General features: G+C 44.2%; 2 protein-coding genes across 2 annotated transcripts; one reads left to right on the top strand and one right to left on the bottom strand.

The window, feature by feature from the left end:
* Positions 1 to 166,336: 166,336 nt before the first annotated feature.
* On the bottom strand, positions 166,337 to 267,829 carry LOC149871918 (uncharacterized). Its single transcript, XM_090034649.1, has 5 exons — positions 267,799 to 267,829; positions 267,022 to 267,614; positions 263,137 to 263,208; positions 168,175 to 168,271; positions 166,337 to 167,476 (listed from the first exon to the last, which is right to left on the bottom strand). Exons 1-5 carry the CDS (start codon positions 267,827 to 267,829, stop codon positions 167,442 to 167,444), a joined length of 828 nt encoding a protein of 275 aa, XP_089890775.1. The 3' UTR covers positions 166,337 to 167,441.
* Positions 267,553 to 287,311, top strand: THBS1 (thrombospondin 1). Its single transcript, XM_090033476.1, has 22 exons — positions 267,553 to 267,716; positions 267,958 to 268,050; positions 268,928 to 269,505; positions 270,087 to 270,162; positions 270,429 to 270,625; positions 271,773 to 271,898; positions 273,359 to 273,452; positions 274,563 to 274,736; positions 275,100 to 275,276; positions 275,696 to 275,869; positions 276,431 to 276,558; positions 276,663 to 276,815; positions 277,473 to 277,691; positions 278,335 to 278,442; positions 279,074 to 279,233; positions 279,582 to 279,700; positions 281,777 to 282,011; positions 282,567 to 282,794; positions 282,912 to 283,183; positions 283,678 to 283,775; positions 283,934 to 284,073; positions 284,742 to 287,311. The coding sequence occupies exons 2-22, from the start codon at positions 267,984 to 267,986 to the stop codon at positions 284,747 to 284,749; spliced, it is 3,531 nt and encodes a 1,176-aa protein (XP_089889602.1). The 5' UTR covers positions 267,553 to 267,716; positions 267,958 to 267,983; the 3' UTR covers positions 284,750 to 287,311.
* Positions 287,312 to 287,735: the final 424 nt, after the last annotated feature.

Below are 287,735 nucleotides of genomic sequence, written 5' to 3'. Positions count from 1 at the left end.
TGCTGCTTTGCTGCTATGTCACTACGTGAGAGTATAGCACAAGTGAGGAATCCAAGCCTATGGGCAGACAAAACAGTTAAATAAGTATGCCAATCAAGCTTATACATTGTAACTATTTGGTGTTACTCTATCTCCTAGTGTGGGGAAGCATCACCACAGTAATTTAGCATAATTTTCATTCAGGCATAAACTGATCTACTTGCTACAAGATGGAGCAGATATATAAACCATTACAGTGGCTCATCTGAGGTGCACTCATGAGTGGTATATCTTCCCCTGCTCTCCCCTTTTTATTTTGCTATATTTCTTTTGTCTGTTGATACCATGGGTAATCCCTAAACTAATTTTGCCTTCAACAAAAAAAAGACTATAAGTGTAGTGTCTGTGAAGTCCTCAGAATGCATCCTTCACTGAAAACTATATGTGTTTCAAGCTTAATATTTTAAAATAAAGCTGTTTTCATCTGAGTTTCACCAAAAGAAAATGTGTTTTTTTTATATATACAGGTGGCCATTAAGGAACACAGGAACAGATTACCTGGTTCATTAAGTCCTGTCCCCTAGAATCATAGGCAACCATTTAATAGATGTTAAGTCCAAAGGGGTCTGGTCTATATGAATATGAACTCCAGCTCTTCCTATAGAACACAAGTCACAAAACACATCTAACTTATTTTGATCACACCATCCAACCAATCTTGACACACAAAAGGAAGTTCATCTTTGGCCTGAGGACCTGAACTCATGTAGTATTTTATCCTAGGAGTTAATTTTCTTCAGAAAATTATATGCAGCTCATTAACACAGAATTCAAGTGAAAATAATTCCTTAACAGTTGTAAATAAAGAGAAAACAGCCTTTGCTGATGAGCAAAACTTCCAACTGATTAGATAAATTAAATGTTTTGGCCCATGCATGATTGGATAACAAAGTCATTTAAGACAATTCTGTGATCATTAAAAATGTTTTGCTTTGTTTTTACAATGGTTACAATATCATTGCCCTAAGTAGTTTATTTTGAGTAAGCAAAAGGGGGGATGCTTGTTATTTTTATGTTTATATCTTTGGCCAAGTCCTTAATTGCTGGTGAAGGTTGAGAAATCATTATCTGATGCATGAGAGACACTTTGAGGAAAAGTTCCTTACCAGGGAGAAGAGAAGAATGGAAAAAATGTAAACAGATGCTTCTGTCATTCATCAAAGTCACTAGAAGAGACAGAAGACAAAATAAATATAAGATTTGCCTTCTTATGGGTAGTTTTTTTTTACTCTAATGCAATCAGTATTTTCACTGCCTGTGTACTGCTTTTTAAGTTATCAGCCACTGGAAGTTTGACTTGAGTGTGTAAACAAGAGGATCTAAAGTACCAATTACTTCTATTGTTTCAAGTCATATACACATCCATCAATACAGTGGACATCAAGAGTAAGAGTTCAAGTTCTCTTTTACCCTGGAAAAACAAACTTGGAGTTCCACATTTTTTCCACATTATTTTTGTTAAACCTTGAGCAACTCCTGGAAGTTCATGCCAGTCTATGAGGTCTCTATGACCTGGGTACCAACCACATCACCAGAAATTAGAGATAGCTATTTCTGTAAACCAGATTTCCATCAGCATTGTTTAAAGTCCACATTTTGTTGTTGTTGTTGTTGCTTTGCTCTTTCTTAAGGCAGGTATACACTGTGATGATAGAAAACTCAGTCGTACCACCAAGGCAATAATCCTTGCTTACCAGCTCCCATTCTATGCATGATAATCCCAGAAATACATTTGTGAAAACTACCACTGGCATGGTGCTCAAGATTTGGTTTCCAGCATACTCAAGAGCAGGAGGTTTGGACATCCTCCCAGTTGTTTACAGCACCTCATTTCTGGGCTAGACATGCACAAACTGCAAGAAATTGGTATCTTTGTTGCTGAAATGCAGATGTAAACTTAGTTCCACATAGGGTAGTGCCATATTCCCTAAATATCCTAATCAAAGCTGGATTCAACAAAGCCCTTAAAATCATTCTCAACTTTAACCTCTTAAGTAGCCCCATTATACATGTCCAGATGAGCGTGATCGTTCCTCTTGTGGCATATCAGACCAGTTAGAGACGCCGCAAGGGGCACACTGAGAATGAAAAAATGTTCCCCACATGGCATATTTTCAACACAGGGTCAGAATTTGATACCTGGATTTCTAGGTATCAAATAAAATCACCACTGAAAAAAGTGGTGCAGGGAAAGTCCCCCACTGTGCCCTGAGGTAAGCCAGGGCTCAGACCTCCAGGGATGCTCTGGCATCTGGCCAGAGCATCTCTATGGTGCCCCCTACTGTGGAGTTGTTCCCAGTAAGTAGAGACTGGGGGTTGGAGGAAATGGTGGGGAGGGGGTTCCTGTGTGGGGGCTGTGTGGGGGTGGAGGGGCTGGATGGGGTGTGTGGGACCCTGCAGGGTCCCAGACCCCCCTCCCCCTTGCAGGGCCCATAACTGACCTCCTCAGCAGCAGCAGCCGTGGAGCTCTCAGGACCCATTGAGGCCAAAGCCTGCACCAGCGAGGCGCATCCCCAGTGCCTCAGTGCAGTGCTGCCTCTGCCACTCAGGGCCATGCTACTTCAGGCAGCACTGGGGCCACTTGGCCTGGATATCCAGGTATCATATTTTGAGCCCCCATTGAAAATATATAGTGCAATGAATTTTTTTTTGTTCTCAGCATGCTTCTTGCCACGTCTCAAACTGCTTTGAGATGCGGCAAGAGGCACATGTGGGCTCATGTGGATGCTCCCATCAAGTCAAGTTCAAAGCCCTGGCATAGTTCCGATCCTGCCAACAATCATCTGATTGTTGGCTAGAGGGACTACACTGGGGCCACTTGGAGATCCTGGTATGGTCCACCCTCTTTTGGATTCAATTTAAGGTATGATAGAAACCCAGCACAAAAATATTACACTACACATTTTCCATGTAATAATTTAGTGGCTTATTTCCTATTTTGTTGTGAAATTAACTGCCTAAATGTGTGGCCAGGTTACACTTTAAGACACAATTAACTGGTTAATTGTGTTTTAAATGTAAAATCTTCCAAGAGCCATAAATGAATATTTAATACAAACCAAAGCAGAAAAGGTGGGAGGGAAATTATCAAAGCCAACGAAAAAAGTGCATCTAACAATAAAGTAATCATCCTACAATAGGCAGTTTTGTGCCATAAAAAGGAAGGGCACACAACTGAATGTTCCTGAGACAGGGAATTAAATACACCTTATCATCTATCCTTGTTCTCTTCAGTGACACTGTTCTCAGAAAGGAAACTAGTTTCTTCATTTTGGTAGTGTTATTGGCCCCTATTTGGCAAGGTACTAAAATATAAGCCTAACTTCAAGCATATGAGTAATCATATGCTTAACATTCAGTATGTAGCTATATATCTAATTAAATTACAGCAATGGAAGATGAAGACTATAATGAGTGCCAACAAGGCTGGTCTTACAATGCACTGGACTCAATGAATTTGGAAGGCTGAGATGAAGACATCTGTGTTCTTCCCCATCTGATCTAGAAGAGTAGAGCAAAGTGAGTTTCATGTTGGGTTTGACTCTTCCCATCGAAGTGGATGTCCTGATAAAACTGAGCATGGCCTGTCTATTACAGAGCTTGCCTTGGACCTGGGATATGGGGGAAAAAACAGCATCACAAGCACCCACTTGTTTTGACTGTGCATAAGAACTGCCTTAATTTCAATGGATACTATGCTTCTGAGTCACACTACAAGGATAGGCTCGTACAAAACAGTTTGGGCATGGCGAACATTAATAAACAGCATTGCAAAAATACTGTCAGTTAGCTCAAATACAACAAATACAGTGAGTCAGGGTTTTGAATCATAAGTGCTTAATTTCAAACTCTGGCACTCCAAATTAAGAATATCAAATATCTAAGTCCCCAAATATTGCAACTGTAACAGAAATACAATTTAGTATTGTATTTGATAAATATCCTTAATGTTATTCTGAGATCTTACACATTACTAAGTCTGCTGTTTATCAGTTCCCAAAACATGTCATAAGTGACAAATGCCATTAATCAGAACTAACCAAAGAAATCTTGCTGGTTTGTTAAATTTTAATGTCCATTACTGAAAATCATGAAACTGGTGCCAGCACACCAACTGTCTCCCAAGCCACGGAAATACAAAAACTCTATAATAATCAATAAGATGAACAATGCAGAGGGGTACTGCTGGGAATCTCAGGAAAAAGGCTATTTATGGGATCAACTCTTTTGAAATCACTCAGCTCTTGAAATAATATTTTTCTTGGACTAGCCTGAAAGTTTAACTGGAACTAATGTGAATTTATATGTTTACTGCCGATTTCATTTTCCTGTGAAAATGAAGACAAAAACATCAAACATTAAAAAATGTGCAAATTCAGTCTTTCTACATACAGACAGACTACATCAAAAAGTAGGCCTTGAAGGCTTGCTATCTGGACAGTGATACATGCTCTACAATCTTCAACACCCATTATATTTAATAGGTCTCTACAGAAAGTCAGGGTGCCATCTAGCCTTAAAAAAGTGACATATCTGTTCTCAAGAAGGCATCCTCTGAGCTGCAAAATCTTGCTCAGGTGTCTACCCAGCTTCTCACCTTCCCTTTTTCTTGAGAAAAAATAACTAGCTATATTAGGTTCCATGGGTTCCTTACTAGGCATAGCATTATAAATTCATAGGCAGTTTCTTTGACTATATAAAAGTGAAGTGTCCGTGTTGATCCCTGTAATGCTGCAAACAGTCTTCAATACTATTAGTCAAAACAGGCTGTTGATGTTCTTGTAGACTTTGTTTGTGGTAGACCAGATCAGTGTTAGGTAGATCTATTCTTTCCTCTTAGAGAAATCCTGAACATCACTGCTGGATAAAAGTTTAGGTACAAGAGTTCCACAGAGATTTAATTAATTACCCATCCTATTCAATGTACATTATGAGGACACTGGAGGGACTTGCCAGAGATTCCATGAGCATATGAACAGATGCATAACTAGCTATTTGGCATCCTGGGCAGAGCCAGAGATGGCAGAAGAAGGCTCTGCTAAGCACAAGGGAATGGGAGAAGGTGGCAGTCAGAGTCTTAGGTGCCATAGCCTGGGCTTACCCAGATGTGTACCCAGCAGGGGGCTGGAGGCTCTGGCCATTTGGAGCAGGGAAGGACCCCCTTTGTCAGCCTTATTCCCAACACCTGTTGAGTTAATCCTCTCACAAGTGCTGCAGAACTGTATGTAGTATGAGACTACAAAAACCTTAAATCAGTGAGAGCTGTAGTAGGTTTAACCCAGTAGCTATTGGCACCTCTCCCTGAAGCAGTCACATTTCCTACAGGGGAGGGACAGAAGGAAAGACATTGATGAGAGGACTCCTGCCTGCTCCAGCTTTAAATGGCTGCATCCTCCAGCCTCCTGCCACCATTCCAGTGCCTCCCTCCACACTTCATCAGCTTCTGGGGGTCATGCCCACTTCACTCACCCCTGGTTATACTACTCCATATGAAGACATCCAGCTGCATGCCTCTTTCATTGAACACTACTGAGTCAGTGATTTTGATCTTCAAATACCTGCCTGACATAGAGAACTGAATAACAGTAAACTAACTGAAGATCAATCCAAGCAAAATGGAGGAGGGACTACTAGCTGGGAAACCATCAGTATTTAGATATATGCTGGTATATATGAGGTTTTATCTGAAGGCTACTTACTTTGTGGGTGGTATCTTCCCCCTCAGGTGCAGATTGTGTTTATCTCTTGTTCATCTTGGGACTCAAGTGCTACTTCTATTGGCTGCAAAAAGTGGTTGCTAAGGCTTTTCTTTGATGTTGTTACAGCTATTCATACCTTTTTGATGCTCATTGTAATGAGCTATACAGTGAGTTATCCTTGAATGCCATCTCTCAGTACCTTTATCCAACTATCAATGTTAAGTTTTGAGAGGTAACCTCTTTTTGAACCACTGCAGGCCCATGTGTAGAGCTCCTTTGCCTTATTGTTAAAAACATTATTTATTAAACCCAAAACATGTTTATTCATTAATGAAAATTAAAAATTGTATCCATTTTATATTGCTTTGTGATTTTAACTGTGCTTTACATTATTTTATTTTATTTTTTTTGCACTCTAGCAAAGTCCTGGCTGAAGCTGTAGTGAAAAGATATTATCAAATTTATATTGGAGTAAATCCACAAATAAGAACTTCGGGATTTCACCCAAACTATGTACAAGCAAAATTGGAGGTTAAGTTGAAAGTGGCTGAAAAACTGACCTATAATATCATCCACTGAAGGATGTTAGAACATTTATGTTTCTGAATAAACACTGGCCAATTCACGTACTGATTAGGCACTTCCCAAAACAACTAAAGACATTTTCCCCATAGGTCTTTTTATCAGCCCCGGCTCCAGAAACTGTCTTTGGCCAGTTCCAGAAATCTTTATTCTGGTTTGCAACATAACATTTATTATTGTATAGAAAAAGGCATTCACCTCATTATGTTATGCTTATGGACAAACTGAAAGGTCTAAAAAGAGTCTAATAAAATACATAAAAGCAGTTTCACTCAGAACAAGAACACAAAACACATCAAATGCAAATGTGCTCAAGTCATCATTTTCAACTAATTCCACTCATTTCACCTAAATCACTTAGCATTCATTTCAATTCAAGGCACTCATCTGAATGGATAAAGTGTGAAAAATGGAGGCTTTAACAAGAAAACATATTTTCTCTGTTTTAGCTGGGAGAGACATCATTTCACAACTAAAAACAATTATAGTGAATGTTTTTCTGTATAACCATATATAGCTTTATATTTCTAAAAAGGTGAGATTTGTTTTTATGCGATGCATGAGACCACCCTCTTCACTCATATAGATATTCAGGGCATAAATGACATATCATTAAGGAACAGACTTTGTACTGCCTCTCCACATCAGGATGAATTTCCCCCAACATTACCGATATCTCAGTGTGAGGAAGTTAAAAAGCACAAGACTCTTGTAAAATCAGTTTAATGTCCACCAACACAACTGTCTTATCTAGCAATGCTGGCAGTACCATACGTATGACACCTAGAAACTAGATTTTAATTAATCCATAAAGAAAATAACTTTAAAATCAGGGGTGTCATATTCACCCAGCCATCTGGGCTGGATCCAGACTGCAAAAATCCTCACAGGCTGGATCTAGACCATGGAGATCCTCACAGGATGGATCTGGATGCAGCAGTGGTAGTGGTGATGACTACAGGGGTTTATGCCGTTGTCACTTGCTCCCTGTTATTGACACATGTCCCCAGTGAGGTTCTGCAGCCCAGATTTTGGCAGCAGGCCCCACCTGCTCCCCCTGCCCCCAAAGTCCCAGCTCTTTTGGGAGTCCTAAGGATAAGGGGTATAGGGGAAATAGTCTGCAAAGGGGGAATGGAGGAGGTGAGGGAAGAGGCAGAGTGGGGGAGGAGAGGCAGGCAGCAGGCATGGGTGTCAAGGGGTGCAGGGCAGACAGAAAGGGCAGGCACAGATGCAGAGGAGCAAGCAGCAAGGGAACACATGGCAGGGGACATATGGGGGCAGGCACAGGGTGACAAGGGGCAGGGGACAAGGGGTTGAGGTTTGGCCCCTCACCCCATGCCACTGCTTTCCCCACCACAGTAGTGGGCAGGAGGCGGATGTGGATTTAAGATCACCTTCCATTAACCTACTGTTACACATGAAAAACTATAACAAATTTAGAATTTTCCATGTATAAAATCTAATTATTGGGGGGATTGTCTTAAATTCAAAGTCATCTTGGATTTGGGTAAATACAGTAAATAAGATATATAAAAACTCCCCAAGCAATCCTCCAACTTGCTTGCTAAATGTCTGCCAAAATGAGACGGTGTTGCAGTGCTTCTGGAAGATGTCTGGGCTTGGGCTTGGGCTTGGGATAAGGGTGAAGGCATTCCAGGCTTAAAGCACTAATGCTGAAAATGAACTTTCACATGTTTTCATCAAGCAAATTTGTCATGCAGATGACACTTGCAGAAGTTTGTTCTCAGCTGACCATAAGGAAGTGTGGTGAAATGTAAAGGAGAAGGCAGTATATACATACACCCAGTTTTGATCTCTATATATAGGCCCATTCAGGGACTTAGATATCAAAACCCAGCACTTTGAATGGTACTTGGAAAACTGTTGGGAGCTAGTGCAGATTTTAGAACACTGCAGCAATGCCTGCTGCTAACCTACTCCCCTCATAAGGGGGTAATACCTTCTGCAACTGTTGCAGCTTCTCCAATCTTCTAGACAGGCATCAAGGACAAGTCTACATAAACCACATTGAAATATTCTAGCCTCAAGGTTATGAACCCTCAAAACAGGTTGCTCACAGCTTTCAATATTGCTGACCGCATTCAACTACATTGTTTCTGCAACTCTTTAACTTCAGAGGGATCTCTGAAGTGGTTTATGGGAGGCAGCATACAGTGCCGTCTTATAGTGAATCATAAAGTGACTATGAGGTCTGTATATCCACTGCAGGCTGAAACCTGATATGTTTTACGACTCAATTCTTTGTCTTCTATGTCATTTCAAAATGTACAAAAACCTTCATACTTAGATTAACACTGAAAAGTATATTTTTGTCAATTGTAGCTAAGCGAAATATTTTGTCTTTTCAATTGGCAAAATATTCTCACAGATTTTTTTTGCCTAGTTGAACTGGATTTTGGTTATATCTTGTGAGAGTCAAAAGCTATAATGTACCATGAAACCCTTTAAGAAAGCATGTCTATTTTTAAATATTTAGAAGAGTTCTTATCAACCATAAAAACATTTCATATGCTCAAGATGTTAGTGTCTTCTTCCTACACGATGCTATGGTATTTCTTTTGCTCTACAAGAAATGACAAGAAAAAACCACAACAGAATGAACAACATTTCTTCTGGGTAAGTATTTCCTAACAGTTTTTGCCACAGGTTTACAATTGAAGGAATTCACTACCTTGTGTGTGTCTACATGAGATGCTTTACTGCACAACAGAGCTAATTACTGTGTAGTAATCATCACCATCTACATGTACTGACCCTTACTGCACAGTAATTTCCTGTACTTAGAAGTTAACTTGCTACCTGCAATTGTAAGTAGCAAATTAACCGCTGAGTAATTACTATGCAGTACGTCATGTGGAGACAGCCAACCAGGAGCAAATTAGCTCCCAATCAGCCAGGCAGCACAGGGTGCTCATGGCAGCTGCCTGTCAGGACAATGATTTCATAGATATTAGGGCTGGAAGGGACCTCGGAAGATCTTTGAGTCTAGCCCCCTGCACCAGGGGCAGGAAGTCAGCTGGGATCATAGGTTCCCAGCAAGATAAATATCCAAATGTCTCTTAAAGGCATTCAAAGTAAGTGTTTGAACCACCTCTGGTGGCAGTCTATTCCAGACCTTGGGGGCAAAAGTTCTTTGTTATGTCCAGCCTGAAACTCCTCAGTTTGTGACCCTTCGACCTTATCATCCCTTGGGGCACTCTGGTGAACAGACATTCCCCCAGATCCTGGTGAACACCCCTTATAAACTTATAGGCAGCCACCAGATCACCCCGAGCCTGCACTTTTCCAGGCTGAAGAGTCCCATAGCTCTCAGCTTCTCATCATAAGGTCTGTTTTCCTGACCTCTGAACATGCACGTGGCTCTTCTCTGGACTCTCTCAAGCTTCTCCACATCTTTTTTGAATTGTGGAGCCCAAAACTGGATGCAGTACTCCAGCTGCTGCCTCACGAAGGCCAAGTACAAGGGGAAAATGATGTCCTGGGATTTTCTTGAGAAGCATCTATGGATGCAAACCAGCGTTTTGGTCGCTTTACTAGCTGCAGTATCACATTGATGGCTCATGTTCATCTTGTGGTCAATCATGACCCTCAAGTCCCTTTTGTCTGCAGTGCTAGCCACTGTAGCACTGCCGAGCCTATAAGCATGCTGCAGGGTTTTCTTTCCAAGGTGGAGAACCTTGCATTTTTGGTGTTAAACATCATCAGGTTCTCGTCCAGCCATTTCTTGAGCCTGTCAAAGTCAGCCTGGATCACCCTCCTGTCCTCAGGTGTGGATGCTTTACCCCAGAGTTTGGTGTCGTCAGTGAACTTGGCCAGTCCGCTTCTGATACCAATGTCCACATCATTAATGAAGATGTTGAATAGTATAGGGCCAAGGGCAGAGTCTTGAGGGACCCCACTGATCACAGCACACCACAGTGATTGACTTCCATCAACTACCACCCTCTGGGCAGCTCCCAGAGCCTGGGCAGGGACAATGTCTCCCTGCCCTGGCAGCAGAGAGCCAGGGAGCTTCTTGGTCCCACTCCCTTATCACGGAGTTGGGGCTGGGAAGAAGGGGGCTAGGAACTATTGTGGAGCAGTGGCTGAGAGCTCCCTGCATGGGAAGAGTTCCCCACCCAGCCTGGAGCTGGATGGGTCATGTTCCTGACCGGGACAGTTCCTGGCCAGCTTCAGACTGCATGAGGTATTCTGCACATGCAGCCTGGAAGTGGCTAGGGACTGTCCTGTTTCAGGCAGTCCCCAGCCAGCTCCGGGCTCCACATCCAGACTTCCCCATACAGCCCAGGGCTGGCAGGGAACTGTTTTGGTCAGGAGCAGGTCCCATCCCTGTGCCCCAATTGGGCAATTGAGGCACGGGGCTTGAAAAGAGCTACAGGGGAGGGGCAGGTCCCAGCCCCCTGCCCCAAGCCATTGGTGGGGCAGTTGGCAGTGAACCCCCAGCTGGGTGGGGAATGCCAGGGTCTCACTGCTAGCTGCCCCACCAGTGGATCAGGGCAGTGGGCTGGGACCTGTCCTTCTCCTGCAACTCCTTCCAAGCCTCCTGACCCTGATCAGGGATACAGGGCCAGGAGCTCCCTGGTACTGGGGCAGGGGGGCATTGTCCCCACCCAGGTTCTGCCACTGGAGCTTGTCCTGGCAGCAGGCAACTCCTGGGAGCAATCTCCCAGCCCCCACCAGGATACACCTGTCTCCTGGCCCCAGCTCCTGGCCAGTCCCTGAGCTAGCACCTAGAAGGAACCTAGAGCTCCCCCTGGTTGCTGCAGGGAGGCAGTGCAGGGCTGGAGGGGCTGAGAGAAGACTGCTGCCAGGACAAGCAAATCTACTCCCACATTCCCACACATGCAGGCACCTCCTCAGGCTGGGTTTACTCTAAAGCAAAAATTACTCTAGAGTAAACCCACCCCTAGCATTTGAATGTGGAGATGTGCCCACTGTTGCAAAAAGTATCTCTATGGCTGATAAAACAGATCAATATTAACTTACAACATTAGTGCTATACACAATAAAGCCCTATTTTTTTTAATGAATGCATTATATATTCTGCATGGTACAGTGTAGAAAATTGCTCTGAAACCAAAACTGATAGTTAATCTGGTCTCATTGCAATTCACTTTGCCTGCCTAAAGCTCATAATGGGTACGTCCAGACAAGCATGCATGTACAGTTTGTGGCGTTGAAGATCCATCTGCAGCACCACAAACCACACGTGCCACACACGCTGGTGTTCACTGTGCTGCTAATTTGCAATGCAGTGGGGGGGTTTTGACACTGGCAAATCCTCATGTCAAAAATCCTGCAATAGAAAAAGGTCAGGTGGAGCATGTAGCAGCAGTGTGCACCAAATGAAACCTGAGCCTGGCTGGCTAGAGCTACACTCCAGCTGCCAGCCAGGCTCTGCATGCCTGGATCACTACTGCTGAGCCCCAGGAGACACCCCCCAGTCCCACAAGACTCCAATAAGGTTACTGGGGCCAGCCCAGGTGCTAGCCCCATACTCCCCTACCCCATTAGTGGTAACTTGCCATACACCAGAGGGCACATGCATGGGTGTTCCCTGAGGACAAGCAGCCATGGCACAACTATGTGCCACGGCTATTTGTCCCCAGGGAAACACATATGCAGGCTCATCTAGATGTGCCCGATATGTTTTTGCACTAAAAAGACTCCTAATTTCTAGCATAGCCTCTTTTCCTTCATGCAAACCAACTTTTAGAATTAAAATGGAGGAAAATTTACAGTATTACACTACCACGGTAATTTTTTACAAATTATAAACATTTCCTTCTCTTGTAATTTAGGCCATAACTATACTGCAGTCAGGTGGAGTGACTGTAAAACACACTAGAATACCTGTGGTAGCCTGTTCTAGCTAGCTTGAATGTCAAGAGTAGTGAAGACCTGATGGAGAAGATTTCAATACTGGCTGTATGGCTCTTCCAGGGACCTTGGGTTCTTATGTGGGTAGCTGAATTCTGTGCCATCTGCTGTTCTAATTCAAGTTATCTTGACCAAAGCTGGCTTAAGTATGTGCATTCACACATTCCAATTGCAATGCAGATACAGTGTACATAAGGCTGGTATGGGAGTACCTTTCCATGACAATACCCAAGCCAGTTCTGAATGCATTAGCTTGAATACTGGAAGCAATTTAATTCAAATTAACCAAATTCTTGGACCACAAACAATTCGCTTCTCATCAGGACTAAGAACTCATCCCAAAAGGGAAAAGGACCTGTGCATTAACATTTGGCACACTTTTAATGGGTATTGCTCTTTGTATTTGCAGATTGCACATTTTCACTGTGCATGTTGGGCAGCACTAGGATGTGAAAGGATTTCAGTCACAATGCTTTAAGTGCTGTCTTTTGTATCATATAGACCCAAACCATCCCAAGCACAGGTTGGTAATTAACTACCATAAAGTTGCAATAGATATCCCTGGGATGTTTTCTGTCATTCTGCCAAACAGGAACGAGACTGAATCAAAACCTTGGCTCTAAATATGCTTCCCCTTAGGAAATTTCAGATAAGTAAGGCTCTGGAGCCAGGCTTCAAGAACATGACAGAGTGAACCAAAGATCTAGTTGAATAAAATAGTTTGGATCCAAATCAAACTTTGTAGCTCAGGACCATATCTACTAACAATACGATTTAAGATTTTTATTGGTTAAATCATTCAAATTTTAGAAATTCACCTTTGGAATCTCCTGCTCACAATATCCTAGTAGGCAAGGTTAATGGCATGAAAGTTCATTAATGCAACAGTTTTAATAAGAACATTACAGAATATTTCTGTAAAGTTAATTTCAAATTTTTAATCACAAGTAGTCGTCTGGAAAAATTATTCAAAGAGTGTTTCTCACCTCCTCAAGGGAAAGAAGCAATACCATTAAACTTACATGGCCAACACAAAGAACAAACATTTTCTAATTTCTACTGATGAATACTTGCAATGAAATTTTACAAATGAGTAACAGACAGAGAAGTATTCACAGATGTTAACTGGCTTTTTATTTCGGCATAATAAATCAGGGGAAAACTGTTAACTCTTTGCAGACATAAAAAGAGATAAAATTCTTTCAGTGCATATATGTGAACTACTTACTCAATTCTCGTAAAAACCTACCAAGTCAGAGACATAAAAGAATTTTCACAACAGATTCTCTCTGCTGATATTCTAATAATTCAAGTATTCCTCCTTTCGTTACTGTTCAAAATAGAGGAGAAAAAAGCTGCTCCATTTTCTACATTTAATAATTCTTTTTAAAAAATCAAAGAGTACTTCTAAAATTCCTGCTCTGTATTAACTTATTTAATTAATGCAATTTGCTAATAAAGGATCTGATACATGCTTCATTCTACCTCCAGTTTGCTATGATTCTAAATAACAAAGAAATGTCTTTAAACAGTTTGAAAAAATATTTTTCTATAAAAATCAAAGATGGACCATAATGTGACAACACCACATAAGAAGCAGTGCTGAGTCTGCTATTGTGTCTTGTCAATAGATTTTGTTTAGGTCTCCCATCTCATTCATCATCTTTTGAACCTTCTAGAATGGGATAGGAAAAAGGTTGCTTATTTGAACTTTTCTCTGGATGAAATTTTCCCCTCCATTGAAATGTGCATTCTGATGCATAATGTGTCATGAATAAGAATATAACATAAGAAGTGCCATACTGGGTAAAACCAGTCCCTCTAACCCAGTATCCTATCTCCAACAATGACAGAAGTAGTTGCTATAAAGGGAGAATATTAAACAGGGTATCTCTAGAGAAGTGGTTTTCCACCTGTGATCTGCAGACCTCTTGGGATCTGCAGACTATGTCTAAGGGGTCCATGAAAGATGACCGGGGATCCAGGTTTCCATTTCCCATGGAAAAACAGAGTAACATGTGAATTCCCCTCTTACCAGAGTAAAACACAGATTTCTCATTTTATCGGAGAAACCCACAGATTTTGCAATTTTGCAAAGAGCCCTCTGTAGACAGTCAGGAAAGAGGCCTTGCTCAGCCCTGCAGCACCGGTCACACCTGCCAGGCTGTAGAGGCTTGGGAGAGGGCAGCAGGGCAGGAGCCCAAGCCCACAGTTGGCAGCCCATGCCTGCCCCCACCCCATGAGGGCATGGGTCCCCTCTGCCTCCTGCGAGTGTGTGCAGTGGCAGGGAGCTGCCCTCGCCCACCCCCCAGCCTGAGCCTGCAGCAGGGTGGAGACCTGGGTTTCACTCTGCTGCAGCAGCCACTGCTTCCTGCCAGTGGCAGTGGGCTGCAGAGCTGGGTCTCTGGCCCCATAGCCCAGGCAGCTGGGGGCCCCTCTGTAAGGGCTGAGGAAGCACGGGCTGTGGGGCGGGGAGTGAAGGGCACCAGCAGGGCTGAAGGGCTGTGAGAGGGGCGTGAGGGGGTGAGCAGGCCTGTCTGTGAGAGAGGAGTGAGGGGTGAGCAGGGCTGTGGGGGGGCTGTGGGGCAGAGTGAGGGGCACAGGCAGGGCCAGGGGGTGATGGGTGGGGAGTGAGAGGCACCAGCAGGGCTGTGGGGATTGTGGGAGGAGTGAGGAGCACAAGCAGGGCCAGGGGGACTGTGGGGGGACCTTTCATTTTAATCATGGATTTGGGGATTTCTATCAGAGAATTTGTGATTTTTTTTATCAGGGAAAACCAGGATCCTTGAAGATGACTATGATCAATAAAAAGTATGTGAATACCCACACTTACAATTCAAAAGGGTCTGAGCATCCATTTAAAAAATGTTAGGGGTCTACAAATGAAAAAAGGTTGAAAACCACTGCTCTAGAATGATCTATCCCCTATTCAGTACCCTCCCAAGCACAGGTGACTTGTAGGAGGGGTACCGGGGGGTACATGCCCCCTCTGATATTGGCCCCCGACTCAACACCACTCAGGATGGGGCAGGTTTTTTGCCATGCAGGCCAGCAGTGTGTTGAGGGGGACACTAAGCCATGGCAAAGAAGTATAAGAGTGGATATGGGGCTTTTGGCCCGCCTCCCAGCCCGCCCACAAATTGTGCCCCCCAAGACTCAGGAGGCACCGGTCACCCCTGCTCCCAAGCATCCATCATTTATTTGGTTTGACATGCTGGAGGAAGCATCTCCAACCATTCTGTCCAACAGTCATTAACAGATCTATCACCCATGAATTTATCCAGTCCCTTTTTGAACCAGGCTATGCTATCTGCCTCCACCACATCCTGCTGCAATGAATTCCAATACATATTGCATAAAAAGTACTTTTTATTGTTTCTTTTAAACCTGTCACCTATTCATTTCAGCTGTATCCCCTAATTCTAGTGCTCTGGGACTTGGAGAACAACAGTTCCCTGTTCATGTGGTCCATACCCTTCATGATTTTATAGACCTCCATCCTATTCCCCCTCAGCCTTCTCCTTGCCAGACTGAAGAGTCCTAGCCTTTTTAGCCTGCCCTGTTATGGGAACTCCAGGCCCCTGATGATTTTGTTTGCCCTTCTCTGTACCTTTTCTAATTCTATGACTAATCAGGTATGTCTACATGTGTTGCTATGGTGATGTTGTTTCGGAAGTACTAAATCATAGTGCAGTAACAGCCTGTACTGCGCCACACTCACAGCCTACGGCTACATTTAGCAGCTATTTTGCTTCCACAACATGCTATACTGGGGGGAGTGCATCAATATGGTGTAGTATAGTGCCAGGCATGTGTAGATGTCCGTGAATACTAAGTCACTGTAGCACATTGCTAAGGCGACATAGCATCATGTGTAGATATGCCCATCCTGGCATAAACTGCTGTTGTAAAACACAACTGGGTTCACTGGAGAAAACTCAACTGGCAAGAAATGTGGGCTTATGGAGAAAGTCAGTATTTAAGGTTTCCAGCTTGCCAGTTTTGAATAGCTTAATCAACTATTTTACTTTCCTGGAAAAAAAAAACCTTCTAAAAATATTTTAATAGTTTGTTTGCAGTTTTCTGAAATAAGTGTTTAAAATATTTTAATGGGAAACACACACTAGCATTCTTTTTTTAATTTCCCTGCCCTGTCCTCCCCCACCACTCCTAATCCCTTTGTTCATTGTTGGGGAAAAAAGGATAGTATGGGTAGGTGATAAAATAGTGAGAGACAGAGTTGGATTTTTCACAACAAATAGAGTGAAATAAATAAATGAGTAAATAAAAAAAGAAACAAAATTTTGCATGCTTGAAAAATCATTTTTTCTAAAAAAAGTTAACAGACTGCTTGCTCTGTTGTTTAAACCCTACTGGCCTTTTCTGGATTTGAGTCACTAATCTAAACATAAAGGCCACTTATACTACTATTAGTAGTAGCCTGAGCCCTAAAAAGTCTTAAGATGCATATTTTCTTTATAAAGACCCTTTGCAAGTTTAATTGCTGCTTAGCCTAATGGTAGAATGATAGAATGTAGCCATTGTTGACTTGATGCACAAAGAGCCCTCCAGCATCATGGAAGAGGGACAACCAGAGAAGACAAAGTAGTCAGAGGACCAGATGAGTCTCAGAAAGCTTTCCTTAACATCTTGGATGCAGGCTGCTGGCAGGCAGCAGACCTCCCAAGCTAACCTTACAGGCCAGCAGATGGATGCCTCTCTGCCCCTCAGGAAGGAGTTGCCAGTAACCATCACCATTGTTTCCTCTTGGTAGCTATAGTCTCATTCCTCCCTCCCCTCAGGATGCATGGCTTAGCATCCCCTGTCATTGCCATAACCTTTTCAGACAATGCCAGGGCTTCATACTTTTGTCTAGCTGGACAGCCACAGGCCTAGAAAAGGAGTGCTGTCTGTTGCCAGAGGTGACAAGCTTCCAGCTTCCACCTTTCAGAGTACCAGTCTTGTCTATGTCTTCTTATGCCTTCTCTAGCTATCCCTCTTCCATGATGCTGAAGGGCCCTTTGTGCATCAAGTTGATAACAACTTCATTCTCACAGATGCTTCAGAGAATAACCAACTACTCCTTTAACTGATTCCTGAGAGTCCACCAGGAGGCAGCTCTCACACCACAAGCACTCCCCCACCTGGCTGTCCCTGGCAAAGACACAGACTGCAGTCCCTCCAAATCCAGGTCAGAGCTTGAGTGGAAGCCCAGATGGTCAGTGGCCATGTTTGGACAGAGCTCACAAAAGTACAGGCAGAGAAAGAGCTGGCAGGGGCTTTGGCACTGCAATGTCTCCCAGCCATCCTGGCAAGGGACAGACATTACACATAAACTGCTTTAAGTTAGCAGAAACCGGTTTAAATCTGTAACAGAACAAACCAGATATTCAGTGCAAACCAGCCTGAAAAATGGCTGAAACTGGTTTGAGATAAACCTGGTTGAATGTAGTATCAGACTTAACTGATTTGGCTCAAACCAATTTATGCAATGTCTATCCCAGACCTCTTGCTGGTTTAAGATAAACCGGAGACCCCCAGCATCCCAGCATGCTCTTTGAGCTCTCTGCTTCACAGCAGGGCTGGCCCCACCCCTCTGCTCCATGGGCAGAGCTCCTCTGGCACAGACTTGCAGATACAGCAGGGTCCTCTGCCTTTCCTGTGCCCCACTCCCCATCCCCCTCCCCTCTCATCTTGTGCTGCTTAAGCAGGGATCCATCCCTTCCTCCCCTCTCCCACAACATGGACCATAGCCAGTCTGTGGTATGCCAGCTAATACTGTATATGGCTCCAGCAGACACAGCAGACACAGCACGGTCTGCTGGCTTCCCCCTGCCCTACCCCCATCACTGCTTAAGCAGGAAATCCCCCCTTCCCTCCCTCCCTCCCTTCCATCTCCCACAGCACAGACCGCAGCCCCACAGATCCTAGGCATGTGGTGTGCTAGCTAATGCCGAGAGGTGTCTGTGTTTGTGTCGTTCCAATTTCATTAGGACAGGCAGGCAAACAGAACAGGGCTTCTGGAACTAATCAACAGGTCACCCCAGGAAGCTGTTTAAGAAGAGTTTGAAGTAATGAGAGAGAGGCTATTGTTTTACTAATCAGGTGACAAAGACTCTTATCAGCTCCAGGCTACCTTGCTTACCTGTCAGTTTCCTGCAGACAGTCTGATAAGCAGGGAGGGAAATTGAAAAGCTCCAGAGCATCAACAGTTACATGCACAGCACCCCCTCCCCCTTGCCTCAAAGTGCTAGCAAGGATCTGGGGGCTGACAACTCTCCTATCCCTTGAGCAGCCAGTGGGGAAAAGCCTGGGACCATGCAGGCAGACCTCCCTAATGAGAAAGCCCTGCTGAAGCCTGGCCACACGCCCTCCCACTCCCCCAGCTCAACTTTGTGCAAGGGAAGGGAAGGCTGCTCTAGTGCCCCCTGGCTTCTAGCCTGAGCCACTGCAGGCATATACCTGAATTTCCTCAGTCCAGAGAGAATGTCTGTCCAGTTTCCAACCGGTTCAGTCTAGCCAAGTTAAACTAACCTGCAAAGGTTGAATCAATTCAGGCTCAGGCTTTTTGAATGTCTGTCCCTAGCCCCTGTTGATTCACCTGCTAGTTCCTTTTTCCTCATCTGCTGCTATTTCTTAGGGGAAAAATTCCTCTTCCTCCTTCACCTACTTCCACACAACAAGCTTTCAATGAAAGAAGGATAAGATTTGTTGCCAGCACAAGGTGCCCGAGGGAGGCAACAATTGGGTTCGTTGCCCGGTGTGCGTCGCGCCAAATAAACACACTGGGGGAGAAGCAGACAGAGTTTATTTGAGCTCAAGTAAAAGGCACAGGGAGACTGTATGGTCTCAAATCCTGCACACCTAACCCTGCAACAGCAGGATCTTTATACCCCAGTCAGTTTCACTGTCAATGATTTTCCAGCAGCTGGCCCCCCTCTTTCTCCCCTTTCCCTCCTCCTTTCTCTCTCCGAGCGGTGCCCTTGCATTCCACAGATAACAGTTTTAGCTCTCCTGCTTTCCAGAAGGACAGGAGATTGCAGGCGCCAAAGAAGGGTTACAAAGGTTGGGCAAGGGGGGGGTTTGGCTCATCTGAGCCTGGAGCAAAAGGACTTCCTCGACACTCGTGGTCTTCCATCCCTCTGAGTTACCCACGGTTATGCCCAGTGACACCAACAAGATTGAAAGCATCTGAGAAAACTCCTCAACAAACTCCCCACTTAAACTCTCATTTAAACCACCCTGTTTGCTGGCCTGTTCTGCCATCTCCAGTGTCACTGATCTGGTAATCCTAGCCCTTCTGCTTAGATAAGCCCCACCTCCTTGCTTACACTGCAGTCAGCCACAACCAGATCACTCCTCCAAGCAAGCCTGCAAAATGGCTCCCAACTAAAATTGTGCTACCAAGCCAAAACCAGTCAGGCTTTCCTACTCATCAGCATTCACAAACTCTCTCTTCAGGGAACCATGGCTTCCTGCTCCTCTCCCAAGTTAGACTCCTTCTTCAAATTCCCCTGTTTGTGGAGGAATTTATCAAATATCATTAATATCTCCAAATATGTGTCCTTTTCTGACTGCATTCTTGGGACATAATATTCAGATTTGCCTGTATTTTTGCCAAAGCTTTGCCATTTGAGCTATTTTTTTTCTTTTTGGATCTATGCTGAGTATCCACCTCAAACTGATTCTTTTTCACCCATGGAAAATTTCCACAAAAATATTTAATCTTTTTCCCCCAAAGAGACTATGGGAAACTAAAAGGTTTATTCACGTTATAAAATTCATATAAACAACTTAATTATGAAGCCTGGTTTCTCCATGCTTTGGAGTAGGAATTTGAAATTTATCAGAAGCATGTGCCCTTTGTTGTCTTCGTGAAGCTATCCCATTTTGGCCAAGTTGTAACCTTTTGAAATGTTAGTATATACAATCTCAATAGAGACTTTTTAGAGCTTGGTGGCCAAATTCTGTGGCCATACTGTCTACACTAAGACCACACTCCAGACAGGAATGCAGGGACAGTCTTTTCTGCGTTCTCAGTCCCATTCCCTCAAACCTGCCCAAATGTTGTAAAGGACTTAATCTAACATGACTCAACTGCAGAGAGTACAAGAACTGAATCAAGGGACAAGTTTGAGGATGGAAGGAAAGTATTGGCACAAGGGGCCTGAGGTCAAAAGACTGAGATTAGAATCTAATACGGAGTATAAACTGGGACTTAAAGATTTGGGTAAGGTGGGGAGGATAAGACCAACTGAACAAGAATCCTGGAAGCCAGAGACAAAATACTGGGCTCGATGGTCGCACCCAGAGAGTGGTGGTAGACAGATCATTTTTGACCTGGAGGGATGTGGGCAGTGGAGTTCCCCAGGGCTCGGTCCTCGGGCCTGTGCTATTCAACATCTTTATCAGCCACTTGGAGGTGGGCTTGGAAAGCAGGCTGTCCAAATTGGGGAGAATTGGGCACACTGGAGGGGAGGGACAGAATCCAGCTAGATCTGGACAGGTCACAGAGGTGGGCTGATGAGAATAGGATGGAATTTAATGCAGACAAGTGCAGGGTGCTGCATCTAGGGAGAAGGAACCTGCAACACACCTATAGGCTGGGGAACACCATTCTCAACAACACAGTGGCTGAAAGAAATCTTGGAGTTGTTGTTGACTGCAGGATGGACATGAGCCGCTAACGTGAGGAAGTGGTCACTAAGGCTAACTGTACCTTGTCATGCATCTACAGGTGCATCACAAGCGGGTCTAGGGAGGTGATCCTTCCCCTTTATGCAGTGCTGGTCAGGCCACAGTTGGAGTACTGTGTCCAGTTCTGGGCACCGCACTTCAAGAGGGATGTGGCTAACCTTGAGAGGGTTCAGAGGAGGCCCACTTGCATGGTTAGGGGGCAGCAGGCCAGGCCCTACAAAGATAGACTAAAGGGCCTGAATCTATTCAGCCTCCACAAGAAAAGACTGAGAGGGGATCTGGTGGCTGTCTATAAACTCACCAGGGGAGACCAGCAGAAAATAGGTTAGGTTCTGTTCCCCCAGGCACCATCTGGGATAACAAGGAATAATGGCCACAAATTGATTGAAAGCAGGTTCAGCCTTCATATCAAGGGGCATTGCTTTGTGGTTGGGGCTGCCAGGCTCTGGAATGGGCTCCCTAGGGAGGTGGTGCTCTCCCCTACCTTGGGGGTCTTTAAGAGGAGGTTGGATAAATATCTGTCTGGTGTATTATGATCCCAGCACTCATTTCTGCCCAGGGCAGGGGGTCAGACTTGATGACCTGTTCAGGTCCCTTCTGACCCTAGAAACTAAGAAACTATGAAACTATAGAAACATGGATGAAAGGTGGGGAAGAGCAATTGGAGACTGTTAGGGGAAGGGAAAGATAATGCAGAGTGCCTATGGTAGAAACAAAACATGAGAAGTCATGGGCTGAGCACCTTCCATACAAAATATATAATAACTATAACGTCCTAAAGGATTTCATGGAGTCTCTGGCACTTCTTACTTCACAGGGCTAAAATAAGGTCTGGGGTTAGTTTTGGTTTGTTACACAGGTAGGTGTTGATAGGAATGAGTAGGATGACTGAACTGAGTTCTGACAGTAGAGAGACTTTCTCCAAGAGAAAGGCTTTGCAGTTTTTTTCTAATAGATAGTACAAGTTCTGGGACTGTTCCATAGTGCCATATCCTCAATTGAAAAAGCTTTGTTCCCAGTTGTCTCAAACATAGTTCCTCCTGGGGCTTGTAATTTCTACTTACATGCTTAAAGTTAAAGACATATTCATAATTTTTTACAGAATTGATATTTAAGAAGATAAACTGATAAACCCTAATTAAGATATATTACGATGGCATGAGCAACCTGGATAAATCCAGCCTCTGTTTAAAGTTAGGCAAGTGGATCTGAAAAAGTGAGTCTCCCCTGTCCCACCTTTTTACTCAAAAAATTAAGCTACCTGTCCATCCTTGCTATATCCTTCAGGTTACTGATTAAAGTAACATTTTACAATTGTTTGCTTTCCAAAGCCATAACAGACATGGTAGAGTGGCTTCATTCTACCTCATGCATGATTGACAACATTGTCAGTTAAGTTCTGGTGACAGGCTCTTCAGATGTAAGAATAAGATAGAAGTCATAAAGCCTAGGTAATTTTCAGACTGTAGCCTCAGTTTGGATTTCCTAAACTTTCACCTTACCTCAGGATCAGCAGTTTGGGATCAGCATTTATCTTGCAAACAGAGTTAATCTGACATCAACTTACTAATAGTAAAGAAACGCTGTACTATGTAATCAAGTTAAGAAACATTTCTCAGAGTAGAAGCCTGGTAGTTCTGGCAGTTGTGAAAATAGGTGAGATGCTGAGTCAGTACCCAAAGGGATCTTTCTAGGTCATTAGATATCTCACAGAATTGATGTGATCTTTGATGTAATGGTGTCTTGAGACAGGCTTCGGCTTCCTAGACAACAACCCGCACATCACAATGAGAGACATGCTTGGGTGGGATGGGCTTCATCTTTCCCCCAAAGGTAAGCATGTGTTCTCTTCGAGGTTGACGGATCTCTTTCAGTGGGCTTTAAATTAAGCTCATCAGGGGAAGGGGAAGATAAAGGTGGAGGAAGCCTTGGACCACTAAACCAAGCAGCACCCACAAGTACAGCCCAGCCTAGACTGATGAGCAGAACAAATACCCAGGTAAACAATGATCAAATTGGCTAGACAATCACCTTGCTGGGGTCGTTTGACCCCAGTACTCTTTCCTGCCATGGCAGGGGGTCGGACTAGATGATCTACTCAGGTCCCTTCCGACCCTAGAAACTATGAAACTATGAAACAGGGGCCAGGGCAATACTGAGATTAGGGGGGCAGTGCACTCATCTACAGGAGGCCTCAAATGCCTCTACACAAATGCTCATAGTATGAGGAACAAGCAGGAGGAACTTACCGTCCTGCTAGCTGACACCAACCCAGACATAGTGGGGCTCACAGAAACATGGTGGGACCCAACACATGACTGGGCAGTGAATATCAAGGACTATAGGCTGTACAGGAGGGACAGAACAGGGAGGAAAGGTGGGGGTGTGGCAATCTACATCAAGGAGGAATACACATCCTCATCAAGTAGCACAAGGTTAGAGGAGGGGAACACTGACGTGCTCTGGGTTAGAATACAAGGCAGTTGAGGGGAAAGGGACTTAACAGTGGGGGTCTACTACAGACCACCAACCAAAGGGAAGAGCTAGACCGGGAATTCTTAAGTCAGTTCACAGAGATAGTTAGGTCAAAAGACATGGTCATCATTGGTGACCTGATCTTTCCAGACATCTGCTGGAAAGAACAGTCAGCCAGGTCTGAGAGCTCACATAGGTTCCTAGCCAAAATACAGGATCTCCAGTCAACTCAGGAGATGCACAGCCCCATGGGGGGGTGCACCTGTTGGACCTGGTGCTGGCCACAGGTGACGACCTGGTGAGGGGGCTGCAGGTGCTTGACCATCTGGGTGACAGTGATCATCGCCTGCTGGAATTCACCATCCAGTGCAAGGTGGCAAAGGCCTGCAGCAAAGCAGCAGCCCTAGACTTCAGGAGGGTGCACTTCAATGAGGTAAGGAGAACAGTCGGGGAGGCACTGAGGTCCCAGAGGGGAGGGAAGTCGGGTGTCCAAGAAGAGCAGTCGCTCCTTAAGGAGACGATCCTCCAAGCCCAAAGGGAGGTAATCCCAACATGGATCAAGGGGGACAGGAAGGCACAAAATCCCCCATGGCTCACCAAAAGCTTCCAGGAATGTCTCCTAGCCAAAAGGGAGGTGTACACCCAATGGAAGGGAGGGGCCATCACCAGGGAGGACTATATTCCAGTTGCTCAGGGCTGCAGGGGGGGCAGTCAGGAAGGCCAAGCCGGATATGGAACTGGAACTAGCTACCCAGATCAAGGACAACAAGAAGTCCTTTTTTAAATACACAGGGGGCAAAAAGAAGGTACCGGGTAACGTGGGGCCCCTGCAGGACATGCTAGAAAATCTGGTCGGCACACCAGATGACAAAGCTAACCTATTTAATAATTTCTTTGCCTCCATTTTCCTGAGCAGGGACCGGATCAGCCCCCGCACTGGAACTCCCTCAGGCCCCAGGAGACGCACACCCAGGCCTAGGGTCAGTGAGGACCTAGTCAGGGAACTTCTGGAGGGACTGGACATATTTAAATCAGCTGGGCCTGCCGAGCTCCACCCCAGAGTGCTGAGGGAATTAGCTGAGGTCATTGTGGGACTCCTGGCACGGCTTTACGAGCACTCGTGGTGCTCTGGTGTGGTGCCAGAGGACTGGAAGAGGGCCAACATCTTCAAAAAGGGGAAGAAGGAGGACCCAGGAAACTATAGGCCAGTTAGCCTTGCCTTGATCCTGGCTAAGCTTTTTGAGAGAATTATCCTGGCGTATGTCCATGAGGGGCCAGCGGGGAAGGTTATGCTTAGGAGCAACTAACACGGGTTCATTAGAGGCAGGTCCTGTCAGACCAACCTGGTGCCCTTCTATGACCAGGTCACCAAATTCTTAGATGCAGGGGTAGCAGTGGACATAGTCTTTCTGGACTTTAGGAAGGCCTTTGACACTGTCTCTCACCCCGTTCTCATTAAAAAGCTAGGGGACTGTGGTGTCAACACCTACACAGTCAAACAGGTCACTAACTGGCTGGAGGACCACACCCAGAGAGTGGTAGTGGATGGGTCATTTTTAACCTGGAGGGATGTGGGCAGTGGGGTCCCCCAGGGCTCGGTCCTCAGGCCCGCACTGTTCAACATCTTCATCAGTGACTTGGACAAGGGGGTAAAAAGCACCCTGTTCAAATTTGCTGATGACACTAAGACGTGGGGGGATGTGGGCACACCAGAAGGGAGGAATAGGCTGCAATCAAACCTAGACAGGTTACAGGGGTGGGCAGATGAGAACAGGATGGGCTCCAACACTGACAAGTGCAAGGTGATGCACCTGGGGAGGAAGAACCAGCAGCATACCTACAGACTGGGGAACTCCCTTCTCGTCAGTGCAGAGGCAGAAAAGGATCTTGGAGTCATCATTGATGCCAAGATGAACATGGGCCGGCAGTGTGGGGATGCAGTCAGAAAGGCCAACCACACCTTGTCATGCATCCACAGATACATCTCAAGCAGGTCCAAGGAGGTGCTACTCCCCCTCTATGTGACACTGGTCAGGCCACAGTTGGAGTACTGCGTCCAGTTTTGGGCACTGCACTTCAAGAGGGATGTGGACAACTTGGAGAGGGTCCAGAGAAGGGCCACTCACATGATCGGGGGCAGCAGGGCAGGCCCTATGACGAGTGGCTAAGGGACCTGAACCTGTTCAGCCACCACAAGAGAAGCCTGAGGGGGGATCTAGTGGCCATCTACAAACTAGTCAGAGGGGACCAGCTGGCTTTGGAGGAGTCCCTGTTCCCCTGAGCACTACCAGGACTGACTAGAAATAACAGTCACAAGCTAGCAGAGGGTAGATTCAGACTAGACATCAGGAGGCGCTACTTCACTGTCAGAGCGGCTAGGATCTGGAACCAACTTCCAAGAGAAGACCCTGGGGTCTTTAAGAAGAGGCTAGACAAACACCTTGCTGGGGTCATTTGACCCCAGTACTTTTTCCTGCCATGGCAGGGCGTTGGACTTGATGATCTGCTCAGGTCCTTTCCGACCCCAACTATGAAACTATGAACAAAGTGAAGAAACCTAGATGTGTCACCTTGCTTTGTGTATCCGAGAAAAGACGAGGAAAATATAATAATTGTAACCCTAATTCAAAACATTTGAAAGCAATATTTTGGGGTTATCATACATTTTCAGTTGTTGATCTACAAAGAGCTTTGCTGGTGAAAGTAGCAGAATTGCATTTACAAGTTAACTGAATAACCATGCAAATGGCAAAGTGATACACATAATATGCTGAACCAGTTCTCATTTACACAGTGAAATTTTTGTCATTTACTTCAATGGTAATTGAATGAGAGCCTTCAGAAACAAAGGCATTATCTATGGTACCTTAAATGCTTGACAATAGCACTTCAGTAGAGCTTCAGGACTCAATCCAGCACAGCAAAAAGCACTACCAGGAAAACTGAAGAGAGATAAGGTAGACTTGAGAAGTAGGGTACTTGCAAGTCCAGTTACGACCTATATGGAACAAGATTGTGAAGTGTATATCCAAGTATCAGATAATTATTCATGTTATGAGTCCTTCAGTTGTTTGAATGCTTAAACTAGCTCCTGTCTAACATTAAAAAGAATAAGATAATGTCAGCACAAATTAATTACTGACTTGAGCTATTCTTGACATACTTTATGGGACGTACTGTTCCCTCTTCCTTGTTTCGACATCAAAACAAGATCAACTCTTAAAATAAGGGAGATGATTGCTGCCAAGGAATGCAAAATCGATTTTGGGGATGTGGGGGGAAAAATGAGAAATATTCATTAAAGGATTTTCATTTCAAATGATGGCTTTACCAACTTAACCTCTAAATTGAAGAAAGAGTATTGCCTTTCCCTGAGTTTTTACAATAAATACTTGTTTAAAAACCTCCAAGAGGTTTCATGTACATACCCATGTAATATAAAGTCTGAATCCTGAGGTTTTAAACATTCTATCTGGCTTTTCTCATATTCTTTGAGGTGAACTATATTGCCAACACTTAGCTGTGGTAGCTTTTTATGCCTTAGGCACTTACTTGGAAATCCAAAGACTATGTCTGCTGCCAAAGATGCTATCATGCTATAATAACTGTTAATCATTATGATATGTTTTTGCCACTGACTTTGGCACTTTCTTATTAATTACTGTTTTGGGGAATACTTTTGTAGAGTTTGACTATAAAATTCATTTTAAACAGTGAATCACCATAAACAAAACAACATTCATGTTCAAACAAGATTAAATGCTTGCATATAAGGGCCTTGTTACACATTAATTTTAGGCATCTCCTGGAGGCCTTAACCCCTGGATTAGCCATACATTAACACCTGAAATTTGTTTTAAGCACACTTTGGGCAGCTTAAAGTTACGCCACTCCAGGGATGGTTTATCTCTGATCTGTGATCATGTCCCATTAATGTGTGACCACACTCCCCACAGATGAGCCACTCAAGCTGCATTCCTCCAGGATCCAGTGTTCCCTCCTGTTCTGTATGGACAAACTTTCCACTTCCTAAACTCTACTAACCAGGAGTGGTTCTGGCACCAAGCCAATTCCACCTCCCACTCTTCAGAGTGTGACCTTCCCACCCCCAGGGGTGCAACCCCATGCAAATAGCTTGTAGAACACATGCCAGGTAGCCAGGTTGCAAGACACAAATGAGTCCATAGATTTCATAGATTTCATAGACATCAGGGCTGGAAGGGACCTCGGGAGATCATCGAGTCAAGCCCCCTGCCCAAAGGGCAGGAAGTCAGCTGGGGTCATAGGATCCCAGCAAGATAAGCATCCAATTTACTCTTGAAGGTGTTCAATGTAGGTGCTTGAACCATCTCCACTGGAAGACTGTTCCAGACCTTGGGGGCTCAGACAGTAAAGAAATTCTTCCTTATGTTCAGCCTGAAACGGTCTTGCAGGAGTTTATGACCGTTCGACCTCGTCATCCCTTGGGGCGCTCTGGTGAACAAACGTTCCCCCAGATCCTGGTGGTCACCCCTGATAAACTTATAGGTGGCCATCAGATCACCCCTGAGCCTGCGCTTTTCCAGGCTAAAGAGTCCCATGTCTCAGCCTGTCGCCGTAAGATCTGTTTTCCTGTAAACCCCTCTCTGGTCAGACCGATGCCCCTGCTTGGGCTGGGGAGCAGAGGGGCGGGGCCAGCCTGGCTGGGATGAAGCAGAGAGCCCCTCCCAGGCCAGAGAGCATTCCAGGATCACAGATTTCATAGACATTAGGGCTGGAAGGGACCTCGGAAGATCATCGCATCCAGCCCCCCGCCCAAAGGCAGGAAGTCAGTTAAGTTCATAGGATCCCAGCAAGATAAGCATCCAATTTGCTCTTGAAGGTGTTCAGTGTACGTGCTTGAACCACCTCTGATGGCAGGCTATTCCAGACCTTGGGAGCTCGGACAGTAAAGAAATTCTTCCTTATGTCCAGCCTGAAATGGTCTTGCAATAGTTTATAACTGTTGACCTCATCATCCCTTGGGGCGTTCTGGTGAACAAACATTCCCCCAGGTACTGGTGGTCATCCAATAAACTTGTAGGTGGCCATCAGATCACCTCTGAGCCTGCACTTTTCCAGGCTAAAGACCCCTATAGCTCTCAGCCTGTTGTCATAAGGTCTGAGTCCAGAAGCTGGGTTGGGGAGGTGGGAAGGGGGACAAAGTAGAGGGCCATATTGGAGCTGGGAATTCCCTCCTGGGGCAGGGGCAGTAGTTCCCCCAAAAGCACCTTCTCTCACTGCTCACACCTTCCAGCCACCCTGGGAAGCATGACCAGCACCTCCCAATCCCAAATTCCAATTTATTAAAGTATGATCCCTTGTTTAACTTACTTCCTCTTTGTTTCTTTCTAATTTTTTAAAACTTTTTTTAGTTTATCCTTCAGTAGCTGACTTCTTTCATTTCACAACTCATCCCCCTTCCCCCACCCCATTTCATTTCCATTGCCTGTTTCATTACCCACCCCCATCCCATTAACTTTCTGCCTCCCAGTTTCATGTTTCCATCCTACCAGCCCATCTCCCACACACCTCTACCTAGAGCAGGGATAGATGCGTGTTCTAGCCCACCAGCTCTCTAGTAGCAACTTGCAGCTGTAGCTCCTAATCCAGCCCCTGATTGCCAGCCCTATAGTGGCAAGTCACAACTGTATAGGTGGGTAACACTCATAGGTTTTTCGCTTTAAGGTGTGACTGCTCCAAACTCAAGCTAGCAGTAGCACCAAGCAACACTGGAGTAGCTCAAAATGCAACATGTAACAAGCCCCTTATGAAAAATGAAAGGCACAGGCAATAAAGGAGTATGTGGAATACCATGCGAAATGGCCCTATCTTATAAAGTTTAATGGTTGGATTCTCAGTTATTGTAAAATAGATGTAGGTCTCAACAGCACTACATTACTTTATACCACTTGATAATCTGACTACTAAATATCAATTTTTTGAAGCTTTGGATCAATGGGTAAACTGTTTTTCATAAAATAAGAGCCAGCCTGGTTTTTCATGCAGACTTGAACAAAACTCAGAGATTATTTTTTAGGGGTTTTTTTAACATGCTTACCTTAAAAAAGTATCTTTGAATAGTTACCTGCATGGTCCCATGGCTGAGCAGATTAAAGCTCCTGTCTAATAAACAGGAAACCCTGGGTTTGATTCCTAGTGGGGTCTTGGTACTCCCATGGTAGTGACCAGCTGTTCAGCAACTTGCCCTGCATGCTGTGTGTCTTCAGGCTTTCTGCCTTGTTTTAGGTTAGATATTAGGAAAAACTTTTTCACCGGGCAAGTAGTGAAGCACTGAAACAGGCTACCCGAAAGGTTGTGGCATCTCCATCCTTGGAGGTTTTTAAGATGTAGCTAGACAATGCCTTGACTGGGATAATCTAGTTGGGGATGGTCCTGCTCTGATCGGGGGTTAAACAGTGAAAATCAAGAGAAAAGCAAGTAATCATGACTTTTTCTGATAGGCTGAAATCAGAAAGTACTTGGGATCTAAGAAGAAATTAGGGCGTTTAAATTTTTTTTATATTTATCCAGTGATCCTTATTTGTGGATAGATACCTGAATTGACCTTCTGCATGTTTTGAGTATTGTTCTTAACTATTTTAAATGAGAGATGTGTGAACAGTTAAGAATTTGGCATTTTAACTGTTGGCAATAGTGTTTGCTCTTGTTCCAGTAAAAGTCTTCATTAAAATATGGATAGGAAAACTTTTATGCTAATCTGCCTCATATTCTTTTTTCCTCTTTCAAGAGGGAAATATGCTATGCTAGTACTTTTCAACTTTGTGATGATATACCAACTACAACAGTCTGTCCTGAAGGAAGGCTGCAGGCCAGGGTGTTGTATCATCTGACTTGATGCTGCCCAATCAATTAAATTATATCTCTCATTGCACGTGACCACTGTACAAAACAAACTTAGTCAATTTATGACTTACTCTTTACCTTAAAGTTCTAGAGGCCAACCTCACTGTGTATAAGCAACCCCATTTCTCAATGTCACTGTTTTCCAAGAAATATAATATAAAGCCTGGATTCTCAGCCAGTTTTAACTCATTGTAAGGACAAACTGGAAACCAGACAACAGAACTATCAATAGCAGTAAGTTTCAACACAATTCAACAACAAAAAATCACTTCCAGATAGGACAGCATCTCAAGATTCTGACTTCATGTACAGTGATTTTATAGCCTAACTTCAGAGTTGCTCCTGATTTACACCAGTAAATATAAAAGGAGAATTAAATGCATTGGGTGTGTTAACACAAGATGCTTTAATGCAAAGTAGCATAGTTTATTGCCCAGTAGGAATGTGTGTTTACATGTGCACATGCTTCTTACACAATAAATCTCACTAATCATAAGTAAATTTGCCACCCACAAATGCAAGTAGCAAATTACTTGTGAGATTACTAAATGCACAATAGCGCTTATGTAGATTCCTGGCCAGAAGCAAATCTGCTCCTGGTCAGTCAGCCACCAGGGGGCAGGAGATTGCTCCCTGACCCTGGGACCAGTGGGCTACTGTGGCAGGCTCTGCCACCAGAGCCCAGGCATGGTCTATGTCCCCCTGCCCCAACAGCAAGGAGCTCCAAGCCCCCTGCTCCAAGATCCTAGTAGGGCCTGGGAGATCCTTATCTTCCAGTCCTTGCTTCACAATTACAACTGGGGAGAGGGGAACTGGGATCATGGAGCTGGCAATGGGAGCTCACTGATGGTGGGGCCTGGAGAACTTGCTCCATACCCAGCTCTGCAATCGTGGAGCTGAGAAGGGAAGAAATTCTCCAACTCCTGCCCTGCAATTATGGAGTGGAGACGGGGAATTCTCCTGGTTAGGGGAAGGTCCCAGCTCCATTCTCCAATTGAGCAATGGAGTCATGAGGTTTGGGAAGAGCTGTAGGAGTGGGGCAGGTCTCAGCCCCCTGCCCCAATCTGCCAATGGGGCAGCTAGCAGCGAGCCCCTGGTTGAGTAGGGACCTGCCCCTCCCCTGTAGCTCTTTCCAAGTCCCCAGCCCCACTCAGACAGCTGGGGCTGGGAGCTCCCTGCTGCTAAGGCAGAGAGAAATTGTCCCTGCCCTGACAGCAGGCAGCTCCGCAGAGGCAAAGAATAATGTCCCAGCCCTGGCCGGTAGACATCTGTCTCCTGGCCCGGTGCTCCCTGCCAGCCCCTAGCCTAGCACTTAGGGGGAGTCTTGAGCTTCCCCTGATGGTGGCAGGAGCCCATCACAGGGCCTCAAGAACCAAGAGCAGTTTGCTGCAATTAGCAGCAAATCTGCTCCCGCTTCTCTACACATGTAGCACTTGTGTAGGTGCCTACCTGGAAGTATTTATTCATGAGTAGTTTACTTGTGAGTAAAATGCTCCTGGATCTAATGCACATGTAGACACACCTATTGGGCACATCTAAGCATGCAGCTGACTGTGCAGTTGTTACTACTCAGTCATTTAGTACTTGCTTTAGCAAGTACTAAATTACTACACAATAACTGGCATTACTGGGCAGCCCCAATGTTGCCTGGGTTTTTTTCCATGCTACTGCACAGTAGTATTGGCATCACAGTTTGTGCCCACTGATGCTACATCACCATAGCAACAAGCTGCAGTGATGTAGCTTGTCACTATGGCAACATAGTGTCTCATGTAGATGCACATTGTGTAGGAAATATAGCATATGCATAATCTTAAAGTAAGTTTATATTTGTTTCAATTACATGTTGCAAGACTGAAAAGAATCATTGTCTTATGCCAGACAAATACACACAGTTGATATTCTCAAGGGCTTATCTTTATTAGCCTCTAGAAAAAAGGTGGTTTCATATATTCTTAAAACTTTGAATGTATAAACTTTTGAAACGTTTTCTGTACTTATAAAGAGAATTTCTCCATAGTTCCATTCAACTGTACGTAGAACAATAATAAGACTTGAGCCACTCCAAACAGTGAACTAGCCAATGACTCTGATGTGTCGGTTTCAGACAATTAGCACTTCCAGATAATGGAAGAGGTTCTTCATTTAAAATAACCAGCATTGACAAAAAATGATTTTTTTTTAATTAACGAGGGAGTTTTCCTGAGTTCAGACATTAAGAGATGCTGTGGGGAGCTCTGGAAGAAGTTTGCTTTTGTTAATGACCTGCTGTCAACAAACAGGTACTCCCATACAAATGAACTGTAAAGAGGCAGATCACACAATTTCAGTATATTCAAAAAAGCCTATGATTGTTATGTGCATCTGTGTGATTGTGTATAAATACTGAATAGATAGATAGATAGATTGTGGTCCCAATTTTCAAGAAAGGGAGGAAGGAGGACCCAAGTAACTACAGTCCTGTAAGCCTCACCTCAGTGCTCAGGAAGATCTTGGAGAGAATCATCAAGGAGCACATCTGTGGGGGCCAGCAGGGGAGATCATGCTCAGGGGCAATCAGCATGGGTTCATCAAAGGCAGGTCCAGCCTGACTAACCTGATTGCCTTTTATAACCAAGTAACTAAATCCTTGGATGATGGTGTCACCATGGACATAGTGTTTCTAGACTTTAAGAAGGCCTTTGACACTGTCTCTCACCCCATCCTCATCAATAAATTAAGCGACTGTGGCATTGATGCCTGCACAGTTGGATGGGTAAAAAATTGGCTGCTGAGGCGCACCCAGAGAGCAGTGGTATACGGGTTGTACTCAATTTGGTGAGATGTGAGCAGTGGGGTACCCCAGGGGTCGGTCCTCAGGCCCACACTGTTTAACATCTTCATCAGTGACTTGGACGATGGGGGGGAAGCACGCTATCCAAGTTTGCTGATGACACTAAGATGTGAAGTGAGTTGGACACACTTGAAGGGAGAGAGAGGCTGCAAATAGATTTAGACAGACTACAAAAGTGGGCAAGTGAGAATTGGATGGGGTTCAACGTAGACAAATGCGGGGTGCTGCACCTTGGGAGAAGGAATCCACAGCGTACATACAGGCTGGGGAGTTCCCTTCTTGAAAGTACAGAGGTGGAAAGGGGTCTTGGAGTCATTATTGACTCCAAGGTGAACATGAGCCACCAATGCCAGACCTCAGCCAGCAAGGCCAGCCATGGTAATAAGCTGATGGAGAATAGGTTTAGGTTAGCGATCAGAAGGCAATATTTTACAGTTAGGGTGGCCAAAATCTGGAACCAACTTCCCAGGAAAGTGGTCCTCACCCCAGCTTGGGCAAATTCAAGAGGAGGTTGGATGATCACCTGCCTGGGGTCTTGTGAATCCAGCATTCATTCCTGCCTGTGGCAGGGGGTCAGGCTAGATGATCTGTTTAAGACCCTCCTGACCCTAGCTACTATGAAACTATGATAGATAGATAAACAGGATATATAGATAGGAAGGAGTTATTTTGATCAGCTGTTTTAGTTATTTGAATTATTTGAATCAAGTAAATAGCTTGTGTACACACATCCACTGTGTTTACTCAAGTCTAAGATAAGTTTTTCCACCCTGTTCAACATGTTATATATCATCATCTTAGAATTGAGTATAAGGGCAGTGGTGTGGAGAGGCAGGCAGCCACTTGGGCTCCCACCACTACTTGGGGTTGGAGCCATAGCTGCAGCTGCTGCTTCCTTCCCCCCCACCATCTCTACACCCTGCCATCTCCCCCCTGCAGCCTGTTTACCCACACTTCTTCCCCCTCACACAGCCTCTGCCCCCCAACTGACCCTCTCCAGTGTCCCCTCACCCTTGCCTCATGCTGACAGATTCCATGCATGCTGCAGCCTGGGACACCTAGCACAGCCCCAGCCCAGCCCACAGCAGCAGTGTGCAGCCTACACATTAGGGCTGTGTGAAGCTTCAGGTGCTAATTCGATTCAGAGGAAATTTGGCCTAATTCAGTGGCCAAATCTCCAAATCTGAATCAAATCAGGGGACCAATTAAAAGGTCCAAAGCAATTTGAAGCTCTCCAAATCTTTGGAAAAGATTTGCCAAGCTTCAATAATTTGGACAGTCCCTGATGGCTGCAGCTCAAAGCTGGTAAGTAGGGGCAGAGGAGAGGGGGCTGAAAGAGTGGGGACAGGATCATGGGGGACTCCTGCCAGGCCCTATCCCCTGCCTGCTCCCCCAGCTCCCCCTTTACTCCCCCCCCCCCCGCCGTGCTTCAAAAAAAAGCCCCAACTCACCAGGTGCTGCCGGGCAGGGGCTCTGCCACAAGTCCCCCAACCCCCCCCTCACTCCCCTAGCCCCCGCATGGCTGCCCCACCCAGCCCAGCTCCAGCCCTTTAAGGAAGAAAAACCTGAGAAAAAATCTGGGACTCACCAGCTCCTGCAGTTGCCTAGGGGCTTCAGGGGGCTCATGCAGAGCCCCCCACATGGCATGGGGCAGCAGGGGGCAGTGGAGATCACCTCCCCACCTGGCAGCACCCAGTGAGTCGGGGCTTCTTTTTTCAAAGTGTCAGGAGCTGGAGTAGGCAGGCAGCCATTGCCAGGGCTATTAGAGAGGGCAGGGGATGATTCAGAGGTTCAGCCGAATCAATTCTGGACAGTGATTCAAATCACTGAATCAAATCACTGTCCCCCGAATCAGCCAAATCCGAATCCAAAGTGAATACTAGCCATTTTGCACAGGCCTACTACACATATGTATCTGTATAAGTATATGTATGTATGTATTGCACTTTTCTGTACCACATTCAGCAGAAAGACCAAAGAAGAAAAGAAGAAAAGTCATGAAACATAATGATGTATTATGGTCATCTCTACCTTTAAGGGCAACAGAGCAGTTCTAACTACTATCTACATTTCATGGACTGCATTTGCTAGACCTCGGAGGCCATTTAGCTCTTGCAAAATGGTATTTGCACTGCCATTATCTATCAGGAGTTCTTAAAATGTATCTTTACTGTAGGAACTGAACTTGAAGGCTCAGGAGGCCACATCCAGTTTTACGTTCCTATGAAGTATGGTAGCCTAGCAAATGGATGGAGTCCCTTCCTCACCATGCCCACCTACTTTCCAGTGTCAAGAATATCCACTTGAGGGGGCCGCTCATTTTCTATAACTGCCACCACTGCACCTTTACTTTTCATCTTTTCACTAACAGGACATTATACCACACCAACAGAAAATGTGGCATCCCATTTCTAAACCTACCCTAAAGTCTTTAACAAGGCATTTGAGGATGAAATATATTCATAGAGCTTTCCCCCAGAAATTCATTCAACATTTGCTAACTTTTACTATGCCAGAGGTGCTAGACGCCTAGAAATACATGCTCACATACCATGGCAGAGCAGATGGTGGGTGTTAACTGGGTACTACTACAAATGTTCAGCTTATATAACAGAAGCTTTATGAATCACATAAATAACATTAAGGAAGCAGTGACTGTAAATATTTTTAGATAGTATACATTGTAGGATACACTGCATATTTGTTATTTTTAACTAGTAAACTACATTGGTGTGACCTTTGTTAGTTGAAAAACAAAAAAAAATCAAAATAAATAAGAGACTAATAATGTTACATCGTATACACTGGGAACTACAGCATGTGCTTTCTGTCATGTGGGATCACTTGGACTTAAAATACACAACTCAAGGCTGTACCTTGGTTATAACTATTGGATCTGTCTGCTCTAATGAGCCCTAAGAGGGTGGGCAAAGAGATATGCATGGTGGACTGCTTACAAACTCTCTCTGGTGGATGGTTTGCAAAAGTATTAAATATAATTTCTCCCACTATCAGGCTTCCGAATGTACATGGCAGAAGAAAAGAGGTCCTAGGCAGAAACTGAGAAACTATTAATAGGTCACAGGACCTGTAACTTAGACCACACACAGTTTGATGCCCTTCTGTTAGGGACATAGAGCCACTATTTAAAGATATATTTGACTGGAGAAGTCATGAGGTCAAGGAAAAGCCTTTCCTCTGGTATTTGCCCAGCACCATGACAGGGTGAAAGATTTAGATAATATAAGGTAAAAGTATTTAAGTTAATAGGATTTTAAGTACCTTTCTGGTTCCCTTGAAATATATACAGAAAATTTAACTGTCTTAGATGTCTAAAGGATGAGTTATGTGCTAATAATTACAGGAGAAGAGTAATAACTGGAAAGGGACATTAGGCCTATAAACAGCCTCTCAATCATTCAAAAAACAACATTCATGAGCTATTATCATACAGAGGGTCAGTGCAAAATATGTAACCTCCACTTCTGAAATGTGCTTTCCCTGATTTAAATAATTGAAATCTAACTTCAGGCTGAATTTAGAAAAATATAGACTGCATGAAGTGTCTGAGGCACACAGAGCATGAGGTTGCTCATGCATTATCTGCTTGTCTCAACAGGATTTTTCATGCTAGTCTCAATTTAAAATTCTAGTCACCTTCCAACGCATACTAGCTCCTCCAGAATTTCAAACATCAAACATCTGATTATACTGAAGTGACAGTAGGCCACACAAAGATGCTTGTTGGAAGGCCAAATGTGGAGGACTCAAACAGTAGATACAAAAATACTGTATTGGGATAAAAACATGAAGAAAATACTTTTTCTCCCAGGACTTTCCTCCTTATGAACAATGTTGATTGCTTCATTATGGTGGAATGGGCCTCTGACATGGATTACGTGGCTGAGGAGGGCTTCACCAGCACTGAGGGTCTCGGTGGCCTCAAGGAAGGCTTTGAGGACCACCAAGATCTGGGAGATGGTACCCCACTCAGCTCTGTTCAGGGGGCTGCTGATCCCAATCTCCCCAAGCAAGACCATCTCATGAATGGCCTTCTGTTGCTCCACCAGCCTTTCAAGCATCAGGTATGTGGAGTTCCACTGAGTTTCCACATCCTGCATGATTATGTGCTGGAGGATGCTCAGCTCTGCCTGTTTCTCCCACAGCATCTTGTCCCCCTTGATGCTGCAGTGGAAGTAGCCTGCAACCTTCCTGCATTTTGAAATCACATGGCTTGCAGAAGTAGTGGTGGTGGCACCATCACCGGTAGCCCTGCCTCCCTCCAAGGCATCCCTAACTGTGAGGTGCAGCCTGTGTGCCACACAGCGGATACCAACAAAGTTGGCATCACAGACAGCCTTCACCATATTGGCCCCATTGTCAGTGACCATGAACCTGCAGGTGAGCTCAGCCTGCCCAACAAGCCACCCCTGCACCATGCGGTTCATGGCCCCCATGATCTCCCTTGCTATATGGGACTCATCCAGCACCTCAGCTTGGAGGAGAGCCCTCTGACAGCCTGACTAATCGCACAAGTGCCCTGTGAGGGAGAGGTAGGCATGATTGCCACCCTGGCTGCTCCAGATGTCAGAGGTGAAGTGCAAGGTTACCTGCGTCCCTGCCTTGCACAGCTCCTCCCTCAAGTTCTCTCTGCATGCCTCCTACAGGGAGGCTACCACCGTCTTTCTAAAGGTGGTGCATGCAGGCACTTTGTAAGATGGGGCCAGAAGCACGATGGGCCGCCCGAACCCTGGCCACTCAACTAGGGAGAAGGGCTGGCTATCCAGAGCAAACATCTCCCCAATGGTCTAAGTGATCTCACTCACCTTTGCAACTCACCCCACTTTGTGTCCACCTTTCCCCTACTGTTCCAGGGTGGCCTTCCTCTGCTTTGGGGGGAAGAGGGCTTTGGAGACTGGGGGACTTCCCTTTCAGCACGCTCACTATGGTGCCAGGCTGAGCAGCAAGAAGGGCAAGGGGGTGCTGCCTCCTGAGATGCAGCAGCATCACCATGGTGGAAAAGTGTTTCATGTCCTTGTCCCGGCTGATGCGTCTTCGGCAATGCTGGCAGAAAGCAAACCTGGGATCATCTGCCAGCTCAAAGCACTCCCACACTACATTAATCACCCACCTCTGCATTCGGGGTGGGGATCCTGCCTTATCCCACTCCACAGCAGGCTGAGGCACAACAGCAGGAGGAGATGCCTCAGCTGGGCCACTTGCCTGAGCCTCCACAACCTCAACCTCCTCTGAGGTGCTGCTTTCCAGAGGAGACCTGGGTCTAGGGGAACTTTGAGAGGTGTGAAGCACAAACTGTGATTCCCCGTCAGTCCCCAGAATTGCTTGATCCAGGGCACTCAGCTCCCCTGGTTACAACTCCAGCTCCTCCTCTGGCAGCTGGAGGCTCACACTGGGAGATAACATTGGGGTGGAGGAGACAGTGATTCCACTGCTGGTGCTTATTTATGGACTATGGGGAGGTGGTGCAGCTGCAGGGACATCAGGTTCAGACACTGTTCCCACCTCCTTGCTTCCACTGGCAGCAGAAGCGTCATGGCTGCTTGGGAAGAGAATGCATCTATGTTTGCGGGGGCGGGATTGTAGGTCTCACTCTCTCCCTCCACCCTCTCCCCCCCCGGCAAGAAGACCTGGCACCTGACTTTCCAACACTCTTCATATTAATCTTTCCTGTGCCACAAAAGGTGGGTGACTGTATGTGGCTGACTTCTTCTGGGTTCTTCTTCTGTGGGGTGTGCGACTAACTATTAGATTTCTTGTGATGTGCATTAATATGTTTGTGTGTTGCTTCTTCTCTTGGGTGTGCAACTAACTATTAGATTGCTTGTGTTGTGCTTTAATAAAGTTGTGCATTGCTGCTTCTTCTCTGGTGTGTGTGACTATTAGATTGCTTGTGTTGTATGTTAATATATTTCTGTGTTGTTCTGTGATGTTGGTTCTTGTTTTCTGGATTGTGCAATTATTAGATTGTTTTGTGTTGTGTGTAGTGGACTGTGGTGGGCTAATGAATCTGATTATTGATTATGAATAATAATTATGGTGTTGCTCTTCTGTGATGTGATGTCTGTAAGAACTAACTATATACAGTCTCTTCCTCTATGAATATATGACTTCTTCTATGATTTGTATGAGTGTGTGTAATTGTGCTTCCCTGCACAGTGACGAATCACACTGCAATCTGCCAGTGAAAACACTGAGCTTTCTGTTTTAAAAGTATTGCAAAAAAAAAGAGAACAAATATGTATGTAAACTAACTATAATAATATTAATAACTAATAACTACTATATATAATCTGACTCTCTTCTATGAATATCTGATTTTTCTTCTTCTATGCATGTACATTATAAGTGTGTGTGTGCAATTTGTGTGCCTCCCTGCATAGTGATGGATCACACTGCCAGGGAAAACACTGAGCTTTCTTTTTTCAAAGCTTGAAACAACAAAAAATTGAGCAAACATAAATTGAAAGAAATTAATTGGATAGTATTAAGTAAAGAGATTCTAAGCTAAGCTAAGCTAAATTAAATCCTATCTAATCCTTTCTAAGAACAAAAAGGAGTGGGCAAGTTGCAACTGATTGACTATGAAGCAAGCCAGGCAGCACAATACCTTTCTGATGCTGTTGCTCACTCAGAACCAGCTTACAAAAGACACAGCAAGCCTGCAGACACAGGCTTTTATGCTGTTTCTATGTCCCTCCCCCCAGACACTGTAACTGGAAGGGCAGTCAGAGAAAAATCATGCTCACTGGCCAGCTAGACATGTCAGTCCTTCCACCCCTGTTCCCCCTCCCTCTTCTACGTTTCTGTTTCCCCATACAGACAGCCCTCCAAATCTCCAAATCTTTTCCGAATCAATTCAGAAGCTCCAAATCAATTTGGAAAGCCTAAAACCTCTAGTGATTTGATTTGGACTTGCAAATTCAGCCTCTGAATCGTCCACATAATCTCCGAATCCAAATCACAGGCCAACGCTTTGCACAGCCCTAGTAAACTTGAAACGATTTTGTTGGTTTTGAATGTGCATACAAAATCTTCAGATATTTCCTTTACCAAATCTGCAAGGTTATTTTCATCAGCTTCCTGACATAATGCTGGATTGCATAGTCCCTCATGGGCTGCACTTTTTCTGTTCTGTTAGTCAGCCGATAGAACAAGGAGTCAACAGCATGAATTACTCAGACAAAAATCCAAATGAAGCCAACATTTTGTCCTAATTTTTCAGACTTATTGGCCTAGGGTTTTGTACACTGGTCATCTGCAGAATTTGTCAGTACTGGTTTCTCTATTGTTCATTGCTCTCTCCATCTCCCTCTTTTCTTATGATCTGGAAAAATCAACTGAAAAGCAGAAATAAAAGTGCATAGCTTTTAATTTTCTCCATCTGAAAAAAAGGAGGTCTCGTGTAAAGGACCAGAATAGCTAGAAAAAAGGAGTAGTGTTTAATTTCAGTGCAGTGACAGCATTTGTAGTAGTGTAATCAATACCTTATAGGAATCCAGTCATGTAATACTAGCTCATATAAAAGCTTTAATACAATAAAACTTTAACACATCTGCATTTTCAATAACAGAACTGATTAATCACATGGTAAAGCTGTTCTGACATGATGTTACTCATCATATTTAATAAAGAAAATTTGTTACAAATACACCTCATTTAAGCCCTGAAACAACATTCATTCATAATTTCCATTGGCCAACTTGCTCCCCAGTTAAGAGATACATTTTTGCAAAAACTCCCAGTCATTCATTTTACAGATGTTACTGATATAGGGTTTATAAAATATTCTGTAGAGATCAAAGTTCCTGTATTTGCAGAAACACAAATAATGAAGAATGAAAATAATTCACCAGCTCCATAGCAGCCCTGTGCAGGTGGGTATTTGTGAAGCCAGTTAACTGGCACTGCAGTCAGCTGTTGTAATGAGTCTGTGGCAGAAGTTAGATTTAGCGCCAAAGAGATTCTAAGTTTTTTAAATACCATCTCTTCACCTGTTCAAGAAAGCATAATTTGTTAAAAAGTCCTAGGATTTTATGGACTGCTGAATAGCAAATGTGCCACCTTCTTTCATTCATATCAGCACTACTATCAGCTTCCATCATCTTTTAGCTAATGTGCATTTTCTTCAACATATTCCCTGTTAAGCTCTGTTTTTTCTGTTCTCACTTACCATGGCCTTGACCTGGTTCTCAGAGGTATTAGGAAGAAATGAGGAAGCTGAATTCCCTGAAGATGAAGCCATGGTTCTTTGGGGTATATACTGCACAAGTGTGTAATGGAAGTGGGCTCCCTCAAGAGATATTCTCTGGAGCCAGATAAGTTAGGAGACTGGGCTAATAAATAGTCAAAACAGTTCAGTGTGAAAAAAAAAAAAATAATTAACTTAAGATTAACAAGCTAAGCAACCAATTCTATTGTAGCTAACAGTTACCATAACAGAGCATTTTCACAAGCTTTCTCCAAATCACGCCAGTCAACAGTCTGGGAGATTTTCAGAATTTTTTTCCATGTGTGTTTTCTAGCTTAGAGTCTGAAGAATTTTAATTGTTAGGATGTTGTCTATAAACACACACTGCAAATTTGGATTATTCATTTCTAGACAAAGGGCACGTTTGTAAATTTAAAACCCACAAATAATTCTCCAAAGCTTCTTTTCCTTTACAATGTGCACGGCTCAAATAAACAGAGAGTTTCCTGGAATCTTATAAAAGTGTAACATGCTTTAGTACTTGTACTTCACCTTGATCCTACTGCATACTATATGGCCAAATTATTGGTTGATGCATGCCTGTTCTATGGAAAGAAAGCCATTTTACTCGTTTCAATTTTTTTGCCTATTTGTAAAATTAGTTAAAAAGGTACTCTGGATGAAGTAAAACTGCCATTGCAACTGAAAAATGTTTTATAAATGAAATAGAAACCAGATCATCAGATAGAGTTTAATTTTAAAACCTTGGAGGGTACATCTACACATGGAAGTACGTGCATTTGCAGCAGCTCAAATAGAAGCAGTGCAAATTTGATCCTGGGCTTTTTGCCTCACCGCGTATGCCTGGACATGCACTTTTGGTGTGGGACAAATTGTGCCACTTGGGGCAAAATAATTCTGCCTGGTTCCTCCTGGATCTGCAGATAGCGGGTGCTAGAGTCTGGGGCCAGCACCCATGCTGTTCCCAGCAGTATAAAAAGCTGCCCTGTCCTGGCCCCATCAGTACGAAAAGCTGCCCTGGGTACTAAACCACAGGGGCTACTCACTCTTAGGAGCTTCTGGGGCCCAGCCAATTGGTACCTGGGAACACTACACCTTGTGCCAGCTGGCCTGCTGAAGCAGCCCTGAGAATTCCCTGCACCCTCTACTTACTGCAGCAGTCTGGCAGTGGGGGCTGCTGCCTGGCTGTGACCTGCTGCACAACTACCAGACCCAGATGTGGACCGCGCAGCCAGTAGAGGGTGGCTGTGGAGGGTTGCGGGAGTATGTTGGGTGTGTAGCTGGGTGTGGGGGGACTGTGGGGGGGTGCTGCTCAGGAGGGGTGGGTTCCCTGCCCCCCACAGGGTGCAGCCCCCCTGCACAGCTCATGGGCAGCCCCCTACAAGGCTACAGCCCCCCCCACAGGGGCCACAGCCCCCCCCCAGCATGGGTTACAGCCCCCCACAGACCCCTGTAGGGACTACCACTTCCCCACAGGGTGAACATGCCCCATTCCCTTGCTCCCTCAGCCCCCATATTACTGCCCCACCTGGCCCCATCCCCTGCCAGCTCCTGCAGCCCCCCCGATGGCTGCCCCCCCCAGCCCCACCCCCTGCTTGCACCCATATCCCCCTGATGGCTGTCTTACCCCAACATGCTCCCCAAACCCCCCAATGGCTGCCCTACCTGGCACCATCCCTTTCTTGCACCCCCCATCTCCCCCAATGGCTGCCCCCCACCCCAGCCCCAGCTTCCTGGCACTTAAAAAAAACTCACATTCACCAGCAGTAATAGGGGCTGTGGGGGCTCTGGGGCCTTGTGACAGAGCCCCCCTGCACAGCTCAAGGCAGCAGGGAGCAGTGGGGTTCCCTGATTGCCCCCCCCAAGACCCACCCCGATGCCCCCTCCCCCCAGCCAGTCCCAGCAGTCCAGGGCTCAAAAAAAGAAAATAGGCCCACACTCACTGACAGTAGCAGCTACTGTGGGGATCACTGGGGCCATAGAGATGCTGTGGCTGGCTATCAGAGTGTCTCTGTGGAGGACCAAGCCTCCGGTTGCTACAGGGCATGGTCCAGGACCATGCCGTGCCCCACTTTTTTCCCCAAGGTTTTTTTTTTTGACCCCTGGATATCCAGGGGTCTAATTTTGCCCCTGCACTGCAAATCTGTAGCGCAGGGAATGTTTTTTCATTCCTGCACGTGCCTTTTGCAGCATCTCAAAGGGCTTTGAAATGCTGCAAGACGCACATGTGCTCTTGTGTGGCTACATTCATAAAACTAACCTGAGGAAGGGCACTTTATGCCCAAAGCTTTTCTAACATCTCTCCCTACTCTTGTATATTTACTGGGCTATCTCTGCTATAACTATACTCCAAGCCCACTTGGGAATTGAGGACTTCTGAAATAGGCTGTTGACCATTCTGTTCTTCAGTGTATACTTCTGGAAAATGGAGATACGTACCAATCTCACTTAGTAATATGAAGGTATTATTAATAATAGCTACAAGACAAATACAGATTATTGTTAGCTAAGACTGTAACCTTAGGACCCAGAAATTATTAAGTAATGAGTGATTTACACCATTTATGTACCTAGAGTAAGCCTTTTGTTTTACTATTAACATGAGATCCAATAATCTAAATGCTACCTAGAAAATAACTGCTAGCATAACGATGCAAGAATGCAATGAATGTAGTCCAAGTACTTCATTTTTAGACTGTCTAACTAAAAAAATTATCCATAAATACTAAATTACTGTGTTTTAAAGTAGTAATTTGTTGAGGGAAGAAAATAAAGTACTGCTTCACTCTGTCATGTCTGTGAACAGTAAATACCATTTCCAGTAATAACTGAGATTCTTGGTGGAGAGGAAGAAGAAAAGGGAAGGCAACAGATCAAAGAGTCATATTCCTTTCCTTCCTCATACTCCTTGAGTTAAGCTTCATTTGTCCATGGAAAAATTCATAATAGCCTCTAAAATTATCAGAATTCTATATTGCCAAGTATGCAAGCTCTGTTAAAAAACAACCCTAACCAAGTCAATTTTGTTTGAATTAAATATAGACTCATTTTGTTTTCAACCTAATACATTGTTTTCTTTCCTAATAGCTTCCTGATTCACAGAAATGTACAATTCTGGAAATCACATGGGCACAATACTCTGGAGACATTGTTTTTATCTGTCTCTTTATATTTTAGTTTTCATTTTTGTGTTTCTTTTTTTGTTGAGAAAAATTTTAGGCCTAAATCATGAAAATCTGTTGTTCTGCTTTTAAGTCTGAAGGGTACCAAGAAATTATTGGAGGTGTCCTTCTACAGCAGAGCTACAATGCTCTATGAAGGTACCACAGGATACCATGGGTGACAGAAGGCTAAGGCTAAGGCTCCCCAAATGCAGGCAGCCCAGGCACAGGCTCTGAGTGGCTGTAGTGGCAGGGGGAGGGGTGTGTACAGACGGAGCCTGCAGGCAGCGGGAACTCAGCCTGGCCCAACTGTGTGTGGAGAAACAACCAGCTGAACAAGTAAATGAGTGGCTAGAAAGGGGCTCATGAGAGGGAAGAGGCATGAGGGGGGCAGACTGAGGCCCCCATGGGTTTTGGGGAAATGGGGCCCTGGGGCAGGTTGTGGAACACTTGCTGTCTGGGTGACTTGTTCAGAGGTGCATGGGGGCTCCCGCCGCTGCGTGCACCTGTTAGAAATATTATTAGAAATGCATAATGAATAGAGTGTTGTTAGAACTGCACAGTTTGCATCTCGTACCTGATAAGGAGAAACACCACCAAGGACATTCCCCCCCTCTTGGCCAATTTACTATCTCTTTCTTATACTAAATTACACACTCCCCCAGCCTCCCTCTAGCCTTTTCTCATGCAGATTACAGAAGCTGGAATTCAACTGACTGTGTCCTTGAAAGCAGGGGGGGATTTCAACTCTTGGTGACCTAGAGAGTTTTCTGAGCGTGCGTAATTAGCTGATGCATATATGCCTATCCGCCCCGCATACTTAAGTAGTTAATTATAATGCACATGCGACGGATGACGTGACGTAATCACATGTATGTTTGTATGAACCGGAAATGAGTTGTAAGAGTTCCTGTTTCTGCACACGTGCCCAGGAGAAAAGAGATAAAAGCTAGCTAAGAGTTTTCCTCGGTGGCAGAGTAATCTGAGATTCTCTGTCTCTGCTTTGACCCTATTTGCAAATACACCTTTTGTTCTGCTAATAGTGTGTGTCTGAGAGTTCTTTGCCTCCTGAGAATGAACCGCAACTTTTTTTTGCAACACACCCGCAGAGAAGGCACAGGGGATATGTGCCCCCCACACAATCTGTGCCGTGTTCAGGGCAGATGCAGCACCCTGCACCCAGCTGCCAGTGCCCTGTGCCACGTGCACTCAGATGCCACGTGCTTCCTATACTCTGGCTGCCCAGTGGTGGGAAGCACGTGGCATCGCACGGCTGCTGTGGCCCTGGGGGTGCACACAGTGGTAGGAGCCCCCCAGCACCCCTGGACAAGCCATCTGGGCAGCAAGCATTCCACAACGCAACCCGGGCCTGGGGCCCCATTCACCCCTGCCCTGTCTCCACTCCCTTCCTCACTATGGGGGCCTCAGTCTGCCCCTCACCCCACTCCTTTCCCACAACAAACTTACTCACTGGTGGGGGTGGTACATGCATATGTGTGCTTGCACACGTGCACATTCAACTACCCCAAATCATATTTTCTTCCTCCACCTATGCAAACTACCCACCCTTCTTCAGAACTAGGGTCAGAGCCATAGATTTTTATGTTAATTTCTTCTCTACTTTAACATATTTGCATGTAAATCCTAACAGCCAATTGATGAAGACCTTGCACAAAACATTATATAAATCAAGCCAATCAGTTGGTTACATGGGGAAAACTTCAGAAGTTTCTCATGCATTTTAGTACAGGCTCTAGAGAATTTTGATTTGATGTTATCTGTAAATATACTTAGGACAATTTGGATACTCATTTCAGAGAGAGAAACAGAGATAAGGTGAGTCTATAAATCCTAAGTCATTCATGAATAATTCTAAAAAGAAAGGATTTTTATCTGAATAGGTTTATAGCTTTGAAAACAATATAAGTATTCTCCTCGTTAAAAACTGCATTAACACAGTAACTATGTTTGTATAAATATCATCTTTAGTATTGACACTGTGACTCATCTTTAATATATACCATTCACAAGTCACTGAAAGAGTCCCATAACAAGTCTTCTCTGAAAGATTCTTAATCATTATTCTTCTATTTGTTGGAGTTGCTCAAATCTCTTAGTTTCTTACATTCACTGTTTCAGCTGCAATCTTATGATCAGAGATCTGGGTTTGCCATTTCCCATTGGAAAATGAAGAAAACCACATATTTCTCCCTTTCCCAGAGGAAACTGCAGGTTTCTCATTTTGCCAGAGAAACCCATGGATTTTGCCATGGGCAACTGGTGCCTCCTGAGTCAGTCAGAGACCAGGGGGAGGGGTCCTCCCATGGCCAATCACACTGACTCAGAAGTGGCAGCAGCACACCACTGGCACTTCTAGGTGGGTGTGATCAGCCATGGGGGGACCACAGGGATTGCTTCTCATGGCACCCCCACTCGGCAGCAAGTGCTCTTGTGGGGCGGGGGGGGCAGTACCAGCACTCTCACCTGCCACCCCTTCCCAGGAATGCTGGCTGTCAGGGATGTTTCAGCCCTCTCAGGGTTGCATGTGCACCCCATGCACCCCTTATGTGTCTCCACTGGATTTTGATGTTTTGCAAAGAACTGCAGGCTGGCAGAGTTCCCTCCTGCAAGGGGCTGGTTGAGAGGAGAAGAAGGGTGGTTAGGCAGGGGGCACAATGTGCATGTGCTTGCTCACATAAGCACATGGCTGCAAGGCAGCCCAGAGAGCATCTTCCACAGGTAAGTGTTTGGGGCAGAGGGGAATGAAGGAAGGGAGTTGGGCAGGGCTGGGGCTGCTGCCCAGCCAGATGATGGATGGAGCTTGGAGCCCAGGGCCATAATGCACAGCTGCAGGGCCCTGGCAGGAGCAGAACAGGGCTGCAGTTGACCCATCTGGGGAGTTGGGGCAGGGGTGGGGGCTGGCTCCCCACCACTGTGTGTACTCCCAGGTGCCTGGGGGGAACCATGCCCTCCCAGATCTCTCCACAGGGTGGCAGCAGGTGTGGGCTGCCCACTGCAGGCTGGGGCTCCCACCCTGCTGCCCTTTCCCAGGGCCTCCCAGCCTGGCAGGTATGGCCCAGGACTGCCGGGCAGAGTGGGGTCACACAGGAAAGCCGCTTGCTGCTGTGACCTCCATGCTGCCCTGGCAGCAGCCACAAGGGGCACAACCCTGGACTACCACCTATGCTGCTGCCACGCAGGCAGGGAATGCTGTGCCAGGGCAGTGCAGAGCTTGCAGTGGCCAGGAGATCCCCACATGGACCCACTATTCCCTGCAGTGCCAAGTCACACCCACCAGTCTCCAGAAGCCCCAGGAGAGGGTAGCAGGGCAGGAAGCCTGAGCCTGCAGAGGACAACCCATCCCACATCTGCCCAATGCACAGATCTGGGGGGCATGGGTCCCCCTGGCCCCCAGGGGTGCATGCAGTGGCAGGGAGCAGGCAGTGGCAGGAAGCAGGCAGGCAGCAGGGGCGGGAGGAGCCAGGCTCTGTTCCACTGCAGCAGTCATTGCCTCCTGCTGGGGACAGGGGGCTGCAGACTTGGGTCTCTGCAGCTGGAGGCCCCCCTCAGCAAGGCTAGGAAGGCAGGGGGCTATGCAGAGGGATTGAGGGGCATGAGCAGGGCCAGGGGGTTGGGGGGGTAGTGAGAGGCACCAGAAGGGCCAGGGAGCCATGGGGGGAGTGAGGGGCACCAGCAGGGGCATCAGGAGGGCAGCAAGCCCAAACCTGCAGAGGGCAGCTCACCCCACCCCAGCCCCACACTCAGATCTAGAGAAAGGGAGGCTGTTAGAGATGAAGGGGAAGGGTATTAAAAGAGGGTACCATACTAAATTGCAAACTCATAGCTAATCCATTGTCCCTAATCATATCAATGTTAGAGCATTTCTTCCTTTTATTGAACTTTGTTTTTAATTTTCTCCTACATGTGGGAAATTACAACTTATCACACCCTATCATATATTAAATCCAACTTTTCCATCTCCTCCCTACTTTTCATTGCACTTAAGTACTTAGGGGTTTTTTAAAAAATGAAAAAAACAGATCATCAGAAGCAAAAGAACAGTCAGAAAGTAAAACTGTATTAATGCTTTAATTTTACACATAGATAAACTGAAGCACTGAGCAACTTACCTAACTGGAAGGGAACAGACTCATGTCTCCTGACTCTCAGCCTTTTGGCCTCTCCACTTAGCTACCCAGCCAATGTTCATCTTGTTTATTAAATGTATGTGCAGGAATTCAAATAGTATTCTGCAAAATATAAAGCAGAGCTTTCATTTGTTTTCTCTTGTCTTGACATCTTAGATCCTGGGCCATTGTTAACAGTAATAACAATAGGAAATTTAAGCAGGTAATATTACATTCAATTCATTTTGCCTTAATGAACTCTGCCTATAATAATTTTCATAATAGAAACTATTTTAAAGAGACTGGAAGAGGCACAAATGTATTAATAAAGTACTAACTAAATGCACAGCACCTACATAGTAACACCAGCACACAGTTATTTAGTGATGCTTACTGCGCATTAGCCTAATAACACTGCGCAGTAGGCTATTAGCACAGTTTTGGCCATGACACACTACTGTGCAGTGTTATTAGGCTAATGCACAGTAAACATCTCATGCAGATATGCCCTTTGTTATTCAGCTGCCATTAACTCTTAAAGAACTGAACTATGGCAGTAAGTCATGGAGAACAAGGCTGCCATGACCCAAATCCCTCTGCAACTTATAGCCAGGAAGAGAGATGGCTGAATGAGAGCTCCTGCAGCAGACAGGCTTCCATCAGAGCAAGATCTGAGGCCCTGGAGGAGACAGGGTGCATGCCATGAACATTGTAAATATTTTCCACTAGATCAGACTATAAAAGTATTTTTCCACCATTATCTAGTATGTTTCTTTCTTGGGCAGGTTAGCAAAGGTTAATTAAACAGTTAATATAATTAGGGGTGTTTTTTTACTGTCAGTTTCAGTGTTTGAACTCCCAAGGACCAGCAATGCATCTTTCCCAATAGGGAGTTCTCAGATTCATAATCTAAACTCCCAGGCTCCCTGCCAGAGCCCAACTTTACTGACCTTCAGAATGCAACATAAATCAACATATTCTGTTTTCATTCACGGCTATTTGGTGGGTTTTATCCTTAGTCTCACAACATTTGAAAAAAACCTGTTTTGTCCCTTAACAGTGGACAAATAATAAGGTGATACTGTAATATTTCACAGCAAGTGTTTAGCAAGGTACAAAATTAGCAAGATACAGAAACTCAATTCCTATCAGTCATTTTGTGTTCTCCACGTGAGCTTTGAAGACACCCATTGAACATCACACAGCACAACACAGCACATTCTAAACATGCTGTGTATGAACCCACTCCTTCATAGAGGATGTGAATCTCAAGCCAAGAGCTAGCATCTAACAAATAGCCTTTACATGTTATAAATGTGAATTTATCATTTTTCTGCTGAGTGTCAAACCACTGTATGCCAGAAACAAACATCTACAGATGTTCTTTTTCTTTCACAGATCTGAAGGAAATGATGATAGTCTTGAAATTATGGATATTTAAAGAAAAATTACTGCAGATGGCAGAATTCCTTGCCAAAAGTCTTTTATCACCTGCTCATCCTTCATCAGTGCAGCATTTGAGGAAATCCAACTTAGAGATAGATTCATTTGTTAAAGTGAAGTCTTCTGAATTGGGGTTAGCAGGAATTTTGGCCACAAAAGAGCAAGGGTTACTTTCAAGGAGCTGAGAGATTCATTTATTTAAAGAAAGCAAGCCACTGCTCTATACTCCTTCAATGGATACTTTGAGTCACTACAAGAAAGGGCAATGACCTGACCAAGTTCCATAGATACCCTGTGCAGCAGGCTGACTTAATCTGCATGCTTGCTCTGGGGTATTCAAATAGATGAGGATCTGTTAAGACAGTGGTTTTTAAACTGTATTCTGCACAACAGTGGTTTTTAAACTGGGGGGTACACAATAGGTCATTAAGGGTTCTGTAAAGAGATTGGGGGTAGCAGAAGAGTGGGCTCAGAGGTGGTGCAAAATCATCAGTGGACTGCATCACCTGGGTCCTCCTCAGTCTTTAGGATAGGGGTAACGGTTCTGGAGCAGGAGAAGTGGTATGAAACGGTTCCATGACTGCAGGAAGTTTGAAAACTGCTGTGTTAATATCTTGGGTGGATCTAGGATTTTGAAAAGGGGAATGCAGGTGATGTGGTGCATCATCACAAAACACATTACTGGCCAGGTGAAAATAGCCTAGAAGCTTTATTAATATACCAGGGACTTAGGGCTATACTATTCCATTCAAGATCAAAGCAAAAATAAATACAACTTTATTGGAATGTGCATTCATTTGCTGTATTATATGTTATGTATAAAACACAACAAACTAGGCACATACAATCAATAAATATTGTTTCTTTAGTCCTGTTTTCATTAGAATTAAATTTCACATGGCTTTCATATTCATAAACCACAGTTTAGCCTTCAGCATCTTGACAGTGCATCCAAGGCTTCACTGGGTATTTATTCCACACCTGAGTTGATGTTACCCTGAGTTAATGTCTCCATGCCTGTATTAATGTTTTTGCTAGAGTTAAAAACACCCTGAAGGCCAGTGAAATAAGAGCTACATTAAGAAAAGCTGCTAGCAGACAGCAGAAATGCAGAAGAAAGGATAGCTTAATTAGTGGAATATCAGGACCATTAAAAAGGACACAGGTTTATTAGCACCTGTAGAATGAAGCATTTGGAAGGAATCAGGTAGATTATAATGAGCCATGAAGTCAATCAACTCTCTCAGCACTATGAGAATAGAAATGCTGCTACCATTGTTAGGCAGTTGGTTTTAAACTTTGAGTGGATCAGGAATCAAAGGGGGGTATGAGTACACCAGTGCACCCCTCCTAGATCTGCCCCTGGTAGCATGAATAAAAAAAAAAATGATCAGGTTAGAGCTTCCTGCAATCTATAAATCACTGCTTAATGGCCAGGACAAGAAAGCATCTGCAGTATCTCAATGCACTTTCACCCCAGAAAACTCCTTAAAATACCAAGTTATATTGTACAAATGAAATGCGTTTTGCATTCTCAGTTTAGTCCTCGCTGTATGTATATGTCCTAAATATAAATACCACCAGGGAGTCTGTGGGAACTCAAACTAAGTGTCTAGCTATGTGTCACAGGAAGGCTAGCCTCTATAAGGGGAGCCCCAACTCCCCTGTGACAGAACAGGTGCCTACAACCAAATTAGGAAGGTGAGGTATTTGTGGCTAATAGAGGAAAAAAAGTGCAAGAAGAAAGAGTCAAGAGATCTTTTGAGAAAGATGTATGTGTCTTGTAGAAGAATGATGGAGTAGCAGAGCAATTTGCTTCTTTGGTTCCCCAAGCCAGGAACAATACATTAATCCATCTGATGACCTCTCTAAACCAAAAGCTGAAAAGGATGAGAGCTGTGGGGCAGCAGAGGGACTTCCCTGTTGGCATGCCCAGAGCAGAGAATCAACAGTGCAGGGAGAACGGTGGACCTTTTTCTGATGAAAGAAGAATTCCTGTGTAGAGAGACTTGAGAGTTCCTTCTGGAAAGGAACCACTTGAAACTGATAAGCCATTTGGGTGAAAAAAACTGAAACTGAATTCAGATAAGACAGAAGTAATGGTGATGGGCTTGAAATCCCATCTCTGATTGTGTTGAGCCTCCCCTTGTCACTTGGGTTCACGACATTAGAGTGCTCCTGGAATCTCTGCTGCACCAGGATCTTCCTACAGCAATAGTGGCTAAAAGCACCTTTCACAACTCCATCTGGTGAGAAGGCTGCAACCCTTTCTTTCAGATTCATATCTGCCCTCCAACATCCGTGCCTTTGTAAGCTTGAGGCTAGAATACTGAAATGCATGCTTCATAGGGATGCCCTTGAAAACTGTCTGGAAGTCACAGCTGGTGCAGAATGCAGCAGGATGTCTTTTGATGAGAGTGGTTCACCAAGAGTACATAACTCCAGTACCCCAGAGCCTGCACTTGCTCCCAATAGCTTTCTAGGTGAAATTCAAGGTGCTGGCTTTGACCTAAGACCCTAAATGGTCTGGTCCTTACATACCTAAGGGACCATCTTGGATGCTTATCTTGCTGGGATCCTATGACCCCAGCTGACTTCCTGCCCTTTGGGCAGGGGGCTGGACTCGATGATCTCCCGAGGTCCCTTCCAGCTCTAATGTCTATGAAATCTATGAAATCTTCTCCACTACACTCCATCATAATCTCTAAGATCAGCTGAGAGCAACCTCAGCTCTGGAACTCACTCCCTCTTGAGGCGCGTGACAGGCCAAGCCTGAACACCTTTCGAAAGTGCTGTAAGAGCTTCCTATATGGGCAGGTATTCAGTATCCAGAAACACTGGCAGCAAAACTGGAAGTGGTGCCAGGGGACTGAGTATCCCCTAAAGGGCCCAGCCACAGCCCCCCCTCCCCCTGGCCAGCACTGGGGGATATGGTACCCCCTACCCCACCTTTTGCTACGCCACTGCAGGTATTTAACATCTAAAACTAGGCCAAACCATTGTTTAGGAGGTTTCTGGCTTGTGTTGATATTCTGATTTCCCTTTGAGTGGTTTTATCTTACTCCTGTTTTATAAACATTCTGATTCTCTTATTGTAAGCCACTGTGAAATTTGCTTGAAAGAGTGACTTATCAATCAAGTAAATAAATAAAATAATAAAGGCAGGGGAAAACTCCAAAAGGAAGGGCTAAAGTGTACATTTCACAAAGAGGACTGTAGGAAACCTCTGGAAATAGCAGGAGATGTTAGAGTTGGACTATCCATACTAATGTACTGTGCCTGAAGTATCACAGGACTATATGCTGTGTGCTCTAAATAAAGGTTGTACTAAGAGAATGCAGTAGAACCCTCAAAAGGCTAAGAAGGAAAAATGGAATGGATACCACTTCAGTGTCATACCTTCTACAAGGGGGTATTTTGACAGTGAGGCTTAGGTTACATCGTGTCAAGACGGAACAATGACAACTATAAAGAGGCATTTTTACAAGTTGTACATTTCAAATGAGCACCTGAATTAATATGCTATCCTATTGGGGTGAATCTCAAGTTCTAAGCAGGATTTCAAAAGGGTCCAATTTTATTTCAACATGGGAGAGAGAAAAAAAATGAAATCTCAAAGCTTTTAGTGAAATGGAAGCTCATGTAGCAAAAGAACAACAATACACGCCAAAGCAATCAAGGGGATTTTCTGGTCCATCACAAGTTTTCTGAATGCTGGATTTCTAGAGTGAAATGTTAGATATATAAGTAGGCCTTCCCAAGATGGTGCTTTCAATGTTAATAAAGGATATTGTTTTCCTCATTGTATGATCAGACAGTAGCCAATAACAGCCCATTATTGTTGTTCACCAGTACAAGAACTTGTATTAATTTCTTCTTTACTAGTAAACAAGCTTACATGCATCACTGAAAACAAACTTACTGAGATGATAGTGCAAAGTATTTAAAACTAAGAATTTGATTAGAATAATTCTGGAGACAATCTATTTTTATATTACTTTCTAAACAATGGATTCCCCAAATTCAAAATACATGATTGTGCTCCGCACTGTCCCAAAGGAAAAATTTTCTCAGAGACAAGTGATATTTGAACATGTCACAGTAAATTCGATTTCACTTGTGTTCCTAAGTCACTGAAGTATTGTGTAGGGTATGGCTGAGATTTCCAAAAGCATCTATTTGCCCCTTAGGTCCAACTTGAACACTCAAAATAGGGTCTTAAATATAACTTCTGTTGGTTCATTGTAGCAGGGGAAGGAAACTTTTCAGCCCAGGGTAAGTTTAATCCATAAAGATGAACCAATGGCTGATATCCTCAACCCCTGGTAATCATTGGGTGAGGAGGATATAGGTAAAGGCAGGCTACAGAACATCCTCCTCAATTAGCCTACTCCTCCCTCATATCAAAATATGCAGTTACAACTCAACTTTGAGTTAGTTATGATCCATCTGATTTTAATTTTAAATGCCCCCAACATGGGTTCATCAGCGGCAGGTCCTGTCAGACCAACCTGGTAGCCTTTTACGATCAGATCACCAGATCATTAGATGCAGGGGTAGCAGCGGACATAGTCTTCCTGGACTTCCAGAAGGCTTTCAACACTATCTCTCACCCCATTCTCATTAAGAAACTGAGGGGCTGTGGTGTAGACACCCACACAGTCAAATGGGTCGCCAACTGGCTGGAGGCCCACACCCAGAGGGCAGTAGTGGATGTGTCCTTCTCAACCTGGAAGGACGTGGGCAGTGGGGTTTCGCAGGGCTCGGTCCTCGGGCCCACACTGTTCAACATCTTCATCAGTGATTTGGACAAGGGGGTAAAATGCACCCTGTTCAAATTTGCTGATGACACTAAGATGTGTGGGGGACGTGGGCACACTGGAAGGATGCAACAGGCTACAATCAAACCTCGACAGGTTACAAGGGTGGGCGGATGAGAATAGGATGGGTTTCAACACAGACAAGTGCAAGGTGATGCACCTCGGGAGGAACAACCGGCACCATACTACAGGTTAGGGAACTCCCGTCTTGTCAGCACGGAGGCGGAAAAGGATCTGGAGGTCATCATTGACTCCAAGATGAACATGGACTAGCAGTGTGGAGAGGCAGTCAGGAAGGCCAACCGCACCTTGGCATGCATCCACAGATGCATCTCGAGCAAGTCCAAAGAGGTGATCCTCCCCCTCTATGCGGCACTTGTCAGGCCACAGCTGGAGTATTGCGTCCAGTTCTGGGTGCCACACTTCAAGAGGAATATGGACAACATGGAGAGGGTCCAGAGGAGGGCCGCTCGTGTGATCAGGGGACAACAGGGCAGGCCCTATGAGGAGAGGCTACGGGACCTGAACCTGTTCAGCCTCCAAAAGAGAAGGCTGAGGGGGGATCTTGTGGCCTGTTACAAACTCATCAGGGGGGATCAGCAGGCACTGGGGGAGTCACTGTTCCCCCAAGCACTGCCAGGAGTGACCAGGAATAACGGTCACAAGCTAGCAGAGGGTAGGTTTAGGTTGGATATCAGGAGGCGCTACTTCACAGTCAGGGCGGCTAGGGTCTGGAACCAACTTCCAAGAGAAGTGGTGCTGGCTCCTACCCTGGGGGTGTTTAAGAGGAGGTTAGATGAACACCTTGCTGGGGTCGTTTGACCCCAGTACTCTTTCCTGCCATGGCAGGGGGTCGGACTAGATGATCTGCTCAGGTCCCTTCCGACCCTACAAACTATGAAAATGTTAAGTAGAATGTTATAAATCCCTTTTATTCTGTAAAGTCTAAACATGGAAAGAATCTGTAAAAAGAAGTAGACAATCCAGGAAAGAAACATTTTTTCCTAATAAAACATTTTCAAATTGGAAAGTTTTTATTAATTACTGGTTTCATATCAGCTATTCCATGTCAGCAACAACAGACTTAAAGCAAATCAGAGTTTTCTTAGCTGAAATAGGACAACTTGGAACATCCACACATGAAGGCATGTGCGTTTGCAGCAGCTAAGATAGAAGCAGTACAAATTTTAACCGGGGCTTTATGCCTCAGCACACATGCCCAGACATGTACTTTGGTGTAGTGCAAGTTGTGTCAGTTGGGGCAAAATAACCCTGCCTGGTTTCTCCAGATGTATAGCCAGGGGAAGCTAATGCCTGGGGCCAGCACCTGTGCAGACCCCCGATGGCTGCCTCAACTGGCCCCAGTCTCCTGACACTTAAAAAAAAAAAAAAGAAAGAAAGAAAAAGAAAAAGCCCCGCATTCACCAGCTGTAGCAGCAACCATGGCGGTCACTGGGGCCTCCTGGCCAGTAACTGGGGGGGGGGGGGGCTGGAAGAGAGGGGAGGGGACCATGGGGTGACCCCCACCCAGCCCCCACCTGCCCTCTGAGCCTCCCTGATGGCTGCCCTGCCCAGCCCTAGCATCCCAGCAAGAAAAGAAAACCCCCTACGCTCACCAGTAGTACCAGCTGCCTAGTGGCAGAGCCCCCTCACACAGCACATGGTGGGGGGGCAGTGGGAACTGGCCCCAGCTGCCTGGTACCCACACTGCCATGCCCCATCACACAGGTGCAGCCCCGGTTGGCAGGGCACTGTGTGGTCCCACACGCTGTCAGGCAGCTGGGGCTGCTGCAGCTGTCATCTGGGGTCCAGCACTGCTCAGCCTGAGTGGCCCCAGCTGCCCAACAGCACATGGAGCCGCGCAGCACCTTGCTGACCCCACCAACACCCAGGTGATTGGGCAGTGGCAGTGTGGGTGCCAGGCAGCTGGGGCCAGTCCCCGCTGCCCCCCTATGCCCAGTGCTGTGTAAGGGGGCTCTGCCACAAGGCCCCAGTGGCCCCCCACAGCAGCTGCTACTGCTGGCTAGTGCGGGGTTTTTTGGGGATTTTTTCTGCCCGAAAGCTGAGGGCAAGCAGGGCAGCCATCCGGAGGGGTTGGGGGGTCAGGGGGTCAGGGGTCAAGTGGGGGATGGAGTCAGGAAAGGCAGCAATCGAGGGGGCTCAGGGAGTGGGCAGGGGAAGAGGCCAGCAGGTGTCTCCCCTTGGCCCCTTTCCCCTCCTTTAGCCCCCCCACCCCCACACACTTACCAGCATGGATCCTGGGTCCAGCTCCCTGCAGCTGGCATGCTTCCTGCCATGCATGGGCAGGCAGTGTGCTTCAGCACTGGGGTGAGGGCTAACCATAGAGATGCTCTGGCTGGCTACCAGAGTGTCTCTGCCGAGGACCCAAGCCTCCAGTTGCTATTTTCCCCCAGGTTATTTTTTGACCCCTGGATATCCCCCCTAATTTTGCCCCCATGCTGCAAATTTGCAGTGGGGGAAACATTTTTTGTTCCCACACATGCCTCTTGTAGCATCTCAAAGCCCTTTTAGACGTCGCAAGACGCACGAGCCCGTGATTTCTCACGACAAGGTCTGGAGTGAGGAATCATGAATGTTCTGAATGTAATAGGTTCTTCCTGTGATTTCATAGCTTTCTCAGATACCACTCTAATGCAGACCAGTCTCTCAACTTACAAATTCAGTAATAAGCATGATATGACAGATGCAAAAGTTTAAAACTACTGTCATGATCCAGAGACTGGAAAAATGTGTTTAAATAAAGGCATTTTCATTCCATTTAGAGTAGATTTGGCTCTGTGAAAAGTATGGAGTTTTTCAGTGGAATGTAATACATCAATAATTTCATGCTCTAGGGAACTTTACAGCACAAGCAGAATTGTTACATTTGAATTCCTCTCATCTTCTACTCAAACTTCTCATCACCACATTGATCAGTATTTCTACATGTTATAGTACTTTAGGTCTGCTTGGTCTGGAAACAATTGCAGGTGCTCCTCACTTAACATCATCCTGGTTAACATTGTTTTGTTATTACTTCACTATTAGAGAACATACTCGTTTAAAGTCACGCAATGTTTGGTTATAATGTTGTTTGGCCACCACCTGCTAGTAGGTAACTACTGTGACATAATTGGATTCGCTTTACATCATTTCACTTAAAGTCACATTTATCAAGAATGTAACTACGACATTAAGCAAGGAGTAGCTGTATAAGCAAAATGCTTCACGAAAAAGTGCAGTACCTGTAAGAGGCACTATGAGTTTCATCAGCATAAAGCTGCAGCATCTGATGTTACTGTGCTTCAGATTTCCAATTTTTTTTTAAATATTTCAACTAATATATGGATAATTTGAAGTCAATAAGTCTAAATTCCATGCACTACCACTCTTACCACACTTTGGTTACCTTCTCCCAAAGAAAAATGTCATGTAAATAATCTCAGTTTGGACAAAGGACATCAACTATGCAGGAGGGTTACATTTTCAGGCATCTTAGAGCTCATGCCCTTGTTTTCACATTTATGCATCCATTGAATCAAATTACACAAAGTACATAGATTTTTATGCTCGCAGTTGATTGAAGGTAAACAAAACTCGTCCTAAGCCTGCTGCTAGTGATAAAGGTTAATTGAAACGCCTGACCCATATACTTGCCAGGAAAACTTGTTATTTTGAAAAGTAGGTTTCCAGTGCCAGATTATGACATGCTGAGCCCCTAAACTATGTCCAGCTTAAGAGGCCTCATATGATAAAAATAATCCAATGTATGTATATTTTTGTCATATTAGAATGAAAATGTCCATATTTAGAGATTCGTTTTCCCATATCTCCTCTATTTATGAACTGATTATTATAAAACTTGATGTTGAGTCAGTTTTTTTTCCTTATTTAGAGGCCCTAAACTATAGCTTAAGTAGCTTAAACCTAAATCTGGCATTGGAGGTTTATATGCCTTTACACAATCCATCCAGTGATCAGTTGCACTAGTCTTTATGACATGCACCATTTTAGCTGCTTCTTCCTCATTTCCAGGAGACAAAGGTTCACCCTGGAGCTTTACCCTCCAGTTGGGATAGTGAGCATTTCTCTTTTACAAGCTTGTCTATAATATTTCCATCTGTTGGAGAAAGGATTATAAATAGTGACAAGACTCATCCCATTATTTTCACAACAATGCAAATACCCTCCTCAGAACACCCAGGTCCTGAATATCTTTCCAGAACAATAAATCCTCGGGAGACGGGGGGGGCAGGGAGAGAGAGAGAGGAAGGAGAAGGCATCTCCTGTCCTCTTCCCTAAAAGATTCAGCTAAGCAATGATCATGCCTCAGTGCAACCTCACAGTCTAAAATACTGCCACTGTGCAAGTTAAACTGGAGGCAGACCCATTGGCTACAACATATAACAATAGAAATTGTTGAATGGCAAGCCTACTTCTTGTTTCTATCTAATTGTCTTCTAGGCTGCAAATTGAATAAACTATGTTAGGGCTGTCCAGAAGGCACATAAGCCGCATCTGGCCTATGAACGATTAATATGTGGCCTGTGGGCTCCCACCTAGACACCACTCCTGCCATTGCTTCTGCCCTTGCTGCTGAGTTGAATGGTTTTTCTGGTGCATGGTGGAACAGGGGCCAGTGAGCTCACTGCCCATGTGATGGCAAGGTGAGGGGGAAGGGGACAGGGTCAGAGATCTTGTGCTGTATGCTTAGCAGTGATGGCAGGAGGGCCTATAGCCCATGTGGCAGGGGCAAAGGTAGGGGTGCAGGAAGTTTACATGGTATGTGGCATGCAGCCTGTGTGGTGTGTAAACCAGAGCCTAAGAGTGGTGAGGCATGTGCCATTGTAGTCTACAGGAATAATCTGTTCACCAACTTCTGCCACATTTCTATCCCTTCATTATCTTCCAGTATATCAGAAGCCCAGCACAAAAAACATTTTGGAAAATAAGAAAGTTTGGGAATTTAAAACATCCTATAGGACTAATTCTGGCTTATTATTTTCTTTTCAGGATAGTACAACTATCTTAGCTATTAATGATATCCAGTCCCCTCCCATTAGAAAAACAATGTCTATCTTAATTATGTCTTTTCTCCTCTCTCTCAAAACATACATAGAAGTAAAATGATGTGAGAGATAATATTTCTATATTTGAGGTATTAAACACATTTTCCTTCTGGGCAATGTGTCTATGCTTCACCTGCATGCATATGTCATTAAGCTACATGAGGAAAACCACTCAGAGTTTTGAAATACTGAACAAAAACATATCAAGTTTTTAATATTAATGAAATATTGTCTAGGACATTCCATTTATATGTAGTTCTATTTAGTTGGAATGACATTTTCAGGCTGCCATCCCATTAATACGTTTAGCCTTATGCTGGGTGTTGTGCTTTCGGAGAAGCTATGGTTCCAAAGTTTGAGCCCTATCCCAGACTGCTACCAGTCTGTCCAGTACTAAATACGTATTTGGCCATTCAAACTGTGGAATCAAAGGCAACCAGACAATACTAGCTACATCACTCCCTAGGATACTATTGTCTACAGAAACTGGCCCTAACTGTGCAAGACTGATGGGACATTCAGCTTTGATTTTGAAAACTAGTTAATGTTTGCTATTTAGTTAGCATAGAATTATTATACACCAGGATGGCACCCATATCTACAAGAGCAAGATTACAACCCACAGTATAGACCTAAAGATTTACTGAACTTAAACATTTCGACCTCATACACAACAACTTCACTTTCAATAACTGACACTTTCTTCAGACCACAGGCACAGCTATGGGCACCAAAATGGTCCAACAATATGCCAACCTTTCTATGCCCCACCTGCAAGAAGAATTCCTCAAGAACAGTACCATAAAGCCTATGCTATACCTAAGATATATAGATGACATCTTCATCTTTTGGACAAAAACCTGCAATCTCCGATTTCCATCACAAATTCAGTTATCATCACCGCTCCGTCAGACTCTCTCTTGAATACTCCAGCACCAACATTTCCTTTTTAGATGCTATGATCAATATCCAGAATGGTTAAATACAAATCACCATATACAATAAATCCACAGACCAACATACCTACACAGAACCAGCAATCACCCTGAACACACCAAGAAAGCTGTAACATGCAGCCATGCCCCCTAATACTACCAAATTTACACTTAAGAGAGTACCTGTGATCACCACCTCGCAAATCTCAAAAGGGCTTTCACCCAACAAGGACACGCCTCCAGAGAGATAGATCATACTTCTCAAAGTGCCATGTAGATACTATGTGAAGAATTGCTGCATTACAAAAAGAAAATCCCCACATTGAGCCTGGCTGGGAGCAGCTCAGGGCTGCTCTGACCGAACTCAGCATGCTGTGGAGGGGCTGCCTGGGGCACAAGGGTGCTTCAGCATGGGGCTAGATGGCAGGAAGCCCCCACACTGAAGCACCCTTGTACCCTAGCCAGCCAGGCAACATCTACACATGTGCTGCTGTGCATGAAAAAACTCCAGACAAGGCTAGTACTTGTAAATAGTACTTGTAGTAGTAGTACTTATACCATTATTGTATTAATGTTGGAAATACAAGTACTAGCCTGCTCCAGAGTTTATTAGTTTCATGAGCCCTAATAGGGGTGCACATGTAGACATGGAGGCATTTACTGCAGAGCTAATTAGGCAGCTCCACAGCAAATGTCTTGTGTAGATGCACCTTGTGTGTTGCCAATTTCTTCATTTTACTCGTGTGCTTGGTCATAATCCTGCAGGGTGAGGCATTTATTCTGCTGTATTAGCTATTTCCTTTTACAATCTTGATACTGTTCCTCATAGAGGAATACCTTGCTTGGAGACCTTCACAGAGATTAACACTAAACTTAGTTTGTTTTGGGTCCTCAGCTGTTAAGAGTACTTAAAACATGAATGATTGAACTTTAAGATTAATTAAATAGTGCTAAGTGCCCTTTAGGTATCTTAAAATTACATCACTTCAGGCCAGTTACATTATCTTCAAGCTGGGCTACCAAGCTTGAGTTAATTAACTTCTAAGTGTTCACCTGAGATAAAGCCAACAATTTGCAGTCTTCCAGTATTCCAGGAGACACTACTCCCAGATAGACTAGCTATCATTCAGGACTTTGACCCTTTACTGACAGCTGGGAACAGAGAGGAAAGAGATGAGTGTGGAGGGAGACAAAAGGGGTGAGGAAGGGTAGGGGAGCCTGGGGCGGGGAAAGAGGAGTGAGTGAATGGGTGGGCAACTATTGGGCTGCTGTTCCCTCTTTCCCCCAAATCACCCTCTCTCCACACTCAGGTCTCTCCCCTGTCACCTCAATTTCCACCTCCCCACCCCAACAACTTTGCATAGCTCTGGCACAGATGGCAATAATAAAACATTATAATTTTATTCTAGCAGTCATTGTGAACACAGCATTTTTCACAAGCCTAACATATTGTTTGGGTTCACCATGCTGAGATCCATATATCAGCTATATATATATGCTTTTAAGTATTTAAGTAGTAAGCTTGTAATTGACAATTCAAAATTCACCTAATTAAATTAGCTTCTTTTTCAGCCATAGATCATTTCCAAGGAGATTGCTCTCTAAAAGGAAAGTTGGGGAAAAAAACTGACTAATTTCAAATAATGAAAAAATGGCAATCAGGACAAATTCTCCATGAACATACAATATTTGAAGTTTGGGCTGTGGTGTTTGGTTATGATAGCCACATTGTTGCATTGCTGGATGAGCATACAAGTACTTCCAAGAGCTCAAACACTGGCACATGTAAATATAAAATCCGGTTTATTTTGTGCCAACAAAACTGTTGGCTCAAATGTTTACAAAAAGCATATACCAAAGGAGTAGAGGACATTCATTATAAAGCTGAAAGAAAGTTTATATCTTTAGTTGCTTGCCTCTTCATCCTTTAAAGCCACAGGAAAAGTTACCTCTCTGGCACAAGCTGCTTTAGATGCAACAGAGTCCATTTTAAATGTCTAGAAACAATTTAAAAAGTTACAGTGAAAGAATTAGAATGATATAGCAATTGTCTCAGTTTGGGCATTTCTTGGGAATTGATCAGTAGTTGGAAATTGCTGGAATTGTGCCAAAACCCTGTGCCAAAGTCACTATCATTACTGAGTCAAAACCTTGAAGTCCTTATTCAGTTAAATCTTAGGAATTTTGCATGTTTAAAGACTGCAGAATTTTGCTTATAACACACTAATTATTTTATGATGTAGGTAGTATGACTTTTATAGGTGAGAATTTAATTTGTCCCATAGAGATCATTTCTATGGACAAAAGCCCTGTACATTTGTTAATCAAATGACTTGGATCATATTTCAAAATTCCATTAAACATATTATATGTTCTTCAAGTGCTGTTAGAAAAGTTGAAAGGACCTGACTGAGCACAGCTCTCTCAAGAGCTTTTCTTGCAGTCTAAAATAGGACTGTATCTGCACTGCTTGCCATTTCACTCCAGTAAAGGGTACAGAGGTAGTTTTTTAGCAGAAAAACAAAAGCACAGTAATTTCCTCTCTACCTGCTCCTCCCTCATTATTCCTTATTAGCAGGTCATTCACAACAGCCTTAATTAATTAATGTTCCCTTCCTTTAGCAATGTTGCACAACTCCCCCCACTTCCTTTTTACACAGCTTGGGAGGAGTGTTATCAGTTACAGCTGTCTTTTTGGAAAAAGAAAATCCAACTTCATTCTCATTTTGCAGGAGCTTTTTCAGGCCAGAACTTTTCACGTATTTGCTAAGAAAAAAAAATTTCACTGCTCAATGCTTCAAAGGGTTTTATCATCTGCCAAAGAATTCAAGGCTACGCAAAATGAAGACATTCACAGGAAATAATAAAATACTATTGCTGGATATAATTAAAAATATATTTCCAACACTTGTCAAGAAAGTGTAGATTGTGTGGGCTTTTCTTTACGTCACAATCTTTTCTTATCCAAGGGTGACCTTTAACAATGTTTTTCAAGATCTTTCATTCAGGAGAAGTATTTTGTAATTGGTGACTATACCATCTTTCTATTGATCAGTATCTGAAATCAGTGGGTTGAACAGAATTTCAGTTTAATCATCACAGAGCTCTGAACCTAGGGATCAAGTCAGCAATGCTAGAGCTGGTGAACAGGTGGTCACCAAAAGGTGTATGAGGCCATTATTGGCCCAGGAACCTCAAGAAGGTCAATTCAGCCTTTACTAAGGGGGCATGTGAGAACACAGCTCAGCTGATCATGGGCATTAACTGGGGAAAACTAGGGGAGAGCCACATAATTTGAGTTCACTGTTCTTTTGACTCCTTTCTTCTGACTGAAAAAAACTACAGGGACTACCTTTCCCACTTGTATACAGAGAAGGTCATGTTAACAAATGTACAAGTTTCTGTCCCTTTACCTAGTTCCGTAGCCAATGGAAAAGAAGTTGGGTAAGTTACCTAAATAGTGTGCAGGAGACACTCTGACGTGACCTAAGGAAGCAGGGGTCTACATTTCAAAGTGGGCAATAGGCACCTTGTAAACAATGCCACCCATACCAGAAACATAAAACCTGTGAAAACTGGGTACACAATAGAACTAACAGACAAACATCCTAAGGGGCAAAGGACATGCCATTGTCAAGGCAACCAAGGGGGAAAAAGGGGTGGAGATCACCCATAAAAAAGCAACCAACAATAGAACAAGGGATTTCTGCCCACCTGCCAAGAACTGCCCGCCCCAGAAAACTTCTAAATGCCTGGGTGCAGGGACTATATAAGACTTATGCAAAGTTTCTGTTGTGTCTTAACTTAGGTAGTTTTCTATTGTTTCTTCATCTCATTTTGTTGGCTTAGACAAAGTTTTCTGTTGTTTCTTTGTCTTATGCCTAAAATCGTAAATTGCTATACTCAAACACTCTCTTCAGAGAACAGAGTATTCTTGCCCAAGCCATTTTCATGACTTCAGTGCCACTACATAAATTCTAACACTATGGTTAGATAACAGTCACCCTCTCCATATTGACCCTAGTGGCAATATGGCCAGGTATTCAAAGCCCACTACTTACCAAGCCAAGAGCCATCTGCCTCTACAAAGCTAACTAAAGTAAAAATCTAGTAAAAACTTGTGAAGGACTCAATATTTATGAGTAATAGCAAGAGCACCTTGGCATGCTTGTAACCACAGCAGTAAGACCACAGACAGGCCTAGACAGGAAGACAGAGATCCTCTCGTGGTTAGCTCAGATGTCTAGTAGCACCAACAGGAGATAGGAGACAGGAAGAGCGCTAAGTGATACCTGGTCAGTTAAAGAAAAGAGAAAATTAGGATATAGGTTAGGCTAAAATAATAGCTGGCATCCCCTTCCATGTTGCCAAGGAGATGCTTCACAGGCAGCCATGTTATATAATCTATTTTTAAAGGGATCAGGCTTCACCTGAAAATGATTAAGGTTTCTTGCCCTTGATAGTTTTATTGGAAAATTAGTCCAGAATCTCACTGCTTTGATAATTAGAAACTTTCTTCTAATGTTCAGACTGAGCTTATTCCTGGACAGTTTACACTTATGTAGCAAAACCCTATTTTTATTTTTCTTTATTTAAAAATATATTCCGTCCCCTTCCCCTAACCATTTCTGACTTTCTCTCTGCTCTTTCTATCCCTTATAAGTGATTACAAGTAATACTAGGTAAGCTAAGTTCTTGTATACTATTATTTGTAATAAGCCCCGTTTTATATTGTAAATAGTGTTGTTATGTTTGTATTGATTTTTACTGTTTTATATTGTATTACTATCATTTTTGCATTGATTATTGTTTTATATTGAATTTATATAATTTAGGTCTATGTCCGTAATGTCAAGTAATGTCATCTTCTGCCCCCTGATGTTGTAACTTATGACTCATTCCTACCCCTCCTATGTAAATTGGTTCCTGAATGAATGGGGATGCATGAGAGTGCTTGAGAGACAATGGCAGTAGATCTAAAAATAGCTCCCTCTGAATGACCGAACCATCAACTCAATGACCCAACCATCACCCCGCATTGACCCTCCCTGGCTCAAGATTTGGAAGACAAAGACTGCTGCAGAAACCAGCCAACCCACCATTGTGCCAAGGCTGCACGTGCTCAGTATGAACATCTGGAACCCTCTGGAACAGGACTGACTTTGCCTGGACATGCCCTCCCCATAGGAGATCATAGGTAGTCTGCCCCATAAAAAGGGGTAGTGAAGACTGACTCCTTGGGACGCCATCTTCACCTGGACCAGACCTGCTCCACGTCACACTGCCTATCAATCCAGAGTCCCTGCCAGCGACACCCCTCTGGACAACACCTGCTAGAGACAGACCCCAACTAGCCATCGAGGACCCCCCGCCCCAACCTGGATAGGTAGCTATCACCCCCACCCTTTCTTCAAGCAAGGACTTAGACTCTGTTTCTCTTCCCCTACCTTGACTCCAATCCTTCCACTGAGTCTCTTTCTCCTACTACCACTGTGTGAGTGTGTGTAGGAACCAAGCTGTACAGTATAGCATTCATTTAATAAAACTATTATTCAGAACCCTGAGTTGGATTTTGCTTTACTACGGTTCTGGCCCTGCTCCAATCTCTGCTTCTCACCCCTCTAATTCTGTTTCATTTCTCCCTCTCCTGCTTCTGGCTCACCGCCACCTCCAACACCTGCCCCATGCTCCTGTGCTCCGCTGTGTCTCCAGACCCCTGTTTCTTTGCTATTGCCTTATCTCCATTGCCTTTTCCCCTGATCTCTGCCACTGCTATTGCCTTATCTCCACTGCCTTTGCCCCGATCTCTGCCACTGTTATTGCCTTGCCCCCACTGCCTTTTCCCCTGATCTCTGCTTCTTGCTCTTTAGTTACCAAGCACCCCAAGCATAGGTACCACAGGCACCAACACACACATACTGTCACCTGAGTTAGTGTTTAATCTGTGTATATGTATGTGTGTGTATGATTTCATGTTGTTATCATTAGAGCATGTATGTGCTTGAATTGGTGATAGCTATGCATGTGCCTAGGCTGGTAATCTTGGATATGTATGTGCTTGAAGTAGTAGAGTGTGTGTGTGTGTGTGTGTGCGCGCGCATGTGCGCATGCTTGGTGGGGGTGTATGCACCTAGTGTGTGTGCATACACCTAATGTATGTGTATGCACCTAATTGATTTTTGTACGCATGCATGTGCAATTGTACACCATGCCCTCCTGTCTAACAGCGCAATATTGAGATCGTGAGTGTTGGCCTGACCACACAGAGAAATACTCATTTGTTCTTGTCTGAAATTTTTGCTTTTTAAATGAGTTTTGAAAGGGAGGTGAGGAGACTCAGAAATACATTAAAGATTATCAGAAGCAGTTTTAATATGAAAAAAATAGAACAAATTTCATCAGCATCCTTCAATTAGTTCTCTGCTTCACAATATGTCTTCTAAAATACAATGCCCATGGTAATCTAAAAGAAGAAATTTTCACACATGTTTCTCTTTTGCCAGTTTTGGGTACTTTGTAATTTAAGATTATGGTTAAGAACTATTGTTAAATGTAAATAACAACCTTTTTATAAAACCACGAGCATTTTATTTTAAATGGAACTATAGACGCAAATCACCAGCAGAGAGGAATAATGGAACAAACTAGATAGTTTTCTACACAAATTTGGTTTTATAAACTTAAGTCACTTTTAGCTTCAATATGCATCTATCTAAACAGTTGTATTTCTTAATGGTACAAGCCAGTGAGCAAAGGCTGAGCCCTTTTCCAATCTACCTGGACCATAATGGGAGTGACTCAAGAAGTCCCACAGTTTTTGTATCTCTATCCCAAGCTGAAATTAGCAGGTTGGCGCCACTCTCTCTGGGATGGTTTCTATAAGGTCCTGCCATTATAAAAGGAGTGGCACCAGAAGAACATCCTATATCCACCACCAGTCACATGATGTTATTAAAGCCTTGAAATCTGAATTTCAGTTGCTTCACATTTAGTTGGCCTGCTTATTGATTGGTCATCAGAGCAAGATGGCAAACTCTCTCTGCATCAGTGTCTCATTCTCCCTGACCACCATGCTCCTCTCTATTCCCCCTCTCTTAACTTCTCCTCTGTCCCCATTTATGCTCCTCCTCTTTCTGATTCCGTCTTTACCAAACTCCTCCACTTACACAAATGCTCTTTTTTTCTTCAGAAAAAAATAATGGCAGTTGCTGGGAAGGTGAAGAAACCAAGATATCAAATTTCTAAGTATGTTAAATGAGACCTGTTGGAAGACACAGGGAGAAAGATGGAGCTGGGAATATGATGTGGTTTGGGAACATGAAAAGAAGGCATGAGGACAGGATACAACAGAGGTGAGCAAAATACAGCCCACAGGACAGATCCAGTCAAGGAATTCTGTCCAGCCTGTGGTGGGATCTTTGGCCCAGCCTAACCCAGCTGCAGGGGGCAGCCTGGGCCATGGCCCATGTGGCCAGTCCTACCACCCCCAGGTGTGCAGTGTGGTTGGGGTTGCAGTGCAGCACCTGGACTCACTTCCTAGCAGTGACAGCTCCTTCTGGCTGTCACTGCCAGTCTCCGCCACTGCCGTTGGACCTGTGCCCACTGCCCCGGCTCCAGCCCCTCATTGTCACAACCCCATGATCCTAGGGTCTCCATAGAAACCAGTCAGGACCGCCATGGGCAAGGCACATGGCCAGGTGGATGGGATAGGGCTGTGGCTGGGTGGGGAGCAGTATCCAGGAGCAAGACGGGCAGGCGGGGTTCAAATCAGGATCATGTGGCAATGACAGTGCAGGGCCAGTGCCAGGGTCTGGGGCACAGCCACAATCCACTCCCTGCACACCTCTGTGTTAAGTACTGGTTCTGCAGGCAGGGTCCTGCAGGCAGCGGATTGTGGTTCTGCCCCAGCCTCAGCCCCGTGCTGTCCCCTCCCCAAGATCCTGGCCCCAGCCACCCAACCCAATCCCAGGCACTGCTTCTTGCCTACCTGCCTACAGCTCCATTTCATCTGCCTGGCTGCACACCCTGCCAGTGAAGGTCCCAGCCAGTCTCCATGGAGACCCCGGGATTCACAGGGTGGTGACAGCACAGGGCTGGGCCCTGGGGCACAGCTACACACCCCTGCCCGCGGAACCAGCGCCCAGCACGGGGGCATGCAGGGAGCAGAATGTGACTGCCCGCCCCGGCCCCATGCTGTCACGGCCCCAAGACCCTGATGGGAGCTCGGGCCCCGCCCGCCCACCCCCGGCTGCTTCTTCTCACCCACCTGTGGCCCCATCCCATCCACCCTGCTGTGCACAGGGTAGAGCAACTAAGGGAGTTTTGGTAAGCTGTTGCAGGTGAGGGGTTCAGAGAGGTGCTGGCTTCCTAAGTGGACCTCCAGCCCAAATAACTGCCCACCCCTGGATATAACATGGAATGATGAAGATGAGTAATGAAGGCAACAAACCAAACTGAGGACTACAAAAAGATGGGAGGATGAAGTATAGAAGAATATTAATACATGAAATATTAATGAAAGAAAGACAGTGGAATGAGCAAAAGCAATTAATGGACTTCTCAGTATACATTGCCTAAATAGTTAATGCCTGGATGAAATGAAAAAAACCAGCAGTAAGTAAAGAAAATACAGAAGATGATCAATTGCTATTCTTTTCTGGCAAAACACTGTGTGTAAACAGTCTTACTGTAAATCAGTTTCCATGCCCTTCCAATTCCAGTATTTTGGTGGAATTTATTATTTCATTTGTTGAATTTACAAGTCAAACAGATTTATATTGTGAATATTTTCAATAACGCTAAGAGATTATCATAAGGTTGCCATATGTGAATATCAGCAATAAATTTAGCTTGGAAAAAAGACGCAACTCCGTTTGGTGGAGATGTACAGAATGCCAAAAATGAATTTCCTGACTGAATGAAGGAAATAATTGCCAGCTTGTCTTTCATGTGGTCCACTTCAGAGATGTGTTGGAGATACTGGTGAGTCTAATACTCATGAAAGGTGAAGAAACATTCACGGCTGAATAAAACAGGAATGATGATGGTGTTTCTCAATAATTTCTTGCCATATATAGTTTGGCATGAGGGGTAAAAAGGCATTGAGGCATAGGGTTAGAGTTTAACCATGATATTTCTTGAACCTTAAAACAGACATGACATTATTTACATACACTTAATTTTGCAACATGCGGTAAAGACCACATTCCAAGGATGGCACAAAGGTGGCCAGAAAATACTTATAACATTGAGATACTGCCAGCCACCTACTTGCCATGCTCCACTGATGAGCTCCTAAACCATAGGGCACTTGTTAGTTTTCTGCCTGGCTTGTGTAGTTTCACATCACTTTCAAATTTGGGTTTGCAGAACACAAGCAATTCAGACTTAGTTCTGCTGATCAAAAGCTGTTCCCGTTAAGGTCTTTTTTGGCTCAATCCCTGACCTGAAATGTAGCATTTTTAGATTTAATTCTACCTATATATTATTAGTTATGAATAAATAACACACTGAAAACCAGAGGCAAACTTGGACACTCTCCAGCAAAGCCGTTATGTCCAAATCCTGGTGATAAAATGTCTAGTCTCTGTCATTCTGTTGATACTTGCGTGAGCATACGTATACACAGAGACATAGAGCCTGAGATCTGACTCTGAATCTGTAAAATTCTGTTGAACAGATGGAAGACAACAACTCATTAAATCTGTCATCACACATCATACTAACTAGTTGCTAAGTCATACAGGAATAAACTGAAGAAAACACAGATTTTAGCTTGATTACTCAATCATTTGAGCATCCAGGCCTCTGTAATAAGTTTCAAAGATTAGCCATTTAACTATTTTCAGGAGGTAGCTACTGCGCAATCCACAAGGAAATGGTGCTGTGCAAAAGGATAGCCTACGTTATAGCCTGTCACTAGTGCCTTTACTTCCCTATGACATATTTGAAACTTGTTTTCTGTACCATGGTCAAAGGCAGGAATTTAATATACAAAATCAGTTCCTTTATATGATCACATGCAAATATTTTGTAAGAAGGGATTAATTCCAAAATTGTTGTTGATTACCCAAATTAATGGGGAAGATATATATTCTGAACCAGTTCATCTCATGATAAAGAACTAAAAATATTCCAGTGTACCCTAATTAAAGTAAACCACAGCAGAGGGTACAATCTAAAATTGTCACATGCTGGCAGCTGAAGGACTTATGTGGACATTCACAAACAATTATGAGAGTGCTTCTAGACAAAGTAGCCAGAAGTGACTGGGATGCTGCTAGTCATATCTCTGCATTCAAGTTGATAAGAACCACTTGGAAAGGACATCCACCCACATCATGTCAGCCACAAAACAATCACAATGGAAAAAAAAACCTTACTGAAAGCAAAAGCCTGGGGTTGTCCAAAGATAAACTGTTATTTGAGGAACTGAGATCTTATCTTTGAAATAAATCCACATCCCTCTCTTCCAACACAGAGGCCCCTAGACACCATGAGATATCTTACAGTCATACATTTCTCTCATACTCCAAAGAATGTGAGGATAAAAATGGGGAGAACCTTCCACTCTGCTCTGCCTCCTGGACAGGACATTTTAGAAAATACTTTGATGCTGTGTCTCACTTGAATAAGAAAAATCACATTATTCATATGAGGTTAAATTATTTGATAAGCACTTATGTACTAAGCTAACTATGAAAATTTAACAGGTACCAATGTCTACTGCAATAACTGCAATAACTGTCTGCTGCAATAACTCTAATTATTCTATTCTGATGTCATTTACTACATGTCTTTTCAAGCCATCTTACTAAGTTTAATATTTTCTGCTCAGGGCATGGGAGGTAAATATAACCCAGGAAACTTTAGCCTTTACATCTGGATGCTTATCTTGCTGGGATCCTTTGACCCTAGCTGACTTCCCGCCCCTGGGGCAGGGGGCTGGACCCAATGATCTCATGAGGTCCCTTCCAGCCCTAATGTCTATGTCTATGAAATCTATGACTTTCATTTGCTTATGTTTACATGACTGCCCTGCCCCGCTCAACCCATCAAACAGATAGTCATTCATTTTTCCTCCATTTTGTTTTATATCCACGTAGTGGTAAAAATTTCTAGAGCTACAAATAAAACATGTAATAATTTGAGGAGAACTGGACCTAGGTTCAAGTTTGAACTGACCTAAATTTCAGGCTTTTGTTATTACTAAAACCAGGAAAAGGAGTAGCTATGACATCCTTATCTGATTTAGATTCAGAGTTCTCCAAAGTTCAGAGTTCCTGACATCTCATTTCACAGATATGTTAATTGAGGTATCTAGGCTCTTCTACTCTTTATCATCCAGAGAATAAGTTATATGAAATAAAGTCTAACATTGAGACATACGTCCAATCCAGTCAGTCAGTCAACATGTGCATAACTGCTAAGCTATGCGATAGCATCCTCAGTGGCCATGTGCAGTTCCTGTAGTTCACCACTGAACTTAGTCAGCAGGCAGTCATAAACAATATGTGACATGGTGTGGGTTTTGTTACAGCTACAGTCAGCAAAGACCCCAGTGGTGGAGGCTGGCCGCATACAGACCTTGCCCTGTCCGGGATCTATTCAGCAAGGCCCACTAACAGCATGGCAGGTTGAAGCCAGATAGGCAGACTGCAGGATCTGTGATAAGGAACTTGTTTGATGGTGATGTCAACCTCCATTCCTTCAATCCAGTGAAAAAAACAGCCTCTTCTAATAGCTCAATGATCTTGTTTTCTGCCTAGATTTGTGTAATTTTTATTTAATTTCCCTGTGCAAACTATAAAAATAAAAGGAAAAATAAAAAGGAAAAAGAGCTGGAAATACCTCTTTGTGACATTATTTTAAATGGTGATGAGCGATAAATTCTGTATGACTGGACCATTTTTGGAAATATCTGAAAATGAGTGACCAATACCATCCAAATCCTCACCCCACTTCACTGTTCTGTGAAGCTCTTGCTGGTGGTTAGTCTTGTAGTTACGTTTCATAACTAGAAGTCAAGGGATTTGGGTTCTATTTTTTTCTTTACTATGTAATGTTGTCATGTAGTAGGAGTGGGACATTTCCAGAACCCACAGGGCTAGCCAACATGCTAATAGAAGTGGGGAGAATACATTTTAATGGGGATGTGATCACACAGAAGAAATTTGACTTGTGGGAGTTTACAGGAACAGTTTTTGGTGATTTATCCTCAGTGTTGGATTCAACAGGATTTAAGTTGCTATAGGAACAATGGAATAAAATTTAAAAAATTTAAAATGGTGGTGAGAATGGTTTCTGAGAGGCAGGATAGAAACAGGGTTAAACATAGGCCGCTACCCATAGGGTCACTGTGACATTAGGCAAATAAATTTAACATTTTATCCTTTTAATTCCCTTTTGTAAAGTGGGATATTTTGAAAGACTGTTGTGCCTTAATACTTTAATTCAATGCTCAGAATGCAGAGATACGTGTCACAGAACTCTCAGTTTGTTTTATTTCATCACATTGACATCACCTGAAGGTCTGCTTCCAAGCGAGCACAGACTACAGCATCATCAGTGTACTGGAGCTCGATGATTGAGGTTGAGGTGGTCTTGGTTTTGGCTTGGAGCCATCTGAAGTTAAACAGTTTACCATCCATTCAGTAGCTTAGCTCCACTCCAACTAAAAGCTTGTTGGTTATCCAGTCAGGAAAAAGGTAGGCAGACCACCATGTCCAGTGCGATCACCTTTACTGTGGTCAAAAATCAACAACAAAAAAACCCCACACAATCAGTTTTGGGACCTGGAACATCAGGATACTCATGAACAATCCTAACAGCGAATGCCCAGAGCACTGCACCACAGTCATGGCTCAAGAACTCAGGCAACACAATATTGATGTTACTGCACTAAGTAAGACCTAGCGAATGGGAGATGGGCAGCTCAAAAACCAAGGAGGCAGTGGCTATACTCTCTTCTGGAATGGTGAGCAGGAAGGAGAATATTAACTTCACAGAGTTGGTTTACCATTAAGAATTAATTCATAAACCAACTCAATGAGTTCCCTATCAGAATTAATAAGCAACTCATGACTCTCCACCTAAATATGGTAGGGAGCCAATAAGCCATTATCAGTGTATGCTGCAATTCTTGATGCCACCAATGAAATCAAAGAGGAAGTCTATGCCAACCTTGACCAAGTCTTTCCTGATGTTCCAGAGGGAGATGGGCTTATTCTGCTCAGTGACTGCAATGCCAGAGTTTGAATGGACTCAAACCTCTGGAATGCAACTATTGGCGAGGAAGGAGTGGGAAAGGTGAACTCTAACAGCATCCTCCTCTTGACAAAATGCATGGAACTTGGATTCACCAGCTCATCTCTATACCAGCCAAGGAAAGATACGTAGCAAAACTACAGAAATGAAAAGTGTTGTGATAGTGTAGAGGTGATGTTGTTGCCATGATGGTCTAGAAGCATATCAAAGGGGCAAGAGTTCTTGTGGGTGATATATTTTACTGGACCAACTGTATGTCTGGGATAAACACAGGCAGTCTTGGGGGTGGAGGGGGAGGGGAAGGGAGAGGGGTATCACAGAACACTTCCTCAGGCCTCAGAGGTGAAAAATGCTATTTTTCACATTAAGGTTATTGATGTCCAAAAGCTTGTCCAGCAATTCTTCCAGCTATACATTTGGTCCAATAAAATATATCACAAAAAAGACACTTCTCTTACATGTTGTAAATTTAATAACAACATAAATAGCTTGATAAGAACAGACCTTAATGACTATTTAAATACAAGTTGATCAGCTACATTTTTCCAACACATTCAAATCCAATGAAATGGGCTAAAATGGTACAGTTATCTTGAACCAGTCACTTAGCTTCTCCATTTCTCAATCTGTAAAATGCAGGTAATAATGCTTACCTGCCTTGGGCATCAGATAATTTGCCTTGCTTAAATGTTCTGAAACCAGTGGATGAAAGAGTGCTATTTATGCACCTGTCATTACAGCTATTACTGCCTGGCTTTCTTTAGTCTCCTGCATTCACTCCAGTGAGCAAAGCTTGTAAATGTTTTCCTTTTTCCATGTTTTAACTCAAGTATAAAATACACTATACATAATGGCTTTGTTAACAGACATATCCCATTTGACAGGCATTGACTTGATTGAATGTAGCTGGTGCCTGATACACTCAAACCTCCTGTTCAGTAGCCAAGCCAATGTGTGTACAATGCCTCATTGTTAAACTCCTTATAGGTGATAGTGGAGCTGGCATTAAATTCCCACCCCTGAATGGTTTCAATGAGACTTAAAAAAGGCTGTTTGATACTCCCAGTATTATATGACATTATTAATTTCAGTGCACACAAAAGCATTTTCTTTTCAAATGCCTTATCTCTGGGTTTGTATTAATAACTCTATGTGAGTCATGCTGGACATCAGGCATTTTTGTGTTTACATGTGGTGCATACTAAAGTTTTCTTCTAAAAACCACAGTTAAATCTCTCTGCCAAGGCTATGTCAACACATTAACTTGATTATCACTTGGGTGGCCCTGAATTTACTTTAGAGGTGGCCCTGATGCACTTGTGTCTGTAGGTAATCAAACATTACACTGAAAACAGAAGAGATGATCACAAGCTAATTACATTACCCTATAGAAAAGTTCCCTAGGATAAGTAAGCTTCAAATTTAAAAGTTCAACAGTATCAATTGTAATAAAATAGGTTTTTATTTCATAAGTTCCTGAGCACTCCAATTCCAAACCAGCATGGCCCCAAACCATGTGCTTCACTTTAAAGGCATATATAATCCTAAGGATTGCACCAGAACTAAGCATGTGCTGAAGTGCTGTGCTAGCTCATAAGTGTGCAATACTTCACAGGACTCACCCTTTACTGAAGCTCATTAGCCCATACCATGGAATACAATTGTAATTACCATGATACTGCATAAATTATGACATAGTAAGAACCATGTGATGGTGATTATTTCTTTTGCAGTGAGATTTCTCTTTAAGTGGATCTAAAATAAATGTTTTAATATTTTGAAAAAATATAATGCATGTCCAGAGATGCTCATGGATGGACCCAGTATAACAGCAAGAGGGGTGTGGCCACCTCCCCTTCTGTAGTGTGGCACAGGGGAAGGAGGCTTACTGCATATACGTCACACCTCTAAAGCAAGTGTGGCTGTATCCCCCTTGCTGGGATTATGGGTACCAGTGAGGTCTCTAATATTAACAGTGTATCAACACAGCCTCTACCTGGAGTACCACATGTGCCATGAGCTCTCTGAGCTCACCAACTGGTCAGCATGAGATCTGCCCAGATTCCTGCTTTCAAGCAGCTCTGGAGCCCGGGGGTAAGCACTGCTGTTGTTTACCCTTCCCCTTCTTCATACCTAATGCCTGAATTCAGCCTTAGGAGAAGAGAGGAGAGGGGTCAGTAGTGGCCATGCTCAGCAGTTTTCAGACAGCTCCAGAGCCCAGAAACAGAGTGTCACTGAAGTTGCTTTTTCTCTCTTTTCCCCTGCCACTGAATTCATTAGGTGGATGAGGGGAATGACAAACAACAGTGCTGGTCACCCTCTATCCTCAGGGAGATCATGGCATGTGCAGGAGTTGTCACTGACATGCTGGTGAGCTCAGAGAACTCATTGGGTATGCAGGACACAGCTAGTGGGAGGAGGCAGAGCTACCACACCACAGCAACCCCCTGGATCCACCCCTGTAGATGCTTATTCTTACATGATCAATGAAAGGGGGACATCTCATATTATAGGATGCCAAAAGCAATGGCCGATATTCTGGAAAAAATAAATACAATTAAAATATATATTTCTTTGCAAATTATCAGAGATAGTTATAAGCTTGCATTGTTCCTGCTAACATTAATGAATGAAAGTTGTGTGCAAGTGCAAGTCCAAGTGCAATGAGCTGCAATTCTGATGATGTTTAGGATGGTCAGGTTTGTAGAGAGATTTATTTTATTGCTTTAGAAAGCAGCAAATGTTTAAAATACCAGTGCTGTACTCCGGAAGAAGAAAATGTAAATGATCACTGGGTATTTCTACACAAGATAGGATAAAAGACTTTGCCAACATGTTTTAATATGTTATCCTTATTACAAGATTTTACCAGGAAATAGAGGGTATTATGTAGTTTTTTCCAACTCAGAAGCATTTGAAAGCATGCATGTTCATCCATCACTCAAAACCAGTCCTCCCGGCATGCAGATTATAGGTTCTGTTCTCCCATGACTGTCTCTGTTTAGTAATTTCTATTAAAATTAATGGGGGATGTATGCATGAATCATCTGGATTCATTATATACATACATTGGTGTGTATGTATATCAAGAAAGATGTGCCCCATCTATGAACTTTCATTCTTGGCTGAACGAAATAGAATGTGCTGTAATCCTTGATCCAGCCAGAAAACAGATCACAAGTCTCTTGAATTTAATGTTAGAAGCCATAAATAAAGTTATATCTGGAAAACCTTTGTTGCAGAAAGGTTATTCAAACATAGATCTCCAGGGAATTGGAAAACTGTGTATAAATACCCATTATTTTATATACAAAGAAATTAAGGGCACAAAGTAAAGTTATTTACAAAAGACAGTGCAACCTCCTGGTACAGTTGAGACTAAAAGCCTAGATCGCCCAATTCCAGTTTAGGCTGGGTTAGCTTTTTCTAACAGAAGATTTAAGCCAACTGGAAAAAAAAAATATCAGTCTCACTTAAAATTTCAAGGAGTTTTGGACAAGTGAAAGAGTGAAAAAAGACCTTGGAAATGTGGCAACACTTAATTTCTAAAGCCTCCAGAATGACCTTCTTCTTTTTTTTGGTGGCGGGGGGGAAGGAATGGCTAGATTTACTACAGGATTTAAGTGTCATTTGCAAACAGATGACATCCTCCCTTTATTCCCAACAGGTCAGCAACAGGACAATCACCTGGGTTCAAAAGCAGAACTTGGTTCAAATTCCTGGTTCAAACAATTTGAACCAATTTTTCCCAGCTCCAAAGAGAGTGTACTAACCCTGCAGATAACCTCTCCTGCTAAATTGCCCCACGTTGTATAAAATACTTAACTGTTCATTGGAGCAAGAAATGGAAATCAGGCCACTGACATCCCAGGTAAGTGTCCTAACCAATAACCTACTAGAGAGTCATTTCTCTCTGGTCTGGCCCAATGAATATTTAAGCTTTTTAGGGAAAGTAGAATGATTTAGCATAGACTGAAATAAGCCAAACACAGCAACAACCAATTACTGGCACATCTAATTCTAGCCCTAAGCCCTGATCACCATGCATTATTGTTTCCATGATAAATCATTGTTCTACACAAGTGACCATGAGAGTGATTATTAATACTGACATACTAGACTTTCTTGGGAAGAAACAGTCCCTAATATTAACTCATTTAATATGCCAGTATTTAAACATTCAAATATTTCAATTCGTTTTACCTGCTCTGAGCCTTTTTGATTGGGTAGAATTTAAATCTAACAAATAAATAACCATGTGTCTTTAAGGACTTATTTTTCCCATCAAAGAGAAGTCTTGTACAGTACTACTTTAGCATTAACAAGCCTGCTCTTGATCAATTTTATACTGCAGCCATAATCACAGGGAAAGAAAGTTAGAGTGCAAAATGAACTCAGACAAACAGCTCTTCTAAAGACAATTGCTTAGTTTAAAATGCTTGGACCAGTTAGCATAGGTAGACACCCCTCCCCAAAGCTTTGGGTGAAGAAAGTGCCTAACAGCCCCTCTACATATAGATATAGATCTGTTTGTGTTACATATTTATATCTGGATAAGGATCTGGAAGCAGCACAACTCAAAAGCTGCTGTGAAATACAGCATTAAGTTGTGAAAAAGTAAATTGCTCTACTATTGGTTGTAGCTTATTTCAATTGTAGCTCTAGAGCCCAGCTGTATTACAATAAACAAACTAGTTAAAATTTTTAATAGCAATACCATAGAAGTCTGATTTCATCTTGCAGACAGTAGTGGCCACATACCTCTTCTAAAAAGCACATTAAAAATTCTTGGCACAGCAACGTAAACATTTAATAACGGAAAAATATCAGTAAGAGCCAGCCTTCAGGTCTTGGTTGAATGCGTCTTCTTCACCCTATGACTGAAACACACATAGCTATTTGGATTAGTCTAAAAGACATTTTCTCTTAATGAGAATATTTTCAAACAGCCCCTCTCAGTTCTACATCATTCACACAAACTCTATACTGATTGCCTTGGGAGGCAAATATACTGCATGCAAGGATGTAAAGTGCAGGTGTTCATACACATCACTCATGATTCCTGAAGAAAACTATGCTCAAACTTTAACACTACCAGCATGCTAATTATGCAAATTTGAGTGACCATATTATTATGAATGCCCTGGTGCTAGCACTGCTATAGAGGGCATTGATCGACAAAACAGTTCAGCATTGAGAAGAGAAAGTGTACAGCAAACCTAAATAACTGTTTGCCATTTTTTATTGGTTATAATATATCATGGCTTTTTAAGGGATACTCATGTTAAATATTGGCTGACAAAGTTAGTGGGAGTTGCATCTGTATAAGATCTCCAGAATCAAGACCAATATATACAGGCAGAACAGGAATAGTTCCTCTCAGGGAACCTCTGCAGGGGAACTGGCAGCTGATTAAATACAGACAGCAAAGTACCTTAGAAATGGAAATAAAATTTTATGTTGCATTAAAACTTCAAGGGGAATTTTAGAAAGGTAAAATGAAGTTACCATTAAATGATATTTGAAGAACAAACTAATGTTAACCTATTCATTCTTGCAAATAATAGTAATAGCAGCTACCTATAGTAAAAACAAATATTCAGCATGTTTCACTCAAAATAAGAAATGATGTGGTTACACATGACTCTTTGTACTAACAATTTAAATGTGAGAACTTAAGTCTCTCAAGCTACAGAAATCACATCCACCCAACTGACTATAAGCAGGTATGTTGTAGACTGCATTTTCTTTTAAGCAGGTATGTTGTAGACTGCGTTTTCTTTTTTCCCCCCTTTTCGAAGTCTATCAAAACAATTTTTAGTTCTAGCAAAAGCAAACTGCAAATTTTTATTTTGACTTTTTTGTTTCTTTTCATAGAATCATAGAAGTAGGGTCAGAAGGAAGCTTATAGATCTTCAAGTCCGACCCCCTGCCAGGGCAGAAGGAAAAACTGGGCTCAAATGATCCCAGCTAGGTAGGCATCAAACCTCCTCTTAAAGACCAGGTCGAATGGTCACAAACTCCTGCAAGACCGTTTCAGGCTGGACATAAGGAAGAATTTCTTTACTGTCCGAGCCCCCAAGGTCTGGAACAGTCTGCCAGCGGAGGTGGTTCAAGCACCTACATTGAACACCTTCAAGAGTAAATTGGATGCTTATCTTGCTGGGATCCTATGACCCCAGCTGACTTCCTGCCCTTTGGGCAGGGGGCTGGACTCGATGATCTCCTGAGGTCCCTTCCAGCCCTAATGTCTATGAAATCTATGAAACCCCCAGGGTAGGAGCCAGCACCACTTCCCTTGGAAGTTGGTTCCAGATCCTAGCCGCCCTGACTGTGAAGTAGTTCTTACGGATGTCTAATCTAAACCTACTTGTGACCATTATTCCTTGTTATGCCAGAGGGCACTAGGGGGAAACAAGGTCTCTCCCAAACCCTTCTGGTCCCCCCTAGTGAGTTTATACATGGTCACCAGGTCCCCCCACAGCCTTCTCTTGTGAAGCCTGAACAGGTTCAGGTCCCACAGTCTCTCATTGTGGGGTCTGCCCTGTAGTCCCCGGATCATGTGGGTGGCCCTCCTCTGGACCCTCTCAATGTTGTCCACATCCCTCCTGAAGTGGGGTGCACAGAACTGGACACAGTACTCCAGCTGTGGCCTGACCAGTGTTGCACAGAGGGGGAGAATCACCTCCTTGTCCCTGCTAGAGATGCACCTATGGATGCACGACAAGGTCCAGTTAGCCCTGCCAACCGTGACCTCGCATTTTCACCAGATGCAAGTTAGTTTTATACATGCAGCACCTCTTAATTTACACTGGACAAGCATAAAAATTCCCTTTGGTAGGATATTTCAGTTTGAAAAATAAATAGTATGCACATTTGTTGATTTATCAATGAATGAAGAGGTAAGTCTATCGCAGGCTGTTCTGTAGAATACATTACTGATGAGTTGCAGAGTAACTAACACTTACACCCCAACACTAAAGTAGTAACTAATATCATTAAGGCTGTATATTTACACAGTGTTCAATAATAGGTAGACAAAAATTGAAATCTTGGATTATTTTCCAGGTAGGAAGCCTATATACAGGTGACCCTCACCATTCGCAGGGGGATATGTTCCCGTGATCCCCATAAATGGCAAAAACTGTGAATAGGGCATGGTGTTCATGAACACAGTGCCCCTGGTAGGTAGGGGTGGGGCATAGCTACAGTGGTGATGGCAGGAGCCCGGTGGAGGGACCCCGGCAGCAGGAGCCCAGCAGCAGCAAGCACAGAGCTCCAGTAAGTGTTTAAAGTGCATTTAAAATGCAGGTTCGGCATTTGCAAATATTTGTAATTGTGAATGCTGAACCCGCGAATACTGAGGGTTTCCTGTAAATACTTATTCCTTGGCTCTATAGACTGGAAATCACTGACTGTTCTCAAAATTTCTACCATCTCTTTCTGCCAAGAGCACAGTTCCTACTTCTGGTAATTCACATTAAGAACTCATAGGTTCTACTCAATATTATTTGACCATCAACTTTACACCAACCAAGGTGAAGAACTCCATTCGAATGGTTTTCCCAGAGATGGTTATCTGATCTGTCTTCCATCATCCTAACCATATATACACACACCGTATTCACTGAAGTCATTAGAATTTCACTATATTTTCTGTTTGGTTCTTCATAAATCTTCTGTATACATAATTTTCAACAAAATTAACAAAATTACCCTAAAAAAAAATCTGTATTTGTAAGATCTTTCTTCCTTCCTCATAAGTGTCCTGGTCTCATACTGATATAAAGCAACAGGCCTCCTAATGGTGGTAAAAATTTAAATTTGGCTTTTCCTACTAGTTATTTAAAATTAAAATTCTCTCCAGAGGACATATCTACAAGTGTGTATTTACCATGCAGTAACCAAAATTACTGCAAAGTATGGGCACATGTCTGCATGCGCATGCCTGTGCTGCACAGTAAATATGGTGACTTGCACTGACTTGAGCATAAATTTGATACCTGCTTTATGCGGGTATTAAGTTTATGACTGATTAGCTACTGCACAGTAACTCAAGGGTAGACACCTTACTGCACAGTAACACTGTGCGTGTGGACTGACTTGGGACTAACTTTAGTCCCAAGTTAGATCACACACGGCATTAATACACTTTAATCACCTGCACATACAGATGTTGGCCTATGCCTACTTACTGCACAGTAAATTTAAGCTAATACAAATGCCTGTGTAGACACGCCCAGAGAAAAGTAATAGACATCAGTGCTCTGTAACAATGCCCCAATATTCTCCAACATCAAATCATTATTTACCAAGCCCATGTATCCTGTAGTCTTCTAGGTTCTTGCCCAGACTTCAGCTCCCCATGACTCACTGATGTCTTCACCCTTTTATTACATCCCCATATTGGGATCAGATGGCAAGTCTCCATGTCACCTGTTCCTGTACCTTATCTTCCTTTTGATCTCATATTTCTTCCCTTTGGATCCTCTAGGATTCCTGTCCTTTTTCTTATTCTACCAACAAACCAGTGCAGTAGATGGAGTCAGGAGGCATTCATTTTATATCTGTAAATATTTATAAGTGACCAGTACTCTTTATACACTTAAAAATAACCCTTTGCAGCTTTTAAACTTTCACTCAAACTTTAGAAAGTCACTTCCTCTCAGCAAGGCCTACAAAACAAGATACATTTAGAATTTCTAGGCCAAGGCACATAAGAGAGATAATTAGCCAAAAAATACAATGGAAATTTTGAAGTAGTAAATTACCATTATATTTTTACAACACTATAACTTTAGGTTTTACCTGAATTTAGTAACCAAATTTTCCATAAAAACTCTACTTGGATGTGATGAGGCCTGAAAAGTGAGAAGTGACTGCTGTCTTATTGGTAAAGTTGAGATAGAGTTGGAAAATCAAGAATATTTGGTTCAGCCTTAAGTAAAGAACTTTCAAAGGCAGGAATGGAAAGAGTCAAGGCAGGAAGGATAATCTTGTGATTAAAGCACTGCTTCGGGAATGGAGATCTCTGCATTCACTTTCCAGATGCATTACAGATTTCTGATGTGATCTTGAGCAAGACTTTGTGGTTCACTCTCCTTGGCCCAGTCTGTCAAATTTCTCTGGAACAGGGATCATCCTGTAGAGGCTTGCGCATGAGGTGCTAATCTTGCTTGATGCCTGTCTTGGAAATATAGAGAAATAGAAAGCAGTGACCACCCATTCCAAAATTCACTAGACAGTACCATAAGAATTCATAAAATGACTGATCATGTTACTAATTATTCTAATATGTTCTATAACATTATGCCATAAGATGGAAGCGCTGTCTATGATTAAGTTTTTCCAGCATTTCCAATTGTTAAGAATTGTGCCAAACATTAACCATCCCAGCTGCAAATTTTCCTTTTTTGAGTGGAACTTTGTTTTTTCAGTTTTTTTGCTTGTTTGTTTGCTGGGGGGGGAGGAGGGAGAGTTGCCACACTCCTGAGAATTCACCCAAAATTTGTCCATTTAAACCTCTGGGGAAAATAAAAAGGAGTGTAAGGAAACAGTATGTGACAGTCATAATTCTGGCATTATTTCATTTTAGAATATTCAACTTTGCAAATAAATGTTTTCTTTTAACATTGGGTATAAAGCCCTTCCAGTTTTGGTAATCATTCATTATATCTTGAAAATCTTTCTATGTATATCCTATTTCCAGACTCCTGAGTCTTTATATTTTAAGGTAGAAGTAGTAGTCATTGTTTCTTCACAGCTTTTGCTGAAATGATACCGTAGAATTAACAATAAAAGTGTGTGCGTGTATCACTGTAATTATACACACACACACACACACACACTGTAATTATACACACACACACACTATATATAAAATAAAATTACATGATTTGTGATTATTGATAAAAGTGCACAATAAAGACACAGTGGGAGCTATACATGCGCTTTCATGCACAGTAGCTTATTTTACTGAGCATTTTATTGCACATTAGAGCATCATGTAAAAAACCCATGCTAATATGCTAATGAGCAGTAAAGTTAGGCTACTGCACATTAAGCATCAGTTTAAAAGCATGTGCTTTCACTACTGCATATTAGGGCACCATAATATGCATTTATTTAGCACCCCATAGTAGAGGGTGCCTATACATAGGCCCGGGGGCTGCTCTGAACTAAATCTGCTGCACTAAAATTCAAGCAGATAAATTGAGTCTGCTGGAGCATGGCAATTACTGCACTCCAGGAGCCTCCTGCACCTCATGTATCAGAATCCCTACTCTTAAAAATGGCAACCAGAGCAGCTGAACTAAAGCTCATCAAGCAAGCTTTAGTTCAAGTGCCCTCCCACTGCCATTTTTAAGCATGGGGATGCGGATACATGAGATGTGCCTGCACTTTAATTACAGTTACTCTTGGAGCTGCTCTAATTAAAGCACTGCCCCCGCCACCAACCCCCTGAAAACATATAAAAGTGTCCATACGTACTAAATTTAATGCACAGTAGCAAAAGTGTATTAATGAACGTGTAGACGCACCCACATACTACTTATTTAAAGAAAGTTTTAATGTATTATACTACAAAATTATCCCTCCCTCAAGGAATGGAAAGAACAAACCAGTAAAATATTTCTACAAACAATCTGTATTATCATCATTCATAATTAAGTAGGATAGATAGAATCACTCATACTGCCATCTTACTCTGCCTTCTGCCTGTTTTCAGACTAACAGGACCAACTACCTCCTTTCTACTGAAGTGAAAGTGATCACATAATGAATGCATTGCACACTGTCAGCTCATAAAATCAATGCTTATACTTGTTAAATACTAAGAGTAACTCTTCCTCAAAAGAGTAACTCTACACAAAACAAAACTGATATTCCTAGACCAAGCTGGCTGTATAGGTAGAATAAGTCTAAAAAGCATTAGAAAAACTCAAAAGCAAACTGCAACCTCAGTTTCCAAAATCCACAGCAAAATCCTGGCTGTGCTGAAGTCAATGGGAGTTTCACATTTATTTCAACAAATCAGAATTTCCACCTTAATTTTAAAACTTTACCAATTTTTCACCAAACTTATTTGAGGGGAGATATAGCTGGCAAAATCTTGGGAATTCAATTTTTCTTGGAAAATTATATTGGATGTCGCATGAGCCTTCACTTAAGTCATACATGGGATGTTTAAGGGTGGATTATGGGTGATAAAAGAACACAGAGGTGTCTGTTCAGATCCTGCACTCTGAAGCTAGGTCTGTAAAACAGCTTCCAAGGAGAATGACAAGATGTACAAGCTTCTGAAAGAGTAAGGTAAGTGTTGGAAGATTTGTGTTTAAAAGTAGGCAACCTTGGGCAACGTGGGGGGCGCTGAGGTTGCTTGTCTCCCATGTAAGCTGGACTAGAAGTTGATGGAATTGTACCACAGCTCTATCTGTGCCTTAGCTCCAAGTTGGAGGTCATAAAATTGATGTCCTCCCTTTAATGCAGCCTCATTACCCTATCTTTATGTAGGTGAAGTGAACTTTACCTAAATGATTATTAGCTAAATGAAGTAGACTATTGGGTAGCATAGAGGCTCAGTACGCTGGCTTTTTGGCTGTAGATACAGTGCAGTACAGTAACTCCAGTTATATCGTGATTTTGTTGGCTGGGTTGTTAGATTCCCTATAGTCTGATAGCTTGACTGTTTCATGCTGTTTCGTGATGGGAAGACGTGAAGATAAGCCATTAATGCAAAGAGAAACAGATAAAGAATGCCTTTGTTCTTTTGGATCCTTGTTTAAAAAAAAGAAAAAAAAACTTGAAATACTGTAGAAATTCTGTAAAGAATCAATGTTCATTACAATTGTGTTAAGCAACAAAAACCAAATGCTTTGAGAGAGAGAACTGTTGCCAGTGAATCACTGAAAGGAACTAGTGGCTGCAAAAGATAGCTTGTTCATAATTTTCTAAATGACAAGGGGTAACCTATCTTCTTGTGCTGTTTTTTTCCAAATGAATTCATAATAAGTTACACACTTTAAAAATGAAAATGGGAATCAGCTGCAGTATGTAAAGACATGAACTCTGGCCTACCCCACAAATAGCTTCCTGCTTTTTTTCAGCCTTCCTCTCTACCACCATTCTAGCAATGCTCACATAGTATATCATGTGTTGAGAGCAGTGATTTTTTGGTTGTTTCCTTTATAAGCATTACAAGTTTTTCCAACTATTTAGTTGGTCTAATAAAAGATATCACATCTACCCAAAGAACCTTCTCTGTTGTGGGGATGCAGTAACTCTTGGGAATTATAACTAATAAATTAAGCGTACTGAAAAGAAAATAAAGTGTTGTTTTGACAAACCTTAGTCTCACCCGGGGGTGACCTCAGAGCTCCAGGTTCTCTCCCATGGCCAGCTGTCCTGCAATCACTGTTAAGACCGAACTGTAGGGTAAAAAAAGCCAAAACAGGCCTACTGCATAAGACAGATAAACAAAAGAAAGAAGTTGTTGGGTTTGGAGATAAACATACAAAAGCCAGAGAGATACTACACTGCTACTTTCTAACCTAAAGTAACTTCCCAGTATTACATTTCCAAAAGGCAGAAATCCTGCTAACTTCTTGGGTGAACCTCCAGCCTCATTGGCTGAATTCCCTCTTCCCTTTAAATGCTGCACATCTTCTTTCTTCCTTTCTACTTCCCAGGGATACATGGTAATTTAGGCAAAGGATTTCCATCTGAAGTTTGGCATGTACCTGAAAAGCATGTTAATAGGGTTCTCTTTCATATGCACAAGGCTATTGTCTGATACATGTGCTATTCCATGTAACAATTCCCAGAATTTTTTTTCCTACCCATAGATAGACAGAAGGTAGGGCACAATGGCACCTTAGAGACAGCATCTGATGATGCAAGACCTCTTCTGACAAAATCTTGTGCTACACAAATCCGATTTAGTTATTCTAGTAAGGCAAAAATCTACCCTGCCTTTTGCCTGAGTTCAGACTAACATAACTACCTCTCTCTGACTCAGGGTGTGTTCAGACTTTTGCCTCACCTGGGGTGCATCTACAAGTGTCCCTATGGCGCCTTTGTTACTGCGCTACTATGTTGCCATAGCAACATGCTATAACAAGGGATTGCTTTGCTATGGTGACGCAGCTGTGGCATCACAGTTTGGTCCCAAACTGATGCGAAGTCTCCACAGTGCATGGCTACAGTGGCACTACATCATGTGTAGACATGCCCCTGGTCTGTATCCACACAGCTCACTTTAATTCAGGATTGGAAGAGAGGCAGACAGAATCGGAGGGGGTGCAGGGGATCTGCCACGTCTGTGAGAGTAGGGGTGAGTCCCCACGGGTCGGTGTTCATCTGGGGGTGGAGGGGTCATGGACCTAAAAATAGCCCAGTCAGGGTCAGAGGTATAGGAAGAGCACAGCCCCAGGGCTGGGGCAAGTAGCTCAGCTTTCCCAACCCCAGGGCTGTGCTCTAACTACACAGATTGAGATAACCCATTTCCAGCCTGAATTCCCCCCTCAGGTTGAACTAACTTGGATTAGGCCTGCCATTTTTTGCTCATTTAACCTCCTTGAATGCCTGCACAGATGGATATTTAGATCAACCTCACTAGGGTTAGTGTCGACACCCACACAGTCAAATGGGTCGCCAACTGGCTGGAGGGCCACACCCAGAGAGTGGTGGTGGACGGGTCATTTTTGACTTGGAGGGATGTGGGCAGTGGGGTTCCGCAGGGCTTGGTCCTCGGGCCCGCAATGTTCAACATCTTCATCAGTGACTTGGATGAGGTGGTAAATAGCACCCTGTTCAAATTTGCTGATGACACTAAGATGTGGGGGGATGTGGGCATGCTAGAAGGGAGGAATAGGCTGCAATCGGACCTAGACAGGTTACAGGGGTGGGCAGATGAGAATAGGATGGGATTCAACACCGACAAGTGCAAGTGATGCACCTGGGGAAGAACAACTGTCACCATACCTACAGGTTGGGGAACTCCCTTCTCATCAGTAAAGAGGCAGAAAAGGATCTTGGAGTCATCATTGATTCCAAGATAAACGTGGGCCGGCAGTGTGGGGATGCAGTCAGGTAGACCAACCGCACCTTGTCATGTATCCATAGATGCATCTCAAGCAGGTCCAAGGAGGTGATCCTCCACCTCTATGCAGCACTGGTTAGGCCGCAGCTGGAGTACTGCGTCCAGTTCTGGGTGCCACACTTCAAGAGGGATGTGGACAACATGGAGAGGGTCCAGAGGAGGGCCACTCACATGATCAGAGGGCAGCAGGGCAGACCCTACGAGGACAGGCTATGGGACCTGAACCTGTTCAGCCTCCACAAGAGAAGGCTGAGGGGAGATCTAGTGGCCTGTTACAAACTAGTCAGAGGGGACCAGCAGACACTGGGGAAGTCCCTGTTCCCCCGTGCACTACCAGGAGTGACCAGGAATAACAGTCACAAGCTGGCAGAGGGTAGATTTAGGCTAGATTTCAGGAGGCGCTACTTCCCTGTCAGGGCACCTCGGATCTGGAACCAACTTCCAAGAGATGTGGTGCTGGCTCCTACCCTGGGGGTGTTTAAGAGGAGGCTAGATGTACAGCTTGCTGGGGTTATTTGACCCCGGTACTCTTTCCTGTCATGGCAGGGGGTCAGACTCGATGATCTGCTTAGATCCCTTCCGACCCTAGAAACTATGAAACTATGATATAAATGGTTATATACATACCCTTAGAGACTAACACCTTGTCCCAACTTCTTCCCAACTTCAGACTAACATAGTTAGCACCTCTCTACCCACCTGCTAATACTGTTTTCTTTGATATGTACTAGATTATTGCCTACTAAGAAGCTGTTTCTGTCACCAGAGCTTGCTATACACAAAGTGATACTTTGTTGATTGGGTGGGTCCGACTGCTAAAATACAAAAATATAAACCCATTTGTATCAAATGTCACATTTCATACAAACAAATAAAAACTAAAAATGAACCTAGCTTATTATTAGTCGTTGATAGAAATCAAGTATGATATTAGTTAGCCCAATTTGGGGGCATATTTTGTGCGAGTAGAAACCGCATCCCCCAAAATGAACCATTGCAGATTTGGGGTATCCCATGACAGCTGTCTTTTAATATACCAACAAGAAGTGTATTAAAGGGAAGCTACAATTGAGAGGGCATACAGATAAAACAAATTATGGGATGTTGAAAGGTCAATGCAGAACAGAGTTAAGGTTATTTGGGTACCAGAGTACATTAGCTAGTTATTCTGCATTTGAACGCAATGAGTCAGTATTCTCCACATACAAGCATATATTCACTGTATATTACTTGCTTCCAAAAATTGGGAGGTTTTTATGAGTGTTTAAATATTTTTGTGACCATATTTATATCTCTTCTCATGTAAAGTCAGATGCATTAGCTACCATGAATCCAAACTTGAAGTGCTTAGAAGTGGGCCCCAAAGCCACTTCTAATTGCTTCCTAGAGGTAGTAATGTGATTATTATTTTCCCAAAGAAAAGTCTCCCTTTTTCAGGTGGTGTTCTCTTCAGGCCTCTCAGTCTTGGGGTATGGGCTGAGGAGCGAAAGGAGGATCCAGGTAGTGAACCAAAGACTGTGGCGCTGGTGTCATTGGGAAGGCTTTGGCTTCCATGACCACAGCCCGCTCTTTGGTGAGAGAGGCAGTGAGCTGCTGGGAAGAGATGGCCTCCACCTCTCTCCCCTGGGGAGAAGGCTCTTCTCAGCCAGACTGGCTGACGTGCTCCACCAGGCTTTAAACTAAGCCTGCTGAGGGATGGGGGGACTACCGCCACTGCTGGCCCGCTGAGCAACCCTTGCAAAGTCAGCAGACCAAGACACTTAAGGAAGCCCACCCCTGCCCCAGCCCTGGTACAATCTGTGGGCAAGGCAAGAGCTCCCAAGGGGACACTTGCCTCCCTGTACACAAATGCCAGGAACTTGGGGAATATGCAGGAGAAACTACACAAATAATTATGAAGTCATAGGGATAACAGAGACCTGGTGGGACTCCACCCATGACTGGACCACGGGAATAGATGGCTATACCCTGTACAGGAGGGATCGTGTAGATAAGAGGGGCGGGGATGTAGCGCTCTCTGTTAAAGAAAGCTGTGCATCCCTGCAAACTGATGTTGGTGACCACAGTGGATGGCTAGAGACCCTCTGGGTCAAAATCTGTGGGGAACACAGCACAGGTGATACAACGGTGGGAGTCTACTACAGACCTCCCACCCAAAGTCAAGAGCTGGACCAGGAGTTCACCAGGGAATTGGCTGAGGCCACATGCTCCAGGACCATGGTTGTCATAGGTGACTTCAATTACCCAGACATAATTTCATAGTTTCATAGTTTCTAGGGTCGGAAGGGACCTGAGCAGATCATCTAGTCCGACCCCCTGCCATGGCAGGAAAGAATACTGGGGTCAAATGACCCCACCAAGATGTTCATCTAACCTCCTCTTAAACACCCCCAGGATAGGAGCCTGCACCACTTCTCTTGGGAGCTAGTTCCAGACCCTAGCCGCCCTGACCATGAAGTAGCGCCTCCTGATGTCTAACCTAAACCTACCCTCTGCCAGCTTGTGACCGTTATTTCTGGTCACCCCTGGCGGTGCTCAGGGAAACAGTGACTTCCCCAATGCCTGCTGATCCCCTCTGACTAGTTTATAACAGGCCACAAGATCCTCCCTCAGCCTTCTCTTTTGGAGGCTGAACAGGTTCAGGTCCCGCAGCCTGTCTTCATAGGGCCTGCCCTGCTGTCCCCTGATCATACAAGTGGCCCTCCTCTGGACCCTCTCCATGTTGTCCACATCCCTCTTGAAGTGTGGTGCCCAGAACTGGACGCAATACTCCAGCTGCGGCCTGACCAGTGCCACATAGAGGGGGAGGATCACCTCCTTGGACCTGCTCGAGATGCATCTGTGGATGCATGCCAAGGTGCGGTTGGCCTTCCTGACTGCCTCTCCACACTGCCGGTCCATGTTCATCTTGGAGTCAGTGATGACCCCCAGATCCCTTTCCGCCTCTGTGCTCACAAGAGGGGAGTTCCCCAACCTGTAGGTATGGTGCCGGTTGTTCCTCCTGAGGTGCATCACTTTGCACTTGTCTGTGTTGAAGCTGATCCTATTCTCGTCCGCATACCCTTGTAACCTGTCTAGGTCTGATTGTAGCCTGTTGCATCCCTCCAATGTGCCCACGTCCCCCCACATCTTAGTGTCATCAGCAAATTTGAACAGGGTGCTTTTTACCCCCTCACATCTTGTGAATCGATCACTCAGCAAAATCCGAGCGGTCGCAAAGCTTCCTATCATGTATGGATGACCTCTACCTGACTCAAGAAGTCTATGGGCCAACGAGAGGCAAAGCGCTGCTCAACATGGTACTAGCTTTTGGGCATAACCTAACTGGCAACCTAGTGATCAAGGGGAAGCTGGGTGACAGTGACCATGAACTTATTATCTTCACCATCTGCTGTAAAGCTGGCAAGTCAGTCAGCAACACTGAAGTCCTTGACTTCAGAAAAGCCGACTTTGACAAGCTCAAGAGATTTTTCAGTGAGGCCCTAAGGGACCACGACCCCAGGGAGAAGGGAGTTCAGGAAGAGTGATTGCTCCTCAAGGGAGCAATCCTCAATGCACAAGCTAAGTCTATTCCATCTTGGAGAAAAGGCAGCAAGAGGGCACAGCAGCCTCCCTGACTCTCCAGGGATCTAGCAGACTTCCTGAGGCTAAAAAGGGCCTACAAAGGATGAAGGATGGGATTCACCTCCAAGGAGGAATATTTCGCACTGGCCTGGTGCTGCAGGGAGCAAACCAGGAAAGCCAAGGCTGCAACTGAATTCCAACTAGCTTCGAGTATCAAGGACAATAAAAAGTCCTTTTTCAGATAAAAAGTCCTTTTTCAGATATGTGGGGAGCTAGAGGAAACGCAAGGGCAACATTAGACCCTTGCTGAACCAGATGGGACAACTGACAACTGACGCCCAGGAAAAAGCCAACCTATTAAATGGGTACTTTGCATCAGTCTTTCATCAGTCCCATGGGACACCCATGCCCGTTACAGGACTGGGAGGCCTGGGAGATTCCCTGCCCTCCATCAATGCTGACCTCATGAAGGAACACCTTGAGAGGCTGAATACCTTCAAGTCATCTGGTCCTGACAGTCTACACCCCAGGGTACTCAAGGAGCTGGCGAGCACCATAGCCCATAGCCCTGGCACAGATCTCTGAGAATTCCTGGTGCTCTGGTGTAGTGCCTGAAGACTGGAAGAAGGCCAATGTGGTGCCTATCTTCAAGAAAGAGAGGAAAGTGGATCCGGCAAACTATAGGCCCATCAGCCTGACCTCCATCCCGGGGAAGGTCTTAGAAAAGTTTATTAAAGAGGCCATCCTGAATGGACTGGCCGATGCCAACATCCTGAGGGACAGCCAGCATGGGTTTGTTGTGGGTAGGTCTTGCTTGACCAATCTCATTTCCTTCTATGACCAGGTGACTTATCACCTGGACAAGGGAGATGAAATTGATGTCATATATCTTGACTTCAAAAAAGCCTTTGATCTGGTATCCCATGAGCACCTCTTGACAAAACTAGCTAATTGTGGCCTTGGGTCCACCACAATCTTCTGGCTGGGAAATTGGCTCCATGGTCGGATCCAGAGTGTGGTAATTGATGGAAGTCAATCATCATGGTGCCCTGTGACCAGTGGGTCCCCCAAGACCTTGTCCTTGGACACATATTGTTCAACATTTTCATTAATGATGCAGATGTTGGAGTCAGAAGTGGACTGGCCAAGTTTGCTGATGACACCAAACTTTGGGGCAAAGCATCCACACCTGAAGGCAGGAGGATGATCCAGGCTGCCCTGGACAGGCTCAGCAAATGGGCAGATGAGAACCTGATTTCATAGATTTCATAGACATTAGGGCTGGAAGGGACCTCGGGAGATCATCGAGTCCAGCCCCCCGCCCAAAGGACAGGAAGTCAGCTGGGGTCATAGGTTCCCAGCAAGATAAGCATCCAATTTGCTCTTGAAGGTGTTCAATGTAGGTGCTTGAACCACCTCCAATGGCAGGCTGTTCCAGACCTTGGGGGCTTGGACAGTGAAGAAATTCTTCCTTATGTCCAGCCTGAAATGGTCTTGCAGTAGTTTATGACCGTTCGGCTTCGTCATCCCTTGGGGCGCTTTGGTGAACAAACGTTCCCCCAGATCCTGGTGGTCACCCTTGATAAATTTATAGGTGGCCATCAGATCACCCCTAAGCCTACGCTTTTCCAGGCTAAAGAGCCCCATGGCTCTCAGCCTGTCATCGTAAGATCTGTTTTCCTGACCTCTGATCATGCGCGTGGCTCTCCTCTGGACTCTCTCAAGCTTCTCCACATCCTTTTTGAATTGTGCAGCCCAAAACTGGACGCAGTACTCCAGTTGCGGCCTCACCAAGGCCGAGTACAAGGGGAGAATGACGTCCCGGGATTTCCTCGAGAAGCATCTATGGATGCAAGCCAGTGTTTTGGTCGCTTTACTAGCCGCAGCATCGCATTGCAGGCTCATGTTCATCTTGTGGTCAATAATGACCCCCAAGTCTCTTTCTTCTGTAGTGCTAACCAATGTAGCACTGCCGAGCCTATAAGGATGCTGCAGGTTTTTCCTCCCAAGGTGGAGAACCTTGCATTTTTCAGTGTTAAACACCATCAGGTTCTCGTCTGCCCATTTGCTGATCTTGTCCAGGTCAGCCTGGATCACCCGCCTGTCCTCTGGCATGGATGCTTTGCCCCAAAGTTTGGTGTCATCGGCGAACTTGGCCAGTCCACTCCTGACTCCAATGTCCACATCATTAATGAAGATGTTGAACAGTATGGGTCCCAGGACAGAGCCTTGAGGGACCCCACTGGTCACAGGGCACCACAATGAGTGACTGCCATCAATAACAACCCTCTGGGTCCAACCACGGAGCCAATTTCCCAGCCAGCGGATCGTGGTGGAGCCAAGGCCACAACTGGGCAGTTTGGCCAAGAGGTGATCATGGGATACCAGATCAAAAGCTTTTTTGAAGTCCAGATATATGACATCAACCTCTTCTCCCTTGTCCAGGTGATAGGTCACCTGGTCGTAGAAGGAAATGAGATTGTTCAAACAAGACCTACCCACAACAAACCCATGCTGGCTATCCCTTAGGATGTTAGCCTGGGCCAGTCCCTCAAGGATGGCCTCCTTAATAAACTTTTCTAGGATCTTCCCCAGGATAGAAGTCAGGCTAATGGGCCTGTAGTTAGCTGGATCCACTCTCCTCCCTTTTTTGAAGATCGGCACCACATTGGCCTTCTTCCAGTCTTCAGGCACTACACCAGAGTGCCAGGAGTTTTCAAAGATCTGTGCCAGGGGCTGGGCTATGATGCTCGCCAGCTCCTTGAGTACCCTGGGGTGCAGATTGTCAGGGCCGGCTGACTTGAAGGTATCCAGCTTCTCAAGGTGTTCCTTCACGAGGTCAGCATTTATGGAGGGTAGGGGATCCCCCTCACCCAGATTTCCCTGTCCCATAGCAGGCATGGGCATCCCGTGTGACTCATGAAAGACTGACGCAAAGTACCTATTTAATAGGTTGGCTTTTTCCTGGGCGTCACTTGTCAGTTGCCCCATCTGGTTTAGCAGGGGTCCAACATTGCCCTTGCTTTTCCTCCGGCTCCCCACATATCTGAAAAAGGACTTTTTGTTGTCCTTGATGCCTGAAGCCATTTGGAGTTCAGTTGCAGCCTTGGCTTTCCTGGTTTGCTCCCTGCAGGACCGGACCAGCACGGCATAATCCTCCTTGGAGGTGAATCCCGTCCTTCATCCTTTGTAGGCTTTCCTTTTTAGCCACAGGAGGTCCGCTAGGTCCCTGGAGAGCCAGGGGGGCTGCTGTGCCTTCTTGCTGCCTTTCCTCCGTGTTGGGAGAGATTTAGCTTGTGCATTGAGGATCGCTTCCTTGAGAAGCAACCACTCTTCTTGAACTCCCATCTCCCTGGGGTCATGGTCCCTGAGGGCCTGACTGACTAGCCTCTTGAGCTTGTCAAAGTCGGCTTTTCTGAAGTCAAGGACTTCTGTGTTGCTGACTGACTTGCCAGCTTTACGGCGGATGGTGAAGGTGATCAGCTCGTGGTTGCTGTCACCCAGCTTCCCATCGATCACTAGGTCACCGATTAGGTCGTCCCCCGTAGCCAGTACCAGTACTGATGATGTTTGACTCTGAAAAATTCAAGGTTCTCACCTTTGGAGGAAAAACCTGCAGCATCCTTATAGGTTTGGCAGTGCTATGCTGGCTAGCACTACAGAAGAAAGAGACTTGGGGATCATCATTGATCACAAGATGAACGTGAGTCTGCAATGCAATGCTGTGGCTAGTAAAGTGACCACAATGCTGGCTTGCATCCATAGTTGCTTCTCAAGCAAATCCTGAGATGTCATTCTCCCCTTGTACTCGGCTTGGTGAGGCGGCAGCTGGAGTACTGCGTCCAGTTTTGGGCTCCACAATTCAAAAAAGATGTGAAGAAGCTTGAGAGAGTCCAGAGAAGAGCCACACGCATGATCAGAGGTCAGGAAAACAGATCTTACGATGACAGGCTGAGAGCTATGGAGCTCTTTAACGTGGAAAAGCGCAGGCTCAGGGGTGATCTGATGGCCACCTATAAATTTATCAAGCGTGACCACCAGGATCTGGGGGAACGTTTGTTCACCAGAGCGCCCCAAGGGATGACGAGGTCAAATGATTATAAACTACTACAAGACCATTTCAGGCTGGACATAAGGAAGAATTTCTTTACTGTCTGAGCCTCCAAGGTCTGGAATAGGCTGCCATCGGAGGTGGTTCAAGCACCTACAGTGAACACCTTCAAGAAAAAACTGGATGCTTATCTTGCTGGGATCCTATGACCCCTGCTGACTTCCTGCCTTCGGGCAGGGAGCTGGACTCGATGATCTTCCAAGGTCCCTTCCAGCCCTAATATCTATGAATCATATGAACCTCATCCTGTTCCTCTAATACTGCAAGACTTTAAAATTGTGGTGCTTCCACTTGCAAAAAAAACTTGTTCCTAAGATAGAGCTCAATGTAGTCCTTCTTGTTCCTCAATTCTAGTTAATTTTGGGAAGGAAATTTAAGATTTATATGTATAAGAAAGAAATACTTCCCTTTCAGATTATTTTTTTTAAATAAAAATTCAGGCTGGTGGATTATGGAAGTGCTACAATGGCAGATTCATGTACAGAACGAAAGTTGGATAGCACAGGTTTCTAAATAAATGAACTTAAAGGCCATTATAGTCAAAACAACCAAAGTTGCTTCCGAACACAAATCTAATTTACTTGTAATCCCAAATCTTCCCAATTTTACTTTATATATGTAAAGATGCTACACATTTAGAGTATGGTCACAGAAAGTATACAAAAGCAGTATGAGTGTTCATTTAACATACAAAATGAGGAATGAGCACAATTTAAATGAACTGGTCTTTCAACAAGTTTTAAAAAGTAAAAAAAAAAAGAGAGACTTGCCCATTTTTTGCAATATTCTTTCCACTCTAATATACTCATTTGATCTCTAATAGTAATGAAAACACTAATGAATAAAAGGCCGCTATTGTATCAGTTTCTTGGTAATAATCATAAAACACTTCTAAAGTTATCCTAACTATTTGCATAGAAAAACATAATAAACATTTTATCCAAGATTAGAAGGGGAAAAAAAAAAATCAAGCCTTTCTGGTTTGGAACACAACAATTTATATTTAAACCTGCTTAGTTTTGGAGATCTGAGAGCACTGTCTGTGGTCATGGACACAAAAATATGCAACTCTCTTTTCAGAAAATACATAACGAATGACTGATTAGTTAAATAAATAGGCCACAAAGTGCCTGTGACATTTATTTGGATAAGAACACCCACCTATTTTTAATTACTTAAGGAACAAAAATAAGACCCTACAATGGAACTTCTATTTTATTTTCTCTTCTTTTCACCTAAAATGATTTACCAGCTTATTTTTCTGTTATATGGCAGAATAAATTCAAAAGCTCAAAGACTATATGCCAACATTAAGTCTGAACCATATTTTCTGCAGTTGTATAATATGTTCAATTTATGAAGTTAAAAACCATGTTTATACATTGAAGGTGCTAACATCACTTTGTAGACATGAAAACAGTTCCCCATGTACTTGTTGTTTTGGCAATTATGCAACAAATCATCAAAATACATAATGGATTCTTAAATTAATCAAAAAGGAAAAATGGGAACATTTTCAAAAGAATTATTTTTTGTAACTGCTAGTATTATTTGGGTCACACTGGGCGCATCTACATGGGATGCTACTACAGAGTCATTACTAGGCATTTATTTAGAACTTGTATAAGCAAATACTAAATAAATGAGCAGTAACCAGAATTACTGTACAATAGAGTCAGCAACAGTTTTTAAGTGATGCTACTGTGCAGTAGCCTAATACTACTTTGCAGTACTGTGTTGGCACGATTTTTGCCACATGACACTACTGCACAGTAGTATCAGGCTACTGTGCAGTCAGGCTAAGTACAATCAGTCAAAAAGCCTGAAGCTGAATTGATTCAGTCTTTGCAGGTTAATTTAAGATGCAGAGATTAAATTGAAACAGAAATGAACAGACATTTACTGTTGATTCAGGCAATACAGCCACATGCCTGCAGTGGCTCAGGCCAGAAACCAGGGGGCACTAGACCACAGCTCTCTGTCATGTAGCCAGCATAAGCTGTGTGTTTGCTTCCTCTTCCTGCTGCCCCTGAGGTCTCTGGGATTTGCAGTCCAGAATTACCCAGTAGGACTCTGCAGCATTGCTCATCACTTCCTCTTCCTGCTTCCAGGTGCCTCTGGGATTTGTGGTCCACAGTCACAGCCAGCATTAAGTAAGCAGGGCAGGGAAACTAACTACTTGGGGGAAGAGAAATTTAACCCCCCTCCCAGACCCCAGCCATGGTTTGCCTGGTGGGGGAGTGGAGGGGGGTGGGTTGCAGTGACCAGGCCAGTGAGCCAGCTCTCAATGCTGCTGCTAGGGAGCAGAGGGATGGGGCTAGCCCTGCTCTCTGGAGCAGACATCACAGCCCAGGACTGCAAAATGCTGGGGGACTCCGATCTTGGAAGGGGTCTGGGACAGAAGTTTCACGAACTGGTTTGACATATGTCAGTTAAGTCTGATACTACATTCAACCAGGTTTATCTTAAACTAGTTTCATCCATTTTGAAACTGGTTTGTGTGCACTGAACTTCTGCTCTGTTCCAGATTGAAACCAGCTTCTGAGTGATCACTTAAACCAGTGTAAGTGCAGCTTCTGTCCCTGGCCACTGTTGTTTAGCTGTGCCCATTGTGTTTATTCTGGTGTAACCTGAAAGTAAAACCACAGAGGTGAAGAATTAAGGTTGTACTTACTGAGTTAGGGGCTGTGCGTAGGCGAAATGAGAAGCATGCGTGCACGACACTTTAAAGTGGGCTAAATGCTTTTGCACTGCTTTAATGGTGTCAGTGTTTGTATGCCTCAGTGGCATATTGTGCATTAATTCCAGCCACTGTAGGAAATTTGGTGGTGTAAAGTGCCTTAAATGACTTGGGGCACAGCAGACTAAAACTCCTTCAAGGAGTTTCACTTGCTGCCCCTACAGCTGTGGAGCAAAGCACCAGGCTCTCTCTTTCTTGTGCTTAGAAAAGTCTAGAACTGTCAATTCTTTTCATTCTCAACTAGAAGTTGGGTCTGACCACAGAGTTGAAATCCAGAATTTGCATAATAGGAATAATAAGTTTCAAATGCCAAACCTGGGTCTTTGGCTCACTTCTGTAAACATATAGAGCTTTAAGCATATATGTCCATTTCTAGTCAACAAAGCACTTAAGGGTATTCTTCAGTTTCCTGGAGTCTATCAGAATTAAGAACATGTTTAAGCGTTCTTCTGGAAGAGGACAATCTATGGAAATTCTAGAGAAAAAGTGTTTCAAATATCATTAGGGACTTAGAGTTTTAATTCCCATATATTTCTCCAGAAAACCTGTTCAAAATAAAATGATTCTCTGGTAAAGTTTCTACTGAATCAGGGGCCCCAGAAAACATTTGCCAGTAAGTTTGGTTTGGCCTAGGTTTTGGCTAAGAACTCAGAGCACAGTACTCTTTAACCACATTTTTTTCCATTAAAGCCCTGAAGCTAAAAATGTCGCTGAGAGCCAGAGAAAGGTGGCAAGAGGGCAGACTAACCTGTATTCCAGCCTATCTGAAGAATCTGATGGGAATTGGAAATTATCCGTAGGTGCTAGAATTAAAAGAAAGGCATATTTCTTTTTACAGTGAAGATTTTAAGAAAATTGTCTCAAGGGGAAAAAAAAGAGCCTGAAAATATGCAATGACTAGTGCAGGTATAAAAGGTGAGATAAGAAGGTTGCAAAGAGCTGAGGGACAACAATCTATAATGGGAATGTCTCTCCTGTCTTCTGCATCCCCTGCAAAATTATTTTAGAACTCCGAAGAGACTAGGCTCAAAATTGCAAACCTCACTATTAGTCACCTAATAGCTTAGTGTAATCAATAGCTCTGATTTAATAATCACTGGGCACAAAAAGAAGTTACCTTTTTTTGCATGATTGGCCCCTTGAGAGCACTCTACAGTCATGCCGTGATACAGGTGCACAGCTACAAATCGCTTTTAAAATGGCCAATAATGCAAAAGAAATAACCCTTCTCAAATGAGGTATCAAATGAAGACACTCTGCTTTAGAGTGATTTAGGGAACTCCTCATCTCTGTGGTTTTACTTTCAGATTTTTTGAATGTTCAGGTTTGGGCTGTCAGCAGGAGGGGACGGGGGAGAAGGGGGTGGGGGAATCCGGCAGCAGCAAGCTGCCAGAAGAGCTTTGCCCAGCCTAAGCTAGAGCGGAGGGGTGCATCAGAACTCCTCCCCACCCCACCCCACTGCCTGGCCTACTGGTGGGAGCTGGCCCAGGCCTGGGAGGCAGGGGTGTTCCAATGCTCCAGATCAAGTTGGGCAAGACAGCAACTTCTGCTGCTCCTTTCATGAGCTGCCATCTTGCCTGGCCTGACACGGAGTTGAGGGGATGGATTGGAGTCTCCCTGCCTCCCACAGAGTGGGGTATGCTCCAGAGAGTGGGGTTGGTCCTGTCCCTCTGCCCCCTGGCCCCCAGTGAGGGCTGGCTGACAAAGGGATGGGGGTGGGAAACCCAGCTGGGGACTGCAGCCAGGTCTGCCTGGGGGAGGGAAGGAGGGCAGCCCCTGCCAGACTTTTCCCCACTGGAGCAGAGGGGGTGAGGCGAGGTGCATGTTGGGGGAAGGAAAGCCTGGGAGGGACTCCTGCCCCAGGCAAACCTAGTTAATCATTGTCATTGCTATTCCATGCTAGGAACATGAGTACAGAAACTCTAGTTGTATATCTATTGTATGCTTCATTTGAAAAATATGTAAAGTTCAGGTACCTGATTATAGTCTCTTATGCATAATCACCTCATTATAGTATCTTTAACAATTTAGCTAGTCAGAACAAAAAATTGCATTGTGTAATAGTCAAGCACTTTCACTCCTGTTTTGTATAGTCTGTGTAATTTCTACTGTCAGATGAATCATCTAAGTTTGAAAGCAAGGAAGAATAGCTGAGAGGGTAAATAGTTTTATCTTTAAAATTAAGCTTTTGTATATAACCAAGCTGTTGTCGATCGTCAGAGCTGGGACTCCCCCCCCCTACACACACTCACACACTTCCTGGAGCCCCTCTGTAATAAGGATCAGTGAGATTTGGCAGAGCTCAGAAACAAGTGGCTTCTCAGCTATGCAAAGTCTGGCCAGCCTGACAGATGCAGTGAGAGATACACGAAGGAACCCAGCTTTATTCCTAACTAAATCAATGTAGTCATTTCTCTGTTAGAAATGGAGTATTGTTAGAAATGCACAGCTTGCATCTTGCGCCTGATAAGAAAGAAACACTGCCAAGGACTTTTCTCCTTGCCCAGCCTTGCCACAGCTCTTCTTATACTAAATCACAGACTCTCCCCCAGCTTCTCCCTAGCCTTTCTCATGCAGATTACAGAAGCTGGAATTCAACTGACTGTGTCCTTGAAAGGGGGGGGGGGGGTTTAAACTCTTGGTGACTTATAGAACTTTCTGAGCATGCTCAATTAGCTAATGCATATTTACTTCTCCGCCCTGCATACTTAAGTAGTTAATTATAATGTACATGCGATGGATGTAGTGATGTAACCACATATATGTTTGTATGAAACGGAAATGAGCTGTAAGAGTTCCTGTTTCTGCACACGTGCCCAGGAGGAAAAAGATAAATACAGCCTGCAAAAATTCCTTGGTGGATTCAGAGTAATCTGAGTCTTTGACTCTGCTCTGACCCTATTTGCAAATACACCTTTTGTGCCATCTGATGTATGTGTGTCTGTGATTTTAGTGGCCTCCAAGAAACGGACCGCAATTTTTGCAACATCTCTAACCTTAACATAAAGCAATAACCTCTGCTGATTATTCTTGCTTCCTTCCAGACTAGAAACAGGATGATTCATAAGATTACACACAGACAGAGATACTGGTCAGTGCATTTTTGTGGGGGGACACAGCTGCAGTGTGTGTGTGCCTTGAGGCAACCTCCTTACAATCTTTCATTCATATCCTCTTCACTAACACAAGCTTCTACAGGAACTACTCTCATGGTGAAGTGTAGTCAGTCCACAGCCCTAGACAAAGACGTTCTCCATTCACAGGTAGAGATCAGGCAAAAGCAGCACAAGTTTCTCAGTTGAGGTACCTGAAATCACAACATGCCAAGAGACCATCTTTAAGGGTGAGAAGGTAGTTTGTTCTTTGCATTGTTTAATCTTCTCCTGAAGTCAGATGTGCAATTAGATTTGAAATACTGTTGTGCTATGCCAAATACTATTAAGTCAGGGATTTAGTGAGCTGCTGAGGGATATACAAGGAAATCCAGCTGTAATCCTAGAAAAATCAGGTTGGGCCTACATACAAATTCTAAGGTTAATCCACATGGCCCTTTGTGTTATTCTTTCCTCATTACAGATTGAAGGCAGGTTGAATCATCAAATGGAGCAGCATTTGCACAGAATAGACAAAACTATGACTAAAATCTTGTTTGAACATTTTTCAGTGCATTTCCTTATTCCAGCTGCCCAAAATTTTAAAGATATTACAATTAAAGGGTTAAGTGTAACAGCTGTCATCAGCTTCCTGTGATTTACATGTTTCAGAGAAAGTAGGCCTGATCCAATAACAAAGTAAATATGATCTAACAGCGCTGCTGAAAGGATCTTATCAGAATACAGTCTCCCAATGTTCCCAAAAGCATTCTTTGCCTCCCCTTTCTCTCAAGTAACCAACAGTGCACTCTATGGATACCTGTGCAGTCAGGCAGGAATGCCGAATGCATGTTAAACCTCTTTTTTTCTATAGGAGGAGAGACTGAAAAGGTTGGGATTGTGAAGTTTACGAAGGCAAACAAGGGTGAATACAAGAGATTGACACCAAGGAATGGTCCATATAGAAAAAAAAGAAAATTAGGCCCTTCTACACACACTTTCACATAGTATAAACACAGAGGACAGCCAATGAAATAGGTGATAATTTTGCATAGTAGGTAAAATGGAACCTATATATCTCAATATTATGTTATTGTGTACCTCATAAGACTACTGGGGAGTTTAATCAGCTAAAATTTATAAAACACTTTTGGAATATTTAAATGTCAGGTCCTAGAGAAATGCAAAGCAAGATTCACTAATAAACCATCCCTTGTCTACTATGAACTCATTGGTAACATAACAGTTTAGACTTGTGGATTCCTGGTAGCTGACTGAGCAGTATGGGGAACTGTAGAAAGGAAAGAAAGGCCCCTTGAGGAAAATGTTATAAAACTGATAAGCCTTTTAATACATCCTCTTGCCCAATATTTTGATGGTCCCCACATGATTTTGACATGTTCTAAAAGGTAAAAACAGTATCAATTCCCATGAATGGCACAGAATAAGAATGAACATACATTTATTTTAATAGTTGCCACTGCATTTCCATTTACATAGAAGAAGAAACAACCATGGCCTCTCAGAGGATATAGAGTGCAGTAAATCCTGAGCTTTAATTATGGCTCAAGTGCTTTCTTTTTCTTATTTGTCCTGCAGCAGTGTCTGGTGTGCTTATTAGCTTACAGAAAGCACTGTAGATAGTTTCTGATTTTGGACTTCACTTTCTCATTCTAAAGTTTTACTAATTATGGCTCCAGTCAATTTCATATTTGTATCATCTGACCCTGTATTTTCATAGTTTCATAGTTTGTAGGGTCGGAAGGGACCTGAGCAGATCATCTAGTCCGACCCCTTGCCATGGCAGGAAAGAATACTGGGGTCAAATGACCCCACCAAGATGTTCATCTAACCTCCTCTTAGGAGGTAGGAGCCTGCACCACTTCTCTTGGAAGCTGGTTCCAGACCCTAGCCACCCTGACTGTGAAGTAGCGTCTCCTGATATCTAACCTAAACCTACCCTCTGCCAGCTTGTGACTGTTATTCCTGGTCACTCCTGGTGGTGCTTGGGGAAACAGTGACTTCCCGAGTGCCTGCTGATCCCCCCTGACGAGTTTGTAACAGGCCACAAGATCCCCCCTCAGCCTTCTCTTTTGGAGGCTGAACAGGTTCAGGTCCTGCAGCCTGTCCTCATAGGGCCTGCCCTGTTGTCCCCTAATCATACGAGTGGCCCTCCTCTGGACCCTCTCCATGCTGTCGACATCCCTCTTGAAGTGCGGCGCCCAAAATTGGACGCAATACTCCAGCTGCGACCTGACCAGTGCTGCATAGAGGGGGAGGATCACCTCCTTGGACCTGCTCGAGATGCATCTGTGGATGCATCCTTCTTATTGAAGCAGGAAGGGAGTGTAGAGGTATGTCTATCTACCATAATGGTATATAGTTTTAGTTTTAGGAATCATTTTAATGTGAAAGAAAGTAAAATCCCCATACACAAGTGAAAGGAGCCCAACTGCTGTTCATTTTATCAACCCCAGACAACCTATCTTCAAAATCATCAAACAATAGTAATAAGTGTCCCATGCATTGGCAAGCATGTACCTTACACAGAACCAAAACTGTTTCCATTCATAACCCTACAACTCACTGATTTTTACACATAATACAAGGTTTTTCTATTCTTCTTTCATCCAAAACATACAGAATGCAAACAAAACTGACTGAAAGAAATTGTGAGGACTATACAGATTCATACTGAATTAATTTCACTTCACTAAGAATGAAGGAAAAACAGATTTCAAAGGCAAGAAGTTACAAGAGCAACTTTGGCTCTAGCTTTTTATTCATAACAATAAAAGTTGGGTGTGTATTCAGAGGCTTTTTTGGGAAAAAAAAATATGCATTTGGGATTTTTATCATCTCTTTAAAAGAGCTATTTCTTGAATAAATTACTGTTTTCTAAAAGTTAGTTATTTGGTCATCAGCATTCATTTTATTGATATTTAGTCAGACATATGACCTGAGTTCATGACTTGTCCATGCTATGCACAAAAAACAACATCACAATTGGCATCTTTCCAGCAGGCAGAGGTAGCGTTGTCCCCCAACTCAGAGTTCAGAGATTCATTCTTTTCTGACCTTAAACTGTATTAGCTAATGCTCAACAGCTAATCCATAAAAGCCTGGATTTTAGAAAACATAAATTTAATGCTTTAATATGGCACCAAGGCCTAGACCCCTGCATAACACGTTTACTTCCAGAATGGTTTAAGAAAATGTGCCAGACAGGCCTAGGGACTTGCTAGGGACAGACTTACACTTTTACCAATATAAGTGATTGGAAACCAGTCTATACCCATAATAGAACAGAAGTTCAGTATACTTGTTCTAGTTTAAAAATGGTACCACCCGATCTAAGATTCGCCCCCTTGCCTTCTGCCTCCCGCCAAAGGGCAAATGTGTTCTGTTTGCTACTGATCTAAACTATGCCACTTATATAAAACCATGCAACTGAGATCAATTCCACATCAGGCAATTTGAATGTCAGTACCTAACCTAGGGGAGAGAAACACAGAGTGTCATTCTCATAACTGTTCCTGTAAGTCATGATTGTATAATTTGTGAATGTTGTAATTTGACATTCTCAAAACGCCTACTGGAGTGTTTGCAATTTGCTGGTTCCATAAACATTTTGGCTTTTGATGTTTTCCACATAAATCATGTCAGAAAGAATCCGAACAACTTCTTAATTTGTTTTGCTTTTTTGATCTAATTTTTTTTCTGATTTTATCAGATTTTTCCCTAAGTTTTATGGTTTTTCTCCCTTTACAATAACAGGCTCTGAGTCCCTTACAGTTCAAACAGCCAAAACAGCAGTACAAATGGACTCTTTCAATTTAATGTAAAGAACAGGATGATTCACTTTCTGAATCTTAATAATTGGAATGCTTTCCTCCACAGCAAGACTTCAAAGACTAAGGAGAGATAAAATTAGTTATTAGGTGCTGGACTGTCTAATATAAGGTTATCCAACCATGGTCATTATAAAGTCCCCTATTCAGTATCTTATCATCTTGACAAACTTTACCCTGTTGGGCTGTTACTTTCCATAGGATCACAGCACAGTAGGGCTGGAAGGGACCTCATATCATCATCTAGTCTGACCCTCTGTTCAAGGCACAACAGTCACAGAGTAAACCAACTCAGCCATCTATGCCTTCCTAATTTTCTCCCTGCATACCCATGAGATACTCTTATCCTCTTCCCTAGTACTGTGACCAAGTCTCCCCTTACTGTAGGATTCCTTTTTGAGTTTCAGCTTATTGAAAAGATTGCTATCTAGCCAGGCTCTCCTCTTGTAGGACTACCCATTCCTCCATTACATTAGTATAGCTTGTTCTTGCACCCTTAAAAAGGCCTTAAAAATACAGCCTGCTTCCTAGACTCCTTTTTTCCTTTACACTTGCTTCCCAAGAAATCCTGCTCAGTTCCCTGAGTTTAGTAACACTTGGCTTTCTGAAGTTCCATGCCCTTATTCTGCTGCTGTCCTTCCCTCTTCTCCTTAGGATCTTGAACTCTATCATTTAGTGGTCAGTGGGCTCTTCTACATAAGATACTGGCTGTTCAGTAGCCAATAATACTGTACAGTAGCCCATCACAGCACCAACACTGCTAATATGCTACCACACAGTATTATTAGGCTACTGTACAGTAGCATCATTTAAAAGGTGCTTGCCAGCTGATTATACAAGTACTAATCAAATGTGCAATAACCACTGTACAGCAGCATCTTGTGTGGATGCACCTACTGTCACCCAAGTTGCCTTCCATCTAAACCCAGTTCCTTCCCGTTTATGAAAAGCAAGTTGAGAAGGGCTTTCCCCATTCCCCACCCTCCCCAATTGGCCTCTCTACCATCTGTATCAAATAGTTATCCCCAGCACAATCCAAGAATTTGCCGGATTGCTTGTGCATGGCTGTGTTTCCGGCCCCAACAGATGTGCCAATAATTAAAGTCCCCCATGAGAACTAGGTCCTGCAATTTGGAAGCTTCCATCAATTGTTTAAAGCAGGCCACATTCATCACCTCCTCCTTGTTTGGTTCCTGTAGCAGATGACCACCATGACGTCCGTTCTGCTGCTCTCCCTTCTGACTGTTACCCAGAAACTTTCAACAGGCCTGTTTGCCACTTTATACCACACCTCAGAACACTTGTACATTGCCTTTAGATATAAGGCAACACCTCCTCCTTTTTACCCTGCCTATTCTTCCTGAAAAAACCACCTATCTGTGACCCACCCATCCACTGGATGTCTCCTGCTTCATAAGGAGTCTACAAAATGTAGAAATGGTTTGGCTGTTTCTGAAAACAGTAAGGAAAAATACATTTTCTAGACACATTAAGATTCTTGAGACATTTTTTCTTTGAAAAGTTTTGATGCCCCACACTGGAGTAGGCACATTAAATGGCCACATCCTTTGTGTGAATATGTTTTTTTCCCTTTCCCATGAAAATCTACTCAAATTCAGCCACGATAACTTTTTTTAAAAAAAAAAAATCACTGTTCATGTTCACTCAGGAGAAATTGTAATAGCCATACATTCCCAAGAGTCCATAGACTGTGGGCAACAGAAGGGAAATTAGGGAGACCTATCTGGAGGCCAGGAGAGAAGAAAGATGCATAAAATGTGAAACAGAGGGAGAAACATGGACTGACTGAGCAGGGGAACTTGCAGCAGGGAAGAAGGCTAGCACTGGGACAGAGAATCTAGGAGTGTGTTTGCAATGAGACTGACACTGAAATGAGCAGCTGAAGAAGCAGAGACTGGAAGTGGCTATGTAAGGAGACCAGGACTGGCACAAGGAGCCAAGAATAGCAAAGAGATAGGACTGAAACAGAGACAGGTTGTAGGGGGTTGGCAAAATGGATCTAGCTGAGGATATACAGGCAGAAAACCCAATAGTCATTAGGGAACACACTCCACCAAAGCTTCAGATTTAGGAATCAATCTCAGCATTCATCTGCCAGCAAACATCTGTGAAAATCCTGTGCAAAGCATCTCCCCCCTTTATAGTAGCCCAGATATAGTATGAAAATCTGCTACAGCTAGCCATTACTCCATAGGCTCAACTAGCAGAGATCTCTGAAGAGGATCCAAATATTTCAGCCCTGCTGATGAACAATTGCCTTGCAATGAGGGATTACTCAGGTTGTGAAATCAAGCACTCAGATATTAGGGAATGACAGAATTAAAGTCACCTCATCAACCTTATGCATATGCATTATGATTCAGAACCTAAGTACACAATCACATACTATTTTATCCACAGGAATTCTGCCCCATTCAGTGCTTCATGTGCTGCCAAGATGGTGAATTAGGCAGAGGACTGCAAGAAGAAAGGAGGCTTCATGATTGTGCAGAAATGCTGCCCTGGAGAACTCAATTCTAATCCACTCCCTCCACAGACTGCAAGTGATGCTAAACAAATCACTTCAACTAGATTTGTTGCAGGTGGTCAACAATTATACGCTAATCCTTTTCTAGGTGCCTGATTTGATATCCTGGGGTCTGATTGGCAAAAGTACCAAGCATGCAGCAATGCATGTGAAATCAACTGTGCCTAAAGATCTAAAATGTTGACAAAGCAGGTGCCATATGTCTCAAAGTGGGTCCCTAAATTAGTGAAAACTTTTGTCATTAATCTTTTATGTCTCTTAATTCTCAACTATAAAATGAGACTGCTCCCTCATCCCAAAGTGTTTATTGTAAATTAATTAGTGCTTGTGAAGCACTCAGATACTATAGTAAGGATCACCATAGGAAAGCCACAAGGAACATTATAATCCTGTCTTCAGAGCATGGTTTGAATACTAAATAAATCCTGGGGCCACCCAGGACAAGGAGGAAACAAAATATTGACTGTCTCTTCATTAAATGAGTACTCCTCCTCTTGCACACTGAATAAAGCAGGGATCCTATAGAAACTAGTGTGCAAACATGTAATTAAAGACTGCATACGGTTATACATGAGGGATTTAAATTAAGAAAGCATTCGCAACCTTAATTCTAGCATTTCTTAACTTTTTAGTGCTTGACTTTACAGCCATGACAACATCCTTTTAAAATAGATTGGGTGCATATACAGCACAGGATAAAGTGAAAATATTAACTTTTTCCAACTTTGTGAAAAAGGAATGGTATCACTTTTACATTCTTCAGAAACAATATATTTGTTCCTGCTGTTTATATAAGTGATTGGTGAAATGCGGTAACGAAAAAGGTTATGGTTATAATCAGTGGTAAAGAATGTGCTTGTAGTACGAATAGTAAGCAAGAGACACCTTCTTCCTAGAAAATAAAATGACTTTTAACCACAAGCATTAATATTGACCATTTAAAGGAAATGTGGTTTTAACATGGCATAATGATCCACAATAATCTGGAAAAAATCTAAGAGAGAAGGAAATATTCCCCTCCCCTCAAATGTTAACCTTTACCACATTAAAAAAATATTTATGAATAGGAATTTATTTTTTAAACTGAAAATAGTTTTAAAGCTTAAGCAGGACCATGGCAGCAAGAACAATGTGTGAAATTATTTTTTTACATGCACCTAAACAAAGGTATGGAAACAGTTACAGGTCTGCCATCATAATGAGGGAACAGCAAGATACTATGTTTAGAGATCATGGGAATCCTCAGAAATAGTTTTACCGGCATTAAATGTCAATAGATATTAAGGTCATTACGGTAGAGAAGCAAAGTAAGTATTTCAGCATTCTCAGTGGACAGAAGTGAAGCACTCAGGAAAAATGTAACATCTATTTAAGAAATTCTATGCTAGTTACTGACATCACACTGTATTTTTAATTAAAAGCAGCATTGTTACATAAAAAGATCTCAAGCCACATCTGCTGGCACAACAGTTGTTCAGTTGTGTTCCATACACCTATGGAACACATTCTCACACTCATTTTAATATAATGTGCCTTATAGATATAAGCATAGTTATAGACATAGATATCATTAAAAAAATATATATTTAATGTTTCTGTCAATACTCAGACCATGACTTTTTGGGCTATGATGAACCTAAAACAGAGTCTGGTTTTGTGATAGCAACACCACTTTTGCATTTACATGGCCTTTTCATCCAGAAATCTGAAAGCAGTTTATCACTATTAATTATGTAGATATTTGAATGTTCCTTTGAGATAGGTATCGTTGTTGTTGTTATTTACAGAGGAAAAATCTAAAACATGGAAAAATTAAGCCTATCATGCAAAGTCATATAGTAAACCAATGACAGAAGGAGGAATAGAGTAAAGAGTTCATTTTCTGTGATCTGACTATTAGGCGATACTTCCTGGCTATTTCTGCTACTTTAAAAAGATCAAATTAACTGAGTTGTTCAGCTTTGCAAACAATTAGCACACATCCTAGAGCTCCTATTTATAATACTTTTAGAGCGGATTAGAAAATGGATTTCCCCATTCTACTATCCCCCCAGCCTACCCACAAACACAGAACATTTTGGAGACAAAAGAATTTGTCCTATCCTTAGCTGGACAACTCACATCAGTCTCTTTTCTTAGTTACCTTCCATGAAGCATCATGGGGATTGCTGGCTGTAGCGCATCAGGGTAGATGCAAGTGGACCTAGGGAAAATGGAGGCATGAGGCGTTGAAAATACAATTCTCAAAACGTGTTGGAATGGAATTTCCAAATCAATTTTGGGGGAAAGACTGTGTGCGTGTGTTCAATTTTTTGATGAAAAGTTTAAATTTTCCACAGAAAAGAGACACCATGAAAAATGGATTTTTTATTATTTCAAACCCAATTTTCCACTGAAAAGCAGTTTTAATGGGTTATTTTTGATCATCCCAGATATTTTTATTTCCAATATGCCAATGTTCTGTATACAAGCAATACAACAAAAACAAATGTGCAGATCTATGGTTTCCTAGGTGCCTATGCCCAGCAACTATAACTTATTTTTTATCCAAATACTATTTGCACATCAAAAAATATTTCAGCTGTTACATTTCATGGTTTTAGAAACTCAATTCTTACTCAATTTATAGTCAGGACAAAAATGCCAGTTTATTATTTATGTTTACATTTTATCAAGACTTAATGCCACCTAAGTCAGGACAAACCTTTTAAAGAATTCATCAAAATTGTATTTAATCAAATAAAAGACAACCCTGATTCTACACACAGACAATTTATAAATGTATTTTAATTTTCTGTGTATAGAATTTAAGTATTGGAGGATCATCTGAAACGTGTGTGTGTCCCCACTCCCCCCTCACTACTGCAGGAGAGGTGATGAGGGGGGGCAGTAATAGGGCAGGCATTAGGGGACAGACAGTGGGGAAGGCAGAATGGGAGCATGTGGAAGGCAGAGAGAGGCAAGCAACTGGCCCCATGATGCCTGCCCCCCATCACTTACCTCCACATTGTGCCTGCCCTCCCCCCACAACCTCAGGTTGCCCTGATTTCCCCTTTCCTTGTTCCCCCGCTCCTCTGTCCATGATGCTTCCATGCTGCTGCTGCTATAGGGCTAGGCTGAAACAGCAGTGCCAGCTCTGCATTGCTACTACAGGGCTAGCCTGGAGACATGCTCTGTGCCCCAGGCTGCAGCAGGGATGGAGCCTGCTGGCATAGAGAAAAAGATAAGTGTGGTAGAAAGGGCATAGGAGGTGCTGGGGAGAAGTAGCAAGGTTTCATAGATTTCATAGATGTTAGGGCTGGAAGGGACCTCAGAAGATCATCTAGGCCAGCCCCCCGCCCAAAGGGCAGGAAGTCAGCTGGGGTCATAGGATCCCAGCAAGATAAGCATCCGATTTGCTCTTGAAGGTGTTCAATGTAGGTGCTTGAACCAGCTCCGATGGCAGGCTGTTCCAGACCTTGGGGGCTCAGACAGTAATAAATTCTTCCTTATGTCCAGCCTCAAATGGTCTTGCAGGAGTTTATAACTGTTTGACCTCGTCATCCCTTGGGGCGCTCTGGTGAACAAATGTTCCCCCAGATACTGGAGGTCACCCCTGATAAACTTATAGGTGGCCATCAGATCACCCCTGAGCCTGCACTTTTCCACGCTAAAGAGCCTCATAGATCTCAGCCTGTCGTCGTAAGGTCTGTTTTCCTGACCTCTGATCATGCGTCTGGCTCTTCTCTGGACTCTCTCAAGCTTCTCCACATCCTTTTTGAATTGCGGGGCCCAAAATTGAATGCAGTACTCCAGTTGCGGCCTCACCAAGGCTGAGTACAAGGGGAGAATGACATCCCAGGATTTGCTTTAGAAGCATCTATGGATGCAAGCCAGCGTTTTGGTCACTTTACTAGCTGCAGTATCACATTGCAGGCTCATGTTCATCTTGTGGTCAATGATGACCCCCAAGTCTCTTTCTTCTGTAGTGCTAGCCATCAGGTTCTCATCCGCCCATTTGCTGAGCCTGTCCGGGTCAGCCTGGATCATCCTCCTGCCTTCAGGTGTGGATGCTTTGCCCCAAAGTTTGGTGTTATCAGCGAACTTGGCCAGTCCACTTCTGGCTCCAATGTCCGCATCATTAATGAAGATGTTGAACAATATGGGTCCAAGGACAGGGCCTTGAGGGACCCCACTGGTCACGGGGCACCATGACAATTGACTTCTATCAATTACCACCCTCTGTGTCTGACCACAGAGCCAATTTCCCAGCCAGTGGATTGTGGTAGACCCAAGGCCACAATTGGCTAGTTTTGCCAAGAGGTGATCATGGGATACCAGATCAAAGGCTTTTTTGAAGTCAAGATATATGACATCAATCTCTTCTCCCTTGTCCAAGTGATAAGTCACCTGGTCATAAAAGAAATGAGATTGGTCAAGCAAGACCTACTCACAACAAACCCATGCTGGCTATCCCTCAGGGTGTTGGTGTCGGCCAGTCCATTAAGGATGGTCTCTTTAAGAAACTTTTCTAAGATCTTCCCCAGGATAGAAGTCAGGCTGATAGGCCTATAGTTAGCTGGATCCACTTTCCTCCCTTTCTTGAAGATAGGCACCACATTGGCCTTCTTCCAGTCTTCGGGCAGTACATCATAGCACCAGGAGTTCTCAACGATCCGTGCCAGAGGCTGGGCAATGATGTTTGCCATCTCCTTGAGTACCCTGGGGTGTAGATTGTCAGGGACGGCTGACTTGAAGGTATCCAGCCTCTCAAGGTATTCCTTCACAAGGTCAGCATTGATGGAGGGCGGGGTGTGCAGAGGCAGTGGCACAAGCCAAGTAGCAAGCTGTGGCTCTAGTTCCAGCCCCAAGCCCTGGCTGGAGCTGGAGCCACAGCAGCTGCCTTCTCCCTTCCCCTTGCAGCTGTGTGCTCGATTGTAAGGCAAGGGGCATTTTCCCACCCATGTTAAATGGGCGGGGGCTCGTCTTCTAATCGAATAAATATCGTAAGTGTGGTGCTTTAGTGAGTAGAGGCAATGACTTGCATACACTATATAAAACAGTAAATCAGGTTAGGTGATTTAATGGGTCTTTGTGGCTTGAAATGATTTCCCAGTTCTTAGACAATTCTTGGTGATTTAACTGTACATAAAGTGAAACTAAAATTTCCAGCTGTAGCCTCACCTTCCTGCTCTCTTGAAGAATGTAACCAATGCTGATACAGGACTTTTTTTTTTAAATTAGAGGCCTAGGGCCTTTGTTCTACTCTCAGTACTTTACATGAAAGTTAGGAATAACATCCTTGGAATTAATGGAGTTTTAACAGTTAATAATGAATTCAGGGTGTTCAGGACGTGTCCAGGGTTTTATAAAGATTCTCTTAGTTCTTGGTGAGGCCACATAGTCTCAAATAATTAACCCCTACCCCCAGTGAAAAAAAAAGCACTGTGCCCATTGTACTCAGACACATTTGGATGTAGTAAGGAGAAGGAAAGAAAGACATAAATAAAAATAGACATTTTGTTCTCTAAGGGCAATATCTTTTAAAAACTACAGATTCCTCCTAAACCTTCGTATATCCAAACCCCTCTCAGGGTTAATGCTTCTCTAAGACAAATTAAACTTGATAATCTGCCATCCCAGGTAGACGCAGCAGAAAAATGCATACTTGACCTTAAAATCACTTATATTTTTAAAGCCGTTTTATCATGCTGTCATAAGGCTGTTCATGACAAATACAAAACTGCAGTTCAGATTACACTTTATAAAAACAAAAGTATAATTCTGTGTTTGACCTGAATTTTTAGGGCTTCATATAAATGTATTCCCAAAGAGTACTGTGTGGAACTGAGATAGGTAAATTCTTCAGCTTCCTCAGAGTGGCCTTTATCTTCAGGGTCAGATTTGGAACTTTGGTGTTAGTCCCAGACAGACAGAAATCAAGTGAAAAAGTTTTTGTCTCAAAATATTCCATTGTCAATTCCAGGTGCACTGGCAACTTGCTGAAGAGAACTTTGTCATCTGTCCAGACAAGGGCTGTGAATCATATGTTGCAAACCATCATTTCTGAGTCATGTGGTACCTTTTCTAAGACCCAGTTGATGGCATGACAAAATGGCAGCCTGCCAGTCCATTCACAAGTTAGCTTTGGCTTCTCAGCCCTATAGGAAGGTGGCATACAAAGTTCAGCAGGCTATCCAGGATGCCAGTGCCACACACAACCTTTCCTCAGGCATCTCTGTCTAGTATTCACATCTCTGATTTACTACATGCACCTCAGCCAAGCCACCGGTACACCACCATTAAGAAGGAGTGAACCTGAAAAGTACTATAGCAGCTCTGTTTAACCTGAGAGTTCCTATATGAAAGATAACTGTTTTGTGATGAGTTACCAAGTTTTAGAATAGCCCTGGTGGACCAAGTCTTCCCTAATTTATGGTTGCATTGTCTCTGTTTTCTATTCTACAACAATCAAAACTCTATACAGGCTATCTTCATTCAATATAGGGTTTTTCATTTCCCTCAAATCCACATGAAACTTACTTTTTGCTCCTCTTTAGATACCACTGCACTGCCTGGATTCAACTTTAAGTCTCTGTTTTGAATAAGTTAAGAAGTGCATGGTGAAACTCAGGTCACCTGTCTCTGTGGAGAGGAAGAGAGAGAGAGTGGAGGGGGAGAGAGAGAGAGAGAGAGAGAAGGAGAAAGGGAGTTTTCTTTGTTTGACTATTTTTAATTTTGTACCGTTTCAATGCAAATGAACTGAACCATGTTCACTCAAACCAGTCATGAGCTTTAACAAAACCGGGAGTTTTGAGTTTGTAATTAAGCTTGAAACCAATTGAGTTTACCCTGGTTTCAGATTCCTCTTGTAAACAATTTTTCACATCCCTGCTATCAAAAAGGGGGGAGGGGGGGCGGGCAGTGGGGAGGAAGACAAAAAAGCTTCATGAGCCCAGAAAATCTCATTCTTTATGCAGAATGATATTTCTATATCATCTTTGGCAAGTACCTCGAAAGTCATCTGAATGTGTTAATGAACAGCAAATTACCTCTATAACTGTCCTTTATCTACATACTCCTTGCTCAGACAACTAACAATATTTCTAAAAGTGTTGGGGACTAGCTTAAGTTTGTAAGTGAAAAACAAACACAGTGAAGTAAATCCTGAACTGCTTTGATTTTCTTTTCATTGTTTTTGCTTTTGCAGTCTGCTTGTACTTGGCTATTCCCAGATTTCACTATGGAACTAATCTATTTCCAATAAGATCATTCACTGAAGCCCCGCCAAGAACCTTGTTCGTTGGAATGGACAACATGGTTAAAGCTATAGCCATCTTGAGTATTGCTCATTTTTAAACCACAACTTTCATCATGAGCAAGAAGCTGGAACACTGTGTTGAAAAAGCATTGCACAAATCAAATTTACTGACAACTCAAATTTTGTTAGCCAGAAATTTTGTTGATTCCTTTCTTGACATGTGGATATTATGACAGGACTTCACCACATGAGTGCTGGCCACGGCAATGTATGGTTTTAAAATCTGTGGCTTATTTTCACAGCTTTATATCCTTGCACACACACCACATCCATGCATGGGGTGGTGCTATGTATACCATTTCAAAGCCACGTGACATATGGCATTTAGCACATGGCTTTGACTACTTCATCCGCCTCCTGGCAACAAATCCATTTTCCCTGGGACTACTTCTAACGTTCCAAACCTCTGAGCAGCTTCAAACAACTATTGTTTTTCAAAAGTCAACCTGCCACAAATATGTTTTCTTGTTTCCCCTCAAATATGGAATATCTCCCAAAAATAAATTATACTGGCCCAATGCCTACAATGAACTATATTCAGTCTTGCAGCAGTAAGGAGCCTGAATTCTAGCAGCTTCTTACTTTGAGAAAGGGACAGAAATCACTTGCTTCTTGCCTCAGTAAGACCATGGATATTAAATTAATGAACTTTAAAAAGGCTATGATTTTTTATAGATAAGTTATCTTAGCTCATATTTCAAATGTTTTGCAATATTTAAAAACAGGTTCCTAAACTTTGGCTTCTTTCTGTCTGGACGAGTGATCACCAACCAGTGGATCTCGATCCACCGATAGATCTTGGAGCCTCTTGGAGTCAATCTGAGGTGGGGTGAGAGGCTGAGTGCCCCTGTGCATGCACACACACACCCCAGCCCAGCAGGTAGTCCATGGGGGAGGGAAGGGGCAGGGGATAAATTGAGGCCCCCCGTGGTAAGGGACAGTGCTGCAGAGGCAGGAGCATGGGTAAGTTGAGTGGGACCCCGGTCGGGTGGGACTTACCTGCTGGAGAGGCATGCCCCCAAATAATTTTTTCTCCATCTGCCTCGATCTGCCCCTTCCCTCCCCACAGACTTACCTGCTGGGGCGGGGGGGAGGTAGATCCTGGGTTGCTTTTAAATGCCGAAGGTGATCTCCTACTTAAAAAGCAGAGACCACTGATTAGACACTAACAAGTGACCTTAAGTTGTTAAAGTACCAAGTAATCAATACCTTCCAATTGGTAAAGATGGAGTTTCACTCATTCACAGCAGTAGATAATTTGTCCTGAGGTGTGGTTGTTACCTCTAACTAACCCTAAAGGAGGCATACAACTCAGTTTCAGCTGAAGGTCTGTCTGAATTGAAATGGGCTGTTGGCTTTCAAATCATTGTGCTCTTTTCTTACTCGTATTTATAGTCCTGATGCTACATTACTATTTATTGCTTTTGAAACAATAATTATACTTGATAATACCAGATTTTGCTCCATACAGACTTAACATTTCTTCCAGCCTCCAAAATGTTATTCTTATTTATGCTAAGGCCAACTTAAACTGCTGGAGCTATATAAATAAGCCCCAGGTCTCTAGAATAAGAGATCCATATACAATAGTCCCTTTAAAAAGTAATAGCAATAGTTGCAATTGAAGTCAAACTCCTGTTGACTTCATTGAGGCTAGAATTTCACCCACTAGTTCCAGTCCAATTAAAAACTAAGAGCAAATTTGGTTGACAACAGATTAGATTAAATATTTTCTTCATAATTTGAATTAAGAGAGGATGGCATCTACCCAGAATGTTTGTCTACAAAATTTTTAAGCCATTCATCCCTTAAATCCTGCAACTGTGAGTCTAAATCAGAGTAGAGTATACAGGTAGCTTTTGCATAAGCATGGTGTTGTGAAAATGTTTTCTGTCCCCTTAGCCAATTTCTGCACATATAGGGAAAGAAGCTTTAGTAATTCACTTATCTTGCTGGAGCATTAGCTAGATATACAGACCACAGAAGCTGAAAAGCACTTTTTCCTATTAGCTGTAGGTCTTGTATACCTCACAAATAGAAAAGTTTGATTTAGAGTGACATTCAAGAAAGATTTTCTATCTTTTTTCCTCAGTGTAGTCAAATACCAGTAGGAATGTCATAATTAGGAAATACCATGAGAGTTTTGGTTCACATAGTACACCTCTTCCCCATACATTTAACATTGCAGACTTTGATGCAAGGAAGAAGCTTCTGAAAGAGATGAATATATGTGAGAGAAATGTTGTAAGGCTTGGATGCTGAGAGACCACCGGGCTCTGACAGAAGTGATATTTTTCATGCAGTAGGCCCTCTGAACATGCTCTACTGCCATGTCCTGAAAGAAGTGTATGGCTGTAGAATACTTTAAAAGTGCCCAATCATGCAACAAATGAACCCTCATTACCTGAGGACTCAGATGAAGGTGCTCATGTCATTCCCTGCACATGACCAGGGCTGGGCAGAGGCAGCTCAGCCCCATCCCCAGTGCCATCTCCAGGAGGGGAGGGGAAAGAAGGGAGGGCAGGGAGCTCCGAACTGGGGTTTGTCCAGCCTGGGCTGGAGAGGGGGTGGATTGGAGTCCTCCTGCTTCACAGCCCCACCCCCCAGGTCCCTCCCCCTCCAGCTGAAGCTGGGCAAACCCCAGCCCAGAGCTCTCTCCCTTCCCCTCTCCCCCCTCCTATCCTGCAGACAGCACCAGAGCTGGCGGGGGGCAGGGCTCTGGGAGAGATGCTACAGGTAGGCAGCCTCTCTCCACTGGATAGGCTCCAAAGTAGACCTTGATTTTACTGCCCCCCCCCCAATCCTCCACACTCCCAACCAAACAGCAACCATCTGTTGCTCTAACTCGTGGCACTTTCTGTGAAGCACCATGAGTTAGAGCATGGACCTGCATATCTGTCAGTTCCCTGTGTGACGTACTTTGATGGGGGATACTTCGTTAGGACAACAACTGACAGAATTGGTTTTGTGACAGGCAGCATTGCCCAAATCTAGTGAGAAGAATAAGCGAGAGCAGAAAATACCTTTAAGAATAATTAGTCCTTTAATAATGGGGCTAATAAGAGAATCAATTGAGACTTTACTGTTCTACATAGACTTAAGAAATCCTGAAGGTCAAGCTATTTTGGGAAGTTCAAAATTGAAACAGTGGATAAGACAAGACAAGACAGTAGCCAAGAACCAGGAATTTGAGAAACTGACTTCTGTGTAAAAGTAGCCCAATAGAGATCCTAATGAACTTGACTCTAGAGAGATATTTACAAGAACACCAGATTGGTGAGCTTCTACAGACTTAACTAAAATCTCCAAAACAAATAAGAAGCGCTTCCTAGCAATACTTGTAAATTGAGACAGAGCAGCCTATGATCAGATAAACATTCACTCATCCCAAAATGTGCATAAAAAAGAAACTTAAATAATTGAGGGTGAAGGGGCTTCCCAAAAGGGTTCATCATGTCCAAGTAAAGTGGTGAGTCAAATCAATAAGGAAATAGTATTGCCAGGAGAATGAAATCAAAAGATTTCTTGAAGAGTGGGCAATTCAGCACAGTGAAGTGCAGGAGCAGGGCATCAGGAAGAAATCATTTTCATCATATGAAAGAGAAATATAAAATGAAAAGTCTTTTTAAAAACATTATGGGATAAATTGCATAGAGGGCGGTACAGTCAAGATGTAAAGAGGAAGAGTGAATGAGGGAAGACAAATATTTAATACACAGGAATGACAGGAATGAAACCAACATGCAAAACTCTTCCTTGCATTTCTCCCACATGTCCCTATGATATTCATAGATGTCCAAGCAAAATATACTAGAAAGCAAATTCAGATATGAAGATAAATGCCACGGTTATAAAACCAAATGCTCAGCATTAAATGTACTCTTCACTAAGAAATGGATGACTTCTTTTTGCTTGTTAATTTGTAGTTACTCAGAGACTCATCAAAATGCTCACTGAAGTAAACAGAGACTCTCTCGAGATGACAGAGTTTGGATCAAGCCCAAAGATGTATGTGATCTTAGATTGGATCCTGCTTGTACAGACATTCACCCATGCTGGGAGCCATGCCAGGAACCCATTCCAAGTAAATCAAGGTGGGGGAAGGGATGCATGGGATTGGAGGTGGGGGAAACTAGTGGGTCTGTATGGGCAGGGGTTGGTGGATTCCACAGAGGGGCTTGTCCATTAGGAGGCTGGGAGGTCAGGGGCTAAAAATAGCCTGGTTGGAAAGAGGGGGAGGCAGGGGGGTAGGAAAAGCACATCCCCTGGGGTGGGGCAAGTGTTTCAGTTTTCCCAGCCCTGGAGCTGTACTCCGAATGTGTACAGATTTTGGTAGATTGAACTAACCCATTCCTGATCTAACTTAGTTCACCACCTTGAATGAACTAATTTAGATTAGACTAGCCATTTTTGGCCCAGTCTAACTTCCCCAAACATCTGCACAGATCAACATTTAGTGTGACATCTGTCCATACTCTAAGTCAGGGGTTGGCAACCCCTGGTACGCATGCCAGGGCATGGGACATGAGGCCATTTTACTTGGCATGCCACTTCCAGCCCAGGCTCTGGGCAGCTGCTGCCAGCCATGGAGCCCAGTCTGCTCACAGCAGGTGGGTGGGAGGCTGCAAGTAGCCTAGGCTCCATAGCAGGCAGGAGCTGCCCAGAGCCCGGGCCAGCTGTAGCAGGCAGCAAGGAGGCTGCACCCAGCTACAGCAGGGTCTGGAGCCCTGGTGGTGCTCCATGGTGGTGGTGACTGCACATGCACCTCAGGGTGCAGTGCAACCCTGGCCCCTTCCCTGCCATGCACCCCCAGGCGTGCATGCAGTTGCCACCACCACAGAGCCAGTGCTGGGGCTCCAGACCCCGGTGCAACTGTTTGCAGCCTGCCTCCTGGCTGCTGTGACCAGCCTGGGCTCCATGGCTGGCAGTGGTTGCATGCCCACCTGAGGGCACACAGCAGAAAAGGGACAGAGGCAGCGTAAACCTGACCACTACTCCCCCATCTGCCTGGAAGAAGGATCAGACCCCTCACAGCACACCAAGTTGGGGCGTGGGTTGAGGTTGCAGTGTTTTTGGCACTCCAGCCAAAAACATTGCCGCCCCCTGCTCTTAGTCTTTTTCTGATGCCAATGACTGGGCTCTAAAGAGATGAAACTGCAGTACCCCTTTTTAAGTGAAGTAGACATTCAACTATAAAAATGGTAAAACTGCTGTTCTACTAAAATATTGTAAGAAATATTCCCTAATGTGATTTTATCCCATTAAAACAAACATGCATTTATAAGCAATGTACCCTCAAGAAACTGGAAAATAAACAATACTAAAATAATAAGCCAAACCCTGAAGACCTTCTTCAGCCTGCCCTGAGGCAAAATTCTAACAGACATAATTAGAAAATTTTTAAATTCTATTGAAGAATTCAAGCAAATACTTTAAACCCTGGCACTAAAACGAGACAGTATGTTGGATAATTTTAGTCTGAGAGAAAGATATAATCCAAATAATTAAAAAAAGAGAAGAACCATTATTTTGTTAAGAGATTCTTTTTATTATTGGGTCATATTTGCCCACCCATAATTGTAAACAGAAGAGTCCCTTTCCCACTGCTAAACTCTTCAACTTCATCACTTCACCTTCTCCACTGAAATCGTGGGAGCTATGATATACAGCTCCAGGCAAAAGTCAGCTTTGAAGCTATATCTATAGCAGTGATCTCCAACCTTCTTACGGTGAAGAGCACTTTTTGTAAGTAAAGAGCACACCAGGATTTACCACCCCTGCCCTGCCCCTCCCACCATTTCAATTTAGGGGGTTTATTTTTCCATCGCTGTTACAGTTATGGACCCAATCCTTTTTTTTTTTTTTCCAGCAGAGCTTACCTGCAGCAGGAAGGCAGGGGGGAAGCAGCCAGCAGGCCAAGTGGCCAGTGAGCTTCAGGGGGCCATGGTCCTTCCTTCCACAGTAGCAGCACCCCCTGGGGCCACCCAGACAGGCTGCTAGTGGGCCAGTGAGGGGGGGCGGGCACGATGAGCTGACTAATAGCTGCAATGCATCATTGCAAACTAAACTACATTGGGATGTAGCTTAATTTGCAACGATCCAAGTTCATTTAACATCCCCAAAACTCTTGCGCGTGTACAGTGTGATGCGATTAAGCCACACAAAGTAACATTTTCATCACATGTACATAGTAATGCCATCACATGTAGGAGTGTCCTTGAATCAGTTAGCCTGTATCCTGAAAGCAGCACCTAAGAACTACTCTCACCAAAATTGGGCTAGCTAATCAAGGTGACTCCAGAAGTGTTACCTCTAGAACTTCCTGGGTTTTTGCTTTAAAAATATCATTACTTCATACTATAGGACTAAAGGAGGAGTAAATTATATAAAGACTTGGGGCAGAATAATATTACTCTTTATGCAACTATATGGCCAAGCTGCAGAAGTGACATATTTGTTTGTTATGCATAGTTTATGATCCTGTACCCTGTACAGTGTGTATGCATAAAAATCCACATAGGTACTGCATGTGCTCAGTAGGATATACACTGTTTGGCTATGTGGCTACATACATAAGTACATGCCAACGTCCTGGACTTGAGTCACAAAAAAACCCCAGGAGGAGAACTTTCCTGTCCTTTAGCCCTTGTGCTGAGTAGTTAGGACACTCCCCCAGGAAACACAGGTTCTAGCTACACATCACAGAATCATAAAGAAGTAGGACTGGAATTAGAGGGAATTTGAACTTGAATCTCACAGACTGCCCAGTACTCCAACCACAATGCCACAGTTTAGATGTTTATCTAGTCTTTCCTTCTGCCCCTCTTGAAGCTGAGCCATTGTGCCTTATATTTAACAGTCATTGGATAAAATGGCTGGAAAACAGTAGACAAATTTCTGCCCCATTGGAAATAAAGGTTTAGACTGGAAACCCAGGCCTACTCTGGACTAAAGTAGCAACTATCTCAGTGAGCCATACAGCCACTACTGTGTTCCCTCCTGATCCCACATATGTCCCTCTGTTGGATTTTGGGGTACAAAGGAAGAAATTAGCTTGAAAGGGAAGCTGGAGAAAGAAACTGAATGATTCCTAGGCCATGTTGTGGTTACAACAATGGAGTGGTAAATTGGAGAGGATGCAGGTTCTAACATCCACTGGGCAAAAGAGAGCCTAGACCCCAAGTGTCACAGTATGGGGTCCCCAGGGATGGCCTAGGGCTCCTTGGCCATGCCAATCCTGCCCCATGGGCACCATCTTTCTTGTCTGCTATGTCTTGTTGGTAATTCTGATAAATGGGAAGCTGCCCTCAAGTTTGTATTTTGGACACGGTCTTGATGGATCCCACTGAACTCTGTGGGTTCTTAGACCCCTTTTGGGACCTGCTTCAAAATGGATGCCTCCCAGGACCCCCTTGGCCTTATGGGCTAGATGTCTGGCTCCAAAACCACCCCTTTACCACGCCCCAAGCCTTGCAGATGGTATTTAAATGTTGTCTCTCCTGAGGCCTTGCTATATCTTGGCCTCTTGTCCTCACTGAGCTCTCCACAGCCCTGTCTCCTCACCCCACCTTGGCACTGGGGTCTGTTCACCCCTTTTGGCAGTGCGCCCTCTGACACTGGGGTCTGCTCACCCCCTTGTTTCTGCACACTTCTCTGGTGCTGGGGTTCCCACGTCAGAGTGGGCCCCCTCAATGAGGCCTCCTCCTTCCCCAATAGCCTCAACTCAATCCACCAGTGTATAAAAAGCGAATAAAATATGAGCCCCTCGGCGACATCATAAAAGGAGTTCAGGGATGCTCTGTCCCTTTAACAAAAATCAAAATTATCCTAAAATTAAGTGCCTTGTAGGCCAGGGTCTCTGGTGAGCTCCTGGAGTCCCTTAATCCTACCTGGAGTAGGATAGGCAGTCAAGCCTCTCTGGTTAGCTCCTTCTCTGAGAGCCCCTTCCCCCTTGGCTACTGACCAAGAACTCCCTCCCTAGTCCCAGCCCTGGGGTTTATATATGCCCAGGGCCCTGCCTCTTCTGGTCAGCTGACCAGGTGCAGGTGCAGGCTAATTTACTCTTTAGCCTGTTGCCATAGTATCCTGCACCTGTGGGCTTCTGTCTGGCTTTTAGGGTCCTCTCCCTAGGCAGTTTCTGCCCTTAAAGGAGGAGGCACCTTAGTCTCCTGCAACAACAAGGCCTCTATTTGTTCAGCTATTGGAGCTAAAACATCAAATGGCTTCCCTCTCTGGGTAACACCTGTTTATCATGGGCTTTTGCTGGGCAGAAATTTGTGACTTATGCACACCTATTGCATGCATATAGAGCATGCATGCATGTAGTGGTCCAGCCACGGCATAGCTTTCTGACCGTGTACTGAGCATGTGCAGTAACTATATGAATGATTATGCTCCTGTTACTGCAGGGGTAATAGAACAACAAACTCTGCATAAGTGTCATTTAGGTACATAAAAAGGTAACAGAATTTAGGGTATAGTCCTCCTTTCCCCTCATTTCTTCAATGATAGAACTCTTAGGGAAAGATTCTATAAAATATAACAAAAGATTAAATATATCTATAAGTGTTTAGAACCAGTCTATAGGAACTAAAAGACATTTGTATTATCTTCCTAGAATTGCATTGGTGGTACAAAAATATTTCAGACATTGAAGATAAGCTTATAGCAGGTATCATATAAATTAGAGTTAAAATTCTTCAGAAATGTTGATGTGACTTGTAGTTGCAGCTGGTTGTATCTGAATTATTTCCCACTAGTCATAACATATTTTATCTGATAACATAAAAACTGGAGGGTTCAAGATGGCAATGATGTTAAAAGAAAGACATATATAAAATTAAGTTTAAAAAAAATAAGGATTTATCTTTCAGAGAAATTAAGGCTAATATATAACAATATACATATAACCTTCTGTAACAGGGTGGGGTACCTAGGGGTGGCTGTTTTACCCCCCCCCCGATCCTTGACTGTGCCAGTCTTTTACCCTACAAGTGCTCTCATTCTCACCTACCATGTCTTGTTGGTATAATAAATTTAGGGAGGCTGCCCTTGAGCTTTAGTTTTGGCCACGGTCAGGCTAGATCCTATTAACCCTGTTGTTTCTACCCCCTTTGACGTCCCACTTCACTGTGGATGGTTTCCAAGTCTCTCAGCCTTATGGGCTGTATGTGTGGCTCCAATTACCCTTTTACCATGCCCCAGATGATACAGGCGTTGTCTTGCCTAGGCCTCTCATTAATTTGGCTCCTTGTCCTCATCAGGCTTTCTGCAGCCCTGTCTCAAATGCAGTGCCCTCTCTGGTCCTGGGCTCCCTGCAGCCCTGTCTCAAGTGTGGAAGTGGGCCAGATAGCCTCACCCAAACCACCAGTTGTTATCGGACAGCACACACTCAACCACCATGAGTCCCTAAGCTGTAACTTAACACAGAGCTCACATGCTCTGGCCCTTAAAAATGGAAAACTGCCTCTCTGAGGCTCGGTGCCTAGTAGGCAAGGATACTTTATGGGCTCGTCGTGTCCCCTTTGTTCTAAAGGTAGCATATCTATCAGCTACCGCATCTCTAGGCCCTTCCTTCTCCTGGAGGCTCCTTCCCCTTCAGCTGCTGCTAAGGGACTAACTGTCTGGTCCCAGACCTGGGGTTTATATGGACCTAGGGCCCTGCCTCCTCCAGCCAGCTAACAGGTGCAGATGCAGCCAATTCTGTCATTAACCGGTTGTTCTGGCAACCTGCACCTGGGTTCTTATCTGTGCTGTAAGAGAAGCAGGCACCTTAGTGCCCTGTTACACCTTCCCAAGAGTAGATTCAGTCATTGTTATCATAGAATCATAGAAATAGGGTCAGAAGGAACCTTGTAGATCTTCAAGTCTGACCCCCTGCCCAGGCAGGAGAAAAACTGGGCTCAAATGACTCCAGCGAGGTAGGCATCAAGCCTCTTCTTAAAGACCCCCAGGGTAGGAGCCAGCACCACTTCCCTTGGAAGTTGGTTCCAGATCCTAGCCGCCCTGACTGTGAAGTAGTTCTTACGGATGTCTAATCTAAACCTACTTGTGGCCATTATTCCTTGTTATGCCAGATGGCGCTAGGGGAAACAAGGTCTCTCCCAAACCCTTCTGGTCCCCCCTAGTGAGTTTATAGACAGTCACCAGGTCCCCCCTCAGCCTTCTCTTGTGAAGGCTGAACAGGTTCAGGTCCCGCAGTCTCTCATTGTGGGGTCTGCCTTGTTGTCCCCAGATCATGTGGGTGGCCCTCCTCTGAACCCTCTCACTGTTGTCCACATCCCTCTTGAAATGGGGCACACAGAACTGGACACAGTACTCCAGCTATGGCCTGACCAGTGTCACATAGAGGAAAAGTATCACCTCCTTGGCCCTGCTTGAGATGCACCTGTGGATGCACAACAAGGTCTGGTTAGCCCTGCCAACCGTGACCTCTCATTGTCAGCCCATGTTCATCTTGGAGTCAATAATGACTCCAAGATCCCTTCTACCTCAGTGCTCTCAAGAAGGGAGTTTCCCTATCTTAAAAGTGTGCTGCTGGTTACTACTGCCCAAGTGCAGCATCCTGCACTTGTCAGTGTTGAAGTGCATCCTGTTTTTGTTAGCCCACCCCTGTAACTTATCCAGGTCTTGCTGCAGTCTTTCCCTCCCTACTAGCGTGCTCACCTCACCCCAAAGTTTGGTATCATCAGCAAATTTAAACAGGTTGCTTTTCACCCCATCGTCCAAATCACTGATAAAGAAATTGAACAGTGCGGGCCCCAGGACCGAGCCCTGGGGGACTCCACTGCCCACTTCTCCCCAGGTCGAATATAACCCATCCACCACCACCCTCTGAGTATGACTCTTAAGCCAATTTGCAATCCATCTGACTGTGTATGCATCAATGCCACAGTCACCTAGTTTTTTAATGAGGATGGGGTGGGAGAGGGTGTCAAAGGCCTTGCTGAAGAAAAGAAAAAACACTATCTTTTTATATAGATAATGTTATTGTCACCATGAGGCTCAATCGCTGCCCCCTTTGCTCTGGGGTTACGGCAACCTTAGGGCTCAGGTGGCCATTGCTGTGCCTGGCCCCACCTCCCCTCCTCAGGGTCTCAAACCCCCACAGGGCTCAGGTAGTCTCAGCCTTACCTGGCCTCCAATTCTCCTCTCCCTTTCTCAGGGCCAGGGTCAGTGCACCCTGAATGCTGCGCCCTCTCTGGTGCCAGGGTCCCCACGATACCATGGAGACCCTGTGAGGCCTCCTCCAACCCCTAATAGCCTCACCCAGTCCTCTGGTTGTAAACAGTAAACCATCAACACAAACTCAAAGCCCCTTGGCTGCAACACAAACTAAGCCATCCAGCTATAACCACATTCAAGCCTGTCACAGGGTCTCTCCCTCTCTCACCCATAACAACTGCCCGTACATCCTGGCCTCTTCCTTGTCTCACTCCAGCAGAGTTCCCACCCCTATGGCTACTAGCAAGGAACTACCTCCCTGGCCTCAGCCTGGGTTTATATATAGGTCACGCCCTGCCCCTTTCGGTCAGCTGACTCACCGGTTCCCCAGGCAACCCACAGCTGTGCTTCTTTATTATTACTGTGGCTGCCCTGGTAACCAGCAGCTGAGCTCCCCACTTCCTCTCGGTCTCTGGCCCATCCATGTTCTCTTCCTATACACCTGGGTCTCTTTCTCCAGGTAGAGAAAGAGGGTTTCTTGTCTCTCTCTGGCTCCCTGAAGGTCTTGGAGCCTTCCCCATATCTCCCACTGTCTCCTTAATGCCTTCTGGACATATTCTTTTTTCCAAAATTCTATCTTTCCCTGGGCAGTGAGTCTTCCTACCGGTCCCTTGTAGATCTTAATGTATGCTACTCCAACTCTCTCTTCAACGATGTTTCTCAGCCTCCACCACGTGACCTGCCTAGGGATGTCATTTACATAGATCTGAAGCTATGTAATGGCTTTTCTCAGGCTCTGATCCCCTTTTGGTTGGTTGTTCCCTCCTCCTCATCTCACATGCCTTGGCTCTATCTTCCTTTCTGGGCTGAATTGCTCCCCTTTTTGTGGAGCCTGTCTTTGACCCATGTTGCCCTAGGCCCTGAACTGTCTGTGCACAGTCCTGGTAAATTGAGCAGGAGGTCTTCCTCCTTGAGGAATTCCATTCGTCCTTCCTTGCTGTTCCTATATCTGTCAGGCCTACTTCCCTTGGCTGCCCCTCACTTGGTGGTATGCTTTCTCCCTTGGCTTGTAGTCTGAATAATTTCCCCAGCTGGATATGGGCGCAGCTGACAAACCACGCAGGCAGTTTTTCACCATACGCTTCCTTGTTTCTCCAGGCCTCTCTGACAGGTAAGTTTTTTCCTTCGTCTGCCTTAGTCTGGGATCTGCCTCTGAATGAGGCTTCCCCATTTTCCAATCCTGTACCCCTGAGACAGTTATCTTAAACCAAAGTGGTGGCTGAAATAATAGTAGCTGATGAAGAAGGGATCTTTGCTTCTCATATTTGTCTTTAAGCTAAAAGAAACAGAAATATAACCAGGGTACGTATCAGTTAATTCCCATGGTGCTTAATCAGGTCACTATGCTGCCCACTACACAGAATTGAGGCAAAGTAGCTCAACTAACCAAGAAGAGCTGCCAAGTGCAACTGAAAGAGACCCCATATGCTTTCCTAAATCAAAGCAATATGTTTAGTTTTTGTGGTTCTCAGAACATTTCACTTGATAGACTACAGACCATGGTGTTTGAAAATGTGCTATGGAAAGATTGCACTGATTTAATCCTATATTTGATATGGTTTGGGGTTAAGGTGGTTCTTGGCTATGAGAAGGAAATGCTTTCTTACTGCCACCTACAGAGTTATAGTTTCCACACATTGAAACCGTTACACTTTCATGGAGCCTACATTTTTGCAGCTGAATGTTCCTACTCTGGGACCTACTTTTCCATGACATTTAAATGTTGCTGTCTGTGTGGCAGTTTTTTTTAAATTTAGGGATTGGTGGCCCCTTCCTAATAGTGGCTTTGCAACACAAGCTCAGTTCCTATTCCTATAGAAGCTGCATTGTTTAAGAATAGGAAAACTGGAATATTTTAAAGCTGGAAACCAGAACACTAGAACACAAATTTCAAATACAAAAAAAAATCCTCATTATCTTCTTCATAGTCATTAATGGTAGACAGTGCTGCCCAGGTTTTCTGGTGCAGCTATACCCGCTACAGGACTGGGGATTGGGATAGGGACAGACAGTGGCCTTACTCTATTTTTGTATTCTATCAATCTGTATGTAGTGATCCTACCCTCAAGTATAATGTAGAGCTGATCTAAAATATGTCTTGTTCCCAAAGGGCCACTCTAGAAGCCAAGGATCACTGATACACAATGACAATGGTATAAGTATATTTTACTTAAAGGACTTTTGGAGTTTTCACTAATTGAAATTGAAATCTCAGTTTCCCAAACTTTCTTTTTCTATTATTTTTTCAGATTAGATGCTCAGCATCCAGAACTTCTTGTGACTCCCTCTGAAAATTGGGGGATTTCTATATTGGTCTTAAATGTGGATTACGGTGCCCAACTTCAGCCTTTTAAGAGGTAAGGCAATAATGGAGTGATTGATACCCCTTAGAAAATTTTAATGAATGCAGACACACAGAAATAACCTAATAATATAACTAAATAAAATGGGGACCAAGATAATAAGTCAGATACCCCACCTTGGCCACAAAGGCCCCTTTGGCAAAAGACCTTCTCCTAGAATCTTACAATCTGTGAGCCTAATCTAATTTCATTAATGTTGGTGGCAAGACTCCCATTGACATCAGTGGGAGTTGGATAAAACTAAATCAGAAGAAGCACAGAGCAATAGCCTTCTTTTAAATAGGATTTTTATTGTGAAATGTTCCTTTGGACTTATAAAAAAGGAAAATACTTTACATTTTTTTTTCTTTTAAAAGAATGGGTCCCAGACTTTTGGAAAACAGCCACTGTGAGTCACAGAAACAGAAGACTGCGAAAGTACCCATTTATGTAATCAAAGCTGTTCAGCTTCACAGGGTGATATACATGTCGGCACAGCAGATGAACTATTTTGGGTATTCCAGGGGCAATTTGAGATCAGACATGGTCTTGGCAAGCTTTGCAGATCATGTCTCAGCTTGACCTGAAACTTCAACCTCACAAAGGTAGAGCAGTAGCTCTAAACTTTCTCATGCCAGTGAATGGCAACCTTAGCAGAGAGAGTTGAACACATCAAAGAACTCTTTGACTGTGAGTTATGCGGAGACTCCCTCTCCCAAGGAAAGAGGGGGTCGGGTGGGAGACAACATATTTGCTGTGTTAGCTTTAAAAATCACACACTGTTTGTGGAAGGGGTTATCTTGTGTCCACACTCTCTGATCTGAACTAATGTTTGTTTACTGAGACTGGAAAGCAGGAGGACTGAAGAGCAGGAATGTTTCAAAGTATTACATGTGGCCTTCTCTATAAAGGGATCTTTGATATAATTTTCAGAGAAAAAACATCACCTGCAACAGCTACCTCAGGAAAGGCCTATTTGCAGGAAAAAGTTCACCTCCATTTGGAGGGTGTTAGCAACCATTTGAATTTATATTTTGCCTTCAGTGCTTTCATGGAGAGGGGAAAGTAAACCACAAAAAGTGTTATAGGTAGGGCTTAACCATTTATACAGGTGGTGGGTCTAATTCATAAAATCAAAGACTGTAAGTCACCTACTCATTCAGCAGTTTCTAGATACTTTTTCCCTATAGGCCACCTTGGATGGTGTCTACAATTTTGTGCCCTGTATTTCCAAAGAAAAATAGCCTCGAAAAAGCCTGCCGCAAGCAATACTTAAGAGTAAATGCAAATCTTGCTGACAGAAATCACTTTTTTATAAATTGTGAGCAAAACCTAGAGCAGCAAAATACTAATGGGTTGTTAAAAACCTCCACCTCTTTTGCTCTTCGCTAAAACTTTTGTTACACCTTTCCAAAGTCTAACTGAACTTTAACCCCCTCCTCTAGTCTAATAGGAAAAAATCTCCAAAATCCAGGCAATCCAAAAGACTATTTAGCCTCCCTTACAGGGGAATTGTGCAAAAAAAAATGCATGGTCAAATTTTCAACCCCCTACATTTATATTGCTATTAGCCTCTTATAGAGGCTAGCTTAATGCCAGCCCAACTGGCCAAAGCAGATATTGCCTCTTGTAGCAAGTATATATAAAATTAAATGTTTGGAGTGGGACCTCTGGGAACCAATATATTATACAAGGAGCAATGGATAGTTTTCATCTCTCTTCTAACTTATCTGCCAGACTGGTTCTTTGGAAAAAATGGCCTGTTCATGCAGCCCCTGTTTCTCCTTGTCTGCTAGGAAGAAAGTGAAGGAGATGCTATTGGCTTGATATCCAAAAGTGCCCCAGCTACCCTGTACTGCAGTAAGGAGTCATGTCCTGGTCACAGATTAACCTACTAAAGAAGAGGTAGAAGTCTGGCAGTCACATGAGAGCTCCTTATGTTGTGGGGCTCTTTGTCCAAGCTGTGGCTTAGGGTTCCACTATTTATGCTGTGGTTGCTTTTAAAAGCCACACTCGGAGTCCATTTTTTCCTTCATTTCTTTTCATTTCAGCTTATTATGTCTACATATTCATTCTGTTGTGTTTCCAACAGCATATTCTGTTTACCAATGAGTGGATAATAATAGCTTGATGCTCTTTACTTAGGATTTCTCCAAGTTACTTTAACAAGTCAGTTAATTAAATTTTTTAAGGAAATTTTTTTATTTGCATTCTTTAGATGAAGTTTCCCACTGTTATGAGACAAGATCAGGTTTGAGTCTGTTGCATTTAATAATTATGAGTCAAGGATTCTGTGTGTAATTCCCCAGATAGCTGCCCATTATGAATGCTCTTATCTCCTAAAATTGTTTGAAGAATGATATAAGCTAATACAGCCATTGCTTTTGTGTTGTTTACAGTAATTCAGTGGAACAATTTGGGCTGGAGAGGGTTAAAATGTCTTTCTATTTATAACAATGTAATGAAAGAAGTTTTTGAAGATATTTTAATTGATATGGGGTATTTTTACAAAACCTGTTTAAGAGCCTCAATCAGGAGCTATTTTACTTTCAAGTGCTATGAAAGTACACATACATAATTTAGGGCTGATATACTGGTAAATCATTCGTGGGCTGAAATGTGGCTAAGTCCAAGAGCATGAAATAAACTACATAGTTTCCAAGTACTGCAAAAAGTGCTGTGCTCTTGAGAGGTGCCTCCATTGTGTGCATTTGTTGTTGCTCAAATTCTGGGAAATAGCATACATTCAGAATAATGGTTTGTATTCAGAGGTTTTCCATATGGAATCATTTACAGATCATTTACCCATCTGTCCTGCAGAACTGTCCTAGGAAGCTACAGTAATCTCTTTTGCTGGTCTGGTTGTTTTACTCCACAGGTCAGTCCTGTGGCCTGGTCATTCCTTTGGCTCTACCCAGTCCTGCCCCACCTTGATCTCAGAATACTAATTCCCATCAGGTGCCCACCTCTGTAGTACATACAGGATACATATGTTGGTACAAGCTTTCAAATCCTGCTTGTCCACTAATGTGGTATAGATCTAGATGGGTCTTTTTGAAGAGACATTGTGATTGCTACCCAGATAACTTGTTTAGTGCCAAGTGCACCTGTCTGATTGTCAGCTCACTGGGGCTACCACGTGCTATGGAAATGCAGATAATGATTTATAAGAATACGTAGTGTATTTGAAAGTCCTTAAAAGGCAATTCTCCCTGCCTTTTGTGACCTCATCCTGCAAAACATGACTGCAACATAATCCAGACATTTTTGTCCCCATAAGACAGACATCCCTAAAGGACTAAGCACATTGGAATTTTGGAAGATTTCTCAGTCTGACAGTGACAACAAATGACAGAAGCCAATTTGGATTCTCCCTTTAAAAAAAATCTGGTTTCCCAAGAACACAGTACAGTTTTGCATTATTCATCATATTTATATTTCATTTCTTGCTGTGAGGTGGGTGAGGCCCTTGGAGAATACCAGCTTATAGCTTCCACCAAAGAAAAAGGGCTGGGAGTAATCTGTTTCAATTTAAGTTATTTTAATAGCAGCATTGAGCTCTTTATAAAAAGAAGTCATTCAGAGACCACCAGTGAGATTGAAAGAGCAATAGCAATTTACACCAATCAGCAACACCAGTTTACACCAGTCAGGCTGGTTATGTTCCAAGCTTCATCTACAGCTGTGGTGCTGTCTCAAAAAAAATCTAGTTTCTCAAAAGAAATCTAATTCTGTGTTATGGACGAGGTCTTTCACACACAACATGGCATATCAGCTTGTTAGAGCACATGGGGATCAGTTTCTTGTAATGGTTTTTTGTGATGCAGTTTCTAGGTTTTAGATATTTTTCATCATCACATAGCTGAAGCTCCTATTGCCTTAGACAAACTATAACTCTTCTGCAGGAGAACATACTAGAAGCACCAGGTATTCCCAGAATTATCTTTCTGATAATTGTGGAAAATATTTCTCATAGACCACTTACATCTTTACAGTGGTAGGTAGAACCAAATGATTATTTCCAAGTTCTAAAGCCTGAGTCTTTGTTTTCACTTGGCAGTGTTGAAAGCCTGTGAGTTGGTGGCCTTTGGGCTAGGACTGGACTAGGCGTCAGGTCTCCTGGGGTGCCAATAGACATACCCATTCGAGTTCGAATTAGAACACCTTCTAATTAGAATGCCTCACATGTATTAAGCCCCTGCATGTTTCAAAATGGCCACAGGACCATATTATCTAAACCTCATTGAATGACCTTTAGATAAAGCATGCTGTGGTCATTTTGAAACACATGAGGGCTTGATACACATGACAGTGAGCCACTGTAATTATAGTGGCTGTCCAGAAACCACTCTAATTAAAACAACCCCACCCCACCCCGAACACACACACACACACACACACACACACATATATATATATAGATATATATATATAGGCAGCCCTGTGTTCTTCTCAAAGACACAATGCATGAACTTGATTGAGTCTCTCATCTTCTCCACCAATATAATGGAGAAAAACTACTACTGCCCGCCTCCAGGGATACCATGAGGACCACACTGTGACTAGAAAGTTTTGTGGGAAGGATGCAAGGAATGTTTTCCCTCTGTGTATTCTGCACACAAAGCCAGTCATACCCGTATTTCCTGCATCTAGGGGAAAGCAAGAGCAATTCCTGGGTATCCCCTGCGGGCACAAAACAGCTACACAACCATGCTCCCTCATGTCCTTTCTTTTTGGCCAAGGGTTCTTGCCAAACCCTTATTGCACAGAGGCACAGTCTCAGTAAAAAGGAACAAGGATTCCCACCTCAACTTCCTTTCCAACCCCATAGTGTGTTATAGTCTGGTGGCTAGGATCTGCTTCAAGGAAGCGAGAGATGGGGGTTTGAATCCTGTCAGGCAGAAATCGGAAGAAATTTAACTGAGATTCACTACTTCTTTGGTGAGTGGGTTTTTATATAAAAGAGAAGTACCTCCTCCCAAGACTGTGCTTAAAAAGAACGCAGCAACTACCAATTTATTATGTATGGAGCCAACCAGACTTAGCTGTGAACTACATGTTAAACTGCACCTCTAGGCATGTGCAGAGGCATGACTGTAGACACAGAGAAATTATAAAGTAAAAAGTAAAGCACCCATGGGGTTTAAGCACCTCCAGAGTTAGGCAATAATGGTACATGTGTTTCAGGATCTGAATTCTGGATCTTGGCACCTCTAGTCTGCTAAATGCTGCCTTTTTTTGCATCTGGCCTTTAGACTCCTGGTTTCTTTCAAGTAAAACTTTCTTCTGTCAATGCAATATTTTATCACTGTACAGAACACTGAATTTCCATAAGAAACAGACAATGGTTATTTTCTAATGGTTCTTCTCAGCAAACAATGTGCTTCCAATGCTTCCAGAACAGGCTTTTGTTTCAAAACACAACAGGTTGGAAATTCAAAGAGGACTTTTACAAGAATGATACGTTTTTAACAATCCTTATCTCAACCCTTTATTTATGCATCAAGGATACTTAATATTGTTTTCCGAATGTTAGGAATGGGTACTCTGTTCTTTTCAGAAGTAAAGGAGACTGTGATCAGACACTAATTTTAAAAAACATATTGTTCTTTGAGGTGCCAACAAAGACCTTACAATAAGAAAGTCCATAATAATTTTAATTGTGTATTTTTTTCAGTATTTATGAGTCAGTAACACTCTATACTATGTAATCGTGAATCAATTCAATGAAAATTCCACTGGCTCATCATTGACTCTTACACGTATTTTCCAAGCAAATGCATTTATCAAGTTTAATGTAGCTGCAATAGATAGTTATGCAATTAATACCCATTTGTTTGTTATACCTTGGGCATGTCTACACATGTAAATAATGTGCATGAATAAACTCCGGAGCTTACTGCTCCAGAGTTTTTTGCTCCTGGGCATGCCATTTGAATGTGCACACAGGAGCAAGAACTCCAGAGTTTCTTCATGCACAGCATGTGGAGCCAAGTTGGAGCAGCCCAGAATCCCAGCTGGAGCAGCTGGCTAAGATGAAAGGGTGCTTCAGCACAGGGGCTACCTGCTTGTTAGCCATGCACTGTAGCACCCTGTGCCCCAACCAGCTGGGTCAGTATCTACACATGCACTGCTGCACACACAAAAACTCCACACAGAGTGCAGAGTATATTCATTTCATGCACCCTAATAAGGGCACACATGTAGACACCAAGATGTTTACTGCGCAGTTAATTAGTCAACTGTGCAGTAAATGTCTCAGGTAGACATACCCCTTTTGGTGAACTTTAATAGCAATAAAAGTATTTTAAAAAGATAAATCAGGAACACAGTCTCCTCTCATTTTTCAGGCATGTAAACTGAGGCACAAAGTAGTGCTCAACATTTAGCAAGTCAAGATAAAAAGGAGTTGCCATCAATATCTACCACTTCTGTGGATTTTGTTATGATTAAGTAGAGCTGATGGGGCATGTCCACTGTGCAATCTACTGATAGGGCATGTCTACTGTGCAGTTTACTGTGCAGTAAGTGGGAATAGGCTGTCATCTACACGTGCAGGTGTTAAAACATTAACACTGTGTGGACTTACTTGGGACAAAAGTTAGTCACAAGTCAGTCCACACACAGTGTAACTCAGCAGTGAGGTGTCTATATATGTGTTACTGCTCAGTAACTAATCAGGCATATATTTGATAATTGCATGATTCAGGTATCAAAATTACACTCAAGTCAGTTTAAATCACTATATTTATTGTGCAGTACAAGCACGCACATGTAGATACATGCCCATACTGTGCAATAATTAATGTAGAGTTAGCCAACATGTATATGCACCCCATGGAGTAATAGTCTGAGTTCTGGCCAGTAATCAGTAACAATTCAGGGAGAGAGAACTAGGTAAATGCCTAGGTTTAACCTCTCCAGAAGCAATTTCTGCCATCTTCCTTCCATCAAGAAAAGCTATTAAGCTACAGTTTACATAGAAATTTAGGCATTTGGGGTAGGAAGTTCATCTGAATTTCCTAATCCCAATTTGCTTTATGCTGCATTTCTTTCATCAGAAGGAACCCATGCCAGACAAAATAATAAATATTATTAAACCACAAAGCCAAGATAGCTGAAGCCGTATCCTCCATTTCTCCTTTTTATTCTAATGGTCATCTTTAAACTATGAAAATATTTAGTTCTTTGTGTTCAGAGTAGAATCCTTTGTACAGGAATGTCAGAAACCAAGGTGCTCTGGTTAGTTCCAAATGCACAATGCACAAAGGAAACTTTCCCTTAGATGAGTGTTCTCCAACCTTTTTAGGTCAGAGATCACTTTTGGAATTTAAAAGGAGTGCAAAATCTACACACCCCTCCCCTGCTGCCCAGCAGGTATGCCTGGGGGGAGGGTCAGGGGGAAGGGAAAGGACCATGGTGGGGGCAGGGCAGATCGAGGCCCCAGCCCTAGCCCCAACCCCTCCCTCACTGCTGGGGCCTTGATCTGCTCCCCCTCAACAGTGGTGAGGGAGGGGCAAGCCCTACACAGCTGGGGCAGGGAGGGGGACAGAGCCGTGAGCTGCTCAACCATGGTGCATGGTGGGGCACGTAGCCCAGGAGGGCATGGGGAGGTGTGTGCCTCCAGATCTACATGCAGGGCAGGCTGGGGCTGGGGCAGCACCAGGCTATTTCTGGCTGGGCTGTGCTCAGGCCAGGCAGCTACAGTAACAGCACTGAGAGTGGGGCCCCAAGGGGGGGCCATAGCCCCCCAACCCCTGCTCCCAGTGCCACCACCAAGCTGTGGCCCCACTCCCAGCATCGCTGTCACCACTGCAGCTGCCCAGTCTGAGCACAGCCCAGATGGAAACCGTCCAGTACTACTGCCACCCCAGCCCTGGCCCCAGCCCCAGCCCACCCTGCCCCACCCCATGTGTAGATCTGGGGGCATGTGCCCCCCCTCCCCACATGCCCCGGATGAGCTGCTCATGGCTCCATCCCCTGCCCCACCTCGCCCCACCCCAGCTGCAGCTGTGGCTAGGCTTTGTGCCCTGAGCCCCACTGAATATGCCCCCTGGGCCTTTGTCCCTTCCCTCCCCCACTAACTGACCAGCTGGGCTTGGCAGGCGTAGCGCGTGCACAAGCTTAGTTCCTACAGCCCAGGATTGACTTCAAGAGGCTCTGGGATCCACCGGTCGATCCCGATTGACCAATTGGTGACCACTGCCTTAGATAGAAAGTCATTTTTTTCATCTGTTGGATAAAAAGAAGAAAAGCCATAAAAACTGTAATTCCTGAGTAATCGATGTATTATTCCAAAAGGTAGATTTCATTCAACTTTGCAAATTCCAACTGGGTCATAGAAATACATTTTTGTTTTAATGGAAAAAAATGGAATGATATTTAATATTACTCCAAGAAAAATGTGCCAGATTTCATTTCTATTAAAGATGAATGATCTATAATTATTTTATGGTTTTCTTTCCATTTTCCAGTATATCACTCATTCCAGAATTCGTGACACCATTTACAGCAGAAATCTTATAGGACATGTAAAATGATATTTGCCAGCCAGTTGAACAGAATCATAACCTTTTGGGAATGTTAACAGCTCTATAACAGTTATTCTAACCTTTCACTTCTCATTTATGCAATAATATACTTTCCTCTTTGTATGAAGCAGGACAAAGTAATCCATCTAGCTTCTATGGGTGTGGACAGATATAACAATTGAAGGGCTTTAAACATCTTCAAAATATTTCAGAGCCAGCTGTACATGCCCTTTGAAATGTTCCAGAAGTAAATGAAGTGCCCCAAAATAGTACCTCTTTAAATGAGATACTATTTTGGAGCATTTAACTTTTTGTTACGTGTATACAGGGGAGGGAAGGAGAGTTGGGTAGATAGCCTGTCAGCTGTTCAGTCACTGGGTCCCATTCTGAGTTACTTGAAACTGCCAGGTCCCCACTGGAACCTCGTGCACTGACTGCTGCAACCCCTGCTGCCACTGGAACCAGACGTCCCCACCTCCAACCTCCCATGCCAGACTTCTGACTCCCAGAGCCCCTACAGTAACTTACCTCCCCCTTCCAGTACTCTACATGCTCCCCTCCCCTCACAGGAAAGAGGAAGCAGAGAGTGGAGTCACAGATCACTACAGCCTGTCACCCCCTGGCAGATGCTAGAGGAAGCTGCAGCTGTTTGAAATATTCTAGTCTGGGGAACATCATAATGGTTGTACATGTGTCCCATGGATGAAATACTTTTTTTAATGTTTTCTATTCTGGTGCACTTGGGAACCGTTCAGTGATTACATTTCTCTGCATCCATATAGTCCACATAAAGCAGCTGATGAGAGAGGAATTTTCTGAAACTTGAACAGCACAGAACTTGGACGGATTTTTGGCTGGGCCCTTGCTTTGTTCCCACTATATGGTCTGAATTAGGGCTTCTTGGAATATTCACAAAGCCCCAGTCCTGCAATGTGCATAACTTGAAGCCTAAAGTGGCCCCATCATGAGACTAACCATGTTTAATTTTTTTGTAAATTATTTTATTATAGCAATATATATGCAACATATCTGATTCTATATGACTAGAGTACAATACGGCTGGAGGAATATAGGGGGAATGATTCTCTTTGCTCGTTACATTAAAAACATTCATTGGTTTCCCCATTTCCTTTCCAACACACCCATGTTCTATGTTGCTCTTGCTGATATACTTCCCAGTTAGAAGCTTTGCTCTAATTAGGCTGAGTCATAGAGTTCTTTGTGGCCTATGTGGTCTGTACATGCAACCAATACTGGTTTTGGGTCATAGTGCCACTTGGCTATCAGTCAGTTTAGAGAGAACATGAGTCAGAACTAATTGGTTTTGTTCCTATTTTTCTATAGGCAAATATAACCTTAGACAAGTGACAAATCAAAATGTATTAATCTAAAAAAAACTATGGTTACAGCTTGTAGCAAGGGAATGAGTTCGGACTCTGTTACAGTCATTCCCCAAGATGAGTCTGGCCAAAGAAGACAGCCACTGAGGGCCCTGGGGCTGGGGGAAACTGCCACTGAATGGGTTAAGCATCATGCACTGCAAGCAAGCGCAGCTGGGGTTGGTTCCCATAAGGCCAAGGGAGTTCTGGCCCTCTTAAAAAGAAAAGTGGAAAGCGACCTAACATACAACTCCCCTGGACAGGGAAAAGCAGGAGACAGGTACCTTGCATTTCATTTGGAATCACAAACAACACCCAAGGATAAGAGAAGGACTCCAGCCATAGAAATAGAGATCAGATGCCAAAGCTGAGATGACCACCTTGCAGACAGGTCCTAGCCTAACAGTGAGGCAGTTCCCTCTAATAAAAAGTGAGGGGAATCCTGGTCATCTCCAAAGGAGAGCATGTGGTGGGCTCCAATTGGTCATGGAGATTGATTGAAGAGGGAATTGATTAATGAGAGTTGGCACTATCGTACATGAAGCATTGAAATTAATTAGCCTGATAGAAGAAGAATAGTGAATAATGAGAGTATGGACTATATTATATGAGGCATTGAAATTAATTAGCCTGATTGAAGAAGAAAGTTGATTAATGGGAATATGGAGTATACCAGGCAAGACATTGAAATACTTTAGAGATTGATTGAAGAAGAAAACTCGAGTAGTTGGGGAAGCTCTGCAGTCACTCATCATGGTGTCCTGTGACCAGTGGGGTCCCTCAAGGCTCTGTCCTTGGACCCATACTGTTCAACATCTTCATTAACGATGTGAACATTGGAGTCAGGAGTGGACTGGCCAAGTTCGCCGATGACACCAAACTTTGGGGCAAAGCATCCACACCTGAAGACAAGAGGGCGATCCAGGCTGACCTGGACAGGCTCAGCAAATGGGTGGACGAGAACCTGATGGTGTTTAACACCAAAAAATGCAAGGTTCTCCATGTTAGGAGGAAAAACCTGCAGCATCCTTATAGGCTCGGCAGTGCTACTCTGGCTAGCACTACAGAAGAAAGAGACTTGGGGGTCATCATTGACCACAAGATGAACATGAGCCTGCAATGCGATGCTGTGGCTAATAAAGTGACCAAAATGCTGGCTTGCATCCATAGATGCTTCTCGAGCAAATCCCGGGGCGTCATTCTCCCCTTGTACTCAGCCTTGGTGAGGCCGCAGCTGGAGTACTGCGTCCAGTTTTGGGCTCCACAATTCAAAAAGGATGTGGAGAAGCTTGAGAGAGTCCAGAGAAGAGCCACGCGCATGGTCAGAGGTCAGGAAAACAGATCTTACGATGACAGGCTGAGAGACATGGGACTCTTTAGCCTGGAAAAGCTCAGGCTCAGGGGTGATCTGATGGCCACCTATAAGTTTATCAGGGGTGACCACCAGTATCTGGGGGAACATTTGTTCACCAGAGCTCCCCAAGGGATGACGAAGCTGAACGGTCATAAACTACTGCGAGACCATTTCAGGCTGGACATAAGGAAGAATTTCTTTACTGTCCGAGCCCCCAAGGTCTGCAACAGCCTGCCATCGGAGGTGGTTCAAGCACCTACATTGAACACCTTCAGGAGTAAATTGGATGCTTATCTTGCTGGGATCCTATGACCCCAGCTGACTTCCTGCCCTTTGGACGGGGGCCGGACTCAATGATCTTCCGAGGTCCCTTCCAGCCCTAATGTCTATGAAATCTATGAAAACAAGGAAATCCCGAACGGACCTGGGGAGGGGGGGCATTTATGAGTTTCAGTCCACAGGAAAGACCCCAACTCGGACAACTGTGTCAGTTGATGAGCGATTTAATTTAAGTTCAAAATCTGGTAAGTACAGGTCCTGGGTGAGTATCAAAAAGGTCCAAAAAAAGGAGGGAAAATTAAGAGAGACCTCTGAGTTAAAACCTGTTGCCCAGGGAAATATCAATCAGGTGAGTGACTTACCAGGGTGTAGCAGAGAAGGAGCCTTGTAAATATCCATAGAGAACTTTTGTTTTTATCCATTAGCAGGGCATCTGCCTCCCCTGTTTATTTCAATATCATTTCAGCATGGCAGGTAAAATAAAACAGGTGAGCAGTGACAAAGGGTCAATTAAAGCTGAACGGGTGACAGTTCTTACTGCAAAATGTGGTTACTTAGGCCCCTGCCAGACATGCCGGTAAAGGTATGATGGGATATGTTGCATGATCCACACAATCACACTTCCTGCCATGCTCATCATGCCTTCTTGCTGGTGCACAGGTCACAATCCCAGGCTCCCCCTGCACCTGCTAGTAGCAAGCTCCCATGGCTGAGAGCACCAAGCTCCCAGTCACAGAGGTGTACCAGGTACTCTTGTGGTTGGGAGCCCTGTCAGCTGATCCAGGCTGCCAGCCACAGGAATGCACCATGTAATGGTTCAGTGAAAGTCCTTTATTATCTTTTTTATTACTACAGTTGCTTATTGTGAATGGAATTCTAGGTAGAATGAGTAAAAACTTTTTTATATGCTGACATAAAGTTACAATAGCAGAAGAGAAATATTGTTTCTAGTCACATTTTAAAATGTCCCAACCCAAAGGTTTTGGAGGAAAATGTAAATCTGCACAGTATATATTACAATTATTAAACTTTTTATTATACATGTTGTTGGATCATTCCATTCTTTAATATACCCAGTCCTTGCAGTTATTAAGCAATCACATAGATTGCATGATATAACTTAATGTATAATAAAGATATTATAATGTAATCTGTTACATGTATTATATACATGCTATGTATATTATATATGGTGTGGTTGTTATAATATACAAGAGATATCATATATTTTTACATTTTATATATGTGCGTGTATATATATGCATATATACTATATATATTTATAACTATACATGTACAGTGGATTTTATAGAATCGCTGGTTAATAGAATCACCTGCTTATTTGAATCGATATGGGAAAACCAAAATCATTTGTATATTATTACACATAAAAGTTGCTCATACTAGAATCACAATTTTTGGTTTTTGGAATCATTGATTGGAGAAGTCCAGAGATTTTGCAGTTTTGTGAGGAGCCCTCTGCAGGCTGGCAGAGTTCCAGTCTGCAGGAGGCTGGGAGGGAGCAGGAGGAGGGCAATCAAGTGGCAGGGAGCCATGTGCATATGACTCCAGGCAGCCTGGAAAGCACCTCCTGCAGGTAAGTGAGGGGAGAGGGGGAATTGAGCCCCCATAGGGAGGGAGGAAGGGAGGGAGTTGGGCAGAGCCGGGACCCCAGTGGGGAGCAGGATGGGGCCATGGGCAGTTTGTCTGGAGGGCAGGGGCGAGGCTCCCTGGTGCTGTGCCCCCTGTGTGCATAGGAACTTTGAGAGTGCAACCCCACACCACTGCCCTCACTGCCCACCCCCACCCTGTGCACAGACCTGAGGGCACGGGTCCACCCCTTGCCTCCCTGGGAATGTGTGCCTTGCCAGAGAGCTGGCCCTACCCCCGTGCCCAAGCCCACTATGGGCAGCAGCAAGTGGGGAGTTGGGCTCTGCTCCACTACAGCAGCCGCTGCCTCCTACCAAGGGAAGAGGGCTCCAGACCTGTGTCCCTAACCCCATAGCCCTGGCAACTGGGGGGCCCCCTCCAGCACAGCTGAGGGAGTTGTAGGGGTGGGGGGGCGGGAGTGAGAGGCACAAGCAGGGCCAGGGGGCTGTAGGAGAAGTGAGTATCTGTGTTCTTAAAAAAACAGGTCTCCTTTTAATGGAATCAGCTGATTAATAGAGTCAAATCACCATTTCTCAAAGTGATTCCAATAAGAGGAATCCACTGTATATACTATATGTATATAATGTATACAGGTGTACAAGCACATATACTTACATATAAGTGTGTGTGTGTGTGTGTGTACTTATACACATACACGTTATATACAAGTGTGTGTGTATATATATAAACACACGTGTAAACAAGACAGGGTTTATTCTTCTAAGCAGCCCTATGCAACAGTTTGCATGACTGGAACTTAGAAATCCTGAAGGCATAAGGTGAGCAATGAGTGGATATTTTCTGGTTAGATTCTGATTCTTCACAAATTCTGTGGAAAGACAACTTTGCAGGACCATTGTGAGAGGGGATGCAGAAGAACATTCCAGAGTGAGGCCTAAAGGTCAGAGGCCATAGTCTACAAATCTGTGCACCTAGGAGCTCTGACACAGCAATGCATTCAACCCACACAGATTACACAAAATGAACCCAGAAAATGTTTTTGTTTATATTTTAAACCTTCATTTCAATGAGAGGTTTTATTTTTAAACTGTGTTTAAGTGAATTTTTTCATAGATAGAGTTTCAGATCTAGGTATTCTGTGTCAGCTCCAAAGCAATAATTAACTGATAATCAATTAGAGAACAGCGGCCCCATGTACACAAGACTCTGACTGCTCAGTCATTACTGTAAAGTCATGTAGTACTTATATAAACAAGAATTGACTGTGCAGTAACCCGAGTTACTGCAGAGTAGCACTGATGAACATCTTTTTCATGACACTATGCCTAATACTACTGTGCAGTAGCATCGCATCACGGTTGTTGCCATGTGACTCTACCATGCGATAATATTGGGCTACTGCGCAGTGAGCATTTCGCATAGATGCGGCCAGTATCACTGTAACCAGAGATATAGGAACATAAATAGGGACATAGTGAGTGCATCTACATGTGCACTTTATTGTTGACTAATTAGCTCCGCAGTAAAACATCACCATCTACACGTATGCTGGTATTAGGGCACAGTAAATTAGTTAACTCTGCCATAAGATAGTAAAGTTGGGGACACTGCTAGCTTATAGCGGAGTCCTTTTCTGCATAGAAATGCACATGTAGACAGTGACCATGGCTGTCCAGGACATGACAGTGCTAAAGTGCAGGGGATGCCTTCTGCCTAGCCACATGGCTCTGCCCATTTGTCACTCTTGTGCCCATAAGCAGCACTAGAAAATATTACTGAGTGGGGGGGCAGTGCAGAGCACACACACCTGCTCCTCCCTCCCTCCAGGCCATTCTGTGTGTGCAGCAACAGAGGAGCACGCGACAGGGGTGCTGGGTGCAGTGCTGCAGCAGCTGTGGCACTGAAGCCACTGTCACTGGCTCAGTTTACGGGGGTTAAGCCCCATTAGCCCCAGCCTTCTGCCACCTATGCTTGTGCCCCAAGCCAGACCCAACACTACCCAATGCCACCACCCAGAGCCCAGGGCTGAGCCCCTGAGTCTTCTGCCAACCAGGGTCTGCTCTGTCCTGGGCACACATGTAGACACTACACGTGTGCCCAGTGTACTCCAGCTCAAAGGGTTCTGAAGTTTATTACATTGCATTAATTGCATGTGTAGATGCACCCAATGCTATGATCATATGCTGTAAAAAGTTGATGAAGTTATAATATAAATACTAGACCTGTGCAAATAGGGATGTATTCAATTTGGATTCAGCTGATTCACTGGACAGTGATTCGATTCAAAGATTCGGATCACTGTCCCAAATTGATTTGGCCGAATAGACTTCAGAAGATTGGGTGCTGATTAAGAAAGATTTGGTGATTCAGTCATAGACTATAATGGGGAATCACTTAAATACCTATAACATTGTCACTTTTGACAGATTTGGATGAAAACATCAGGGATGGTAGCCCCTTCTGAGGGCATGAAGCCTGCCAAGTTTCAAGGAGATAGCTGCAGGGATTTCAGGGAAACTGTACCTCATACTGCTGAAAGCAAAACTTGTGTCACGTGTGTGTGTGGAAAGGCAGATTTGGATGAAAACAGCAGGGATGGTAGCCTGTAGCAGGGGGCCTTCCCAGTGTCAGTTAGATATCTGCCCACCAACCTGTTTCTGGCCCAGCCACTCACCTCTCTCTTGCTCAGACAGAAAAAACTCGCAAAAGGAACAGAAAGGCTGCAGACAGAGGCTTATATGCTGTTTCTATGTCTCTCCCCCAGACCACTGTGATTGGAAGGAGACTCAAGAGAGATCACAGTCACTGGCCAGCTACAGATGTCAGTCTTTGCCCCCCGCCCCCGCTCCCCCTCCCTCTTCTCAGTTTCTGTTCCCCTGAAAGACTGCCTTTCAAATCTTTGAATCTTTTTTTAATCGATTTGGAGGCTCCAAGTCAATTCGGACAGATTTTTTGGTCTCCCGATTTGATATGGATTTGGTGATTCAGCCTCTGAATTGGGCTGAATCTTCTTCAGATTGAATTGGCAACTGAAGTGTCACACATCCCTAATAAAAACACCCTCGTTAACTATTAAATACTGGCTGTGTCCAAAATATAATGGAATAATGATCAACAAGTAGAAATGACAGTGTGGCAAAGTGGGGCTCCAGATCTCCACCCCCATCACCTGGGGCTACCTCCTCACTGAGGTCTTCATTTCCACCCCCCTCACTCGAGCTCCACATGACCCCCTCACTTGGGGCCACAGGGCTTTTCTCCCCGATGGACTCATGTGGCTGTAGCAATGCCTGGCCCCGCTCTCCCTCCTCAGGGTCTCCCAGGGTCTTGCACCCCAAACAGGGCTCAGGTGGCCGCAGCCATGTCTGGCCCCCACTCTCCCTCCTCGGGGTCTCTCCGCGTCTTGCACCCCACAGGTCTCAGGTGGCTGTAGCCGTGCCTGGCCCCCAACTACCTCCAGTGTTACTTAACCCACCCAAAGGTGAGGGCTAGGGTTAAGGCGCCGCTATGCCTTTCACTGGGGTGATAACTGGCCTGGCATTTCCTGGGGGCTCCCATGCCACTGAGAGCCCCACCAGGCCACCCACTCCTGGCAGGGTGCAGTTTTAGGTCATGCCCAGGGCCAGGAGCCTCCAATCCATCTCCTACAGCTCCTGCCCTTACCTCCAGGATGATACATGAAGCCTTGCAACCAGGCAATGTTGCTGCCTCGGTTGCCAGCAGTGAACAGCCCCTGTTTATATGGATGGCCAGAGATCTAAAATGACCGCCACAATCAAGCACCTGCTGGTGGCTTGGCTCCAGTCCTAAAGTGGCAGGCATCCACAGTGCCCTGCCACACACCTTCCCCCTTAAAATGGTACCTAGGTGAGGTTTCCCCTGCTGCTCCTCCAAAGCAGGCCCTCCTCAGAGCCTGTGAGAGCCCTCAAGTGGCGACCACCCCGAAGATGCTCCACCACAGTCAGAAAGACCAAAAATAATCTGTTTCTAAATATTATTAATAACTGAAAAAATCAACCATTATCAAGTAAAGAAATGCTTTACCTTTAAAAGACAATTTTAGAATAAAAGTGGCATATAAATAATTCAAAGCATTGTAGATAGAGAGGTGTATAATGCCAATGTCATGATCATTGTTATAGGGGTGCTGAAAAAGGACAAATGTTCTAAGACAGTGGTTTTCAGCCTACCATCCACAGACCCCACGGGGTTCACAGACTATGTTTTAGGGATCGATGAAAGATGACTATGATCAATCAAAAGTATGTGAATACTTACACTTCCAGTTCAAAGGAGTCCACACCTCCATTCAAAAATTTTTAGGGCTCCTCAAATGAAAAAAAGTTGAAAACCACTGTACTAAGATTTCAACAAAATAGTTACAAGGAAATATATAAACATACTTTGGGAACACTAAGTGGCTTCAGAGAAATGTTTAATTTTCCTTACTTGTACTTTCTGTGCTCAACTAGATAATTATTTCCTATCATACAGAAGTTATATTATACAGAGTTTTCAATTATACAGGGGAATAAAATATTCTAAAAAAATTCAGTTGATTATTGCTGAAATTCAGTAGAGCTGTCTGAATCTTTTAGGCCTGGACATCAGCTAGAAGTCTAAGGGAAACCAGCTTTCCACTGAGCTTACATTACTCTTTGTTCTCCCTGAATCAGAAACAGAAGAAAAGCTCCTATTCTCATAAATTTACCATATTTATGCACATACCACATTCACCTTTTTCCAAAAAAGCAGTCTTCAATATTAGAGTGTGTGTCTTAAGTGAGGAAGCACAGACACACTATAAACTGCTGCTTCTTTCCCTTTTCTTCCTGCTCCATCCAAAGTGTAGAAAAAAATTCCCAGCAGCAATGGCATTTCTATTCAGACTGATGGAGTCAACTGACTTCATGATTCATTACAATCTACCTGATTTTTTTTAATGGCGCTTCACAAATGTTAATGACCCTCTCTTCTTTTTAATGATTTTGGTTGTCCAGTAGTCAAGTTATCCTTTCTTCAGCAATTTTTGCTGTCTGTTAGTTACTTCTGATTTATCTTCTCCTATTTTACAGTGTTTCTGACTCTTTTTAACCCATTTCAATATCCTAGATCCAGCCATTGAGTCCAGTCTTCAGCAGCAGCTACAATTTCAGCTATTGAACAAAATTCAAACAATTCAACTGTGAAAGGGTTAAAACCCTAGCTTTTGCCTGATCAAGAAAGGGAGAGTGAGTAAGCTGAAGATTAGCCCTGGCCCTGCTCTGTGTGACAATAACTCTGGAAAAAATCTTTTTTTTTACTTTCATTCTGCCTTTAAGAAAACAAGGTGTGTTTCGTCCATGGGGGTGTGTGGTATGCGATAATATATGGTGCCTCTGCTCAGAACCAGCCTTAAGGAAAATTATCCTGGACAAACATGCATTTTGGTGCACCCAATTAGTGCCCCCCACCCCCACCCCTCACGATGCTCCCCCAGTGCTGCTGTAGGCAGAGGCAGGCAGGCAGGGGTATGGGGTGCTGTCTGGCAGGAAGGTGGGGCCACCCACACTGTCTGGCCTTGCTCCTCCAGAGGAGCAGTTGGGACAGAAATCAGCCAGAGCAAGTGGGGAGGAGTGAGGGGAGAGTGCTCTGTGTGTGTGTGTGTGTGTGTGTGTGCACAAGCATGCGCACATGCACATACGTCTGTATGAGTGTGGTGCCCCCCTTGACCACGATGCCCTGGGCGTCCAGACCCAGACCCATGTAGCCCACCCCTAAAGCTGACTCTGCTTCTGCTTTGGAGATATGATAACTATCAAAGAAAAATTCTACAAATTATTTTACACTGAATATTCCTTAGAATTTTTAAGCCAAATCATAGAATTCCAAAATACAATGTTCTAATACATTTTATAGCTTGATCTATATTGAATATACTTTTCCATTGAGTTCTTTAGACACTGATGGAAACGTCTAATTTCTCTAGAAACATCTTGTTTCTCCCCTGTTGAATTCTATAAAATAAAAGAGGACACTGAAAGACTCAGGACAGCATAACAAAAAAAAAGTAGCTACATTTTTAGAGACATAAGGTATTTTCAGGCTTGAAACAGGCCTGAGCTTGAGGGAAGAGTTTGAGCTAGGTTTTTATTTACCCAATCCAATTGCCCCATTACTATTTAATATGGAATGGGTGCATCTTCATGAGCAATTAATGCAAAGCAATAAATTCCAGAGTTTATTGCTCCCAGGCACACCATTTGAATGTGTGCCTGGGAGCAATAAACTTGGGCAATAAACCCTGGAGTTTATTGCTGTTTGTACATGCACCCAGGATCGCAGCACATTGAGCTAGGCAGGAGCAGCCCTGGCTAGCAGGGGGCCCTGGAGGTCAGCCTGCCAACCCAGAGCTGCTCCCACTTTCGGCTCAATGTGCTGCGGAGGTACTGGCTGGGGCATGAGGATACTTCAGCGCAGGACTAGCTGGCAGGCAGTCCCCACACTGAAGCAACCTTGTGACCCAGACAGCTGGGGCAGCATCTACATGTGCACTGCTGAGGAGGTTTTTACTCTGCAGCAGCATAGTACTTGTATTTACAAGTAAATTAGTTTACTCCAGCCTAATAGGAACACACATGTAGATGCTGAGATGTTTACTGCACAGCTATTTAGTCTACTGTGCAGTAAATGTCTCGTGTAGATGTGCCCAATTAGTTGCAATATATTCCCCCCACTCAATTATTAACAGCAACATCATACTCGTTAATAATAAGGTACCTCTGCACAAGACATTTACTGCAAGTAGACTAATTCACTGCACAGTAAACATCTCAGCATCTACACATACACCCCTATTAGGGCACAGGAAACTAACAAGTAAATACAAGTGCTACTGTGCTCCACAGATTTTTTGTGCACAGCAGCACACATGTAGATACTGACCCACCTGGCTGGGGTATGAAGGTGCTTCAGCGTAGGGCCTGCCTGCTACCTAGCCCCTACACTGAAGCACTCTCATGGCCCAGTCAGCCCCTCCACAGTACATTGAGCCTGGTTGGAGCAGCCCCAGCCTGGCAGACTGTCCCTCTGGGCTCCCTGCCAGCTGGGGATGCTCCAACTGGGCTCCACATACTGCACCTGGATAAACTGTGGAGCTGATTGCTTCAGAGTTACTTGCTCCTGGGCAGACATTCAAATGACATGCCTGGGAGCAAAAAACTCAGGAGCAATCAGCCCCAAAGTTTATTCATGTGCAGTATTTGCACATGTAGATGCACCCACTTTCATGGATGCCAAGTACATGGGGGCCCTCAGAAAAAGGGCTATCACCTGAAATGCATAAAACTTTCCACATGTCCATCATTAGGCCTCCTCCCCTGGCAAAAATATAAGTCAGGGCCTATGTCCACTGTCATGTTACTGTAGCTACTATTCACGTAGCAGTTATTCTCTGAATTAAATAATGGAACCAACTGGCTCTAATCAATCCTTGTTAGCCTTTGGTTTATAGTGCCTTACAAATATCTTGCATTTTTTATCCTGATGCAGTATAATATAATGTAGCCGGAAACTATGATTTACTGTTTTTGTTAAATCGAGATTAAACTTGTGGACTATCATATCCTCCAGATCTAGACACAGTGGAAACAGAACAGTAATTTCACCAGTGAAATTTATGTATTTTGCTCATTAATAAACTCTGGATAGGAGTCCTAAAGACTCTAGACCCCTAGATTGATCAAGAGGCTCTGCAGCAGGTATGGAGTCGTCAAAGCACAGGTCTTTTGCTTCCACTTAGCCTCTTTGATAATCCCCCTAATCAGGTTCTGCAGCACGGGTAAGGCTCCAGATAAAAAGTTAAGGCAGCTATGGTGGTGTTACTTTTCCTCTACAATTCATGCCAGGTGCTAGATGAGCATCCCACAAGCCCCAGTGTCAGGTCTGTGGGGCCCATGGAAGACCTGTGCTCATCATAGGTTTCACCGAGTTACTTGTAATCTTCAGTTTTCATATAATAACATTGACCTTACACTGGTGTGACGGGGGGAAAAATAATCCTGGGGAGATATCCTACCATCAAAGGTTACCTGTACACTTGTCTCTAAAGGGTGTAATTTTCTTACCATTATATAACCATATAATCCATGCTATCAAGGTAAGAAGGTGGACAAAAAGCCCTTAGGCCTGCTAGGAAATGTGTCACTACAAAGTTAAATATGAAATGTGAAAGTGATCCACCATTCAGTAACTGTACTTTTCCACAAAATAGCATATCACAGGTAGTACCACTAAAAGCTCTAGACTAACCTCAAGCTCAGTGATGATACTCACAGAAAGACTCTCATTGAACCAGTCCCTTTTTACCTTAACACAAGCCTAGAGGCCATATCTAGGGGTTAGAGGGTAGTTTACCCATCAGGCAAAAAGTATGCTTGCCTCTGCTGAGACTGTCTAGAACTCTAGCTGAAATGATATCTTTTGTGACAGAATGTTTAATACTTAAGAACTGGCAGCATTTGGGGTATAAATCTTAAGAGTACATTGAACTGATTTCAGAAGATAACCACTTCCAGTCACTCTTAATTTTTGGCATAAATTCATCTCCCATATTGGGGTGGGAGGTGAAGGGAAAGGAAAATGGAGCTATGCAAAGAACCTTTCCAAAATCTAGAATGGACAAAAATAGGACATGTGTCTGGGGATCCCAACTCAAAAGCCTTTCCATAGCTGCCCTATTGTGCAATATTTGTTTAAAATATGTTAGTATAATGTGGAACATATGTAGACAGAGTCAGAGGGGAATAGCCAAGTAATCTATGTTGATGGCTGTTTGAAATAACTTTATCTTAGAGGAAGGGTATATTCAGGTTTCATTCAGAGTACAGTATGTACTAGGTAGATAACCAAACATTGAAGCCCCATGGTGCCCTCATCATAATCTATATCCTATGTTAATGGGCAGCTTATAAAGGCATGAGGTTTCCAATAATACCATCACTGGAAAATATAACACAAAGTATAAATAAAATGGAGTGCACACTATCAAGACAAGCAAGCTCATGGCAAAAGCAGAAAAGTAACCAAGGGACCTCAGTGATTACTATTCTTCGTTTAAAAAGATATACCAGGTCATTTAAGGCCGAATCAGGCTTTAAACCCTGAATCTGCCAGTGTGTATGTTCATGCTTTTACGCAAATACAATTTACAGTTTTTTACACACGAAAGGAATTCTTATGTGAGACACTATTTGCAGTCTGAGGTCTTTTTTCTTGTATAAGGGCAATTGTAACTATCATGGGAGGAACTGACTTTTCATTAGAACTTCTAAATCTTATCATAGGGCTGCTTGCTCTTTTTAGTTTTATTAAACCCCAATAGATACTACATGAGACAGCTTAGCCCTCAATGATGAAAACACTAGAGTAATAAAAATATTTAATAAAAATTACTGGTGAATCAAACTGAACAAATATTCTTACTGTGTATATCAGAGTCCTGTCTGCTTGCTTAAGTCAGATAAATGCTTGCCGGTTTTACTCCTATTTCTCCTTAGCTTAGATTCTTATATTAGTCATGTCATTCAAGATACCAGAGTCTTTCCTGGGTTAAATGTTTACTTCTTTTGGCAAGGTAAGACTAAGCAGAATGAATACCTTGTGGGGAGGAAGAGGAGGCTGACATCTATCCTTCCTTGTGTATCATCAGCAAAATCATATACAGGCCGTCCTTGGACTTACAACAAAATTAGCTCCTGAGAACCGCGTCTTAAGTCAAAACATTGTAACTTGGAACCAATTTTCTCATAAGAAACAATGTTATAAATGGGGGATTGGTTCCTGAACCAAGGCCCCATACCCTATTTTCACCAAAAATACCCCAGAGTTTTGTACTTGATCAATTATAGATGAGTAATATAGCTACATTAATGTATTTATATTGTAAATAGCAATCATATTGATTTAGAAGGACTTATTTGAGGTGACTTTGGTGGACTTTTTGAAGGGTTCTTGGCTGGAGTCTTCTCAGGAGTCTTGGCTGCAGGTTTTTCTGGAGTCTTGTCTGCTTTCTTAAAGAAAGTGTCCAAGGAAGTTTGGACAGATGTTCTCCAGGGAGATTAGTGACGCAGTGAACTTGTTTGCTGGTATGGTATCGCATTTGGATCAAGTGTTGTAAGTCAAAACTGACATCATAAAGTTGAAACAGGGTGTCAATTTATAAACGTTATAAATGCAAAATATTGTAACTCAAAATGTTGTAAGTCAAGAACTGGCTGTACTAATCATGTAGATACCTGTGCAATCATAGGGGAGGTGATGAGGTTACGTAGGTGAAACAGGCCATGTCTACACAAGCGATAGACTGCACAGTTGTTACTTAACCAAGTACTAAATGACTGTGCACTAACCGGCATTCTTTTTAGATGCTACGGTGCAATAGCAACAAGCTACTGTACCATAGCATCTCATGTAGACACTCCCACAGAAGGAAAACAGGAATTAAATTAAGCTGGGCACACACGAGGTAAAGTTCTCAGCACTGGGGACTTTGAGTACTTAAACAGACTCCAACTTATTTGAAGAACCTGTCTTAGATGCAAATTTAAATCACTTATGGATGGGAATCTATCGTCTGGCATTTACATTATATAGAATCAGAGAGCTGACTCGTAATCCAAAGCCATGAATTTATTCTGCCCTACCACATGTGATCCAAGTCAATATCAGACAAATCCCAGCTTTCTCAAGCTTGTTCTCAGGCTGATAGTGATTGAAAATGAGCTAGGTCCTGGGAAAAGTTTTTCATGTTGGCCAGTTGATAATGTGAGATTACTCACAAGAGGTGTAATACCGTTCTCTTAATGGGGAGTATGGTTAAGCAAAGAGAAGATGATCTTGCATGTTGGAGTAGATGAGAATTGAGCTCTTTATGGAGTGTCAGAAGAGCATTAGTTGAAACAATAAAATACAACGGTAAAAGAAGAGTATAAAGTTACATATGGGTAGCTTTTTACAAAAGCTTAGGAATTGGGATAAGCCAAAAATCACCTAATATGAAAGTTAGCACCAAGTTTTTCTCCTGCTTATTTCTGTTATAGAAGCTTTCCTGTAGGGAAAGCAGAGAAACATGAAGCTCTGTTTCTGAAAGAATGGGCTCAAAATGGGTTCATCAAATTGGCCAGACCCAAATAATAAAATATCCATAAACCTAGGCAAGATTAATTCAAATTAGCTTAAAACATGCACATAAAAAACCCTAGGAAAAATACAAAGAAAGATTTGTGGGGGATCAGGAGGGAAACAAAAAATAACAAGAACAAGGAAGTGAGAAAGCACCATCTTGCTTTTTTCTCTCTATTGTAATATGTCACTAAAATGCACACCTATATTATTACTCATTTTCAATCTCCTCTTTGTAATTAGTCCTAAAAGCAGTTTTAACACCTCTGCTACCTGTACCAAGGAGGTAAATTGCATTATTTTTACTTAACGTTTCTGTGTGCATCACTAATGTATCAGGGCACTTCATTATCATTTTTTGACATCTTTCCATTGCCCCAGTGGTAACATCAAGAAGTTGAAACATCAGATTTTTTTTAACTCAAAGGCAAAAGCAAAATAGACTCCCAGCTAAGAGATGACAGGTTTACTGCACCAGTGCCAAAGGCATAATAACTTGGCCTAGTGCCTGTGACTGCTGCCACAAACAGGGGCAGCAGCAATTTCTGATTGTCACCACTGCCACCCATGTGATTGTGCAGCTGCGACAGCACCTATTTTTTTCTTGCTTCTTCCCAAACCGGTTCCCAGAGTGGCTGCTGCAGTCACCCCACCCTGGTTACACCACTGGCCAGTACAATTGTCTGTTTAGGATTTGTCATTCCCCTTTTCCCGGGCCGTTCTCTTCCTCCCTGCTTGCCTGTGTAGGTCTGCCTGCTACTGAGCAGGCAGTTGCAAAGGAGGCTATAAAAATGTGTTGCAGCCAATGGAATTTACCCTTTGACTCATGCCCTGAAGAAGCTGTTTCTTTGGTCTTCATGAAATAAGGAAAAATGAAATAAACTGCAAAAGCAAAATAGGATATTGATTTTCCCACTAGTTTCTCTGGAAAGCTCTCCTCCCTGCCTTCTTCATTACTGTGTAAATACATTCACTAATAACAGTCTCTTTAAAAATATTTATCTAACAACTGCTAGGTTTTCAGCCAACTTTAGCTAGGTTAAAAATTAAAAAAACCTGAAGGATGAACCAAGCGTCAAATTTCAGCTGGAGATCAAGGATTCAAAATCCCCTCCCATCATCATCTTCCCCCTCCTCTGCACCCTCACGTACACAATTCAGAGTTTGGATTTGGCTGATTGTAAAGAGATTGGTATGAACCAAACATGAAATTTACAGGTTCAATCCAGGATTTACAGGTAAATCCAGGTTCAAATTCCAAACTGACCACCAAAAATTCAGAGTCCTGTATTCAGATTCATGTCTTTAAAAAAAATGACTTAGACTCAGTGACTTTCCCTTATTGGGTCAGTTTCAGATAAGAAAAACAATTCATAGTTTGAACGATGATGGTTTAAACCACCCAGGCAGGTTTATTGTCTATCTAGGGATAAAAGGCTCTAAATACCGCCTTGTCCTTCCTGCCCCACTTCTGTTGTCAGGCCTTTCATTATAATGTGCTTAAAATTATATGAGCTAAATAGATGGTTTTCATTTAGGCTGGAACTCTGTCAGTCAGCTTGGAGGGGTAGGGCTACACTACGTCCAGGTTTTCCCAGACATGCCCTCTTTTTTGGCCCCCTGTCATCATGTCTGGGTGGGTTTTTAAAATGCGACCAAATGTCTGGGTTTTTGCTCTGCCTCTGGCTGTTCCCAGGCACAAGCAGCTTGGGTGCTTGGGGCTGGGAGCAACGGGTAAGATAATTGGCTGTTGAGGGTCACATGCTCTGCTCTATATGGGCCCATGCAAGTGAGTGAGTGTGTGTGTGTGTGTGTGTGTGCACGCGCATGCACGTGCACTGGAGCTGCATGCACAGCAGGGCTGGGGGGTCAGGCAGCTCTGGATCAGGAGTCAGGGGCACTGGCAGTGCTGGGGTGGCAGCAGGGCTGCAGGTCAGGAGTAAGGGGCACCAGCAGCGCTGGGCAGGGCAGGGAGGCAGGTCAGGAGTGAAGGGCAGCAGCAGGGCTGCAGGGCAGAGTACCACAGGTCAGGAGTCAAGGCCGCTGGGGGAAGCCAGGGGCTGCAGGTTGGGAGTGAGGGGTACTGGCAGGGATGGGGGGCAGGGGCTTAGGAATGAGGGGAAGAGGCAGGGCACAGGCATATCACTGCCGCCCCCCATTCATATATACCCCTTCCACTCCCCCTCCCCAACACCAGCTCCCCGCCCTTGCCCCCTTCCCCCCTTCTACAGGTGCTCTTTTTTGATCCTGGAAATATAGTAACCCTATGGAGGGGTGATATGGAATTTGCTGGGGCTCAGTTAAAGGGGAGGCTAGTTCAAGTAAGTGGTGTTTATGAGGACCATAGCCTAAATTTGATTGTTCAGGGGTGGAGGATATTCCTCAATAATGGAGTGATCAGTGGAGCTACATCAATTTACATTTGCAGAAAATTTTGACCGGTTTTGAAACCCAGGTTGACCATAAGTTTGAGGAGCAATTGTGTACTCTTTGCACAGGTTAGTGGGCATTTAGTTATGCAAATACTTTCAGTGAAGTCAGTGGAACTCCTCAAATGAGTAGTATTCACCAATTGAAGCGGGTGGAACAACTGAGCCCTTAAGATGTGATCTAAGGTATTTCCTTAATATCTCTGTGCTGCATTTGTCCCCTTTAAAATGTGAATAATAAATAAGAGTTACCCACCACACTGGGACATTGTAAATCTTTTGTAAAGTAGTTTCAAATCTGCATTGAATTCAATGGAGCTACAAGAGTTTACACCAATTGAGAATCTGTCCTTGATAATTGACTGATTTGAACTGGGGTTCACTTTTCAGATTCCCTTTTGTCTTTAGTTCAGCTATTATTAATAATTGTCTTTATTTATTACATTTATAGCCTCTGCAATTTGCTTGGGTTTAGGGAAGGTAATATAATTTTTAAAAGAACAGATTCTGAGCTGTGTGGTCATTTTCAGCTTAATGAAATTGTCTTCATTTCAAGAAATTTAAAGCTGAGCATAAGGACACCAATTCGTAATCTGCCAAACATCTGTTTGTTAAAGGTCTGCCAAGACCTACAGATACTTAGTGTGATCAGTACGATTTCATTGTTTACACAGACAGAGGTCTATGAGAGGACAGCAATAATTAAAGTAAAATCTGCCAGCCCTACTGTATGGTACCAGAGAGAGTTAGTGTTTATATGAAAATAGAAAGGAGTGCACCAGATATACCAACACGTCATCTTTTTTGGCAGATCTGTATTGAGATTTGAAATGATTCTGATTATGTTTTATTTTTTAATTACTGAGTTAAAACTCACAATGTCTCCTAGAAAATAATGGGAGGAAAGCTAAGGAAACATTTCCCCACTTTTTCAGGTTCTTATGGAATAGTCCTATATCATTTAATAGCAAAAAACTCCATATTTTAATTATTAATTTAAATTATTTAAGAAACAAGCCTCCTTTGCTTTGAAATTCTATAGAATTGTTCAACAAATAATAAAAAGGAGGTCACACTAGGAAATTCTATAGATTTCATCTATTGATTTCACCTATTGAAATTCTATTGATTCAATCTATTCATTTCTATTGGTGTCCTTTTACAATCGGTAAGGGTCTGGGAGTGAAAATTAATTTATAGTATGAAGCTTGATGTTAACATTACATACACAACATGCTCGAGGCTCACATTACTATTAGCCATCAAATCCTTCCATAGAAGAATATATAAAAATCTGCATTGTGGCATTAGGCCTCTATGGACTTGCAGCGTGCATCTACACAAGACACATTCATTTGCATTAACCTAGTTTACTCCACAGTAAACTAGGCTAATCACAGTAAATGGCTAATCACAACTAAATTTGATACCTGCAAATGCAAGTATCAAATGTAGTCATGATTAGTTAATATACAGTAACGTATGTGTAGATGCAACCCGGCACTAACCTTACTACTGGGTCTTCCCAGCCAGTAGGGGGCTGACCTGAGCCCAGCCCCAGGGCTCCTGCCTCTCCTGCTTCAGGGCTGGGCTGCTCTCTGGCAGCCCCTTGCTACAGGGTATAAAACTCTGCAGTCATTTTGTGCCTTGGGGCACCCTACACAGACACCTGCTAGAGCCTATGCATTCCTTGGGACCAAAGCAGGCCTCATGTCCCCCCTTGACAGGCCACAGGCTGCTACTCCCTGGCCTGTCCCCTCCACAGGTAGGTGTTGCAAAGGGCTACAGCTTGCCCCTTGCCCAGCCCTGATATCCCCCCAGAGCTGCTGCCTGGTTGTCTCTGGCATCAGGGTCAGCACCTACTCCCTGCTGCTGCTCACCCTCATAGTGTCTTCTGTCCTTGCATGTCCTGTATTGAAGTGGCTCTGCCATGTGGCTCCCAGTCTCTGGCTGTACCCCTGGTCTAGGCAATGCTATGAGCTCTCCAAAGCCAGCATCACAAGGACAGCCACACAGGGGCCCAGAGAGCCAGCACGACACATCATGTCAGCAACTTTGTCCCCATCAAACCCTGGCCCCACCTGCATGTGCATACCTGTGCTGACTGCCCAGGCCCCCAACTGGTCCCTGGAGGAGGTCAGAGACCTTATGGCACTCTGGTGCAGTACCAATGTGCAAAGGCAATGTGTACACTTGAACACTCACATTTATGAGGCTCTATTGGGTGGCATGCAGGAGCAAGGGCACTCCCAGTCAGTGCAGTAGTGCCGCATTAAGGTCAAAGCCTTGAGGGCACAATGCATGGCCATGACTGACCACAATTGCTGGTCTGGTCCTGCCCATAAGACCATGGCCTTTATGCAGGAGCTGACTTGTATTTTGGCACCCCAGGACCCAGGCTGAACCCCTGTGACTGTCACTAGCAGTGGTGGCCTGTCTGAGTACCCACCCTTCCCTGACCTCTCTGGTGACGCATCACTGGAGGAGGGGCCCTCAGGTCTTAAGCACCCCTTCCTGTTCCCCTCCCCAGCTGCTGCATCCACTGGCAGCTCAGGGAGCCCTGGCCAGTGGTTGTCTTGTCTGCTCTGCATCTCCAGATCCTGCCACAAGAAGTGGCTGGCCAGGACAGCCCTGGCCACCACCAGAGCCATCCCCTCCCTGGATGGCAGCCAGCCAACACAGACTGTGGACAATGGATACCAGGCACAGCTGGTTGCCCATGCCAGTGGAGAGGCCCACACTGAGCTGCCAGCCTCACCAGCCCCAGACTCATGGTAAGTACCACACTAGAGGGAGGGCACTGCCAGTTCCCGCCCCTGCCCCTGTCTGTGGTCTCAGACTCTTCCCCTCCCTCCCTGCACTCCCCTGGCCAAAGATTCCCCCTCTCACAGCACAGCAATCGGCCTTCAGGTTGTGGGGGGGAGGGGGAACTGGGCCTGGAGCCATGGCAGCAAGGGCTGCCAGAAACCTGGCCTGGCCCACCCTAAACAGGAGTCAGGGGAGGCAGGATGCCTTCCATCCTGCAGTGGGATGCTGGCCCAGGAGAACAGCCACCTGCGCCCAGGCCTACCCAGCCATTTACCATAGTCCCTGGGCACCCATGCACAGCTGACCCATGATCTGAAACCAGGCAGTACACAGCCTCTCGTGCAGAGTATCTTATCTATGAAATGTTGCAAACTCTCACAAAAGGCTTCTATTTCTTGCCTCTGCAGAGCCAACATCTGGACATGGAAGGATTCCACTAGCCCTAGCAGGGATACAAGCTCTGGGTCACTACCACCCACTGCTGGACCTGTCCAGATGCACTGGTTGTGCCAACAGATCATCATGGACTAGACCCTCCTGCTTCAGCAGCTGTTGGCAGTGGTGGAGCAGGAGATGCAGAAGCAGGCCTGGTGGGCAGAGGACATCAGTCAGGTGGAGGTGTGGGACTGGGCGCAGCAGGACCACTGGGTCTGAATGGGGGCACTGGAGCAGAAGCACCTAAAGCTGCTGTGGTAGCAGGGGCACACCAGCCTCCAAGCCCTGGACACTCTCCTGGGCCCAGCAGCCACATGCATGCCCCCTACTGCCTAGCCCCCACCCATGATCCCATAGGGCCCCTGGGTCCCACCCACTGCCCTGCAGCAGGCCCCCACCTGGACCTGGGAGGAAGTCCTAGGGCACCTCCTGTCCACCAGACCCCCTGGCCCAGCCCAACCCCCAGACCTGCCACCACCTGCCTGGGATCAGCCCCACCACTCTCCCCCAGACCATGCACCCAAAGACCCAGCTGTGCATGAGACCACTACCCACTTGGGTCACCACGGCCCCTGGATCCATGGGAGAATGTATCAAGATGGGGGTGCTGGGCACCTGCCCCATTGCTCTGCCCTCTAGGCCCCTTCCATATAGCCCCCACTCTGTGTTCAAAACCCAGAAATATTATAAATAGTTTTTCAATTGTACATAGTTTCCCTATTGTAAGCGGGATTTTTATTGTTGGTGGGTGGGAGAGTGGTGGACGGGCTCTGTTGATTGAGGGAGGTAGAGATTGGGGTGGGAAATAAGGAATGGGTGTTAAGGAAATAAAGTTTTTTTGTTTTTTCTCTCCCTCAAACTAATCTATCACTTCCCTTCCTTTCTGGGCTTCACATTTTTCTTCTTCCTCTCTCTAGTGTTCATTTTATATCTCAGTAAGAGGTATACGCTTTAAAAAGTGATGACTCCTCTCACTTGCACCATCTTGTCTATAAAAACAACCACTTTGACCAAATTGTAAATGAATTTTTCCATTGATGACTTTCAAGCAGCAAATTTAAAATAAACAGATTCAAAGGAGAAAAAAGTCTCTGCTTACAATAAGAATATGTGTAGTCCCGGAGATATTATGGTTACCCTAACACTGGGAGTCTTAGGATAGCAAAGAGATGGACTTCATTAGGAAGCTTTTAAGTATTAAGTGGGACCAAGGGCAAGAATTTTTGCCTCCAGGCTTATAACACAGTTAAGGCTTGGAAACAATTCAGAGAATTCCAACTGTTCCTTGCAATCTGCAAGAGTTGGTTTATGCCCAGTAACTCCATGTGAAATGTTTAAATGAAAGACCACTTTGGGTGGTCTTCTTTCTAACAACTGCTCTTAGATAGCTACTCAGTGAATTCCTTTAAAGGGGGAGAGAGGGGAGTTACTTATAGCCCTACAGGACTCCTGTTCCTGGCCAGCAAAAGTGTATGACAGTGAAGCAATTCCACATGGCTGAAACCAAAATGAACAGAAACGGGAGGTAATATTTATGCCCTTGTCAGTAAAATAGTTTTGTCAGTTTCCTTAATGACATATTTGGAATTCTTCCTGCTCATGAATAGTGTGTTTCATTGCAAAATTAGTATTTCTTGTCCTGAGAGTTTCAATGCAGTTCCAGTTCAAAAGTCCCTATTTTTATCACTCAGCTGTAAACAATGTGTTTCCATTTCACTCAGGGATCAATGAAGGAATGACCTCAGCAGTGTAGGTGAGACTAAAATTTGAGGCTGACCTACTCCATATGTCAGGCAGTCAAGTGGGGGAGGGAAGGAGGGACTGGAGAAAGTTCCCTGTGTGAGAGCCACCCTACTGCAGGGTCCATGCATTGTGTGGGGTGACCTGTCATGAGGGCATCCCACACAAGGCACAAAACATTTGTCTGTTAGATAGGCCCCATGTAAATAGCAGTTTGGGGCAATTGCTCCTCCTGTACCCATACGCTACATATGTTTTTGCTCCTGCAACCACATGTGTTTGTGTAGAGACTCTCAGAGGGTCTCACACAGCACTGATCCCAAGTGGTGAAAGAGTGGCACTTCCCCAGTGGTGGCGACTGTCAAGGGTGCTTTCAGTGGTACAATGGCAGTGTCAGTGATGAGACAATGCATATTTTATGTGTCATTTGGTATATTTGTGAATATTTTAAAGTGTCTAATATTTAAAAGACCTGATATTTTATGTTAATTAATATTGAGAGTATTGATAGTCAAGGTAATTAATAACTAAGGGGCAAACATTTTGTAAGGTTGGACATTTCGGGATTGTTGTTTGGGAAATGTTGGACAATTGGGGCATTTCCTGTTTGATGTCATAATAGTTATAGAGTTCAAAGAGGAGTTGGATAAGGATCCATTATTTTATTAATTTATTTACATTTTAATAAACCAGTCCCTTGGTTTAAGTTGCTTGTGAGTGGGGAGGTTGTCCCTTTAGGACCTCAGTAGTATATGTTTTCCCAAGTTTCTGAGTGACCTTGAGCCAAAGCCCCCCTGTATTGGAACCCTTGTATTGCCCTCAAGGCCCTGCAGAAGGGTTACATCCATTTGCCAAAAAAGACTTTTAGGGCCCGATGCTCTTCCACCCATTTGGCCTGCAAGTAGATCTAGATGGCTACATACAATTTTATTCCATTTGAATCCCTGAAAGTTCTATTAATGCATCTACTTTTGTTAACAATCCTCTTACCCATACAACTGAGTCATAAAACAGGAACAAGTAAGAGACCCTAGCTTTTTATTAACGGTTTTTCAGGGACTTAAGCAGAGTGGTATAGAATTACACTTAGTTGGTACATGCTTAATATGTGGAATAGACTCTAGCTTCTAATGTCTAAGAGAATGTTACATTTTGGACAGCTTCAAACATTTTATCATCTTTAATTTGCCTTTGGGGCACAAGGCATGCTTGCCAGATTGATGGCGTTTGGAAGACAAACAATCCGAAAACTAAGTTTTCCTTCATTCCTCTGTTTCACAGTAGTGCAGACATATGTGGCAAACAAAACTTGTGTAACAGAGTGGAGTATAAACTCTTATATATTTAAAAAATACTGGATCAAACGTCTACTTCTTTACACTCATGTAAAGTGGGATTGCGTGGGTTTAAACTACTAATAAACCTGGCCGGAAAGTATAAAAAATATATTTTAAAGAGGGATTGAAGCCATCCATCAACTTCAAGCAAAAATATCTCTTACCAGGAAATATAATAGGCTGAGGAAAAGAATAGCATGGTAGTCTTTTCATCTTCCTTAAACTTTCCTCCTCTTTGGAACCTGAATCAAGCCTTCAGTTCTCCAGTTCATTTGTTCCTGAAACTCAACAGATTTCTTGTGGAGCGATCTCAGGGAATTACTCTAAGTAAAAATAGAGCTATGCTGCAATGAACCTATTTTCTAGAAACTGAAATAGTTAGCAACAGTTCTATCACGTATCAGTGTGTTTTCAATAACAATCCTGGCAAAATGGAGAATTCTTTTTCCCATCATGGAAATTCTGCTTTAAGAAATGAGAGTCTGGTTCACTTCATATAAATGCATTCTGGGTCCACTGCTATCAGAACTAATTTGACTCTCTCTACTGACTTTATATAAGAGCTGCCATGCCAGGAGAGATCAATGAGTTAGCTAGTTCAGCAGTCCCTCCCTAAAAGAGAGCTAATTCCTCTATCAATCTCATCTGGCCCCAGGTCCACAGATCTGGCCCATAGGCCTCCCCTTCCCCCACAGGCCAGATCCTGTGCCTACAGCATTCACTCCAGGAGGTCTGGGATTGCACATCACATGGCTATGGCTGGATGAGAATGTAAGCCACATGTAGTGCCTGGTCTACCTGGTCCAGGGTGAATGTGATATGCATAGGGCCCTGAGAAAATCATGGATTTCTTGTAAAAAAAACTGCAGCACGTGCTCAGGTAAAGTATCATTTTTCACAGAGTATTCATGGAGCTACCACTGATCTTGGCAAATGGGTCCCGGTAGTTCCGTGAATATTCCATGAAAAATTATACTTTACCTGTGCACATGCCACACGTGCAGAGGGCACAAAGCGGTGGGGGAAAATATTATTTGGGGGGTGGCTCAATCCCACTTGATCCCCAGCTCTCCCTCCCACGGGGCTGTTGTGGGACCAGACTGCACTGTGGCTATAAGCCGTAGTGGACGAGCAGCTGCATGCCAAGCACCACCAGGTGCTGCAGAACAGAGGTGCCATGGTGCTGCTGCTGTCATCAGTCTCCATGAAAAATTTAGGGGCTAAACCCCGTTAGCCTTGGCCTTCTGCTGATTATGGCAGGCAGATACATACCACCCCACCTCACCCTGACAGTCCCTAAGCCCTGGCCCTCCAAACCCCCTTTCCCCTCTGCTCCCTATACACTTACCTTCATCCAGCTGCCTGGCTCCATCCTGGCCATGCCCCCAGCAGCTGCTTGCGGGCTGGAACACTGCCAGCCTGCAAAGGGAAACCTGCAATTTCATGTGGTTTTCTGGCACAGGCTTGTGACATTTACAAAATCGCAGTGTGGTGCTAATTTCATGGTATTAATGCAGTCTGCAAAAGCACAATTTTCACAGGGCCCTGCATGTGCAGCACAGGTCCTGGACTAGCTGAAGCAGGCATTGTGTGTGGTACAATCCCAGACTGACCCTGTGCAAGGCCAGCACTAGGGGTGGATGATGTGGCTCTGCAGGCCAGATCTGGCCCATGGGCCCTATCTTTGATATCCCTGCTTCATCACAAAAATTTTGTTCACTTCATTGTCTCTCATAACTGTTAGAAACACAGGAAAGTAACAGAGAAGAGAGGGTGAACAAAGTGTACACCAATATTTTCTTTAGTGTGCTAAAATGTCTCCTTGATTTGTTAAACTTAGCATAAAAATAGGAAAAGTCTGTAGGTGAGCTAGTTCACATGGGAATATTTAGTGAAAGCACAACAGAATGTGTTTATGAAGCCAGGTCACACATTGTTAGCATTTGTAAAACATCTTTAAAATGTTACGCTTTCTGGTCCTCTCTTATCTTGCTTCGTCATTTGTTTTGAGGCTTTCTTGGCACCCTGTCTGACTTAGATGAAGCTAAGCTCAGAGTCTACTGCAGGCCAACTACCTAAATCAATTTAGAACAGCTAATAGAGAAGGACTACGTGTTCTTTGGTGAGTACGCTGAACAACTACTACTCTGCCGACCTCATTTAACAAGCCGCTCCTTGGAAAATTTGAAAACGCAGACCATCGAATCAAAAGACCATGCACGACACTCTGGATTTAAAAAAAAATGTTGACTTTCGGGAAATGCCTAAGCAAAGAGTAAAACTGTTATCAAGTTCAAGGCATAAATTGGATATTGGAAAAAATGTGTCCTGTTAATCATAGCCTCATTGTACTACAGGGTTACAGATGGAAGATTCAGAGCAAACAAATGTGTTTGCCCTCCCCCCGAAAGAAGAATTGAATTTTCAAATAAGAAATTACAGTATATTAAAGGTTCTTCCTTTTAAAATGTGGGTATGTGCCCTCAGGAGTTTTTTTGAACAAATTTCATGGGTTGAAACGTGATCAAATGACCAAAACTAAATACATGCTATTGCTCCAAGGTGACAGGTGTACATTCAAATGCAAAATAAACAAGGGACATTATCATTCAGTGCCATAACTGGCACTGGGCAACCAGGTCAGCCACCCTGGGAACCACCTCAGGGTGGGAGGAAGGGGAGAGGAAAGAAACTGCGGCTCCTGCAGCCATGTGATCAAGATCACACGGCGTGGTAGGAATCAGAAGCTATCCTTTGTGTGGCAGTAGCATCAGGCACCCTGCTGTATGCATACACGTCTGTTATCATTGACATCTGAAGTGCCAGTATTGGCAATGAAATAAGGTTGGCACAAGTACCTGGGAAAATCAGGACCGAGAAAGGAAAATATGGGTGCTCCAGCCATATGGAACTGGGGTTACAACTTCTGTACAGAACATGAGCCAGAACTAAGATCTTTCCTTTAGAAGCTATTAGCCTTGACCCCTCTGGCCCTCCTTCCAAAGACACGTACTGATCTGGAGAGATATATAAAGGAACTAGCCAATTGTCCATCCATCAAGAATGATGGGGGGGGGCGGGAACAGGGATGGAGCACCTCCACCCTCCAACCTGTGCTGCCACTGCTTCCCAGGAAGAATTTTTTCACCGGGGGGTAGTAAAGCACTGGAATGGGTTACCCAGAGCGGTGATGGAAGCTTCATCTTTGGGGGTTTTCAAGACCTGGCTAGACAAGTCTTGACTGAGATGATCTAGTTGGGGCTGGTCCTGCTTTGAGCGGGGGTTGGACTAGATGGTCTCCAACCCTAACTTTCTATGATTCTATGAATACCCTCTCCCTTTCTCTTAAGACTACTTCTGATAGCTTCTGATAGCTAGCAGGGGAGCACAGACTGTCTCCTTTTCCTGAAAAGTGAGCTGTCTTCAGCCTTCCATCACCACATTTTTGATTTTCAGAGGAAAAGTTTCTGGAGCCTGGCTTATTGCTCCTGCGAGCTGCTGTGCCACAAGGAAAGGAAACCACACAGCTTTTTTTCAATATGTAACTTAATACCATGAATGTGGAAAAGGGAGAGTGAGAACAGCAGTGTAATATTTTTTCTGTGAGTGAGTAGATTGTCCTAGCAATAGTTTATGTAAAATATGTCCAGATCACCCTGGCCGCCAGGTCACGCAGAAGCAAAATTCAGGTCCTGACTCCAGATTTTGTAACATTTCCATTCAATATCATACCCTTCACCTATGATTATGCATGCGTAAGGAATCCCCAGTATCTCTATATATACTGAAGTGAAATAAGTCTTGGCATAGCACATTCAACACAGATGAATCACGACACTCTCAACAGTTAAACCATGCAAGGGGAATTTTCTTGTTTACTTAGCATGAGTCGGTCCTAATGAACAGAAAAATATCAGTTGTGACAATTCACTATCCCTTTTTTGTTATATTTATACTAAGGTTTTCTGAGTTCATTCTGTCTCCGCAGCGGTATTTTAGCCCGCAAGTAAAGGGTTTTAATTGCAGCTGTAAGGATACACACCCAGGAAGTTCATGTCACGTCGCAGTACGAATCAGTCAAACATTCAGTAAAGAAAAACAAAATGCCCCTAAACAACATTGGAAACAAAAAGCCTGATGCATCTCAGCATGTAACCAGTTTTATATTGATTTTAATGGCATTATGTTGACATCAATTGTAAAGTGCAGCATGCAGTAGCAAAGCAGGTTCCAAACTAGCGCAGTTGCACACTGCTACTGAAAATATATATGGAAAATAAGAGTGGATAATATCCATATCACTGCTGACTTGGAAGAATTTAATTGTAACCATCTTATCCCAAAAAATATTAAAAAGTAATTCACATAAAAAATGCCGTAGCTTTTAATGTGGGAAGTAACAGACCACATCTCAACAGTCTACTTCTTTATACCGGTCGCCTGAGTCGCATGTAGTTTTTAGAAATTTGATATATTATTTTAACACAACTGTAAATATAACTTACAGTTGTGTTTTTTTATCAGCCCTGGGCTAAACTCACAGATTCTGTAAATCGGCTCAGTTCCACTTGTTTCACTGAAGCTAAGATGATTTACACCAGATGAAGACCTGATTTAAAATGTTTAATAACATCGTAATTGCAAGGGCTCAAATTTTCATCAGCATTGCACTGTGAAGCACAATAGAAACCCACCAGCTGCAGAACACAGGGAGGAATTTGACCCCTTCCTGTCACTAACTTTATTTAGTCCCTGACCCAAGGAAGCACTTACACACATACTTAACTTTAAACATACGTTAAATATCCATCAAAGTCACTAAGAACTTGAACACAGGCTCAAGTACTACCTTGAATAAGTATGATTACCTGAATTAAAAGAATGGCAAAGATCTGAGGAAAGATTTCTTGGACTTTTTACATTATGTGGGGTTGCAGATGTGGTGGCAAAGAATTTGCCTGTGAGATGCAGGCTGTATCCTCAATTGGCTCATCCCTTTGGCTTCAAATATAGCATGTAAGACACGACTATTTAAAAATAATGAGAACAGCCAAACCTATCATATACCCACCTGCTCAATACATTTCACTGTTGAATAGTAATAGAGTGGAGAACTTCTCTAGGCATTCTCCCTTTACAGACTGACTTTTCAACTAATATTATCCTACCTTTCATACAAGTATTTTGCTAAAAATGAATAAATATTCCTAAAAGGGTCTGGTCGTGCAACAGTGGGAGCAAAACTGTCTCTAGGGAGAGTACAGACAGCAACAGTGCAGGCTTCCTCCATTTGGAAGGAAATGTTCCTCATCTCTGATCAAATGGGACTTCCTCTCTGGGATGTTCATAGCTCAGCAAGGATTTTGTCATCAGCCTTTCCTGAGACAGACAATAAGAGAATGCCAATTAGTTCCAGTTGAAATTGCAGAATTAGAACTAGATGGCAGCTATTGGTTTATTAACTCTAACCCTATAGAAGAATTTTTAAAGTGATCAGGCAGCAATAAATTGGGGTTTAACTGCTTTGTCTAAAAAATACCACACAACAAAGGAGCAAAAATATATGCCGCTGCTTGCTGTGAATGACAGGCAACCCTCTGAACATTGCGGTTCTCTCACTGTATCAGCCCCCTCCAAATTCACCAATCATTTCCGATCCAGCACAACAGCTGCGATATCGTATATAGCTGCCTTAATTCACCACAGAGATGGACATTTAGGGATAAGTAATGAGCACCCTCAGGGACATATTGCTAAATAAACTTAAATAATTCCACTAGGTTTTCTTTTTATCATCTCAGTGCTGATGATTTACAGATTCACAGGAAGCCTTCTATCAGCCAAAGCATGACTGCACAATCAAAGCATCCCCATATTTCAGGGAAATGTGTAGGCCAATTGTTTGCTGGAAAAAACTACAGATGTAATCAGGGAATGCTCAGAAAGCTTCTTTTTTTTTTTTTTTTCAGACAGACATTCCTCATCTACCGGAATTTGTGTCCTTATATGTAGAAACACAAGCTGCGGCTTCCTGTGACACACATTGGAAGCACATACATGCTGTTCCTTTAACTCACCAAATTTTACAGACTGCTGCCTGCTCTTTGATGGAAAGAATGTCATTGCACATATTACGCACTGCTCCCAATTTGAGCTCTGAACAGAAATTCCCACCTGAAAAAGAATACAACTTTTAAATATGCTGCAGTAGAAATACCACCAAGGATGCATGCTGGTGAGGGGGAGGCTTTTCCAGTGAGAGATGGTAGACAACAGCTCTCTCAGGACAGTTTCTAATCTTTATACTTTGTTCAATCTTACAACCTTTTACTTTGGAGCTACAAGAGCTCAAAATATTTATATGTCTTCTTGATCCCTTGCACTTCCACAATTCATATACGCAGCCCAGTGCCCATGTATTCTGATTCTGGAGTAAGACATGGGAAATACTGGAAATCTAAGCACAGAAGAAAAGTAATGACAGATTTATTTACTATGTTGTTTACTCTTGGGGAGTGGGGGACAGGGAATAGAAAACTGCATAGGAAACAGCAATCAAACAGTTATTAGCACATATAAAAACAACAGAAGAATCTGTGCCATGTTCTAAGTTATATATTGTTTTCATCATCATGGTAAGAAATGGATATTCATAGTCTCTGAGCATTTTCTAAGGTAGTTGGGGTTCTTTCTACGACTTCCCTTTCTCCAGCCTTCAGTTCTGCTCTTTCATGACCTTTTCCCCCTCTTCTCTTTCCTAAATACAATGCCTAAACATTTAATAAAGTATGTTTACCTCCCAATAAAATGGTATACACAGACCTTGAAACACTGGGGCAAATCTTCAGTGAATGGAAACTGAGCTACTTTGATTACTATCAGCCACTTGGTTAATGCTTTTGATTAAACTACAGCTTTGGGAGGAACTCCGTTAATTTTCTTAAGATTGCTTATACTAAGCAATGGGAAGCATGAGAGCAAAACTAAAGTTATTAGTAAACACATTTAAAGTGGGCTTGTCCATTCTGATTAAGAGATATTGGAAAATCGATTGAAAAAACAAATGCTGAATCATATATGAAGTTTGAACAAATTCTACAAGAATATTGTCAAACAGTTGCTTTTGCAAATCTATTGTAACTTAAAAACAACCATAAAATATTAGGAAATGAATGTTTTTCAGATAAGTTACTGAATGAAGGGGAAAAGGAAGGAAATGGTCAATGACAATGCCTTTGAAACAAAGATTATGAAGCCACAAATAGGTGCATCAAGCTTAGATCTTTGATTCTTAATAATATATACCATATGCAAGGAAGAAAAGATTTGCAATGCTCTCAGAAAGTACTGAAACATTTAGCTACTCTTGCTACAGCTATGAAATCTGCCCATGATGCATCTGCTGCTCGTTTCATAAGTGAAAAAATCTCTAGGGTGAAGGGTGCATTCAGTTTCCGCCATAATTTTACACAGAAATGGAACAGCTGCTGTAAACGGGCACCTAATGTTACAATCATCACTGCTTGACACTTCAGCGCTGAGAAAATATAATAAACCAAGGGAAAGTGCTTGTGCAACATAGTTGAGTTTCACTGACATGTCTACAACTCAGTTGCATAGAAACACAATTCTTAAAATATATGCATATTACCATAGACATAAGCACTGTGATATAAGCTGAAAATCAGCTAAAGGGCAAAGCCTCAACAGCGAAACTATGGATGATCCCTGAAGAGACAGTGCAGTAAATTTGTAAAATAAATGATTCATTGCAATGTTTTATTCAACTCAGATTCCAATCTGTGATTTCTTATGGTCATGGTTTGTCTCTGTTGAATGTTTTGGACAACGGGTCAGATCTTCAGCCTATCCACTAGTGATTTTCCAATTAAAGAAGTTAACTGGACATTTTCGTTAGCTGCCCAAGAAAAGTGGTGAGCAGGATCTTTTTATTTCCCTCCCCCCGCCGCCAGTGCCTGCCTGCCTGAGCCGTGCGGGGACCTGGTGCTTCCCCCCATGGCTGTGGTGCCTCCCGGGACCACCCGAGTTGGGTGTCTGCAGGCGGGTGCCACCTGGGGGGTGAGGATACAGCTGCCACAGAAGGAAGCACCAGCCCCCCCCTTCCCCTGCCTGCAGCCCAGGGACTGCTCTACCCACCGGCAGCTCCCCCTCCCCTCCCTGCTGGAGAGGCAGATAAGTCAGCAGGGTGTGTGTACAACACGGTAGTTTAATCAGCCCTAAATTGAAGCGGTAGTTTTTAAAACCCACCACTTCAATTTAGGTCCCCCGTTTCCACACACAGCCCAAGTCCCTGGAACTGCCTTTTGGGTGAGCCAGACTGCCTGGGCATGGGTGAAGCCTCCCCAAGAGGGTGCAATCTATGAACTATGCCTTGTAGTTCGTAGTGTTTTAAATTGTATTCAGTATTTTCTTTGCCTTTTTTTCTGTAGTAAATTTGTTCTCTGTGTTTACACTGCTTGCAAGGAGGGGATTTTGTTTACGCAGGACACCTTAGTGATTTATGTAGTGTTTCCCAGGTGCTCTGGGTTGGGGCTTGAGCCAAGATAAAATATATTTAGACCCCAAAATTGAACCTGGCCCTTGTTGCTGCCAACTAGTGCCTAGCAGAAGGGTTACACATATATATGTATGTATGTATATAGATGGGGGGGTGTAAATAAAATTAGGACAGAACTAATCTTACCTTTTATATTGCATAGCTCCCAATTTGGGGTATGAAAAAAACAAAAATACAAATAATGAAACAAACCAAGCAAACACAATTTAGCCTTTTAAACACAATAAATAAATCTTCTGGATCAGATTTGTTAATTTATATATTTCAGCAATAGCACATTATTTTGAATCAATCAGATTGTTACTGGCAGTCAGGTTCTGCTGTGTAGCTTTCACCTAATTCCATATCTTGTCTTTGTTTCTGTTTGCATATTTTTAAGTCAGCTTGCACAAGGGACTTTTCAGGGTTTAAGACTGCCTGCCAGCACACTGATTGGATCTTCGAGCTCTCTTCTGCAAACTTTGTGTTTACTGGACAGTTAAGTCACATTTATACCAAGAACAACTAGGTTTTGTCCTTATGAATCCTTGTCACCTTCTCCTGCCGTTTTCCCTGTAACAGTGAGGGACGTAGCAATAACCTGGCAGGATAAAACTTTTATTAAAGAGAGGTGTGACTGGGTGCCCACTAGTTTGTTTGGTTATTTGAACGAAAGAGCCAAAAGGAATAAAAAAGATCACATGCCACCCAGGCAAAGGCATGGCATGTAGTATTTATGCACCTCCTAGAGGGGATGGACGTGTCCCAGATTCTCAGATGCAATCCTGCCCTGTTTATTATGTTTGGAAATTTGTTCAAGTTCTCCAGGTTTTTTCGTCCATCTCCAGGTTCTTTTTTTCCATGAGTAGGTGCACGCGGCATGTTGGAAGAACTGTTTGAGATGGAAGAAAGAACCCAGAGAACTTAAATGAATTTACCACAGTTTTTGTGCAGACGTGAAAGGTTGACAGTCCATTGTGGTCAGGAAGATAATTGAAGGGCTGACACATAGCAGCTTTCAAGCTGAAAGTGAAGAACAAAATTTTTGTGGAGCATAAAGCACAAGGAGGGGAGATAACGTATGACTGATCTAAAATGCACCAAAACCAATGGGAGATTCATACATATCGCAAACTTAGTCAGATTGTACTGGGAGTACAAATGACCAAATATTTAACTAAAGAATTATTCATGCTCATGGAAGCTCATCCACAAATATACACATGCAGGTGCAAACAGCCTGATCTCCTGAAAATGTCCATCTTTCTCTTTGCATATTAACGAAAGCAGTTTGTAATCTAAAACACCAAAAGGCTGATGTAAATCCAGGGTTCAAATGTGTGGGAAGGTGGAGATGTTGCAGTAATACATCCACCTTCTCTCTAAGCATTCTTCTTGTGCCCATACTTAAAGCTTTCATTGTCAAAACACTGAATAGCAGTTATGGTTACAAAGAAAATCTTGAGATATGAACTGAATGCAGTCAGTTAAATGATGTCTGTCTGAGTTTGCAGCAAACCTAAAACAATAGTTCGGAGAACAATGAACTTTCCCATTCAGCTGTACAGAATGTTAATTCAGGTGCCCAGTGATTATACTTTCATATCAACATTGTTAGGTAAGACAGGAGCTTCTTTCATGTGATAAAAATCTGAGCAATTAATCCTAAGTGACTTTGAGTGCCACTAGTGGGTGCCGCATGGCAAAAAGCCCAGCAGGACATCTCAGCACTGGACAGGGGGAGCCATGCCAAGAAAGCTTTGAAAAAGTATTCATGGTCATGAATTGGATATCTGTAATCATCTTCTGTGAGTGGCCTTTTATTGTCACCTCTCAAATGAGTCATTAACATGTGGAGTTTGGAAGTGTAATACTACCTGTCCCCTCATGAACTGCAGTCCAAAAAGGACAATTGTAATAAAATGGGAAAATCCCACAACTGTCATTAGAAATTTTTTTTCCTAAATCTTATTTTCTTTTATCCTTTAATCAGATTTAAGTCAACTAAGAAGGCTTCAAATAAAGCCTCACCCAGGAAGCCATTTGCAGTGTACAGGAGTTTTATTAGTCCCTTGAAATATGAAACTATGGAAGATATTCTTGAATGTATAGGCGATGGGAGAAAAATGATTTGTGGGGGCTGAGCATGTGCGTTCCCCGCCCCACCCCACCCAGCAGGTAACTCTGTGAGAGAACGGGCAGAGAGGAGGAGAGAGGGGGAAGAGCCATGGTCGGGGCAGATTGAGGTCCCCACAGTAAGCAAGTGGGGTAAGGGCAGGGGCTGAGGTGAATGGAGCCCCAGCCGGGCTGGGTGGTGGGACAATCGGAGCCCAGGCGGCTTCGTCCACGGGTGCAGGGGGGCTTCCATCACTGTGCATACCCCAGTGGAGGCCCAGGGGGCACATGCTCCTCCCAACTAAGCATGGAGCGGAGGCAGTTGCTGCTGCACATTGTGCTTTGCACCCTGCTGCCCCAGGAGTGGCACGATGCCTTGTGTGTCCCACCTTCAGGCGGGCAGGAGGCACAGAACAGCCCAGCAGTGGCAGGCATGTGGCATTGCACCATGCCCAGGGCAGCTGCAGTGGGTGCAGAGCCCAGCGTGAAACAGCAGCCACCTCCACCCCATGCACAAATCAGGGAGGCACGTGCCCCCCAGGCCTCCACCAGGGTGGCCATAATTTGGAATGGACTTCCAAGGGAAGTGGTGCTCTCCCCTACCTTGAGGGTCTTTAAGAGAAGGCTGGATAGGCATCTGGCTGGGGTCATCTGACCCCAGCACTCTTTCCTGCCCAGGGCGGGGGCTCAGACTCAATGATCTGTTGAGGTCCCGTATGACCTTAGCATCTATGAATCTGTGAATCTAGGGTGTGCGCAGTGGCAGGAGCCTCCTGGGCTCTGATTGTCCCACCACCCAGCCTGGCCAAGGTCCCATTCACCCCTGCCCCTGCCTCAATCTGCCCCCTGCCCCTCCCCAGCCCCTTCTCCTTCACAGAATTGACTGGTACTTGCCTGCCATGCTGGGCAGCCAATGATCCACACATGAGCTGCAATGCTGGGTGGATGTGTGCCCCTTTCCACCCCTGCTACAGCCACCTGGAGCACTAAAGCATGGCACAGTATGGATGGTTACTGCACTGTGCACGTGGCACATGAGTAAATTTTGCTATACCCAGGGAGCGCATCATTATAGCAACATAGCTGGCGATCATGTGTAGACACACATGATGTCTACGTCACCATAGCATGCCATATGGTGATGTAGCATGTTGCTATGTTGCCACATGGCAACATGTAGATGTGCCCCATTTGAAGTACTGCAAAAGAAGTTTACCCATTACTACCAAATAATACAGTGAGAGTATACTATGATTATAATACAGGGCTCCTGACAGTAAGTAGACAGCTAACCCTCTGATGTTTATCATGGGCAGGGGGAAAGCCGTACTGGATAACATGGAAACATGTTCTAGGAGTTCATGGAGATGCTCTGCGTCCAGCTTATTTCCCATGGATAGCTAAAGATAGCTCAAGTAGCTAAAGAATCCCAAACAAATTCCATCTTTCACTTGAAGCTTAGCACAACAGTACTTAATACCCAGGAAACATATTGGTGCTGCTTGGCTGTCTAAGTACCTTATTATCTCTTTGAACACTCTACAGAGCTATACTCTAAAAATAACATGGTCCATGTATTGCAAGTTTTCAGATAACTCAAGAGAGTTGTACCTTGTTGCTCAAAGCCGGGGGTAAGTTTAGCTAGAGGATTTTTTAAACCTGGGAGCTGCCTTAAGCACTGAGAAATGAGGCAGAGCTCAAGTGGAAGAGGAACTTCTGATGCTTCCCCAGAGGCTTCTGTGAGAGGATGAGAGGGAAAAGATCTTCCAAAGGTAGAGATGATGACATTAAACAAAAAGCCCTTTCACAGCCAAGCTCCCTTCTCATCACAGACTGAGCCCAGCATCCTATGTCTGTCTAGCCTAGACTGACCCAGTCTTCAGAGCTTGCTCTTTTTATTGGTGCAGGATGCAAATTACCTGCAAATGAGCCTAGTCATTTCCTTCATGGCTCAGTTCCCTGGCAATTGCTGTAGTAGATCCTCTGCTCAGCAGTTAACTCTTCCCTAACTCCTCACTGCATGCCATCTACATACTAGTCGCACTCAATACACTGCACCACAATGCACTAGACATGAGATTAAGGTAGAGCTGTGACTTAGATGTAGTCCTCAGTATTTATGAATTTCAAATGCATTTGATACAGCAAAGATTCTTTGAACTGGGTCAGGTTTGCCCTTGCTGTGGATTGCGGAAAAGTTTTGGGTTTTTTTAATAGATATACGGGCAAGGCTAATGGAGGCTTCTAGGATGCAAAATGGACAGTAGGATTAAAAAAAAGTGAGGTATTCGAAGACATAGGTCCATGCGGGCCATCTGTTCTAAATTCACTGTGTGGCTGGCTTTCCGGTAGCAGCCTGGCTCACTGGCTTGAGCCGGAAGGCTCAGAGTGACTGGTGGGGGCATTTCCCTTCCCCACCAATCAGGAAAGGGAAAGAGAAAGGCTTGTCCCACCTCAACCTAGGGGCGAGGTGAAGAGAAGGACCTGAGAGGGAACTAACCCCTCAGGTTTTCCTATTGGTCCGCTCCCAAGCCAGGGGTGGAGCCTTCTAAAGGAATAAACAGGCAGCATGCCCAGCACATGGGCAGTGTCGATGAGGGGCAACAAAGAAGGGCTTGAGAAGAGCTGGTTGATCGGACCAGAGGGTGAAGCAGTTGCCCCAGAAGCGTCCTGAAAACACCAACATCTGAACAGGGAGCAGCAGGCAGCTGCGTCCCTGCCCTGCCGTGGAGGGAGCCCCAGAGATGGTGCCCAGGTTAATGCATGGAGGATCCAGGAGTGGACGGGACCTCAGCAGCTGCATGAGGTAGCTTAGGTCTCCAACCATGCGTGTGGCAGAAGCTGAGCCTCATCTGGTGCAGGCACCAGAGCACAAGGGCTGGAGCGCCCAGTGCATAGGTCAGTGCATGGAGGGTTCAGGAACTGATGAGACTGTGGCAGCTGCACAAGGCAGCGCAGGTCTCCAGCCCTGCATGAGACAGGAGCTGAGCCCCATTCGGTGCACAGAGCAGTGCATGGGGGCCGACAGAGCTGAAAGGGACCGTAGTGACTGCACAGGGCAGCACGGGTCTCCAACCCTGCATGAGGCAGGAGCAGGGCCATCAGTGTATGGAGCAGTGCACAGGGCCATAGTGTAGATGGGACCATGGCTCTGCATGAGGTGGCGCAAGTCTCCAACCCTGCATGAGGCAAGAGCAGGGCTATTGGTGCACAGAGTGGTGCACAGGGCCATAGTGCAGACAGGATGCTAAGGGCTGCCCTAGGCAGCTTGGGTTTCCACCCCCACCTGCGTGGGGCAAGCACCCCTTCAGTACACAGGGTGATGTACGGGGTGGGCTGGCAGGCCTGGAGATCAGCACAAGGTGGCTTGAGCCTTCCCGCAGAAAGAGGGGATGCCTTGCCACTCCAACACGCTGCAGATGAGTCCAACCCCTTCAAGCCCAGAGGAGTCATGAGTCACCTGGGAAGGGGATACCCACAGGGGAGGAGGGCCCCTCCATGCTACAGGAGGTTGAGGGGAAGCCTTTGACAGGAGGGGGAAATTCACCCTGGGGTGTAAAAAGTGACCCAGGGCTTCTGCTTGTCAGGGGGGTTGCCAGGTTAAGGGCCCCACCAGCTGAGTAACCTAAGCGAAGGTAAGGGTGTCCTATGATGTGACGGGGTCCCTGCTTGGTATGTCATTTCTTTGCTGGGCACAGCTGCTGTGCCACTGTTGCATTCTGTTCTTCCATGCTGCTGGGATTTCTGTTGTAAGCCTGCGCCTTTATTATTGTATTAGAAAAGGAGTATAAGTTGCCCTGTGTTGGTATTTATTGCATTGATTATTTTATGCGACTGTGTTCTATTTGATGTATAACCTTATTGTATATGATCATATACTGTCCTATCATTTTCAGGTATTCCTGTCATTGGTTTGTTATGGTTATTTTTAAGTATGTATGTTTTATTTGATGTAACCTTATTGCATATGTGTAATTATTGACTCTTCACTGCCTGTTATCCTTGCTATTGGTCTATTGAGTAACTTCTGTTTTACCCTTGAGTGCCCCCGTTCCCCTGTGGCCTGGAGGGCCCTAACTCAAAGGACACCAGGAATCAGGCCTATTCTTGAGTTTCAGGGTTAATTACAGCTTTTATTTGGGTAAATTCATATCTGTAAATACCCTGTGTATACATGTAGAAATAGATATATATTATGAGATATTGATCTATATTATGAAAGTTTGGGATTATAAGTTGTATATTATTTTGTAATATTAAACCTGTACATAGCTAAGAAGCACTGTGACTGCTGGTCTGCTCTGCTCTGTAAGGAAAGAGGTGAGCTGGGCAGCCATGTTCCCCACAACATACACACTCCCACTAACATCCCTTCCATCTGAAGAGGGGGTACCTCCTGCGTACCACCCAGGTTACAACTGTTGTTTTTTGGTTGTCTCTTTTGGGGGTTTGGTTTTGTGTTTTAAACCATGGGAAAATGCCATTTTCCCCAGTCGGGAGGATCAAAGGGGAATAGAATGAGGGGATGATTCATAAGGCTGTTTATTAGAAAAGGGATTTCTAAATATGTTTGCATCCTTACCTGTGGGACAGACTCTCATTTGCTTTTGCCAAAGGATGTCATGCCTTTAGGCACTGCATATTCTTAACATTCACCAGAATAGAGCTTGACCTTCTGGATTGCTTACGCTTTGGTTTCAGCTCATTGTTTTGCTGCAACTATCTGCAATACAGGAGGGAAATGTGCTTTGTTTTTGTATCTGGTGACATACAGTTTTGCTAGAGCACACCACAAGTTTAAGCTTCGACAAACAATAGCTGCTAGGAGTGAACACATCACACAAATGTGGCCTGGTTGTTCCTTGTGATATTAGGCAAGCTAGTACATGCTACCTTGGCAATGTCCCTGCAAATGTTGCATTACTGTCTTATTTTGTCATTACAGATATACATGCACAGATTCCCTTTTGCAGTCAGTAAGTCTTGATCCAGATCTTCCACCTGTGCAAGTCGTCAACATACCTCACTGGCTTGAGCATCAAACACCTATTACAAGTGTCCACGCACACGAAAATCAGCTTAAAAAGCAGGCAGAGCCATGCAGGGTAAGACCCCTGTTCCATGTGCAAATGAAAAGGAAATTTAGGGGAAACATGAACATCTTGATAAACCAATATGTTTTATGCATTTTTTCATGTTTTTTTCCTGTTTCCTTTCAACACAGTTTTTAATTCTTTCCAATCTTTTTGGTGTCCTTAATCTCTTTTTCTGTATTTTCTTCTCTAATTCCTTTTTCAAGTCCTTCTCTTTTCCAGTACCCTGTTACCAATCAAAATTCTTACAGGATCAGAAGTTTAAATGACAAGACCATGTCTCTTGCCTAATGCCCCTGCATCAAACTGGGAAACCCCCCTGCTCCCCAAACTTCTACTCTTATCATCTTTAACTTCACTTTACAGTTGTGTTATACCGCAAGACCATGCCTATGCCACCTCCATTCCCAGCCCAGGACCACAGCACTAACCTCTTGCTCCAGCTCCTTACATACCAAAGCCTGGCAATTAAGCAACTCATGTCCTAGAGCAGTCCTGGCAGCATGATCTGTCCCTGAAGGCTCAAAACCCAGAAGAAAAATGTAGGAACCCAATGTATGCTACGTAAAAGAACACCTGTAGAAAAAGAACCCAGCTGTATGATTTGTGGGACCTGCATCATGTTTTGTGAATGCTTATTCAGTCTTATGATTTGTGGTACCTGTCTTCCAAATATTAAATTCTCACTGAATATGGTCATTTAATCCTCAATTTCTGGTTAAATGAAAAGAGAAAAGCAAATTAAATGTCCACTTGATTTTTAAGTCTATCCTTACTATTTATATTCAGGATTGTTTCAAGAACATAAACTGTTAGGAGCGGGGGCAATTTTCATTCTCTCCAGTTGCAGATGAGGATTAATAATTATGCAGGTGGGGATGTACGATTACAAACCAAAGTCTGCTCTTCATTAAACGGGTAAATATTTGGAATAGCTCCACTGAACTCATTAATAGTATTTCTTAGTTTTCATGGTTGGTTGCAAAATTGGTCAGTGCTTCGTTGCACTGTTATATTGTATATGCCACACACAGTTTACAAATCATTCTGATATTCTGCTAAATTGTCACAGTATAAATACATTAAAATAAAAGTGCCCCACCATGTTTCACGAACTGAGGTAAAGACTAGTCTCATTTGCAATCAGAAAACAAAGGCAACAGAAAAACTATCAATCAGCAAGCAGCTGAAAAGCATTAACCAGCATGTTCTTTAAGGGTAAAAGTATGAGGAGTCCTAATAGTCACTGGAGTGAATGTTTACAGCCTTCAATGTCTGACAGAGATTAATGAAGCCATTCTGTTATACAAGACATGAAGGCAGCTTCTGTAGGCTGCACAGAGACTTACAGTGCTGGTCCCCTTAATATGTTCATGCAGAATGGAAAGAATCATTTTGTGTAGGTGGCAACTGTAATAGAAATTGCAACTTTAGTAGAGATTATATTGCAGTCAGTTTCTGCCAATCCTGTCACTCTTTGGGGTGAACACTACTGTAAGATCACAACACTCATCGGTCCTACAGGAAGTTAAACAGCAAATTCCCATATCCTGTGCTCAATCCTTGCTCCTAAAAAGTTTATGTATCAAACATAAATAAGTTTTAGTACATAAGAGAAACACTTCGTCATATAGGTAAAACTTCAACTGTAATTATTGCCCATTGATACATTAATGGAAGGTGCTACTCCCATAGCTTGCTCTACCTTGGCTATTTTCTGCCATGATTTATCAGCTCTGAATTCATCTCTCTGCAAACATTTTAGGATTGTTTCCAGACAGAATTATGAGCTGGGAAAGAAATGTTATATTTTTGCATATCCTCATAATGAAATGGAGAATTTATCCAGCAATTAGGGTTCATGATATTCAATATTACCCTTTAAAATGGTAATTTCCTGTGTAAAAATAAACCACTGAACTCTTTTGCATCCCTATAGATTCAAAACAGATTTCCGCCTGAGATGGCTGTTTAAACTGTAGCTATAACCATTCAGAGCAAACATACAGGATGGCAAGAGACCTGTACTCCTTTATACCTGATCTATGTAAAAAATAAATGATAAATGAAATACAGAAGCTTTTAGTTTTCCCAATTGTGTCATAGTATATGTTTTTATACAAAGAGCGTTATGTTGCTAAGTTATTTCCCATTCACAAAAACAACAGTTAAGGAGCATTATAATTCAATTTAAATGGAAAAGGTTGGAAACTCTCAGTTAAGATTTTTTATTGATTCTTAACAATCTGATAGTTGAAAATTGGTTCTTAAAATTAAACCTTAAACCTTGCCTTTAGAAAAAATGGCCGCTGATTTCACTCCCATTTTTTATACAACTTGGGCTTCATTTTCAGTGTCATAGAGTTTCCACTAAAATGGGTTGGTATCGTAGATCATGGGCATCACAGCCCAGGTATTTAAAGGTGAGCATGAAAAAAAGGAAGCACCCAAATGTGGTGGTTGCTCTTCAAAATTTGGTTTCAAATTCAAAAAGCTATAGAGCAAAAAGAAAAAAAAACTGTACAAATACATGCAGTCAAGACCATGGGAAGAAGTAACACTGCTGTTTGGACTTTGAATGGAGCTGCAAGATGAGGATACAGAGGTGAAAGCAGCAGAGAGAGACCTAACATTGAACTTCTGATTGTCCCAGAGGCACAGAAAGGGAAGAGATCATTAGATCTAGCAGAATTTTCCAACTCTCAGAAGCTGCCACTGAAATTTTATTTTTTCCTAGGCAAACATCTCCTGCAAACCCCCTGAAGTTCATAATAACCTTGTTGAACATTATGAAGTGTATTACCATTGTGCCTAGAATGGGAAAGAGCTCAGCAGTGTGCAAATACTGGGAGAAGCAATCTTTGCCTAGAAGAGTTTACAATCAAAATAGATAAGGCAGACAAAGAGGTGAAGTGATTTGGTGCAAGTCACACAACAAATGAAAGGCAGAGCTGGAAATGCAATCTATATTCCCTGGGCCTTATCCAGAGCCTTATTCATTACACCATACTGCCTTTGACAAACATCAACAAGAGGGTAAGGTAGATATGCACCTTTATAAACTACCTAAACAAGATATATATATAGAGAGAGAATACAAGCTTTCATGAACCCAAGTTAATTCCATCCGATGCTGTGAAAGGACATGCACAAGACCATGCTCTGCTATCCTATAGCTCACCAAAAGACAGGGAGACTTCTTGTGCTCAAAAGGGCTTTGTTGCAACAACTAGCATGCAACCACTCATGCACACATGTGCGCACACACGCACACACAAAGATGGCTGACAACTTCCTGTTGCTGTCATCATGTCAGCTCTCATCACGTCAGCTTGCAGGAAGAGTCAACTCCTACTACTACACATGTTGTCAGCAGCAGTTAATATTAACAGTGGAGATACCTGGCCTCCATGTAATCAAATGGAGGGACAGTTTATGATAAGAGCTAAATTGATTGCTATTTTAAACACATCTGCTAATCTTGAGCAACATTTAGCATTCAGAACATATCACCTATCATGAGTTGAGGAGTCTCCATCAAGCGTCATCATTTGCCAGCAGTAATCATAGTACCTAATGTAATTTTCTGTTCTTCATATAAGGGCATTCTGTTGGCCCTTACAAAGAGTGAAGAAGAAATTACAAATTAGAAAATAATTAAATATCACAGCTGCTTCTGTGTGATAAATGTTGACGCTTGTTGGCAATTTAGAAACAAGCAATGGTAATAAATTAGCTGCTGTTTCCATTCTGTTCAGTTCCGTGTTGCTTTCGTTTTTCACTGTTTTACAAACAGTGTTTGAAGATTTTCTAGCATTAAATTCAATCAGCAAATTCAAAATAAGTCAGCAAATTGTTCTGTTCTCTTTTCTCTATGTAAATAAACTTGAACTTGAATCACGGCAACTTTTCACCTTGCCTGGTCTTCAAATAAATCATTGTCAGTTGCTCTGACCCGTTCCAAGCACACAGTTTGCCTCTGTAACCAGACCCCAACAATACCCCTGCTCTTCATTTGGCACTCAAATTTGCATTTGTCCCATACTAATCTGTCATTTTATCCTCTCTCCACCTTTGTAAATTATTTACAACAGTAATGGTGACTCCGGAAGCAGAAGCCATACAAAATGCGATCCATGTTAAAGAAACAGATCGTTCTAGGCTGCCTCAGCAACTCTTTCTTTAAGTTTCAGTTGGAATCTTTATTCTACACTTGAAAATATTTTTTATTCTACTGGTAGAGCACTATGCATGATAAAAAAAAATAATATTTGAGTGTTATTAGTGGCCAGTTTGAGAAAAACTGCAATGTCCTTTACTGATGCCAATAGTATAGGACACCAGAAAAAAAAAAAAACCTCGGGAAAATGGAGAGTAATAACAGAACAGGAATCACACGACCAATTTTACCCTCATTACCCAGGCAGAACAGTGATTCCACACTCCTATAAGAGGCATTGTGTGTAGGGGAGACCACCTCAAGATTTTGCTCCACATTTACAAAAATCTACGCCCCTGAGGCATAGATGCTTAGGAGAATGATAACTATGCTATATCCATTTGTTTTTTCTTGCTGTTTGGATAACAGTCAAAACAAAAACGATGCTTTGCTTTTTTACTTGATCTGCTCAAATTCCACCTCGGGGAATAAAGGCCTGTAAAATAACCAATCCTTCCAACAGCAGAATATGACTTTTGATGTGGTGATCTGTACCTCTAACAAACATAGCCTGTTAGCATGCCTAGCTCGTGCCTTTAGCCATAGAGAGGGTTCAGATTCTGTAAGTGAATCTTGGGGTGAGCTGTAAAATCAGAGTCTTCTGAACCGATACGAAGGCTTGAAACCTTTCCTGGCATTCATATTTTGAGAATTTTGCTCTATATGTACCACAGCAAAGCATAAACACAAACATATATTTTGAGAAATGGAACTGCTTAATGTAAGCACCTGAACTGAATTAAGAACTCTAAATTATTGGATGAAAATTAGTGCTTTTTTGCCATATTCTCTTCCAGACAAATGGCCTGGGAAATACATTGAGAGTCACTGACTCAGTATTTTCCCTGTGTTTCAAACAGGACATCATTCAGAATGAAAGATGCTACCATGCAGACAGGTAGGCAAGCAGTTAGATTTGCATAGATTTGCCAATACTTCCATATATCCACTTGAGACTTTTTTTCCAGATGACACTTTTATTATCTAATCCCTCACAAACCCTCTACCATTTGCCCACTTGGCCATTCTATTCCTCTTCTTTGCTCACTCCAGAAATTCATGGCAAGAGCTGAGAGGCCCAAGTGCTCATGAGAAGAGGGTTTCTTGTTATGTCTAATATTCAAATACTTCACAGCTAATGTCAACTGTGCAACTTCACGTGTGTAAGGCAGCAGGGAGAGCGTGGCTTGAAGTTCACAAGCGTGCAGCATCCATTGAACCCCCAGCTTCCAAAGGGTTAAAGAGAGAAACAGAAAAGTAATTGTTCCAGCTCCCCAAAAGGAACGAAACCCCATGGAAAAATACTGGACTTGCGTTAGGGATACATTTTGCTGTGCTGCAGTTAGTGTCAGTACGTGCTCACACAACTGCAACTTTAACGTGAGATGTGGCACAAAGATGAAGAGAAAAGCAAAGTGCATTCAATTAGGTCTGCATGCAAGGCATACGCCAGAAAAAAAATCTGCAGTAGGATGAACCATCTGGGAGAGCATATGAAGGAGAAAACAGAGAACACTCCAGCAGGGCAGCAAGTGTTTCTAACAGCATGCGACACAAACCACATGAAAGAGACGCTGCCTTCTCTGCAGTCAAAACTATAAAAACAAACAAAAGCTGGACAAGCATGGGCCATAAGGAGGCTAGAAGCAAATGTTACAGGTTTTCTGATAGAAAGGGGATGTTCCAAATATTCCAAACAAGTGGAAAATCACAGAACTGGCAACACAGGAGAAATGAAGCCTAACACCGGTTGTGTGAATTCAGGTCTGGGGCGGGGGCAGGGAGGCAGTTGAGGAGCTCTCTAACTCATCGCTGTTGCTGCTGCTCTCGGGACAGTCATGGAAGGTAGGAGTGTCTGCAAGATGCGCAGTTCCTCTGGTTTATCTTTTGTGATAGTACAGCTTCCTCCCAAGTTGTAATGCTATCATAGAGAAGCTTTCCAGCATCTGTACTGAGAGTACCCACTTGGGAACTGCAACCCTGTGCTCAGTGGTTGTCAGGGACAACAGAGCTTAGAACTGTATTGACATAACACACTGTGTACCATATGGTCGCATATACCCAATTTCCATCAGCTTTCTACATGTTACAGGTAAAGTTCAGCAGGCTGAGTTTGGGTCAGCATTTCAAAAATTTAGTGCTTTGCCTAGTTTCTTTTTACATGTTACAGGTGAAGTTCAGCAGGCTCCATTTGAGTAAGCATTTCAAAATCTCAGTGCTTTGCCTAGTCAGCCAAATCTTCTTATGCTTCTAGCCGAAGATTTTTTTAACATCTTCAGCACAGCTCAGCCCACCAAGTGCTATTTGTAATGTTTTGCCTCTCAGATCTACAGTGTGAAATCTTTGGTGGGGGGAACTGTATCTGGTTTGTCAGTAAAATACTACATACACTGTTATAAAATGTGATGATAATTCCCTTTCTGGGTTGCAAACTTGCAAAATCAGGCTGCCTTACTACAATCCAAGTTCTATTTTCAGCTTGACTAGACTAGAACTACCACCAGAATAGATTTTTTTTGATTGTTCAATATTTTCTCTAATTGAAAGCAAAAAAGTATAAAGATTAACAGTTGGCCAAACTCTTTCAAACCTAGAAAAAAATGCAGTTCCTAGTTTGAATAGTCTCGTGTCTAGTGTTTTATATCCTGTAAGCAAACCTGTACAAAAATTGGCATGAAAATCCCTTATAGAAGGCTAAAGCCATGTGCCAAAGGTAAACAACTCCACTGAATTCCAGCATGGATATATGTGGTCCATTAAGCATGGCTGTAAAACAAGGTCACTGAGGATGAATTTGGATTTATGGAGGGCATTACTGCTATTTATACATGCCATTTATTCTTATATGTATTCCATTTCCTGTTCCTACAGACCCCTATTATAAAACAGAAATGTAAAACAGAAAAACAAAGCTTATATAACCAATTTTTACTGCATTCCTTTCATTGCATTGTTCAAATTACCCTTTAAGTTAAAGGAACCCACACACTGAATTGAGCATGTCTTTTAAACTGTCATCATAAAATAGACCCAATGTACAACATTTCCGGTTTTCAGTTAAAGGGAAGGATCACAGCTAGCTGAGCCCAGTATTGTTCTACGTCATGATATAGGAAAGCATGTACCTCCTCCAAGCACGCCTTTGGAAATAACTAAAAGAATTTTTAGGCCTCATTTTTTCAAAGAGCATTTGAAAAATGCTGTTGTTGTCATATTCAGAAATACAAATGTGTTCAATGAAAGAATTAAACCCAATTTTCCTTTAAGGAAGATTTTATTCCAGCCTAATTTGTAAGACAGGGCAATCCTGATCGTGTGGGGTTTGTTTATTGAAAGCTTCTCCAAGTCTTTTGGTAATTTATACATCTATTAAATAAATAAGTAAAAGTTCTTTAAGTGGGCCTTTAAAAGGATGTTATTCCCATTGCCCAGTAAGTGTTTGCTTCCATCTTCATCACATCTGGCTCAATTCACTGCATGTCCAGAGACCAATATACCTATTGACTGAAGAGGAAATAACCTGCAAATGTTTTTGTTGAAGATGGTACAAAGACAATGAAGACAGATGGCAGTTAAACAGAGGAATGTAGGACTCAAAACCTTCTAGAATACATTTCCTTCTATTTGAGATCAAAGAAACAAAGCTTAATGTTTGCTGCCATTCACTGTTGTGTTATATAAATGCAGAGATGTCTGTTTCTTCCTTATGGCAATGGGCCCTGTATGTTGCATATGCCTCACTAGTATTAAGTGCACATCTGAAAATAAACTCCAGCCCTACAACCTGTGCTGTGACCCATTAAGCATGAACACTACTACTATAAATTCTATGCTTTGAATGACAGCTGTATGCCACTTTGAGCATCCAATCGCTACATCCTGTGTTGGAGATCTCTCTTCTGAGAGTTAGTTGGCTTTGTTTTTCAGGTATCCACTAGCACTTGTTATTTTAATTGCCTTTTACTAATTATTATTTGTAATACAGTAATGTCCAGAACCCTCAAGGATATTCAAGAGTGCAAAGCTCTGGACAAACATCTGGCGAAAGCCAGTTATAGTGTAAATAAACTTACAATATAAATGAGAACAAGATGTTACAGTGGAGTGTATCACTGAAGCAGACAGAAGGGTATTAAATAAAAGATAGGCAGAAGGTATGGTAAGAGATGTACTTTATAAACTAACAATCAGAGATGCATAAATTTTCATGAGCCACATGTCACTTCAGCAGATGTTATGAAAGAACATGAAGAGAGCAGGCTTTTAAATAAAAGTAGTGATTTAATTAAAAAAGGGAGACAAGGGAGAAAAGAGGGGAAGGAAGGCAAGAGGGCACTGCTGAGAGAGGCAGAGGGGAGTGAAAGAACAACAAACCAGTAAACCTGTAGGGACCTAAAACCTAATCCAGGTAATGGGATAAGAATTAGCAGTCCCTGGTTAGACCATGCTTAATACAATCCAGTCAATGGATGATGTCTTTTCTGTAGTTTCACATTCAAATCAATTTTTAAAATTCTATTGTTTGAGAACAGCTCCTTGGAGGTCAATGTTGCAAAAACCAGGGAGGTTGAAGTTTTTGCTATAAAGGTGTATATTTCTGGATTTGATGTCACATTGGTGTCCTTTCATTTTTTCACAATGTAGACAGTAGGGCTGTGTGAAGCTTCAGTCCCTAATTCGATTTGGCAGAAATTCGGCCTGATTCAGTGGCCGACTCTCCAAATCTAAATCGAATCAGAGGACCCTTTAATCTCTCTGAATTGAATCGGAACCCTCTGAATCAATTCGGAGAGATTTGGAAAGATTTGGCGATTCAGACATAGACACAGCTTTAAATGTTTTTTCTACATACCTCCTGGTACCAGGCGGCTTGTGAATGCTGTGATGCTGAGGCAGATGGAGCATCCCACAGCAGGCCCTGAAGTGAACCAGAAGCACTTCCAGTCCAATTTCAGGTCCACCGGGGAGTGTGCTGAGGGCCCCCTCCCATACCCCTCCACCTCAGTGACTGGTGCCTCCTGAGTCTGGGGGGGCACCCAGGGTCCCTCTGTGGCCTGTATGTACAAAAAACATTTAAAGCTGTGCCTGTGTCCGAATTGCTGATTCTCTGAATCAGCATTGAATCTTCAAATTTGGATTTGGCCAAATTGAATCAGGGATAGTGATCTGAATCAACTAATTGAATCACTGTCCCTGATTCGGGCCAAATCCGAATCGAATAAGGCCCACTTCGCACACCCCTAGTAGACAGTAGAAAGACCCTATAAGCAGGTGATGGCATAAAACATTGGTAGAGGAGCAGGTGAATGAACCTTAGCTGTTATTTGATTTAGTGATTATGTGGTCTGTATTGGTGAGAGAGCACAGTTTGCATCTGGATTTTTTGCAAGGCCTGGTGCCTTGGAAAGAAGAGATAGGTAGCCTGTTGCTGGAGAGAGACCATTTGAGGTTAGAGAGGTTATCTGTAAAATAAGACAGGTTTGTCCCACATGGCTACCTTGAAATAGTAGGAGAGGTTGGAGGTCATTAATATGTGTCCAAGGTATGCAAGCAGGAGCTGTAGGTAACAGCAGAGGGATTGTGTTGTCCTTGTCTTGGGGTTGGTATTGTAGCAGGTTGGTGTGGAGTCTGAATCTGCCTCTGTTTCCTTGAGTGGCTAAGATTTTGAGATCATGCTATAAATGTAGGAATCCTTGCTCCAGATCCCTAAGGTGTGCATCCCAGTTATTGGGCATGGCTACAGGTTCATTAATGTGCAGTGGTTACTGAGCATTTAATTTAGTAGTTGTATAATCAAGTACTAAATAAGTGCACAGTAGCCAGAATTACTGCACAATAGCACCAGCTCTTGCTTTTTCAGTAATGGGACTGTGCAGTAGCCTAATTATACTGTACAGTAGCATATTAGCACTGTCCATGCTGTGACATGTTACTGCACAGGATTATTAGGCTGCTGCACAGTTAGTGTCTTGTGTAGATACACCCAGTGGGATCAGAACAGATATGGTTGTAATGGAGAGGTTGTCTATAGATGCTGGATCTAGTGGTGTGCTTAGGCTGGAAGCTGCTGGCATAGAGGTAACTGTAGTAGTCAATTTATGCTGTATTTCCAATACAGAGTGGTGGTAATATGGCTATTGCATACTTTCACCAGGGTGGCTAAAATAAATTTATTTCCTGAATCAAGTATTCCAGAGTCAGTTTGATGGAGGGATGGAAGTTGTTAAAGTCCTGGCAGAATTTCTCTACAGATTGCTTCCCATGGGTCCATATAATGAAGATGTCATTGATCATTGATTTGCCTCAGGTATAACAGAGGAATGAGAGAGCAGCTGTGGAGGAAGCAAACTTCAAGGTCTGTGTAACAGGGAACCCTATCCCTGTTACCAGAAGGCAGGTTGGTCCCTTTAAGACCAGAACTTTCCAGGCACAGCCTGCTAGCAGGGAAGGGGTTAAAAGCTGAGCCTGGCCAGCTAGGCAGGTGACTGGGAGGGGCAGGCCAGAACTGCAAACACCCTGGCCTTGGCAGCAGTAAGGAGACAGCAGCCAAAGGGAAAAGTTGTGCCTGGGAGCTCCACAGAGAGGCTTAGCTGTTGGTCTGACTGCCGCCAGAAGGGAACTGCTGCTGATCCTCAGAGAAGCGGCAGAAGTGCCACCGGAAGGAGTGTCAGAGGCAGTGAGGAAGCAGAAGCACCAAGCCATGAAGAGAATGTAAGCTGGCACTGCTTCCTTCTTCAATTTTTATTTTTTTTTGTTGTAGTTAGAACCCACTCACTGACTGTGTATGTGTATATATATATATATATATATGTTGACTGATAGACCGGTGGTTTGTGGACGAGTCTGTAGGGGTGGAGGAGGCCTCATTAGCACCTTAGGCACAGTCATAAAAAGCCAGGGTGGCCTGGTGTGCAGTTGTGTGCTTTTAGGCTGGGACAGTTGGGGTTTGGGACCACTGCCCAGCTGTGAACTTGCAGCCCCCTGGCTGTGGGCTAGTGAATGGGCCTCTAGGCCAGAGAGTCTGGGCTCTGTATTAGAGGCAAAGAGGAGGGCCTTGAGCCCCAAGGTCAAGGAGCTAGAGCCTTGGAGTCAAACCCTATCTGGTGGGTTTAGATGGGAGGCCTAGCTAGAGAAAGGCAGGGGTAAAGGCCCATGGTGTCATAGAACCCCAACATAAAAATACAATAGGCAGTCTCCCACTTTCAAGAACATCTGTATAATATTTCCATCAAGACGTGGCAGGCGAGTAAAAGTGGGACACGAGAAACATTAAGGGATTTCAAAGGTGCCCCTCATAGGTCGCAGATAACAAGCAAAAAGATGCCACCGGGAAGGGTGCCCTCCTACAGTCTGTCATAGATACATTGGTATTCTGGAGGGCATGCATGTGCCCATGGCAATGCTGTTCATTTGTAGGTGTAAGAAGTGTCCAAATCTAAAATAGTTATGTGTTAGGATACAGCAGGAGTGCAATGGAAAAAGAAGCAATGTCATTGTCAGGGATCATAGGCAACGCATAGGGAGTTCACGGGGGTGCATGTGCATCCCCTGAGAGTGCTGGTGCCCTGCCCTGAGAGTGAGCTCTCTCAGCTTAGGCAATGGTCGGGGTAGGGGCAGGCGGAACACTGGTGCCCCTCCCAAGAAGTGCCGCTGGCACTTCCAGGCACGCTGCTAGTACTTCTGGGAATGGGGGACCCCCCCCCCAGTTGGTAATTGACCGCCGCCAACACCACGGATTGGTGCGGATGAGAATAGGATGGGGTTTAACACTGATAAGTGCAAGGTGTTGCACATGGGGAGGAAGAACCGGCACCACACTTACAGGTTGGGGAACTCCCCTCTTGCCAGCACGGAGACGGAAAAGGATCTTGGAGTCGTCATTGACTCCACGATGAACATGGGCCGGCAGTGTGGGGAGGCAGTCAAGAAGGCCAACCGTACCCTGTCATGCATCCACAGATGCATCTCGAGCAGGTCCAGGGAGGTGATCCTCCCCCTCTATGCGGCACTGGTCAGGCCGCAGCTGGAGTACTGCGTCCAGTTCTGGGCGCCACACTTCAAGAGGGACGTGGACAATATGGAAAGAGTTCAGAGGAGGGCCACTCGTATGATCAGGGGTCAGCAGGGCAGGCCTTATGAGGAGAGGCTACGGGACCTGAACCTGTTTAGCCTCCACAAGAGAAGGTTAAGGGGGGACCTTGTGGCCTGCTACAAACTGGTCAGGGGGGATCAGCAGGTATTGGGGGAGTCCCTGTTCCCCCGTGCGCTGCCAGGAGTGACCAGGAATAATGGTCACAAACTGGCGGAGGGTAAGTTTAGATTAGATATTAGGAGACGCTACTTCACAGTCAGGGCGGCTAGGGCCTGGAACCAGCTTCCAGGGGAAGTGGTGCAGGCTCCTAGCCTGGGGATTTTTAAAAGGAAGTTAGATGAGCACCTTGCCGGGGTCATCTGACCCCGGTGCTCTTTCCTGCTAAGGCAGGGGGTCGGACTAGATGATCTACCTAGGTCCCTTCCGACTCTAGCTACTATGAAACTATGAAACTATGAAACCACCGCAGCCACCAGTGGATGATCTCCACTCAGCCAGCCCTCCCCACTGATGTCCGTGTCACCGCCTATGGGTTGTCGCCGTCCCCCACCCAGCCTCAGGAGACACTCATCACCTATGTAAGGGGTTATGTTCTTTACGCCTTGTAATCTTTTTTCATGGTGGGGGGTGTTGTGTATAGAGATATGACATCCATGGTAACTATACGGTCGGTGATGAAAGCTTGTCAATGAAGTTTAGTTTTCGTTAGAAAATCTGTCATATCTTCTAAATAGCTAGCAATCCCAGTGGCATGTAGTAATAGGATAGTGTTAATGTAGTCAGAAACTCCTTTCATGATGGTGCCATTGCCAGAGACCATGGGGTGTCCTGGGTTGCCAGGTTTGTGGATCCTGGCTGGTTTATGCGTAATAAGCAACAGTTACCTGGCCCAGGTTCCATTACTCCTCTGCTGTGTTTCCAGAGGTAGCATCTTTAAGAGGTTGATTCTGTTGTAGAGTCCTGAGTCTGGAGTTTGTAAAACTCTGTGTTGGAAAGTTGTCTCTCAGTTTTCTGTATATCTGTACTATGTGTCACGGAGTCACATGGGTGCCCCGTGAGTGTGAGGGGATTGGCAGTGCTGTCAATCACCCAGGCAGCTCAGGTGCCTGGTTGCCAGGGCAACCAAGTGGGTCACATGGCCGGAAGAGGGCAGGGCCAGGCCTTTATAACTAGCTGAGGCCGGAGCCTGACACACAGTTCCCTTCTGGCTGCCGCAGGAGCAGGAGCTCTGCGGCTGAGCTGAGTGGCCTGGGCTAGTGGTTGCTACTTTACCACGCTAACCGGCTGCAATGATGCAGGGAACAAGATCGCCCTGATGGAAGGTAGGATTGAGAGCCCTGGCGGGGCTTGGAGTTATTGTTAGGCGTGTGGAGCCTCTGTTTATGTTGCAGCCAGAGGGCTGGAGTTTAAGTTACAGTTTACACCGGAGGACCGGGTGAGGCTGTAGGGGAGCGAGGAGGCCTCACGGGAGCTCCCCAACAGTTTGGGGGTTCCCAGTGCCCAGTTGGGACACAGTGCCAGGGGCACTATTGTCGGTGCTGCAGGGCACCATATTGCGCCAGGGAGGCGCGGTGTGCGGGGTTACAGACCCCAGCCCATGAGGGCGGTGTTTGCCCAGTCGGCAAACGGACCCAGCGAAGGATCAAGGAGACAGGCACGGCGGCGAGCGCCTGTGCCCCTAGCGGGAGGCACGCAGCGTCGGCCCTAGCGAGGGCAAGGCCCCGGAGCGGGGCAGAGACAGGGCGCGAGGCGCGCGGTGTCAGCCCTAGAGAGGGCAAGGCCCCGGAGCGGGGCAGAGACAGGGCGCGAGGCGCGCAGTGTCAGCCCTAGAGAGGGCAAGGCCCCGGAGTGGGGCAGAGACAGGGCGCGAGGCGCGCAGTGTCAGCCCTAGAGAGGGCAAGGCCCCGGAGCGGGGCAGCGACAGAGAGCGAGGAGCGCGGTGTCAGCCCTAGAGAGGGCAAGGCCCCAGAGCGGGGCAGAGACAGGGCGCGAGGCGCGGTGTCAGCCCTAGAGAGGGCAAGGCCCAGAGCAGGGCAGAGACAGTGCGCGAGGCGCGTGGTGCCAGCCCAGAGTGGGCAAGGCCCCAGAGGGGGCAAGGCCCAGAAGGGCGAAGTAGCCAGGGATAGCGAGCCACCCAAGGGCGCCGAGACTCGGGCGGCAATAGCGCCGGCCCAAGGGCGCCGAGAGTAGGGTGGCAATAAAGCCGAGAGTAGGGCGGCGATAGCGCCGAGAGTAGGGCGGCGAGAGCGAGCCGGCCCAAGGGTGCCGAGAGTAGGGCGGCGAGAGCAAGCCGGCCCAAGGGCGCCGAGAGTAGGGCGGCGAGAGCGAGCCGGCCCAAGGGCGCCGAGACTAGGGCGGCGATAGAGCCGAGATCAGGGCGGAGGGAGCGTGCCGGCCCAAGGGCGCTGAGACTAGGGCGGCGAAAGCGCTCCAGACCCAAGGCGGAGCCGGCGATTAGCCGGGCGCCGGCTAGAACCCGGCCCAGGGGCGCCGGTATCAAGCGGCGCTAGCGAGTCGGACCCAGGAGGCGCCAGCGAGTAGCTGGGCGCCAGCGTGACAGGCCCAGGGCGCGGGGAACGGGCTAGAGATTGGGGCCCGACCCAAGGAGGCGCCAGGTGGGCGAGGAGCCCCGGGGCCCGAGAGAGAGAACAAGGGCACCCGAGGGGCGAGGGACCATACAAATGTCCCCCAGAACAGCTGCGAGGCTTGGGGCGTGCTGAAGGGGAGGTTTGGAGGCACGCATTGCCCTTAAGGCGGGACGCATATCAAAACCCCATTCTGGACTAGGGACAGGACACCAATACCGTCCATTAGGGAACAGGCAGCCTCCATAATATATTTAACCATCAAAGTCGTGGCGGGCGAGATTCTGAGGGTGCTACGTCACCCTAACGTGACGGTAGGGGGCGCTAGGGGGTTCACGGCCGCCCCTAGCCGCCGCTCCCTCACACTATGTATAGCAATAAAAGTTGAATAAAGCCTCAACCTACCTTGTGAAACACTGGAAAGCATTGCTAAGCTGGCATAAAATGTACAGTGTGGTACTACACTGAAAAGAGGATATAAATAAATGGCACCTTCTCACACAAGAATCCGGACTTTGGGGTACCTTAATTGTCCTTTCTGTTTACTTTCCTGACACTCAAAAAACCCCAGATTAACCAACGAACCACACAAACAAAAAAAGTCTCCACCTTTTTTGTAACCAAAGTGACAGGATAAATGTTTCAATACCTTTAAAAATCTTGCATGCAGGTAAAAAGCTCTTTGCATCCAGTTCATTTAACTCGTAGCTCTTTTCCTATATATCATAGGGACCCCAAGGATGGAGGACTTCATTACAGTACAGCAGGCTAACACCTTTTTAGTGACACTACTGTGCAGTAGCCTAATAATACTGCACAGTTGCATATTAGCCCTGTTAGTGCTGTGACACGCTCCTGCACAACATTATTTGGCTATTGTGCAGTTAGCATTTCATGTAAACATGCCCAGTAAGACAGGAAGAAAGCTCTTTCATACAGCACACTATACATGTTAGGTCCTATTTATATCATTTTAACACCAACATCTTTTGTGAATATTTTTTTCTCAAGATCCATAAAGGGATTACAAGTTTTATGTAGTAGTTCTTCCAGTCTAGAAATCTAACACAACATTGTTTGTTAAGAGAACATAGAATGAAATGCTAGTATAGGGATATTATTCTAGACAAACTCTTTACTGAAAGCACCCTTATGAGTTCACACTCACCATCTTAGCATCTAGAATTCATTTGTCATAGACGATACAGAAGCTATACTGCAACTAGAGAAAAAGCTTTGTTCATCTCTGCTTCACAAAGTGTTCAAAAAAGGGCAGAAGATCATTGAAATAATATAGTATGTTTCTATCCAGCAGTAAAGAATGAAGTTTCACTCCTTTATTTCTGTCATAACAAAGAAGAAATTGCCATTTTTGACTCCTTGGTCTTTCTTCTCTGCTTCTGCATTTCTCTTTTCTGAAACTGCTCAGTCCCATGATTTTTGGTCTGTCTTCCACAGCCAAACAGCAAGTTTGTATGTATGTATGTGTATATACACACAAAAATGCATATGCATTCACAGTTATAAGTATATGTGTCCATTCATATATTATATTAAATATGAGAGGCAAGGATACTTGTGGGTGATATATTTTATTGGACCAACTGTATAGTTGATTTTATGTAATATTTTAGATATTATAATCATATAGTAGGCAAGTCTTGATCCTCTGGATCATGGTGTACATGTAAAAGGTCTAGTCACCAAGACCTTAGATGCGTATACCTAGGCAAAAGTATGGAGGAGTGGAGGCTGCCCAAGACCTATCACCCCACTGTAGATCACTGAGTCAGAATCCAAAGGTCAGACTAAGTCCAGATGTTCAGTGCCTCGATGGTTGTTGCTTCTGCCACAGAACAACAGATAAGAGCTGCTGCTGACTGCCTAATGCCTCAGCGAGGGTGCATTTTTGTCAGGATGATGTTCCTTAGCCTTTCTCCAAACAAGGAGTACCCACAAAGCAGTAGGGGATAGGGTTTTGAGGCACCTTATACTCACTGTACTTTGGAAGTTACAACATTGTGGTATTTTATAGGAGCTACCCTGCCATGAGTAGCCCCACCATGTTGCCCCCAAACCCTCCAGTCGGATGCAGTTTATGGTCATACCCAGGACTCAGTCATCATATACTTTTTAAATAAATATTATATGTAAATGCACTTATATATAAAGTATACAGAAGTGTGTCTGTGTCTATAAATAATAATAAAAAGGATTTCTGGGACTTGGTTACATTGAAAAAGCAGGCTTGTAAACCCAGTATTGTACTAGCTTGGGTGTTTTAGGTGGGATGGCAATAGAAGACATGAATTTTCTTGAAAACTCTGAGTACGGATAAAACAAAAAAGTTGTTCCAAATAATTGCTTCTCAGAGAAAAAAAACATTCACCTCTGTATTGGATCTGTTTTTTTTTATCAGGTGGCTGGTAAATTAATGATCGGAGGGTACTAGTGAGCTACAAGTGAGGATATGCAGAAGGGGAAGTTTGCTCTGCTGAGAAGCCTGACAGATATGTTGGACTTCCTGCTGCATGAAACGTTCTCCAGCATCATTACCCAGGAGTGGACTAAAATTCAGGCCAGTATAAACAGGATGCTGAATTAGGATGCAGGAGCATACAGCCACTGTTGATGTGCCTTTGCAACACTTCCACTCCCCTCCTTTTCCTCCCTCCCCCCCACAAAAACTACTTTCCACCCACGGTAGCCAGATGCCGGACCTGTGTTTCCAAGGGACTTTGCAAATAGGCTTAATGCCATCACAGGCCATGCAATGGATTTACTTCCTAGGCCAGTGTTGTTTCTTTTAAATTCTTGGCTGCCTCTGAAAGCACTATAATGCTAATGCCAGTTTGAGAAAAAGCATATGGCAATGTACGCAGTTCACAAGTGCTCTTGGAAAAGGTAGGGGAGAGAAGCAGGCTGCTTCTCTTGTTGGGATCTCCAGCAATGGGGACAGGCTGCCACTGACCCTGCTCTGCTTTCATTTCTCCACAATTTTGGGAAGCCACCACATGTTGCTGTGTGCCTGTCCCTGTGTCTGATACAATTTTTCACAGTATCTTAATGCTCTGCATTGTGCACACCTGAAGCAGTGTGTATCCTAAGAAATCATTCCTTGCATGTTTCAAATTGCTTTTTCCTTCCTAGGAACCCATTTTTAACTGTACATGGATTGGAAGTTGCCCCTCAGCATCAGAACTTCCTCCCCCTTGAGGCCTACCAGAGACATCTTCCAGAAGCACTATAAGACCACCTTATTTGGGCAAGTATTTAGCAAGCAAGGCTAATCTGGGATATTATTTAGGGAGTTTTTGTTTTATATCGCATTTTAATACTTTACTTGCTTCTGTAAAATAGTTTCCTCTTATTGTAAGCTGCCCTGAGCCTTTGTTAGGAAGAACAGTGTATAAATGTGTGGGACAGGAAGGAAGGGAAGAAGGAAATGAAAATCTTTCTACCATCAAGAGAGGCTACAATGGGCATTGTATAGTATGTTTCACCCTTCAGCATGTGACATCAAACAACATCATAATAGGAATTGGTCCTGAGTAGGTAATGATGCCCCCCCTTACATTATTCTCTTTCCTCTATAACAGTGGTGATGCATCTTTCCCTCATCCAGTTGAGGTGATGTGGGTTCTCCTGCTTCACCCTCCCAAATCAATGCCTCTCCCTAATCTGTTACTTCATCTCCTCCTACATGGATATTGGGAGTTTGTAGTCAAGCAGTAGTAAGTACTTGTTCTACCTCAGCTGAGATGGCTGTGGTAAGTGCTAGCACCTGCCATGTCTACACTTCCTCTTCCAGGTCTGCACAGATCATCTGAGGCACTGGAGGTGTTAAAAGGTACACACAGCCTACATGCTTGAGATAGCTCCAGTCCAGCTTCGGATGGAATAGGGATGTTGTAGAGGAGTTACTGGACTGTGAGTTCTGTCCTTTGCAATAGGAGCACTCAACACATTTAACACATGTAGAAAACTACATGATAAGATGAACATCTCCAAAGTAGAATATTTATCACAGCTTGGTGTAACTCTGATCTAGAACTTCCAGTCTACATAGATAAGCACAACAAAGACCCCAGGGCATTTTGGGAAGTCACGGGAGACGGATAGCATTCAAGTAGGTTAGCTGCATCCACACAGCATACTACAGCTTGAGCACCAGGAACATTTGAGATTCAACCTACAATCCTTATAGTCCCCTACTAGCCTGAGTTTAATACACCACAGTTGAGCTGGAGCTATATGGGTGTGGATAAGAGTCAGCGGCAACACCTGAAGTATAACTTGAGATAACTTTGCAGTGAAAACAAGCACTTTTGATCTTTCAGACTAGTCCTGATTCCAACCACAAATAGACAATACAAATCTACACACACACACACACACACACACACACACACACACACACACACACACACACACCAGCTACTGGCCATATTGGCTGGTTAGATATAGTTTATCATTGGGTATTTGGAGTTTATGGGCATTCGAATTCTATTTCTCAAACCAGTACAGCCAGGGATGTAACAGTTGTCACTTTGCTACACATCCCAGCCATCTGAAACTTCAGAAGCAAAGCAGAAATGGAACTCTGATCTTCCTACTCCAAAAGCCATACCCCCTTGTGCTACCACTAAGGAAAAATCCCATTGGTTATATGTGCATATGTATTTTTTTTATTTTAAAGTTCTGAATACTACATTGCTGGAATAGTGTTTGTTATGCGTGCAGCAGTACCTTATTTGCATCTCTGAACATTAACCATATACAACACCAGAGTTAAATATTTCAAAGAAAACAAATAATGTAGCAATGATAACATACTGCAGAAAAACAATAACCATTTTCATTGTCAGGAATCTCCTTTCATGAAGGAAACAAGGAATCTCCTTTTTGCTCTTGTAATTGGCATGGAGAAGACTGCATTTTCCATATAACTCTGTACAATATGGCCAAGCTGGTGTCAGACACAGATTCTTAGGCGGATTCAAATCGACATTTTTGAAAGATTTCCAAATATGTCTGAACTGCTATGGCTAAAATATCCAGTTTGCTAAGAATCTCCAAGCATGTGTGGTGTGCATGGTGTTTAGATTTTCCAAGATTATTTAGGACTCAGAAGAGTAGTAATTACTAATGTTAGTCTAACTGTAAAGAGCTCTTACTGCTCCTAACATCTTTGCCAGCTTTCACCAATTAACACCTTTTGTGAAGTCATAAGTTTTGCCCTTACACACCATGATATTTAATGGTAGGTTTGGACTATACACACCAGCATCTAGACTTCCAGGGTATGCTCACTGCTTGCTATGCATTTGTTTTGATGCATCTAACTGAATAATTAAAAAGTGGTCCTTTCTTGTAATTTAGCTATAACACTCAGTTCCACTCTTATCCTTTAAATATCCTGTTTTGGGAACTTGAACAAAATTTTCACTGAATATAACTCTCTTAAGATGGAGGTGGCTCCTGAAATGGTGATGGTTACACGGCCACAGCAGGATTGAGCCCAGTAGCTGCCTATAGTTCCCAAAGCAGGCTAATGTGGGGGGTGGTCTCCGAACCTGGTGCTCAGTGCGGTCGGCTGGGGAGCAGTTCCCCGGGCCCCAGAGCACCTCACTAACATCTGGGAATACCCATAGTGCAAACCCCTTTTGCTGGCAGCCTCAGCTGTCAGCTACAACCACTGCCACATGGTATAGGAGTGGCATATGCTCGGGGTGAACAGTATCAGTCCTCATGTTCTGAATAAGAGTCCCTCTTTTCTCCAGGCAACTAACAACCATTGACCACATGGTATAGTGTTTGCAGACCCTAGCCACTGCTGGGACTGGCTGGCAGAGACCAACTGTCAAGCCCCACCTGGGCTGGAGGCAGTGCTTACAGCCCACATAGGGTGTTAAGTACTGACAGTCGTTTGGACTGGCTGTGCGTTTAGGCCTTCCCTTAAGTCCATTGAATAGCTGCAGCTGGGAGGTGTCTAGCTCTTGTGAGTATTAAGCACTGATGGTCATTTGAGGAGACAAAGGTCAAGGCCCTTAGGTCTCTGCTGCCATCACTTAAGGCCTTCAATCTGAAACTGGAATTTGATGGATGTCTGAGCAGAGGGTGGTTCTGTATGGCTTATCTTGGGTGTCGAGCACTATGGTTGCTTGAGGGAGGTATGCTTCCCCTCTCTCAGGGCCGTTCATACAGTGTGCCTCTATACCTGAGTCCAGGGGGTGCTGCCCCAGCTCATTGTCCAGGATCAGCCCGTTGGCTGTTTGAGGGGTTCATGGTCTGTTCTTCTCTTAAGGTCCATGGGATGGATAGATCTGATCAAAGCCAAGCTAGGAATGGTGCTGATTAGCTTGATGAACTAAAATTTGCTAAGAATCCTGCCTTGCCCACCTCAGCAACAGGTTTCACATCCAAGTTTGGCTGTCCCCCACTGCTTTTCTCTTTCTTGTTGTTTCATATGCAGGTTGCTCCTTTCTGCTGTGCTATTTTATCTACAGATGGCAGCCTGGTAATAATTAAAACAACCGTGCAGTCAGGAAATGACTGATAATGGATTCATGGCAGTTATCACTGGACTTCTGCCTCAAGTTAGACAGACCACCTGGGACTTTGACCCTGAATAACCCAAAACAAGTCCCCTTCTCGGGTCCTCTTAAATAGCCTTCATAATATACAATTCTGAAAAATAAATTGCTCTTCAGGACATCCTTACGTATATGCTTAAAATTAAGCATGCACTTAAGTCGTATAGGAGGAACCAGAGCAGAGACCAGGATCTGGCCAATGTAGGCATGTAACGCATTAACAGCATATGTTGGACTATACAGAAAAAAGTCACTTCTATGAGAATAACAAAAAAGGCTGAACTTATTTAAAGAGAAACTTTTGTAGATAAGAATGAGAAAGTCACAGTGATGCAACAAGGTGGAATTAAAACTAGCTGTTTGTGTCATATGGTAATCCCAGATAAGCAATATTAGGAATATAAATTAAGAAATACAGAAAGGAACAAATACTACTCTTGTCGATGCAAGTCAACTGCTGGCAGTAGTTCTGAAGAACATCGTTTCACAATATTCATGAACATTTCATTTTATACTTCAAAGTAAAAGGCTGAATCAGGCACTTTTCTCTGTTCAGCTCCACCGCCCCCCCCCATATGCTATTATCATGTCTTCCTTTATTTTTATTACTTTCCCCATCCACACTTGAAATATCATCTGCACAGTGTAATTTACTTTAAAGTAAATCCCAAAATCTAGTGGCCATAACAGTCCAAGACAGGGTGATTCCAGTGTAATTCCTCTCTTGAGTAGCTGTCAACAGAAGAATACCGTTGTTTTGTAGCTGGTTATAGTGTGGTGGTTTTGTAGCACCATCATGGAATACAAATATTTTCATCCAAGTTACAAGAGTGTTTAGCTGTTTGGATGCTGTTTGAATATCTGTCTGGAAAAATAGCTCACATTAAAATTCTGAGAGAAACCACGGAACTAATTCTGTTGCAGAGCTGAAAAAAAGCATAATATATGTGGAAAAGAACAGCACCCATTTAATCAAAATCAGAATTCAGCGCCTCTTACAAGAGCTATTCAGTAAGAATTTTAAATAATGAATTCAATAAACAACTTCTGAAATCATCATTGACAATGACATGATCTGACACGGAAATGGGTAGAATCCTTTTTCCTATACATTTTTAGGTATCCATTCTCCTAGGTAAGATACTCTTTCATATGAGATGCATATCTTAAAATAACTAAATTCAGTGCATAGCATTCTGCACTTCCATATTTAAAAATACTTATCTGTGGTTATTTAGCATTAAGATCAGACAATTGTTCACCACAATGCAAGGATTTCAAAGGGGATCTACAAAGAGATATTTTAAAACTCCAGCCCCTCTTAACCATATATGTTGGCTCTTGCCAGTAAGCAGTCTAATAGTTGGACTTACCACATTTGTTTAAAACTGACATTTCCCTTGCATTAAAAATAATATGTGACAATGTAACTGAAGACAGTATCAAACTGTAGCTGTACAAAACAGCCAAATAAGGTTGTTCAAGTTATATTAATTTTGACATTTTCTGATTTTTGAGTGCTTTGCAAGCATAAGAAATTTTTTTATGTAATGTACAAGAAATAAGCCACTACCCTCAGAGGAGGATCCAGGCTCCTCTTTGATCCCTGCTCTGCTCACACTCTAGACCAACTGCCTGGGAGGGAAAGTGGTATTTCTATTCAGTAAGCACTGGGGAAGTCAAATGACTTCATCGCTCATTGAAGTCTACCTGATTCCTGCTAATTTCTCTTTACTTCACAGGTATGAATGGTTCTTTTTAATGGCCTTGATGTTCCACTATTCTTTCTTCTGCAATCAAATCTCCAACAAGTCAAGGCAGAGGTCCAAAGGAGGACCTGAGATGTGAAGAACAGATGGTAGGAAGACAAGGCAAAGGAGATTCAATGGTTCGCTGACATCCACAATAAGCACAGCTTTTTCAATACCACCAAAGCCATTTATGGTCCAAGCACTCAGGGACTATCCCCCTTGAGACTTAAGGATGGAGAAACCTGATCAAGGAAAGGGAAGCCATCAGCACCCATTTCAGTAAGCATTTTGAAGACCTTCTCAAGTGAGATTCTGTTGCTGATGAGAGTGATCTCAACTCCATCCCACAACACCCAATCAGAAATGATCTCAGAATCCCTCCAACCCTTCATGAGGTGAGGAAATCCATCAAGCAAGGGAAAGGAAAGAGGGAGAATTCAAGATCAGTCAGCTTTACCTCTGTCCCCATAAAAATCATAGAGCAGGTCTTTGCGGAATCCATTTTTAAGCGTTTGGAAGAGAAGAAAGTGATCATGAGGGATCCAGATTTTTCGTTCTCCGTGGGAAAACCCAGATTTTCTCATTAAGAAGAAAAACCTGGATTTTCTCCTTTAAAGGAGAAAAACACAGGAAACAGTGGGTTTTACCTCGCAGGCTGGCAGAGTTCCAGCCTGCAAGGGGCTGGAGGGGAGCAGGTAGAGGGCAATCAGCAGGGAGCACGATGTGCATGTGCACATGTACACATGTACACACACACATGGCTGCCAGACAGCCTGGAGAGCAGCTCTCATAGATAAGTCTGGTGGCAGGTGACGTGGGGATTGAGGCCCCCATAGTGAGGAAGGGAGGCAGTTGGGTAGGGCTGGGGCTGGGGCTGGGACTGGGGCTGTTGCCCAGCTGGGGTGATGCTTAGAGCTTTGGGCTGGGGGCTGGAATGTGTGGCTGCAGGGCCTGGGCAAGGAGTGGGATTTGGCCATGGGCAGCTTGTCTGGGGGGGGGGGGCTGATGGGGGCTGGTTCCCTGCCACTGAGCACACTCCTGGGGAGGTATGGGGGGCACATGCCCCCAGATTTGTGTGTGGGATGGGTGTGGGCTACCTACTGCAGGCTTGGCCTCCCCACCCTGCCGCCCTCCCCCAGGAACCGCCACAGCCCAGTGGATGGCTCCCAGCATGGCAGGGCAGAGTGGGGCAGGGAAGCTTGGTGCCACTACTGCAAGCCCTGTGCCACCATGGTGAGGTGCCCCCTGCCCACTCAGCAGCAGTGGCATGAAGTTGTGCCCCCCCACTGCTGCTGATTGGGCAGGGGGCACCTTACCATGGTGGTACAGAGCTCCCAGTGGTGGCAATAAGCTTCACTGCCCAGCTCTGCTCTGCTCTGCTCTGCCCTGCCATACTGGGTCTTGCGCACTGGACTGCAGAGCCCATGGGGGAAGGGCAGCACAATGGGAAGCCCAGAGCCCATAGTGGGCAGCCCACATCTGGACCCACCACAGGCTGTACTCCAGCCATGTTGCCCATGGGGGAAGGGAAGCCAGGCTTCATACTCCACTCCACCACAGCCACCGCCACTTCCCATGCATGGCAGCCAGAGCTTGGGTGCTGCTGAGAGGGGCACAAGGCTTTGGACCCCAGTCCCAGGCCCCATAGTGCTGGCAGTGGGGCAGCCCCTCCAGCACATCTGGGGGGGCAGCGGGATGTGGGTGAAGAGTGAGAAGCAATGGCATGGGCAAGGGACCATCATATCAGGGCTGCTCAGTGCCACAAAGCAGTTTTGAGGGTGTGGGGGGCGGGGCAGTCGCAGCTGGATCCACATCCTGGTGAGCAAAGGGGGCAGGAGGAGCTTTGATTTTTCATGATAACAAACCCAAAATCAAATGCCAAAATGTATAGGTATTCATAATTGATTTTATTATAATGATTGCGGCACTGGTATGATTCCAAATTGCTTTTAAATAGTAAATAGATCAATAAAATATTGTGTTCAACTGATACCTATATATAGTGACATTTCATTTTAATCATGTAAAAACATGGATTTTGCAGATTTTGATAAAAGAATTTCATAGAATCATAGAATCATAGAAGTAGGGTCAGAAGGGACCTTGTAGATCTTCAAGTCTGACCCCCTGCCTGGGCAGGAGAAAAACTGGGCTCAAATGACTCCAGCTAGGTAGACATCAAGCCTCTTCTTAAAGACCCCCAGGGTAGGAGCCAACACCACTTCCCTTGGAAGTTGGTTCCAGATCCTAGCCGCCCTGACTGTGAAGTAGTTCTTATGGATGTCTAATCTAAACCTACTTTCCAACAACTTGTAGCCGTTATTCCTTGTTATGCCAGAGGGCACTAGGGGAAACAAGGTCTCTCCCAAACCCTTCTGGTCCCCCCTAGTGAGTTCATAGATGGTCACCAGGTCCTCCCTCAACCTTCTCTTGTGAAGGCTGAACAGGTTCAGGTCCCGCAGTCTCTCATTGTAGGGTCTGCCCTGCTGTCCCCAGATCATGCAGGTGGCCCTCCTCTGGACCCTCTCAATGTTGTCCACATTCCTCCTGAAGTGGGACGCACAGAACTGGATACAGTACTCCAGCTGTGGCCTGACCAATGCCGCATAGAGGGAGAGTATCACCTCGTTGGCCCTACTTGAGATGCACCTGTGGATGCACAACAAGATCCGGTTAGCCCTGCCAACCGTGACCTCGCATTGTTGGCCCATGTTCATTTTGGAGTCAATAATGACTCCGAGATCCCTTTCTACCTCCATGCTCTCAAGGAGAAAGTCTCCTATCTTATAAGTGTGCTGCTGGTTACTACTGCCCAAGTGCAGCACCCTGCACTTGCCAGTATTGAAACGCACCCTGTTTTTGTTAGCCCACCCCTGCAACCTATCCAGGTCTTGTTGCAGTCCTTCCCTCCCTACTAGAGTGCTCACCTCACCCCAAATTTTGGTATCATCAGCAAATTTAAAACAGGGTGCTTCTAAGAACAGGTTGCTGATAAAGAAATTGAACAGCCCGGGTCCAAGGACTGAGCCCTGGGGGACTCCTCTGCCCACTTCCCCCCAGGTCAAATATTACCTGTCCACCACCAGCCTCTGAATACGACCCTTCAGCCAATCTGCAATCCATCTGACTGTATAGGCAGCATCAGTGCCACAGTCGCCTAGTTTTTTAATGAGGATGGAGTGGGAGACAGTGTCAAAGTCCAAAAAGACTACCTCCATGGTGATACCAGCATCCAATGCTTTTGTGACCTGATCATAAAAGGCAATCAGGTTGGTCTGACATGACCTGCCCCTAATGAAACCACATTGGTTGTCCTTCAGCATCATCCCTGAAGCCGGCCCATCACAGATGTGCTCCTTGATGATCTTCTCAAAGAGTTTCCCTAGGATTGAGGTAAGACTGACAGGCCTATAGTTGCCCGGGTCCCCCCTCCTCCCTTTTTTAAAGATGGGGACTACGTTGGCTATCTTCCAATCATCTGGCACCTGGCCTGAGCACCATGAGCACTTGTAAAGCCATGCCAAGGGCCCTGCAATGACCCCTGCTAGCTCCCTCAACACCCTGGGGTGGAGAGCATTTGAACCCACTGATTTGAACACGTCCAGCCCCTCCAAAAGCTCTCTAACGTGGTCCTCCCCAACCTGAGGTCTGGAGGCATTCCCCTCAAGTCCATCTTGCATCACAGTGGGGAAGTCCCGGTCCCTAGACAAGAAAACGGAGGTGAAGAATTGGTTATAGTGGTCTGCTTTCTCCTCTGGCACTATCACCAGATTGGCCAGTGTATCTTGCAGGGACCCGACTTTTCCCAGGGCCTTCTTCATCCTCCCTATATATTTGAAAAAGGACTTTTTATTATCTTTGATCTTGGATGCTAGTCCTAGCTCTATGTCCGCCTTAGCTTTCCTGACAGCCCCCCTACAGGCCCGACCAGAGGAGGTATACTCCTGTTTGGAGATAGCTGTGATTTTTCTATCAGAGAAGTTGCAATTTTTAAACAAAGAAAACCAGGATCCCTGGTGACCAGGAAGCTTTTAGCGTAAGGTGTAACAAGACCCTAAAATTCTGTAGAGGCTACAATGCAAGAAGAGACCTTTCAAGTCCAAGTACCAAATTGTGCACTTTCTTTTCAAGACCTGAAATAATAAAAAGTAAGTAAAAAGTACCCCATGCATAAAATATTTCATTAACTTATCAGTAAGTATAGAAATAATTGTAGGCTTCCTGGCTCTTTCCCATCTTTATAGTCTTTGACAGTAACCATCTATTTCTGTAACACAATGCAGAGGAGGGCACTGGCAAAGAAAGTAAGAAGAGGATTACTGTCTTTTTTCTGTATGTCTTTAGAGAATTCTCCCCCTTTGCCTTTAAAATGCTGCCTACTCTCTGAGTAGCTAAACTATAGAAACATCTGTGTACCAAATATACATATCTGTAACCAGATACACATATCTGTATTATATGTGTGGAAGTGCAGAACCAACTGAAGAACATGCCATAGGCTAGCTATTTAACTTAGGTTAGGTTTAGAAAATCTATTAGGACAGAGAAGTCAACTGATGACTCCATTGGTGGTGCCACCATGAAGGCTTCAGCTTCCTGGACCACAGCATGCACTTCAGGGATAGAGGACTCCTGAGAAGGGGCAACATCCACCTCACATGGAGAGGTAAGTCCCTGTTCTCAGCCAGGATGAGATAGGGCTCTAAACTAAGATTGCTGGGGGGCGGGGAAACACTGACTGGAGCTTGCCCGTGAACCGACAGATAAGAAAGCTCCATAGATAGGGACATTAAGAAAACCATGCTTGTGGGAGATGAGGGAATAGTTCCCCTTCAGCATGGCAGGAAGCCAAGGGTCTCAATAGGAGGACTCAGGTGCCTGTACACTAATGCCAGGAACATGGGCAACAAGCAGGAGGAGCTGGCCCTCCTGCTCTCTGGTGAACATTATGACCTAGTAGGGATTATGGAGACCTGGTGGGACTCCTCACATTATTGGAGCATAGCCATAGAAAGCTATGCCCTGCATAGAAGGTAGGGAAGCAGGTGGAGGTGTAGCTCTCTATGTGAAGGAACAGCACACCTTCTTGGAAGCCAACATCAGCTCCATAGTTTCATAGTTTCTAGGATCAGAAGGGACCTGAACAGATCATCAAGTCCAACCACCTGCCCTGGGCAGGAACAAGTGCTGGGATCATAATACCCCAACCAGATCCAACCTCCTCTTGAAGACCCCCAAAGTAGGGGAGAGCACCACTGCCCTTGGGAACCCATTCCAGAGCCTGGCAGCCTAACTGTAAAATAATGTCTCCTGATATCAAACCTGAACCTGCTCTCAATCAATTTGTGGCTGTTATTCCTTCTTATCCCAGGTGGTGCCCAGGGGAACAGAACCTCACCTATTTTCTGCTAGCCCCCCTGGTGGGTTTCTAGATGGCCACCAGATCCCCTCTCAGTCTTCTCTTGTGGAGGCTGAATAGATTCAGGTCCTTTACTCCATCTTTGTAGGGCCTGGCCTGCTGCCCCCTAACCATGCAAGTGGGCCTCCTCTGGACCCTCTCAAGGTTAGCCACATCCCTCTTGAAGTGCGGCACCCAGAACTGGATGCAGTACTCCAACTGCAGCCTGACCAGCACTGCATAGAGAGGAAGGATCACCTCCCTGGACCTGCCTGTGGTGCACCTGTAGATACACGACAAGGTGCAGTTAGCAGAATGGCTCCAAAGCAAAATGGCTTGAAACCCTCTGGGTCAAGCTCCAGTGGGTGGGAAATGGGAGGGGGGCGGTAAGAGACACTTAACTGTAGGTGTATACTACAGGCCACCAAACCAGGGGGAAGAACTCTATCTAGAGTTTGCCTGAGAACTGGCAGAGGCTGCACATGCAATTATCCAGACATCTCTTGGGAGGCAGCCATCATGACTTCATCGCGGGCAGGTCTTGTCTTACCAAACTCATCTCCTTTTATGATCAGGTAACTCACCACCTGGATAAGAGACAGGAGGTTGACTTTGTATATCTTGATTTCCAAAAAGCCTTTGATCTGGTGTCCCACAAGGTTCTCATGAGAAAATTGGAGGACTGGAGACTTAACTGCAAAACAGTTAGGTGGGTAAGAAGCTAGCTATGGGGTAGGACCCAGAGGGTCCTAATGAATGGATCTATGTCATCCTGGCAAGAAGTGGGCAGTGATATGCCACAGGGGTCAGTGCTTGGTCCAGTACTTTTCAACATCTTTATCGCTGATTCGGATGTGGGGGTGAAGAGCTCACTGGCAAGTTTGCAGATGACACCAAGTTATTGGGAAGTGTGGTCACAATTGAAGATAGGCTACAGATACAGGTGGATTTGGACAGGCTGGCAAGTTGGGCAAGTCAGAACCAAATGAAGTTCATCACTGAGAAGTGTAAAGTGCTCCACCTGGGAATGAACAACCCCCTACATGCCTACAGACTTGGCGGCACCAAACTGACCAGCACCATGAATTAAAGAGACCTTGGGGTAACAATAAACCACAGTATGAATATGAAGCGGTAGTGTGACACTGTTGCCAGGAGGGCAAATAATACTCTGGCATGCATCAACCGATGCATCACCAGCAAAACCAAGGAAGTGATCCTTATACTCTACTCAGCATTGGTGATACCCCAACTGGAGTTTAACAAGGACGTGGTAAAGCTTGAGAGAGTCCAGAGAAGAGCCACCCATACAATCAGAGACTTGCACAGCAAGCCATACGAGGAAAGGCTGAGGGACCTCACACTCTTCAGCCTGGAAAAGAGAAGGCTGAGAGGGGACTCGGTAGTAGCTTATCACTACATCAGAGGAATACATCAAGGGCTCAGTGAACATCTGTTCACCAGGACACACATGGGGAAAACCAGGAGTAATGGCCACAAACTCCTGGAAGGCCATTTCAGGTTCAACATTAGGTAAAGCGTCTTCACCCTGAGAGTGTCCAGACTGGAATAAGCTCCCTCCAGAAGTGGTGCAATTACCTACACTGGAAATCTTCAAGAGGAGACTGGTTGGGCACCTTGCTGAGGTCACCTGACTCCAGTTGTCTTTCCTGCACAGTGAAGGGGGCTGGACCCTATAATCTTCCAAGGTCCCTTCCAGCCTTACAATCTATGAATCTATGGCAACCTATTAGGAATTTGTTTTATTTTTGCCTTCCTATTTTTATGGTAATGGAGCTGATCAGACACTCCATGGTGGTACCTAAAGCAGCAATCTAGCAAGCTTTAGCATCTGCCTCAGATACAGAAATTCAGTCAGTCTTTAGGCTTCATGGGTACCAAACAAGTTAAAATGATGAATTAGTCCAGGGATGGCCCATGTCTTTTGCTAATGTTACTCCACTGAGGTCAATGTATGATTATTGATATACATCAACTGGATACATTTGATTGCTACTGTCAGTGACTAGGCACATCAGATATCTTCTGCAAAGACTCAAGGGCTTTTCAAAAGCAATCTTTCCTTGGTGAAGGCTGATCTGTGTAATAAGATTCACAGGCTCTATTATGATCACTTGGAAAACCTTAAAGTGAACAGGATGTGTTTCTTGTGATAAAAAGTTTTTTTCTCTGCTCCAAGGAGGTAATGTATTACTCCAGCAGCTTACATCTTTCCAGTTCATTACCTTACAAATATCAGTAGTCACACTGAAAAATACCCTTGGCACAGGTACAGTACAAAATTGATTTTAGGAGTACCTGCTGCCTTTAAAGTGGAGCCTACTTAACTGTAATACATCTGCCAGGAATATTTAAATCATTTGTGTAATGAGTTTAACATGGCATCTAGGCAATACCCTATGGACTAGGGACTTTAGCCTGGTTTCTATGATCCCCTTATAATCTTGCATGTATGGATTTTTATGGCACAGGTGCCTAATGTACACACACACACACTTTACACTTGCCTGTGCCTAGGATTTGATGTGTGTATGCTAATGACATTTCCACATGCAGCTGTAAAAGCACAGATTTTTTAATCTGTTAAAACTACTCAGGAAAGAGCAGGTTTACAAAAAGAAACATCATTTAAAAAAGACAGAAAAGTACTGTTTTCCTGCATTTTGTTAGTGTCCTACCAAGATAGGCTCAAATGCCTATTTGCTGACTGGCCTTTCTGATGCAGCTACAGAGGTTTCAATGTTGTTATCTTTTTTAAAAGAGCAGTGAACCCATATAAGAGGCTTACACGCACACACACACAGCAGTATTCCTTTGCTGAACATAGATTGTTTTCTAGTGTATTTGGCAGCAAACAAACGGATCAATTAAAGCCAGGTCAGACAAAAAGAAAACTGTTCCAGTTTCTCTGGGGGAGTTTTAAAGTGCATGTGACATCTATGAAGAAAATAAAATAACTGAGAAAAACATTCTATAAAGAATCAATTCTGCTTAGACTTCAGCTTTTCTCGGAGAGAGTTTCTCCACTCATTGCTTATTATTGAAATATTGGCATAAAAAGGTTCTTTGTTTGTTCCAAATCCATCTGTTCTTGCTTCTTATTCCCCATAGGTGAAATCCACCCTTGAACAGAGATCCAGTACAAGGCCTAGCACTGTCTAAGCCCCAGGAAATAGGATATAAGTGGGACTTCAGCAGTGCACCAGTTACTGGTTATCCCGAAAGGTATTTCTACTTATCTGTAAGTAAAAGGGGTAGTGTCATTATTGCCTATCAGCAGAACATGTAGGGCCAGATAGGGCCAGAAGTGCATGTGGGGTGAACCAGCTTAGTTCTACTGGAATCAGTGTAGCTATGATGATTTACAGGATCTTATGACTTGGCCCTACACATTAACAAACAACCACTACAGACCATTTATAGTATGAAGAGATGTTTGTTAAAACACATGGCATTATAACATTATTCGGGCAGCAAAATTAGCTAGTTTTAAGTGAACACTTAACCATTATACTTTTAAGAATAACATTCAGGATTAAATGAGACTTTTGAATCAGCCAGGATCTGCAGTAACCTATTTATCCAAGTTCACCTTCTTAAATAAAAGATACAGAACTACAGATTCTGCCTACCATTTGAGGCATTATCCTTAACTTGTGTAATTCAGGATTGTACCACAAGCTTCAATTTACACAAGCTAAGACTTTTTAGCACAGGTTATAGCAAACCAGCCCCATAAGAAAAAGATGTGCACTGCAAAGGGAGCTGAAGTTGCTGATCACCTGACCTACCATCAAAGGATAATAACCTAAAGTTCCCTCCCCTTGTTCCAGAATTTTGATGAATTATCCATTGATATAGCTAAATGACAAATGTGTTGACTAGTTTATATATTCTGAATAGATGGTACTGTCACAGAATAGACTGTGATATTATGTGTCTTTGAGACCGTGCTCTGGTGTACTTACTATAACAAATACAGGTGTCTATCCAACTGAAAAATTTAAGACAGTGCATAGGAAAGATTCTTAATGTTTTATTTTGTTTGCCTAATGGATGTGCGTGTGTGTGTGTGTGTGTGTGTGTGCACGCGCACGTGCATATTTGTGGATTTGGAACCAGTTTTCAGGTAATGAGTTCTGAGTCAATTGTATTAACATATTTTTCTGTCAAGCATTTCCCTACTCAGTATAAGAATTGCAAACAAGTATTTTCTAGTTTATATATAGAAATGAAAACTAGAAAATACTTGTTTGCATTTCTTCAGCTAGACTTTTGATATCAACATACTGAGATCCTTAAATTGTCTGTCTCCTTATGCTTGGAACAGAATCCTTGTGGAAGGAAATAAATTCATTCCTAAAGTTTAGAAGAGGCAATTTTACTTTGTAAAATTCATTAAGGAAATGGTGTTTCTGCTCTGCTGTTCCCCAAGGGTTTCATGTGACTGTCCCATGAATAACCACAAGTGTCTTCGCCTTAACATCCATAACGTCCTTACCCTTTAGGAGACTCTGAATAATTAGTGTTCTCCCAGGCATGGACATTTCCATACAGAATGCCTGTTGTTATTCCTCTTGAGTTGTTCTCTGCATTATACTATTTTCAAGTTGTGATGGAATTCTCAAATCTCTAAAATCCCTAAAACAAGTTAAAGGAGAACAAATGTCACATATTTGCTGTATCAACTCCTAAAACCAGAACACAGACAAGAAATGAGCACAAGCCAGAAAGGTTGAACCACATCCAAGATATGAGCTGTTACAAAGAATGTGGATTCAGATCCACTGTTCTGGTCTGGACTCGGCATGATTGTAGAAGATAGTTATTTATATTGGGCATGTTTACATGAGATGCTTTACTACACATTAGACTAATCTAATGAGCAGTAAAGTGTCACTGTCTATATGTGTGCAGCAATTACTGTGCAGTAGATTAATTTGAAGCAGCGTTTGCTAGTACCGAGTGTGGCAGAGCACAAGTTGTGCTTGCCACTTTAAGAGGTTTAAGCAGGTTGTGGAGCAGCCAGAGCAGGGTAGAAGCAGGCTATAAGCCCAGGACCTAGGAGCAGAGCCAGCATAGCATTGCACAACCTAGGGAGAGCAGCGTCTGGAACACATGGAGGTTAGGGTAGGAACTATGGGGTTGGAGGAGGTTCCTGTTGGTCCTGGGTAAGACCTGAAACTCCACCCTGCTGAGGTTGAATGGTGTGGTGGGGCTGCCAGCGGTGGGGCAGTCTCCAGGAAATGCCACATCTGGGCCTCCCTAGTAAAAGGCAAGGATGGGGTGCTGTAAAACCTCAGCCTCTGCTGCCCAGTGGATACCTCATGGAGAGGAAATGCTGGAGGGGCACCCCAACAGAAAAACACAGGGTCCAGGCTCATGAAGTTGGGCCTGAGGCAGGGACCAGGCCCATAGAGGGTGGGGCCTGAGACAGGGGCCAGGACCCACTGAGTGGGGCCTGAGGCCCAAGGGGCTTTAGGCCAGGAGCCCGGTGAGGGCAGAGAGTGGCCTGGAGAAAGGGCCAGGAGACCAAGGTCCACACAGTGGGTCCTGATGCCAAATGTAGGCCATATGCCGAGTGCGGCCCAGCAAAGTGGCCAGGGGAGTTATAGTAGTGATTGGATACTATCTGTGAGGTATAGGACATTGTGTAGGGGTGGTTTAGAGTCAAGTATTTAAGCCCTTGGCATCTGGGCAGTAGAATGGGCGGCCTCCCACATGTTAACAACCATTATTGTAACATCAAAGGCATGGCAGGAGATGCAGGATGGACTGCCCTAGGCACAGGGTGGATCAATGATGTGAGCGGCCTGTGGGTGGAGCTTGTAGCCACCCCCACCGTCACATCAATACAAGTATTAGAAAATGGTGCTTTAAACTAATCTGTTGAAGTACACATGTAGACGCTGACCAGGACCAAATTCCTCTCAGTTAGACTAGGCAAAAGGGAGTCACAGAAGGTGCGGAGAGCTGTCCCCAGCTCCAGGAGCAGCTCCCAGATGCACAGAGCTCAGGACTGGTGGCCCTGGCTTGGGGCAATGACCTGTTCCCAAACGGCAATGCCAAGTGCCTGGGGGAGGCAGGAGCTGAACAGCACTGGGATTAGGGGGACTCATGTCTCCCCCATGGCAGAGAAGGATGGGGTATGTGGGGGTCCTGTGCTGTGCCATGGGGCATGAGCTTGAGGATCCCAGCTCATTGCTGCCCTTGCTCCAAGCTGAGTGCCTTGGGAGACAGAGCAAACCCCAGGTGCAGAGGTGGCACTTGCCAAGAGCCAGCCTCTGAGACCAGAGCAGGGCCTGAGGCCATCATACAGATGAATGCTTCCTTACCTTTCTTGATGATGGACTGATTTAGCAAGTTCATCCCAGCCTCCTCCACCACCTGCAAAGTGAGACCAGGGCACTGCTGGTGCTCAGGCACGGGGCATCACCCCAAGCCAGCACTGTTGAGCCAAACTGTGATCCTAAGCTCCATGCAGCTGGAAGCTGCCCCCAGAGCTGGGGATAGCGCCCCCTGCCCTCCAGAGCTTGGGGAAAGCCTCATGACCCCTGCCAGCCCAGGGCTGCCCACAATATCCCCATGGGAGCCTGGAGCTCCCCCTGGATGCTACAGGGGGCACAGCAGGACAGGCGCAGCCCTGGACTGGGCTGCTCCTGTCTAGCCAGATTTGCTTCCAACATAGGTACACATGTCAATGTGTGCCTGGGAGCACTTTAATGAGCCTAAATTTACTGCACAGTAAATTCAGGTGCATTAATTCCACGTGTAGATGCACCCACTGAGTAGGGAACTGTTTGACAGAAAAATACGTCAATACAATTGACTCAGACCTCATTACCTGAAAACTAGTTGCAAATCCACACTATATTTAGGACACACAAAGCTGTTGTATTCATTGCAGGGATTCTGGCTGACTTCCAACCTGCTACCCGCTTAATGCCTTTCTTCACCCACACACTGTCCACCTGATCCTCTATATACTCCTCCCTATTCACTGCCTCACTCCTCCACTCCTGATTTAATTTGGTCAATCCTAAACCATACAAGGTTTTTCTAACCTTGCTTAGTCTGTAAATTGTGGACCAGTCACCTTTGTATGGTCACCGGCTTTTCCTCTCCATCTTTTTAACTATTAGACAAAAATTGTACATGTTCCTTCTTTAGGTCTGCAAAAACCTGGAGGAGGAAAGGAATGCGTACTGGCTTACTCAGCTAACTGTTCTCAGAGGTTCTTGCAGGATGGGGCTAATACATTTGCAATAACTCTCAGCTGTTCAAAAAATTACATCATCTCCCAATAGATCAAGAGACCTGAGCAGCCATCTTTGGAATGGAGAAAAATGACCACAATCTTGCTTTTGCCGTTTGATGATATTAGATCTCAATGGAAATGTTATTCATGTTATAAAGACAATCAACTGTCTTCCTTTATTAAACATTGCATGCACTTATTAAGAGGTTCCATATGTGAGATCCCCCAAGACCTTATTGGATGGAAGCTGCTACTTTGGAAGACAAAGGGTTGGTTTACAGTTCCCTTGTTTTCCCTGCATCACAGCAAACTGCTAGCATTGATTGCTTTGTAGCTGGAGGTAGAAAAGGGGTTAGATTAGGATGGCTCTTGGGGACAATAATGGAACTGAGAAACTTTCACATCTGCAGCTAAAATGCCACCTGTTCTGAAAGTGATTTCTGGTCCCACAGAGTCAAATCTGTGATATAACACCACGTTCTAAAAAGACCTTCCCTTCCTGTAGGCCAGGGCAGACAGGCTGAGGAACTAGATGTTACAGTTCAAAACTATCTAGGATCTAAGGAGAAATCAGTGGAAGTTTTTTTCAGTGAATATTTATTCACATTCTAAAACAGATGCTGCTTCTATCATTTTTGTGACCCTTTTTGTCTCCTGAGCAGTCCAGCTAATAAATACGAATTCTCATCCAAAATGGGAGTGAAGCTCAGGTGTTCATTTGCTGAAAGCAAATTTTGAATTGTATAATTGACTGCAAAACTGGAATGTCTGGTTAGTTGCACAAGACCTTCAGTGAGGGACACTCAAGTAGTGTCATGTGCCTGGGACACAAAGTATGAATATGCTCAAGAAAGTTTAATTGTCACCACCCATGTTAAGTATAGGATTAGGACCTGTATGTAAAACTATTGAGAGAAGTGGATTTCCATTAACAGCATAAGCCTTAAGCTTTACTGGTAGGCCTATGAGAAGACAGATCAAGAGCAACTCCATGCCTTAATACTGAAGTTGAAGGAACTATTATCTATTCAAAGAGGGGAAAGGATACAGGAAAACGAGTACATAATGTAGATTTTCTCTTCAGAGTGAAGCCTCCTGAAAACTATATAAATATGCCTACCACCTAACCCATTACTTTATATGCGGGAATGTAATATCTGGCCTTCCTCAGACACTGGTCTTTTGCTGGGCATCTTTCTGGGACAAGGGGCATAAATGTGCCAGCCATGAATCAGCAAATTGGAATCCTCTTGGGAACTGTTGCAATTTATAACATCAGCAGCAGTTATTGTTAAGCAATAGATTGAGTTGACTTAGTGAACATAAGAATGTACTGCATTGGAAAAGTGTTGGAATGGCTTGAAATTACTCTAGGAACTTCTCATAAGCCTTTGTGTCCCAGGCATTTTTAAATAAGCCTGTGACCCCAAATCTGTATTGATGATAGATTTATTACTCTTTTCTTGCCGCCTCAAGCTGACAGAGGGGCTGGAGTTGAAGCCACAACTGCCAAAAACACAGGAAATATTTACATGCTTTTTTATTTATAATTTTAAAAATGAAAACAAACGAATGATCCAAGACTTGTATGAGAAAAAGCAAATGGAAACATTTAAAAATGTGGAATTAAATTGTTTGTTTGTATCCTACAACCACAACAGCCCCATGATCTACTACCAGTATAAGGACTAGTAGATCATGGGGCTGTTGATTAATGGGGCTATTAATAAGCAGGGTATGTGTCTGGCTCCTGCTACTCTAACATCCCAGTGACCTACAGCATAAGGAATGGGAATCAAAGAAAGTTTCCTAGGCAGAACACTAATAAGCACTCCCTAAAAGCCCAGAGGACTCTGAATCATCTTATCCTTTGCTTTCCTTCTCCCACATGCAAGGCGTCATGTCCAAAGGCCCATCTTTCCATCAGAGAAAGGCTGGACACAGCTTTTCTCTTGAGCCTGAGTAAAGTTGCTGCTGAATTGGCTGAAGGGATTGTTGCAGAGTGAAGAGAGGCTGACTGCACTACCAAGCTGGGAGCAAAGACAGGAAAGTTGAACTTCAATTTCCCGCATCCCTGTACGGTAGCTTAGGGCTCAGTCAGCTGCTAAAAGTTGTTTTCAACCGTACGTCAGATTATTCCAGCTCTTTGCAGATGAAGGAATGCTAAGAAAGTAAACAAAGTCATTTTCCATTATTACGCATCTGTCCTTCAGAAAAAACCAAAACAAAATAGACTTGTTTAGTGCAGAATGCCAGAGTTTTCCAATCCTATTTATCCTGCCAATTTCAGCAAATGCACATTCATGCAAAACAATGTCAGGTCTATTTCTGGAGAACGTTCCTGCCATCCTATCTTTGCGGTGGTGGGGATTATAATATTATTTGATATTTAATATGCCAGTTCTTCTCAAGTAATCACAAGCACTTTACAAATGGATATATACATCTTTCCAGGATCATTTCATTCATCAGTACAGTTCAGACACTATGGCAGCAGAACAGGCTGTTTAACAGTGCATAGCAATAGTAATTACTGACATCTAAGGCAGAAATTGAAGAACCATGCACCAGATTGAAACAGGTTTTGGTGGGCAACAAATGCAGTAGTGTCAGCTACTGAACTGCTGCTATATTTTCTTTCTTTACCTGTGGCTTCAAATGCTGTTGTATTCTTTATCTTGTGTTGGAAGCACCTTACTTATTTTCAGGCTAGGCAGGATAAAACTATTCTGAAAAGTTTTCAGAGAGCATTCATAACTGAAACCATATCCCACTGTTTTCTAGTTGGAGATGATGCCTGTTTACTCTCCTCTACACATCATAGATGGGTTTGAGTTGCCATGATGACTCAGTAGGCTTGCAAGTTTGGATCTCTACGTAAGAGTGATTCTAATGGAGTTTGACGGTTGGCATTATAAGGCTGATTTGGATGATCAGTCCACTTCTTTCCACTGTTCACGCTTTTTACACATGAAATTTTCATTTTATCCCCCAGAGAATTCTCTTTGTTTGTCTGTTTGGCAGCATTTGAGGTAGATCACACAAGCCAGTTATGAGACAGCTTTTAAAATAATTGCTATTCTGCTTTCTGAAAAGTCATTTGTATCTGCCATCACCTCTGTCAAAACTGTCTTGATCTAGAAAAGCAGAATCTGTTGTATAAAATATTTAAGGAACAGAGTCTATTTAAGGGATGTACAAACAGCAGGATGACACCTGTACATTTCTTTTTTTAATAAGCTACACTGAGATGAGTAAACCTATAGGCACAAAGCAATGTAATACTTTACTATTTCTCATGCTCCTTGTCATAGAATTACATCTTGCCTCATTAAGGGATGAACTCAATGATCTAACCATTTTTTCCATCTGTAACTCCTAAAACAAGTCAGTCTTCAGTGCTAAGAGATTCTATTTTGCTGTCATGAGTGGAGAATTCAATCCACATATAGGTTTTTTAGCCCTTCTGGGACTAGGGATTCATGAACTACCAACAAAGAGTTCCATGAACCCATTCTGTTTGGGAAGATTTTCTCCATGACATAATAAGAAAAATCTTTCCCCTCTTAAGTGTATAAGTCCATGATAATTAAATGACATGTGCATGGAGTAGTACAGTATAACCTCATGAATCCGGCATGCTTGGGACTGAGCACCTGCCGGAAATGTGAAAATTCCAGATTTTTGAAACTGGAGCGGTGGGCAAACCCAAAGCGGCGGAGATGGGGCGGTAGCAGCAGCCACATGCAGAGTGGCAGTGTGGGGGGGTGGATGGTGGCGGCAGCCGCTGCATGCAGACTTCCCCCTCTGCTGCTCCGGGACCACCCGCCGCTACTCCCCAATGGAGTGTAGTTTTTTAAATGATGGATTTTCAATAATTCTGGATTTTTGATTTCCAAATTTATGAGGTTACTAGCCAATTGCCTGTCAAGAATGATGGGGGTGGAGTGCCACCACCTAATGCCCCATGCTGGAACTGCTTTGCCTCTTGCAGGGCACGGGGTGAGGGAGCTGAGGCCAGAGCGACTTCAGAATCATGGTGACACTCCCCCATGCTTGAAGCACTCTGATTGGCTGTTTCCACTGGCCAATCAGAGCGCAAATAAAGCATTACAGACAGACAGACTTAGGCTTTTATAATATTAGAATACAGTATTTGCTGTACACAAGTTTTTTTCAGATTTCTTATATCTAGTAACTTATGGATTCCCAAATGGTAGGTTTTTGCTGAAGTAAAGCATATTTGGACACACTGCTAAATGAATCACATATTCCTCTTGAATTAGTCTGAAGTGGCAGGACATTTCATGCATTTCAAAATGTAGCTCTGCTGTAGCTTTGGTAAGCAATAGCTTCTGACTAGAGACAGAGACGGTACTTCCAGGGCATGGGACAATTCCAATCCCAGCGTTGTGCCCAGCAGTTTCTCTGGCACAAGAGAATGAATGAACTAGGCAGGATGGAGATGAAACAAGTGATACTGAATCATAACAGCTAGGAAGCGATAGCATAACTAGGGGTGGGGAGGGCAGCCCTGGCTGCCAATTTAGGAGGGGCCCATAGTAGACATTTCTCCAGTTCACTTAAAATTACAGTGGCATAATCAAGGAGTAGAAGTTACTTCACCTAGATTTTTGCATCAGGTTGTGATGTACTTCTTTGGCTGATACGCTGTTTAAAAGTCAACAAACACATGGCCGTAGATTGGAAAACAGAAGAAAAATGGAGAAGTAGCCATTCTAAAATGAAGGACACCCTGAAGGCTATGAAGGAAGACAGTAGTAGCATCATCAGTATGGTGTGACGGTACACATAAATCTTAAACAATATTTAGTAGAAAAAATACCAGAGTATAGATTAAAGGAAAATAAGGCAATAAATTAAACCATCTGCAGGATACAATAACTAGTCATGATACATTTATCCCCTCAGTAAATTAACTAGTAATGGTCCAAAGTCAACAAAATGCTTCAGAGCAAGGCTCTCTTCCTAAGGAATATGTCTGCCTTCTTTGCAAAGCATTGCAAGAATTCAGCCTTGGAGGAATAGGCCTGAGCACAGCCAGCGATAAGCAGGAAGAAGGACACTATGCAGAACAGGGGACAAAGTATAGGATTAGGACTGAAATAAGAAGAGATAGATTCACCCTGAGATACTGGAACAACCAGCCTGGAGCAGCCTTCTGGAGTTGTCCATTGAAAGCATACAGGCTACGTTCTCTTTTCACTTGCACTGACATCAGTCTGGCGTTGACATCAATGAAGTCATCTGAATTTTTGTGAGCGTAACAGGACTGCATTTTGGCCCTCCGGGTGGGCTATGTCTTGTTTTCTGTTTACAAGACCCTGACTGCAGAACTCTTATTTGTTTATTTTTGGAAGTCAAGTTTTCTGTGTGCCTTTAACTCTTGTGTCTGAGGTTTGTGCATAAGAAGTGGTTTGTGAATCTCAGACAGTTAGCTGCTTTTCATCCACTCAATAACTCAGCTCAGTGGAGCAAGGTGTTCTGATTCTCTCACAGATATATTTTATCTCTCTCTATAATGAAGCTTCCAACTTTTGACACCAACAACAAATACCGACTTTTATTTTCTGTTACTTTGCCAGGAATAAAGATTAGCAGGCTTATTGAAATAAAGTGCATTAAGATGGTCACTGAAGATTTAAAAAAAATGCTAATCCCATAGAAAGATGAATTGAGCCAGTTACACATAAGGCCACAAAGTGCAAGAAAAGACAGAATATGTTATTCTCTCCAGGAAAGCCTTTTTGAGGGTTTAATAGAAAAGTAACTGTTGCTCAGAGAACCTGTATACTGTAACAGTCGCTCAGAAAAGAATAAGGTTAAAGCCATGGATTGTAATCCTGTAGTCTCTGTAACTCTTCATTCTTTATTCTGTCATAAACACATTGGCTGAGATCCATTATTTTGCAGCTGCCAGAAGCACTAAAGCTTCCAGAGTAGATGCTTATGTTCCCAGCTTTTGCTTACTCTGAAACAAATGGTAAAAGCAAGACGTGTGTTAGTAAACAAGTCCACTGTAAACTGAAAATGTCCTCAGTTTTCTTTTGCCAAATCCCTTTCATGGCATAGAAACTATGCTAATCCATCTACTTTCAAATACATTTTAAAAGTGTGGTTTTGTTGTTGTAGATGCTGCTGTTGGCACAACATGTTTATTTTAAAGGCCCAAACTCTCAGTATTTTGGCTTTGTCAAAGGACAAACAGTGACGATGATGGTCAACCTTCAATCCAGAATGGCCAAGCTACACCCTAACATATATTGTTTGGGACAAGCAAGAAAAAGGTTTGTCAAGAATATTCTTGACCTTTGGAAAAGTCTGAACTTTATAATCTAGGCTCCTTTCCCAGACAGATAGTTCTATTAAGCTAGCATGTGCTCCAGCAGATGGATGAATCATTCATTACTCTATAGCTATAGTATATTAGCTGGAAAATATACCAATAGTCTGTTCTTCCATCAGAATCTGGAAGTGGGGAATCAGTTAAAGAACTATAATACAATAAGGGTTTGATTAAAAGTCCATTGAAAACCACAGGAAACTTTTTATTGTGTTCATTGGCCTCAGGTGAGGTCTAAAATTAATAAACTGGATCTAGACATTATGCTGAACGTGTCTTGGAGAAGCCCAATGGGCCTGTAGGCCTACTTCAAGAAAGTTTAGCATGTTTAATCTTATTTTCAGTAGTTATATTTTCCCTTTCGCTATGGTTTCTTCTCTGTTTTCTCTGGCTTTCTTGCTTGGGCTGAATACACACATTCTGGAATCATAGTCATTTCACAGTTTTGCCTTGAAGTTGATTAAAAATGAATGGTAACAAATAACAAAATGGGATAAAAAGCACATGCACACACACATACACTTGACAAGAAAATTGTGGCAAAGCAGCAAACCACACTATATAAAGATCCCAAGGGTAAAATGACTTTAAGGATATGCTAATAATATCTCTGAAACTGTTCTTTAAGTCTAAAGTTTTAGTTAATGCTTACTCACAACTGGAGAGTTTCACGGCCTATGAACCAGCCAAGAGTTCTGTGGTCAGAATCAAATCTAAATAACGCTTAGAAAAAAAAATTCCAATGTGACATACAAAATAAGTTTGGTTTTGGTAAAATGTATGCAAAGAATGAAAGCTTGGGACATAAGTTGAAGATAATATCAGCTTTCCCATGGAGGGACACACACCCATCCCAATAAGGCAATGATGAACTGATAGGAAGTTTGGGGCTCTTACTCATGATTACCAGTTCAGTTTTAAAAATGGTCCAAATTTGTGGATTCAAAATCAACTTAATGATGATGACTCCTAAGGAAACAATTTAAAGGATGTGAGAGAAATGGAAGAGATCCTGGCGCTTGACTCCATTTTTTTTGCATGGATTTGATAGTATAAGAGGGAGAGACAATTGTACTAAGAGGTCATTCAGGGATTCTGGCAGGGGTATGTCCACACTACAGTCATAAAAGCAGACTAAATTAACTCAAACCAGGCTATAAACTTATGTGGACAGACTCCTACTGGTAACTAAGGTAGCAGGTTTAAAGCCATCTTGAATATCTCTACATCATAAAAACGTATGCTATTTTGACTACAGTGAAAATCCATAGTAATGAAAAATCTCCACTTATTCCCCTTAGATATAAGCATGCTTGGAAGGGTTTGATCTTTTTAATCAATAAATTTCCATTTCAACTCACATTCACAGACTGATGGAAAAATATTTCGAGTGATAATAATAGAAATTTACAGAAAGGGAACAGGAACAGGGAACCTTTACCCCTCCTATTGGATAGTGGAGAAAGAGGGACAGAGGGACAGAAGGCAGAGGGGTTAAAGAGGAAAACAATGGATGGCCTAATGACTCATTAACTACGCAATAATTAAGCAATTAGCCGCTCATTCGTAGGTGGAGGGAGATAACAGGCTACTTAATAAACCCCCATCCAAAGCCAGAAGGGAAAGAGGGAAGCAGGAATTGTATTTGAGGCTCCAGCCCTGTGGCAGCAGGGTCCTGCCCAGGCTGGACCAGCTAAGAGCAGAGGGCTAAGAGTGGCTGGTGCCTCTCCCTATTTCTAGAGTACAGGGATTGCCACTGACCCCTTCTTCTGGTCCCTGCCTGCCTGGCTCTTTCCTGATGAATAAACAGAATAATTAGTCAAGCACTGGAACAGGTTACCCAGAGAGATGGTGGAAGCTCCGTCCTCGGAGGTTTTCAAGACCCGGTTAGACAAAGCTTTGGCTGGAATGATCTATTTGGGGCTGGTCCTGCTTTAAGCAGGGGATTGGACTAGATGACCTCCTGAGGTCTCGTCCAACCCTAATTTTCTATGATTTCTATGATTTAAAGCGGGTATGATTTATTGATGTATAGATGTATGTATGATTTAAAGCAGGTATGATTTATTGATGTATGGATATGTCCTTTTTATATTTTGACATGTGACTATATAGCTTCTAACAGTATACTGTTATTACTAAATTGTCCCACACCCCTAATTTTGCAAAATCCTGAAAATTTAAATTTATAAAATCAAAATAAATCTATATTTTAAATCAATATTTATTTTTATTATTATTACTTTAAGCACTCAAAAAAAATTTAAAAATTAAAAATTTGAGTTTGGTCAAGCCTAAACATAAGGCAGGGAGTAGACAGAGCAGAAGGTGACAGGGTAGCCAATATAACTAATAGATGCTATAAAATAATCCAAATTATGTTGGGGCTGTTTTGCTCTATAGCCAGCTCCAGGATTGAAGAAAGTACCAGAAGTCTCACTTGTACTAGGGGGTAGCTCAGTCTATTTCGGTTATGTCTATTTGCTTGTCCAGCTATAACCTGCTGTCTTGCAAGCCAAGATGATCTGCAGAAAGTGTCCCACCACTGCCTTTCCCCAGCTGCTAGCTTGATCTTGCTGATAAGACTTTAGGCTGTCCAACCTTGTACCATGCAAGCTGCTTCTGCCATTTGCACTGTATATACAACTAGCTTAGTTTCTCTTGCATGTGGTTGACAATCCTGATGTATCAGGTTGATGGGCAGAAACCTAAAGAACTCAAGTGACTCACCTGAGAGTAGCATTGCTATTAGCACTGTTTCCTTTTAAAGAAGAGTTTCTCTTAATGGCAACAAAAGTGCACAAATTGGAGCAGTTGTCTGATCAACATAATCCTACTATATTGTAAGATCCCTTCTGCAAGTATCGTTGGTATGTCAAATCCACTTGGCAAAAATGTGTGGGAGGTCATTCTCAGCAGTTGTTCCTCAGTTCTGGAACTGCTGCCTCTCGAGGCTTGCCAGAGCCTGAGCCTGGACTTCTTCAGAAGCACTACCTGACTTTCTGTTCGGGCAGGAGTTTAGTAACCACAAGCAGACTGGGATGCTGTCTAGTGGATCTCTGATTAATTTTGCTTCGTTTTGTCATTTTATTTTAGTTGCCCTTTTACATTTCTGTCTGTCTTGATGTAAGCCGCCCTGAGACATGCTGCCATTTCCAGCACAAAATTAAATAAATAAGAACCTGCATTGGTTTTTTCAAGCTATCTAGGCCCCGATTCTTGTATCCGGTTGAAATCTGACTGGAATAGTGAACTAAGATTGCTTAACGGCACCTTTATACTGTCCAGTCGTCAACACAAGTTAGATCAGCTTCCTGTAATAGATGAGATAATAGTTTTTACCCGCTGGTAGCAGAAGATTCGTAATGCAGCAACACCCTGGCCAGCGCTCTTTCCCCCAAAACACTGCTCACCCACACAGAAGGATTAACACTATCCAAACATTCACTTCTTCTGAAGGAATCCTGAGATGACTAATCTGTGGGTTTTTGTGGTGTCTTTGTGCCATCCAAGAAGTGCAAATGAAGTTATATTATGGCCAGTGATCTGGCATATGGAATATGCCTCTCCTGCCAGCAATATATTTAGCTATATTGGCCTTCAGGAAGCCTCCAGAGATTCAAAGCATTGTTTTAATTAGTGGAGGGCTCTGACAAAAACATCCAAAATAAAATGTGTTTGTCATATACCAAGGAGAGGATGAAAACCTAGCTCAGAAATCTGAAAATGGGGGGCAGAATTAATGAGTAATATGAAAACCATACACATTGTGGAAGGGAACAAAGCCCGACATGAATGAACTTTAACTTTTTCTGGAAAATGCTGACCACAAGATCTTTGGCATCACTACCAGAAAACCCCTCATCAATGGCATTTTATGTGTTTAATTCTTTAAGCTGGATTTGAGCTAATGAAGGGTCTTATATCACTGTCTCTTTTCTGCTTAAATGGCAAACATATCTGGTGGCACAATCCCTCTTCTGTTTAAGTACAGTTACCTTCTATAGAAATATGAAAGAGGCAAAGTTTATTTGCCAACCAGCAGCAAAACCTGTGCCAGATTTCAAGCACTCATAGTAAAACTGCTTAATGGGTTCAAAAGTTAGGTAGCAGCATGTGGTCACCTCTTCTAAATTCCAGAGTAGGCAAGAAATTAACATATCCCTCTCATTTAGATATTTATTAGTGGCACTCAGCACTGATAAAGCACAAAGAAGTTTGTGTGTCTACAATCTTTATGAACAGTCTTTTGCTGCAACTATTTTTCCTCTAATAATAGCAATAATTCAGTCAGCAGAAGAAATGGCTCTTTATGTCCATTGTATCACTAAGTTATCAGCGTGTAAATGACTGAAGGAAAAAAAAGGGTTCTCATTCCTCTTCATCGTGTATTAGAAATAATTCAGATAATTTAAAATCGTCATGGGTTAACAATATGATGTAGCAATGAGAAAGGACTCATGTATTAGTCAAGGTATTGCTAAAAGAAAGAGGAGAGGCATAAATGTCACAGTTCAAGGTAGTGACATAATATACCTCATCAGGTATATTATGTACAATTCTTGCTACCCACATTGAAGAAAAATGAACTCCAGTTTGAACAGGTGCAAAAAAGTGGTATTAAAATGATAAGAGAAACTGAATCTCTTATACAATCAAAGGCTTGTTTAGCCTAACAACATAAGCTGAGTGGAAATATCACTGATGTCTACAACTAATTTTGGAGTGGAGGAGCACCAAAGAGGGAGAAGAACTTTTTAATCTAAAAGTCAATGCTGTCCAAAATATATGGATAAAATTTATCTGTGAATAAAATTAGGCAGGAAAATATAGGAGGTTCCTAACCATCAGAAAAGAGAGGTTCAGGAACAACCTTCCAATGCAAGCAGCAGGCACAAAAAATATAACTTCTTTCTAAGACGGAGCCCTGTGGTGGGGCACTGTTTGTGCCTGCCACTTTAAGGGCCCAAAGACAACAGCTGGCAGGTGCCAGATTAGGGCAGCCATTTTGGATTCAGGGCTGCCCATATAAACAGGGCATTTTGCTACTGGAAGGCCAGGCAACAACGTTGCCTGGCTGCAGGGCTGCTAGTGTCATCAGGAGGTAAGAGAAGAGCTGTAGGGGATGGTCAGAAGGCTCCTGGTCCTGGGCATGACCTAAAACTGTGCCCTGCCGGGAGTGGTTGGCCTGGTGGGGCTCTCAGTGATATGGGAGCCTAGAGGAAATCCCAGGCCAGTTACCACCCCAGTGAAAGGTGGGTTGGGGCACCTTAACCCCAGCTCCCACAACTGGGTGGGTTACCCCCTTGTAGGCTTTGGAAGGTGAACCTCAGAAAGAGAGTGGGGCCATAGACTCAAACCTGTTTTGACATCCCCCGACTGGTCTATGCTGGGGCCAGGACCAGAAGAGTCGAAGGGCCAGGGGCCCACCGTGAGGGACGCCCAGAGCTGAGGAACTGGGGTTCTGAGTGTCCTGGAGCTGGGCCAGGGCTGGTAGAGCCAAAGGTCACGAGGGGACCACACCCGTAAAGGGGAAGCAGCTCAGGGAGCTATGCAGCTGGGAATGAAGGTAGAATAGTTTGCCGGAATGGAGGGATCCAGGTGGAGTTCAAAGAGCAGGATTCTGGGGCCCAGTGTGGGGCTGGTGATGTGGATAACAGCTGGATGCCATCTGCAAGGCTTGGGCTGCGGTGTAGGGGAGGAATGGAGCCGCAGATAGCACCCCCTGGCATTGGGACAAGAAATGGGCAGCCTCCCACTTAATTAACATCAATCAATCAATTAATAACAAGGTGTGGTGGGCAAGAAGGCAGGCGGTTAGCCCAGAAATAGATGGGTGGGCCACAGGGAAATCAGCCCCAAGAAGCCCCCCGTTACAAGCTCCTGCAATAGCAGGGGGCTGGAATTAATAGCCCGGGATGATCCTTCCAGTTGTATATTCCCATCTAAAACAAAACTAGTAAAACTGTTCAAATTTGCTTAAAAGAACCATAATCTAACATCATATTAGCAGATATTTGATTTCAAGTTTAAACAGCTTTAATTTCATGCGAGAGCCTTAACTGGGGTTATACATTGCCACTGTACAGTATCTTCTTCCGTAACACTCCTAAAAGATAAGCATTCTTACTCCCCCCAATCTCAGCAATATCCTGTATGTCATAGAGAGGTCTTTTGGAAAAAAAAGGCCCCCCTCAATCGGCATTTTCTGAGTGCAGATTCTAAGTACATTTTTTAGAAAACTGTTTAAGTGCATCTACTTCTATGTTAATAACTTCTACATTAATCCGCTTTGCTTTTCCCACATGACTGGATTAAGGTTTTATAGGGCCCAGGGAAAAACTGAACAATAATAATAATAATATTGTGCAATATTATATAATATGAAATAATATTGTAGTTGTCACCAAATTTCATAGAAATTATATTCTCATATTCTTCTACCCTTTCCTCCTCCCTTTCTGTAGGTAGGTAATGACTCCAATAGCTGTCTCTCAGTTACAACCCTTACCGTTACCCATATGAGATTATGTAAGTTACTGGCTATTGAACAACCTATCTGCAGGCAGATCATGGTGAGGTTGTATACAGGGGTAAAAGCAATATTTTTAAGTCAGTCTCCCTACTGCATAGATTCTAAGAGTATGGATACACATAACACTTAACCTGGTCTAAACCTGAAATAGACATACAGGGCACTGACAGACACGTAGCTCCTTGCTGTAACTCAAGGCACTTCACAGGAAGCTTCATGAGTTTCAGCATTCCCCCTGACCCAACAAATGTTGGCTGTTGGGTCCAGGTGGTTGGGGGATCAAGCTCCAGTTTAAAGCAGCCACTGTCTCCTAGCTCTGCCCCTTCCCCTTCCCAGCTCCACTGCTGTCTTCAGAATGGGAGCAGGGGAAAGGAGCTGAGGAAGCTTGGTCTGTGTGTTTGCCCAGCCTGTGTGGAGGGTGAGATGGGTGGATTGGAGCCCCCCTGAGGTGGAGCAATTCCAATCCACCCATACCTGCATCAGCCCAGCTTTGCTCCCAGCTCACACTGACAGAAGTTAATGAAGGTGTTTCATTTTTGAGTGCCTTCATCTGAACCCTTGCACGATTGAGCATTTTTAAAGTGCTCTGTAGCCATGCACTTCTGTCAGTGCACGGCTGAAGAGCACTTCAGGGGTCTGATCATGTAAGGAATTGCCACTTCCAACAGTGCCCACAATCCCATTAAAACAGTTTAAAGTCACTTGGAAAATCATGTACTATTAGGTACTATTTTAAACTGGCTTATATTGTGAAATGGTTTAATGTTATGTGTGGACGCCAAGCATTCTGTGGTACAGGGCTGATCAGTCCTTCAGGCATCCCACACTGCATTGCTCATTACCCCCCCACACACACTGCTGCAACTGACCACTCTTGTAAGCAAACCGAACTCTACTGCCTCTTCCCCACTATCACCCCACCCTTTTCCCTTTTGTTAGCACTTTTTAGTAATGTGGTCTCTTGCATTGTTTGCTCAATAAAAGCTGTCTTTCTAACAACTCGCTCTGTCCTCACTCCCTACTGAACCACAACCCCTCATTATAGTTTTTGAAATGCCTCAGTAACTCCTCTGTCCTACAACCCTGTTCAAATGCTACATCAGAAGCAGTGCTCATGTCATTCCCAAACTAACTGCATGGCCATATATCTGTTAATAACAGAGAGACAAAGTTGAGGAATCCTTGCAATAGTTATATTTCCCAAATTAATTATAAATACTTTTCTTTCATATATACTATCTCTCTATCTATCTACATGGATATACATAGGGTGTATGTGTGTAGGCAGCTACATGACTCTATAGCTATCTAGAGATATAGATAGATAGCTATATCTGCATTATAGATATGAGTTAACCTTTGACATGAAATATCACACTGAAAGTCCTGGTCATTCTAAAGGACGTAGAAGGCCATTTTCTGTACCACTCTATTTCCATAATGAGTGATCCACAGAATGCAAAAAGGCCTGTGTTATGGCTTTCATTAATAAAATAGCTAGTGGCAATGCCTAGGGGGTGCACAGGGCTGCACATGCACCCCCTGAGAGCAATGGTGCACCCCCTATCAGGCTGCGCTCCCCATTTAGCTGGCAGGCAGGGGGCAGGTGGGAGCACGAGTGTCACCCCTGCAAGTGCTGGCTGAGGAGAAGGACCACCAGCAAAAGCGGGCTTCCGTAAGCGGCACAGCCACTTTTTGGTGAGATCAGGGGCAGGGAACCCTTCAGTCAGCACGATCGGCTGGGAGACCCCCCCCGGTCAGTGGAATCTACCACCAGGTAACCCCCACTCCAGTCAACACACCAGTCAGTGGGATCGATGACCAAGGAACTGCCCCCCCAGTCAGCATGATAGGCTGCCGGGGGACCCCCCTGGTCAGCATGACTGGTCACTGACTCAAGAGGCACCAGTCACCCATGAAAATAATCTTCCTAAAATTTAGATAGAAGGAACAGATGTCCAAAATTTGGGGAACTTGTGTTCAGCTAAGCATCTTTTTGCCTACCTGAAACTCTTGAGTTTCTTTAGAATTCTGAGTCTTAAAATGTCCTGCTGGATTAGGAACATTGAGAGAATATGTGCATTAGTGATTTGTGGTTTGGCTGCTATCAGAAAATGGAGCCCATGTCTATAGGAGTTACTATGTTGGAAAAGATCGACATATTAGTTAGTTCCATAGCCCATCTTTAACAGTGGCCACAAAGCTGGCTGCTTTAGAGTGAAGTTAACTATGAAATATTCATTACCCATTTTAGTTGTAAAATGAACTACTATAGGGGCAAAGGCAGAATTTGTTTCTGACAGTAATATTTACTGCCAAAATATTTCAGTTTATGTCATTTTAGTACTCAACAATACCAGTCTTCAGACAGCTTGACTTAAGTTGCACATGCCCATTTCTTTAACATGGTGTGCCATTCACTTCTAATGTTGCCAGGCTTTTCAGCTATAGCTTATAACACCTATCTATCATGCAAAATAACTGCATTGTTTATAAGCTTATGCATAGCTGTGCTGTACACTGACGTTTCATATATATATGAAACATATATATTTAAGGCCCTCCAGCCTTAAAATAAAACAAACAAACAAAAATCCTGAGACTTGAATGCTGCTCCATTAGGAAGAAAATATGAATCAACTCTGAATACAAGCTAGATGACAAAGCAATCTGTGCCCTGAGTGACTGCCAGGCCAACTAAGTACATGAAGCTCAAACATGTTTGGGCTCTGAGTCCCAATAAAATAACACACCCAAACTCATTGCCTGTGGTTTCCTCAAACTATGGTGAATGCCTAGGAAATAAGGGATTATAACTATAAGCCATTGGAGCTCCAGTTGGTGCATACAAACAGAGGCTAGGTTTCTGACTCGTGTTAAGAGAGGGGCCATGGATAAGAGTCTACTTGCACTACCCCTAGAGTGTATGTGTGTGTGTACATGTGTGTATGTATGTATGTGTATCCATAATCTGTGCAGGTTTCACCCACAACAAAGGCAAAACCATTACAATGGCAAATGCAGCTAAATATAGATATCTACTACCATCTAACAGTGACCAAATGAAGCCTAAACATCTTAGGGAATTTTACTACCCGAGAACTGCTTATAATTGTCCCTGCTCCATGCCTTTTCATTGTGGCTACCAACAAGTTTTGTTTTAGAAACATTAGATGAGTATAAACAACTGGCCTAGCAACTGTAAGGGTTTTGTTTTTTTCCACTCAGCATTTTCCTACCCAGGACTTTGAACTGCAATACACTACCAATTCATCTGCAAGCAGAAACAGCCCAACCACTAGGAACTTCATGTTAAGTCCAAATACCTCTAACTTGCTGGAAGCTGCTGTTATATCTCTTTCCTGGCTCTCATCTGTGGGCCTGATTCTATCTTCATTTCCTCACTCCACCTTAATCCCCCACTCTCTTCACCTGTGGGAGTTTTAAGCAGGATGTTAACAACCCTTTGCCTGCCTAAATTCAACTGGAGCCTCTAAAAAAAAAGTCTATGGTGATTTTTAAAACTCATCAATAGACAAGCTCTTTGTTCCATTGGGTACTGATCATTGTTAATAAGGTAGAAGCCTTAGTATGCTGTGTTAGCTACATGACAGCAGACACCAGTGAGATTATTAATCTATCATGCATACACATACATGCATATTGCATTTTTTATTTGAGTTGCTCACAGCACTTTCTAAATTCTTACAAATTACCTTAAATTAATGTGGTAAATTAATATTTCTGAGTAAACTGAGGCACAGCTTTACAAACACTTGTGGTGCTCTGGTGTGGTGCCAGAGGACTGGAAGAGGGCCAGTGTGGCTCCCAACTTCAAAAAAGGGGGGAAGGAGGACCTGGGAAACTATAGGCCAGTTAGTCTTACCTTGATCCTGGGTAAGGTTTTTGAGAGAATTATTCTGGCACATGTTCACGAGAGGCCAGCAGGGGGAGGTTATGGTGAGGGGCAACCAACACGGGTTCATTAGAGGCAGGTCCTGTCAGACCAACCTGGTGGCGTTCTACGACCAGGTCACCAAATCCTTAGATGCAGGGGTAGCAGTGGACATAGTCTTTCTGGACTTTCGGAAGGCTTTTGACACTGTCTCTCACCCCATTCTCATTAAGAAACTGGGGGACTGTGGTGTTGACACCCACACAGTCAAATGGGTCGCCAACTGGCTGGAGGCCCACACCCAGAGAGTGGTGGTAGACAGGTCATTTTCGGCCTGGAGGGATGTGGGCAGTGGGGTCCCCCAGGGCTCAGTCCTCAGGCCCGCACTACTCAACATCTTCATCAGTGACTTGGACAAGGGGGTAAAAAGCACCCTGTTCAAATTTGCTGATGACACTAAGATGTGGGGGGATGTGGGCACTCTAGAAGGAAGGAATAGGCTACAATCAGACCTAGACAGGTTACAGGGGTGGGCGGACAAGAATAGGATGGGATTCAACACTGACAATGCAAGGTGATGCACCTGGGGAGGAAGAACCAGCACCATACCTACAGGCTGGGGAACTCCCTTCTCGTCAGTGCTGAGGCAAAAAAGGATCTTGGAGTCATCACTGATGCCAAGATGAACATGGGCCGGCAGTGTGGGGATCCAGTCAGGAAGGCCAACCACACCGTGTCATGCATCCACAGATGCATCTCAAGCAGGTCCAAGGAGGTGATCCTCCCCCTCTATGCAGCACTGGTCAGGCCACAGCTGGAGTACTGCATCCAGTTCTGGGTGCCGCACTTCATGAGGGATGTGGACAACATGGAGAGGGTCCAGAGGAGGGCCACTTGCATGATCAGGGAGCAGCAGGGCAGGCCCTACGAGGACAGGCTATGGGACCTGAACCTGTTCAGCCTCCACAAGAGAAGGCTGAGGGGGGATCTAATGGTCTGTTACAAACTAGTCAGGGGGGATCAGCAGGTGTTGGGGGAGTCCCTGTTTCCCCAAGCACTACCAGGAGTGACTAGAAATAATGGTCACAAGCTAGCAGAGGGTAAATTCAGATTAGACATCAGGAGGTGCTACTTTACTGTCAGGGCAGCTAGGATCTGGAACCAACTTCCAAGCGAAGTGGTGCTGGCTCCTATCCTAGGGGTCTTTAAGACAAGGCTAGACAGTCACCTTGCTGGGGTCATTTGACCCCAGTACTCTTTCCTGCCATGGCAGGGGTTCGGACATGATGATCTGCTCAGGTCCCTTCTGACCCTACTAACTATGAAAATATGAAACTATATCTGGATGATGTATCTTGCTAGTGTCAGACAGTAAATGAATGGCAGTAGTAAGAAATGCATCCAAAAATCCAGACTCTTATATGCTGAGCATTAAATAGCTGTATTCTCTTCCCTTACTCTGGTGAAATCCTAATACTTCTTGTCACTGCATAAGTGATTGAAAACACTGGATGTATTAATCTTTATGAATGACCTACATGTTCTTGTGGTGCTGTCCAAGTCTTCATTATAATAATTGTCTGTGCAGCATTTCTTATACTGGATTAGAAAAGTATTAATTGCATGAGTGCTGTATGTTCCCTAAAGATGAAATGAAAGTGGGAATTAATATTTAAATGGGTTTTTTTTCCAGTTAAAAAAATAGGAATACATTCTAAAAACATAGGTAGAATTGTTTCATTGTCCCTGAAGCTTTCATTAGGAAATGACTATAAGCCAATGTTTTTAAAGTATCATGTACAGATAAAAAGTTCTAAAATCATCATGCCTTCAAAGCAGGTGAGTGATCACAAATGACTTAGGATTCCATTTGAAATTGTATCAATGCATGCATTATAAATGCTGTCAAGACTTCCCTTTTGTGGTTGCCAGTGGCATGCAAATTAAAAGCCCCATCACCTTTTATACAAATACATTCTTCATTTTAGTTGTCTCTCTTTAGGTACATAGAGCCCCTAGCCTACTCCTATTCAGTATCTTGTTTATATTTAAAGATGTTCAGGTCACAGAATGATTTTTTTAATGAAAATATCTTCAAATGCTGCCCTTCCATCTGAATAAGATGCAGCTGGCAATCTGTTCTCCATCAAGTAGGGGTATTTATTACAGAAGGAAAAGACTGATTTAGCTGACAAAGCACTGTACATATTATGTATGAATATAATAGCTAGAGATTAAATCAATGCAGGCTAACTCACTTTAAAGTCAGGGTCCAGAGCCAATCCAGGGTCATAACTGATACTGATAAAATATTATTCTCCCATTTGTGAAAAAGAAATCCTGCTGTGCAACCTTATGGCCACCTTATCCTCTATGGGCATATGCACCCAGATAGGTCAACTGATCAATAGATATATGTGGAATTCCTTGCCTCCCATTCAGGTCATGCTGTCTGTTATTACAGCTACATCCTTTTAGTTGTTTGCTCCCAAATTTAGAGACACAAGCTGCTTAGAACTTCTCCGCAGACAGGCCTTTCCTTAATGTATCATATAACAGTGGCTTTTGGATTTATGTTCCTTTCCCCTCTAGCCTTCATGACCTCAAATAACACCTTCCAGTAGAGAAAAAAAGTATGAAAAAGGAAACTGTCTACATATTCCATGCCACTCATGCATTCCACTGCCTTTTTTAGTTTCTACCTTCCAAAAGTTCTGATTAACTACGATTTCATACTTATTCTTGGGTTGGGTATTTTGTAGAGTATTGCTTATTTATAAATAAACATCTTGTCAAATACAAAGCAACACAGACTGATTTATATACAGTAAAACCTGTGTTAGCCAGCATTTTACTAACCAGAATATTCTATTAACCGGAATTTCCAATATCCCCCAATACAAATCCTCATTTTAGCAACTGGAACCTTTGCCAAGTCTATCCAGCATGCGTATCAAGTATTTCTGTTGTTTACATTAGTTGGTGACGCTGCCAATAGAGGAGCTGCCAGGAGCCCTTCTAGTTGATATCTGCATAGGTGGAGAGAAAAAAAAATGTGGGGGGAGGGAGCTGAGTGCGCACATGCGCATGCGCATGCGCACATATACCCCCCCAGGTGGGAAAGTCTGCGGGGAAAGGGGCTCCTAGCATGCAATGAACTGAAATACTACACATTCCAGAGATAAAATGTCTTCCTGGTTTACAATGTTTTTGTCTATTTTAACTAAAAACAGAGAGAGATTCTGTTTATCTGTCTCTGAGAACATACCTTTTATTAAATACAATGTGTGCATGTGTGTGCATGCATGTGCATGTATATGAAGCCAAAAATACACACAGGTTTAAGTGTTAAACTGCTCAACTTTGGTTCTGTTCTAGGTATGCTTTTCATGCCCTGAAATACGTTTAAACCACTTTTATTATAACTACATCCTAACTAAGATTTTTCTCTTCAGCTTTGTGAAAGGTTGTCCCATAACCACACAAAGAGATACTGGGAGAACTGCTTCCTATAAAAAAGTTACTAGAATATGGAATAAGTTGTCAGGAAGGGCCATGAATGACTGGTGCCTCCTGAGAATGGGGGAGCACCATTTCTAGGCGAGCAAGCACTGCCCGCAGACACCAGCAGCAAGGGAGAGGGGGGTGGCGACCAGTGAGCGGGGACCTCCTGCAAATGCCAGCAGTGACATTGGCGGTGAGGGGGCAGAGAGTGGCAAGTAGCGAGCAGCCTCCCTCCATGCTCCCTCTACAATTTGCCTATGGGAAGGGCCACAGGAAGAAAACGTATACATTTGAATTTGACAGATACCTAGGTTTCTTTGTGGAGGAGAAGAGTATTGGCACGGTAAAAAAGCAGGAAGGAAAACATAAAAAAATTAAAAAAGCCAAACATGATGGCATTTTGGATCATAGTTTCATAGTTTCTAGGGTCGGAAGGGACCTGAGCAGATCATCTAGTCCGACCCCCTGCCGTAGCAGGAAAGAGTACTGGGGTCAAATGACCCCAGCAAGGTGTTCATCTATCCTCCTCTTAAACACCCCCAGGGTAGGAGCCTGCACCACTTCTCCTGGAAGTTGGTTCCAGCCCTAGCCACCCTGACAGTGAAGTAGCGCCTCCTGATATCTAACCTAAACCTACCCTCTGCCAGCTTGTGACCATTATTCCTGGTCACTCCTGGCAGTGCTCGGGGGAACAGGGACTCCCCCAATGCCTGCTGATCCCCCTTGACTAGTTTATAACAGGCCACTAGATCCCCCCTCAGCCTTCTCTTTTGGAAGCTGAACAGGTTCAGGTCCCATAGCCTCTCCTCATAGGGCCTGCCCTGCTGTCCCTTGATCATGCGAGTGGCCCTCCTCTGGACCCTCTCCATGCTGTCGACATCCCTCTTGAAGTGTGGTGCCCAGAACTGGACGCAGTACTCCAACTGCGGCCTGACCAGTGCTGCATAGAGGGGGAGGATCACCTCTTTGGACCTGCTCAAGATGCATCTGTGGATGCATGCCAAGGTGCGGTTGGCCTTCCTAACTGCCTCCCCACACTGCCGGCCCATGTTCATCTTGGAGTCAATGATGACCCCCAGATCCCTTTCTGCCTCCGTGCTGACAAGAGGGGAGTTCCCTAACGTAGGTATGGTGCCGGTTGTTCCTCCCGAGATGCATCACCTTGCACTTGTCTGTGTTAAAACCCATCCTATTCTTGTCCACCCACCCTTGTAACCTGTCTAGGTCTGATTGTAGCCTGTTGCATCCTTCCCGTGTGCCCACGTCCCCCTACATCTTAGTGTCATCAGCAGATTTGAACAGGGTGCTTTTTACCCCCTCGTCCAAATCACTGATGAAGATGTTGAACAGTGCAGGCCCGAGGACTGAGCCCTAAGGAACCCCACTGCCCACGTCCTTCCAGGCTGAGAAGGACGCATCCACTACCACCCTCTGGGTGCGGCCCTCCAGCCAGTTGGCGACCCATTTGACTGTGTGGGTGTTGACACCACAGCCCCCCAGTTTCTTGATGAGAACAGGGTGAGAGACCGTGTCAAAAGCCTTCCGGAAGTCCAGGAAGACTATGTCCGCTGCTACCCCTGCATCTAATGATCTGGTGATCTGATCATAAAAGGCCACCAGGTTGGTCTAACAGGACCTGCCACTGATGAACCCATGTTGGTTGCCCCTAAGCATGCAGTCCCCTGCTGGCCCCTCCTGGATGTGTGCCAGCATAATTTTCTCGAACAGCTTGCCTAGGATTGAGGTAAGACTAACTGGCCTATAGTTTCCTGGGTCCTCCTTCCTCCCTTTTTTGAAGATGGGGACCACGTTGGCCCTCTTCCAGTCCTCCAGTACCTCACCAGAGCACCACGAGTGCTCGTAAAGCCATGCCAGGGGACTTGCAATGACCTCGGCCAGTTCCTTTAGAACTCTAGGGTGGAGATCATCCGGGCCAGCTGACTTGAATACGTCCAACCCCTCCAGAAGCTCCCTAACTAAAACCTTGCTAACCCGTGGCCCAGGTGTGCCTCCCCCGGGGCCCGAGGGGGGCCCAGCAGGGAGGTGGCTGTTCTGGTCCCTACTTAGGAAGATGGAGGCAAAGAAATCGTTAAACATGTTAGCTTTGCCATCTGGTGTGACGACCAAGTTTCCCAACACATCCTGCAAGGGCCCCACATTACCCGGGACCTTCTTTTTACCCCCTATGTATTTAAAAAAGGACTTATTGTCCTTAATCTGGGAAGGTAGTCCCAGTTCCGTCTCTGCCTTGGCCTTCCTAACTACCCCCCTACATCCCCGAGCAACTACAGAATAGTCCTCCCTGGTGATGACCCCTTCTTTCCATTGGGTCATCTTGGACCTCTTCATTCCATTGGGTGTCTTTCCTTTTTAGCAAGGAGACATTCCTGGATGCTTTTGGCGAGCCACAGAGGCTTGTGTGCTCTCCTGCTCCCTTTGATCCTCGTTAGGATTACCTTCTTTTGGGCTTGGAGGATCGTCTCCTTAAGGAGTGACCACTCTCCTTGGACACCTGGCTCCCCTCCCCCCCGGGACCTCAGCACTTCTCCAACTATCCTCCTTAGCTCGTTGAAGTCTGCCCTCCTAAAATCTAGGGCCACTGCCTTACTGCATGCCTTTGCCACCTTGCGCTGAATGGTGAATTCCAGCAGGCGATGATCGCCGTCGCCCAGGTGGTCGAGCACCCGCAGCCCCCTCACCAGGTCATCACCCGTGGCCAGCACTAGGTCCAACAAGGCGTCTCCCCTGGTGGGGCTGTGCACCTTCTGGGTTAGATGGAGGTCCCGCACTTTGGCCAAGAACCTACGTGAACGTTCAGACCTGGCTGACTGTTCTTCCCAGCAGATGTCTGGGAAATTCAGGTCCCCCATGACTACCACATCCTTAGCCTTCACTACCTCTGTGAGCTGACCCAAGAATTCCTGGTCAAGCTCTTCTCCCTGGTTGGGAGGTCTGTAGTAGACTCCCACCATTAAGTCCCTTTCCCCTCGACTGCCTTGTACTCTAACCCAAAGCACTTCAGAGTGCCCCTCCCCTGACTCCTTGCTAATTAATGAGGATGTGTATTCCTCTTTAATATAGAGCGCCATGCCCCCACCTCTCTTTCCTTTCCTGTCCCTCCTGTACAGCCTATAGCCCTTGACATTCACCGCCCAATCATGCGTTGTGTCCCACCACGTTTCCATAATCCCCACTATGTCTGGGCTGGTGTCAGCCAGCAGGAGGGTGAGTTCAGGCATAAAGCTTTTTTAAAAACATATGTCTTATGGGTATGGATGTCTACATGGGCATGGACTGAGCAGAGCAAGAAATCTAAAGGCATTCCTCTGCATTACAAAATAGATCACCAGCAATGTCTGACCTCTCATGGACCTCTTTTTGTAGCATGCTTGAGTGCTGGGGAGGCTTGACCCCAGAATGGCTTCACAGCTGAATTTCAGGTTTGATTTGTGTGTTCAGGAGTAACCCCTTCCAAAACCACAGTGGAAGCCCAGCAAACCTATCCAAAGTGATCTTGAAAATTGGAGATAAGGTCTGAAATTAACTCAATTACATTCAATAAGGATAAGAGCAAAGCAAGGGACTTAGGAAAAATGAAATGCATAAAAAAATGTGAAATAACTGGCAAGGCATCAGTGCTCTAGAAAAAGATATGGGGGTTAGAGCATGCTCTAAACTGAATGTGATTCAACAGTGTAAAAAAGGCAAATCTCATTCTAGGATGAACAGGAGGTAATTATTCCATCTTCCTCGGCACTACTGAGGCCTGACTTGGAGTACCGTGCCCAGTTTTGTACACCACTTCTTAATGAAGGTGTAGATTCATTAAAGAGATCCAGAAGACAGCAACAGGAATGACAAAAACAAGTTTGGAAAAAATGCTCTGCATGGAAAGCTTGAAGAGATGGGGTTTGTTTTTTCTAGAAGAAAACACTAAGGCAGGACATAAGTTTGCCAGATTTATAAAGTTTAAATGATGGTGGTAATCCTTCTCCACAGCCACTGAGGAAAGGATAAGCAATCAGTTTAATTCAAAATAAAAGAAGACTTTAGGATCCTAAAACCTTGAAGCAGCCTATGAGGGGCTATTAAAGAATTCCCTTCTCAGAAGGTTTTCAAAAACAAGCTAAATACATATCTGTTGTAGGTATATTTGACTATTTGCAAGGAGCCTAGATGATCTCACACCATCCTTTCCAGTCCTACATTTCTATGGTTTTATGTAATATACTCTCCCACGTGACCAGGATACCATTACATCACATATCTATAATGATTTCATAGATTTCATAGACATTAGGGCTAGAAGGGACCCTGGAAGATCATCGAGTCCAGCCCCCTGCCCCAAGGGCAGGAAGTCAGCTGGGGTCATAGGATCCCAGCAAGATAAGCATCCAATTTACTCTTGAAGGTGTTCAATGTAGGTGCTTGAACCACCTCCTCTGGCAGACTGTTCCAGACCTCAGGGGCTCGGACAGTAAAGAAACTCTTCCTTATGTCCAGCCTGAAACGGTCTTGTAGTAGTTTATAACCGTTCGACCTCATCATCCCTTGGGACGCTCTGGTGAACAAACGTTCCCCCAGAACCTGGTGGTCACCCCTGATAAACTTATAGGTGGCCATCAGATCACCCCTGAGCCTGCGCTTTTCCAGGCTGAAGAGCCCCATGGCTCTCGCCCTGTCATCGTAAGGTCTGCTTTCCTGACCTCTGATCATGCACATGGCTCTTCTCTGGACTCTCTCAAGCTTCTCCACATCCTTTTTGAATTGTGGAGCCCAAAACTGGACGCAGTACTCCAGCTGCGGCCTCACCAAGGCCAAGAACAGGGGGAGTAGGACATCCTGGGATTTGCTTGAGAAGCATCTATGGATGCAAGCCAGCGTTTTGGTTGCTTTACTAGCCGCAGCATCGCATTGCAGGCTCATGTTCATCTTGTGGTCAATCATGACCCCCAAGTCTCTTACTTGTAGTGCTAGCCAGTGTAGCACTGGTGAGCCTATAAGGATGCTGGAGGTTTTTCTTCCCAAGGTGGAGAACCTTGCATTTTTTGGTGTTAAACACCATCAGGTTCTCGTCCGCCCATTTGCTGAGCCTGTCCAGGGCAGCTGGATCACCCGCCTGTCTTCTGGCGTGGATGCTTTGCCCCAAAGTTTGGTGTCATCGGCGAACTTGGCCAGCCCACTTCTGACTCCAATGTCCACATCATTAATGAAGATGTTGAACAATATGGGTCCAAGGACAGAGCCTTGAGGGACCCCACTGGTCACAGGACACCACGATGAGTGACTGCCATCAATTACTACCCTCTGGGTCTGACCACTGAGCCAATTTCCCAGCCAGCAGATCATGGTAGACCCAAGGCCACAATTGGCCAGTTTTGCCAAGAGGTGGTCATGGGATACCAGACTGAAGGCTTTTTTGAAGTCAAGATATATGACATCAATCTCTTCTCCCTTGTCCAGGTGATAGGTCACCTGGTCATAGAAGGAAATGAGGTTGGTCAAGCAAGACCTACCCACAACAAACCCGTGCTGGCTATCCCTTAGGATGTTGGTGTCAGCCAGTCCATTAAGGATGGCTTCTTTAATAAACTTTTCTAAGATCTTCCCCAGGATAGAAGTCAGGCTGATGGGCCTATAGTTAGCCGGATCCACTTTCCTCTCTTTCTTGAAGATAGGCACTATTGCAGATACTCTAACAAGTTTACTGAATGTATACTATAGGACCTAGACCTTGGGCGACCCGTTGTATTTGTAACAGTTTGGAGGGTTTTGGGGGGTTGTTTTTAGAAGCTGTGATGTCACTGGCTATGTTTCTTCACTGCCTGGATAACCTGAAATAATCTGATGGGTGCAGAATTGCTACCTATCACACAACTGGACAACTCTGCAAACCCTTCTAAGTAGTAAAAAATTCTAATGACCAGCAGTTTTCTTACCAATTGTATGATTGAAATGAAGAGTCACCCTTAGCCATTTTACTATACTTACTACACTCTATGTGATCTGAACTCAGGAGACACAAGTCATAGTAGGATACATTTCTCCTCGCTATTGGCAGAGATCCCTCACAGTCAAGAATGATTACTCCCACAGATCAAGTAAAGGGTTGTAAATGAGTCCACTGATGGCCAATCCTAGATCCACAGACTCTCGCAAATGCCACAGGTTAAAGTGGTTAAAGGAATGGTTGGACCACAGATTTCTTGGCCTGATTTACTTTCCTTCCATCTCTGTCATTTTTCTGCCTCCATGGCAAGACATTTTTCCTCAAAGTAAGATGTACCTTCTCTCACAAGGCGTCGCTATGTAGCCCTGTACCAAGCTAGTTTTTTCCAATTTGTGATGGTAATTCCACACTACTTAACATTCACCTTGAGAATCTCTTTAAAATGTTTCCTCTGGGCCCTGTGTGTCTTTTGCCCTTGGCTGAGTTGGGAGTATAGCAGTTGTTTTGGCAAACAAACATCAGGTATTTGCACACAGTGCCCTGTCCACTGCAGCTGATGTGGAATAATCAACACTTCCATGTTGATGCTACTGTTAGCATTGGTGAAGACACTGGCACTTATGTGACAGTCCTACTTTATGCCAAGGATCTTTTAGAGGTAGCCCTGGTGATGACGTTCCAGACTTTTCAGGTGGTCCCTGCAGGTCACCCAGGTATCACAGCCATAGAGAAGAGCTGGGCTTACCAAAGCCTTGTATAGTGGGAGCTTTGTTCAAGTCCTGACATCGTGATCACTGAACATACAGTGATAAAATTTTCCAATGGCAGAGATTGCACAACAGATCCTATACTGGATTTCCTCATCAATGTTGGCCTTCTACCAAAGTATGCAAAGTATTCAGTATTCTCCAGCTCAAGTCTGTCAGTAAGGATCTTTGAGTTGATTGGCCCAGAGCAGGCTAGTGAAGCACCTTTTGTTTTTCCAGTGTTAAAGGTCAGTCTCAGGTACTGGTAAGTTTGAGAGAAGCAGTTAAGGGCCATTTGTAGGTCCTCATCCATAGATGCAATGACAGCTTCCCATTTATTCTGAATTCAATGTCGATGCCATATGGCAGATGGTCATGAAGCTCCTGAATTGAGAATCAACAGTGACTGATGAAACCATCAAATCCATCCTGCAGCATCCAGTAAGGGAAGCACTTGCCAGTTCACCTATTTCTGATGAAGTTCACCAGGCAATAAGACAGATGAAAAACAGCAAAGCCTCTGGCCCTGATGGCATACCAGCTGAGGTCTTCAAACTTGGTAGGCTAAACTATGACCAGTAAGGTCCACACACTGGTTCTTAAAACCTGGAACACTGAGGAAATTCCTGCTGACCTAAGGAATGCCAATATTGTCACCATTTTTTAAAAGGGAGATAAGTCTGACTCTGAAAACTATTGAGATATTGCCATCCTCTCCATGGCTGGGAAGATCCTTGCTCAAATTTTGTTGAACCAACTTCTCCCTCTTGCAGAAGAAATCTTTCCCAAGCACTATAGACATGATTTTTGTGGCCTAGCGGATCCAAGAAAAGTGCCAAGAACAACACTAGGAGCGTTCTATGGCCTTTATTGATTTGATCAAAGCTTTCAACCATGTTAACCATGAGATTCTATGGAAGATTTTATTGAAGTTCAGCTGCCCATGAAAATTTATCACTATCCTAAGACTCTTTCATGATCAGATGACTGCCTCCATCCTATGCAGTGGCTTTGACATTTGAACTAGTGTCAAAACAGGGCTGCGTGATTATACCAATTCTGTTTTCCATATTTCTTGCTGTCATCAAGATGCTCATACATTTCTAGATACTACTTTAGAAGAATCCAGTGCTGCAAACCCTCATGCAGACCAATCCTTACATATATAAGTCAACAAGATTACTGATGTATAGCAAGAATTAGTAAGGTTCTGGAGAAATTAATTGCATTGTTCTCATTGTGACACAGGAAAAGCTAAACACAATTTTAATTAAAGGAAATCTTCACATTTCATATACACTGTACAGCTAGTATATACATTATATAGTGTATGTAGCAAATTGTATAAATGCATGCAAATTTCAAGCAAGTAAATCCTGTTTCAGTTACCTCAAAGGCTTGGAGACATCTTCATGGATCACATTAGGCTCAAAATAATAATCTGGCAAGATTTCTTACTTGTACATAAGTATAAGACATTGCTTGCAATATAATCCTGAAAATAACTATATCAGCCTTCTCCAAAAAAAGTAATGTAATCTTTTGCTACCTGCATACTCTGTAAAAGTGCCCACAGCCTTGTGGCTCAATGTGAATGTTGTACACTCAATGTGAATAGTGCACACTCAGTGTGAATACTGTGTAGCAGCTGCTGCATCAAACTATTGCCAATACTCAGAATCAGTGAATCACTTACAGCCTATGGTATACAGCCCAACTATGCAATGTCTGCTACAGCTTGTTAACTTAAACTAAGTTCATGCACAAGTAATTGCTGATGGAGTCTTCTTTATTAGCTACCCAACAGAATAAACAATCAGATACACTGTGATTATATTTTAATGTGAAAAAGGATTAGCCATTACATGTTAGTACTGTCATGAAGATTGGTACCTGAAAACATCATGTCTGGAAAACCACAGACCCATCAATTCCCAGTGCACAGTATCTTCCTTCTCAGTAGCATGTACAGTTTCTTTCATTTCAAGTTATTTTAAACAAATATCATTTCCAATGTGTAATGACCACACAGACATTTCTAATATACGTATATGCTTTTAATACAATGCTCTCTCAACCCTATCGGCACCAGCTTTCATCCTTTTCATTTGAAACTACTAGAAGTGGTAGAAAGAGAACTTCCAGGGCTCTTCTCACTGATAGTTAAAAAAAAATTATACAGGTATACTATATTAGTAAAAAAATAATTAAAAACCTATATTTTGGCTACTTGCAGCTAATTCAGGAGAAGACTAGAATAAAGCACATACAGATATACATACAGGGTGCATCTACATAAAATATTTACTGTGGTGGTGTTCTTTATTGCACATCAATGCATATTTAGACATTGATGGGACTGGCTGGAGCATGAGGGGTCTTCAGGCATGGCTGCCTGCTATCTAGCATTGCACTGAAGCACCCTGGCACCCCAGCCAGCTACTCCGCAGCACACTGAGCCAGGTCAGAGCAGCCCCAGGCTGGCAGACTGATACCGTCTCCCTGCACCCCAGGCTTCCTGTCCACAGGGGCTGCTTCAACCTGGCTCAACATGCAGTTGTCCTCGGTGCACAGGAAGATATTGTGCCCAGAAGCAATGATCTCCAGCACAATATGCGCTGGAGTGTATTGCGTCACATTAATTTCTCGAGCAAATCCCGGGACGTCATTCTCCCCTTGTACTCGGCCTTGGTGAGGCCGCAGCTGGAGTACTGCGTCCAGTTTTAGGCTCCACAATTCAAAAAGGATGTGGAGAAGCTTGAGAGAGTCCAGAGGAGAGCCACGCGCATGATCAGAGGTCAGGAAAACACACCTTACGATGACAGGCTGAGAGACATGGGACTCTTTAGCCTGGAAAAGCGTAGGCTCAGGGGTGATCTGATGGCCACCTATAAGTTTATCAAGGGTGACCACCAGGATCTGGGGGAACGTTTGTTCACCAGAGCGCCCCAAGGGATGACGAGGTCGAACGGTCACAAACTCCTGCAAGACCGTTTTAGGCTGGACATAAGGAAGAATTTCTTTACCGTCCAAGCCCCCAAGGTCTGGAACAGTCTGCCAGAGGAGGTGGTTCAAGCACCTACATTGAACACCTTCAAGAGTAAATTGGATGCTTATCTTGCTGGGATCCTATGACCCCAGCTGACTTCCTGCCCTTTGGGCAGGGGGATGGACTCGATGATCTCTCGAGGTCCCTTCCAGTCCTAATGTCTATGAAATTTATGAAATCTATGAAAATTTCACATGTAAATGCACCCACATACTTGTTCTTTTTCAAATATAAATTAAACCTGTCTCTCTTACCTCACATAACAAAGACTCAATCGTACTATAATGCGAAAGATTACAACCGCCTTTTTGAAATAAGTGGGAATTCAACTAGCCTGTTTCCTACAGTATATGTGATTTGTCAGGGAAGTTCCATTAGATCAGGGGCAGGCAAAATATGGGCCATGGGCTGGATCTGGCCTGCCAAATCATTCTATCCAGCCCACAGGGCCCCTAAAAAAATTAGTAAATTAACATTTATTTGCTTCTGGCTGCCTGTCAAAGATGACAGGAGTCAGGGGCAGTAGGACCCAGAGGGAGCCAGCAGCAGGACTGAGCAGCGCAGCCCCACCCCCTCAACTATTTCCCTGCCTTCCTGTCTGCACACTGCTCCAGCAACACATGGCTCCTAGCGGTATCGCTGGACCGCAGGAGCACGGGGCTTGCATTGGTACCCTGGGGTATGTGTGTGTGTGGAAGGGCAGAGAGAGAGTGTGAGTGTGCGTGTGCATGTGCAGGGAGTGTGTGTGTGTGTGTGTGTGTGTGTGTATGTGTGTGTGTATGTAGGGAGGGGCAGAGTGGGTGTATGTAGGGAGGGAAGGGAGGGGCAAAGGGTGTGTGCGTGTATGTTTGTACATACACACCCCACCATACACATGCACCTACACTCCCCCTTGCACTGCCATACATGCAGAACCCCATACCTCCTCACATACACCATCCACCCTCCTCCCACACACAACACCCCACAAACCCCATACCCACCCACACCCAACATATCCACACAGACACCCACATGCTTCCTCACCCCATACCCACACCCACACATGCTCCACACCTATCCACCCCAACAGGCACACCCACACCCTCTCCCACACCCCACATACTCACACACCCACAGCCCCTCACAAACCTGTACCCACACCCCCATGCTTCCCCCCAACAACAAACATGAGTAAGACTTCGTTTTAAGCTATTGTGCAATCACCTCTATGTACACTACACAAATGAATGTAAATCAGGACAAAAATATTTTTTGAAATCAAATTAATTAATGTTGTAGATGTTCACTTTTTAGAATATAATTTGGTATTTTTCTGGTTCCAAAACGGCAAAACCCCTTGCTGAAAGGAGTACTTCTGGGGGCAAGGGGAGGGACTTCTGTGCCAAAGGTCAGAGGCTAGGGGGACTTCTGGTCACAAGGTGGCAACAGGGGGTGGGGCACCTGTCAAGGGGCGGGGCTACTCAGGTCGCCCTCAACAGCTTTCCAAAACTCAGTAAGCGACCCTCCACCCAAAATAATCACCTGCCCCTGCATTAAATCTTCATCTGCTTATGTATAGTACAAGAAAATGCACTGGGCCACATCCTGATCTTTAAAGAGAAGAAGGTCTTATTAGCTCCACTAAAAGCAAGTCCTTTTGAGCAAAACACTTACTTTACCTCTTCCTTATTCAGCAATGCATTTAAGCATGTGCTTAACTTCAAGTTTAAACAGAAGACCAAGAAGAACAATTCTGTGTGCTTCAGGTTAAACATGGTCAAATGAATTCCAGGGATCAGATGTTTCAGCTTGTTAACAAGGTAAACAAACTGAAAAGTTGACACTAATCTTTTGACTACCTACAATATGCAAATAGGAAAGGACATTGCATTAACATTTGACTTTTTCAGCACAAACTACCTAGTTCTTTCTTTCATACAAGAGAAGGAAAAGAAACATTTTCACATCACTTCATAGTTTTTTCTCTTTTTTTAAATAGCAATGTGAAATACAACCACAGAAGAAGATCATTACTTCCCTAGAACTTTTTGTTCTATAGCAAAAAAGGCAACTCCTCAAACTTTACAGTAGCAATATTTTAGGTTTTGGGGAAGCTTGTTTTGTTCTATAATTTATATTTTAATTTAAGTTAATTTAATTTAATTTTCTGGTGCAGGGGTCAGCAAAATTTTTGAGCAGAGTGCCAAAAACAACCCAAACTTGACTTGTAAGATGTTGGCATGCCAGGGGCAGACAGAGAGGGAGCTACAAGGGGTCTGATCCTTGTCGTGGCAGTGTAGGTCCAGGCTCTTCCCCACTGTCCACCCCAAGGTGTGCATGCCAAGCAAAATGCCTTCATATGCCATGCTCTGGCGCCTGTGCTGGGGGCTGCCAACCCCTGTTCTAGTGAAATATAAACAGCTGAGTGGGAGGTACACTGTCTTAAACTGTTGGTCTCCTCTGCTCTGTTTGTGGTTCTGCTGCCAGTAATACAGTAGCTTGTGCAGTTGACTGCAGAAGAGGGCACTCACTACAGCATCACTCCTTTAAAGTACATTCCTCACATCAAGCTGAACTATCCTTTGCCAACGCTGAAATCTGACTAATGGCGAACAAATGTGCCTGTGCCCATATTGTAATGCAGGAGAAACTCAAACAGCTGTGAATATCTTCTCTTATTAAATGGTTGGGACCAATTCAATAATATATCAGTTAGTTGGGCCCTTGCAATTTCCCACAAAATATTTGACATGTGGGCAGGGCTGTGTTTGATGCAAGAACTTCAAAGACAAAATGATCCAGAGTCTGAATGTTGTATGTAGCCAGCCCGCAGCTGGGTTTGGATGAGAAAAAACATGCAAACAAAAAATACTGCCATAGAGAACTTTCTGCACAGACGCATGCCTCCGTCCCCCCTGCATCCTTCTCCCCTACACAAACATGCATAGATAATTTCTTCCAAAATCCATGTTTTTACCACAATTTGTATGAGCTCTCTTTCACCTAGCTGAAACTAAGACATCCAACACTGACACACCACATGACATATAGGAAGGGTCCTACCCCGTACATTCCCAACAATAGTTATCCATTTTCCTTCTTTGGCTAAATATCATTTTCCTTAAAACAAACTGTAATATGGGCAATTTAGATGTTCATACTACAGTGAACTGGAAAGATGCATTATACAGCTTCTTCTGGGATTTTTCATTCATGTGAATAAGATCTATAAAAACAGCTGGCATATATCAACATTTTCATTTACTTCAATGGCACAATTCTGATTTATAAAACCTCAGGCCTGTGGTCCCTAAATCCACAATACTTTGGTGTATATCATTGACATATGGACCTCTGTGAACTGCACCTGTCAGGGTAAGAAGCTTGCCTTCTTCCTTTGTCAGAAAGATTCAAGGGCAAAGATGATCTTACAGAAGGAAAGGTTTCTGGTTGGGTTTTCTTTAAATCATTTGACAAAGTCACTCATGCTGGACAGAGATATACTTTGGGTGCATTTACACATGCTATTAAGGTCAAGCAATAAACTTTGATGCATATCACGCTAGAGTTTATTGCTCCTGGGTGCCGCATTTACCTGTGCATCCAGGACTGCAGCACGTTGAACTGGCTCAACACACTACAAAGAGGCTGGCTGGGGCATGAGGGTGCTGTAGTGTAGAGCTAACCAGCAGGCAGCCTCCACACTGAAGCACCCGCATACCCCAGCCAGCTCCATCAGTATCTACACATGCATTGCTGCGGAATAAAGAACTCTGCCACAGGATAGTACTTGTATTTACAACTACTATCCAGTGGAGTTAACTAGTTTACTCTGTCCAAATAGAACTGCATGTGTAGACAGCGACATTTTACTGCAGAGCTAATTAGGCAACTCTGCAGTAAATGTCTTGTGTAGATGTGCCCATCACATAGCAAAATCAGACTGGGTTTGATCCTCTACTGCCTTGAATCTCCAAAGTCACTTAAACAAGGACAAGTGGTCATGATACATAGGTATTCTCATTTGGTAGTAGGTTATAGCCGTCTTACACTCCAGTTATACTGCTCTAGAGCAATGTTTCTCAACCTATGGGTTGCAACCCAAAAGTAGGTCACAAAAATATATGAAAGGGCTGTGAACAAACTTTAAAAATGGATCAAACTTTAAAAATGGATTCTCCTTTCAAGGAGAATCAAAACAATGGATTTTTCATTGCAGGCTGTCAAAGTTCCAGCCTTCAAGGGGCTGCTTGCCTTCCCCCATTGTCCCACACATCCACACACTGGGGGGCTGGAGTGTGGGGGCTGCGGGCAGTGGGTCTGGAGTGAGGGGCACTGGGTTGGGACTGGCCATTGATGTTTACAAATGGGTCCTGGTACAAAAAGATTGAGAACCACTGCTCTAGAGGATGACACAGGGTTCAGAGTGGCAATGAATTAGGTCCAATATCAGGAGTGAGCAGCACCTGAAAAACCAGTCCCATCATTTTTAGCCATCGCAGGCTTTCAGTACTTTGCAGCCAACATTAGAAATCATATCAGAGAATTTCTGATATTTTGCCCACAACATTCTAACTAAATTATGTTTATTTTACAATATAAGAAGAGAACGTTCACAAGGATGTGGGGATGAAAGGCATGGAATGTTGGAGAAATGTTTTATTACAGTAATTTCGAGAGACGGTTGAAACTCACTCCTAGCACATCACCACTGACATGAATGCCACAATCATAAAAATGAATCTGTCCCCAGATCCTTTATTGTGTTGTGCATATATGCATTCATTATGGGTCAATGACTAGCACAGAATTATGGAGTTATGTCAGTTCAACATTGGTATAACTGAAATCCATATAGATTGTTTATAGATATTAGCTGCATTATACAATTCTAATCAGCAAACATATTCAGCATGCAATCCCAAATAGTGATGTATGGACAAATATTGATATTGTTTTTTTAAAAAAACCCAACTGGCTGAGAAGAAAAAGTGAAATTTAAAGAAAATAAAATTATCAAGGAAGTGCCATGAAGGAAGTGGTGCACGTGCTACTGGTGTATAGCATGTACAACAAAGGTATCATACAAAGCATGTGGGAGTTCACAACATACAGTTCCCAGCTTCAGCACACATAAAATTCTAAAACCCATAAGCAATTAAAAATAAATAACATTGAGGGTATATTTTTCTTTCATCTGATATGCACATAAGAACAAACTGATTCAATATGCCAGGTAACCTTTGCTTCCCTCAGACAGTCTTAGTGCCAAATTCTCCTTTATATTGGTGTAAATTGGGGGTAAAATGCCAGTGACATTGTGAGAGAGCTGAAAAAGAAATAGAGCCGGGAGCGAGATGGTTCCAGAACAGCTGCTCATAAAAGAGCCCAGCATGGGACCACGTAGGGCAGAGGCGGAGATGGGAGAGGAGAGAGGTGTTTCCTCCAGGGGGGAGAGCGGAGAAAGGGCTACAGAGCTAGGGAGCTCTGGGAATTTGGTCCAGTGTATTAGAGAAGGCTGGATGAAGAAAGGAAGCAATGAATCAATGGAGGATTTACCGGAGAAGAAATAGAGGCACAAGGAAGGGAGAAACTGCGATAAGCCAAGGAGGGGTGGATGCTCCAAAAAAAAAGGGGGAAGAATAAGAGAATAAACAATGAAAAGCAAACAAACGAATGCATTGGGAGTTCTTGGTTTTGACCTTCATATCGTTGGTGTTAGAGACTATTCTTAAAGATGATTTGTTTGAGGGAAAAAAAAAAGGAAGACTTTATAAAAATAGTTATGAGCGTAAAAGAACCCAAAAAATAATAAAAAGTATAGTTCAACTGCACCCAATTGTGGTTTGAGTGACATTCTTAATTCGGGCATCGGGCAAGAAGGGCATCAGATAAGTGAACCACTACAAGAAACTGTGAGAGATTGCCAGTGACCTACAATGGAAATAATACCTCCCGACTAGTAACATCAAAATTAAAGAAGACGTGGCAGGTGAGAGTCAGAAACAACACCAGAGGTAAGAGACAAGGCAGTTAGCAAAACCATTACGGTGTTACATTGGCCGGGAAGTGAATGATGGCCACAGGAAGACAGATAACATGGACATGCAACCTGGCACCATGGGTGGCCCTGAACCACTTCAACAGACCCTGCATTTGGTGGGCCAGCTACTCCAGCAGCAACAACAAGTGGCTCATCAGATCGCACTCGAGGAAAAATGGCTCCAACAACAAGCCTGGACCCAAAGAAACCAAGTTGAATTAAAAGTTCCAAAAATGACACCCCGAGATGACCCGGAAGCATTCTTAGAGAGCTTTAAGAGAGCTGCATTGTCTTCAGGCTTAGATCAGAGCTGATGGGCAGGTCAACTGGGCATGCTCCTGATAGGAAAAGCCCAAGCTGTGTACCAAGCTATGCCACGGGGCAAAGCCACCGATTATGACAAGGTGAAGAAAGAGATTATGTACCAATTGGACATTGTGAGGGGGCCAGGACCCCGCGGGGCCCGGCCCGAGAGAAGAGCCCCGGAGTTCCGCCCCGTTTCCGGGTCCGGACCCGGAAGCCCGGCGGGGAACTTAATGTTTCCCAGAACCTGAACCGCGCCGGCGCGGGACCGGCGCGGGAACATAAAAGGGAAACGCTTACCCGCAGAGGAAGACGGAGGCTCCAGTCGGAGCCTACTCCAGGAGCCGCGGAGCCGGGACCTGCAGAGCCGGGCGCGAAGGAGCCAGGAGCGGCGGAGCCACGTGCGGCGAGGCCGGGAGCCACGAGGCGGGAGTCGGCGGCAGCGGAGCCGGGAGCCGCGGATCCGGAGACGGTGAGTCAGGGAGCGGCGGAGCCGGGAGCCCCGCAGCGGGGGCCGGCGGCGGCGCAGCCGGTAGAGGCGGAGCCGGGAGCCCTGCAGCGGGGGCCGGCAGCGGAGCAGCCGGCGGAGGCGGAGCCGGGAGCCGCGCGGTGGGAGACAGCGGCGGCGTTCCGGAGGGCGGTGAAGCCCCACACGGCCCCAGAGGGCCCTGCGACACAGGGAACTGCGGAACCAGCGACTGCAGGACTCCGCGACGACCCGAAGGTAACACAGGCCCCGGCGGCCGCCGGGCTGAGGGCAACCGGGAAGGGGGCCACCGACGGGGGAACCCTTCTACAGCGACTTCGGGACACGTGGTCGCGGAAGACGACCCGCGGGCGGGGAAGGCCGGCCGTGTAAAACCCGCCCGGCGGGAGACTTAAGTACGGTGGTTGGGATAACCCCAGACTATAGGAGCCAGCGGCACCAGGGGGACTAGGTGCCACGGGGACACCGGTGAGGGTCCGGCCGGGGGAGAGACCCCCCCCTCTCCCGCCGGACTGGGAGTCTAACAAGGGAGCCCCTCACGGAGGCTCAACCCGGAGGACCGGGCGAGGGTGTAGGGGAGGAGGAGCCCTCAGGACCCCTGGACCTTGGAGGTACTGTACCCCACGTGGACCGCCAGCTTCCCGGCAAGGGTGAACCCCCATATTTTCCATCAAGTCGTGGCAGGCGAGAGCGGCGAAGCGGGACGGTCCAACGCGTACCCCTCCTCTCCAGGGGACATCCGGGGATCGGGGTCCCACGGTACGTGGCACCCCCCCACCCCCTTACAACTGGTGCATTGGCCGGGAACCGAACCCGGCCTAGCTCGGAGAGCACTACAACACCATGGAGCTCCCTACGAGCGCGGATGTGACGCAGCAGACGCTGCATCTGATGGCCCAGCTGCTGCAGCAGCACCAGCAGACTGCTTTAAGACAAGCGAGTGTGCAGGAGCATTTGCTCCAACAGCAGCAGACGCGGGCTGGCCCGTATAGCGGGGATATGAACATGCCCCGCATGAATCGGGAAGACGACGCAGAGGCATTCATAGAAACCTTTGAGAGAGCGGCTCTCGCCGCAGGCATAGACCGGATGAAATGGGCCAGTAGGCTCGGAGTCCTGCTAACCAGCCCGGCCCAGGCAGCCTACCGAGCCCTGACCCGCGCCGAAGCCAGTGACTATGAGCGGGTGAAGGCTGAGATTCTACAACGCCTCGACATCACCCCGGAAAAGCACCGACAGGCTTTCCGAGGAAACAAGACTAAGGACCAAAAGAGCCCCAAGATGTTGTGGCACAGCCTTAAAGACGAAATGATGAAGTGGCTGCGGCCAGCGGAGACCACGAAAGAAGAAATATGTGATCAGGTTCTGCTGGAGCAGTTCCTGATGGACCTGGAAGACGACACCCAACAGTGGGTGAGGTGTCACGGCCCCACAACCTCCCTTCAGGCTCTCCAGCTGGCGGAGCAGTATACCGCAGCCCAGGTGGGGCGGCGCCCGGGCCGGGGAAAACCGAGGGCTGAAGACTTCCCCCGAAAGGGCAGGGGAAGTAAGGCGGAGAAGGCCCCAGGGAACCCCGGTGTTAGTTGCTTCCGCTGCGGCGGCAGGGGGCACCTTGCCCGGTCCTGCCCGACCGAAGTCGAGTACCCCCCTGGAAAGGGGGCCCCGCTCCCCAGAGGCAACAGCGGAGCAGGGGAATATACTCGGGAGGAACCCATGGACTGTGGGGTCGGCGGCAGGGAAGACCATTTTCCCAGGCCCCTGCCGCTAGTAAAGGCCTGGGTGGGGCAGCGACCGCTCATGGCCGTAATTGACACCGGATGCGCACAGACCCTAGTCAGGCCATCGCTGGTGGAATGGAGGCGCGCCCCGCGGTGCGCAGGGATCCACCTAGTCTGCCTGCACAATCAGAGGACACACTTCGAGTGGCGGATCCTAGAGGTCCGGCTGCATGGAGTTTCGAGACGCCTGCCCGTGGGGTTGAAGGAGGATATTTTGCACCCCATGATCGTGGGAAGGGACTGGCCAGAGATATACGAGGTGCTGGCCGCTCTCCAGCCTCGAAAGGAACCCCCACAAGGCCTAGCCGGGGAAGAACCTGAACCGCCTTGGCCGGGCGAGCTGGAGGGCCTGGCGAACAGTTACCAGTTCCGGGAGGCGCAGGAGGAGGACGCGGAGCTGAGACCCTTCCATGAAGAGGCACTTCAACGGGAGCGGCAACCGGTAAGCCCCACGGCGAATCGGGGACAGGGCCCTCGGGTCGAGTTAAGACAGGGCCTGCTTTACCGGGTTAAGTCCGACCCCCGGACAGGGCGGGAGGGAAGCCAACTTTTAATCCCCTGCCGCTACCGCACGCCCTTATTACAACTAGCCCAGGGGAACCCAATGGGAGGCCATTTGGGAAAAAGGAAAACAGAGGCCAGGCTGATACGCTGGTGCTTCTGGCCCCATCTATACGAGGATGTGGAGCGGTTTTGTAAAGAATGTCGTCACTGCCAGTTAGTGAGCCCCCACAAACCCCCGCGTGCCCCCCTTCAAGTGATGCCCGTTATACGGGAGCCATTCACTCGAGTGGCACTCGACGTGGTGGGGCCTCTACCACGAAGCACCGCTGGTCACCGGTTCTTACTGGTGCTTATCGATTACGCCACCCGGTTCCCGGAGGCGATTCCCTTACGGACAGTGACGGGCTCCAAGGTGGCCGAGGAGCTTATGAAGTGGGTTGCCCGCTTCGGGATCCCGCGAGAAATTGTGACTGACCAGGGAAAGAACTTTATGTCGGCTGTAATGGCAGCCATGTGCAAGGTGCTCCACGTCACTCACCTAAAAACGTCAATTTATCATCCCCAAACGAATGGCTTGGTCGAGCGTTTCAACGCGACACTGAAAGGGATGCTCCGGCACTGCACACAGGAAGATCCAGCCAGGTGGGATTTGTTGGTACCACCCTTGCTGTTCGCAGTGCGGGATGCCCCACAGGCCTCCACAGGCTACTCCCCTTTCAGCTTGGTCTTTGGGCACCAACCCCGAAGTTTGTTGGACATCCTAAGGGAGAGCTGGGAAAGCGGCGCACGAGGGGGTCGCCAGGTGGCAGAATACGCACAAGAACTGCAAGACAGACTCCACCAGGCCCAGCGAGCAGCCCACGACAACCTCAAACAGGCCCAGAGACAGCAAAAGGACCGATACGACCAGGGAACCCGGCAGAGAGAGTTACAGTCCGGACAGAAGGTGTTGGTGATGCTGCCCAGCTCTCATAGTAAGTTCGAGACGCGGTGGCAGGGGCCGGCCCGGGTCGTTAGACGAACCGGCCCGGTCAATTATGAGGTCCGAAGGGAAGGCCATCCGAGGGCGTCCCAGGTCTTACACATCAACCTACTGAAGGAGTGGCAGGAGCCGCACGGGCTCCTTTTAGAAATGGACCGAGAGCCGGTGGATGGGGAGTGTCAAGAAGGGGAGACTGGGCCGAAGACCCGGGACGGGGGACCACTTGGGGAAGAGACGTCCCTGTCTCCTTCCCAACAGAAAGAGTTACAACAGCTAGTCGTAGAGTTTGGGGATGTGTTTTCAGAGACCCCAGGGAGGGCTAGAGGCATGGAGCATAAGATTCTGACGCCCCCGGGCCAGATTGCCAGGGAAAAGTGGCGGCGCATTCCTTTTTTTCGGCGCCAACCGATTAGAGAGGAGCTTAATGGCATGCTGGCCCAAGGCATCATCACGCCTTCCCGCAGCCCCTGGCAAAGCCCGTTGGTGGCGGTGACGAAGCCGGACGGCAGCTTAAGGCTGTGCGTTGACTTCCGAAAAGTGAACGCCATCACCCAGTTTGACGCATTCCCCATGCCTCAGATAAGTGAGCTGGTGGAACGTATCGGGCAAGCCAATTACATCTCCACACTGGATTTAGCAAAGGGGTATTGGCAGATTCCCCTGCGAAGGGAGGATCAACCTAAGACAGCCTTTGGGACCCCCTGGGGCCTCTATGAATTCAAACGGATGCTGTTCGGGTTGAATGGGGCCGCCGCAACCTTCCAAAGGTTAATCGATTGGATACTAGCACCCCACCAGGAATATGCCGCCGCCTACCTCGATGACATCGTGATCTTTACCAAGACGTGGGAGCAACATCTCCAGGCCCTGCGACAGGTCTTGCAAGAGCTACGAGGTAAGGGCCTGACGGCCAACCCAAAGAAATGTGCTCTTGGAAAGTCCGAGACCAAATATCTCGGCTTCCAAGTAGGCAAAGGGCTGGTAAGACCTTTACGGGATAAGGTGGCGGCACTGCGGGACTACGAGGCACTGGCAACCAAGCGGCAGATGCGAGTCTTTTTGGGGCTCGCCAGCTATTACCGGCGGTTCATTCCCCGGTTTGCGGAACTGGCGGATCCGCTAGTAGACACCACCAAGGGGAAGGAACCACCACGCATCAGTTGGACCCCAGAGAGACGCAAGGCGTTCCATGAGCTCCGACAAGCCTTGTGCCGAGGAGCGGTACTCCATACCCCTAACTTTAACGCCCCCTTTATTCTACAGACGGATGCCTCAGCGTACGCCCTGGGAGCGGTCCTCTCCCAGGAAGTGGAGGGAGTCGAGCGCCCCGTAGCATTCGCCAGTCGCCGTTTGAACGAGCACGAACAGAGGTACTCTACAATTGAACGGGAGTGTCTCGCCATCCGCTGGGGTATAGACTATTTTCGGTACTACCTATTGGGCCGAGAATTCCGGTTAATAACTGATCACGCCCCGCTACGGTGGCTCAACTCGGCTAAAACCGAGAATGCCCGGATAATGAGGTGGGCCCTGGCGCTCCAGCCATATCAGTTTAAAATCGGGTATAAGCCCGGCCGTAGCAACACCGTGGCAGACTTTTTGTCCCGGTGGGGAGAGATAGAGAAACCCCACGAGCCCTCGATACCGCCCCGGGCGGACGGAGAGAAGCCCTCGGGGGGCGAATATCCCACAGAAAGGGGACCGCCTAGCGGCGTCTCGAGGGGTGGGGTGTGTGAGGGGGCCAGGACCCCGCGGGGCCCAGCCCGAGAGAAGAGCCCCGGAGTTCCACCCCGTTTCCGGGTCCGGACCCGGAAGCCCGGCGGGGAACTTAATGTTTCCCGGAACCTGAACCGCGCCGGCGCGGGACCGGCGCGGGAACATAAAAGGGAAACGCTTACCCGCAGAGGAAGACGGAGGCTCCAGTCGGAGCCTACTCCAGGAGCCGCGGAGCCGGGACCTGCAGAGCCGGGCGCGAAGGAGCCAGGAGCGGCGGAGCCACGTGCGGCGAGGCCGGGAGCCACGAGGCGGGAGTCGGCGGCAGCGGAGCCGGGAGCCGCGGATCCGGAGACGGTGAGTCAGGGAGCGGCGGAGCCGGGAGCCCCGCAGCGGGGGCCGGCGGCGGCGTTCCGGAGGGCGGTGAAGCCCCACACGGCCCCAGAGGGCCCTGCAACACAGGGCACTGCGGAACCAGCGACTGCAGGACTCTGCGACGACCCGAAGGTAACACAGGCCCCGGCGGCCGCCGGGCTGAGGGCAACCGGGAAGGGGGCCACCAACGGGGGAACCCTTCTACAGCGACTTCGGGACACGTGGTCGCGGAAGACGACCCGCGGGCGGGGAAGGCCGGCCGAGTAAAACCCGCCCGGCGGGAGACTTAAGTACGGTGGTTGGGATAACCCCAGACTATAGGAGCCAGCGGCACCAGGGGGACTAGGTGCCACGGGGACACCGGTGAGGGTCCGGCCAGGAGAGAGACCCCCCCTCTCCCGCCGGACTGGGACTCTAACAAGGGAGCCCCTCACGGAGGCTCAACCCGGAGGACCGGGCGAGGGTGTAGGGGAGGAGGAGCCCTCAGGACCCCTGGACCTTGGAGGTACTGTACCCCACGTGGACCGCCAGCTTCCCGGCAAGGGTGAACCCCCATATTTTCCATCAAGTCGTGGCAGGCGAGAGCGGCGAAGCGGGACGGTCCAACGCGTACCCCTCCTCTCCAGGGGACATCCGGGGATCGGGGTCCCACGGTACGTGGCACCCCCCCACCCCCTTACAGACATCAATCCAGAAAGGTATCGGCAAGCATTCCGGATAAGAAAGAAGAACAAAGATAGATCTCCCTGGATCTTGCTTCAACATTTGGCAGACCTGTTAGAAAAGTGATTGAAACCACAAGATGTGTCCAAAGTAGAATTATGCGACTAGATTTTAGATCTGGATGAGAGTACGCAAAGGTGGGTGCATTGCCACTGTCCAGTCTTCAGCAGATGCTCTAGTGCCACCAGCAAGTTCTTAACAAGTTGGCAGGGACCATTTGAAATAATTAGGTGAGTGAGTCCCATAGATTATGAAATACTCAGTCCAGGATTCAAAAAAGAAAAACAAATCTTTCACGTCAATCTATTAAAACCATGGAACAAACCTGAGGGCCTATTGGCAACCCCACTGGGAGAGCAGACAGAGGTTAGATCGGAGCCAACAGGGGCACAAAGCCCTAATAAGCAAGTAAGTTTGGGGGCCCAACTGAACATAACACACAAAGAACAATTAAAACTCTTAGTAGAAGAGTTCTGCGATGTGCTTAATGAAAACCCAGACCACATCTGGGGAATAAGTCACAGTATTGTTACACCTGAAAGAGAGGTGGTGAGAAAGAAGTGGAGAAGGAGTCCTTACCATCAATATGAACTAATCAAGACAGAGATAGATAAGATGTTGGCCCAGGGAGTAATGACTGAATCATGTAGCCCTTGGCGGAGCCCACTGGTAGTGGTGCCCAAACAAGATGGCACTTTGTGATTATGTGTACATTTCAGGAAATTGAATGCGATTTCAAAGTTCGATGCTTTTCCCATGGCCCAAATAAGTGAGATGTTAGCGAGAGTTGGACGTGCAAAATTCATATCCACTTTAGATCTGACCAAAGGTTACTGGCAAATTCCCATGAGGAGGGAGCATCAAGCAAAAACAGCTTTTGGTACCCCTTGGGGGTTGTATGAATTTAAACATATGCTGTTCAGATTCCATGGGGCTGCAGCAACATTTCAAAGGCTAATTGACTGGGTCTTAGCCCCACACCAAAGATATGCTGCTGTGTACATAGACAATATCATAATCTGTACCAATGAATGGGAAGAGCATTTAGAGGCACTTTGAGTGGTACTTCAAGAGTTGCGGTTACCCGGCCTTATGGCAAACCCAGGAAAGTGTGCACTAGGCAAAGCCAAAACAAAATATCTCAGTTAAATGGTAGGCCACAGCTGTATCCGTTCTTTGATGGACAAGACAGAGGCTATGCAAAACTACTTGCCACCCCAAACAAGGAAACAAATGCGAACTCTCCTCGGATTGGCCAGTTACTATCGCTGGTTTATTCCACACTTTGCTGAGGTAATAGCCCCATTAACTGACTTATTGAAAGGATGGGGCAATGGTCCCTTAAAGTGGGATGTGGAACATCTGAAAGCCTTCCACAAAATCCAACGGCAAGCTTTAAACTAGGCTCATCAGGGGAAGGGGAAGACAAGGGCAGAGGAAGCCTTGGACCACTAAACCAAGCATCACCCACAAGAGCAGCCTAGCCTAGACCAACAACAAGTGGAACAAATACCCAGGTAAGCAACAGGGGCTGGAGTAGTACTGAGATTAGGGGGCCAGTTCATGCATCTTCAAATGCCTCTACACTAATGTTTGTGGGGAACAAGCAGAAGGAACTCACCCTCCTGCTAGCTAACACCAACCCAGACATAGTAAGAGGCAAGGGAGTTAGTGAAACCGTCACACACATCAACAGAGTTTCAGCAGGGGTGCTGACATCAAAATTAGGTCCTAAGAGCTTTGGAGATGCTTAATAACTTGGGCAAATTCTGATCTCGATTACTGCAGTGCCTTTTTGGAGTAATCCCAGTGGTTTCTTTGCAGTTACTCCAGGTCCACACTGACATAAAAGCAGAATTTGGTCCTATAAAAAACTAGAACTCTTGATTCCAAAATGATACCTTTTATTAGACCACTTGGGAAATCACAAGAAAATTTCCTTTTCTGCAAGCTTTCAGGATCAAAGTCCCCTCACCAGGCTCTGGGAAAAGTATAGATGGTACAAGATGGTAAAAAGTCCCCATAGGTAGGAAATAAACTTCATTTTTTCACAGAGGGAGCTGAAGATGGAAAGCCATCCCTCTGGATCCCTGACAGTGTCTTTGTCTAGCTCTTTGATGTGTAGATCAGGTAGAATTCCTTCCCTGGAGGTGTCAGATGGCAGGGAGGGAAGTAAAACGTTTTTCTTGTTGTCCTGCAATGAAGTTTAAAATCCAAAATCAGCTAAGGTTCAGCATCTTTCATGTTTCAAGAGTATACTTGGTAGCCATGTTCATCAGAGACAAGAAGACATACAAAAAACTAGAACTCTTGGTCCCAAAATGATACCTTTTATTAGACCAACTGGAAAACTGCAAGAAAATTGTCCTTTTCTTTTTTTGAATTTTTGAATTTTGAATTTTTGAATTCCTTTTTTCTGAATGTGTTCCTATTTATGTAAGAGATTTATTAGCAGGGAGCCCAAGTTACGAAGTTTGATTCTGAGTTTGAATATTTTTCCAACTCGGAGCAAGTTTGGGTTTCCAGTTTGGCCCCACTTCAATTTAAAAGAGCTCAGAACAAAAGCTTTTTGGAATGACACTTCATTGATGGTACATGACTTCCACAGTTCACTTTAGCAGAGAGCCAAGGGGAATATTATGATGCCAGACTAAGCATATGCACATACATTTTAGGGTGAAGTAAAGGATTGGGATTGGGGAGTTATTCTTCATTTCAGAGATGGCTAGTTTCCAGAAGCCTGCCTTGTCTGCTTGTTTCACTTAAAAATACTTGAGGTTATTCACTGACATTTTAAATTTAACCTCAGCCTAACGGACCTCCATGTGTAAAAAGTAAAGGAGCCTAATCAACTCATTCTTTCACATAAGTGTATTTACATATGTGAGCAGTCCTTTTCACGTCACTGGAACTGCTTGCCTAAAAAAAGTTACTAGGATGTCCAATGCCTTCCTGGACTGAACCTCACAAAATACACAACTGTCCATTACCAGATGAATACCAAATTCTTCCAGCATTCAGTCAGGTTTTTTCTCCATGTCTCACGTATTATGTTTTTCCTGTCAGGAATCTATCCTTTGACTTCTTATCTAGAGGGATTTCAGGTTTTTCCTTTGACTCATTATATCATAAAAAGATCTTCAGACTATATACTCACCCTCTTAAATTAAAAGGACTAACAATCATTTTGGCTTTACACTAATATATACAATTGCATAGCTAGCTCATTCCTTTAGACAAGAGTTTCCCCAAGGCATTTCCTGGAATAATCTCTAGGGAATCAATACTTAATATATTAGCCAGTCAGGCAGTCTGATGTGTTTTATGCAATTTAGTTTAGAATCCAGCTCAATCACTTCTGAAGGCTGCCAAGTGCACCCCAATCCTTCCCGACTACATATGCAATGTGCTGACGATATTCTTTTTCTTTTACCTCTCTTAGCAAGCACATTTCAATTACAGAAAGGCTAAGAAATCCATAATAAGTATTTTAAGCATTTCTACAGTTTGGACAATATTGATTCAAAGCAGCTTGGGACACACAGAGGCCTTTTATGCTTTTAGTCACATAGGGTGTATCTACACATGCGCTTTACTACAGAGTTGATTAATTAGTTCTACAGTAAAGCGTCACCATCTGTGACAGTTAAAAATTATGTCTGTGTGATAAAGGTGCTTGCTGAAGGCTCTATGAAGATTAAACCAAGTGTTTTTCTGTCATTTGTTCAGATATTAAGCTATGTGTTATTGTTAAGAACCTAATTAAAGTAAAAAATGTAGTGAGGCCTAGTATGTAATAAGGCCTAGTAAATTTAGCAAAGCCTTGTAAAAGTAAGCTTTGTGGCATAGTTAAAATTAACCTTATCAAAAGAATGCACAACTTGTACTGCTATTAGTCAGTCCTAAGGACAGTTAAAATAAAGAAAATCTAAATAGCTGTAAGTTATCAGCATAGCTCAGAATTTATAAATTGGCTGGCACATCCGGAAATCATTTAAAAAAAAAAAAAGATGCAGCTGTATAAAAGAAACTCCTAATTTAAGATTAGCTGCTGACCTGGATCAGTGGTCCTGTGGATCTCAAGGATCCCAAGAACTGAATACCAAGGTCCTTCCCGGTACCTGTCAGACAGAGCTGATCAGTGATGCCTAACTTCGCTGAGCTTTGCAAAAGAAAGATTTGTTGTACATCAGGCATCAAAAGGAACTGCGAATAAGTTGCCAATGCAAATTATTATTGTCTGTCTGTTTTCTTATCTGTGCATAGTTGTGTTTTTGTTAAGTCAATAAACCTCTCTTACCTTTCTACCCCCAACCATACTCTCAGTCCCAAACCCTCTGCAGGCAGCTAAAACAACCACCTACACATGTGCTGGTATTAGGACACCGTAGATTAATTAACCATGCCCTCAGATAGTACTGCTGGGGACAGTACTATCTTAGGACTCAGTTACTTACTGCGCCAAAGAGCACATGCAGATGGTGACTGTGGCTGGCTGGGTCACAAAGCTGCAAAAGTACAGGGGCTACCTGCTGCTTAGCCCCAGAATTTAGTACCTTTGTGCCCCAGCCAGCCCCTCCCTGGAGCCCAGGGCTGACTCCCCAAGACCCTGCCAGCCCAGGGCTGTTCACCCTGGCTCACATAGTTTCATAGTTTCATAGTAGCTAGAGTCGGAAGGGACCTAGGTAGATCATCTAGTCCGACCCCCTGCCTTGGCAGGAAAGAGCACCGGGGTCAGATGACCCCGGCAAGGTGCTCATCTAACTTCCTTTTAAAAATCCCCAGGCTAGGAGCCTGCACCACTTCACGCTGCTATGGTCCTGTGCTCAGTGTCTGCATGCACACCCTGGATCGCAGCAGTTTGAGCATCTACATATGCCATTAAGGTGATGTGAAAAACTCTGCCGCAAGTTGTGCAGGAGTTTATCATTGTAGCAGGGCACTAAGTTGCCTGCTATTTGCAGTGTAGGAATGGCCACCCAGGTGCCAGTTGCCAGGGCAACCAGGGGAAGCAAGTAGCCAACACCGGCGTGGTCAGCTGACAGGAAAGGGACAGGGTCTGGCTCTTATATAAACCAGAGGCAGAGGCCAGGGGGGCCCCTGCCTGCGACCAAAGGAGAAGGAGCTCCGCCCTGAGTGAAGAAAGGGAAAAGCCTGAATGTGGGTGCAGCTGGTGACACAGGTGAGAGAGGGAGCACTTGTGGTGTGGCTCAGAGAATGTTTTAGCCATGAGGCCTGAATTTAAGTTATAATGCAGAGGCTTGTGTTTTGTGTTTGTTGTTTATACCGGAGGACCGGGTGAGGCTATAAGAGGACGGAGAAGGCCTCATAGGGGAACCATGACAGTGTGGGAGCCCCAGCTTGGGCAGCAAGAAGCCACAGCGAGTGGGCAGCCAGAAGGCCCAGCAAGGCAAGCGGGCCGCCAGAAGGCCCAGCGAGCCAAGCGGGCTGCCAGAAGCCCCAGAGAGAGAGAAGGCAAGAGAGACAGACTAACTACCGGTCCATCAGCGAGGCTTGGGGCATGGTAAAGGGGTGGTTGGAGCCACGTATAGCCCATTGAGGCGGGGGTGTACCTGAACACCCCATACTGAACACTGGTCCTGTATACCGCAGGAACCATAGCCAAGAGGACAAAGAGCAGCTTCTCTATGATTTACATTAAAGATGTGGCAGGCGAGATTCTGAGGGTGCTTGGAGCACGATTTGCATGGTACAGAGAGGGGACCTAGGCGCAGCACGGAGACCCTGGGACTTCCATCCTGCTATAATCACATTGATGTAATGGCATGTGTTGTGTAGATGCACCCAGAGTATATATATTATAAAATAATTCTACTTTTTAACCATTAATGCTCCCCAAACCCTTAAATATAGATTAAGGCAGATCTTCAGCTGATGTACATTTGTTATACGTTATAGCTTCACTGAATTTAGATGATGACCTTCTTGGCCACATCCAAATGAGTGGACCACATACCACACATTCAGGTGTTCTCCATGTTGCAAGGGAGCAGCATGGAGTGAGTTTTGACCCCTGGATATTTTTTGACCCCTGGACATCCAGGGCTCAAAAAAACCTGCAGGAAAAAAAAGCAGAGAGGCAGCCCAAAGGATTGCCACTGCTGCAGCCCTGGGAGGTCCCCAAGTAAGGCTGCTGGGGCCAGCCCAGTGCTGGCCCCAGTGTCTCCTATCCCACCTAGGGTAACTTGCTGTCCACCAGAGTGCACATGGCACAGGGTCTCTCCTGGGGACAGCTAGTGGCAGCACAAGATGCACCACCACTAGTCGTCCCTGGAAAACCAAATGTCCATGCACATCTAGACGTGGCCCTTGTGTCTGTTTCTGTACAAATCCTCCACTGAGTGACAAGGATTTCTTAAAATAAATGCAAGAGGGTTTATTTTCCAATCATAGTACTTACATCCATGAGGTGGGAAATCTCTTCCTCAGTTCCTGCTCCTTTTGCAATGTCAAATGTTCTACCTTTTCCTTCCTATAAAGAGAATCTAGTTATAGACTATTGTGCTGATGCAGGAACAAAAAAGAACATAATTCACTACAGCAAGGGTGTCAAATATATGGCCTGCAGACCATTATCTGGCCGAAGGAGCTGTTCAATGTGGCAAGCCAGGGAATTTGGAGATGTGGCTAATGACAGGTAAATCCTGGCATAGAATCTGTGGCCCTGTTGGACATGCCCCTCAGTGGCCAGAGTGCATGCCAGCACTGCCCTGCCCACTCTGCTGAAGCTTGGGACCACCTCTACTTGACTTATCCCATTTGCTTAGTGAATGCTTTGCTTGCAGCTGCTTGCCCTGCCACTGTGGTTTGTCCCATCTCCACTGTGGCAAGTACCTGCTTGGCTCATGGCTGCTTTCCCCACCACCTCTGCTGCTGGGCCTGCCACCACCACCACTGCCTCCATTGCTTCCGCTTGCCCCATGGATAAGGCCTGCAAGGACCCCCCTGGTCCAGATGTGACCCAGGGCATGGAATGAGCTTGATGTTCCTGCAGTATTTTTATGGGCCAAAGTAACCTGCATTGTATATTGGAACATATTGGCAGGAAGAGGAAGAAAAGGGGGCTGTTTTGTGTTTTTATTCTTGAATAAATCAGAATAGCTTGTTTCAGCTTAATTTAAACTATTACAAATGATCTGCTTTGGGCTGTTTCCCAGGTCTAAGCATGGGAGATTTCATTCCAAAATGAATACAGGAAAGTTCTGAGTTCCTGAAACAGGGGGGAAGGGGAAGCGATTAAAGCTGAAGTTAGGCAGAAGGCAGGGCAGGGTGACACCTAACTGGTTGAGACAGCCCTAAAGTTTCACTTCTTCAGATGCTGTGAAAAGACTTGCAGAAAGCAGGGATACTAAACAGAAGGGAATTTAAATACAAAGGATAGGGGGAGGGGGCACTACTGAGAAAAGAGAAGGTGAGTTGAAGAGGTCAGTAAGGATAAATAAAGCAGTTAACCCATTGAAGGGTGTGGCAGGGTACTGTTTACACCTGCCACTTTAAGACCTAAGCCAAACAGCCAGCAGGTGCCTGATCACAGCAGTCATTTTAGATTCAGGGCTGCCTATATAAGCAGAGCATTTTGCTGCTAGCAGGCCAAAAAGCAACATTGCTGGGCTGCAGGGCTGCTGGTATCATTTTGGAGGTAATGGCAGGAGCTGCAGGGGATGGCTAGGAGGCTCCTTGGTCCTGGGCATGACCTAAAACTGCACCCTGCTGGGAGTGGGTGGCCTGGTGGGGCTCTCAGTGGTGCGGGAGCCCCCAGGAAATGCCAGGCCAGTGATCACCCCGGTGAAAGGCAGGTTGGAGCACCTTAACCCCAGTTCCCACAACTGGGTAAGTCACCCGTTAGTAGGGTCCAGAGGGCAGACCCCAGAGAGAGAGTGGGGCTGGAGGTACAGAGATCTGATGTAGAGTACCCTCGAGTGGTCAATGCTGGGGCCAGGACAAGACTGGTCAAAAGGGCCAGGGGTCCACTGTGCGGGATGCCCAGAGCTGAAGGCCTGGGGTTCCCAACTGGCCTTGGAGGCGAGGCCAGAGCCTGTGTGGTCAAAGGTCCTGGGGGGACCATGCCCAAAAGGGGAAATAGTTTCAGGGAGCGAGGCAGCCCTGAATGAGGGCAGGTTAGGCCGCCTGAATGGAGGGGATTTTAGAGGGGTCCTGATTGGAGGATTCTGGGGCCCAGTGTGGAGCTGGTGAGAGTAACATCTGTGGATGCCATTTGCAAGCCTTGGGCTGTGGTGTAGGGGAGAAACAGGGTCGCAGCTAGTGCCCCCTGGCATCAGGGCAAGAAATGGACAGCTTCCTGCCTAATTAAGACAACAAGGCATGGCAGGCAAGGAGGCGGGCAGCTGGCCCAGAAACAGGTGGGTGGGCCAAAGGCAAATTAGCTCTGAGAAAGCCCCCTGTTACAAGGGGTTATAAGAGATAGAACTGCATCTTCCTGTTTGCTCTAGCAGGCACTGATTGCTCCCACTGCCTCAGCGATGTCATACAAAGACACTGGCCTATTGAATGAATAGGTCCTAAAGAATTTATTAAAAACAGCAGTTGAGGAGTAAATGTGGCGGGGTTGGGGTTTTTTTGTAGGGTCCAGAGGGTTTTTAATCTAAAACATATGGTCCAGGGAATTCATTTCTATAAAGATAAAACATCTTCATCAAGAAATGTCCATTATGAAAAGCTGCTCTTTCCCAACAGAAAATCAGGTTTCAAAGTGAATTTGTATTTGTGCATCCCAATACCTGAGGTATGGTCTGATATATCAGTTAACAGGGAAAGGAAGCATGTTTTAGGGCTGGGTTGGAATTTCAATTTGGTTTGAATAACACTTTTCTTTACTGATGCCCAATCTGCAACCTGTGTTCACTGCCTACTCCATACACTCCATGATGGATTCACTACCCACCCCGTGCTCCTCTGCTGCCTTCATCTAACATGAGTTCTGCAGGACACACATTACACTTACGTCACTCACCCTTCTCCCACAGGCTGGACACAGGTACTTACCTATACACTCACACTGCCAAGCACAAAGACACTACTCGCACACAATGCTCACATGCTACCCAAGCCCATTACACACGTTACACTGGATCCAGGAAGGACGCACTGGTGTACCCCCCACGCCGCTACTTTGCTTCTTGCCCCACCCAAAGTTTCAAACCAAGTCCCTGGCAGGGCAGCGGCTTTTCTAGTCAGGCTTTGCTGAGGGGGTCAATTGACTTCATGGCTCACTTGAATCTACTGGATCCCTCTTGCTTCCACAGGTGTTAACTACCCTCTCTCCTTTTTAATGGTCCTGGTGTCCCACCAGTCAAGCTTTCCTTTGTTCTGCTGTCTGTTCCCTGCTCCTGGGAACCTCGTGCCTACTTTCCAACCCCGCACCCTGGTTTTAACTCATTCCAGTGACTCTCCCTTAGGTGTTGCCTCCATCTGAAATGGCATCACCCAGGCCTAGGCTCCCAGTGCATCTTGTTTCCTGTTAGCTGCAGAAAGCTCCCTGCTGGTGTATGGGATGATGCACCTCAGTACCTGCACCCACTTCTCCCAAGCCTAGATCTGCCAATGCTCAGCTGCTCATGTCTGCTGGCCCCATCCTGCATACAGTGGACACATCAGGCATCACAATATCAAAGAAATAGAAAATGAGGGTGGCAAGGGACCACAGGAGTTCTCTAGTCCACCCCCCTACTCAAAGCAGCACCATCCCCACCATCCCAGCCAAGGCTTCCTCTAGCTGCGTCTTAAAAACCTCCAGCACCTCACTGCAGGACTTTGCACTTGTCCCTATTGAACCTCATGAGATGTCTTTTGGCCCCATCCTCCAATTTGTCTAGGGCAGCGTTTCTCAACCTATGGGTCGTGCCCCAAAAGTGGGTCCCAAGAATATATGAAAGGGTCACAAACTTGACAAATGGATTCTCCTTTGAAGGAGAAAAAACGTGGGAGACCTGGGCTCTTCCCTTGCAGGCTGGCAGTCAGGGCAGCTGGGGCCTGGAGGTGGGGGGCAGCGGGCCAGAAGTGGGGGGCACTGGGTCAGGACTGGCCAGGGGTGGGTCCTGGTACCAAACACTTGAGGGCCAGAGGTGTAGGTCACTCTGGATCCTAGCCCTTCGTGCCTTGGTGTCCCTCCAGCGTGCTCCCTGAGGGGTGTCTGGCCCTGGTGCCAGCGGCTCCGGCTGGGGGCTGTGGCAGGGCAGGTGCCCTTCAGCGCGGAGCACCTCGGGGGGAAGCCGCCGCCCCGCGCCTGTGGGCAGGAGACAGCATGACTGAGGCGCCCCCCACTCACCCGGGCGGCCGCAGCCCGCGGGGGGACGCGACGCGACGGGACGGGACGGGCCGGGACGGGCCGGGGTGAGCTAGCAGCCCGAGCACAGCCCTCACAGCCGCCCCGGGCGCGGGGACCACGGCGGGGCTTGCAGCGAGCCTGGGAGGACGGCGGCGGGCGGGACCCGAAGGGAAAAACACCCGCTCCCCCCCAGCCGGGCCGGGCTGAGCCGAGCCGAGCCTGAGCGGCGCAGCGCGAAGCCGATGCGAGCTCTCGGGGCGCCCCCCGGCGGCGGCCTGCAGCAGGGCGCGGGGATCCCGCCAGGCGGGCGCGGGCTGGGGGCTGCCCCGCCTCAGCCGTGCTCGGCGCCCCGGGCGGGAGCCCGCTGGCCGAGGCGCAGGGCAGCCTCGGCCGAGACGGGCCGGTAGCATCCTCCTGTGGGCGGGCGAGCGGCCCCGGCCCGCCCCCCACTGCCTTTCCCGGGGTGTCCGGTGCTGCTGGCGCGCCCCGCGGCTCCCGCGCCGTGAGGTCACCTCGGCCCGGCCCGGCCCGGCCCGTTTCCTGCCCGCCCGCCGCTGATTGGCCCGCGGGGCCCTCAGGAATGCGAGCGACCCCTTAAAGGCCAGCGCGGCGCCGGGAGCCGGCAGTACCGCGGCGGCGAGCGGGCAGGCGGGAGCTGCGGTGATCTCGTCGCCTCTTCTTTCTCCCGTGTGAAGGTGAGTGCTCAGCAGCCTCCCGCCCGGGTCGTTCCTGAGGCGAGAAAATCGAGGCAAAGAGGGGAAGGATGTCAGCCCGTACGTGTGCTGTGTACGCGGGTGCTGTTGGGCATCCCCTACCTGGACGGCTCGGAGCTTTCCAGTGTATTTTGCGCGCGTCCCGTGCGCCCTCCGCACCTGCCCCCTTCTCCAGTGTGAGGACGGACGGCCCCGTGACTCTTCCCTTTCTGCTCTCTCCAAGGTGGGTTGGAGACCCTGCGCTCTGCCATGGGGGTGTCCAGCGGACTCGTGCTCCTTCTCGCGGTGGGCATCTGTGAGGCCAACCGGATTGCGGGTAAGAGCACTGGCATGATTCTGCATCTGGCACTTATTTAGTGGATAGTAGCAGGCAGGGACTTCTGTCTTTTTTAACAAGCTTTCTGAGATCTCTGCTGCTGGCTTTGAAGGGATGAAAGGAAATCTCTTGACCGCAAAAATGTTTAACCTGAGGAATATCCAAATTGGGAACAGCAAAACCCCAACTTCCCAGAACTTGTCTTCTTCAGACAAAAAAAGTAATGAGCCTTCATGACCTTCAAAGTAGCTTGTGGCTTATCCACCTTCCCACATCATTTAGGGGGTGGGGATGTAGCTGAGGAGGTAGCTTAAAGCAAACGATCTGTCAGGCTTGTCCCATCCCTATGGTGCCTGATTTCCCAGCGCTGGCTGTAGGGAATTCTACAAAGCGAGTCTCTGTAGCTGTTGGGATGGCTGTGCCAGATGCGGGAGATCTCTTGCAGTCTAGAACAGGCTCTGACAGGTGTGGGCACTCTGGGCACTTCCCTCTGTTAGAGCCCGCTGAGGTACTGCACTGTCCTCCATGCATTAATCAATGTTCAGTGACATTCCTGTGCTACCAGCACCCCTAAAAGCCCCCTTGGCACGATAGCTCATTTGTGGGACTGAAATCCAGTGTTATTCCTGCCCTCTGCTTCCCCCTCACCCATTCCCATGATGGACTGAACTTAAGGTTCTCTTTTTGCAATGCCCACTGCTCGGTTTTTTGGGGGGGTTTTTTTCCGTCCCCCCCCCCCCCATTTTGCTGATACATTGTATGTCATGGGACTGTGCTGGCTTTGCAGCGTTCAGTTGCCTCGGATTCTTCCCGCTGCCCAAGGGTTAAACAGCTGGTTGGCACCTTACTTATGGCATTTGCCCTGGTTTCTCTGCAGAGTCCGGGGGAGATGATAATAGCGTGTTTGACCTCTTTGAGCTCATTGGCATCACTCGTAAGGCACCTGGGCGCCGGGCACTAGGGGTGTATCTGGTGAAGGGAGCTGAGATCTCAAGCCCTGCCTACCGCATCGAGGATGCCAGCCGCATTCCTGCTGTCTCTGATGACAAGTTCCAAGACCTGCTGGATGCCATCTATGCTGAGAAGGGCTTTATTCTGTTGGCCAATCTCCGGCAGCCCAAGAAGAGCCGTGGCGCACTGCTGGCTGTGGAGCGCAAGGATGGCTCTGGCCATGTCTTCAACCTGGTATCCAATGGCAAGGCAGACACCCTGGACCTGAGCCTATCTGGCGATGGCAAGCAGCAGGTTGTGTCAGTGGAGGATGTCATGCTGGCTGATGGGCACTGGAAGAATATCACCCTGTTTGTGCAGGAGGACCGTGCCCAGCTCTATGTAGGGTGTGAGAAGATGGAGAATGCTGAGCTGGACATTCCCATTCAGAATATTTTCACCAGGGACCTGGCCACCAGTGCCAGGCTCCGTGTTGCCAAGGGGGGAGTCAATGACAACTTCCAGGTAAGATTTCTTCTGCCATGTGTCAGTCATCAGCATGTTCCTCCTCCCCAAAAGGGGATTTCTTAAAAGCATAATAGCTATGCAACCAACTTTGACTCGTACAGAAGCCTGCCAAAGAGAATGGAAGGCGTGCAGCCACTTATAGCTTGTGTAATAAGTTGTCCACTAACAGTTTCTAAATCTACTTGAATGCTTACATGCTAAGGTCTCTTAGAGGTCAGTCTCCTAAGGCAAATCTAGGGCTTGAAGCTTCTGAAAAAAATACATCGCCAGCTAACCAATTTAAGTATATGAATGCTCAAACCCCAGAAATATATAAGAAAGGAGAAGAGGACATAATTTGTCCAGGGAGTTGTTTGTTGTTTTTTTTTGTTTGTTTTTGTTTTTTGTTTCCTGACTCTGGGGCTTTTTTTCTCCCAGAAATATGGCTTATGTCTATTTCTGGTTAACTTCCAACTAATTTACTAATGTCTGATAACTACAAGCAAAATGTTGACATAATTGCTGCTTTCCTCAAACATGCACATCTCTTTACAGAAAGGAGTGGGGTTTTTTTAAAGCCATAATTCTTCTCCACACAGGGAGCACTGCAGAATGTGCGTTTTGTCTTTGGAACAACCCTGGAAGCCATCCTGAGGAATAAAGGTTGTTCAAGTTGTAAGTATACAACTGTTTGAATCTATGCCCTACTGAGAATAGGATCCCTCGGTATGATAGCAAGATGATCCGAGACTAGAATTTTAAACGTAGGTTGAAATGCAAACCAGAACTGCATTTTAAAAAGAAAAATTATTTCCTGGAGACACAGTTGTGTTAGCGAGTGGTAGGCATCCTTCCAATACAGACGGTGAAAATGCCCCTCTATCTTTTGTGTGTGTGTTGGGTGGTTGTTGTTTTAAATTTTTTTATTATTATTATTTTAGCCACTAGTGCTATCATTACATTGGACAATCCAATCAACGGCTCCAGTCCAGCTATACGTACCAACTATATTGGCCACAAAACCAAGGACATCCAGGCCATCTGTGGCTTTTCCTGTGATGAACTCACAAATATGTTTGTGGAATTGCAAGGATTACGGTCCATGGTTACAACTCTTCAAGACAGAGTGCGCAAAGTGGTAAGTGCCAACTGCATTACTAAACCCTACTTTCTGGGAGTGGTTTTGAAGTGAAATTTGTTCATTTGAACCTTATAAGTCAGTCAATCTCTTTCTTCTCCTCCTCCCTCCTCTCTTCCCCACCAACACATCTAATGAAGCTGAGAGTAAAACTTAGCACAGAAAGCACCCCTAGGCCAAGTACAGGTAGTCAAAAAGCCCAAGGCCAAATCAGTTCAATCTTTGCAAGTTAGTCTAAGCTCCATAGATTGACCTGATAAGCAAGTGAACAGATTCACTTTTGATTCAGGAAATGTAGCTGCCTGCCTGCAGTGGCCCAGGCCAGAAGCTAGGGGGTGCTAGAGCATGCCTCCCTGCTTGGCTGGAGCAGAGAGCTTGGGCAAAGGCTTGCCCACCCACCTTGCAAGGAAGTGGGGAGGGGTTCACCAGGAAAGTGCAAAGCATCCTGGGATGCTTAAGAACTGTGAGTTACCCTGAAAGAGGAGATCTGGGACAGAAGTTCAATAAACAGATTTTAACCTAAATCAGTTCACATCCATCCAACCAGTTAAACCAGTTTCAGACACTCTTGAAAGCCAGTCTGTGTGCACTGAACTCCTTTTGTTTACAGATTTGAACTGGTTTACAAACACTTAACTGCACATCATGTGCCCATAAACCAGTACAAGTCAAAGCAAAAGCGTTTATTGCTTCATGGGTGCCACATTTACGTGCATGCCTGGGAGCACAGCATGTTGAGCAGAGCTGGAGCAGCTCTGGCTGGCAGGGGGCCCAGGAAGTCAGCCTGGGGCTGCTCCAGCCCAGCTCAACATGCTGCAGAAGGGTTGGCTGTGGCACAACGGTGCTCTAGTGCAGGGTTGGCTAGTAGGCAGTCCCAACACCTGAATTGCATGTATGCCCCAGCCAGCCCCTCCAGCTAAACATGTGTTGCTGTGAAGGGGGGGGAAAAAAACTCCTGCCAGAGCAGGATATTACTTGCTTTTACTGCTGCAGAGTTGATTAGTTTACCCTTGTCTAATAACACTGCACATGCAGATATGAGATGTTATTGCAGGGCTAATTAGTCAATTCTGCAGCAGACATTTAGTGTAAATTTGCCCTATGTGTAACTTCTGTCCCTAGTCTCTGTCTCTTTTCTTTCATTAAGACAGAAGAAAATGAATTCATTGCCAAAGTAGCCCAGATCACTCCTGGAGTGTGCATTCACAATGGAATTCTGCACAAAAATAAAGAAGAGTGGACTATTGACAGCTGCACTGAATGTACTTGCCAGGTAAAGACTCTTAAAATTCATAGTCTCAGTATGCTTTGGCATTGGCAACATCTGCCTAAATGACACTCATTGTGTTAAAGTAAATCCTAATCCAAAATAGACTCACTTCATCTTCATCTGTATTTGCTTGTGCTATAAATGTGGCTTTCATATGCTGATTCTAAAGACACATTTTTAGAGATGGAGTATGCTAATATAGCAAACTGATGAAGTGGTACACTACCATATCTATTTTAGTAATCTGGGAAACGCCTGTATATTTACACAAAACCAACTTTATAGCAGCTACCATGCTTCCTTCCTTAAATACTCTGGTTCCAGATTCTGTCCTCCAAAATGCACCGTTTTCTGACTTAATAGGCAAGTACCTTTTCCATTTGCAAGAAAACTAGATGTATTGAAAGAAAAGTCTGACTCAAAAAAACCCAAACTGAATTGCATTCAGTTTGACTTTTTTTGAGGCCTGCAAAGTTCCTATGTCATATGCTTAACTGCTAGTTTCATGCCCTGTTCCAGTGGAGTGTTGTAAGATATCCTAAATGTAATTTTTCACACTTGTCTCTCAAGCTCCTTGTATGATCTTCCTCAATCTTATTTATACACTTGGCTTAAAATTATATTTTGGGGTACAAATCTACCACATCAAGAGTCTTCTACAATTTGGAAAGCACAAGCTAAGTATTTAAAAGTATATGGATATGTATTTGTAGCTATGCAGTACTTGGCTTTGGGCAAGGATCTATACTGAATAAGAAGAGGGTGTTTTTTTGTTTTGTAGATCTTTACAAGCTTCCAACTTGTATCCTGTTAGTGGTATTATAATCCTTCCCACCCTTCTACATGTAGGAATTGCTGTACTTGAAAATAGCCAGGCTATTCCTGTGACCCAGCTGTTGCTATTGTCCTTTTTTAAAAAAACAAAACATTCAAAAATGAACACTGCACTTTGGTTCTCATTCAGATGAGGTATATGTTCTTGTTCTGTCTCTTGGCTCAAAGATCAAGGCCATCAAAGTATAACTTATAGATTGTTTGGGTGGGGGGGTTGAGCCAAGTCCACTAAGCTTGCTTTTATCTTTTACCCATATAACTAAGTTTAAATTCAGATAAACAAACAACCAAGAAACCTCCAAAGTCTTTGTTCATTCTCTCTTTAAAGTCTGACTTTACCATAAAGTTTGACTTGTACATTTTGGCAGTTTTTCCCTTGGTTAACTTTATACAAAGCCACAACACTTTCACCCTTGACTGAAAAAATAATTGAAGAATAACTTGGGGAGAAAACTGTTACAAGTGACTGAACAAATACTTTTACTGTATTAGCTCTAAGCCACAAAAAGCCATGTACTATATTTAACATTAAATTTTTTTTTAAGTGTTGCCATGATTCTCTTGCATTCTTCAGCTAAAAAACCCAGAATTCCCAGTTATATATTTTTTTGCTTAATTCTTATTTGTAGAACTCTGCCACCATATGCCGGAAAGTGTCATGTCCTCTCATGCCTTGTTCCAATGCCACTGTTCCTGATGGAGAGTGCTGTCCACGATGCTGGCGTAAGTACTTCTATATAATGTATTCCATTAGTCCCATTTTTTTACTAGATCTACTGTTCTAAAAATTATTCTAGATACTATAATCCAGTTATAGGATAATACCACAGAAGTACCATTAGCCTTACACTGCTCATGATTAACTGTTGACTGAGACTCTCTCTCAAGTGATTATGCTGGCCTCTTCTAAATAGGCTGTAGTTCAGAATCTTGCTCTACTAAATTCTAATAGCCATTTTCTCAAAGTTATTACCTCTGTGTTCTCCTAGAAACATGAGGACACTCCAGACATTCAGTAAATTCTATACCTAGCCTGTCTTTAATCAAAAAAGTGATTTGGGTTGAATGTTTATACATGCAGCAAGCTATCTCTGAATGTCTCTTGGGGTGCGTCTATGTTCATTGATGTGCTTTAGGTAATGTGCATTTAAATCTAGTACCTCCCATTGTGAGGTACTGGAAAAGGTGTATTTAGCCTACTTTCATGTGGATTTACAAGCACGTGTATTACGACACTTTAATGTACATAACACACGTGCATTAGCCTATTTTCATGTTCTTTTGGATGGACTGCCATTAAGGGTGCATCTACACAAGTGGATTTGCAGTATATGCCACTGGGGAGAAAAATCTTAAATCTAGTCTGAACTCGGTACTAAAACTGGAGCATTCTGAAACTAAAAAAATCTCCTTAAAAAAAAAAAAAAAAAAGGTACTTTTTTAAATTGGTTTTCCTGATGAGATCTCTCTTCTTGATGCATAATACAGTTCTTATAAATTTATAAAAAGATTCTAATGATAAAACACCCACAACTCTATTGTCTGGGTCCCAAACACATTCACAGTAACTGAACTGTGAACAAAGAATAACACTAATGTATCTGTTTATATTTAAAAAAACCAAACAAACAAAAAAAATGCCAAACCCAAAAATAGAGGGAAAGTTTTATAAGGGCATTTAATTTTGAAATACTGCAGCTACTGCTTGACTTGGATCTGAACTTAGAAAGTTCTTATACAACTTGTTTTTTAAGCATCTTAAAGGGGGTGATGGAAATAACGTAAGTATCAGTTTCTTCAAGTTTTTTTAAATACAAATGTGCTCCTTTCCAGCTAGCGACTATGCAGATGACGGTTGGTCTCCTTGGTCTGAGTGGACTTCATGCTCTGTGACCTGTGGAAATGGGATTCAGCAGAGGGGCCGCTCTTGTGATAGTCTCAATAACCGCTGTGAAGGTTCCTCTGTACAGACTCGGACCTGCCACCTCCAGGAGTGTGATAAGAGATGTAAGTGTTTTAAGAGTCAAAGACTTTCTATATTAAAACAAACTTAACCTGTGTTAGCCTTTGGGTTCTGTAGTCTATTACACTAACAAGTTGGGTTGATATACCAAGCTACTTAGAAATGGTATAAGAATTGAAATATTGAGGGTCAGGCAGAAGGTGGAGAAAACAGAATGTTTACTTACTCATTATGAACTGAATTAAATGCAGCATCTTGCAAGACCTTTCTTCCTTTCTTTCTGTACCGTAACAAACCTGCACTCTTCTTAATATTAGAATTGATTTATAGTACCAAAAGTGTCCTAGGAAATATGTCAGAAGGAGCTAACAATGTTGTGCCTGTTGAAACGTATGTCTCCTATTTAGTTAAACAGGATGGTGGTTGGAGCCACTGGTCACCCTGGTCATCTTGTTCTGTTACTTGTGGCATGGGCATGATCACTAGAATCCGTCTCTGCAACTCTCCAGTTCCACAGTTGAATGGCAAACCTTGTGCAGGTGAAGCAAGAGAAACCAAATCCTGCCAGAAAGATCCTTGTCCAAGTAGGTACATTCAAATGAAGGCCATGAAATAACTTGGCATGAAAGGCTTATGGTTTTAGCTAGAAGTGCAACCTGTTCCTGACAGCAGTGGATTTAAAGGATGACGGCTAAGTAAAAATAATAAGTTTTTTTTTTTTTTTTTGATTTGCCTTAAATATTTTTGTTTTTGGTAATACTTAAGATGTGACCTTTTTCAGTTGCCTACTTGAGGCTGACCACTCTCTAGCCTACATTCTTCCAGTGGCAGGATGCCACTTATGGCATCTTACATGGATGTATCAGAACCTAGTTACAGAGGGGTTAGAAGCTGGCACTTTAACTTTCTGACTCATTTATTTTAAACAGTCAGTTCTCTGGATGTTAAAGAGGTGTTTTTTGTTTTCCTCTTCTCTCTATCCTCCCCTTCCTCCCTCCCATAGTAAATGGAAACTGGGGACCCTGGTCTCCGTGGGATGCCTGTACAGTCACATGTGGAGGAGGCCTTCAAAAACACAGTCGTCTTTGCAATAACCCTGAGCCCCAGTATGGCGGGAAGGATTGTGTAGGTGAACCCACAGGGACTCGGGTATGCAACAAACAGGACTGTCCAATTGGTGAGTAAAAATATAAAAACCTGTATGCTAGTACTGCTTTACTGCACAATGCCTTGAGGCTAGAAGAGTAAAAATTACAGTCTTCTGAGGCCTACACTGTGGAAAACGGAAGAAGTGTAAATCTGCTTTCAGTTGCATTGATTTCAATGGCATTATTTGGATTTTTCCCTCTGGCCAAATTCAGTTAAACATCACTGCCCTAGAAAGTCATTAGTAAAACAAGGATCAGATCTAAAGGAGTCCCAATTCTCAGATCTTTGCTGCTGATTGACTCCTGCACGTAGCTGAGAAATGCAAATGGTAGTCAGTGGCTCTTCTTAATTTGGCAACCTAGTATCAGTTTGCATATAGAATTTCAGCTTTACTGATTAAATGAAGTTGCCTCCAAGGCGGGGGGGGGTTGTTGTTTGGGTGAGTTTTTTGTGTGTAGTTTTTTGTTTTTTATCATTGTAAAATACTGCCATAAACCTCTGAGAAACACAGATCCTAGAATTGCATATATGCTGTTAACTTAATGTTTGATGTTTTAACACTTTTTTTTTTTTTCTAATCTTGTTTCAGATGGATGTTTGTCTAATCCCTGCTTTATGGGAACTACATGTACCAGCTCTCCTGATGGCTCCTGGAAGTGTGGTGCCTGCCCCACTGGTTACCATGGAGATGGTGTTCATTGTAAAGATATTGATGAGGTAAAAAGGCTACAACTTGGAAACCTTTTTAAGAGTATCTGCATTAAAAAACCAACAAACAAATCCTGTAACATCTCCCTCTATCCTAATCTCTCACTCTGCAGTGTCAAGAGGTTCCTGATGTCTGTTTTGTCTTCAATGGAGTACACAGGTGTGAGAACACTGAACCTGGATACAACTGCTTGCCTTGCCCACCACGTTTTACTGGAACACAGCCTTTTGGCCGCAGTATTGAGGATGCTACAGCTAACAAGCAGGTATGGCAAATGGGAACTCTTCCTGGTTTTAACAAACCTAAGAACTGCCTTCTGTAGTCCAAAGCAACTTCCAAAAAGGCTTAACGTGTCCAGGAAGGGCAAAAAGTAAGCTTTTTAGCCAGCCTTCAGTTTGAGAAACTTAAAACCTCATCTGAAAAGAGATGGACTAATAAATGCATATAAGAGCAAGTGAATGGTATAGGGTTTTGTTTTGGGTGTTGTTTGTTTGTTTTTTGTGGTGGTTTTCTGTTTTTTTTTTGTTTTTTTAAGCAGTGCCTCCATCTTAAGTTATGAAAAGCTGTCACAAACTTGGGAGGTCTAAATGAAGAAGTACTTACAGTGTAAATATTTAATGCTGTAGGTGCCTGGTTCCCTTGAAGACTAAATGTTCAACCAAGAAAAATGTACAGTTGCAGTCTTAGTAGTAATTTAATATGGGGGTTGGGTAGTGGCAGCAAGACCTGCGTGATTCCTCCTGGCTTCTAACAGCTTCAGGATAAAATTGCCATAAGTGGGGGGGGGGGGGGGTTTGTGGTGGTGGTGGTGTTGTTTTGGTGTTTTTGTTTTGCGTGTTTTTTGCCTTGTTGGTATGTACAGGGGATAGTGAGAGACTCTTTTTTTTTGCAGCTGATTTTACTCTTGTATGTGGTCTTCTAGGTCTGTAAACCACGTAATCCATGCACAGACGGAACTCACACCTGCAACAAGAATGCCAAGTGCAATTATCTTGGCCACTTCAGTGACCCAATGTACCGCTGTGAATGTAAACCTGGCTATGCTGGCAACGGCATTATCTGTGGGGAAGATACTGACTTGGATGGCTGGCCAAATGAGAACCTTGTCTGTGTTGCCAATGCCACGTACCACTGCAAAAAAGTTAGTAAATTTCCCTATGTATTCTTTCAGTAGTACATAACTAAGGAATGTGCTAAATGGCAAACTCTTATGAGACCAAAGCAGGTCTCATTTGCTAAATGGCAAACTCTTATGAGACCATGGCTAATTACAAGTATTTAAATTTTTTTGTTTTTTGTTATCTACAGGGCAACTAAAAGCACATTCCCAACTTTGGGATCTCCTGACAATGCTGCAACAGTGCTTTAATGCCAAAATTAAACAACAAACCTACTATTATGCTACTTGGTTGAGTCATCCCTGCAACATAAAGGAATTGTTAATTCTCCAATAGCCATAAAGTGGCACATGCAAGTTGCTAGGAAGAGCTTATTCTTGGCCATCCTTAAAAATTCATGAAGAAAAGCTTTTAGTTCCTCCCCTTCCCTACTCCATTGGTATAGCAATGGAAATACAGGGAAAGACCTTTTTCTCACAAGCACCAAGACCTGCTTTAAAAAATGACTTTCACTCTGGCTCCTAAATTATTTTAAAAATCTTAACTACACTTCTTCTTAATTAAAGAACTAGGTTCATTGTAACAAGATGACAGTGAACATTGGGATGAAAAACCACTTTTCTAACAAAAAATGTATTAATTATACCTTTTGCACCTTCTTCCTAGGATAATTGTCCCAACCTTCCCAACTCTGGCCAAGAAGACTACGATAAAGATGGAATTGGCGATGCCTGTGACAATGATGATGATAATGATAACATCCCAGATGATAGGGTAAGGTACCAAGCAGCATTCAATGCCTTTTTCATAGCAGCTTACTGTCTCCACCTCACTATCTCTCCCCAGTGGAATAGCCAACTCCTAGCATCTGACCATAAGTTTTTAACAGGAGCTCCACAGGATATTTTGAGACATATAACTTTCCTTCTCCTGCTTTTACAGTTCTCAGTTCAAAAGGATATGCTAACAAATAGTTTCAAACTGAAATTGCAAACTTGATCACTTAATTTATTTGCATCAGTGCTGAATGTAATGGAAACAAATGCAAACAAAAAAAGTTTGACTAATTTCGGTGTGAAATAGGATATGTGATTTTGATTTTTTTTAATTATTATTGTTTGTTTGTGGGTTTTTTTGTTTTTGTTTTTTTCCCCCGTTACTCCACTACTTCCCTCCCAGATGCCATTGTAACCTGAAACGTATAAGTGGGGGGTGGGGTTGTTTTTTGGGAGGGGGAAGGGGTGTGTGTGTGTGTGTGTGTGTGTGAGAACTTGTAACTGTGTTTTTGTCAGGTGAAGTAGTAGGTTCAACCACTGAATTCTTTGGCATTTTCTTTCAACTTGCACATAAATCTCCTCACAAGAAGTCCTATTAATAGTGGTGTCATGCCTCTCTCCTTCTGCAGGACAATTGCCCATTTATTTACAACCCACAGCAATATGACTATGATAGGGATGATGTTGGTGACCGTTGTGACAATTGCCCCTACAACCACAACCCTGATCAGACAGACACTGATAACAATGGTGAAGGTGATGCATGCGCTGTGGATATCGATGGAGATGGTAAGAGACTCTCTTTAATTTACTGAAACTTCCACCCTCCCACTATTTTTAGTTCAAAGTTTTTGGACCTGTTCCTGAAGTAGATAGTCTTGTGTCCTTATCTTGCACCACTGGGTGGGGAATAAGTAATGAAGTCCTGTGTTTGTAGGGGCTTGGTTTGTTTATTGCGGGGGTTTGGTTTGGTTTTTTTTATCCCAGGGCTGTAATGGGGATCTCTTAATTATTATGCAGGGCAGAAATATTGTGACTTTTTTTATCATAATTTTTTACTTTTCAACAGCAAGCTTATTGCGCTTATGGTCATCTAATGCCACTTACATTTTATACATGCTTTTATTTGCTGTCTAGGCATTCTAAATGAAGGGGACAACTGTCAATATGTCTACAATGTAGACCAGAGAGATACAGATTTGGATGGTGTTGGAGATCAGTGTGACAACTGTCCTATGGAACACAATCCAGACCAGGTAGGCTTTAATACTCCAGCATCTAAAAATAATAATTATAGCAAAATACAATATTTGAGTGTTCACTACTATAGTGACACATAGCAAACAATAACACCTCACTGAGTTTATGCAGCTATGAGCTATTCTTTGAAAAGCAGAGTAGTGGAAATCTTCTTTTTTTAGGCATTTTGCACAAACTGAGTCTCTGGAGCACTTCCAGCAGGAGACTCCTGGGACTTGAAACTTATACATTGCAGCAAGTCCTGAGAGAACAACATGAAATTAACAAGGGTAACAGTTCTCTAAATAGTGTGTACATTCTCTTGTTGATCACACAGGACAGTGTGAAGTATGGTCATACAGATAGATAGATATTCTAGGTAAGAATAACCAGGAAAATCTAAACTTACAAATAAGACATGGACTGAAGTTAAACATTTTGCATCCAAACTCCTTAGAGTGGAGAGGAAAAATAGAAAGCAGTGGCGGACTTCTCTGCCTGAGCTTATACAAATAATATATTTCAGGTATTGACAATCATGGTGTGTGCTAGCAAAAGAGGTGTAGAGCGTAGACAGTACTGGGGAGTCAAATAGCACATCTGCATTTTGCTTTGTATAAATACAAGCTGCTTTCTTAAGGACAAAGGTTATAGTGGCTTTAAAGGCAACATTGCTCTTTGCCAAATCGGCAAAGGCAATACTTTGTCTGGATGCCTGTTGTTCTTTTGCATCTTTTTAGAAAATGCATATTCTAACACTTATAAAGATTTTGTCTTTGTATTGATCATAAGATGGAATGGGGGAAGACCGTTCCACTGTATTTGCTGGTGCTTAAATATTTCAAAGGCAGCAGCAAGTGAAGCCTGAAGTTCTGTTAATAGGCAGTAAAATTAATAGCTTCAGGGACATAACTGGAATACTTGTAGTCAGAACAGTTGCTGCAAATCTATGGAATCCAGTGTAAGACCACCTGTAGGGTAAATGTACTATTGCATGTGAAGATTTGAATCAAGCTTATAAAATGACTTGTGTCAAGGTACAAGTTTGACTCCTTCCCAGTGCTTTTCAGATGAGACAAAGTGGCTAAGTGATACATTTTACAATCTTTCTCCCCACCCCCACTACAGCTTTCATGGGTCCCCACCACCACCACCAAATGTACAACTATTGACCTGTAAACATTCTGAGGATGTAGGGGGAAACCTTCCTCAAGAACCAATCGCTGTTCAGAAGATGCATGAAGTGCCTACAGCACCGCGAGAGGAGTTCACAAACCATTTGACTAATTCTTGAGGCAGCCTTTGGGGCCAAAAAAAGGAAGGAAAAACCTAGAGACCCTTTGACCATAATACAGAAACTAGATGCTAAGCTGTATACAAACTTCACACAGGAGAAGAATAACTCTTTTAGCTTCCCATTAAGGGAATAGCTGACTCCTTTCAGTACTACTTAGCAGATGTACAGATGGCATGTTCTTTCTATAATTAAGAACATGGACATGAAACAAAAGCTATAAAACAATGTTTTGATAGGCTTGATCTTAATACAGGAGTATTTAAATGGCTAGATACTAATAGCCTTGATCACGCATGGTGCTTTGAGGATCTAGAAGTCTGTAGGCATGAAAGGGAGGGGAAGAGAAGTGAGATCTCTACAGTTCAGAAGGAATAAAGGATGGTAAAGTAGCACAGACTAGCAACAGAAACAGCTCATTGGTAACTGTACTCATGTGGGAGGGATTGGAGCCCACATTCTGCTACCAAAAATTCAGATAATTAATTAAGCTAGAGGCAGTTCTAAGAGAAGTGGCTTAAAACAAGGTAAAGGCTCTTATACTAACTAAGGAATCATCATAATTCTTAACACCTTACTGCTCCCCATTCCTGCCACAGTCCTTGTTCTCCAAGTGTATAGAAATCCTAATTCATTCTAGCCTTCAAGTCCTATTTGTCTCATTCTTGTTGTCATCCTCACATGGTGGAAGAAGTGGAGTGTGTATCTTTTCTCTTTTTCTAAAAAAAAACAAAAACAAAAAAACAAAAAAAAAAATTGTTCCTCAAGTTCTTCTGTTTCCGCCCTTCTTCCCCATCAGGCAGACACAGACTCTGACCGCATAGGAGATAAATGCGACAGCAATCAGGACATAGATGAAGATGGCCATCAAAATAACCTTGATAACTGCCCCTATGTACCTAATGCCAATCAAGCTGACCATGACAAGGATGGTAAAGGTGATGCCTGTGACCATGATGATGATAATGATGGTATCCCTGATGACAAAGATAACTGCAGATTGGTTGCCAACCCAGACCAGGTGGACTCTGATGGTAAGATATCCAGTGCAATATCAAATAGTAAATGCCCAAATAGCTTGTCTAAAATGCATAGATTATTTTTTAAAAATTGCTGTAAGTAACATCTGCATTCTTGACTTATTCTTCCTTTAAAGAGAGCGCATATACATGTTGTTTTAATGTTATTTCACTCCTGTGAATTTTAGCATAAAATCTTCCTAGAAAAACTTCTAACTGCAAAAATTATATAAGGATGAAGAAAAGAAGATTAGCACACAGTACAGTAGCCAGAATCTTTCTTGTGATATGACAACATTGTGTTTTAAAGACCTATTAGGCTTCTTGGCTAAATCAATAGTTAATTCCTATGGCAGTCCAATAAAAGATACTGCCCTAAGAAATCCTTGCCTCTTGTAGGCTGCTTAAATTAATTCTGCCTTGTGGTTATACCTGTCACAGCCAAATGTTTGCAAATGAGACTTTGTGGTCTTGTCATTGCAAGACTTGTTAATTTTTGTTTCTTCCTCAAATTTATGCCAATACTTATTTTTTTTCAGATTTTAATGTAATTATTAAACCTTTCTGTAGGTGATGGTCGTGGCGATGCTTGTAAAGATGACTTTGACCAAGATAATGTGCCAGATATTGATGACATTTGTCCAGAAAATGTTGATATCAGTGAAACTGATTTCCGACGATTTCAGATGGTTCCCCTTGATCCCAAGGGAACATCCCAAAATGATCCCAACTGGGTTGTTCGTCACCAGGGTAAAGAACTGGTTCAGACGGTCAACTGTGATCCTGGTCTTGCAGTGGGTAAGTAGAGGGTTTTTTTAGATCCTTTCCCAAATTGGTAACTCCTCTAAGCATCTAGGACCAGTATAAAGCTAACAAACAAGCTCAAACTTGCTTTCCTTTTAATTTTTCACCCAGGTTTTGATGAATTCAATGCTGTAGATTTCAGTGGCACGTTCTTCATCAACACGGAGAGGGATGATGACTATGCTGGTTTTGTATTTGGTTATCAGTCAAGCAGCCGTTTCTACGTAGTGATGTGGAAGCAAATCACCCAGTCCTACTGGGACTCAACACCAACCAAAGCTCAGGGATACTCTGGTCTTTCTATCAAAGTAGTGAATTCTACCACAGGTCCAGGAGAGCACCTGCGTAATGCACTGTGGCACACAGGAAACACTACTGGACAGGTAAGAACTGCACTTTTGGTTAAGTCTCTCCCATACCTAAGGTCAAGCATGGCAATTCTTTAAAATATACACAGACATGTATGTGAAAAATGTACATGAGCAGCATAGGAAGGATCTCTTTTTAGCTTTAAAAAAAAAAATGCAATTTTAGAACTCGCTGAATGCAAGAGGAAATAAGTTAAGGGATAACATGAAGCATGTGCTCTGGCTTGTCTGGTAGTAAGGGGCCCTAAGCAAAAAGGGAGTTCATTCTTTCTGACAGCCAGGTTGAGAGATTCAGTTATACATACAACTTAAGTGGAATTTATTCCAATCCTAGAAAGGTTCTCATTTAATTTTATTTAAATAAAGTGGGTTTCAAGAGACTCCAGTTTCAGAGTGTAGAGGTGTATGACGACTATATTTTAAGGCCTCTGGCTCTTGGTGTCAAAATACTGCCTAAAGATTCAAATGTCTCGGAATAATTTAGTCTTATTCTTATTCTTATTTGATAGGTGCGAACCTTGTGGCATGACCCTCGTCACATAGGCTGGAAAGATTTTACTGCCTACAGATGGCGTCTCAGCCATAGACCAAAGACTGGCTACATTAGGTAAGTATCGTTCTAATATTTGAAATGAGGGAAAAGTGTTTGTGGTGGTGGCGGGTTTTGTTTTCTGTCATTTAGTTAAATTTGCCATCTTTAGAATAAGTCTTACCACAATTGACATGAATTTTATTTTTTTTTTCTTTTGTTAATGCCCTTTGCAGAGTTGTAATGTATGAAGGGAAGAAAATCATGGCTGATTCAGGACCAATCTACGACAAAACTTATGCTGGTGGTCGGTTAGGATTATTTGTCTTTTCACAAGAAATGGTGTTCTTCTCAGATCTCAAATATGAATGCAGAGGTAAGAATAAGATCTTGTTGGCATAACATCTTAAATATACTGAAAAGATTAACATTTCCCACCGCCCAGGTAATTCTCAAATTTTGAAGAAAATTTTAAATGTTACTTGAACTTGGGGGTTTGATTTTAATATATTCAAGATCTCATTATACTCTGGGGTCTTGATAAATGGGAGTTAGAAAGCATCCATTTAGTAAACTCTATGTAGTTTTGGTTTTATGGGATATTATTTTTTTTTTTTTTTTTAGCTTCCTTTAAAGAGAAATGTTAAAAGCCTTTGCCATTGCAGGATATGATGTTTTAAGAGAATACCTAATAACTGCCCGTAATTGTGGATACAAATATTTCTTAAAACACACAATAGGCCAATTTCTCACCTGCATATTAAACTGCAATGTGAAATGCAGAATCTTGACTTGAGTAAAATGGTACCTATGAGCACATGAAAGCACTGTCCATAATATGTACACAGCTCCTCTGAATCAGGACTGTGTGCATACACACCTGAAAATATAGCCCTACATTTTATTATTTGAACTCTTTCTTTTGCCATTTCAAAAGCATGACTATCAAAAGGAACAGACTTTGTTTTATAGATTTAACTGGTAGTTATTTGATTAGCAATATCAAAATATCTTAATGGAGTCTAATCTTCTTTTTCTCCACAGATCCGTAATAGCAAGGCTGTTGCCTTAAAGACTATTTTTAAAATGCTGGTATTGCACCTTCTGAAACCATTTAATCTTTATGAACCCTGGGACCATATGTTCTTCCTTTTTTCTTCTACCTACATAAATGTGGACTCAAAACACATGACCTGCCTCGAGCGCTTTTGAGCGAAAGCAAGTGAAAGCAAGCACAGTATTTGATCTCTGCTGACATGGAAGGAAATAAGTGTCATTTTTCATAAATGAGAAATGTCTTTCCTACTGAAGTGTGTACTTCCTGGAGGAAGACATTTGTTTTGGTGTTCATCACAGTGCAGTGTCACTGCCTCTCTAACTGGAGGTCCCATGGAGTAGCATTTTCATAAGAAGAACATCATTTGGATGTGCTTTGGACTACTTTTTAAAATAAAAACCTTTCCTTGTAGCGAGGGAAGGGATATGGGGCGGGAGGGTGGACTCTTCCCTCTTCAAAAATTGTCCCCTTTTTAGGGGAGCAGGGCAGTGCTCCCTAGGGTTTACATCCAGGTAACTTGGAGGGTCTGTTACATATTTTGTCCTAAATGTGTGTTTGTTTTTTCAGGTGAAAAATATTTTCCTTGATCTTATGTTGTAAACTAGCTGTATTGGCTAGCTAATTTGTACAGTATAAAACAAGTTGTTTAATTTAGTGGAGTGTTTTTTGTTTGTTTGTTTTGGTTTTGTTTTTCTTTCCATTGAAGAAATGGGGGCTGGGGAAATGAAAATGGGCACGCTGGATCACACCAGTGTGGTGAATTGGGATTCCCTATTGGAATCTGATGAAAAGGTAATAATATCTACATGACATTGCATGATTTTTTTATTTTTTTTTTTTAATTTTTGGTCCAGTTGTAACAAGAATATAAAGGTGCCAGAAAGCACCACCCATCTCAATTGGCATTTGTGCTGGCCGCCAAGGTATACACATCTGGTGGTGGTGTGTGTGTGTTTGTTTGTTTTTCAATAACTTTTATGGTTAAGAAGGCACAAAATGATAGTAGTAATTAAATGAGAACATTCCTTCTCTAAAGAGAGAAAGATACTGACATTTTTAATAAACTTCCTCACTTTTGGCAGAGGGGGCCTGTAGATGAAACATTTTAAAAATGTAAAATATTTATTTTACCTTTTAAACTATTGATAAAGCAGGAACATAATGCGTCAAGACTATCCACATAATCATTGTTACTAGTCTTCATGACCTTACGATTGTAAATACAGATTATTTATTAACTCTGTTCTATACTGAACCTAGATTTTTTTTTTTTTTTTTTTTTTAAGTTTAGAGTTGTGGTGTTTAGTGTCTCTTTTTTTGTTTTTTTTGGGGGGGGGTATTGGAGAAGATGGTGGAAATGGAAATGTATTGGCTACAAAGAGCAACTTTCCCACAAAGGATGTGGGTTTCAAGTAGACTAACAGGTGGGGATAGAATGTTGTTTTCAATCTGCACTTTTTACATCCCTGCCTCTACCCCTTCCTTTGCCCCCAGTAGTAGGTGGTAGTATGGCAGCCTACCATTCTGCTGCTTTAAGAAACAACACCTGCTTTTAGTGGTGTTTAGTTCCTTTCTCTCTGTCTACTGCCTGAGAGGGGAAAGCATCCTTTTATCTAGTGCCGTTAAATGTACATGGTGCTTGACCACTGGTCAGTGTGCCAGACAGAACAGAATCCCTGCCCTGAGGAGGAGGTTGCAGACCAGGAGCACAAATGGCTACAATCTGTAACCATACAAAGAAGCTCCATTTCTTAAATTGCAGACCACACATTCCAACTAGCGGTGTGCAAATGCAGAAGTAGGAATGCTTCACATCTTACATGGGATTTTTGGGAATCCCTTGTAAGTGAGGGAAGGGCTTGAGGTATGTTAATGGAAGACTGTGTTCTGGGTGTAAAGGGCAGAATGATTATACCTATATATATATTTTTTTAAAAACTTTTTTAATCTTTCCAAAAAGGAAGAGACATGAACAAGGTGAAACTCTTATGTACAAATATTACCTCATTGTTGTATGACTATTTTGTGTGGTTTTTTTTTTTTTTTAAATCTTTTTGGATCAAGCAAAGTTTAAATGTATAGCAAACTTTAAAGCTACTGTAGTACTAAAAAAAACCTAAATGCTGTACATAATCAAAAAAACCTATCTTTGCAGAAAAATATATTCCCAGTAAGGAAATGGCATTTGAAGAAAAATGTTAAATACTGTTTCTAATGTGTTTTTTTTTTTTTTTTCTATCTTGTATACAATTGCTTGTGATATAAATTATTTTCTCATTGCCATAGGAATAGTTAATCACAATTGTATAGATACGCTATTTAAATAATTTATCAGAAATGCTACTTGTAGCGTTAGTATTTCTATTTTTTATAAGATGTTTGCACACTGAATTGAAGATCTCTTTTGCTTCCCTCCCCATGTTTTTTCTATTAGCATAATTTTCTAAGAATGTGCTTTTTTTTTTTTTTAACCATGTTACATTTTTAAAGCTGTGTAAGTTGTACACAAATTTCTTGCATACAAGGGACAATAAACCAATATGGACACTTATATTTATACCTCTTGCATCTGCTTCATTTCTTCCCCATGACTTAAACTGACCCATCCAACTTTAAGTGGTCTAGATACTTGAATCTGGCTTTCAGACCTGAATGAAATCTAAACAGCAGTTACTACATGAACAAGCCCAAACCTGCATGCAAATGCCATGAAATTGGGGGGACTTGCTATAAATACAGTAGGACCAGGTCCAAAATGCCCACCATCCAGTGATCCTGGCCAAAATGAATAAAATAGCAAGACTCTTATTGATTTACATTGGATCTAGAATTTCATCCCTTCTGCTAAGCACAAAATTAAGAGCTGGAGGACTTGCCAATATGTAGTCTGTATTTAAATTATATTGCATCAAGGTTTGGAGGTAGATTGGGAGTTTGACTAAGCTGATGTCAATTGCATCTACTCACTGGCTCTTGAAACC

This window comes from Crocodylus siamensis, chromosome 2 (assembly GCF_052110815.1).
Source record: "Crocodylus siamensis isolate JL-2025a chromosome 2, ASM5211081v1, whole genome shotgun sequence".
Lineage (NCBI taxonomy): Eukaryota > Metazoa > Chordata > Crocodylia > Crocodylidae > Crocodylus > Crocodylus siamensis.
Note: the sequence above shows the minus strand (reverse complement) of the source record. Positions and strands in the feature narration are given on the sequence as shown.

Bases quoted from the DNA above. Each gene is read 5' to 3' on its own strand.
- LOC149871918 (XM_090034649.1), bottom strand. From the start codon at position 267,829: ATGCCCAACAGCACCCGCGTACACAGCACAC. The intron at 263,209-267,021 runs GTGAGTGGGGGG...TTCTCTTTATAG, and splicing joins CGCGGGCTGCGGCCGCCCGG to GAAGGAAAAGGTAGAACATT. The intron at 168,272-263,136 runs GTAAGTACTATG...ATTCTTTTTCAG, and splicing joins AGATTTCCCACCTCATGGAT to GTGGGAATTTCTGTTCAGAG.
- THBS1 (XM_090033476.1), top strand. From the start codon at position 267,984: ATGGGGGTGTCCAGCGGACTCGTGCTCCTTCTCGCGGTGGGCATCTGT. The intron at 270,163-270,428 runs GTAAGTATACAA...TTATTATTTTAG, and splicing joins GAATAAAGGTTGTTCAAGTT to CCACTAGTGCTATCATTACA. The intron at 275,870-276,430 runs GTGAGTAAAAAT...ATCTTGTTTCAG, and splicing joins CAAACAGGACTGTCCAATTG to ATGGATGTTTGTCTAATCCC.